The sequence below is a fragment of the Pipistrellus hanaki genome, assembly GCF_964339955.1.
Source record: "Pipistrellus hanaki genome assembly, chromosome: 11".
Taxonomy (NCBI): domain Eukaryota; kingdom Metazoa; phylum Chordata; class Mammalia; order Chiroptera; family Vespertilionidae; genus Pipistrellus; species Pipistrellus hanaki.
The window spans coordinates 66149241-66437598 of NC_140513.1; the positions used below are offsets into that span (position 1 = coordinate 66149241).

At 43.7% G+C, this 288358-nt stretch overlaps 2 protein-coding genes across 12 annotated transcripts in view; one reads left to right on the forward strand and one right to left on the reverse strand.

The window, feature by feature from the left end:
- Positions 1 to 5244: 5244 nt before the first annotated feature.
- Positions 5245 to 227579, forward strand: FANCC (FA complementation group C; the record flags this gene model as incomplete). Of its 4 annotated transcripts, XR_014796328.1 has the most annotated exons (19): positions 5245 to 5430; positions 38870 to 38939; positions 74127 to 74365; positions 76316 to 76400; positions 84933 to 85027; positions 162344 to 162457; positions 163332 to 163396; positions 173223 to 173387; positions 193501 to 193657; positions 204118 to 204170; positions 204867 to 204966; positions 210881 to 210956; positions 213058 to 213139; positions 215309 to 215483; positions 219079 to 219270; positions 221252 to 221399; positions 221870 to 221900; positions 222009 to 222610; positions 226740 to 227576. XR_014796328.1 is itself a non-coding variant. In XM_084898963.1 (16 exons), the coding sequence occupies exons 3-16, from the start codon at positions 74201 to 74203 to the stop codon at positions 221555 to 221557; spliced, it is 1830 nt and encodes a 609-aa protein (XP_084755089.1). In that variant the 5' UTR covers positions 5251 to 5430; positions 38870 to 38939; positions 74127 to 74200. The 4 variants fall into 4 exon arrangements, 1 of the variants encoding a protein (XP_084755089.1); XR_014796326.1 differs by having other exon boundaries at positions 221870 to 222610; positions 226740 to 227579; XR_014796327.1 differs by having other exon boundaries at positions 74162 to 74365; positions 221870 to 222610; positions 226740 to 227579.
- Positions 227580 to 237491: 9912 nt separating this feature from the next.
- AOPEP (aminopeptidase O (putative)) overlaps positions 237492 to 288358 on the reverse strand; it is a 321147-nt gene continuing 270280 nt past the window's right edge. For 3 of the 8 annotated variants that reach the window (XM_084898952.1, XM_084898954.1, XM_084898949.1), the window contains exons 14-17: positions 260366 to 260482; positions 242650 to 242736; positions 240955 to 241099; positions 237492 to 237985 (exon numbers count right to left, since the gene is read on the reverse strand). In XM_084898952.1, the coding sequence (XP_084755078.1) occupies positions 240959 to 241099; positions 242650 to 242736; positions 260366 to 260482 (345 nt within the window). In that variant the 3' untranslated portion in view covers positions 237492 to 237985; positions 240955 to 240958. Of the gene's footprint in view, positions 238544 to 240954; positions 241100 to 242649; positions 242737 to 260365; positions 260483 to 275739; positions 275839 to 288358 lie in introns of all 8 variants that reach the window. The other 5 variants (XM_084898956.1, XM_084898955.1, XR_014796325.1 and 2 more) reach the window with 4 other exon arrangements.

Below are 288358 nucleotides of genomic sequence, written 5' to 3' on the forward strand. Positions count from 1 at the left end.
GAGAGTTTCCCATCTTCCTGTGTTTGGATGTGTGGTTCAGGTCCCCCTCCCTCCCCATTTTTGAATGAAACTTACTGCTCTATTGGGCTTATCTCCTTTTGACAGGTATATATGTTTTGAGCCATGCTGTTGGAAGAGATGGTGTTAAGGAAGATTCCCCTTCACTAGAGTAATCTTCACAAGAGCAGAGAACACGTTTTCCTTTTTTTCCCCCACCCACAGTAGCCCAGACCTTACTATAGTGCCTTGGCTGCTGAGCAACAGAGGTCTAAGACAAAAGTAGTTGAAACAGATTTTTTATTTATTGTAAAAGAAGTCCAGAGTTAGGCAAACCAGGTAACTCCTGTGATTACTAGGGAACAGAGACCTTCTACTTCTTTTTGTTGCTGTTGTTAATCCTCACCAGAGGATATTTTCCCATTGATTTTTAGAGAGTGGAAGGGAAGGGGAGAGATAGAGAGAGAAACATTGATGTGAGAGAGACACATCAATTGGTTGCTTTCTGCCTGGTTCCTATCAGGGCCAGGGATTGAGCCTGCAATCTAGGTTTGTGCTCTGTTTCAGAATCGAACCCGGAGCCCTTCAGTTTACAGGCTACCCACTGAGCGAAACTGGCTAGGCCACCTTCTACTTCTTTTGCTCTGCCATCCTCATCCTTGATCACCATCCTTGAAGGCATCTTATAGTCTAAGACAGTGGTCGGCAAACTCATTAGTCAACAGAGCCATATCAACAGTACAATAATTGAAATTTCTTTTGAGAGCCAAATTTTTTAAACTTAAACTTCTCCTAACGCCTCTTCTTCAAAATAGACTTGCCCAGGCTGTGGAATTTTGTGGAAGAGCCACACTCAAGGGGCCAAAGAGCTGCAGTTTGCCAACCATGGGTCTATGGTAACTGAATTACAACCATCTTGCCCTTACAGGAAGCAGTAGAAAGGGGAAATGGCTAAAAAGCTCCTTGCCTATTGCATTTCTACCTTTTAAGAAGCCTTTCTGAAAGTCCCACCCAACAGCTTCCACCTATCTCTCATTGGTTACAACTTGCAGTGCCACCGCTGATAGCAAGGCAGTCTGGGAACTGCAGTCTTTTGTTGGGCACATTGCCTTGATAAGTAAATATTAACAAGAAATTAATAAGGACATTGTAATCAGTTTTTTTGTACAGCAAAATTTACCTAATTTACAAGATTGTTCTTTGAATCTCCCCATCTTAAAATTAAAAACATTTTTTAAAAATTGAAATGGTAGACCCCTTCCCCAAAGTCTTTACTTGACCAATAAAAAGTTAACTGTTAGTCCTCTAATACTATGTATATTTTACTGGCCCAACAAACCCCAAATCTAGGGAACTCCTGGACCTGTCAGATTTCTCCCAACTCCAAGATACTCAGATGGATCTGTATCTTCAGCACAGCCTGTATGCTTCATGCCTTCTGCTTGAAAGGTTCTCACTAGGTATCCATTGCTTAGTGTACCAAGAAGGCTCAGACCAAGTGTTAATGCCCAGTGACACACAAAAACTGATGCCACCTCCAGGTCCTTAGTCAGGGCTTGCTTTGCAGTAAGGTAGAGTAACTCATCGAAGTCAGAATAGATAAAGAGGTGATTGTTCTGAGGACATGGGAGAATCCTGTGTACAACTGAGAACCAAAAGAATAAGTAGAGTCAGGTGGCCTTAAATTATGCTTAAAAATAGAACACGGGGAATGAATGCTACCCTCTATCTCTCATGGAAGAACATGGCATTTCTTTCAACTTCGCTTTTGCTTTCCTCTGCCAATCAATGTATTGTTATATTTTTCCCTGAGTAACTTTGGCTGGCACGAGAGTTTAGCTCTTGTGGGGCACAGTTTCTCAGGATTTCAATTCCAAATTCCCCAACAATAGGTTGATTGGTTTAGGTTACCATTCCTGGTTTAAGTGGCTGTGGCATGGGGCGGGGTGATTAGTACAGACATGTCTTCCTAATAGGCATTATTTCAGAGAGCCCGGGAGCCAGCATGTGGGGAGAGGGGGCTATACCTGCAACATTTTCCTTTTTCCATTAATTCAGCCCTCTGTTTCCTGACCTCAGACCAAAGACCTTCACTGTTACTTGCACTATTTGTTAAAGCATTTCATGAACAAATATTACTCTTGTTTTCTTCTCTAATTAAATGTACATTTCCTTAGTATTAAGAGGAAAGCAAAGTAGTAGTTAAAATGCATAAGACTCTGGGATCACATCATCCCATTCTCACTGCTATTCTACCAAGAACTTGGGAAGTGGTCTGGTACCGAGTCTGCAGGGTGAGCAAGAGCATAGCACTGGTTAAGAAGTGCAAGCCCTAGAGTCATTAGCCTGGATTTGAAGGTACAATATCTACTAGTAGAGTTTTCTCTGTGTATCTGTTTCTTTATCTATGAAACTGGAATATTACCTACTATATACATAAGATCACTGTGAGAATTAAATAATATGGTCAAGGAGTCAGCTAAGTACATGAGACTTAATAAACACTCATTAAATAGTCACAGTTGAGAAATGAGAGGTCAATATTAGAGTCACGGACAAGACAGTGTTAAGTGTTGGGCTGACAACTAGAAACTAGGTGGATGTTAGGATTGATTCTTGAAATGACAGCTGGAAACTAGGTTGGTATCTGGATTAATTCTGGGAACACAAGTCTTACTACAATGGCTAGAATCCAAGACAGCTGATTTTATTTGTTAGTTGAATTCTGAAGATTTGATACTATTGGGAACTCTGCAAGCACTCAGTGTGGTGTTTTCCCCTCTAGAATGTAAAGAGTCTAGTGATGGATTCCATTAGAATGGATCTAATTCTTTCTAAAGATTCACCTACACATGCCATTTTCATTTTTGCCACATTATTTAAATGTGATTGGACTTTATACTATGAAACTTTCTAGAGGCATATATAGTCAACTTCATAAGCCTATTAAAAATAAGATTTGTATCTACATTTTGTTTCTCAGGAAACTTTTCAGGAATTTTAAAGACATCATCTAATTACTGTTTAAAGTATTAGGATAGCACCATACATATGGATACCATAAGATCACAGTTAAATACTTATCCTATATGTGCTACCCATCTAGGTCTAAATTAGGTGTAAAAATGTTGTCCTTTCATTTACTATAAAGTTGAGTGCGCCTAGCAACTCTTTGTGACCCACTGAATGAAAAAGACACAAAACCCGCAAAATGGGAAGACCTCAACTATAACTACTACACTCAGCACTAGAAAGGGTTTTTTTCAGAAAATATGTAAAAGAACCTGAATGTCAAAATAAATATTTTCTCTAATGAAACACAGGATTCAATTCCTTCCTTTGCAGGTAAATGCAAAACTTAAATATTAAATTGCTCAAATTTATCACCACAAACACAATGACTTTCTTCTTATGGTCAAGGGCCAAGATGAGTGTTACTCATGCATGTAACTCTCTACACTGGCCCACACTGAACTATGCACACATCAAAAAAAGCACAGACCTCTTTAGTTGCCAAGGAATATTTTCAAGAATGAGTTTAATACCTGATAGATCCTCCCTTCCTCCAGTTGATGGACAGATGCAAACCCCACCTGCAGCTAGACATTCCTGAGCACTGAATCACCAATCAGCATCTGCCAAATATCCTAAGCCCCCATTCTCAAGTTCCTAATCATAGGCTTTACATGAAACCACCAATCAGCATGTGCTGTGCCCTAAGCCCCGCCCCCTATCCTCCCCTTAAAGGTGCTTGTAACGGGGCCCTCGCTCTCTTCCACTCCTCTCTCTGGAAGCAGCTGGCAGTGGTACTATTCTCTTCAATAAAGCCTGTCCTGGCATCCCGGTCTCAGGCCTTCTCTGTTTCATCTTTTTTTTTTTTTTTTTTTAAATATATTTTATTGATTTTGTACAGAGAGGAAGAAAGAGGGATAGAGAGCTAGAAACATCGATGAGAGAGAGTCATCGATCAGCTGCCTCTTGCACACCCCCTACTGGGGATATGCCCGAAACCAAGGTACATGCCCTTGACTGGAATCGAACCCGGGACCCTTTGGTTCCCAAGCCGACGCTCTATCCATTGAGCCAAACCGGTCTTGGCTCTGTTTCATCTTTCAATACCTGATTCCTTAACGCAGTTGCAGATCCTAACAATTTTCTCTGGATTGGGATCCTTTTATAATGTCTACTTGGTAAATTCCCTAATTCCTGAATTCAATTTACTCTTTAGTAAAATGGGTATTCCTTCATTTTAGAAGGCTGGAAGTGTTTGACTCTTTTTATTACATGCTTACACTGTCTTGTAAAAAGTTTTCTTAAAAGTACTTCTTTAGTAGATTTATGACTATGAGGCATTGATTTTTTAAAAAATATATTGATTTTTTACAGAGAGGAAGGGAGAGGGATAGAGAGCTAGAAACATCAATGAGAGAGAAACATCGACCAGCTGCCTCTTGCACACCCCCTACTGGGGATGTGCCCGCAACCAATGTACATGCCCTTGACCGGAATCGAACCTGGGACCTTTCAGTCCACAGGCCAACGCTCTATCCACTGAGCCAAACCGGTTTCGGCATGTGGCATTGATTTAAAAAAAAAAAATTGAAATTGAAGGTTAGGCACCTCAAATTACTTTACAATTTCAACATCTAAGAAAAATCTTAGGCACTGCTAATTTCTAGAATAGAAAAATTCATCAAGGCAAGCTAATACTAGTACCATGAATGAATTTTACACAAAATGCTGCTTTCCTGTTAAGTGGTTTAAATTCAGTTTTGAACTGATTTGAATCCGAATCAAACACTGTATGAAACTGATTGGCAGTGGGGGGGGAGCGGGTGTCATTAACACAAAAAGGATTCCTTTTCTGTATGTGACCACAGCTAGAAACCATATTCTAGGCCTTGTTTGGTGGTGGTATCCCATAAACACTGAGTTTCTCTTAAAAAAAAACAACAAAACCCAATTTCCATGTTACCTCCCCTGCATTGTGAAGACAGCTTTGAAATAATTAGGCAATACCAGATTAAACCCCTCCGGGGTTTCCCTCCGGGGGGTCACCCACGACTCGAATAGAGGAAGCAGAGCTAGAGGAAGGCAGCCACAGGCTGCCCACCGCGCCGCCCCGGAGCCCGCCCACTGCCAACTTCCGCCCGCTGGCGACTTCCGCCCAGCCGGTGACAGGCTCCGCCCCGCCCCCTCGAGCCCAAGATTCGCCGGAATTTTCCCGCGATGCCGCGGGGGGCGGGGCCCCAGAATGCACTGCGGGCGCGCCGGCTCCACTGCCGAGCGACCGCGGGAAAATTCCAAAAAAGTCAAAACAAAGCAAAAAAGCTGTAGGAGACGAAGCCAAGTTTTCAAGCCACAGAACTCGGGCGGTGGCGTCCTTCCCGCCACGGCCTAAACTGCTGAGGCAGCTCTGGCGCGGACCACCGGGTAAGAAAGAGGCCGCGGCACACCGCGAAGGCGGCCGTCTCCTCCGGGGGTCTGGCCGACACGTCAGCCCGGGCGTGGGGGTGGGAGGGAAGACTCGCGAGAACGCCCCTCCGCCGCGCGCGGCGCCTGTAGGTGGGAGCGGGCTCCCGCCGAGTGCCGGGGGCGAGGAGGGGAGGTGGGGCGGGGCCAGCGTGGGGGCGGGGCCGGCGGAGGGGTCCCCCAGGAGAGGTGGCAGTTGCGATTTGGTTTTGTAGTTCTTTTTGTTCGTTGACGCCTTGCCGCCAGGTCTCAAGGAGGGGCGCAGAGGTGAATGTCTTCGCCCGGATCCGGGGGAGCTGTGACAAGCTCACCTCTTAACCCTGCACCCTCTACAGCTGGCCGGCTCCGGCGCTGGGAGGGGCGAGGCCCGAGGAGGGGAGCCCGGGCTCTGGTGTTACCCTTCTCGCCCTCGGGCCTTTCAGCCTGGGAGGGGAGGAGGGTTTTGATGGACTTTGGCCTCCCCATCACTGTCTTTGGACGCCAGGCCAAATCGGGTCCAAAACCCTTAAAAAATATTTTTTTAGGGGTTGGTGTTCGTTGGCTTGCCTTTTTTTTCTAATTTTTTTTTTTTCCTTTTCATGGTCGTGTTGTGTCTGGAGAGGGGAAAGGATTTGGAGTTTTGGAAACATGACAAATTTGGGACCAGAATTTTAAGGAAAGAGACCTAGGAATTTTCTGGCCAAGATCTGTGTGTGCCTGTGCATTTTGTCCTAATCTGAAGCTTGGAAAGCTCCCGGGCTCCTGGGTTTATTCTAACTTGTGTCCCATTTAATGAATGGATCTTAACTGAGATGTGATTGATTGATCAGAGGAACAGGGCATTTTTGGGCCATCCAACTTCAGCTGTGCGTGGATGTCACTCACCTTCAGTGATGTGCAGCTCAGAACATTTTCTCATTACTCCCCTCAAGAGAGGAGGGAAGGTTACAAGTGACAGAATTCATACCATGTGTTGGGATGAGTTATTACATGCTTATTTATTACATAAGCTCAGATGGAAAACATGTTCATTGTGACTTTATCCATTAAACTTAAACCAAGTTGAGGTTTCAGTCTGATGTACTGTGCCAGATTCACATGGAAATAAGCACATATATACATTACTCATAAACAAGAAAGACTGCATCCAAAAAGAATTTTGGGCAACAACCCGATTAAAACCCCCTGGTTTTTGCCTCCTGTAGCTCCTCTGAGTCTCAGTGTGCTTTTATCTTTCCTTCTAGTTGTAGAATTTCCACTCAGCCAGTGTTTCTATAGTTCTGGATGATGTCCGTTTTGTCTTTTAGTTGTAGTTTTGAAATTGTTGTGCGAGGCAGCAGTTTAGGTGTTTACCTATGCCGCCATCTTGGTTTCTCTCTCCTCTTGATTTCTTGAAAAATATTTACTAACTTTTCCTAGTTAAATCAAAGGCCTTTACCCCAAGGTAAAAGTTAGATCCTGCTTTACAATTTGACTATGTTTTGTTATACATTTTCATTCATTTTTTTCATTATTGAGTCATATTCCTCTTGATTTCTTTTTTTTAAATTTTGTAATCTGTATTGTATAGATTATTACAGTTGTTCCTCTTTTTTCCCCCCATAGCTCCCCTCCATCCGGTTCCCACTCCCCCACCTCATACCCCCACCCCATACTCTTACCCCCCCCCCCCCCACTATCCTCATCCATAGGTGTATGATTTTTGTCCAGTCTCTTCCCACACACCCCACACCCCTTCCCCCCCCCCCAGAATTGTCAGCCCATTCCCTTTCTATGCTCCTGATTCTATTATAGTCATCAGATTATTCTATTCATCGGATTTTTTATTTACTTGATTTTTAGATATACTTGTTGATAGATATGTATTTGTTGTTCAAAATTTTTATCTTTATCTTTTTCATCTTCTTCCTCTTTTTAAAGAATACTTTTCAGCATTTCCTATAATACTGGTTTGGTGGTGATGAACTCCTTTAGCTTTTTCTTATCTGTGAAGCTCTTTATCTGACTTTCATTTCTGAATGATAGCTTTGTTGGGTAGAGTAATCTTGGTTGTAGGCTCTTGCTATTCATCACTTTAAATATTTCTTGCCACTCCCATCTGGCCGGCATAGTTCCTGTTGAGAAATCAGCTGACAGTCATATGGGTGCTCCTTTATAAGTAACTATTTTCTCTTGCTGCTTTTAATATTCTCTCTTTGTCTTTTGCTCCTGGCATTTTATTTTATTTTATTTTTAAAAAAATATATTTTATTGACTTTTTACAGAGAGGAAGGGAGAGAGATAGAGAGCTAGAAACGTCGATGAGAGAGAAACATCGACCAGCTGCCTCTTGCACACCCCCTACCCGGGATGTGCCCGCAACCAATGTACATGCCCCTGACCGGAATCGAACCTGGGACCTTTCAGTCCGCAGACTGACGCTCTACCACTGAGCCAAACCAGCTTTGGCAGCTCTTGGCATTTTAATTATGATGTGTTTTGGTGTGGTCCTCTTTGGATTCCTTTTGTTTGGGGTTCTGTGCGCTTTCTGGACTTATAAGTCTATTTCTTTCACCAGGTGGGGGAAGTTTTCTGTCATTATTTCTTGAAATAGTTTTCAGTATTTTGCTCTCTCCTTCTGGCACCCCAGTAATTCGGATGTTGGTACACTTGAAGTTGTCCCGGAGGCTCCTTACACTATCTTCATATCTTTTTTCAGTTGCTTATTTGTATTTCAAATCTTTGACTTGATTCTTGTGATCCTCTTGTCTGCTGTTGGATCTTTGTATATTATTTTTTATTTCATTCAGTATATGCTTAATTTCTTGCTCGTCCTTTTTCATATCCTCGAGGTCTCACTAAACCCATGGTTGGCAAACTGTGATTCGGGAGCCACATGTGGCTCTTTGGCCCCTTGAGTGTGGTTCTTCCACAGAATACCACGGCCTGGGCGAGTCTATTTTGAAGAAGTGGTATTAGAAGAAGTTTAAGTTTAAAAAATTTGGCTCTCAAAAGAAATTTCAATCATTGTACTGTTGGTATTTGGCTCTGTTGACTAATGAGTTTGCCGACCACTGCACTAAACTCATTGGCCTTTTCTAGAAAATTCTTGCAAAACCTTATAACTGGGTTTTGAACTCTATATCCAGTCATTTGCTTTCCTCCATTTTTTTCATTTGTGATCTTTTTCTTTGTCTCTGCATTTTGGCTGCTTCCCTGAATTGATAGAATGGCATTGTGTGCTAGGTGTCCTATAGGGCCCAGTGGCTCAGCCTCCCCAGTTACCTGAAGTGGACACTCTTGGTGCACCCCTTTGTGGGCTGTGTGCAGTCTTGTTGTAGTTAAGCCTTGATTATTGTTTATATCATGGGAAGGAATTGACCTCCAGGCCAATTGGCTGTGAGGATCAGCTGTGTCTATGCTGGGAGAACTTCTGTGCTAAAGAAACCTTTATGAGACAAGACTTGCAAAAGCCTCTGTGCTCAGCCTGGATGGGGCGGAGTGTCAGGGTGGAGCAGACAGCATTGGTTTCCTGTCAGTCCTGCCCTAATAGGCCCCTATGTCTCAGTGTCCTGTGGTAATCGCTGCACGCACCTCTGAGAGAAGGCTGCCCTCAAGTTCTGCCACTACCAGACAGTCCAGTTTCTCCCCAAATGAGTCTGGGTCCCCAGAATTTTTGCCGGAACTGGAGTTCAGAGCCGTTAGGAGCTTTTGTCTCCCTCCTGGTTGAGAAAGCCAGCTGCATACTCTCAGTTGCCTGCCCTCTCTATGCACGCACTTCGGCACTTCTGCATCCCGCAGTTCCTCTGAATTCAGTGTGGTTTTCTCTTTCCTGACAGTCTAGTTTCACCCCATGTGAGTCTGGGTCCCCAGAGTCTCTCCCAGAACTGGAGTTCAGCGCAGTCAGGAGCCTTTGTCTCCCTCCTGATTGAGAAAGCCAGCCGTGCACTCAGTTGCCAGTCCTCTCCGCGCACGTGCATCTCAGTACCTCTGCCTCCTGTAGCTCCTCTGAGTCTCAGTGTGCTTTTCTCTTCCCTTTTAGTTGTAGATTTCCACTCAGCCAGCCTTCCTGTGGTTCTGGATGATGTCCATTTTGTCTTTTAGTTGTAGTTTTGAAATTGTTGTGCGAGGCAGCAGTTTAGGTGTTTACCTATGCCGCCATCTTGGTTTCTCTCTCCTCTTGATTCCTTGAAAAATATTTACTAAGATTCTGGAAAAGATAGGCAAACTCCATATTAGAGTTTTTTGTTCTGTTCTTTAATGATAAAAAGCATTAACTTGGTTGGCTGAGTGTAGAAGATGTGTTGCTGCATGCATGTGAAACTATGCATGTACATTTTAAAATAAGTGGTGTTTTAAACTAGTTCCATATTTCAGCAAGTAGTTCCAGTAACAATTATACAAATTTTGTATTTATGAAAACCAGCTACAGGGAGGCCAGCCTGGCCAGTAGAAAGTTGGATTGATTAGCTAAGCTGCATAGAGTGCCAGAGAAATCTCACATGTGTGGCAGTTCCAAGTTGGTAGTGGTGAAGCCTCAAATCAGGCTTGAAATCAGTACCAAATGCATTTATAAAGTTTTATTTTAGCTGGGTAGGGTATGTATATTCTCTGATCTTGTTTATGGCTCCTGAATGATTGACTTTAAGATGAAAGAACACCTTTGGAGAAGTACATTGCCTTTGCAGTGTTTTAATAAAAATACATAAGTAGAGAAGAAAAAAGTTAATTCATCAGAAAAGTTAGGTAACAATGCAAATCTTTTATTTTCTAGATATCAAGTCTTTTTTTGAATCAGTTTGGACGAGCCCTTGCAAAATTATCTGGCTTATTCTCTTAGGTTCTTCATAGTCCCTCCTAGGTATATAGAAATCATTTCCCTGTCAACATCTCTAATGCAGGAACATCTGTACTCTTCCTGATACCTTTCTCTAGTTATAAAAAGGTATGTTTCTAATGGAAATCATCTTATTGAAACAATATACCTGATATGTAAAGAATTAGGTGTTTTTTTTTTAGTCAATTTAGTAGGATTTTAGAATTGTGCAATGATCATCACTATTCACTTTTAAAACATTTGCATCATCATAACAAGTTTGTGTTTGCAAGTTCATACTGACTCCTGGCTCTGGCTTTCAAGACCTCAGACAACCATTGGTTTGCTTTCTGTCTGTGTAGATTAGGCTTTCTGGACATTTCATATTAATGAATTCATAAAGTAGGTGTTGTCTTGTGTTGGGCTTTTTTCACTTAGCACAATGTATTTGAGATTTATCTATGCTCTGGCATGAGTAAGTAGTTCATTTGTTTGCTGAAAAGTATCCTGTTGTGTGGACATACCACATCTTGTTTATCCATTCATCAGTTGATGGACACTTGAGTTGCTTTTACTTTTTGGCTATTATGAATAATGTTGAGTTGAGCATTTGTGTGCAAGTCTTTGTGTGGACATGTTTTCATTTTTTTTGAATAGATACATGAGTTGAATTGCTGGGTTGTATAGTAAGTTTGTGTTAGCAAATTATCTTCGCTCTTCTTCCCATTTTTATTTTACATACAAATTGTTGGAAGTTAACTTTATAATTTAATTTTTAGGCAACGAAATATTCAGTGAGATTATCGCCATAAATCAGCAATAAATACAATAACTCGGGATTGTGCATCTGGTCATTTTGAAAAAAGGGTAAAACCTTGTTTATTTGTAAGAAGGATAGCTATACCTTGTAAGGTAGCCAATGGGTCAAAAAGGAAATTACAAAGAAAGTTAGAAATATCTTGAACTGAATGAAATCAAACCCACAGCATATTGCCTTGACTGGTTTGGCTCAGTGGATAGAGTGTCAGCCTGTGGACTGAAGGGTACCAGGTTCAATTCTGGTCAAGAGCATGTACCTTGGTTGCGGGCACATCCTCAGTAGGAGGTGTGCAGGAGGCAGCTGATCAAAGTTTCTCTCTCATTGATGTTTCTAACTCTCTATCCCTTTCCCTTCTTCTCTGTAAAAAATCAATAAAATATATTAAAAAACCCCACAACATATTAAATTTGTGAGATGCTGTTTAAACAATGCTTAAAAAGAAATTTGTAAATTTATTCTTTTTTAATTTTAAAAATAAATATATTTTATTGATTTTTACAAAGAGGAAGGGAAAGGGATAGAGAGTTAGAAACATCGATGAGAGAGAGACATCGATCAGCTGCTTCTTGCACATCCCCTGGGGATGTGCCTGCCACCAAGGTACATGCCCTTGACCGGAATCGAACCCAGAACCTTTCAGTTCACAGGCCGATGCTCTATCCACTGAGCCAAACCGGTTTTGGCAGAAATTTGCAACTTCAAACAGCTGTATTAGAAAATAATAAAGGCTGCAAATTAATAACTTAAGCTCCTACCTTAAGAAATGAGAAAAAGGAGCATACTAAACCCAAAGCAAGAAGAAGGAAAGATACAATAAAGAGAAGAGTGGAAATCAGTGAAATAGGAAACAGAAAAACAATAAGTAAAATCAATTAAATGAAGAACTGATTTCTAATTTGTAATTAAAATTTTTCCCATAATGGAAAATCCAGGAATAGGTAACTTCAGGGGTGAATTCCATCAAATATTAAAAAAAGAAATAACACTTATCCTTTACAACCACTTTCAGGAAATATGAGAAGGGAACACTTCCTAAAATGCTAGTATTACCTAAAACCAAAATCAGACAAAGATATCACAAGAAAGTTACCCACCAGTATTTCTCATAAACATAGACACAAATATGCTAAACAATATTGCTAAACCAAATTTAGTAACATGTAAAAAGAATTATATACCATGACCAAATGGGATTTACCCCAGAAATACAAAGTTAGTATAACATTAAAAAATCAGTTAATGTAAGAAATTATATTAGTAGAATAAACAAAACCATATTGTCATCTCAATAGATACAGAAGAGATTGTCACAGAATCAAACACTTATTCATCTTCCAACAATCTAGGAACAGAAGGAAAGTTTCTCAACCTGATAAAAAGCATTTATGGAAAATGTATGGCTGACATCATAATGTATATTGGTAGAAGATTAAATATTTTCCCCTTAAGATTAGGAAAAAGTTAAAAATGTTCACTCCGCTCTCACCCCACCTTTCTTCTATTCAACAATGTATTGGAGGTGATATGTAGAAAAAAAAATAAAGGCATCCAGATACAAAGGGAGAAATAAAACTGTCTATGTTCACCGATGACATGACAGTTTATGTAGAAAATTCTAAGGAATTCACAAAAAAGCAAAACCTGCATGAAAGAAATACAAGGATACAAGATCAGTATACATCAACTGTGTTTTTATACTATACTGGCACTGAACAACCCAAAAATGAAATTTGACAAGGGTCTATTTACAATAGAATCAAAAATGAAAATACTTTGGAAAAAAGTTAACAAAAGAAGGGCAAGACTTGCATAATGAAAATTACAAAACATGGCTAAAAGAAATTAAAGATCTAAATGAACAGACATTCCATGTTCATGTTAAGTTGGCAATTCTCCCCAAACAGATCTATGGAGTCAATGCAATTTCTATTAAAATCCATCCCAATAGGCTATTTTTTTTTAATGACAAGCAGTTACTAAAATTTATATGGAAATGTCGGGAACCCAGAATAGCCAAAACAATTAGAAAAATAAAAAGCAATGAAATAATTATAGTACCAATTTCAAAATTTACTATAAAGCTATCATCATAATCAAGACAGCATGCTGTTGATATTACTGAAACAGAAATGAGAGTCTAGAAATAATTTATGGTCAATTGATTTTTGACAAAAGTGCCAAGGCAATTAAATGAAGACAGTTATTATTTATTTATTTATTTATTTATTTATTTTTATTGATTTTTTTACAGAGAGGAAGGGAGAGAGATAGAGAGCTAAAAACGTCGATGGGAGAGAAACACCCACCAGCTGCCTCTTGCACACCCCCTACCGGGGATGTGCCTGCAACCAACGTACATGCCCTTGACCGGAATCGAACCTGGGACCTTTCAGTCCGCAGAGCCAAACCAGTTTCGGCAAGACGGTTATTTTTTAACAAAGAGTCTGAAACAATTGAGTATCCGCATGCAAAATGATGAAGAATTTGGACCCATATCTCATACCATGCACAAAAGTTAGCAGAAATTGATCATAAATCTAAAGCATGATACGTTTTGTATGGCTTGCATGATGGTTTTGTTGTTTTTAATCCTCACCCTGGATATGCTTTTACTGATTTGAGAGAGAGAGAGAGAGAGAGAGAGAGAGAGAGAGAGAGAGAGAGAGAGAGAGAGAGAGAGAGATTGGGGAGGGGGAGAAACGGAAGAGAGAGAGAGCAAGAGAAAGATTGATGTGAGAGAGAAACATCAAATGGTTGCCTCCTGTATGTGCCCGGACTGGATATTGAATACGCACCGGGGTATGTGCCCTGACCAGGATTGAACCTGCAGTCTTTTGCTGTAGGGATGACACTCCAACTAACAGAGCCAAAATTTAAATTCCACAAACAGAGCTGGTTTGCATGATGTTTTAAATTTTTTTTGAGCCATTTATGAACATTAAAACACTAAGTAATTTTTTGAGTCATTTATGAACATTAAAACACAAAGTAATTTCACCTTAAAATCCATATTTTCAATTTATTATTATTTTTAAGATGAAGGACAGTCTGACACACTAAATCTGACACCTCTTTTGGCATCAGCTGGCTAGAGCTAAGTTCTGGTGTCTTCTGTGTATAGAGCTTTGTCTTCCAGTTGCTTCCAGCCCATCAGATTGCTCTACTTATTTACCTTGCCTCTTTGAATTTATGACCTTTGTGTAAAGTAATTTACAAACTTTTGAGTCATTTTGAAATGAATTCAGTTGTCAAACCAATACTGAGGAGGAAAAATGGGTAGCTAGTTTGGAACAAATTTATCATACCTTTTGGAGGAATTACTATAATATGTGTTCTCTGGCTAGTTCAAAATTTCTTACTTGTAGGAAAAAAACTTATTATTAATTGTTCTTTAACAGTAATATACCATATACTTTTAAGATGTCAGCATTTTTGTTCTATTGATTTTAAAATTTTATTTTACTTTTTATTTTTATTATTATTATTATTATTATTATTATTTTTTACCTCTTTTGGTTTCTTGGTTCATTTCTAACATTACTTTGGTCATAAGCCCCAGTAAACATGCTTCACACTTTCCAAATTAGTTTCATATAGATTGTATGTGATTCTTATAGTAACCATATATGCCAAGGTAAGACAGACATTTAAAAAAAAAGAGTGGAGATTTAAAATAAAAAATTAATTTGGACCTGGATTAGGGGGTTCCTGCGAGTTTGCCCCAAAAGAGGATAGCTGCTGAAGAACTTCTGGGGTTACTTCTGTTTGTGCAACTTTTAAATGTGTCTCAATTATTGTGGCATGATGACCATAATAATTTTAGTTACTAAAAGAGCCAAACATTTCTGGTTACCCAGGCTTAACTGAATTTAGCGGAAAACATTCACCTTCAACAATATGTTCTTTTTGAAATGTTTACAGAGAAGGAAACAGAGGTTAGTGACAAAGCTGTTGACTGTTACCCAGGGAAATTAGACTCTTGTCTGGTGCTCTTCTCATTGCACCAGCAGCCCCATGTCCAAGGGTTCTGGACGCTTCCCATTGGAACATTCTTCACAAGTCTTGGCAGGCTTTTTAGTTGCATCTTTCTACTGTGTAAATAGAGGTATTAGAAGAAATGTATTTTTTTTTAATACTGCCTAACCAGTTTCTGCTTGGTAATGTGAGACTCAAGGAGTGCCAGCAAACAAATCAGACCCACAGTGTATTTGATATGCCTATCTTTTCCCCAAACAAAATTTAAATTCCACAAACACAAACTGAGTCATTTTCCAAATGTTTGTATATGAGTGGAGGGTTTTGTTCTATCCTTTTGTAACCAATACCATAAAATTTTTGAAGGTCCTTGATGCATTTGTTGTACAATGTTAATCCAAAACAAAACTTTATTCTAACTAAACTTGTAGCTAGGGAGAGATACCACACTCATTTCAATTGATCAGTACAACATGTTTGTACCAACCAGATCTAAAAACTGCATAAAGGAGTGCCATGCTGTAAAGACGGTATTATAGTTGTAAACACAAGTGCAGCTGTTATAAATCTAGCAAAACCTCAGATTAAACAATTTAAAATTTACTGAAGATGACATTCCAGACCCATTTTTCATAATATAAACACTCCGGGCCATGCCTTTGAAATGAGTGGGATTGTCATTAATATTAATGCCACTGAATTCAAGGCTGGGAAGTCATTTCTTTTTGAGCTTTATTTTCACTCCTAATTTTGGAATAAAATATACTTTTAAAAAGCCTGAAGTATGGCATGTTTATTTATGGCCTGAGGGGAGGGAAAGGGGGAAGGATCCTGTTGCTTTTAAATTGTAGGAATACAAAAATATGGAATTTTTTATCTTTATGATCTTTTAAATTAAATGAGTTTGTTAGAATTAAATTTGGCAAAAATTAGTTATTAACGGAATTTAATTGCATTGGTCAATTAAAAAATAAAAAGACACTAAAATGGTTGATGTTTTAGGATTGTATTAATTTGCTATTTTAGGTTTATTTAAGGAAATAATTTTATTCTGAGTGATTGTGAACATGTTTTGTGGTGGTATCTTTCAGCAAGATCAGGGTGGGACAAGTCTCAATATATGCACTTCTAATTTGTTTTTCTTCTTATTTTCTACTTAGTGGGATAAATGGTGAGTTTGGCAATATAATATTTTCTAGAGCTATATTCTGCATTCTGATTTCCTATAAAATCTTATATGATTTTTGTCAAATTTAAGAGTACACAGAGTCCACCAGAAACTGTTTGAATGAACTGGGCCAAATAATTTTGGGGTGGGGCTTGTTTTGTTTGCTTGTTTATTGCTGACTGAATTTTAAAATTTCATTTGCTTGTACTGATTTTCTTCACTGGACTTTTGGAGAAGCCTCTAAATCGGGTAACAGAGCAGTTAAATGACCTTAGTCTTTGATTAAAAAGAGGCAACATTTATCAAAAGAAGATAGTTGAATCTCATTTACATTTGTTCTTTAATTTTTATTAAACATTTTTCTGATCAAGAGAATTGAAGCGAACCATTGTTAAGTACCATGTTGTGACCTAAAGTTGGTAATTGTGGAAACACATAACTACGTAATATGGTAATCTCTTGTTCAAAAGAACTTTGGATATTTTTTCCTTTTCTTTTTGTTTTTATCCTCACCTGAGGATATTTTTCCCCATTGATTTTCAAAGAGAGTGTGGAAGGGATGGAAAGAGGTGGGAGAGGAGAGAGAGGATAGGGGAAGAGGGGAGGGAGGGGCAGGGGGAGGGGGAGGGAGGGGGAGAGGAGGGAGGAGGAAAGGGAGAAGGGAGAGGGGAGGGGAGAGTGGGGAAACATAGGTTGGTTGCAGGAGTAGGGACTGAGCCTGCAACCCAGGTACGTGCCCTTGACCAGGAATTGAACCCGAGACCTTTCAGTGCACAGGCTGATGCTCTAACCATTAACAGCTAGATATTTCTTATTTTTAAAAAAATAAAAAATCTTTATTGTTGGAAGTATTACATATGTCCACCTTTTTTCCCATTGACCCTTCTAGGCCCCCCCGCCCCCCTCCTTCACCACCCTCTTGTCTGTGTCCATGGGTTACGCATATATGCGTACAGGTTCTTTGGTTGATAACCTCGCACTTACTCACCCTCCCCCACCTTCCCTCTGAGATTCTGCATTCTGTTCCATGTCTCCATGTCTCTTGTTCATTAGATTCCACATATGAGTGCGATCAGGTGATACTTGTCTTTCTCTGACTGGCCTATTTTGCTTCGCATAATACTCTCCAGGTCCCTCCATGCTATCTCAAGGGTAAGATTCCCTTCTTTTTTACAGCTGCATGGTATTCCATTTTATAAATGTACCACAGCTTTTTTATCCACTTGTGTACTGCTGATTAACTTGTATTTATTGATTTCTTTTTCTTTTTTTTTTCTTTTTTTTAGAAAAAGAGAGGGGGGAGAGAGAAAAAGGAGAAGAGAGAGGAGCAGACTTGTTGTTCTACCTATTTATGCACACATTGGTTGATGCTTGTATGTGCCCTGACCTGGGCTCCAACCTGCAACCTGTGGCATATTGGGATCAGGCTGTAACCAACTGAGCTACCCAGCCAAGGCTAGAACTTTGGATATTTCTATCAGCATAGAGCAGCGATTTTCAACCAGTGTGCTATAAGAATGCTTAAAACATGTAGCACAGACCTCTTTTCCCTTACATCGTCAAACAAAAAATGACAACCGCCAACACAGCCATAGTCGTCTGATGTCAATGCCCTATCTTGAATCATAAGTATATAGGTCATATAATAGAGCTGATCTTATAGAGCTCTATGGTTGCATCTGATTGATTAATTCATGTTACCAGAATTCCTTACATACCAGTAGGAACCTAATTTTCTAAAAAAGTCATTTTGGAGCACAAGGGTAGATAATTACTTTTGTTTTTGTGGGGGTTTTTTTTTGTTGTTTGTTTTTTGGTAAATCAATAAAAATTATATGTGTGTTTTTTTTGTTTGTTTTTGTTTTGTTTTTGTCTGATTGGCTAAAATATATATTTTTTGCTGTGCTCCAGAATTTTAGTAATTAGTTTATGTGTACCATGAGATGAAGAAGGATAAATTAGCTGTCATAGAAGGTGGGCATATCACAATGATTACATCTGTTGCTTTTGACTCCTCTTTCGTTCTTTTCTTTTTTTAAATTAGAACTCATGGAGGTTTCTTTTAAGTCTTTTTGCACTTACATAATATTAAGTTGAGGAAGACATTTGGGCTAGTATAAATAACTACAGGCCTGGTGCATGTGCACCGGAGGGGTCCCTTGGCCTGGTCTGTACCCTCTCGCTATCCGGGACCTCTTGGGGGTGTCAGATAGCTAGTTTCTGCCCGATCCCTGCAGGCCTGATCCAGACTGGAGGGAGCCAAATCCCTTCAGGCCTGGTCCCCACAAGCCCAATCCCCACAGGCCCGATCCAGACAGGTGGGAGCCTGGACCCTGAAGGCCCAATTCAGGCAGGAGGGAACCCGATCCTGTGCGTTGAGCATCTGTCCCCCGGTAGGTAGTATGTGTCATAGCAATGGGTCAACTGGTCATTCAGCTGCTTAGGCTTTTATATATATAGCTAGTCTTTTCCTTTCCTGTTGCAAAACTTATTTACAACCATCCTAGGTTTTTCCTTTATTATCATTCATTCTCCTATGCATTCTTTGATATTGTATCTTATTTTCTACCTCTTTCTTGGCTTACTCCCTTGTTTTGGAGCAGCACATACTCTAGTATCTTTTTAAATGGTGCGTGGGATGGAAATCATTTTGTGTCACACTTGATTGATGAATTATCTGGACATAGAATTCCAGGTTGGAAATAGCATTGTTTCATTCCCTTTAACTTCCAATGTTTTTACAATTTTATGATGATGTGCTATGGTGTGGATCTCTTTCATCCACTGTTTTGGGCACTTGGTTAGCCCTTCCAGTCTAGAAACTCTTGTCTTTTTGTTCTAAGAATGTTTCTGTGATTATATTCTTCCCTCCATTTTCTTTGGAGCGTCTTTATTTGGCGTTTGAACTTTAGGACTAACCCTCTGATTTTCTTATCTTTCTCCTGTTTTCTATCACATTGTCTTTTGGCTTTTCAGATTTGTTGTTGTTGTTAATCCTCACTCAAGGACATTTTTCCTGTTGATTTTTAGAGAGAATGGAAGGTTAAGGAGGAAGTGGGGGCATACACATGTATGTATACTAGAGGCCTGGTGCACGAAATTTGTGTACAGAGGGGTGTCCCTCACCCAGCCTGCACCCTCTCCAATCTGGGACCTCTTGAGGGATGTCCAACCACCCATTTAGGCCTGATCCCACTGTGACATCCCTCCTAATCCAGGACTATTGGCTCCCAACTGCCTCCCCCTGAGGTCTGGTCCTCCACCAACTGCCATGCCCTTCAGGCCTGGTTCCTCCAATTGCCCTCCCCTGCTGGCCTGATTGCCCCCAACTGCCCTTGCCTGCAGGCCTGGTACCCTCCAACTACCCTCCCCTGCAGGCCCGTTTCCCCCAACTGCCCTCCCCTACAGGCCTGGGTCCCCCACAACCATCCTCCACTGCAGACCTGGTTCCCTGCCAATTGTCCTCCTCTGCAGTCCTGGTCCCCCTTAACAGTCCTCTCCTGCTGACCTGGTCTCCCCCAACTGCCCTCCTCTGTTGGCCCAGTCACCCCTAACTGCCCTCCACTGTAAGACCTGGGTCTCCCCAAACTGTCCTCCACTGCTGGCCTGGCCTCCCCCCAACTGTCCTCCCCTGCAATTCTGGACTCCCCCAACTGCCCTCCCCTGCCAACCTGGTCTCCCCCAACTGAACTCCTCTGCCGACCTGATCAACCATAACCACCTTCCTTGCTTGTCTGATCACCCACAACTGCCCTTTCCTGCTGGCCTAGTCCTGCCCAACTGCCCTCCCCTGCAGGCCTGGTCCTGCCCAACTGCCTTCCTCTGCTGGCCTGGTCACACCTAACTTCCCACCACTGCCCTCCCCTGCAAGCCATCTTGTGGCAGCCATCTTGTGGCAGCCATCTTGTGTCCACATGGGGGCGGCCATCTTTGCGTCTTGGTGTGACGGTCAATTTGCATATTACTCTTTTATTAGATAGGACAGGAAGGGGGGGGGAATCGGGGGGGGGGTTTATCCCTTAGCCCAGCCTGCACCCTCTCCAATGTGGGACCCCTTGAGGGATGTCCAACTGCCTGTTTAGGCCCGATCCCATTGGATGTCCTAAACCAGCAGTTGGACATCCCTCTCATAATCCAGGACTGCTGACTCCCAACTGCTCGACTGCCTGCCTTCCTGATTGCCCCTAACGTCTTCTGCCTGCCAGCCTGATCATGCCCTAACCATTCCCATGCCAACCTGATTGATGTTTAACTGCTCCCCTGCCAGCCTGTTTGCTCCCAACTTCCCTCCTCTGCCAGCCTGGTCACCCCTAACTGCCCTCCCCTGCAGGGTTGATTACCCCCAACTGCCCTCCCTTGCAGGCTTGGTCCCTCTCAACTGCCCTCCCTTGCAGGCCTGGTCCCTCTCAACTGCCCTCCCTTGCAGGCCTGGTCCCTCCCAACTGCCCTCCCCTGCTGGCCATCTTGTGGTGGCCATCTTGTGTCCACATGGGTCAGGATCTTTGACCACATGGGGGCAGCTATTTTGTGTGTTGGGGTGATAGTCAATTTGCATATTACTCTTTTATTAGATAAGTTAGAGGCCTGGTGCATGCATGGGGAAACAATGGATTTGCTCTGAAGGGTGTCCTGGATCAGGGTGGGGGTTCCCTTGGGGTGTGGGGCAGCCTGGGTGAGTGGCCTCTGGTGGTTTGCGGGCCGGCCATGCCTACCCCCCCCCCCCCCCCCAGCGACTTAAGGGGAGGCCCTGGTATCTGGGATTTATTTATCTTCTACAATTTAAACTTTGTAGACTGGAGTGGAGCCAAGCCTCCTGCTCGCTCCCTGGCAGCCTGGCAGCAGCCATTTCTGTTGGAATTTATGTATCATCTATAATTGAAACTTTGTAGCCTGGAGTGAAGGCCTGATCCTGCCAGGGCTGCAGAAGCTTGGCTTCCTCCATCACCTGGGGCAACCCTAGCCCCCTGCTCTTCCAGCTCAGTGGCTGCTGCCATTTCTGTTGGAATTTATTTACCTTCTATAATTGAAACTTTGTACCCTTGAGTGGAGGTCTGGGCCCACCAGGGTGTGTAGAAAACTTGGCTTCCTCCATTGCCAGGGAAACCCAAGCCTCCCTCCTGCTCTCTATGGCTGCAGCCATCTTGATTGGGGTTAATTTACATACTTGCTCTGATTGGCTGGTGGGCATGGCTTGTTGGTGTAATGGAGTGATAATTAATTTCCATATTACTCTTTTATTAGATAGGATATATGAGAGAGAGAGAGAGAGAGAGAAATATCAATGCAGAGACACACCAATTGGTTTCCTTCTGCATGTGCTCTGACCTGGTGGGGATGGAATCTGTAACCCAGATTTGCCCTCTTGACCAGGAATTGAACCTGAAACCTTTTGGTGTGCAGACTGACACTCCAGCCACTGAGCAACACCGGCCAGGGCACTTTTGAGATTTTCAGCTTTAAATTATATATTTTTTTTCTATTGAGTTTCTCATTTCATTATGTGTGTGTGTGTGTGTGTGTGTGTGTGTGTGTGTGTACACACACACACACACACACACACACACACACACACACCGTATTTTCCGGCGTATAAGACGACCCCCTAATTTTACAATTAAAACATAGGTTTAGGCCTATATTCGCTGTATGAGACTACCCCCCACTTTAAAGAAAAGACTTACTTTGCCGTCAAGATCTGCAGGTAATTTTTGTGCAATTTTGGTCTTTTGCCCCCAATTTTCGGTTGACTTTTTTTCATTTCAAAAGTCGTCTTATACGCCAGAAAATACGGTGTGTGTGTGTGTGTGTGTGTGTGTGTGTATAATGTATATATTTTTTATTGATTTTTTTTTTTTTTTTTTTTTTTTTACAGAGAGGCAGGGAGAGAGATCGAGAGTTAAACATTGATCAGCTGCCTCCTGCATACTTTCTACTGGGGATGTGCCTGCATCCAAGGTATATGCCCTTGACTGGAATCGAATCTGGAACCTTTCAGTTTGTAGGCTGATGCTCTATCCACCAAGCCAAACTAGTTAGGGCTGCTATTATATTTTTAATTTCCAAGACTATTCTCTGAATGTCCTTTTTGTTAATATTCTCTTTCTTGAATGGATATAGTATTATTTTCTCTGCTATAAAGATATTAAATGCTATAACTTAAAAAAAAGTCACATGACTTCTGTGTTACTTTTATTTGTATATTTTGTATATTAGAGGTTTTCTCAGATATTTGATAATCAGTCCTTGGCTGTCTGCTTATATTTACCACAAAGAACTATTATAGAAAGCTGAACCAAAACTCCACATACATGGGAGACACTTAACTGACTTTTATATTCCTATTAAAAAGATCCAGTTGGGCTGAATGTTGGGGAACCCTCCCCTGTCAGTACCTTCAGATCTTATTTATTTATTTATTTATTTTTTTTATTGTTGATAGTATTATATATATCTTCCATTTCCCCCTCCTTTCCCTCCTGCTCCCAGTCCCTACCCACTCCTCAGGTCTTCACTTCCCTATTGTCCATAATACCTTTATATCTTTACTCTGGTTTATCAGAGTTGCTTGTCATCTATAAGTCAGACTGTCATTGTTCTAGGGCAGTGGTTCTCAACCTTTCTAATGCCGCGACCCTTTCCTTGTGTTGTGGTGACCCCCAACCATAAAATTATTTTTGTTGGTACTTCAAAACTGTAATTTTGCTACTGTTATGAACCGTAATGTAAATATCTGTGTTTTCCGATGGTCTTAGGCAGGGGTCCTCAAACTTTTTAAAGTTGGGGCCAGATCACGGTCCCTCAGAGAGCTGGAGGGCCGGACTATATGAACTACTAATTCCTACTGTAACACCTTGGCTGCGCTCACTGCCCAAAAAACCTGGCGGGCAGGATCAGACTCCCCTGGGGGCTGCATGTGGCCCGCGGGCCGTAGTTTGAAGACCCCTGGTAGGCGACCCTGCAAGGGGTTCTCAGCTTGTGGGTCTGGGTTGGAATGCTCTGTGCGATCTCCCCGGGTAAGAAAGTCAAGTAAAATGAGGCTAAGCATGGAGAAACCCTGGGAACATTATTTTTAATGCAAGGTATAGGAAACATACAGTTTTATATTGAAACAACACACACACACACACACACACACGCACACACACGCACACACATGAAAACAAAAAACTGTTCCCAATCTCTTGGAGAATATTCACCTCAGTTATAGAAGTATTAACATAGAGAGATTTGATGGTTATCGTATCTTAAGTGATTGTGATAATGTATAATAGATTATAGACTGGATAAGGCCAGGGCTGGGAGAATTATGGGTTAGAATGGAGTCTGGGAAGATTATAATGTAGGAATACAGGGTTCTTTTACTAGGGATAGATGTTTGATGATGTGAATTAAAACACTGGGTTGATTGATGTGTTGGAGGTCCGTAAGACCACACTTGGGTTTGATGATTCACTTGATAGACTCACAGAATTCGGCGTATAGTTGTCCTCATGATTATGTCTTATTACAGGGAAAAGCTACAAAGAAAAATCAGCAAAGGGAAAAGGTTCATGGGATGAAGTCTGGCAGAAACCAGGCACAAGCTTCTACGTGTTCCTTCCCTGTGGAATTACACAGGACACACTCAGTTCCTCCAGCAGAATTGTGATAACATGTGTGAAATGTCTTCCATCGGGGAAGCTTACTAGAGATTCAGTGCCCAGGGTTTTTATTGGGGGCTGGTCATGTAGTCATCCTCTGCTGAGAAGGTACCAAAATTGCAGATCCTCAGAAGGAAAGCAGATGTCCCGCATAAATCACATTGTTTGTACAAACAGTTTAGGCACAGCTAGTCCCTCTTAGCAGTTAGGGAGGTGGAACTCGCCCAGTATCCAAGTTCCCGGATTCTAGTCAAGGGCCAGCCTTACAAGCTGTCCTTCCTAAGGAGAGCAGAGTCAGGCTTGCTACGTTAACTCTTATCTGCACAGTCACTGTAGGAGGTGAGGAGTCATTTTGAGGGCCAAAGCTGTTTAATCTTGATAAATTTCTCAGTTGTCTGAAGGCAGGGTTAAAGCCTCACTTAGGTGTAAAGTGATGGTGTGTTAAAAATAGGCAGAAAACTTAGCTTGTAGGAGTTTATAAATTGAGGTGAGACATAGTCCATACAATATTGGAACTCATAAGAAATCTAGATAAGGGAGGGAGAGAGGAGAGTTGTGTTATGGACTGAATTTTGTGACCCACTCCCCCTGCCATAAACTCATATGGAGCTAGAGCCTTTAGAGAGGTAATTACGTGTAAGTGAGGTCAGAGGGTGGGAGTTCTAATAGGACAGGGTTGGTGGCCTTATAAGAAGAGGAAGAGAGATCTTTTTCTCCGTCTGTGCATATGCACAAAGAAGCCGTATGAGCACACCGAGAGAAAGCGGCCATCGGCAAGCCAGGCAGAGGGTCCTCACCAGAACCAAATAGTCCAGAACCTTGATCCAGCTCCTAAAACTGAGAAAATAAATGTGTGTTGTGTAAGCCACCTAGTGTATGTATTTTTTGTTGTTGTTGTTATGGCAGCCTGAGTAGATCAGACTAGGATGTCAGCTTTATCAAGATGAATGCTATATGGAACAAGAGCATTTTAATACGGTGCTGGTTTTTTGTTTTGTTGTTGTTTTTTGCTGTTTTGTCTTTTTGTCAGTTTGCTTTTTAAACTTAGCTCACTCACCCACATATCACCCTTTTTTGTTTAGCATCAGCCATTAACCCAAGGTTCTAGATCGGTGCCATCCAATACTATATTTGATGATGTAAATTTATTTTAAAATAAAATTAAAAATTCGGTCCCTCAGTCACACTAGCCACATTTCATGTGTGCGGTAGCCACATGTGGCTAGGAGCTATGATATTGGACAGTATATATATAAATAGAACATTGACATCATTGTAGAAACTCTTACACTTTCTAAATAGTTGACTCACAACTCTTGCTATTTATTTTCTGTTTCAGTGGTTCTGAACTTTTTCAGTCTTAAGGCATGGATAATGATTACAGTTGGAACTCTGTAGTGTAAATATGTCAAGCTGACTCTGTAACAGTATCATGCTTCTACAATGTGTGCCCTTAGAAAAGATGTTTTCTACCCCCCTGGGCTTGCTTATATTATATTCATAGGACAGAGAACTTGGATTCCACAGGTTTACTCTCTGACACCTGCTTCCCACCTGCTGGATGTTTTTTTCTGCTGTTTCCTGGAGGTGGCAAATACAGACACTTTAGAAGGAAGTGTCAGTAGCTGGACTGCTCTGTTGAGAACTGAGGGGGAAGGGGGACGTCAGAGTAAGCGGCAAGCAACCTGGCATTATATGGAAAAGATTGTTTTCTGAGGTAATAAAAAGTATAATATTGGTCAGAAAGGTCATTTGTAACCCACTCACCAATCTGTGCCATCATATATGGGTACCGTTCTCTGGAATCCTCAAAACAACCCTGTGAGGTATTCCACTCCCGAAGTCAAGTGAAGGCCGCATTCAGAAATCTCGTCTAATTTGCTCCGGGTCACCGAATTACTGAATAGAGATGCTGGATTCAAACCTTCCCATGGGTCTTTAAACAGCTTGTGTTTTTTTCCACCCTGATACAGCTGGGCTTGGCCCCTTCATCCGACCTGGGTGAGAACAGCTCTGCCAAAGCTGTGTTCTATGTGAAAGGGGTTCTTTGTAAGTTTCATACACATTTAATTCAGGTAAAGATTGAATGACCTGGAAGGGCACATTTTTTCTTTCATTTTAAATAATTGTTATTTTAATTATAATGAAAATAGAAAAACATTTTAAAAATGGAAATATCATTAATAATCCAGCATTTATTTTGGATAATTTAAAGACTTCCCTGTGCTTATGCAGACATACTTTTACAAAAATGTTATCATGCTATTATATGTTTGTCTGAAACTTCCTAATTTGATTTAAGAATTTAGGATGAACATCTCTCCAAGTCAGTCAGGAATATTCTTTGTGCAGTTAACTGCACTGTTAATTTAAAAAGTATGTGTTGTTGTTGTTTTTTGTTTTGTTTTGTTTTTTTTCAAAAAAACAGTTATTATTATACCCACTTTAACCAGTCTCCTTCATTTTAGCCTATAGGTCTACTTTTTTTTTTTTTTATGGTGTTACTAACAAATAATTGAAGAGAGGAACAAAGTCTTAAATTTGGCATTCAGTACCAAATAATTCCAGATGTTTGCTTTGCCCTGAAGTTAGAAAGAACCTACCCACTCTGATGCTGTATTTGTTCTTCTCATCCTCCCTCGTCTTGATTTCTCTTTCATTTCATTTAATTTTAACCTTAATACTATAGACTTGTTTTATGCAGCCCTTGGCCTGCTGTGATGATATCTTTGCCAGTGACTCACTCTCTACCCCAAGTCACTGATGGGTCTCTTGGCCGGCAATGGTAATAATGGTGCTTCTTTCAGTTGATTCAGGAATACCGGTACTCCAAGTCAGCAGTCATATTTGGCATCACAAGTAGGAGGGTGCCATAGCCATACGTTGCTTGATTGGGATTTAAAAGTTGTTAGTTCCCTGTGAGCTGTTCTTTAGTGATCAACTTAAGCAGGAGATTAAATTTATTTCCTGAAGATTTTTTTTTCTTGGTCATTGATGACACTATTGCCTTATTATTATCTATCTTATTCCCTTTTATTATCGTTCTCTTAAAATTTTCTTTTAGTCATTTTATTTTGATCATTTTTTCTTTTTTTTTTTTTTAATTTGTGGCTCCTTTTAATCCATCTTTTTTTTAAAATAATAATAAATCTTTATTGTTCAGTTTATTACAGGTGTTCCTCTTTCCCCCTTCTTCCCCCATAGTTCCCCTCCACTTGATTCCCAATCCCACCCCATGCCCTTACCCCCGCCCCTGTCTTCATCCATAGGTGTAAGATTTTTGTCCAATCTCTTCCCTCACCCCTCAGACTCCCTTTCCCCTGAGAATCCCTTTCTATGTCCCTGATTCTATTATGCTTACCAGTCCATTTTGTTCTTCAGATTTTTTATTCACTTGATTTTTAGATTCACTTGTTGGTGGGTATGTATTTTATGCCTTTTTGTTGTTCGTAATTTTTACCTTTACTTTTCTTTTTCTTCCTCCTCTCCTTAAAGAACACCCTTCAGTATTTCATGTAATCTTGGTTTGGTGTTGATGAACTCCTTTAACTTTTTCTTGTCTGTGAAGCTCTTTATCTGACCTTCAATTCTGAATGATAGCTTTGCTGGGTAGAGTAATCTTGGTCGTAGATTCTTGTTCATCATTTTGAATATTTCTTGCCACTCCCTTCTGGCCTGCATAGTTTCTGTTGAGAAATCAGCTGACAGTCATATGGGTATTCCCTTGTAGGTAACTAGCTGTTTTTCTCTTGCTGCTTGTAAGATTCTCTCTTTGTCTTTTGCCCTTGGCATTTTAATATGATGTTTCTTGATGTGTTCCTCCTTGGATTCCTCTTGTTTGGGTTCTGTATGCTTCCTGAACTTGTAAGTCTATTTCTTTTAACAGGTAGGGAAAGTTTTCTGTCATTATTTCTTCCATTAAGCCTTCAATATCCTGCTCGCTCTCCTCTGGCACCCCAAAAATCCGGATGTTGGTACACTTTAAGCAGTCCCAGAGCCTCCTTACACTATCCTCACACTTTTGGATTCTTCTTTCTTTCTGCTTCTCTGGTTGGTGATTTTTTCTTCCTTATATTCCAGATCTTTGGTTTGACTCTTGGGGTATGTTGATCTATAGTTGAGTTTCTGTATATTCTTTATTTCAGATAATGTATGCTTAATTTCTGACTGGTCCTTTTCCATTGTTTTGGTATTCTCTTTAAGGTCCTTGAAGGGCTCACCAAGCTTCTTGGAGGTCTCATCAAGTTTCTCAAAGGTTTTTAGAAGATTCTTGAGTAATCTTATAAATGTGATTCTGAACTCTGTGTTGTCCAGTAGTTTACTTTCTTCCATCTCTCCCCTTCATGACATGTTTCTGTGTCTCCTCCCTGTGTTGATGGAGTGGCTTTGTGTGGTAGGTAACCTATCAGCTTCCTCAATCACCTGGGGTGGTTGCTTTTGCTATCTCCCTTTGTGGGCTGAGTGCAAAGTCTTGGTATAATTAAGCCTTTTTTGCTGTTGGTACTCTGGGAGGAATTGACCTCCAGGCCAATTGTCTGTGAGGACCCGCTCTGTCTATAAAGGAAGAACTGCTGCACTGGAGACACGGTTTGTTTCAGTGGGGCTTTGGTGCTCACTGAGTCCGTCTCCCGAATGTGTCACTTATGGGTGTGAGTGGTTGAAATTGACCACTAGGAATACTGGCTTCTGAATCTCCAGTGGGATTCAGTTCAGGAGCTACAGCGAGAACTACAGTTTTCTCCTGTTTGCTTGGGTCTTGGCGTTTTTTTTGTTTGTTTTTGTTTTTTTGCTGTAGCTACAGTTTATTTATATGGCCTCAATACAGGCCATTCATATGTAAAAGTAGCTTTGTGGTGCCTGGGCAGGTCTATAGAATCTGCGGGCGGGGCCTCAGGGTGGGGTGGGGCCTCAGAGTGGGGCAGGGTCTCAGGACATCACTAGGTTGGGCGTGGCTAACAGCAGTGGCTGTCCCAGCCCTCAAGTTTCCAAGTCCTGCTTCCCTGCGATCCAGGGCAGTACACAATGATTGCTGCCGCACCTCTGCAAGAGTCTCCCTCACTTCGGCCCCGATGGCCCAGCTTCTCCCCATAGGCGTCTGGGTCCCCCACGTGACCCCAGAAACTGGATTTCAAAGTGTTAGGGAGCTTGTTTCCTTTCGGGTTGAAAAGAAAAGCCGTGCCTCGGGCCCAGTCGCCCGCCACCAGCCGATTCACCATCAGCCCAATTCTCCACCAGCCTGTTTCGCGTGCTTCCGTACCTAGGCTCCTCAGCTTTTCAGCGCTTGCGCTCCCCTCTCTTTCAGCCAGCCTTCCCGTGGTTTTGGATGATAGATGTTCTTTGTATTAGTTTTAATTTCTTTAAATTGTTGTGCGAGCGGCAGACCAGCTGTTCACCTACGCCGCCATCTTGATCTGTCTCAATCCATCTTTTTAAAAAAATATGTATATTTTATTGATTTTTTCAGAGAGAGGAAGAGAGAGGGACAGAGAGTTAGAAACAACGATGAGAGAGAATCATCGATCAGCTGCCTCTTGCACACCCTGTACTGGGGATGTGCCCCCAACCAAGGTACATGCCCTTGATCGGAGTCAAACCCGGACCCTCCAGTCCACAGGCTGACGCTCTAACCACTGAGCCAAACCGGTTTCAGCGACCATTTTTTCTTATATCCCCCTTACTATTTGTGATTTCTCAGACTTCTCCCTTTTTCTTAATCAGACTTATGCTAATGAGATTTTTCCTTCTGCTTGATTGTAATGATGCAGTTTTTTATTGGACAAGGACAGGAAGATGAAGTGAGGTAAGAAAGGTGGAGGTGCCAAAACCAGTTTGGCTCAGTGGATAGAGCGGCGGCTTGTGGACTGAAAGGTCCCAGGTTCGATTCCAGTCAAAGGTATGTACATTGGTTGAAGGCACATCCCCAGTAGGGGATGTGCAGGAGGCAGCTGGTCGATGTTTCTCTCTCATTGATGTTTCTAGCTCTCTATCCCTTTCCCTTCCTCTCTGTAAAAAATCAATAAAATATATTAAAAAAAGAAAGGAAAAAAGAAAAAAGAAAGGGGGAGGTAAATATGCCTCCTGCTAATTGTTAATATAAAACAAGATATTAGGGAATCTAATTCCTTTTTGATTTCTTGTGTTTGGGAGACCATAGAATCAGTTGGATACTTGTATCAATTGGCTTTTGTGTGCAGAGACTTACAAGAATCCTATATAATAAACATAATATGCAAATTGACCATCATACCCTCGCACAAGATGACCACCCTCATGTAGTCACAAACTGGCTGACCCCATATGGTCACAACATGGCCACCATAAGATGGCTGGCAGGAGAGGGCAGTTGTGGGCTATCAGGCCAACAGGGTAGAGCAGTTAGCAGTGACCAGGCCTGCAGGGGAGGGCAGTTAAGGGCAAGCATGCTGGCAGGGGAGGACATTTGGGGGCAACCAGGCCGGCAGGGGAGGGCAGTTGGGGCGGAACAGACTGCAGGGGAGGGCAGTTAGGGGGTGACTGGGCCTGCAGGGGAGGGAGAGCAATTGGGGGGGACCAGGCCTGCAGGGGAAGGAGGGCAGTTGAGGGGGGACAGGCCTGCAGGGGAGAACAGCTGGGTGCGACCAGGCCGGCAGTGGAAGACAGTTGGGTATGACCAGGCCTGCAGGGGAGGGCATTTGTGGGTGAACGGGTTGGCAGGGGAGCAGCTAGGCGTCTATCAGGCTGGCAGGGAGTAGTTAGGGTGTGATCAAGCTGGTAGGCAGAAGCAGTTAGAGGCAATCAGGCAGGCAGTCAGACAAGCAGTTGGGAGCCAGCAGTCCTGGATCGTGAGAGGCATTCAGACAATTCCTTAGGGATCCCAGATTGAAGAGTGTACAGGCTGAGCTGAGAGACACCCCCTCCCCCTTGCAGTGCATGAATTTCGTGCACCGGGCCTCTAGTATTACTTGTAAGTCCCCACTTCCCAGAAGATAGGCCACCTTGTGGGAGAAAGGACCAGCCCATGTAGAAGATGCAGAAAAATATTTCAGCAAAGGTAAAACAACATGACCGAAAGAAAGTGATATCAAGGACACATATTGCGAATAAAGGAGAGATAAAATGGAAAGTCTTTCAGAAGGAGCTAAGTTTAGAGTATATAGAGATGTTTACATTGGTGATAAACAGAGCTGCATTGTAAGTAACTTTTGTTTGAAGGTAGGTGAAGCATTGACTAAGACAGGGGTCAGCAAACGGGCTCGAGAGCCACATGCAGCACTTTGGCCCCTTGAGTGTGGCTCTTCCACAAAATACCACGTGCAAAACGCGCATGTACAGTGCGATTGAAACTTTGTGGCCCATGCACAGAAGTCGGTTTTGGGCCTGGGAGAGTCTCTTTTGAAGAAGTGATTCTAACGCTGAGCCACACTCAAGGGGTCAAAGAGCCCGTATGTGGCTTGCGAACCGTGGTTTGCGACCACTGGACTAAGGGATAGGACCTATTCTGGGGCTCAGAAAACAAGGTTTTGTTTCCAAGACAGTTAAATATGGATAACAATATCAGTACTGAATTAGGCATTTTTTTTAATTAAAATGTGATCTGAGTGTCTGTATTTATTATACATAACCTTACATCTAGCAGTAGAATAATTGTTTAAAAAGCATTTAAAGGGATGTACAGATGATCCAGACAGAATTCCCTAATTTTTTAATCTTTGGAGAAATCCTAGTTGAAACTGGAAAAATTTCAAGTTTTATTATTGCTCTTTACAAATTGTAAGGATTTTGATATTGTCTAGTTAAAAATTCAATAGGTTTTAGAATCTAGTTATTAATTGACTTTAATTCTCTACAGTTTTGTTGCTTTATAAGAGTCCTCTTGCCCTGGCCAGCGTTGGTCAGTTGGTTGGACTGTCGTCCCTTATACCAAAAGGTTGCAGTTTCAGTTTCTGGTTCGGATGTGTATGGGAGGCAACTGACGGATGTTTCTCTCTCAAGTTAATGCTTCTCTGTTTCTCCTACACCCTTTCTGTCTCTCTAAAAAATCAATAAAAATATATTCTCAGGTCAGGGCTAAAAAAAAGAGTACTTTTAAGGTTATTAAAATCAACTTAAAAGCAGGGTCAATGGTGTGTGCCTATAAACTCAGACTTGTTAGCACTTGAATTAAAAAAAAAACAAAAACTAGTCTCAGACATGACAATAAGGATATTCCTCTAAACCACATATATTGTCCTTGCTGGTATAGCTCAGTGGATAGAGCATTAGCCCACAGACTGAAGGGTCCTAGGTTTGATTATCATTAAGGGGATGTTCACCAACCCTGGTTGGGGTGTATGTGGGAGGTAACCAATCAATGTGTTTCTCTCACATCAATGTTTCTCTCCCCCTCCCTTTTACTCTCTCTAAAATTTAATGGAAAAATATCCCTATGCCCCTGTTCCTATTGTTTCTTTCCCAGGGCAGCCATTGATGGGCATGTAGCAACCAAATCGTGTGTGTCCTGATTGGAGATTGTGTGTGTGTTTCAGGGGTGAGGATTAACAAAAACAAAAGAACACATATACTATAGTATTTTTAAAGCCTGCAACCAAAATGTAGAATCATTGTGTTTTATAGCACTTGAAATTATATCTGATATTTCTGTACCTCTGTGCTCTCCTGGAACAGCTTTTGGATTACCTTAGTGGTGCAAGAATGATTCTTACACTTCAGTAATATACATTGCTTGACTGCACAGATGACAGCAGTGTTGAATGTACTCAGTAAAAGAAAATTAGGACAACAGTGATTTTGCCAGTTGGCTTTTACTGATATTTATTTACTTTGTATGACTATAGTTCTTGTAAAGGAATTAAAAACCCAGAAATTAGAGCCAAGAACAGAGTGGGTGGGTGCTCCTCCTGCCCACTACAAGTTGGTTTGAGCATTGCTCCATGTACCAAAAAGGATGCAGGTTTGATTCCTGTCAGGGCACATATCCAGTTGCAGGTTCAATCCCAGATCGGGGTGCATGTGGGAGGCAACCTATTGATTTTTCTCTCACATTGATGTTTCTCTCTCCTTTCTTCTCTCCTTCTCTCTCTCTCTCTCTCTCAAAATAAATAAATAAATAAAATAAAAAATAATAAATAAATAAATAAACAAATAAATAATTCTCAAATGAGGATTAAAAGAAAGATATTCAGGGAAATAAAACCTAGAAATTTTAAAAATGCAAACTTGAGCCGGGACCGGTTTGGCTCAGTGGATAGAGCGTAGGCCTGCGGACTGAAAGGTTCCAGGTTCAATTCCAGTCAAGGGCATGTACCTTGGTTACGGGCACATCCTCAGTAGGGGGTGTGCAAGAGGCAGCTGATCGATGATTCTCTCTCATCGATGTTTCGAACTCTCTATCCCTGTCTCTCCCTCTTTGTGAAAAATCAATAAAATATATTAAAAGTAAATAAATAAATAAAAATGCAAACTTGAATTTGTCATACACTGAGCACTTTACTGAATCGACTTGAAGTGATGTGTAGGCATACCCTGCTGTAGTTTATATGCAAATAAAGGTTATACAAATACACTGTTTTATAATAAGAGACTTGAGCATTTGCGATTTCTGTATCTGCTGGGGTTCCTAAACCAGACTCCCACAGAATCTGAGGGATGACTGTACCTGTTCATTTCTGTATACTTCTGGCAAGAGACAGATAGATAGTGCTGCATATAAGAATTATATATACTTCTGTGCATTTACTTCAGTAGGCATTTTAATGTTTCAGAAAATTAAAAGGGAAAGGCTGAACCTATGTAGTTTTGTGTGTTTTTTTAGAAACTGTAGAGACACACTGAAAAAATATAAAAGGAGAAACCATAGTTGAAATGAAACTTAGATGAAATGAAACTCTTAGAGGAACAGAAAACAGTGAAGAAAGAGGAGTATGATTTGAAATAAGAGTGAAGTTCTATAAGACTGGTCAACTAGAAGCACTGGATGTAAATACTCAACAAACTAATCAAGGCTGAAGAGCATAGAAAATATGTGTCATGGCAAGAGCTTGGTAATGCAGGATACCAGGAACCATGTGTAAGTGCTGTAACTATTTCCTATAGGAGAACCTGTAAAAGGAAATTTACGTAGGATACAAAGACACAGATATCTGTATGAAAGTACAGCTTGCCAGTGAATATCAGCGCAGGCTAAGATTAGGTCACGGCCTTGAAATGGTCCAGTGGGTTTCAAGTATGTGGGTAGGTAAATAAAGTACATGGACATCTTCTTTATAACTATTTAAGATCTGCTGGAACAAATAGTTATTATGCTAGCCATGGAAAGTTGAGGTTTCTCCTACATATGGTCTTAGCAAAGACAGATCATCTTATATAAAAAAAAAAGACATGCTCAACTTGGGCTGTGAAATTGTAAATAAACCCTACTTTACAAATTATTCTTCTTGCGGAAACATTAGCCTACGTTTTGGAGAAAGCAATAATGTTTTTAGATTAAAAGAAACAATTCTTCATTCTCTTTTTTAATATTAAATACCAAACATTTTACTTTTATGTCATATAAACCTCTCCTAATACATAGATTTTTAGTAACCGGGAAATCTGTGCAGTCGAGAAATGTCAGAGCTCATGAGAGAGATTATGAATTGCATTTGGGAAAATGGGGGATATTTATCAATTGGAAAGCCTGATTTTATTTCTGCATAGCAATGGTTTTAAGAAAATTTTATCAGGCATATTTATCTTGGATATATATCTTGAATTTTTATGTGACAAAGGAAATAGAAATAAATTTATATTTGGGCAAAAAAAAAAAGTATGTTATAGATATGCAGCTCCTGCCTAGAACTGCGCTTTTTTGTTGTTGACCAAAAATAAATATTTCTGGTTTAATTTTTGAAGGCAATTTGAATGGTTTCCATTTTGGAAATCATGTGATTTTCTATTAAATAGTGGGTAGTAAGGTGGTCAGATGAAGTGTTCAGTTCATCCAACAGCATCAGATTGATCTGACAAATGGAATTCTTTTAACTGTGTGGAAAACATTTTGTTTCCTTTATCCTTTGGCAGAAGCAGACATTGTCTGTGGTTTCCTCACAGAAGTTTGGGTGGGTAAGTTTGGGATGTGTAAGTAGAAACAGCAGACAGAGAGTTTGTCTCTGACAGTTGGAAGGCCCAGTGAGTATCTTAGAAAGAGACTGATGACACTGATGATGTGGCGTGGGATCGGTTGTTCGAGTCCTGAGAGAGGAATTAAACCATGTGGACATAAATGATTAATGCAAATGCTCAGAATAAAGTGATGGTTCTTCCTTAAAGAAATAAGCCAAAGATTTTAGGTTGAGGTTCCTAAAAAATTTGCTTTTAATATGGATAAGAACAAAAAAATTCCTCTTTTTATTTCTCCTCCATTTCCTTCTGTGACATGTTATCAATGATTTCTCAGTTACTGTCTCTGTCTCTCATGATGTGTGACCATTGCCTCAGTTTCTCATCTATAAAATAGGGTTGTGGAGATTGAGCTATGTCTAAAGCTATTATAATTGTCCCGGGCACAGAATGAGCACTGTGTAAGTGTTAGCTGCTATAACAATAATTGTTATGTAATCATTATCATCATACTTCTTATTTCAGTCGAAGGAAAAAGCTTCTTGAGGAGGAAGCTATTGGCTTCCTGTAATAACCTTAGTATATTTTATGTATTTTTATAGAAATGAATCAGGAATGAATTGTTTAGTGTTTAAAGTGATTTATAATGTATCCATGTTACCTTTAAAAATTCATTTAAAAAATAATTCATTTTTGAAAAATACCAGTAACTAGGGATATTTTCTATTTTCTTAGCATTTTTCCAGATTAAATCACAAGCCATTAAATGTCAAATAAAAACCATATAGCTACCTGTTCCCTGAGGGCATTATGTCTTACAAAGCTATGCCATAATTCTTCTTTTAAAAAAAAAAATCTTTATTCTTGAGATTATTACAGATGTCCCTCTTTTTTTCCCATTGCCCCCCTCCACCCAGTTCCTGCCCTGCCCCAGGCCTTGGCCACCCTATGTCTGTGTCCATAGGTAATGCATATATGCATATAAGGTCTTTGTTTAATCTCTCCTCACCCTTCCACCCCCCATCCTTCTGAGAATCATCAATCTGTTCCATTTCCATACCTTTGATTCTATTTTATTCATCACTTTATTCTGTTCATTAGATTTCTTGTTTATTTTGATTTTTAGATTCAATTGTTGATAGATATGTATTTGTTGCCATTTTGTTGTTCATATTTTTTATCTTCTTCCTTTTCTTTAGGAATACCCTTCAACATTTCATATAATACTGGTTTAGTGGTGATTAACTCCTTTAGCTTTTTCTTGTCTGTGATGCTCTTTATCTGACCTTCAATTTTAAATGATAGCTTTACTGGGTAGAGTAATTTTGACTGTGGGTCCTGCTATTCATTATTTTGAATATTTCTTGCCACTCCCTTCTGGCCTGCATAGTTTCTGTTGAGAAATCAGCTGAGAATCTTATGGGCATTTCCTTATAGGTAAGTAGCTGCTTTTCTCTTGCTGCTTTTGAGAGTCTCTCTTTGTCTTTAGCCCTTGGCATTTTAATTATGGTGTCTTGGTGTGGTCCTCTTTGGGTTGCTCTTGTTTGGGACTTTCTGTGCTTCCTGGACTTGTAAGTCTATTTCTTTCACGAGGTAGGGGAAGTTTTCTGTCATTATTTCTTCAAATAGGTTTTCAATATCTTGTTCTCTCTCTTCTTTTGGCACTCCCATAATGCGAGTGTTGGTATGCTTAAAGTTGTCTCAGAGGCTCCTTAGACTATCTTCATATTTTTGGATTATTTTTTTCTTTGGGCTCTTTTGGTTGGGTGTTTTTGCTTCCTCAAATTTCAAATCATTGATTTGATTCTCAGAATCTTCTACTTTACTGTTGAGTCCCTATATATTATTCTTTTTAAAAAATTTTATATTTTATTAATTTTTTACAGAGAAGAAGGGAAAGGGATAGAGAGTTAGAAACATCAATGAGAGAGTAACATCGATCAGCTGCCTCCTGCCCACCCCCTCCTAGGGATGTGCCTACAACTAAGATACATGCCCTTAACTGGAATTGAACCCGGGACCCTTCAGTCCACTGGCTGATGCTCTATCCAACTGAGCCAAACCAGTCAGGGCTCTGTATATTATTCTTTATTTCAGTCAGTGTATGTCTAACTTCTGACTGGCCCTTTTCCATTTTTTTTTTTTTTTTTTTTGAGGTTTCTAGAAGATTCTTGAGTAACCTTATAACCATGGTTTTAAACTCTATATCCAGTAGTTTGCTTTCCTCCATTTGTGACATCTCTGCATTTTGTCTGCCTCCCTGTGTTTGTTTCTGTGTATTGGGTAGAGCTACTATGTCTCCTTGAGTTGATAGAGTGGCCTTGTGTAGTAGGTGTTCTATAGGACCCAGAGGCTCAGCTTCTCAGCCTCCCCTGCACCTGAGCTGGGAGCTATAGATGCATCCCTTTGTGGGCTGTGAGTACAGTCTTGTTGCTATTGGTGTCCCTGGGAGGACTTGACCTCCAGGCAAATTGGCTGTGAGGACCAGCTGTGACTACAGTGGGAGATCTCCTATGCACGAGACACCCCTATGGAGCAGAACTTGCTTCAATGGGGCTTTGGTGCTCATTGAGTCTGTCCCTTGCGTGTGTTGCTTATGAATGTGTAGAGTTGTAATCTGGTATGGTCTCACACTTGGTACACTGGCTCTTGGGTTTCCAGGGAGGTGCAAAGTCAGGCACTGCCTGGGGCCACCCAGCAGAAGCTGCAGAGAGATCTGTAGATTTATATTTGGTTTGGAAGTGCCCAGATGAGGCCCAGCTATGAAACAAGGCAGGCTGGTGCTGGTGCCGGGTCTTGGGCCTTTTACTTATAGGTTTGGGGCTCCCTGACCTAGTTGCAGCTTGTTTGAGAGATTTTAGCCTGAGCAAGAACAGGCCATTCATATGCAAAAGTCATTGTACACAGCTTGGGTGGGGTTGTAAATTGGATGAGGTGGGGTCTTAGGGAATCACCAGTGTGGAGCAAACAGAAATGGCTGCTAGTCAGCGCTACGACTGGGGAGGTCTCAGCATAGGAACACCTGCGAACACCCCAATCTGGGAGAAAGTTGTCTCCAAGTTCCTGACCTGATGCTGGACAGTCTAGTTCCTCCTCATATGTGTCTGTGTTTCCCGTAGCTTCACCCTGGTGCTAGAGCTCAGAGGTAGCAAGACCTTATAAGTTCAGTTTGTGGTGAAGCCTTGTAAGAGGAACAGCTGGGTCTCCAGCAGCCTCTGTGTCACTGAGCCCTAGTCCTCACTGTTTTTTTACAGCCCGTAATTCTTACTGCCTGTATGGACTTCTTTTTCCAGCTCTGAGACACTGGGCTGGGGGTCTGGTGTCAGGCTGAGACCCCTTGCTCCCCTGGGCGGCCTCTGCAGAGATGATTTCCCTCCTGATTAAAAAAGTGGCACATGTGGGTGCCTGATCAGTCACCTCCATGACTCTGCACCTCCTACCAGTCTCAGTGTGCTTTCTTCACTTCTCTAGTTGTAGGACTTCCATTCAGCCAGCTTTCCAGCAGTTTTAGGTGAGATTGTTGTGTATTTAGTTGTAATTTTGATGTGGTTTCGAGAGGCAGCAAGTACAGGCATTTGCCTAAGCCTCCATCTTCAAATTTTCTATGTGGTAATTCTTAATGGTGGCCAGCCCCCAAGACATCCCAATTTTAGGAGGCTGTTTTAAAAGGGCATTGCGTAATTGCTTTTAAAAATTATTTCCATTTGGCAATTAAAATTCCTCTGTGATTTCAGCCACTTATGTTAGATTTAGTATATTCTTAGTATCGAGTCACAGAACCCTCAACTTTATTTCCAGACTCCCATGTTCCTCTTGTCTTTTCTGATTTTGTCCATGATGTTTTATAGTGTTGACTTGATGCTGCTTTATCTTGTCTTATTTTGTGTTTTATAACCTAGCTTTTTTGTTGTGGTAAGTTGTTTCTTGTTTTTGTTTTTTTAATACAGTACTGCCATTTATCCAACCTTACCTGCGAAGGGCAAAGTGGAAGATGGATGATAATTAAGATTTTTGTATGTAAATACTGAAGTCGATATTTTAGCACTCCTAGAAATAATCAAACAATATCCATATTTAGAGGTGGCTTAAGAACTGCATAAAGTAGATGTCTCTTTTTAACTTTGTGGTCAGGACATTGTTACGGACAAGTGGTGTGAGTTTACCCTCGTTGATATACGTGGAGTAGATGTTTAGGATGCAAACCACAAAGACCACTGCATTATAAAAATAATATATGATTACACTGGAAATTTGAAGAATAATACAAAAAATATATAATTAAGAAAACTAAAAATACATTACACAGAGAAAACTATTGTTAACAGTGTGATATTTAGCTTTCCAGTTTTTGGTTGTATATGTATATATTTGTATGTATAAAAGCAAATTGCAATCTTACTGTACATAGTTTAGAATAGTCATTTTTTCTTCCCTCAAATAATTTCTTTTCAAATGAGAGTAGTGGTTCATTGTGTTCCTTTATATGACTAGATGACAAATTGTTTAATTAATTCCTGTTAGAGATTTAGATTATTAGCAGCTTTTTACTTTGATAAATATGCAGTGAACATCCTTTTATGTCAGTTATTGTGTACATCTCTGGTTATTTCCTCAGACTAAATGCCTAGAAGTGGATTAATGGGTAAAAGGACATAAACACTTTCAAAGCTTTTTATATACTTTCCCACTTACCCTCCTGAAAATTTGTACCAGTTACACTCCCACAAACCTGTATAATAGTGACTATTTAATTGAATTCTTGCCAACTTTGGAATTATTTTTTAGTTGCTAATTTTATAGGTAAAAAGTGGTATTCCTTTGTTTTACTCTGCTTTTTAAAATTATATATAAAATTAAATTCTTTTTTATTTAGTAGTCAGCAATCAGTAGATATCTGTTGAATGAAACAATAGAGTTTCTTGATGTGTAGATTATTCATTTCCTTTACTAGGCATTATTACTATTTTTAAATGCTTTTATCCCAAATACATAACATAAAGAACATAAAGTATGTTAATGGTAAGTGTAAAATCCATAGAATTTATGACATTGTATTTGTTCAAAGTATTACAAATGTTCCCTTTCCCCCCATTGTTCCCCTCCACCCCACTCCCAACCGTTGCATTCTATTTTAAGTTTCCTCCAAATATTAGTTTACTTAGTTTATAATAATTTTATTTTATTTTATTTATTTATTTATTTTTAAAAATATATTTTATTGATTTTGTACAGAGAGGAAGGGAGAGAGATAGAGAGCTAGAAACATCGATGAGAGAGAGTCATCGATCAGCTGCCTCTTGTACACCCCCTACTGGGGATGTGCCGGCAACCAAGGTACATGCCCTTGACCGGAATCGAACCCGGGACCCTTCAGTCCCCAAGCCGACGCTCTATCCATTGAGCCAAACCGGTTTTGGCTAGTTTATAATAATTTTAAATTATAGTATCTCAGAGCCTACTTTGGTAGGGTATGTTACTGCATTATAGTTACATCATCCTTGGAGTTTCTATTTACATAGACTTCATCTCTGATAATGACTGAGAAATACATTGTTTCCATATTTCTTTGTGTTATTTAATAAATATCTATGACTCTTCCTCACACTTCTTTGCTTGTCAGTGTAGCGTTTATTTATCTTTACTTTTTCCTGAGTACCATAGTTCTCCCCTCCCCCTCATAGAAGGAACCTTAAATTATTTTATTTTTATGCTTTTCCCCATATTTCCTGGCTCAGATTCTTTTTTCTTTGTTGTGTATACTTTGTGTGTGTGTGTTCGGGGGAGGGGAGGGGGGAGACGAGGGAAGCTAGAGTAAATGATATTTTCCTGAATTATTTATTGACAGTTACAACTACTATTTATTATCAACATTTGTCTCATTTAATCTTCTTTTTAGTTCTAAGAGATTAGTATCATTACTTCTTTCTTATCGAGACAGAGAGAGAGAGAGAGAGAGAGAGAGAGAGAGAGATATGCAATATTTGGGCTATACAGCTAATAGTGATAGAGCTAGGTTTGGAACCTAGTTTGCTAGTGATGTGTTTGGTTTTCAAATTATAAAGTATACAGTGTTTGATCTTGCACATATAAAGAGGCTGAACTGAAGTTTCTAAGTTCTGTTGAGAAACTTACAGTTTATTTAAATTTGGTTCTTGCTCTCTCCCTGTTATTTACAGCTAGAAAAATAAAAGGCTTCAAATATAACCAATAAGAACCATACCACTTTTACAGTCATTTTGTTGTAAACTAGTGTTTATACAACCCATGACTTGACAGTCAACCAAACCATGTTATATTACCGTCTTCTGAATGTAGCTGGAAGTGGTTTAGCAAAATCTTGAAACCTCTGACTCTAATATTTGTGGTATCGTAAAGCAAACAACTTTGGGGCTTTCAGGCTTGTGTGGTGCACAGCCTGTGCATGACATAGGTGCTTATTCTCACTGTTGACTCCCTTGCTTTCATGAGCAGTTTTGCTGACAGGCAAGAGAGATTATTTCTGGTGGAGAAATCTTTGAGAAAGCCATCAGCATTTTTCTTTTTCCATTAGAAATGCAATAACTAATGATAATAGCTTACATTTTTTGAATGCTGACAATGTGCCAGGCACAGGTCTAAGTGCTTTCTGTATATTTATACGTTTTATCATTCATAGTAATCCTACTATGTTTTCCATTTTACAGATACAGAAATTGAGGGGCAGAAAGGAGAAATAACTTTTCAAGGTCACAGGGCTAATATGTGGCAGGTTGGGCCTTCAAACCTTGGCAGCCTGTCTCCTGGAGTCAGCCTCCTCAATTGCTCTGTTATACTGACATTTTATTGCACGAACAAAGAAAGGTATGGGGAACTCAGAAATAGCTGTTCATGTGTTTTGGAAAAGGTTTCACTTGATGCCTAGTGGCAGTTCAAAATAGTTAAGTGATTGCCATTCATTAAATTCTTAACTCACATAAAACGAATTATTTGTCCTGTATCTAATATTATGGCGTAACACTGTGCATTAAAATTGTGTTTCTACAGATTGAGGTAAACTTGCATTTCCAGTAAACAAAATGGTTCCCTAGAAAGACAGTGTTTAAAACAAAACTTTGAAAAGTACGTTCAGAATCAAAGTAACAGTCACAGAATGATCAAGTAATTTGGTTAATCTATAATAAGTAGTGTAAACTATGCCTCATTGATTCTGTACTCATTTGATCCTTTTAGGTGAATATTCCAGAAATAGCAGGTAAAATATTTGGAATTACCCAGACTGGCTATAGGCAGAATTTGTCCTGTCATCTATCACTCGCACCTTAGTTCCTCTGTTTTTCCCCATTACTAAGTGGGGTTATGGTGCCAAACTACCTTCATTCACTGTCAACAGTGATAGTTACATTAATGTTTAAAAGTATGGTACATTCTCTGGGCATTTTCATTGAATAAAAAAAAAAAATCAAAGTCTGGGCTTTGGGATTACTTTTGAGATTTGCCTCACTCCTTTATGCAACTCACATTTCTCCTTCTCATCCTTGTTTCTTTTTTAACAGACTGTTTTGGTGCCAAGTCTAGGCCTCAAGAAAGAGGCTTGGGTGGCACAACTTACTATCAGTGGCATGACATAATAATAATAGTGAATGGTGTAAGTGGTTCATTGTTGAATACCAGTTTGAACTCACCTTCCTTCCTTTTTCATGGTTGAGAGGTAGTGAATAAGTTAAGACATGGTATATTATCCTATCTAATAAAGACTGAATATGCAATTTGACCATAACTCCATGACAAAGATGGCTGCACCCACAGCCAATAAGGAAGGAATATGCAAATTGACACAACAAGGTAAGAGGCGGCTCTGGCTGAAGTGAAGGCGGTGCTAGCAGCCAGGGGAAGGAGGACCTATTCTTGCACAAATCTTTGTGCATCGGGCCTCTAGTCTTTGAATATTTAGTATTACCCTGTGTCCCATACCAGGCCTTCTCATTGACTCTCATCTGAACTATTGAGGTAGGTGAATTGATTGCACTGATGATTCCAACCCACGTTTTGGAAATGGTTGATGGTATAATTTTTGCATATTTGCAAGGCAAATTCAGATGGGGCACAGTTGCTCCTCCGTTTGTTCCTAAGGTCATAGTATGTGGTAGAGTCAGCAACTGCCTTGAATTCACCTGATCTAGAGAAACAAATATATCCCTGTCTTTCATTGTTTTCTAAGGAATCTGCCATTATCTCTTTGGACTTAGAATTAGAGTTTTCTCTTTTTGGTAATGGTCAAGACAAGTCTACCAGGCAAGGACATTTTGGTGAGAATGTCATCTTTTAAAATGTCATATGGACAGGCTTTTGTGGTATTTGGTGTGTGGGGATATGTATGAGTGTGTCTGTGTGTTTTACACATTTGAAAATCTACTTTAAGGACAGATAATCCTGGGTATTGCATGACAGCCAGAGGAAGAAGAGCCCTCTGCTCAGAGGGGTGCCTTAGTAGGAGCTATTGAAGAAAGGAAGAGTGGTGCCTGTGAAATGAAGGAAGGAGAGTGTGCTTAGGGCAGGTACTGCCAAGACTGTTGGATGCCGCAGGGCAGGTAAACAAAGTAAGGCCTGAACAGTTAATATTGGACTATCCCAAGGTTGGTAGCACAGAGTTGATGTTGTCATTTGCCCTCTGTCCAAAAAGCTTCAACGTAATGGTGGCAGCAGAAATCATTTCTGGAAAGTAGGAGCAAATGATTACTGAGAAAATAGAGATAACAGTGAGCAAAAAGCTTGACTGTGAAGGGAAACAAGGAAGTTGGATGACATGATCAAGGAAATGGGTTTTACTTACATTGATTTTTATAATGGGGAAAGGGTTTTTTAGTAGGCCAAGAGAAAATAAGGTGATAGGGAGAAGAATGGAAGGAGAAAATCTAAAATGAGCTGAGAAGGGATGGGAATAGAGCATGGGTGTCAAAAGAGAGAAGGCCCAGAGACCTCAGGAAAGCAGGGAAAGGTGCATTTTTATTTGGAAATCAGGCAAGTGTGTGGAAGTTGAAGAAATTCAGGACAGTCTGATGAAGAAATTGCTTCTGACTGAGTAGAATACAGTGAATACAAGAATACAACACTTACAAAAGATTCTGCAATAATTTATATAATTTAAGATTGTGTATTTATTTATTTTCTGAACTGAGTTATCTATTTCTAGCACATAATTGATTAAAATAATGTTAATATTTTATAAAATTTTGAAAATAATCTGTTAAATATAAACAAAGTTGTAAAGCAGCTCTTAATGAGACAGGTGGGATGGTGGTGGTGATATTTTCAGTGGATGCCTTCAGAAAAGGATCATTGCTAGTCGTTTGAATGGTTCCTGTGTGGATCCCTGGGTTTGCAACTTAAAGAGAAGACATACTTCCCTTCTTGGATGTCTCCTACTCTTAATACTCTGTCACAGAACATTTCTCTTCATTTCTGTTTACCACACCAAGCAATTCTCATATACCAGGCAAGGTCCTACAATTTAACTTAATTCTGACACTATTTACCTAGAGATGGTATTAGATTCCACAGATAAAGGGCTCAGTTCCACAAGACTGCCCTCTCTCCCTCGCTTCAGAGACAGTCACAGTCCAGGTTGTTACCCAGGCTTCTGACCCATCAGCTATAAACCAGAGGTTCCCACGACCATCTCCTTGGTTCTGATGAATTTGGAAGGGCTGCTCACAGGACTCAGGAAGACAGTTACTTATTAGATCACCAGTTTGTTACAAAAAATATTAAAGGAAACAAATAGCCAGATGAAGAAATACTAGTACCATAAGGTGAGGTCTAGCAGGCCCCAAGCACAGGAGCTTCTGTCCTTGTAGAGTTTGGGGTGCATCCCCTCCCAGCAAGTGGATATGTTCTTTTTCACCAGCCCGGAAGCTCTTCCAACCCCATGGATCAGAGATTTCTGTGGAGGCCTCACCCTGTGGATGGCTGATTAAATCACTGGCCATTTTTGATTGATTCTACCTCCAGTACCCTCAGGAGAAAGGGCTGAGACTGAAAGTTCCTACCCATGAATCCTGGTTGGTACCCTGGCAGCCAGCCTCCATCCTTAGGGACTTTCCAAAACCATTAACACAGACTCAGATCTGATTGAAAGGGGCTTGTTATGAATAAGACAACCTTTCACCTTATTGCTCTGAAGGTATTGAGAACTAGAGACCAAATATTACAACAAAAGATACTCACATTGCTCTTATCACTTAGGAAATTCCAAGGGTTTTGGAAACTATGAGCCAGGAAACTTGGACAAAGACCAAAATACATATTTCTTATTACACACCACAACACCACAGCTTCCTTCTACAAAGTGGGAGAAAAATGATTGTCACCGTAGAGGGAGGAAAAGAAAGGCTTAGACCTCAATTGTTCTTACAGAATTTTTAGGAAAGAGAATGATGCCACTGACTGAATGTGTTCTGCTGGATCCCCCCATTTATTTGTTGAAACGTCACCTCCAAAGGAACGGTACTGGGAGGCAGGGCCTATAGGAAGTGATTAGGTCATGAATGGGAACAGTGCTTTTATAAAAGAGGCCCCAGAGAGCTCCGTAGCCCCTTCCAATGTATGAAGTCACAGCAAAAGGGTTCCTGTCTGTTAACGAGGGAGCAGGTTCCCACTAAGTGCTGAATCTGTGGCACCTTGCTTTTCAACTCTCCAATCTCAAGAACTGTAAGAAATAAATTTCTGTTGTTTATAAGCTACTCGGTTTGTGGTATTTTGTTGTAGTAACCTGAACAGACTAAGAGTGCATATGAAATTTGAAGATCTAGAAATTGTCTTAAAACTAATTGTGCCTGTGTACTCCTTAGGCAATCTCTGTACTATATATCCCCAGTGATAAGTGTATCTCAAAGTGAAGACTGGTAAAATAGACTAAAGACTGGAAGCATGAGATTGGCAAAGCTGGGTCAAGGTCTTTTCCCTCTCTTTAGTATGTTTGTTTTTCTGCTCTGTAACACAGGACTCCGAGTGTCCTCACTCAAATGAGTGATTCTAGGTTTCGGTGGCTCAGTGACTGATAGAGGGTCTGAGTCTCCTCATCTGTGAGCTGAGGGATTTGAGTTAGACAATTCCTAAAATTGTTCTGGTTCAAAATCTATGCTTTCATGATCTAATTAAATGTCAGGCCACCATGTAAATAACATACACATTGAGGCTGGTTTATCAAATTTCCTTTTTAAAATTTAAGGTAAATCTGGTTAGTTTTCTCCTTCTAAATCCTAATGCATTGAAAATTATTGTTTGTTTGCTTGAACACTTTGGAATAATTTTCGGACTCTGCTCTTAAAAATATTGGTTAAAGAGTTTATCTTTAAAATTATTAAAAGTTAAATTACATTCCTTATACATGGGAATTGCTGACAGGTTTGCTATTTTTCATTTGATGTTGGTATGCCACATATTTGGCTGATAATACTTTGTTAGAGAACGGATATTTTTAATTAATGATAATCCAGGTTCAGAGGCCTACGTCCAGTTCGATGTGGTGGTTGTCATTACTTTGAGTTCTAAGGCTTCCTTCCCTTTCTCCCTCCTACAGATACAATATAAGACTAAAGATTTTGACCTAAGGAGCAAGGGAGAAAGCAAAAAAAAAAAAAAAAAGGGGGGGGGGGGTCTTCCTATATAGAGAAAAAATATTTTGATATTTGGGAGAAAGTGGAATAAATGAAGAAATTTATTACCAAAGAAAAAGAATGTAAGAATGAGTGGTAGATACTTATTGAATAACATAAAGCAGTCTGGAAGGAAACCAGTTATTATTGGGATATTTTAAAATTGGAAATTCCACATATATAGGTAGATTTTTCCGGTACCTGAGTAGGCAAAGCATCTTTTTATAAACAGCCCGAGAGATTTTTCCTTGGAAAGACTAAGAGGAAGGATTGTGCTTCTCCCTTACAACTGATTTGTCTTTAGCTTTTGATCAAATTGAGGCATGATTTCCTTGCCAGTTTTGAGTTAATCATAAAAATATATAGAGCCAATTGGTGCCAAACACTGGCCATCAGGATGCATTTTTTTAATACTAACCTGTACTAGTTTCTCATTACTTCTGTAATATATTACCACAAATTTAGAGGTATAAAAACCACACAAATTTCTTGGCTAACAGTTTGATGGGCAAAAGTCTGAAATCAGCTTCACTGGGCTAAAATCAAAGTGTTGGCAAGGCTGAGCCCTTCTGCTGCTTCAGGGGAGAGTGTTTTGTCCTCAGCTTTTAGAGGCTGCCTGCATTCTTTGGCTCTTGGCCCCACATCACTCCCACCTCTCCTTTCATTGTCATACCTTTTCTTACTCTCCTGTCTTCCTCCTTCCTTTACAGGATCCTTGTGATGGCATTGAGGCCTTCGGGATAATACAGAATAACGTTCCCATCTCAAGATCCTTACTTTCATTACATCTGCAAAGTCTTTTTTAGCATGCAAGATAACATATTCACAAATTCTATGGATTAGGACATCTTTATCCTGATTTCTTTTATTCACTTATGTTAGGTCATATTTTATACTAGAGGCCCGATGCATGAGATTTGTGCACTGGTGTGTGTGGGGTGGTCCCCTCAGCCCGGCCTACGCCCTCTTGCAGGCCTCATGAGTCTGAGTGGTGCTCTACCTATGGGAGTGCACTGACCACTTGCATTTAGCATCTGCCCTCTGGTGGTCAGTGTGCATCATAGCGACTGGTCATTCTGCCGTTTGGTCAATTTGCATATTATGCTTTTATTATATAGAATATTATATAGGATTGTTTAAATGGATGAGTAAATGTTAACCACTTTAAATTTTCATGATGCAGGTTGGAGGTGCCAAAAAAAGTCAATGCAATAAAAACAAACATTCAGGAGAGAACATTCAATATGATAAAAACAAATATTCAGGAGAGAAAAAATGGCAGCAGAAAAGGAGGACTTGACCTGCCCCTCATCCCCGGGCCAGACTGGAAATACAACTAAATTGGAGAACATTTACCTGGAATTACCAGCTGAGGTCCAGCTGAGGAGGAGACTTATTTTAGGAAGGAAAGAAAACACCTGGAGACCAGTAGAAGCATGAGGTCACAAGGGTAGCACTGGGCTGCGGGAGGATCAGTTCCCTCAGAGGATAGAGACCCTGAACCCAGGCTGACTCCACAGCCCAGCGTTCGGAGCCGAGACCTCAGCTCATGTCACATCCAGCCGAGAAAGGCGGCAGGGCTGCTGACTGCAGTGGAGCCTGGAGCTGGTCAGAGAGAAAGCTGCAGTTCCGTTTTGTTTTGTTTTTACGCAGAGCACAGGAGTTTTCATTTGCAGCTACACACCTGAAGCTTTGGTGCAGGGAGGGGGACACGGACTTCAGCAGCCTAAGGAGAGGCTAGGGTGGGAAGCATTGTGGGGAGACTTGGTAAAACAGCAAGCAGGAGCAGTTAGTCGTAGGGTCCCCCAAACCAAAATGGCCTTTTTTCCTGAGAGGAGCTTCAGGGCAGGAAAAGAAGAAAACCCTGCCCTAGGTGATGCAGCCTGCCCCACTCTCAGGAGCCCTGCATGCCACACTCTGCATTTTGAGCTTTTCAGAGGAAACTGAAACTGAGGTTTGAACAGTCTCAGTGACTGGACTGGGGGAGGATCTGTCTGTCCGTCCCACTAAGCCTGGGGAGCAGACTGTTTCCCTGGACGGGAAAATGATCAAAACTTCACGTTTTCAGCGGGCCCCCCTGAACAATGACCTCTGTCCAGCTGAAGGCAGAGTAATACTGTGGGCCACTCACGGAGGAGCAGCTCTGGGGCAGGGAAACACAACCACCATATTCCCTGAAAGCTAAACAGCACCTCCCTGCCTAAATCCCTTTCAGAAATAGACTGTAAGATTGACAGCTAGCCGAAGCCGGTTTGGCTCAGTGGTAGAGCGTCGGTCTGTGGACTGAAAGGTCCCAGGTTCGATTCCGGTCAAGGGCATGTACATTGGTTGCGGGCACATCCCCAGTAGGGGGTGTGCAAGAGGCAGCCGGTTGATGTTTCTCTCTCATCAACGTTTCTAGCTCTCTACCTCTCTCCCTTCCTCTCTGTTAAAAATCAATAAAATATATATAAAAAGAAAGAAAAAAAGAAAGGAAGGAAGGAAGGAAGGAAGGAAGGAAGGAAGGAAGGAAGGAAGGAAGGAAGGAAGAAAGAAAGATGTATGAGATTAAAAAAAAAAAAAAGATTGACAGCTAGCTAGGGGAAGTTTGCAGACCCAGCTCTGGACCTCATGCTGCTAACATACTTTAGAGGGGAGATTGGCTCCTCCCGCTTGCAGCCAAGGCCATGGAGACATGCAAACAGTGGATTGGTGAATTTTTTGCAGCTTCAAGCAGGTTGCTGAAAGCCAGAGGACTGTTCTTAGTAGTGGTTAGCACCTACGTCCCTAACAGGAAGCCAAGGATTAGCGGACAGGCAGAAGAGTGGATCCAAAACCAGCTCCCAGGGGCACTGAAGTTGGCTGAAACGAATGCTACTTCACTTTCCCCTCCTCACTAGGTTTTTATATCTGCTTTATTGATTTGCTATTGTTCTAGTCTCTGTTGTTTCATTCATATATCTAATTTTCCTCGTCCCTTTTCCTACTCAGTTTTTTTTCTTTTTTCACTACCCAGTTTTTTCTTCTCTTTTCTTTTTCCTCTGCTTTCTCATCTTTTTTCTTTTTAAAAAAAATATATTTTTATTGATTTTGTACAGAGAGGAAGGGAGAGAGATAGAGAGTTAGAAACATCGATGAGAGAGAGTCATCGATCAGCTGCCTCTTGCACACCCCCTACTGGGGATATGCCTGCAACCAAGGTACATGCCCTTGACTGGAATCAAACCCGGGACCCTTCAGTCCCCAAGCCGACGCTCTATCCACTGAGCCAAACCGATCCTGACTTTTCTTTTTTTCTTATTTTAGGTGTACTGCTTTCTTCTCTATGCTTTTCAAATTCTTTTATTTTTATTTTTTCAACCTCATTCTCCTTCCTTTATTATAAACCATTATCTTTCTCCTATTCCTCTAATTCTTCATTCTTATTTTCTTTATGTCAGCGTGCCCCCATTTTTGTTGTTTGGTTTGTTTTCTCCTTGTATTTTTTCTTTTTTTTTCTATCATTCTTGTTCTCTTTTTTCTTTCCAAATTCTCTTTTCTGGTGGTTGATTTTGTTGGTGCTTGTGTACATTTTTATTTTGTTTCTTTTGGTTTGCGTTTTTTTGTGTTGCATATTGTTCTATTCAGTTAGCACCTCCACAAAAGCTCACACACGTCAGTTGGGGGTGAGCCACATAGTCAATCATCCTTAAAGGAGACTTCATCCACAAATGGGACAATAACATTCAAGACCCAACTACAACATGAGAACCCAAATACTCAAGTAACAGCCTTTCCAGTTCAGAAGATCTAAGAGACTGCACTACTGGTTCCCACAAAACACCAACTACATACAACCACCCCACTAAATCTGGAAGGCATAGCAGTTTGAACTAATGCATAGAAACGAAAACAAAGGAACACCATAAGTGGAAAGACAAATATCCCCAAATGAAAGAAAAGGAGGAATTGCCAGAAAAATGAACTAAATGAAATGGAGATAATAATTTGCCAGATAAAGAATTCCGAGTAATGGTAATAAGGGTGCACAAACAATTCAGTGAGAACTACAAGCAACTTTATGGGAATGATAAGGGTTTCAATGAGAGCTACACCAAATGCATAGAGAGCTTGAAAAAAATCATCACTTGGAAATGAGGAATGACTTCGCTGAAATAAAGAACATTCTGGAAGGATTAAATAGTAGACTAGAACCGTGGTTGGCAAAATGTGGTTTGTGAGCCACATGCAGCTCTTTGGCCCCTTGAGTGTGGCTCTTCCACAAAGTACCCTGGCTTGGGCGAGTCTATTTTGAAGAAGTGGCGTTAGAAGAAGTTGAAGTTTAAAAAATTTGGCTCTCAGAAGAAATTTCAGTTATTGAACTGTTGATACTTGGTTTTGTTGAAAATTTGTTTGCCGACCACTGGACTAAAGCTGAGGACCAAATCAGTGAATTAGAAAACAAGGTGAAAAAAAATGCCACCCATTCAGAGCAGCAGATGGAAAGAATAAATTAAGAAGTACCGTGTTTCCCCAAAAATAAGACATCCTCCGAAAATAAGACCTAGCGCATGGAAAGATAAGACATCCCCTGAAAATAAGACCTAGCACAACTTTGGGAGAAAAAATTAATATAAGAAACTGTCTTATTTTCGGGGAAACAGGGTAGGAGTTGAGTCTAAGGGGGTATGGGATAACATAAAACCTAACAACATTTGCATTATAGGAGTACTAGAAGGAGTAGAATTTGAGAAAGGATTAGAGAACCTAGCAGAAAATTTCCCTAATCTGGTAGAGGAAAAAGTCACTCAAGTTCAGGAAACAGAGAGAGTCCCAATCAAAATTAAACCCAAAGGACTCACACCTAGGCACATATTAATTAAAATGGCAAACATTAAAGACAAAGAATCTTAAAGGCTGCAAGGGAGAGACAGAAAGTTACCTATAAGGAAGCTCCTAATAGATGGTCAGGTGACTTCTCAATAATAGAAACACTTCATGCCAGAAGGGAATGGCATGAAGTATACAAGATAATGAAAACCAGGGGACTAAACCCAAGACTATCTCAGCAACCTGGGAATAGAGGGAACATATCTTAACAAGATAAAGGCCATTTATGACAAACTTACAGCCAACATTGTACTCAGTGTACAAAGCTATTTCCCTAAGAACAGGAACAAGACAGGGAAACCCACTTCACAATACTTGTTCGACATAGTACTGGAAGTCCTAGCCATAGCGATCAGACAAGAAGAAAAAGTAAAAGGCATCTAACTAGTGAAAGAGGAAGTAACACTCATTATTTGCAGATGACATATTGTACATTGAAAACTCTAAAGACTTCATAAAAACTATGAGATTTAATAAAAGAATTCGACAACGTAGCAGGATACAAAATTAACACACAGAAATCTATGGGATTTTTATATACCAATAATGAATTCTCTGAAAGAGAACTAAAAAAACCAATCATTGCAACAACAAAAAATTGAGATACTTAGGAATAATCTTAACCAAGGAGGTAAAAGACTTGTACTCAGAAAACTCAAGACATTGAACAAAGAAATAGAGGAAGATATAAAAAAGTGGAAGATTGTACTGCATTTATGGATTGGTAGAATTAATATCACTAAAATTGTCATAATACCCAAAGCAATCTATAGATTCAGTGCAATCCCTATTAAAATACCAGCGGCATATTTCACAGACCTAGAACAAACACTCCAAAAATTTATATGGAACCAAAAAAATACACCGAAAGCTGTAGCAATCTTTAGAAAGAAGAACAAATTTGGAAGAATCACAATACCAGATATCAAGTTATACTATAAACCCTGTGTACTGGCACAAGAACAGACATATAGATCACTGTAACTGAGAACCCAGAAATAACCCAAGCCATTATGCTAAATTAATATTTGATAAAGAAGGCAAGAGCATACAATGGAGTCAAGACAGCCTCTTCAATAAATGGTATTGGGAAAACCAGACAGGTACATGTAAAAAACGAAGCTAGACCACCAACTTATACCATACACAAGAATAAACTCAAAATAGGTAAAAGACTTAAGTGTAAGTCATGAAACCATAAAAATCTTAAAAGAAACAACAGGCAGCAAAATAACAGGCATCTCAAATATCTCAATATGTTTACTGATACATCTCCCAGGGCAAAGGAACCTAAGGAGAAAATAAACAAATGGGACTACATCAAAATAACAAGCTTCTGCACAGCAAAATAAGCTATCAACAAAATGAGTAGGGAGCCCAATGCATGGAGGAATGTATTTGTCAATGATACATCTGTTAAGGCAGTGGTTGACAGACTCATTAGAATTTGTACTATTGATATTTGGTCACAGAGCCAAATATAAACAGTACAACGAATGAACTTTCTTTTGAGAGCCGAAAATCCACTTCAGCGCATGGGCCACAAAGTTTCAATCGCATTGTACGTGTGCACCTGCACGTGGTGTTTTTGGAAGAGCTGCATGTGGCTCTTGAGCCTTGGATTGCTGACCACAGTGTTAAGGGGTTAATTTCCAAAATATATAGGGAACTCATACAGTTTAACAAAAGGGATACAAACAATCTAATTTTAAAAAATGGGCAAATTTATTCATAGCACAATTTACAATAGGTAAGATCTGGAAACAGCCCAAGTGCCCATCAGCAGATCAATGGATCAAAAGCTTACATTTACACAATGGAATACTACGTACCTGCAAAAAGAAAGAACTCTTACTATTTGCAACTGCATAGTATTTTGGAGAGTATTTTGCTCCTTTTGGTACTTCCATTATGGGTATGTACACTTAATAGTATCCTCCATTTTTCTGAGGCTATCTTCATTTTTCTTCTTTTTTCTCTTCTCTACTTTTTGGTTTGATCTCTATCTTAAAGTTTGTTTATTCTTTCTCTGTCAGTTCATATCTACCATTGAGCCACTCCAATGAGTTCCACACATGACCCATTACTATACTCTTCAACTTCTGAATTTCTATTTGTTTCTTTTTTATAATTTATCTGTTGATACAACATTGTCATCATTCCTTTCTTCACTTCTTTAATCATGGTTTTCTTTAGTACTGAGAACATGTTTATAATGGTTACTTTGAAACTTTTTAATGAGAAATCCAACATCTGATCACTTTCATGGGGAGTTTCTGTTGCCTGCGTTTTTTCTGGTGTATGGGTCATACTTTCTTATTTGTTTGCATGCATCATAATTTTTTTGTTGTTGGAAACTGGACATTTTAGATAATGTAGCAACTCTGGACACTGATTGTCCTTCTCCCTCCATCTTCCTTCTGAGACTTATTTTATTATTTGCTAGCTTATTTCTTTTAAGTGGCAGGTCTGTTTCCCCTCTCATCATCATTGTTAAGCCTTTGATGTTGCTCCTCAGCAGCTTTGGATATACCCAATGTCACCCTAGAATGATAGTGATATTAGTAGGGCTCTTTTTAACTTTCTCTGACTGCACCCAACTGGTGAGCTCCACTGATTGCTGCAGTAAGAGTTTGCTGAGTTTAGAGAAGGAAAGAAGGGAGTGGTGGTGGTTGATACCACAGACTCTCCTTTCTTACCAATTTTCATGAATAGATACTTTCATCTTCTCTCTGCCCTTTGGAGCATTTCGAGGTTTTAAATTATCATTGCTTTAATAATATTCACCAGTTTCCCTGGGGAGCAGATCAGCTGAGCCCCTCACACTGTCTTGCTGGAAGTCTGTCCTCTCTTCCATAGGCTTTTCACTAGTGTGAAGTGATAATGTTTCTAGGCTCAAACAAGTTTTGGCAATGTTCTTTGATGTTTCCATAGTACTCTTTACTTATTCTTTTATATCACTTTTCATGTTTAATTATTATTTCTTGTGTATTATATGTCTTCTCCTAGAGCAGGGTTTTTTAAAACTTTTTGACTATGTTCCACAATAAGAAATATTAGTATATGTTATATCCTATTTAGAGTATACATATATTATTTTTTTACTAACATTTTACTAAACAGCACCTACTCTTTCTAAGTGTGATATACTATGGTATTTTCCATTCCATCTTCCTTCATTAAAAAAGAATGCTTGTTTGCTATCCATGTAGTTGATTTCATAACTTGCAATTTGAGAAACACTCTAGACTAAGACTCCTTGAGGCAAGGGACTATGTCTGGGGTACACATCTTATCTCTAATCTCTGGCATAGTGCCTTGCACACAGTAAGCACTTAATGAATGTTTGTTGAATGACTATGTGAATGCTGGACTTTCAGTTTTTAACAAGTTAGAATGAACCAAGATGCTTTAAGAGAAATTACAGCACACAGTTAGAAATCTCTCTCGATCTTGAATCCTTTGATTGTTGAGTCCCTATAAATATCTCTCAGGACTAGTGCTTAGGATGTGTCTTTTTAGATGAATAAAAGTATGCCATGGTAAGTTTCTTTTTCCAATGAAAATGAAGGGCAAAATCCAGGAAATACCATGTAAACATTTTGTACTTTCTTAACATCTTTCTTTCTAAATGCTTAAAGGAGGAAATCTGTACGGTAAGGAAGGAGGCATAGAAATAAAGAAGAAAACATAGACAAAGTAATTATGTCTGGATTAGTTTATTCTCAAAACTTAAATTAACCAAAGGTTACAATTATGCTTTTTATGCTCAGAGGAAAACTTTCAAGATCTTTACCCACAGTTGGTAGGCAAAAGGACTCATACTTACTTATTCTTTGATTTTCTTTTTTCTTTTTTTGAGATCCCACCCAAATAGATGTGGTTAAGCCTTTTGAGGATTGCCAGACCAAAAATACAATTCTTGAGGCATGACAAGGAACAAGCAGTAGCGCTGTATTGAGACTTAGGCTAGGTGCATATGTTATTGTGGAAGAGTGCCATGAGGCAAAGAATTTCCTGAGGCGCCCACAGGCAGATGGGTTTGTGGAAAGCTGTGATGTAAAATTAAAGGGGTTTGACTCTAAGCTTCCATCTCTGTCTCACCACGGAAGAAGTGCAGCCTTGTCTTCAGCAGGGCCAGAGAGCCACTGCCCAGCACGTCTGCCCCATGTTAAAGCCCAGTCCAGCATCTGGCTAGTTTAGCTTGTGCTCCCAGCTGCAGTCCATTGCTTGTGGGGTCCACATGGCCATGGGCCATCAGGCTGCTTAAGGCCACATGGCTATTGAGAGAGAACATGCCAACACATAGGCGAGAGCAGGTCACTAAGCTAGGGAGAGCAAGAGGGCAAGAGAGGAAGGGCAACAAGAAAAAGGGAACCCTTTGGGGATTTTAACTTTCCAAGATTCTTTTAGGGTCCACCCATTAGCCAGTCTATTGTTCCCCAGACTAGACTAATAGGAAAGCACCTTCCTTTTGTCACCTGACTTCACTGTGTATGTGACCATCTCTTCCTTTGTTCCATCTAATCCCCCAAGGTCTGCAGGGAATGGACCAGTGGTTCCTTGGGGAGCTTGAAGCTGTAGCATCCTGGTGAAGTTGCCCAGATGACCACACTTCTCAAGTCTGGCCTCTCATTTGCTTTCTTCCCTTTATTAATATGAACAACTAGCTAATTATGATGATAACACATGCATACAAAATCAAGCTGTTTCTTGAGATTACCTTGCCCCTAAATGATTGGTCTTGAAGACGAGGTAGGAGAGGGTAAGAGAAAGACCAGGCTCCCTGTGACAGGAAGAGCAGCATCTGTTAAAGAAAAGTTGGCCCAAGAAATTAATGCCACAGTCATGGGGTACTGTTAGGATATCTACAGTCTAAGTCGAGATGAAAACTTCTTCAAGAACAAACAAACCCAATAACAAAAAAACTTCATAGATGTAACAGGAGATCTTCCTTATGAAATCCTTAATTGACATTGGTAATGAATATTATCTTGGGGATAGAGTTAGAGGGAGACCCAATAAAAGTTTTGTATTTAATTTCCTGGTGGTTGAGGAGTTCACATACTAGACTTGGAAGCAGATAATACCTCATAGTACAACCAACAGGAATTATCTTCTCTGTCTGGAGAAAACAAGCTTCTGGCTTTCTGAATTTATGAAATTGTAATTCAGGGAACTGATTAATTTTATAATATAGGCTGTGAAGGCTGCGGCTGCTGCCAGATGTAATTGAGATCCATTCTTGCCTTTCTCACTCTGCTCCTGCTCTTTCTGATCCTATGCTCAGAACATTAGGGCTAGGTGCTAGGAGACTTGGATTCTGTTCTGGTTGGAATTCTAACCACGTGGTTGGTTTAAGGAAGGTATTTCATCCCTCTGCACCCTCTGCCTACCCTATGAAGTGAAAGAGTTGGTTTGGATCATTGGCTTCCAACCCGTAACTCCTGCACTCTTTAAAGGTAATATTAACAGGTTCCAGGGGTTAGGACATGGACATGTATTGCGGAGGGGTTGGGGGCGGGGGGAGGGGGGAGGGCATCATTAAACTAGTATTAATGAGATGGCACATTGAACCATTTTAAAAATCTTTTTCTTCCATATGATATTCTTGATAAGATATTAATGAAGAAGGTCAAGAAATCAAGCTACTAATCATGCATTTGCTATAGATGAAATAAATATGACTATTTTTTACTTAATGACTTTAATTCATTCCTATAAACCATGTCACTAAGTGAAAAGTTAGTAAAGAAAATAATTATTTCTGGTAACTTTATTGGGAAAAGTTATTCTATGTTTCATCCCAACCCAAGATATCCAAGTATTTACCACAAATAGAAAAATTTATCACTGAGCAATGAAAACATTTTTATGTCGTAAGCAATAATTTGAAAATTAATAAATACAGTTTGTCCATAAATATAATAAAATGGTACTTTGTTGCTCAATAAAGGAGAAAGAGAAGGCTCGACCGGACGTGGGGATTGATGGAGTCATTCTTTGGAAAATGGTGGAGAGCATGCATTTGTATCAGAAGTGCTTAATGGTCATTTTTTTTTACCCCTTTGGGCTTTGACAGTGAAAAAACTCCTAATGTGGAAACTTTTGTCATTTCTGTAGAAAAGGAATCTTTGGGTTTCCTCCCAGCAAAAAGCAAGGTGTAAATTTGCTTCCCTTCTTGTAGCCTGCAATTTCTATACCTTCTTCAAAGATGCTGCATTAGTTTCCTGAAGCTGCTATAAAAAATTATTACATATTTAGTGCTTTAAACCTTTTGGACTTCACGGACCACCGGTTGGCGACCGCTGGTTTAAACAACAGAGGTTTATTCTCTTCAGTTCTGGAGCAGGAAGTCTAAAACCTGGCAAGGCTGAGTCACCTCTGGGGACTGCAGGGGAGAACCTGGTTCTTTCCTCTTCAGCTTCTGGTGGCTGCCAGCATAGCATTCCTGGGCTCGTGGCCACATCTCTTGTGGCCTGCTTTCACATTGCCTCCTCCGGTGTGTGGCTGTCTCCACGTCCTGCTCCCTCTGTCATGAGGATACATATGATAGCACTTATGGCCTGCCCGGACAATCCAGGGTAATGCCTCTTCTCAGGATCCTAACTTAATCACACCTTTTGCATACAAGGTGAATATGAATTTACTCTTAAGCTAATAATAATCTCAGGTTCTGGGGATTAGGACATGACATATATTTGGGGGGCCACCATTTAGCCTACTAACAGATGAGATGGGATATTTGAACTATTTATAAAGTCTTTTTGTTCCATATGATATTCTTGACAAGAAACTGCTGTGTTGAGTAAATTAGTGAGTCTGTTCTTTATCTGAAACCATAATATTGAAATATTACGTGATTTACTTAGTGTGCCATGTGGTGAAAAGGTCATTTAATGAGAGGGAAAAATGAGTCATTGTTCAAAAAGTGGTATATCTTTTTAAGAGCTCTTATGGCAAGAAGTCATTACCTGGCCTCTGTGTTTGCCTTCTACACTCCACGCTGAGGCTGGCTTCCTGCAGCAGGTGGAGCTCTTGTTTCTTCCTCCACACCTGGTCCCGGGGGCTTTCCGGCAGCTCCGGTGTGAGCGGTAGAGTGCTGTAGCATGGGGAGGGCCCAATGATTTTTTTTTTAATCCTCATTTGAGAATATCTTTTTATTGGTTTTGAGAGACAGAGGAAAGAGTGAGGTGGAGGGCGGGAGTGAGGAAGAGAGAGAGAGAGAGAGAGAGAGAGAGAGAGAGAGAGAGAGAGAGAGAGAGAGAGAGAGAGAGAGATCATTGAGAGAAACACTGTACGCACCCTGACCAGGGATCAAACCCGCAACTTAAGTATGTGCCCTGACCGGGAATCTAACATACAGTCCCTTTGTGTATGGGAGAATACTCCAACCAACCACGCCACCTGGCCAGGGCAAGCTCAGGAATTTCTTACTGTAGGGCACTGTCCTGTGCATTGTAGGGTGTTCAGCAGCATCCCTGGCCTCTGCCACTGGATACCAGTAGCACAGTGCCCCCATCATACAACCAAAAATGTTGAATATTGTCAGAGGGCCCTAGAGGGACCATTTTCGTCTCACCAAAATCTGGTGGCTAGGAAATTTTGGTTTTATAAGAAAGAGGAAGGTAGGAAACGGTTAGTAGATTAACTGCAAATGTCCACTTCATCTGAAGCTCTAATGGACCAAAATTGGGTCAAATTTAGCAGACTTACTAAATTTTTGCTAGGCCCCTGTTAGTATAATCTAACATTAAAAGAAAGTCTTTTATATTGGACAACTAAAACTCAATATTATTATACCTTTAAACATTGTATGGACCTATCAATCCCAGGGTGGGCTCTCTTCTTCTTTAGTCAATTAGTCAGTTGCTCTTTAACTTAGAATTTGTCTCTGTATAACCTCATTGTTTTTCAACAAGTCTCTCCCCTGAGGTTTTCACATTCAGTGGGACTCCTCTGCCCTGTGACAGTGCCCTGCTTCCCCTTAGCACGGGCATTAGCACACAGAGTTCTGCAGACTGCCCATTTTGCTAGCTGTTTAGGTACTAGAGAATTGTGATTGAAATTTTTCTAAAGTATCATTTTTCTTTTCCTATGAAGTAATTGAAATAGAATACCAACACATATATTGTTTTGAAGTTTTCATGATTTTCAGGTTAACAAAATTTGTATTTTTACAGGCATCAGATGACTGATACTTTGAGAATACATGTTATTCCCTGAATGTGCTGTGTAGAGAATCTCTTCTCTATTTTCATGCGAGTGCCCTGGCTGTAATGGAAACCCTGACTAATACTAGATGAGAAGTGTGCAGCATGATGGGAGTAAATATGAACTGCTGCTTTTTCATCGCTATTCAGGCAGAGGAGAGGTTACACATGCAGTGGCTCATAAATACAGTGCCCCCACCAGACCAATCCTATCTAATCACTCTGCTACACCCACAAGCCATGCCCACCAGCTAATCAGGAGTGAGTATGCAAATTAACCCAACCAAGATGGTTGCAGCCATGGAGAGAGCAGGAGGGAAGCTTGGGTTTCTCTGGTGATGGAGGAAGCCAAGCTTTCCGCATACCCTGTCCAATCCAGGCCTCTGCTTAAGGCTACAAGGTTTCAATTATAGAAGATAAATAAATCCCAACAGAAATGGCTGCTGCCACAGAGTGAGCAGAAGGCTTGGCTCCATTCCAGGATACAAAGTTTCAATTGTAGAAGATAAATAAATCCCAGATACCAGGGTCCCTGCTTGGGTTGCCGGGGGTGTGTGGCCGGCCTGCAAACCACCACAGGCTCCTCACCCAGGTCGCTCCCCACCCCAAGAGAACCCCCACCCTGATCTGGGACACTCTTCAGGGCAAACCAGCTAGCCCCCACCCATGCACCAGGCCTCTATCCTATCTAATAAAAGAGTAATATGCAGATTGACCATCATTCCAACACACAAAATGGCTTCCCCTATGTGATCAAAGATCCTGCCTCCATGTGGACACAAGATGGCCACAACAAGATGGCCAGCAGGTGAGGGCAGTTGGGAGAGACCAAGCCTAGCAGAGGAGGGCAGTTGTGGGCGATCAAGCCTGTAGGGGAGGGCAGTTGGGAGAGACCAGGCCAGCAGGGGAGGGAAGTTGGCGGCACACAGGCTGGCAGGGGAGCAGTTAGACATCAATCAGGCTGGCAGGGGAGTGTGATCAGGCTGGGAGGCAGAAGCAGCTAGGTGATCAGGAAGGCAGGCAGGTGAGCAGTTGGGAGCCAGCAGTCCCGGTGGGATTGAGCCTAAACAGGCAGTCGGACATCCCTCGAGGGGTCCCAGATTGGAGAGGGTGCAGGCAGGGCTAAGGGACTCCTGTGCATGAATTTCGTGCACCGGGCCTCTAGTAAGAAATAAGAAAGCTAATTGACACACAGGCTAGACTTCATGTGGATTATTCAGGTGAGTCTGTCAGAATTTTTGTAGTTGGCAATACCTAGAAAGCCCTGAAGGGGGCTCCAGAAAGAACCCTATCTTGGCCATGGCTTTAGTTGTATTCTGTGTGTATATAGCACCACAGAAACAATCAGCTCTACCTTGCTGTTGCTGATGATACCCCATAAATGGTTTTCCCCAGGCTATTTTCTTCTTTATTCTGTTTTGCTAGTGGTTCGTTTCTCTGTATTTATTTTAAACTCCTTAAGGGGAGGGGAGCTATTGTATTCATCTTGAAATGAGTTTGTAAAAACACTATTCCCCAATCTTTATAAGCTATTGTAGGGCTCAAACTTTACAATTACACATATCCTTCAGACCCTCCTTTGGACTAATGCAGCTCTCCCCTCAGGTTTCCTCTGCCCCGTGGAAACAGGGCGGGCAGCCTCTGGATGTAGCAGTGTTCCCTCAGATAGCTGCATGGCAAGCAAAGGGGACATTATTAAAGCAAAAATGGGGGTCTTGGCAAAGGCCCCAGTTTTCAAAGAGAGGGAGAGCCAGTTAGGTTGAAAGGTTATGAAGGCTATCCCTCCACAGTCATTTTTCTGAAGCGAGGTAAACATTTGGGTAGAAGTGGGTATATAGCCATTTTTTCAATAAATGGACTAAATTGTCCCTTGGAACTTTTACAGTAGGTGGTGCTCTTGTGCCATAACATAACCGTCCTTATAAAGGCTTTGAAACGAGGGCCTATTTCCCTATTGATCCCTTTGGGTGACACAGTTTGGATGGCATCATCTGGGTGTTTTTGGTGAGAGGTTTTTCTCTCTGGAAATGTGGTGAATTCTGGTCTTTAACTTTTCTAGCTTGCCTGAGCACTGTCTGCTTTCCAAGGGGACCTAAATGAGAAGTTTACTAAACTGTTTTTTAAAAATTACAGCTTTATTTGAATAATTATGCTACCAGTTTTCTGATACCATTTTTTTTCTATTAGAAATCATCTGTGATCTTCCAAATTAAGCTTCTTTCCAGATAAGTAAGCTACCATTCTTCTTTTCTTTTCTTTTTTTTTTCTTTTCTTTTCTTTTCTTTTCTTTCTTTCTTTCTTTCTTTCTTTCTTTCTTTCTTTCTTTCTTTCTTTCTTTGTAAGTTTTAAAAAGAAATGTTTTCATTGATTTAGAGAGAGGGAGGGAGGGAGGGAAGGAAAGAAGGAGGGAGGGAGGGAGGGAGGGGGAGAGAGAGAGAGAGAGAGAGAGAGAGAGAGAGACAGACATTAATGAGAGGAAAATGTGGGTCAGTTGCCTCCTGCACACCCCTAAGTTTGGTTGAACCCCTAACTTAGGCATTGCCCTGACCAGGAATTAGACTGGTAACCTCTGTGCATGGATGATGAGCCCAACCAATTGAGCCACACTGGCCAGGGCTCATTCTTGTTTCTTTATGTTTTCTTTCCTTTATCTTCAGACAAGATGCAATAGAATGAAATACATGTGGTAGAAAAATTGTATGTGATGAAGGAATATAGATGAAAAACTAGTCTAACCAGCCGCTATAATAACTGTAGCTGACTGTGAGCCTGTTAGTATCACCTCCTTTCCTCACTCCTTTTACTATAAAAAGAGTTTCTGGGTCTAAAGTTGTTTGATGGCATCCAGTAAAGTTCATATTTGATGCTGCTGGGAGAAGCCTGGTGGGAAAGGAAGAGAAATTTAAGCCCAGAGCTGAGTATCCATTCCAGGGAGGATAAATTATCTTGTTGCCAGAAGTTGCCCAAAACATTTAGGGGTCTGCTGTTTCAGGAGGTTTCTTGGGGTTGTCTCTAATGTGAAGGACAGTTGCTTTACCTTGTATCCACCAGCTGCTAAGGAAGCTGCAAAATGTTATGGAGCCTGCCTGTGAGGATCTGACTGCCGGCTGCTGCTGTCCCCACAGGCAGCCAGTCTCCATGGGCTCAGCCGGCCAGGCTGCTGCACCAGAGCCAGCCTCCCCTGTGCTTTGTGTCCCCCTGACCAGTGCGTGTATAGGTGCTCTCTGGTAGCTTTCGTGATTTTTTAAAAATAATTAATATTTTTAGCTGAAACCGGTTTGGCTCAGTGGATAGAGCGTCGGACTGCGGACTGAAAGGTCCCAGGTTAGATTCTGGTCAAGGGCATGTACCTTGGTTGCGGGCACATCCCCAGTAGTGGGTGTGCAAGAGGCAGCTGATCGATGATTCTCTCTCATCGATGTTTCTGACTCTCCCTCTCTCTTCCTCTCTGTAAAAAATCAATAAAATATTAAAATAATAATAATAATAATAATAATGAATATTTTTAGTTTGTGTGGCTTAATTAAAAATTGATTTATTTAATTACCTGCTTACTTGTTTGTTTAAATGATCTTTCTCAGTATTTAGAATGTACTTTAAATCTAAAACTCATGTATTTCTTGAACATTCTTAGTTTATCTCTTTAAATATTCTTAGTTTTATCTTTTTAAAATACTGCTTCTTTTCTTTTCCATCCTCTTCTCTTTCTTTTGCTCTGATGCCTTCCAGATGTTTGTAGAGCTGTCCTTCATGTTTCTTAAGTACTCTTTATATTTTTCTTCTTTTTCTTTTGAGTTGTAATCCGAGTGAATTCCTTCATGTTAGCTTCAAATGAGCTGGTTCTTACTTCAGTTCTGTACAGTCTAAAGTATCTTGGGTACTGTGTTTTTTATTGCAATGACTATTCTTCATTTATATAATTTTCAATGGATTATTTTTTAAATATCTCTTCTTGTTTTAATTTTGCTTTTTTGGTTTATAATTTCTTATTTCTTTAAAATTATATAGGTATACTTATTTTGCTGGACTGATTTATACTATTAATTTCATCTGAAGTAAGTGATCTGATGGCTGGTTTTTTTAGTATTGGCATTAGATTTCTTTATATACCTTAGAACTTTGCTTTGAATAAGTTTTTTTTTTAAATTATTTTCATTTATATTTTATTTCCCACCACTCTTTCTCCCTATGTGCTCACTTTTCTTGGTCTAGCAATATTATAGTTGTCTCTCTGGCTTACATGGAGCCCTAGTCCAGAACCGAAGTGGTGATTCAGGCTCCCTCATTGAATTCCTAGTCGCTGGATGGCCTGTGTCCTCACCTGCTCCATAAGAAACCGGGCCGGGGAGTCCTCCTTCACTGACCACCTTGGACCCTGCCTTCAAGCAGTGCTGTACTCTCCTTTGTGGGTTATGTGTAACCTCAAAACCCTGGAGGACTCAGACTTCCAGTTTTGGTGCCTATTTTTGGATCCGTAACTTAGGAGGCTCCAGGCTTTAACTCCGAGGACTTACCTCTTTGTTTCTGCACCATATGTTTCATAGAGATGTTTATATTACTTTTGAGTTTGCCTACATGCTTTTAGTTTTCTTGTGTTTCTTTTAATTGCCGTGTGTTTGGAGTAGAGAGAATCCGTCAAGTGTGATTTTCTTTGCCACCTTAACTGAAAGTCATGTGGGCTGAGGTTTTAAAGGAAATAAAGTGAGATATTTGGTTTTACATAGTACTAAAAGCTAACCACAAAAATGCTTTTCTGTGTGAGTTCAGTGACCCATAACGTACAGTTATTTAAACTCCTTCTTCAGAGGCTGGCAGCCCCAAAAAGATGGGATTTATTATGGATTAAGCAGGTGAAATTTATTACGGATTAAGCAGGTGGGATTTATTAGGATGCGATGGTTCTCTACAAGGATTTTACCTTTTATTTTTCACGTTGGTGGTAACTTTAAAAATTCAGTTTTTTCCAAATACTTAAATTTTAACCAAATAATGTCTCAAGATGTCAGTGTCTGAAGTTGTGTTTGTATTGGTGCCAAGTGGCACTGCTTTTAGATATTGAAAAATGAACAGAGGTAAAAATGTAAATAATGTGTTTGAGCTGAATGAGAGGTTGCTGTTTCACAAATTGACCCATCCCCAGCAAACGCAACAGAAGCTGCCAACAGCAGTCAGTACCAAGCTCACCTGACTAGTCCGAGTGAGGCTCAGTAACCTACATTATTGATCACATTGAAATCACTTTGTCAATTGAAATTTTATTGCTTTTGTAGAGTTGTTGGCATTTGTGCATTTAAAAATATCTATAGTTGTGTAAGTTATAAATACAATACATATTTTGCTAGTTTTATGTTTTTTAGTATTTAATTGAATAATGATTTTAGATGATTCTAAGAGCTCATCTTATTTTTTTCCTCATCACCATTTATCCCTGCTCTGCCTCTTTCACCCCCTCTCCCTGCCCATATCACCACACTATTGTTCATGTCCGTGAGTTCTCTCTCTTTTTTTTCTTTTGCTCAGTCCCTCCCCCACCCCACCACCAGAGCTGTCTGCCTGCTCTTCAAGAGTCTTTTTCGTCAAGTTTGAGAAACATGAATCAAAGGTAACTTAACTCTTCCTATGAAGTGTAGTAGCATTCTGGGCTTGGTTTTGATGTTTTTGCCTGGTTCACCGCTGCTCATACTTCATGATTTGGCTTAGCCCAGGCATCTTTCTGTCTGCAGGTGTCTGACACTCCATAATGTCCCTTCTTAATGCTCCCTGCAGCTTTCCATGGCTCCTTCTCTCCTAGCCCTTCCCACAAAGGATTATGTTTTATCTGTTTATAGACCCCTATTTGCTCATTAGCCACAGGTTGTGCTAGAGCAAGAAACGCTGCCATCTTTTTATTTGCAATGTTTTTCAGAGTTCTTGTCAAAAAGTAAATTCCCAGTAAATGAGTGGGATTTTTGTTTGTTTTTGTTTATTTAGTAATACATTGCCAGTGGAACAAACCAATGGTGGAAAGAGGCAAAAATAACTTGGAACCGAGTCACCAGTGACAGATGCAAGGACAAGATTTCTAGTATTTTAATATCTGATGTGTCCCTCAGCCCATTTTTCTAATTGGTCTCACCAAAAGTTCAGTCTTACTGTCCTGTAAGTGAATTGAGGACAAGAATGCAAGGAAAGGTATAGCCACTATTCTAATGGAATGCATGCGAGAGACTGGTGTTTCCCAAGTCCCAGTGAGAGCTCTGAGGTCCAGAGGGAGGACAGGGGTGGGGTTTCCAGCTTAGCAGCCTGAAGGCAGCACTCTCCTGAAGGGATCCACTTGGAAACCAGGTCCAGTGAGTAGCTTTCCTGCATGGGTGTGGGGACATGGGTGGAGAGGGAGCTCAGGAAACCACCAGACAGATTAAATATCCTTAATTCTTTGCAAAGCCATCTGAAGTGTGTGTATGCTCTACACCTCTGGGTTGCGGTTGCCTCTGCTGATTCCTCAGACCCAGATTTTGTTTATGATTGAGCTTTGTTTGAAATTATTTTAAATTTCAGGTCTGTGTTTTTGATTAGGGTATCTCAGAGGCGAAACACTGCTGACTCAACAGAGAAAAAGCCAGCTCCTCCTAGTGGAAATTTTCTTAAAATTTCATTGTTTTAAGGGGAAAATATAATTTGTTTCTTTCACAAGCACTTTATGGAATTGAGAATATTTTATTGTACCTTTTTTTAAAAAGCCACAAACACAGGGACAGATTGACCAATCTTAAAATAATGAAGCAAAGAAACAGTACTTTAAAGTAATTTAAACATACTGGCATCAGGCTTTCAGTAAGGAAGAGGAAGAATGTTGTTAAGCTTCAGGGTAGTTGAATGTAAGCTCCTTAATTTTATATTTGATTATATTTCCAGAAGTTTTACATATTTTCTGACAAGCCATTGTGCCCCTAACTGATGATATTAATTGAAGGCTAGGTATTTGGTTTGTCTTTTTTTCTTCTTCCATAAACAACATGTTTTATAGCATTCTGTTCACAAATCTCTGTTTGGTGCTTATTTCATGGAGAAGCTACTTCAGTTGATTCATGCTCAGGGGAAATGGAAAAAAAGTAGCGCTCTTTATCAGATCGCCACTTGGAGCAGGTTGTGGTCTGTATTTGGTATGTATAGACTTACCTTTCCTACCTCTAGCTTTTAGATAGTGCAGATCAAAGGAAAGCGATTTTGAACTCTCTTGGCTCCCTTGACAAGTACTGTACGCAGCCGTTGTTGATGCCGTGAGGTTCATAATGAAATTTGTTTGAAATGTTGACAATCTCGGAACTACATGGTGTCTAGCAACACAAAGTTGGTCAGAACTTTATTTTATCTACTGAATCCACTAAGATTTATGTACTTATTTATTTATTCACAGATTTATCCAACAAATATTTATTGAGTTCCTACTGGACCAGGTTGTATGCATAGCAGTGGTTTTCAGAATGTGTTCAGCAAATTAGGTTCTGAGATATGCCAGCTAGACCATGTTTGACTACAAGTAACAGAAAACCCAGTGAAAGGGGGGGGTAAGCCCAAAGGAAAATTCCAAGGGTGGCTGCTTCATTGCCTCTGCTATGCTGGTTGAGAGGACCCAGGTCCATATTTCTGCTTTGCTACTTGCAGCAGGTTGATCAGTCCAGGAAGGCTTACTTACTCCTGGGTCTCAAGGTGTCGACTTCTGTTCTAAGTGTCACATGAAAACTACAGTGTCTAGTATGGAAAAGCATGTATTTATTTAAGATTGAGTCTCTCTCAGAAACCCTCCAGCTAAAGCTAGTTCTCATTTCCCAGGGTTGCATAATAGTGCCTGTCCCTATAGTCGGTAGGAGGGCAAATGGGAATACCAAGGCTGGTCTACAATAGCCATTCTCAAAATGTGCGTGAGGCCCCTTTCAGGAGGGCCACAGAGCAACACTCTCCTAATACATAAAAAGCCAGGGGCCATCAACCCAAAAAACTGGACAGGCTGCTGGGACAACCAGGCCAGGAGGGGGGTTAGTGAGAAACAACTAAGCGACTGAACAGCAAGCTGTGTGGGGCGACCAGGCCAGCAAGGGGTTAGTGAGGGACAAGCAAATGACTGAACAGCAGGCTGCGTGGGGCAACCAGGCAGGCAGGTGGGGCAGTTGGGGATGACCAGGCCGGCAGGAGGGGGCAATTAGGGTCAATCAGGCTGGTGGGGGGAGCAGTTGGGGTGACCAGGTCGGCAGAGGGGGGACAGTTGGGGGTGATCAGGCAGGCAGGTAGGTAAGCAGTTAGAAGCCAGCAGTCCTGGATTGTGAGAGGGATGTCCAACTGGGATCAGGCCTAAACCGGCATTCGGATATCTCCTGAGGGGTCCCAGAATAGAGAGGTGACAGGCTGGGCTAAGGCAACCCTACCTTCTGTGCATACATTTCATGCACCAGGCCTCTAGTCATAATATTGTAATAAAAGGCCAAGCAGAGTCACGACCAAAACGACCAAATGACCAGTCACCATGAGGTGCATGGAGCACCTCTAGGGCTCTCCCTCACAACCCACAGGTTTTGATTGCAGCAAGGCTGGCAGTTAGGCACAGCGTGGCGGGCGGGTGGGCAGGGCTGCATGTTGAGTGTAGTGGGCCTCTAGTTTTTATAATAATCCTAAAGATATTATTTGCGTTTCCTACTCTCATTCTCTCACAAGTGTACAGTGAAGGTGAAAAAAGGCTGCATGATGTATGATGATGTCATCGGTCTGGCAGCTAATGGAATATGTGTGTGTGGGGGGTGTTTTTTTATAGACATTCTGCCTCAGGCTTATTTGTACAAATAGCACAGGAGTACACCATCTCCATGCAGAGAGCAGCCCAGGGGTCACATTCGTCCTTTCCTCCTTAGATCCGCAGACAGAGCCTCCACTTTGGAGCCTTCAGAGGGCCTGAGCACCACTGGGAGCGGGCGCTGGCGCTGCAGCTGCAGCCACCTCAGTCTTGGTTTGAATCTTGGCCTTTGGCTAGCAGAACCTGAGAGCACGTTTCTCAAGCTTGCAGCTTCCACCCTTTGGGGCCTTTAGCTTGACCTCCTTGGGCTTAGGAGGCCTTGATAGACTCGGCACATGCATTTATGGCCTTGGCATTGGCCTGCATCTTCTTCAGGCCCCTCTTGTGTTTCTTGGCAAAGCACATGTTCCTCAGGAACTTGGGGTCCTCCCCTTAAGAGATTCATATCTTTGTGATTGGGGTTTCTTAATGCCATTTCTGTGCCATTTTCAGGACTGGTTGTACATGGTGTGGTCTTGAACTTGGCCATGTCTGCACTGAAGCCTGTACTCCCTCAGCGCCCAGGATCAGAAGTGTTTATGTATACTCTTAGATTTAAAATTTTTCTCATTTTAAATTCTAATGTGGTAAATATTGGTAAACATAACTCACATAAACAAAAGCTCTCAGTAATGCCCTCAGTACTGTTTAAGGGATCCTGAAAACCCCACTGGTCTACACTAATCAGGATTCACCGGTGGCATTGGGGAAGAGCCCCCAACACGTGTGGCCATGCGAATCCTGGATAAAGCGTTTTTGCTAACAAAGAGCAGCAGAGGTGTTAGGGCTGTTGGGTGGGCAACCATCACTGTGTGCAGGACTGTTCTAAGCAGGGGCCTCGGAGGGGTCTTGGTAGAGACGCAGGTTATGCTCCAGGCCCTGGAGCAACTTCAGGTCTGTTTTTGTTTTTTTGTTTATTATTATTATTATTATTATTATCATTATTATTATTATTTATTTTTTTTTTTTTGTGTGTGTGTGTGTGTTTTAAATTCTGGTTAAATGTACAATACATACCATAAAATTTACCATTTTAGCCATTTTTCTAAAAAAAATATTTTATTGATTTTTTTACAGAGAGGAAGGGAGAGGGATAGAAAGTTAGAAACATTGATGAGAGAGAAACATCGATCAGCTGCCTCCTGCACACCTTCCACTGGGGATGTGCCCACAGCCAATGTGCCCACAACCAAAGTATGTGCCCTTGGCTGGAATCGAACCTGGGACCTTTCAGTCTGCAGGCTGACGATCTGTCCACTGAACCAAACCGTTTTCAGTCATTTTAGCCATTTTTAAGTGTAAAATTTAATGGCATTAATTACATTCACACTGTTGTGGTCAGCTGGGGAGAGGAACATGGGAGCTGGGAGGGTTGCTGGATCTGCATTTGCAGGACCTAAGAGACTCTGGTAAGGAGCTAGGATTTTTAATTTTACAAGGAGTTAGGGTTTCTTTGCAAGGAAGTTATTGGGAGGGAGTGGGAGAATTTAAGCAGGAATGTTCTGGGTCAGGTATGCATTTGGGAACGTTGTTTATGTCAGTTGTGTTAATGGAGTTGTTTTTGTCATTGAGGGTAAATTTGAGAGGGGAGGTGAAGACTGGGATGGGGATGGGATGGGATGGAGGCAGTAGAAGTGAAAAGTGGATGAGATCGAATCAAATCACACATACAGGTGTACTTAGGAGATATTGTGGATTTGGTTCCAGATCACCGCAATAAAGTGAATATCGCAATAAAGCGGGTTACCAATTTTTTGGTTTCTCATTGTATATGAAAGTTATGTTTACACTACATTGTGGTCTTTTAAGTTTGCAATTAAAAATACTTTATTGCTAAAAAAAAAAAAAAATGCTAACCACTATCTGAGCCTTTAGTGAATCATAATCTTTTGGCTTGTGGAAAAAGATTATGATTCACCGTGGAAGTTTTGCCTCGATGCCGATGAAAGTGCAATATCTGGAAGCACAACAAAGTGGAGAGCAATAAAATTAAGGAGATAGAATTGACAGGTATTGGCGATGACTGGATGAGGAGGACAAAAAGAGAAGGGGAAGAATAATTTTTTGCTATTATATGGCATTTGACATTATGCATATATTCCCTCTATTCTTAAAGCTTTTTTTCTCCCCATTTAAACATGAACCTTCTTTAAAATTAAAATTTTGGTACCACTTTAAAACTTTAAATATCCTGGTCTAGATATTTTTTGTGCAGCAACAAAATATACAAATCTTTTTTTCTTTTTAAATCTTCACCTGAGGATATGTTTTTATTGAATTTAGAGAGACAGAAGAGAGGGAGGAAGGAAAAGAGAGACAGAGAGAGAGAGAGAGAAAGAAACCTTTTGGTGTATAGGAGCAAGTTCCAACCAATTGAGGCACACTGGCCAGGGCAGTTGTACAATCTTTGACAGTACATTTTTTTTCTTTTTTAGTAATAAGAACCTCTTTGTTGATGTTTTAGACACTTAATTGGCAACATTTTATCTGTTATTCCTTGCTGATGAGGATTTAAGCTCATCACTTGTAGAGTAGTCATTTGAAATTAGATGGCTGTGTTATCCCTGCCTAGGAAAGTATGTCTTTAAAGGCTACACCTGTTGAAGCAGCCCTCCCTGCTCTGCCTGGTGTGCTTCCCACGGTGAGGAGGCCGGAGGCTGGGACGTAGTAGAGCACCTGGCGATATTTCCCTGGCTTTGCCTGAGGCACATGCTGGCTGCTTGACTTCGTTGTCTGTTTAATATGCACTTCAGGTACAGTAAGTCAAGGTTATGAGGTTTTATTTTCTGTCACTTAGGACTAGTACACCCCCTTCAATAATTGGAGTTCATAACATTTTATTAAAATATGATTTTTTGTCTTGTCAATGAGATCAAGCATATACAGCAGCCATACAGGTTGTTCAAATCAATACATGTGAAATAAATTCTTTTACTTTTTTCTAAGAAAGAGATACTGGGAAGAAAATTCATTAGACAGTAATGCATAGAGATTTTTTTACACCTATGAGAAGCCAGAAATGCACATAAAGCATAAGAACTTCAAAAACATTTCTTAAATTCCTATAGATGTTTTTGATTTCCCACTACATTAAAATACACAAAGGAATTTCATATTCTGAATATTTAAAAATAGCTCAATCTTAAAAAAAAAATACAAAGTATTATCAGCTGTGCTTTTTGTACATAATTAGCATATGCCTGTGGAGGTATGATGACTTTTAGTGTAATGATATTACTCATGATAAAAAGTTCAGATGGTAATAATTGGAGCTACAGCTGGGTGACACATTTAAAAATAATTCAAAATGACTTCATAGAAAGCATGCTATTTTAGTCCCTAGTAATCCCCTTTTTACTCATCAGTGAATTTGAAGTCACCAATAAAATACCCTTTTTTAACTGTTTCATTTTCCATTTTTATACACCAATAATGAACTATAAGAAAAAGTAAGAAAACAATCCCATTTACTATTACAACAACAATAAAATAAGGTACCTAGGAGTAAATTTAACCAAGGAGATAAAAGACTTGTACTTAGAAAACTATAGGACATTGAAAAAATAAATTGAGGAAAATACAAATAAGTGGATGGATGCATATACCTTGTTCCATGGATTGGAAGAATTAACATCATTAAATTAAAATGTCCATACTACCCAAAGAATCAATAGATTCAATAGAATTCATATTAAAATATTAGTGGCATATTTCATAGATTTAGAGAAAATATTCCAAAATTTTATATGGAACAAAAAAAGACCTGAAATAGCTGCAGCAATTTTGAGAAAGAAGAAGAAATTTGGAGGCATCACAATACCATATATCAAATTGTACTACAAAGCCATTGTAATAAAAACAGCCTGGTACTGACAGAAAAAAATAAGGCATATAGATCAATGGAACAGAACAGAGAGCCTAGAAATCACCCCACGCCTTTATGACCAATTAATAATTCACAAGAGCATACAATGGAATAAAGACAGTCTCTTTAATAAATGGTGTTGGGAAAATTAGACAGGCACATGCAAAAAAATGAAACTAGGCCATCAACTTATACCACATATAAGAATAAACTCAAAATGGATACAGGACTTAAATATGAGTCATGAAACCGTAAAAATCCTGGAGGAAGACATAGGCAATAAAATCTCACATCTCTCATAATATTGTTGCCAATATATCTCCTAGCGCAAGGGAAACAGGAAAAAAACAAATGGGACTACATCCAACTAAAAAGCTTCTGCACAGCAAAATAAATTATCAACAAAATGAGAACCAACTGCATGAGAGAATATATTTGCCAATAATCTATATCTCTATCTATATCTATAACTATATATCTATCTATCTATATCTATCTCTATATCTATATGCCTAAGCGACTGTTATGACCGAATGACCGGTCGACCGGTTGCTATGATGCTCACTGACCACCAGGGGGCAGATGCTCACACAGCCAACCTCCCGAGACCCCTTCCCCCAGCCAGCCAACCTCTTGCAGTCCCTCCGCCCTGCAGGTCCCTCAATCCAGCCAGCCGGCCACCCTCTTGTAGTTCCTCCCCCCAGCCAGCCCCTCCTTCTAGTTGGCCACTCCGATTGCCCCATTTCTCTCGTTCTTTCCCTGGGCTGGCAGGCCCTGATTGGGACTGGGCTAGATGGCCCTAATTGCTGGCCAGGCCTAGGGACCCCATCTGTGCACGAATTTGTGCACTGGCCCTCTAGTATATGATAAGGGGCCAATTTCCAAAAAATATATGGAACTTATATAGCTCAACACTAAGAAAACATACAATCCAATAAAAACATGGACAAAGGACCTGAATAGACACTTCTCCAAAGAGGACATACAGATAGCCAATAGACATGAAAAAAGGCTGATGGTCACTAATCATCTGAGAGATGCAAATTAAAACTTCAGTGAGATCTGACTTCACACCTGCCATTATGGCTACCATCAATAAATCAACAAACAACAGGTGCTGGAGAGGATATGGAGACAAGGGAACCTTAGTGCAATATGGTGTGAGAGTGAATTGGTGCAGCCATTACGGAAAACATTATGGAGGTTCTTCAAAAAATAAAAAAAGGAACTGTCTTTTGACACAGCAATTCCACTTCTGGGGCTATATCCTAAGAATCCCAAAACACCAATTCAAAATACATGGACCCCTATATTCATAGCAGCATTATTTATGATAGCTATTATAAGATCTGGAAACAATATTAGTTATATTGTCACAAGTGCCCATCAGTAGATGAGTGGATAGAAAAGCGTTGGGATATTTACACAATAGGATATAACTGGGCTATAAAAAGAAAGGAGTTCTTACCTTTTATGACAGCATGGATGGACCTGGAGATTGTTATGCTGAGTGAAATAAGCCAGTGAGAGAAAGACAAACACCGTATGATCTCACATGTGGCATCTAGTGAACAAATTAAACTGATGAACAAAATAGAACCACAGGCATGGGTACATGGAACAGACTGACAGGTGTGAGAGGAGGTGGGTAGGGAGGACTGGATGAAAGAAGGTGAAGGGATTAGCCAAATGTATGCATAGCCACAGACACCAACTATAGTGTGATGAGGGCCGAAGGGAGAGGAGGATGGTCTGGTGGAGGCAGGCAAAGAGGGGGAAAAGTGGAGACATTTATAATAATGTCATCAATAAAAAATATTTCGTTTCCCCCCTTTCTTACAGATTTGAATTGTGCTGTTTCTGTCATTGCTTAACAGGCCACAGTGAAGGTACATCACCTTTGCCCCTTTTTTGATATGGCTCAAGATTCAGTAGGACTTTCTTCTGGTTATCAGTTTTGGATGCGGAAGCTGTCTGTATGGGGCCAGGCCTCCACTTTGGAATCCCAGCAAGACATCTGCCATCACCTACCTCAGTTCCAGGAGTTCCTGAGGCAGATTTATGAAACCTTAAAAGAGATGGTAAGTAGTGACCAAAATTAATGCCAGCAGGGGCTCTTTACCAGATTTCACCAAGCCTTAATTTTATCCAAGGTCAGGAATTTGTAGTATTGACCTACTGTATTGAAGGAGTAGAAAGACGAATTTTACCCCTAGTAATACAGACAGAAAGTGGTTTCCTGTCTGTATTACCCTAATGGTCTCTGACTTAGATATTTTAAGTGGCCTTTTCTGGTAAATATTTAAGATTTTTGAATGTCTTTACAGTTCTCATATAACTTATTGTATTAAGATTTGATATATTTTTATTTTGGTATGATTTACTTTTATTCTAATAGATATATTTGTAAATTAATATATTTTTATATTATCAAAATATTATTTGTTTTATAATTATTATCTCACTTCAAGATGCAAAGCAAAATTGTGATTCAACATAGACCTTTTGTGTTATACTTTTACTCCCATAATAATAATAGAAGCAAGTAAGAAATTTGAAGGATAATTCTTATTGGTGGTATGAGTTCATATGTCTTTTGACACTGCAAAGAAAGCAGCAGTCTGTATGAACAACCAATGCTAATTTTAAAATTGTTTTTTATAATAAGACTTTTGTAACTTGACCTTAAAGTGGTCCCAGGAAGACTTAAGACTGGCCTCAATGCTGAGACAATGTGAAGAATTTATTGCTGTAGCAGTAGAAAATGCTTATAATTTTACCCTTTGTGCACGTTATCTCAATTTGGTCTCATTTTTGAACTTTATCTGAAAGATAAGGAAGTGGGAAAAGGCCATTGTACAACAGCATGCCTATTTTTAAAAATTATTTTTAATTTTTATTGATTTCAGAGAGAGAGAGAATCATCATTGAGGAGAGAGAATTACCTATTGGCTGCCTCCTGCACACCTCACACTGGGGACTGTACCTGCAACCTTGACATGTGCCCTTGACCGAAATCGAACCCGGCACTCTTCAGTCCACAGGCCAACACTCTGTCCACTGAGCCAAACCAGCTAGGGCAGCATGCATATTTTTAAATCTTAAGCTGTTTTCTATTTAGTTGGCCTATTATTGTTTCAGGTTTTAGATTGTTGTAGACTGAGTCTAGCATATAGTAATCAAAGTAGTAATAAACATAGATAAATATCTTTGGCCGCTTTTATTTCTTTTTATAAGTTCCAGAGTTTTTGTCCTCCCAAACCTTCTTTGAAATAGCCCTTCTGAAGCTGAGTTAGGATCATCTTTTATTTTGTTAGAATAAAACTCCAGGATAAAGATAAGAGATTATAAAGATATTAATCACGCATAATGCTTTTTCACTGTCATGTGGCCTTTGTTATTTTTAAATAAAGTGGCATTTTCTGACTGTTAAGTATGAGTAAAGTGAAGTTAATTTGGTAACAAAATTGACTTTACTAAATGTGCTGTACATGTTAGTCTTGGTGACCTGGTTTAAGTGAACAAAGGTGATGGTTAGGGTTGCCGAAGGAGGAATGTGTGAGGCCAAAGTGGTAAAGAATTATAAATTTATTAGGTCATCTGGAAAACCAGCTGGGCTGAGCCCCAAAATGGACCAGCACCCAGAGCCAGGGAGTCAGAGATTTTAAAGGCCTCTGGGCAGCCTTTTCCTGGGCAGAGCATTCTCTGGGAGGGTCCCCAGGGGAAAGATAATGGTCTTAGCTAGGGGAGTGCGGTCTAAGCAAAAGGGAATGTTGGTTGTGAAATGATCTAAAGGTCAGTTCCCAGGGGAGAGGGTATCCATTCGATTATTTTATCAGACCCGACAGTTGCTTGTTAAACTTTATTTGAATAACATGTCAAAAGATCTTTTCTAATTTTATTTTCCTTACTTTTCTTAACTATATACTAAAACAAGAAGCATTCAAGTTCCCTCAAACCATAGTGTCAGTTCAGTCTTTCTGAGTGATATAGGGCCCTTTTACTGACCAAAGCGTAATTTTCTTTTTCAGGATTCAAGTACAATCATTGAAAGATTCCCCACAATTGGTCAACTATTGGCAAAAACTTGCTGGAATCCTTTTATCTTAGCATATGGTAAGAATCCAAAGCATGCTCTCTCAAAACACAAACTTCTAATGATAACTTTAGTCTGCATTGCTTGCTAAAACACAGGGCTTTAAATTATAAACCTGTTTTCTGTATTTCACAAAGCAACTTCTTAAATGTATATTCTTTGCTCCATTATAAAGTGGCATCCTTTATTGTTTATATATATTTGTGTATGTTTGTATAGATAAACACATACACTGTAGGGAAGAGAATTCTTTGTGTTAGAGGGTAGAAACTCCCTGATGATTATCATAACCTCATTTTTAATTCAGTATAAAATGGTTTTAATAATGAAATAATTTTTATTTCCCAGTTTCATATTAGCACATGTGCTGTTTTTCATGTGTAAAATTATTCTTCAGAGTCTGAATCCTTCATGACTCTACCATTATTTAGGGATGACAACTTGGTTTTACCAAAGATTGAAAGGAATTTGGGATTCATTGGGGAGGTGTAACTTTACTCATCTGCTGCCTACCTGTCCCGCCTCACTTCCTGTTTAATTCCCCACAACTACACCGCACGCGTGGTAGCCAGATCAGATTACTAACTGTGCCTGAGATGCATGAAGTTAGGGCCCGTGACATGCAATTCCTGATGCCTGGAACTCTGTTCTCCTCTCTCCTCCTCATAAACCTTTTAAATCACCTTGCTGGGGCTGAGTTAGGAACCGGTCTTAGTATTTCCATATCCGCTGGCATTTCCCTTAATTATACAGTAATACTAACTACACTGTTTGTAATTGTTGGTTTGCCTGTCTGATATCCTGGAAGAGTGAATGTCTTTTAGGAGCAGGAACTGTGGTTTTAGTTCTGTCATCCTGGGACCTTTGGTAAGGTGGAGCAGGTGCATCTGAAGGTGCACAATTGAAACTTATTGCCTTGAATTGACTATATTATTAGCTAATGTAATATTTACTTTTCATGTTGTTTTTTTAGTCAAAGACTGATTGTTAACATTGATATCAGAATAAAAAATAAAATTAATATTTCTCTTTGATGTTTTAAAGAATTTCCCTCTCCTAACCTGTCATACATAAGTTACTATAAGAAACATGAACTAGGTGGGAAGGGACATTAGCATTTGGTTCTGTGAGCATACCTGCATGTGTGCATTGAACACACTCATACTCACTTTCTCTGGCTCCACCCTCATTTACCTACTTCTCTTCCTCTCCACTCTGCCTCTTGCTGCTGCTTCTCTCTTGAGTTGATTCTACCTACCCCAACCACTCAGCCTGTTCAAGTTCTTGACTTTTTAATCCTCACCTGAGGATATTTTTTAATTTATTTTTAGAAAGAGCAGAAGGGAGAAAGACAGAAATATCGATGTGAGAGAAATATGTCAGTTGGTTGCCTCCTGCCTGCACCCCGACAAGGGCCTGCACTGGGGAGGAGCCTGCAACCAAGGTACATGCCCTTGATCGGAATCAAACCTGGTACCCTTCAGTTTGCAGGCCTACGCTCTATCCACTGAGCCTAACCAGCTGGGACCTGTTCAGGTTCTTGATCTGAAAGGGCAAAGCCTTCTTTGTACAGCCATCACTGTATTTGCCACTCTTACCAGGGCCATACATCCATGTTCTGTATTACATATTTTAGTGGTGCCACTGAAATGTACTGCTAATGAGCTTACTTTGTTTTAGGAATTTACAGATGCAGGCCATCACTTGTTATTCATGAATGCCACACGCACACTGCAGGGGATGGCCTCTCTCAGGATCCTTCCTGGAGGTCCTGTTTTTGGGACTGGAGTATCCAGCTAAGCAATGAAGTGAGACGGGAAACTGACAGCAGATCTTAGTGCAAGTTTTTTATTCTGAAAAAGAGTGGAAATGAAAGGAATATGCCAGTACATATTTGCCACCTAATATCTTATTTTTTTATATATTAAATTGAAATTTCAAATAAAAGTTAATTCTTTAAACTTTATTTCTATAGTTTAAAATCATGAAGGCAGCATTTTTTTGAGACAATAAATATTGTGTTCAGCTGCCAAGTTTGGGGGATAATTGTTACACAGCAATAAATAGCAGATAGTGAGGAAGAGAGGGTATAGCTGTTACATTTAATTATGAGTAAAGAGAATCAAGGGTTCCAAAGAAGAGAACACCACTGAATAAAAAGTGTCTCTACCTTTCTATTACCTACTTTGTCTTTTCTCTTTCTGGTGTCTCCATTTCCAAATACTTCTTTCTTTCTTATCCTTATTTCATATCCTGTTCTCACCATTATGGGAGACTTATTTCCTTAATGGAAACTGTTCATGTTTACTGTATTTAAAAAACAATTTTGATGTTATATAATTGTAAAAAAGACCCTTTCCTGAGAGAAAAAGCCCAACCAGTGAAACAACAACATAAAGCAAGTTGTTCTATGCCTGTCAGTCTTTTCTATGAGCTCAGAATCAAAGATGTACCTCAGACAGGAAACTGAAATTTAATGGGCAGTTCAAAGGGCAGCCCAAGCATTGAAACAGAGAGAGATGAAGAATTTGTTTCTGGTTGTCAGAAGGGGCCAATGGAATGAAGATGAGGTGCTAAGGAAAGATCGCAGATGATACAAGTTTAGGCCATAGGGATAAAATTAGTCCAGCCTCCACTTTTACAAATAAGAAACCAGAAATCCAGAAAGTTCCATGACTTGTCTTAAAAACCCCATCTCATCTACTGTCCTCCAAGAGTCAGCTCTAGCATGAGCTCCTCTGTGAAATTCTCTTTCTCCTCAGATCCTTGTTCCGACTTCTGGTCTTTTTTCTCCTTAAGTGGAAAGTGAGCAGAAATTGTGAGCCGTGTTTTCCTGGGCCTTGGCGTACAAAAACAAACAAACCAACAAACAAACAAATAAAAACAAAAACCTCTGTGAATATCTGTGCAGTGAACATATATATTCAGGGGATGCTGGCCAGTAGGAAAGTCAGGACTGGAATGCTTCTACCACATGGTGTGATCTGCTGGAGGTTAGATCATTACCACATGGCAGACTTTAGAAGGGTGGGCTCCTGGCTCTTATTAGCTTTCTACTCTGGGAAAAGTGTCTTCTCATCTCTAATCTATAATTAACCTTTTCTGCAAGACTATCATCAAGAACTTGTTTAGATGCACTATGCAATTCACAGAGACTAGTGCAAAATGAGCAATGCCTCTGATTCTACTTCTTCAGTTCTATAACTCAAACTCCCACATTTTAACATTCTGAATTAGGGATGTCCTACATGTACCATGTATACTTAAAGGTTGGGTGAAGATTAATTTGGCTTTTCTTTTTCTTTCTTTTTCTGTTTTCTGTTATTGTTAATTCTCACCTGAGCATTTTACTAGTATTTCCATTGGCTGAGAGAGAGAGAGAGAGAGAGAGAGAGAGAGAGAGAAAGGGACATCGATGTGAGAGAGACATATTAATTGGTTGCTTCCCATACACTCCCTGGCTGGAGTGGGGATTGAACCTGCAACCTAGACATGTGCCCTTGACCAAGAATCAAACCTATAGCCCTTTGGTGCATGGACTGATGCTCTAACCACATGAACACACTGGCCAAGGCTTTTTTTTTTTTTTCTTTTTGAGAGAAAAATAGATATACTAGTTGTACCAGTTAATAATGAGGATTTTTTCAATAGATGATGTTACACATATGTTGCTATATATGTGATTTGATATGTATGCTATTTTGTTGTATTGACAACAAGCTTCAAAACTTCATATGTCAAATTTGCTGAAGGTGTTAACATCATAGATATTTGTACACTTAAAAATGTCGAATTTCATGCCATAAAAAGCATTTGCAGGAAGTTTTAATTCATTATTTTAAGAAAAGTGCTGCTGAATACTTCAGGAAGCTTATGGTGAACATGCTCCATCTCAAGGTACTTGTGAACGCTGGTCTAAATGATTTAAAAGTGATGATTTCTATGTGAAAGACAAAGAACGTCCAGATCTACCGAAGAAAGTTTGAAGACCAATAGTTACAAGCATTATTGGATGAAGATGCATATCAAACTCAAAAACAATTTGCAGAAAGATTAAACATTGCTCAACAAACAATTTCTTATCTTTTACAAGCAATGGGAAATATTTTAAAGGAAGGAAAATGGGTGCCATATCAACTGAAGGAAAGACAAATGGAAAACCAAAAAGTCATCAGTAAAAGGTTGCTTCAGTGGCACGGAAGAAAGTTTTTTTTTGCATTGAATAGTGACTGGTGATGAAAAATCCCAAATGCACAAAATCATGGGTTGATCCAGGCCACCCATCAACATGGACTGCAAGGCCAAATCGCTTTGGAAAGAAGACCATGCTCTGCGTTTGGTGGGATCAGGAAGGTGTGGTGTATTATGAGCTTCTAAAACTAGGTGAAACCGTTAATACTGATCGCTACCAACAACAAATAATCAATTTAAACCATGCCTTGATCATGAAACGACCAGAATGTGCCAGAAGACACAGCAAAGTAATTTTGCTCCATGATGACTCACCATCACACACTTGAAAACCAGTTAAAGACACGTTAAAAGATCTTGCCTGGGAAGTATTAACCCACCGGCCGTATTCACCAGACCTTGCTCCTTCAGATCACCACTTGTTCCGACTGACGGCACATGTACTTTCTGAGAAGTGGAAATTTGGTCTCTGAATGATTTGCCTCAAAACAAGAGAAGTTTTATTGGTTCAGTATCCACCAATTACCTGAAAGATGGGAAAATGTGTAGCTAGCAATGGACATTACTTTGAATAAAGCACTTTTGGTGTTTCTCTTAAAATTACCGTATTTTCTTTTATTACAAAATACAGCATTATTCACCAGTACACTTAGTACTGTTGAGCTAAATGTGTGAAATATCTCAACACCTGGGAAAAACTCCTATCTTCTGTGTTATTTTAGATTTAAGCTTCATGCATTAACATTCTCTTCTTTCTTTTTTTAATTTTTATTTTAGTGTTGTCTTCGTTTTGGAAATGCATTCCTTTTTAACCCAGAAAGCTATTTGTGTAAGCTTGTCACTAGACTGGTTCTAAACCGGGAGTTCTGCCCTCCAGCTCCCATATCGTCCAGGACCTCAAGACTCTTGACTTGCATAGAAAAGAATTCAGGAATGAATCCCAGGGAGAGCAAAAGCAAGTTTTATTTAGGCAGAGAAAGAAACAGGATCAGGGGTTGAGCCCAGGATTGGCTGCTGCCACCTGGTGCCCCTTGATTGCACGTCTCACAGGGCATGGCCATGAAACAAGTGAAAATACATGTCTGAGTGGACATGAAGAACTTGTGAGTTGTGCCTTGTGTGGTATTATGAGCTTCTAAAACCAGGTGAAACCATGTAAGCTTGCTTTTGCTTTTGCTCTCCCTGGGATTCATTCTTGAATTCTTTTCTATGCAAGTCAAGAGTCTTGAGGTCCTGGACGATATGGGGGCTGGAGGGCAGGACCCCAGGTTTAGAACCAGTCTAGTGACAAGCTTACACAAATTTTACCTTTGCCTTTGGGTTGAGAGGGGGTCTTTTTCCTAACGTGGCCTGTTTTGGAAGTGTCGTAGCATTTCTGGCACCAAATTAAGATTTTGCCTTCTGATTGGGAGAGTGCCTTGTCCTCAGTATGGTCCCTTCTGCAAGTGTCATGATGTTTATCCACTTGTCCCCCTTCTACTTGTATTGTCAGTTTTCATTATAATAGAGCTTGGGGTTGGTCTCTGGTTACCTTTTCCTTTATCATGGATTGATCTGATTTCAGCCAGTACTTGTTGATGACTCCAGTGCACACACAGGAGTTTCCTGCCATAAACTATTTCCCTTTGACCATGTGTGGAGATGGGGGCTGTGCTGAGAGGACCTAGCCAGCAGCTTATTGGCTGTGATGTTGCTCCGAATTCCTCATTCTCCTAGTTGGGAGTTTTTCCTAACTTCTTTCTGTGCTGTCTCAAGCTTATCATTGGATGTGTCTGTCACACTTGTGACACAAAGATGGAATTTCTTCTAATATTTAAAACATAGGCCATCTAATAGTCATATTTTTAATCAGTGGGATTGGTTCAACCTGAAGAATGCTAAGATCATTAGACATTAAATTATGGTATTTGAAATAAATTGATCTCAGGCAAGCTCATGGAAACTAGGGGGAAAAGTGAGTCCCTCCGAATAACTCCTGATAAAATTTGTTTAAATATGTTAGTTATTAGGAGACTATAAGCCTATAGATATTTATAGGTTTAAAAAATACTGTTAGTGTCTTGTGTGGTTGAAAATGCAGAGGTAGTTTCTGTAGTTTGTATTTTCCTTTTTAAAAAAAAATTTTTTTTAATCCTCTCCCAGGGATATTTTTTCATTTATTTTTAGAGAGTGGAAGAGAGAGGGAAAGACAGAAATATTGATGTAAGAGAAATACATTGATTGGTTGCCTTCTGCATGTGCTCTGACCAAGGCCTGGGCCAGGGAGGAGCCTGTAACCAAGGTATGTGCCCTTGACCGGAATTGAACCTGGGACCTTGTGGTCCACAGGTTGACACTCTATCCACCGAGCCAAACTGGATAGGAATTCTTTATTTCTTATTGATGAATCCCTTAGAGATGCTGTGCTTATGAGATAGCAGAAGAAAGAAGGTAAAGAGTGAGTTTTAATTATGATGTGTCTTGGTGTGATCCTCTTTGGGTTCCTTTTGCTTGGGGTTCTGTGTGCTGAATTTTTCACCCCAAAATATGCTTTTGGAATATTGATTATTTTAAGCTGGTTATTTTTAATTAACAAAAGACTTAAATAAAAAAATTTGCCCCCTGCTGAAACCGGTTTGGTTCAGTGGATAGGGCATCGGTCTGTGGTCTGAAAGGTCCCAGGTTCGATTCCAGTCAAGGGCATGTACATTGGTTGTGGGCACATTCCCAGTAGGGGGTGTACAAGAGGCAACTGATCGATGATTCTCTCTCATCGATATTTCTAGCTCTCTATCTCTCTCCCTTCCTCTCTGTAAAAAAATTAATAAAATATATATTTTTTTAAATTTGCCCCCATCACCCCTTCACCCAACTACTAAAAGGATTTAGAGAGGACCTGCTCCAGGAAGGAAGCTGTTATAGACAGTGATAGTTTAACATGAACTGAGTGTGATAGGGAGGAACCTGGGAAGGCCCTTTGATCAAAGTTCTCTCTGTGACCCTTGTTAAAAACAGTCCAGCGAACATTTACTTATCAGACGTTTGCTTTTCCATCTCCCTGTAAATTGTCTTGTAAAATCCAAGATCATAATGGTCATCCCTCTCCTTAGCTCAAGGTAGCATATAAGCTTTAACTGCCCTACTTATCCTTGGGTCCCGTATTCTTTTTATTTTTTAAAATATATTTTGTATTGATTTGAGTGAGGAAAGGAGGAGGAGGAGAGAGAGAAACATCAATGATGAGAGAGAATTATCGACCGGTTGCCTCTTGCAAGTACACTACTGGGGATCGAGCCTGCAATCTGGGCATGTGCTCTGACTGGGAATTGAACTGTGACCTCCTGGTTTATAGGTCAACTGTCAATCACTGAGCCAGCACTGGGAGGGCCAGGGTCCCTTATTCTTATGGAACATCCACATGTGCATACATAATAAGTTTGGTCATGTTTTTCTGTTAATCTGTCTCATGTTAATTTGATTATTAGTCCAGACAGAAGAATTTAGAAGGCTAGAAGGAAAATTTATTTTTCTGCCCCCGCCGGGCATCAGATGGTTCTGCAAAGGCTTGATGCCAGGTGCTGCATTTCCTCAGTCCCAGCTCCATGGCCTTGTGATAAAGTCCTAGCTGCTTAGTTCGGGTAACTGACATCTTCCATCTTTAGGCCTCCTTTGCTTTTCAAACCTGTTACAAAATTTCCAGCTGGAATGGACTCATTGTCCAAAGGAGAGAGAGAGAGAAAAAAAAGGCTCTCTAAACAGTTATTCCCATCAAATACAGGATTTTAAAGTTCAGCGTTTTCATCACATATTTACTAAAGTTTTAAATTTCAGAGCAAAACATTAAAAGCATGTTAAGAGGCTTCTATTTTATGCAAACCATTTGGTATTAAACAATCTTTTTTTGAGTTTGATTTTAAAAAGGGAGGGTGTTTTGGCAAATTAGAAAATTAAAAGATTAAATCTGAAAGATTGAGTGCTGCCTATAATAATTATGTTGCCTTAAAGAGGTTGAAACTACTAACGAGAAATAAACTTAATGAGAAATAAAGAACTGATCTTGAGAAATAAAGAACTGATCTTGCCCAGTTCTTTTAGTTCTTTCCATCATTCTCTTTTGGCTTTAAAAGTTGCTGCTGTAACAGAAAGGGAATTGACCACACAAGTGCTGAGCATACATGATCCCAAACCCACAAGAAGAAAAACCCCACAAACTTGTTTCACACGTGGTCCTGAATGTTTATTCTGTGAACTTAGTAGTTTGAGATTTTCCTAAAATATAATAGACATATTTCCTGTAAATAAAATGTTTTACATTTTTAATACTGTTTATCTTTTCCTTTATTTGATTAAACCTACTCATTTTAGTTTTTTTCTCTTTGCAGATGAAAGCCAAAAAATTCTAACATGGTGCTTAGGTTGTCTGATTACCAAAGAACCACAGAGTTCTGGAGAATCGAAACTCAACTCCTGGACACGGGTAAGAGTGTAAACGTGCCCTGCACTGCTTTGAATTAAATTGTTTTAAGGTGCTGCTGACTGTCCAGTTCCAGGATGTTTTAGAAACATTTCAAACATACCTTTACTGTTACATTGTCTTGCTGAGTGTAAGGTTAAAGAGGTTTTATTTTTGTTTGTGAATTCTGTAAAACATTGATCTTTAGGGTGAACTTTCGTATGCCTCCAAGACCTAGTGTGGAGTGGTTTGGGAAAGTTACTTTCAGGTAATTTAAAGGAATGCAGCCTCTTTCCCTCTAGCAATTGCTGTCCTTCCAAAAATTGTTCCTCCCTACCAACCTCGTTTAAATACTGTATGTAATTCCTCTCCAGGTGCTTCTCCGCCTCTCTCAGAATCTATTCTGTAGTAAAACTAAAATTCAGAAGTTGCCTGAGAATAGTAGTCTTTATTTTGTGTCCCCAAGTTTGTACCCAGGCCAGTATGCTCAGGCTAGCAGCTGGTGGTAGTTGGCTGCTGTTGCTCTGTGTCAAATTGGTTACTCAGCTGTGCTGGTCCAGATAGCTGACAGCTCCTTGGCATTCACCATGGCCGTTTCTGCTTCCTCTTGAAGGGCAGACACAAGTTGCAGACTTTTGTGAGGCTGGGCTGTGACTGCCCTCAACGCCGGCAAGTTGGCTATTCTTTTCTCTTACTCCCCACTGTCTTGCTGTCATCACCCCAAGGACTGGCTGATGCCTGTCAGACTACTTAGTATGCACATGGCTCAGGTTACTGTTTAGTATTATTAAATCATCCACCTAGATCAATGCATGTGGTTTTGTCTAACAATCTGACTGGTGACATAATTTCATTCAATGCTTTTTGACCATTCCTTTCTTTAATATAAACTTGCAGTCAGAGATGGCAAAGACAGTATTTGTAACTTCCTGTTATATTCAAAGAATAGCAGAGAAAGGGAAAGTAGAAGTGAAAAGGATTGGATGATGGAAGGAAAGAATACAGAATTTAATTAGAAGGAAAATTAATGTAAAGAACTGAAGAAAGGAACAGATAAGTAGAATTAGAGTTGAAATAATATGAAAAACAAGGTTATAGAATAACATATTTAGTCTTTAAGGTTTTAAATTGTTGCTTCTGTTGAGTATGTGATATTTTAATGATTACTTAGGATATATTTTTTTATATATCCAGATCAATACGTCCTAACATAGACCATGTAATTAAATTTTTTGGATGGTTGAGTTAACGTTTTTATTTCACTGACTTTATTAGCCCATTAAAAAATTTCTAGCCTTGCATTTTATTCTGTGGGTTTCTCTTATTTAATGTAGTGTCTATTTACCATTAGGTAATTATTAAGAACTAGAGGCCTGGTGCACAAAATTTGTGCACAGGTAGGGTCCCTAGGCATGGCTGGCAATCAGGGCTGATAGAGTCCTTCCAGCTTCTGTATGGGGCCTTTCTTCTGGCTGCCAGCCAGGGCCTGCCTTTGTTCAGCACCGCCCCCTGATGGTAAGCATACGTCATGGTGAGTGATCGGCCTCCCAATCAAACTCCCATGAGGACAGTTTGCATATTAGGCTTTTATATATATAGATAACTCATGGAGAGAAAGTAAAAGCACTTTTTTCCTATCTTCAGAGAATTCTCAGACTGGCCAGATCATACAAGGGCAGTGTGATGGGTTATTAGTAGAGCTGTAAATAGGTGTGATGGCAACACAGCACTTGCTCAAACTTCAGGGTTTGGAGACATTTCCACGGGAAGATGATGTATTAGCTGAGTTTTGAAGGATCACTAGAGAGCAGGGATAGAGTTTTAGGAGTCATATTGCTGTCAACAGAGAGAGTATGTGCAAAGAAAGCATGGTGGTGAGAAAGGAAATGTTGCATTTGGGGAACTCAGGTCCTTAGACATATCTGAGGTTTGGATGTTACAGGTTTGGTGATGAAGCATAAAGCCTGAGAGATAGGCAAGCACCAAGTTATGTATGACTATAAGGAATTTCTGTTTTATCTTGGAGGCAGCGAGGAAATCACCAAAGCATTTTGAACAGAGAAATCATGTGTCCAGGTGTGGGTCTTAGAGACTCAACAAACGGAAATTGATTTGGAAGGTGGCAAGGATAGTACTTTGGAAGATAATTTTGTGGTAAAGGTGAGAAATTGAGAGGACCTGAATGAAGTGGATAAGAAGGGCCAGATTTATATTAATAAGGTAAATATCCAAAAGATACAATGGCAGATCAAGTGCAGGTGTACTTAGATATAGGTGTAGTTGAGAATACTGTTCTCTGGAGAGCGAGCTGATTTGTAAGTGAAGGGTTTCCAGTCACCAGTGTAAAGAAATAGTGGAAGCCTTAGGTGAGAGTGAGATCTGTCTTCTAGGGAGAGTACTAGAAAGGGCCTCAGGACAACCTTGAGAGACACTGGCAGTTAAGGAGTGGGTGGGAGAATAGGTGCACGGCAGACAAAAAATGGGGAGTCAAGGAAGTAAATGGAGATATCAGCAGCAGCGTTTTAAGAAGGAATGAGTAGCCATCATTCTAATAATCTAATCCTATAGTGCAGCACTGTCCAGTAGAAATAAAATAATAAATAGATAAGTTTAGATTTTCCAATAGGCACTTGAAGAAGAATAAATAGGTAAAATTAAGTTTAATAATTTTATTTAACCTAGTATATCCAAAATATTATCATTTCAACATATAGTTAATATAAACTTATTAATGAGATTATTTTATAACCTTTTTTCATACTAAGTCATTGAAATCTAGTGTATATGTTACACTTAGGCTTACATTACATGTTAATTTTGATGCTAAAATTTTCAGAAATTCTTGATCTGTAGTTTTCATTAAGTTTATAGTTGAAAAAGTAGGTTCATATACACAAATTATTCCAAAGAAACCTATGACTGAATCAAATGTCAGTTTTTAAATTTAATTAAAATTTCAAAATTTGCCTTTTAAAAAATATATTTTTATTGATTTCAGAGAGGAAGGGAGAGGGAGAGAGAGATAGAAACATCAATGATGGGAGAGAATCATTGATCAGCTGCCTTCTGCACGGCCCACACTGGGGATCAAGCCTACAACTCAGGTATGTGCCCTGACTGAGAACTGAACTGTGACCTCCTGGTTCATAGGTCAATGCTCAACCACCGAGACATGCCAACCGGACAAAATTCACTTTCTTTATTATTTGTACTCACTAAATTTGAAGGGCTTGATAGCCACATATGGATAGTAGTTACTGTATTGGACAGGGCAGCTGTAGGGCACGAAGCAAGTTAAGATCTGGATAGCACTAGTCAGATTTAACCACTAGTAGGAATGACCTTGGTGAGAATAGATTAATGGAAGGTTGAAGGAAGTAGCCAGAGCTACAGATTGAAAAATGATGGGGACAATAGGAAGTGGAGATGGTAAACTTTGTTACTCTTTCAAGAAACTTAGCAGTGAAGAAGGGAGACAGGAGGTGGTAGTCAGACTAAATTATAGTATAGAGTTGGTTGAAATTGAGAAAGACCTGACTAGGGTTCTGAGAAAAAAGTGCTGGTAGGATCAGGTTGAGGACATACGAGATTGGGAAAACAGTTTTTCTTCTCATTGTAGTAGACAGGCCTGTAATACTAACTGATAAAAAACAGTTGTCTAGAATAATATTAATTGTTTAAGTATTAGCAGTCTGAAGCTAATTACATAAACCTACTTACATAATCATATGATGTTGATCATAAATGCAGCAAGACAGAAGATACTTGTTGGTTTACAAATCAGTTGTACATTTTGGGAATACTTTCTTGGACCTTAGAAGTGTTACTTTCTCCATAAAAGTTTTAGAGGGACATATTACACCCTAAGGATGTGTAACTTGTCATCCAGTAGCCTTCTGAAAATTATATAACAAGCCATATTTTAATATTTGTTAGTTTTATTTAATGGTATATGCAATGCTGCTCTCATTGTGGTAATATAATCTCAGGCTTATTCTGTGTTCCTAGAGTATCACAAGTGTGATTGAAACAGCCTGAGTGAAACACCAAGAATTTCTTCTATAAATTCTAAAATTCAGTAAAAATTCAGATTAATTATTAAATTTGGAAATGGTAGACCAAGTTATATTAGTTGTATTTTTAGAACAGAGATGAAATACACATTTAGAGATGAAATACACATTTTGTTTCCTGCTTGCCGTACTTAGCATATGTTAATATGTTATGCTGGAAATATATTAACATAATATGTTTTTTGGAGTGTTTCTGGTAACCTCAAGTATGCCATGTAATAACACCAATCAATGATTAGTGTTATAGTGTAGCAGCTGGTTAAGTCACAGGACTCTTTTATATCTCTTCAGAATGCTTGGTTTTTGAAAAGCAGTTTTATTGATGAAGCCATTGGACAGATAATTTTTGAACGGTACGTTCTGTTTGCCAGGTGGGATGGCAGTGGCTGAAGATACACAGTGGATCTAAAGACAGCATTATTTACAGAAGCCAAGATATGGAAACAGTGTAGGTGTCCATCAGTGGATGGTTGAATAAAGAAAATGGATTTCATACTATATATTTAATGAATGTTATTCAACCATAAAAAATGAAATCTTGTTATTTACAACAACATGGATGGCCCTAGAGGACACTATGCTAAGTGAAATAAGTCAGATAGATAAAGACAAATACCACATGATTTCACTTATACGTAGAATAAAAAAACACAACAAAAACAAGCTCATAGATACAGAGAATAGATTGGTGGATGTGGAGGTTGGGGTGGAGAAAAAGGGTTAAAGAGTGCACATTTTCAATTATAAAAGGAATACCTGGGGATGTAATATACAGCATGGTAACTATAGAGAATAACACTGTATTGTATATTTCAAAATTGCTAAGAGAGTAGGTCTTAAAAGTTTCATCATAAGAAAAAAGAACTGTTTGCAGTTATGGTGATGGATGTTAATTGACTTATTTTGGTAATCAACTTGCAATACATACAAATATCAAATAATGTCGTGCATTTGAAACTGTTATATATCAACTATATCTCAATAAGAATAATAAAAAAGTCACATATGCCAAAGTAAAGTAAGGGAAAGAGATGATGAAGTTTCACTATTAGAATGTTTTCCAAGGAGGTGACTTTTTAGGAGAAATTTAAATTAGCTGAAGGAATAAGCTCTATTTTTTTTCAGCCTATCAATGTCTCTCTCCCTTCCCATTACCCCCCCTCTCTTTCTCTCTCTCTTTGGGGGAGGAACTCTGACTTCTGCCACTCCATCCTGCATCCAAAGCCCTGTCTCCTTGCTCATGGAGGTTCTCCTACTACCTGTGGGATCTACAGCCCTAATTTTTTTTTTTTTAATTCTACTTGGTTATCTTTCTTTTTCTTATTGATTTGTAGAAATTCTTTATATGTTTTGAATATAGGTACCATTTTTATTGCATGTATTGCAGCTATTTTTTTCCATGCTATAGTTTATGTGTTCACATTTTCTCATTTTCTTTTAAGGAAAATTTTTAAAAAATGATTTTCGAGGGAGAGAAAAGTGGGGAGAGAGTCAGAAAAAGAGAGAGAGACAGAGTGGGAAAGAAAGAGAGAGGGAGAAAGAGAAACAGCGACATGAGAAACATTGATTAGTTACCTCCCTTACAATCCCGACTAAGGATTGAACCCACAACTTAGGTATGATCCCTGACCAGAAATCAAATGTGCCTTTTTGGTACATGGTATGACACTTTAACCAACAGAACCATCCGGTCAGGGCTCAAGGAAAATATTTTAAATTTTATTATAGTTAGATTTATCAAAATTTTTCTTTATAGTTAATAACTTTGTATCTTATTTAAGAAAAATTTCCCTACTCCAGGGTCATGAAGACCTTCCATCTTCTAAAAGTATATTGGTTTGCCTTTGCCATTTGGTCTGAGATTACCTGTAACAGTTTTATTGAATGGTCTAAGGTGGGTGTCTATATTTATTTTGCTTCCATATGGATACTCCATTATCCCAGCACCATTATTTCAAAGTCCTTTCCTCACTGAAGGAATAAGCCCTGTTTTGCTACCTTCATAAAAAAAATATATATATATATAGGGTGTCTTTATATTTAGGGACAGGTATAAACCTAAACCTCTCAATTAGTCTCATTGTATAGGATGGTTAATTGTATGTGTCAGCTTGACTGGTCCATTTGGTCAAACATTATTCTGGGTTTTTTGTGAGGGTGTTTTGGGATGTGATTAACATTTAAACTAATAGGCAGAGTAAAGCGGATCATCCTCCCTAATATGTGTGAATTTCACTCAATTCGTTGAAGGCCTGAATAGAACAAAAAGGCTGACCCCTCCTATAAGAGTTTTCTCTATAACTGAACTCTGAACAGTGGTTTGTGAGACAACTCCAAATTGTATGTTTTCGGGGTGGTTTTTTTTTTTTTTAGTGTAATACATTATTGTCAGAACATTCTACAGAGAGTACCCTGCATTTTTAGAAAACCAGATGTCTCAGAGATGATGGTGTTTGTACATTGAGATGCAAGACAGGCAGTGGACACAGAATAAGTAGACAGTAGGTTTGATGCTGGCAGAATGGCACTAGGGATTGGTCAGCCAAGGAGCAGACATGGATATTTTGGAAACATAATTATGTCTACATCTGTTGCTAGTTTCTATTGTTATAATAGTCCCCCTTATTGGCGGTTTTACTTCTTGGCCATCCAAAAATATTAAATGAAAAATTCCAGAAATAAGCAAGACGTAGGTTTTAAATTGTTCTGAGTAGTGTGATGAAGTCTTGTGCCATTCTACTTAGGAAGTGGATCATCCCTTTGTCCAGTGTATTCGCCTCACTTTTTCTCACCACGCAGGCATTGTGTCATCTCACATCATCACAAGTAGAATGATGACTACAGAACAATAATACATTTTGATAGAGAAAGAGACCGCGTTCACAGAACTTTTATTACAGCATATAATTAGTAAAAGACAGCAGAGGCAAGGTGGAATTCTGGGACAAGATAGGTACCCCTTCAGGTAGCTGCAGATTCCTCTTCCAAAGCCCCCCTCTTGTAAAGCACTGCCAGTTGTGAATGAACGTCCTCTTCTAGTATTTTACTTTCTTTATTTTTACTATTTTTATGTGTCTGTTTACTTATTTCCCATCCGTCCACCACCTGTTGGCAACCATCCACTTGTTCTCTATAGCTATAAGTCTGTTTCTATTTTTTTTTATTTCATTTGTGTGTTTTTTAAAGATTTCTCATATAAGTGAAATAATATAGTATTTGTCTTTCTCTGGCTGACTTGTTGAGTTATTTCACTTAACATAGTACCCTCTAGGTCCATCAATGCTATTGCATATGGCAGGATTTTATTCTTTTAATGGTTGAATAATATTCCTCTCGTGTGTGTGTGTGTGTGTGTGTGTGTGTGTGTGTGTGTATCACATCTTCTTTATCCACTCATCTATTGATGGATCTTGGTTGCTTCCATATCTTAGCTATTACTAGTAATGTTGCAATGAACATAGGGCTGCATTTATTTTTTTGAATTAGTGTTTTTGGTTTTGTTTTGTATAAATACCAAGAAGTAGAATTGCTGGATTACATGACAACTTTATTTTTATTTTTTTGAAGAATCTCCAGTCTGTTTTTTATTGTGACTTCACTAATTTACAATCCCATTAGCATTGTACCAAGGTTCTTTTTTCTCCTCATCCTAGCCAGCATTTACTACTTGATTTCTTGTTGATAGCCAGCCTGAAGGGTGTGAGGTAGTATGTTATTGATATGTATTTTGCATTTCCCTAATGATTAGAGATGTTAAGCATTTTTTCATAGGCCTGTTGGCTTATATGTATGTCCCCTTTGGAACTGTCTATTCAGGTCCTCTGCCCATTTTTAAATCAGATCATTTGTTTTTGTTGTTGTTAAGTTGTATCAGTTTATTATATATTTTGGATATTAATTCCTTATTGAATGTATCATTTTAAAATGTCTTCTCTCATTTAGTAAATGGTCTTTTTTTGTGTTGATGGTTCCCTTTGCTATTGAATAATTTTAGTTTGACATAGTCCCGGTAGTTTATTTTTTCTTTTGTTGCCTTTGCCTAAGGAGGCACATCCTATGTTTTGTTCTAAGAGTTTTATGGTTTCAGGTCTTACATTTAAATTCTTAATTCCCTTTGAGATTATTTTTGCATACATTGTAAGAAAGTGGTCTGGTTTTAATTTTTTGCATGTTTCTGTCCAGTTTTTCCAGTACCACTTATTGAAGAAACTTTCTTTAACACATTGTGTATCCTCATCTCCTTTGTCATGGATTAATTGACTGTATAAGTGAGGATTTATTTATGGGCTGTCTATTCTATTCCATTGTTCTACATATATGTTTTAATGCCACCACTGTTCCATTTTGTTTATTGTAGCTTTGTAGTATAGTTTGATGTCAGGTAATGTTATAACATCCCATTTTGTTCTTTTTCAAAAGTTCTTTGGCTAGTCAAGGTCTCTTGTGTTTTTTTGTATAAATTTTGTATAAATTTTAGGATTAGTCATTCTAATTTTGAGAAAAATGTCATTGGTATTTTTATAGGGATTTGATTGACTCTGTATTGCTTTAGGTATTAAATACATCTTAACAATATTAATCCTTCCAATTCATGAGGAAGGTATATCCATCCATTCCTTCTTCAGTTTCTTTCTTCAGTATCTCAAAGTATTTTGCCTCTTTCATTAAATTTATTCCTATGTATTTTGTTTTTTTGTGCAATTGTAAATTGCAGTCTTAATTTTGCCATAAACACACAACTAGTTTCTGCATATTGATTTTATATCCTGTAGCTTTTGGTATTGTCCTTAGGGTTTTCTATATAAAGTATTATGTAGTCTGACATAATGAGAGTTTTACTTCTTCCTTTTTTATTTGGATGCCTTTTATTTCTTCTTCTCATTTGACTGCTGTATCTAGGATTTTAAATACTATGTTGATTAGTGGTGTTAGTGGTCATCCTTTTCTTGTTCCTGATCTTGAGGAAAAGCTTTCATGTTTTCACCAGAGTATGATATCAGCTGTGGGTTTGTGATTCCGGTTTTATTATGTTGAGATATGTTCCTTCTGTACCTGCTTTGTTGAGAGTTTTTTTCACTAAAAGCAATCTTCATTTTTCCTGTTTCTCAGGTCTGAAATCCTGGAATCATCTATGGTGACCCTTGTCCTCTTATACCTCATATCTAGTTTATCAATAAGTCTGTCAGTTCAGTCTTTGAAATATAACCAGGATCTGACTACTACTCACCAGTTTCACTGCTTCTACCTCCATTCAAGCCACTGTCAACCCTCATGAGGACCACTGCAGTTCTCCTCATCTATGTCCTGCTTTCACCTTTGCGCTCCTTTGTTCTTAGTCTGAAAGATCTTTTAGAAGGTGCCTCTGCTCAGAACCTTCCAGTAGTTTCTTGTGTCATTCAGAGTAAACTGGCAAGTCTGTACTTGACTTACGAGGACCTCCACAGTCTCACCCTATGTGACCTGGGTAATCATCTCCCCACTTTCTCACTTCACCCCAGTACACCCTGGCCTCCTTGCTGCTCCTTGTGCCCAGAAACCTTGCCTAGGGCTTAAGCTTTCACATTTGCTCACATGTCTTCCCAGCTCTCCCCCAGAGAGCCCAGGACCTCTTCTTGTGCCTCTTTCAGGGCACTGCTCAGGTATCACCTTCTCTGAGGAGCCTTCTTCTTACCGGTCTGAGGAACGCACTGTTTTTATTTTGACTTATTCTTCTTTTTAATGTTGACCACCCCTGACATAATGATCTTTTACTAACTTTTCATTACCTCCCAAATAGGTTACAAATTTCATGAGAACAGAGACTTTTTTAATGTCTAGAAAAAGTGCCTGCAGGGCACATAGCAAACATTCAGTGATTATTTGCTTAATGAGTAAATAAGAGAGGAACAAAGTGGTGGGGTTTCCACTTGGAAAGAAGTGAATGAACAGACAGAAGGAAACATTATTATTCTAGTTAGGCCTAAAAATAAGATATTTGTGGAGGGAATTAGAAATTAAGATTAGAAAAATGGTTTTGCAGAAATTTTGGAGTGCCATGGGTGCCAACTTGTGAGTTTGTTCATAAATTAGTGGTTTAGGGCAATTGAAGGAGCTACTGGAAGTATTGGCATTGAGAGAGGTGTATTTGTCATGATTAGCATGCCTTCCCGCTTTCTCCCTTGCTCTCTAGTTTTTCTTAATCCTTCCTTTAGTCATGTATTCCTTAAATATATCCTGAGTACCAACTCTTTACAAGCAGATTTGGGGAATGCCTCAAGGATCAAGGTATTTTATTATACTATAACAAGAAAAGGAGAAGAGCTTATGGAAGGTACTGTGGGAGCCCACAGAAAGAAGGAAAAGCTTTGTTGAGAGGAGATTAGGAAATATGCAGAGGTGGTCAAAAACGCTTTCAGAAGATGAGTGGGCAGTGGCCTCACGATATTGCATCGTGAAGTAGGAGTTTCCAGGTGAGCAGAAGCCCAGGGCATGCATGGAACTTGGGGAACCTAAGGCAATCTGATGAGCATGTAGGAAAGTAGTAGAGGAAAAGCTAGAAAAGGTCTTCTTCTTAATGATAATAAGAATGGATGTCCCATTTATCATATCATGTAACTCATATACATGAGAGTTACAAAGAGGTAGTTTCTGATATAAGCCAACGGCTCATACTAAAACAAAATTTACTTAACCTGGAAGGCAAGGATTTTCATTAGTAGAGTTTAAATGATAGTTGCAGGGTTTGGGCGGGAGGCACCTGGATTATATAAATATAAATAAGATAGTGGGTTCCAAGATGACTTCAGAGTAGGTAGAAGCTACTACACCCACCTGCTCTTGGCACCAAACTAGATTTGCAGCTAAATTACAGAGCAATCAACCTGAATAACCCATTGAAGGCTAGCTGAACTGAAATGTAATAACCAAGACTTAACAGAAGAAGCCACATTGAGACAGGTAAGAAGGGTACAGACATGGAAAGACATAGCCCCCCTCAACCTCCTATCTGCTCTACCCCCGTATACCCCCCCAAACCTCCCTCCGTGCTCAGGTGCAGCGGTGGCTGAGAAGCTGGAGAGTTACCATGGCTGCAAAACTATCCTCCCACTAGGAGCATGTGTCCTCACCCCACACTGGGATCCCCAACTCAGAGCAACAAAGATGGTAAGAGGAGCTTCACAGCATCTGGTGATGAAAATCAGTGGGGATTCAGTCTACCTGGGAGAATTAGACCACACCTTTCCAGGGGGAGCACTCATTTTGTTACAGCACCAGCCTGGGAGTGAATGGTCCAGACTCAACTGCTGGTGAGGCCACGCTGCTACACTCAAGTCCTGCAAAGGGCTCTGCTGACTACACCCAACAGTGACTCTTTCTCCCCCTTCCCCCCTGGGGAGACTGTTGGCAGAGACTCCATTATTAAATTGTATGTCTTTGGGAAAGAAGGCCAGTCTCCCCAACCTCAAGGGTACAGCCAGTGCCCCTCCCCCAACCTGTTGAATCACTTTACTGGCCCATTCCTACAGAGTTCAGTGTCACGGGGAACCAGAGAGCCCTGTAGAGCTGAGATTTTCCGACTGTGTCTCCTGGGGAAGCTTTTGTCCAGGATCCAGATGGACGAGTGCTGGACTGTGTGGCTACATGGTGGGGAGGCAAATCCAGTCTCCCCTGTGAGTTTAGGTTTTGCTACCCCAGGAAGGGGAAAAAGTACCTGCTCCCTCTTACAGGCTTGTGGGCTCCACCCCCAATGGGAGACTGTTTGGATCAGTCCTGCCAAGTCCCAGATACCCGTCCGTTGGGCAAAGTCCATGGGGAACAGGGACAGCAGCTTAGCGCTGGGATATTAAGAATGAGAGACCAGCCGAAACCGGTTTGGCTCAGTGGATAGAGCATCGGCCTGCGGACTAAGGGGTCCCAGGTTCGATTCTGGTCATGGGCATGTACATTGGTTGTGGGCACATCCCCGGTGGGGGGTGTGTGGGAGGCAGCTGGTCTATGTTTCTCTCTCATCAATGTTTCTAGCTTTCTATCCCTCTCCCTTCCTCTCTGGAAAAAAAAAAATCAATTATATATATATATATATATATATATATATATATATATATATATATATATTTTTTTTTTTTTTTTTTTTTTTTTTTTAAAGAAGAATAATGAGAGACCACTGGAGGCTATTATCTGGGACAGGGGTGAAATGCTTAGGGTCCTCATGTGGATAGAGCCAGTATCATTCCCAAAGGAAGACTCGACCTATTGCCCTGAACCTAGGGTGGCTGGTCTTACTCCTGCAGAGAGGACAGCTGGCTGCATCCAGTCTGACCCTGCAGTGAGAGTGAAACCCTCCAGGGGAACTAGAGTTGGAAACCCTGGCAAAGACTGAGTTGTTTGCCTTTGAGGCATGGGCCACTTTCCCCTCATTGAGTGCCTTTACTATGTGATCCTCATAAGGGACCTAGTTGCCCCTGTGGAAGGGGCTGTAGATCTCAGCTAGCCTGGGATCATCCTACAGGCTTCCTTCAAAAGGCTGTGGAGGAAGACTAACCAATCACAAGTGAAAGTAGAGTAGCTGACAGGTAAAGGGAGACCTCGGGGAGCCTCTGAAAATTTCACAGGTCAGCCCCAGCTCTAAGCTGGAGGAAGAGGACATTTTTACAGCGATTAGACCCACACACACCCAGGTCCAGTAGATGCAGACACAAATATTGAAAAACATGGCAACTTCAGACAGGTAGCCCAAAGCCAGTAACACACAATGTCTGACAGTGACCTATACCTGAACCCCACCCAAGTGACTCAGAATCAACACAACCAGTGGTGGGCTTCAGACCACACAAGAACTTGACCCAGTTAGGCACACAAGCAGCTCACCCAATGGACGATTCCAGCAGGTACCAAACCTGCTGGGCACAACTCCGCTTTGGGGCACAACCCATGCACAGCATCTCACATACAGTGATTGAGGTTTACCCTTATAGTCAACCAGCCTGAAGGGTTAACTCCACTCAGGAAGAGCAGACAGCATTTAAGACTCACCTTACAACAACAGAGGGTGCACATAATGCCCAAGAAGCATTCCTGGAGCACTGAGCTCAAGTGATTGAAAGATTGTGCCACTGAGCTCAAAAGACACCTTCATTATAAGGACATCATAACAAGTTTCGGAGTCATAGCAGATATACCTAATACACAGAGACAAAATGGAGAGACAAAGAAAAATCTCCTGAATGAAAACATGAAATGGAAGCAACCAAAATATTAAATGCAGAGTTTTAAAACAAGGAATTAAGGATGCTCAAGGACCTTAGAGAAAGAATGGATGATTTTGTGAGAATTTAAAGAGATTGTAAGAACCCAAAAGAGCATAGAAACCATAAAAACTAACCAGTCAGAAATGAAGAATACAATGTCTGAAATGAAGGATGCATCAGAAGGAATCAACAGCAGGTTAGATGAAGCTGAGGATCAATTCAGCAAATTAGTGGGCAAGATAACAGTAAGCACCAAAGCAGAGCATCAAAAAGAAAAGAGAATTAAAAGAAACAAGGAAAGTATCTGGGACACATCAAGTGTAACAACATATGCAGTATGGGGACACCAGAAGGAGAATTCTCGAAAGTGAGCAAGGAGTAGAGAATCTATTTGAAGAAATAATGGCAGAAAACTTCTCAACATGGTAAAAGAAAAATTTACACAAGTTCAGGAAGCACAAAGAGATCCAATCAAGATGAACTCAAAGAGATCTACACCATGACACATAATAGTTAAAATGGCAAAGATTAAAAACAAATAGAGACTCTTAAAGGCAACAAGATAGATATCAACCTGTGAGAGAGCTCTTATATGACTGTCAACTGATTTTTCAACAGAAGCACTTTAGGCCAGAAGGGATTTGCAGGAAATACTCAAAGTAATGAAAAACAAGGAACTGCAACCAACACTACTCTATCCAACTGGGTTAGCCTATCATTTAAAATGGAAAGAAAAATAAAAAGCTTCCTAGACCAAAAGAAAAAAAAAGATTCTAAAAATCTCAATAGGGTGATAAACTATGGAAGAAATTGAAACAGACATCAAAAAGCTTCCAGCAAACAAAAGCCCAGGGCCAGATCGCTTCACAGGGGAGTTTTACCAAACATTCAAGGAAGAACTAAAACCTATCCTCCTCAGACTATTCCAGAAAATTCAAGAGGAAGGAATGAACACTTCCAAGCTCCCGCTATGAAAACAGTATCACCCTAATACCAAAACCAGATAAAGACAAAATAATGAAAGAGAATTACAGGCCAATATCCCTCATGAATATAGATGCCAAAATCCTCAACAAAATTCTAGCAAATTGAATCCATCAGTACATCAGAAAGATCATACACCATGACCACGTAGGATTCATCTCAGGGATGCAAAGATGGCACAATATTTGCAAGTCATTAAACGTGATACAACACATAAACAAATTGAGGGATAAAAATCATGTAGTCATATCAATTGATGCAGAAAAAGCATTTGATAAAATCCAACACCCTTTCTTGATAAAAACTCTCAACAAGGTGGGAATAGAAGGATCATACCTCAACATAATAAAAGTTATATATGATAAACCCACAGCCAACATCATACTCAATGGACAAAAACTAAAACTATTTCCCCTAAGAACAGGAACAAGACAGGGATGTCCACTCTCACCACTCCTGTTCTATATAGTGCTGGAAGTAATACTAGCCATGTGATCAGACAAGAAGAAGAAATAAAAGGCATCCAAACTGGAAAAGAAGAAGTAAAACTATCCTTATTCACAGATGACATGATCCTGTACATAGAAAACCCTAAGGACTCCATCAAAAAATTATTAGACTTAATAAATGAATTTGGCAATGTAGCAGGATACAAAATTAACACCAAGAAATTTGTGACATTTTTATACACCAATAATGAACTTACAGAAAGAGAGACTAAAAAAGCAATCCCATTTACCATCGCACTAAAAAAATTAAGACACCTAGGAATAAACTTAACTAAGGAAGTAAAGGACCTATATGGGGAAAACTACACGACATTGAAAACAGATACAGAGGAAGACATAAACAAATGGAAGAACGTACCATGTTCATGGGGATTGGTAGAATCAACATCATCAAAATGTCTGTACTACCCAAAGCAATATATAAAATCAATGCACTTCTCAATAAAATACCAATGACATATTTCACAGACTTAGAACAAACTTTCCAAAAATTTATCTGGAATAAAAAAGACCCCAAATAGCTATAGCAATCCTGAGAAAGAACAAAGTAGGTGTGATCTCAATACCAGATATCAAGCTGTATTATAAAGCCACTCTTCTTAAAACAGCCTGATACTGGCACAAGAACAGACATACAGACCAATGGAATAGAATAGAGAACCCAAAAATTGACTCAAATCACTATGCTCAATTAATATTTGACAAAGGAAGCACAAACATACAATGGAGTCAAGACAGTCTCTTCAACAAATGGTGTTGGGAAAACTGGCAGATACATGCAAAAAAATGAAACTAGATCACCAACTTACACCATACACAAAAATAAACTCAACATGGATAAAGGACTTAAACATAAGACGGGAAACCATGAAAATACTATAGGAATCCACAGGCAGCTAAATATCAAATGTATGTCGAAAGAACTTCACTGATACTACTCCTAGGGCAATGGAAGCTAAAGAGAAAATAAACAAATGGGACTACATCAAAATAAAAAGCTTTTGCATAGCAAAGGAAACCATCAATAAAACAACAAGAAAGCCCACTGCATGAGAGAACATATTCGCCAATGATATCAATGATAAGGGTTTAATTTCCAAAATTTACAGGGAACTCATGCAGCTTAACAAAAAGAACATATCCAACCCAATCAAAAAAAATGGCAACTGATCTAAATAGACACTTTTTGAAAGAAGACATAAGGAAGGCCAAGAAACATATGAAAACCTGCTCAAAGTCACTTATCATCAGAGAGATGCAAATTAAAACAAAAATGCGGTACTATTTCACACCTGTCAGAATGTCTATCATCAACAAATCAACAAATGACAAGTGCTTGTGAGGATGTGGAGAAAAAGGAACCCTCATGCACTACTGGTGGGAATGCAGACTGGTGTAGCCACTGTGGAGAATAGTATGGATTTTCCTCAAAAAACTAAAAATGGAACTCCCATTTGATGCAGTGATCCCACTTCTAGGAATATATCCCAAGAAACTAGAAACACAAATCAGAAAGGATATATGCACCCCTATGTTAATAGCAGCACAATTCACCATAGCTAAGATCTGGAAACAGCCTAAGTGTCCATCAGCAAATGAGTGGATTAACACTATGGTACATCTACAGAATGGAATACTACACTGTGGTAAAGAAGGAGTTCTTACCTTTTGCAACAACATGGATAGAATTGGAAAGCATTATGCTAAGCAAAATTAGCCAGGCAGAGAAAGATAAATATCACATGATCTCACTCATTTGTGGAATATAATGAACAATATAAACTGATGAACAAAAATAGATCCAGAAACAGAGAAACATCAGTCAGACCATGAAACCTCAGGGAAGGTGGGGGTCGGTGGGAGTAAGGGGGAGAGGGACCGTATGCATGCATATGAGCCTAATCAATGGACACAGACAACAAGGAGGTGGGGCATAAGTAGGGGTGGGGAGTAATGGGGGAATAGGGACATATATGTAAAAAAATATAAATTAATAAATAAAAAATTTATAAGAAAAAAAAAGTGGGGTAGGAATACCTATATCTGCCAAAAATGGACTTCAAAACAAAGGCCATAGCAAGTATCAGAGTGGAAATAAATGACATAGAGGCTAAAAAATAAAACAAAAACACAATATAAAAGATCACTGAAACCAAGAGTTGGTTCTTCGAAAAGATAAAGAAGATTGATGAACCTTTAGCCAGACTTGTTAAGAAACAGAGAGGAACCAAATAAAAATCTGAAATGAAAGTAGTGAAATAACAACTGACAACCACAGAAATACAAAGGATTGTTAGAAAATACTATGAACAACTACCGTGTTTCCCCGAAAATAAGACATCCCCTGAAAATAAGACCTAGCACAACTTTGGGAGAAAAAAATAATATAAGACACTGTCTTATTTTGGGGGAAACAGGGTATATGCCAATAAGTTGGACAATGTGACTGCTGAAAAAATACAGCCTTCTAAAACTGGATCAGGAAGAATCAGATAACCTGAATAAGCTGATAACAACTGATGAAATTGAAGGAGTCATAAAAAACAAAAACAAAAAACTCCCAGCAAACAAAAGCCCTGGTCCAGATGGCTTCACAGGGGAGTTTTACCAAACATTCAAAGAACTAAGACCTGTCCTCCTCAAACTATCCCAAGAAATCCAAGAGAAAGGAATACTTTCAAGCTCTTTCTTTTAGACCAGAATTACCCTAAGTCCAAAACCAAATAGAGACACTTTTACAAAGAAAGAGAATTACAGGACAATTTTCCAATGAACATAGTGATAAAATTCTCAACAAAATCAGATCCAACAATATATTATAAAGATCATACACCATGACTAAGTTGGATTTATTCCAGGGATGTGAGTCTGTTAAAATATTCTCAAATCAATAAATGTGATATATCATATAAATTAAAAGACAAAAATCACATGATCATATCAATAGATACAGGAAAAGCACTCGACAAAATCTAACAACCATTTTTTTTTTAATAAAAACTCTCAGCAAAGTGAGAATAGAGGGGTTGTACCTCAACATAATAAAGTCTATATATAACAAACTTGCAGCCAGCATCATACTCAGTGGGTTAAAACTAAAACCATTTCCTGTAAGAACAGGAATAAGACATGGATGCCCATTTTCACCTACTCTGATTCAACATAGTACTGGAAGTCCTAGCCATGGTGACCTGACAAGAATCTCTTTCTTTGGATGCTACCATCCTATATAATAAAAGATTGTATACAAATTGTCCCCTGGACCAGGAGTTCTTTTGGAAGTTTGACCAGGGGGCGGGGCCAGCCCGGGGAAGGGAGGGAGTACCTGGCCTGTCTTCCCCTCCTCCCCCTCCCTCCACCACCAGCCACTAGGGACCCTACCAGTGCAGGAGGGGGAGACTGGATGAAAGAAGGTTAAGGATTAGCCAAAGAACATCCGTCCATAACCCATAGACACAGACAACAGTGTGGTGATGGCTAGAGGGAAGGGAGGTGGGGTCTGGGTGGAGGTGGCAAAGGGTTGGGAATTGGGGACATCTGTAATAGTGTCAACAATAAAAATAAAGTTGAAGATAAATAGGGTAATGGCTTTGGAATAGAAAATACATTTGAGATACAAAAAGGTAGGACTTGTACTGATTCCTTGTTTGGGAAAGGAGAGGGGAGCAGTTAAGGAAAATGTGGAGATTTAAGGGACTAATGACACCTCTGTCTTCTCCCTCGTTAGGAACTAGTTGATACACATGTTGGAGATAGGTAGTTGAAAATCAAAGCATTTGTCCTTTAACTCATAAAGCAGATTTAGGAATGTAACTTAAGTCTGTGGTTCACTTGGGCCTCTGTAGATTTGATAGATGAATGATCCGGACACAGCAAGCTGAAGCACCACAGGCACGGAATGAGCCTTTGACTAAACATGTTGCAAGAGTAGAGCAGAGCTCATCCTTTCTACAAGTAAGTCAAGTTGGAAAGCCAGAGGAGAGGAATGTATGTTGCTGTGCATTTTGGCCAATAGGTCAGTTTTGCTCCCCGAGAGAAGTGAGTGAGGAGATTGATGTGATGTTGGGCTCTCAGGAAACATGATTTTGAGATGGAGATTAGTGGGAGTGCTTAGTGGAGTGACAGCTGTGGAGGGGAAGAAACGAGGCAGGATTGTGTAGAGGGAAAGGTTAGCTGCCGAGCACTTCTTCAGGAACCTATTCTGTGCCTACAGGGACAGGTAGGAGTCCTTTCATTGCTCACCTGCATTGAGACAGGAGGGCAGGGCCTTTATCCTTCTGCATCCATCAGTCATTGGGATGTGGCCACCTGGGAAGGGGTGTCATCTTGGGTAAGGTAGACAGCCGAGTATGATGTGGATGTGACTTCACAATATCCTTCAGAAATGCCCAAACTATTTATTTTCTCTGCTGGGGACTGGGTTTGACATTGTGTCTTCTCTGGAATCAAAAGCCTGGGCAATTCTGTTTCCCTCCAAGAGAGTACAGTTTTTGGACTGAGGCATCAGGGTGGATGGCAGCACCATTCACTGAGAAATGTAAGGGGAGAGGTGGCAGGATCCTTGAAATAAACCAAGGAAGAATGTACAAGAGGGAGAGAAGGCTATCAGGTGATCCCAGCAGCTACCCCATATTCCTCCTCTGTGCCACGCTCCAGGACAGGGGCATGTAGAGACCCTGTCTTCTCTCCCTCCTTACTGCCTTGTGGTGTTCCTTTACATCCTTGGGACCTTTGCTCAGGGATGCATTGCAAATTGAGTCCTCTACCATTTCTCTACCTATTAGTCAATATAACTTCCTGGGAGCCAGCAACAGAGAAAAGAAAAGCATGGACAATTTCTCCATAGTTTTCTAAAAGTATTTTGCTCAGAGCTTTGGAAACCACCAAAGCTGTTTCCATACTGTTGGACAGTGGAGACTGGCAGTGGGCTACCCAGCTCCACGAGTGCTTAGGTAAAGCCACCGAATGGCAGCTGCCTTCCCAAGTATCCTATTTCTATTTAGTCTGATACCGTTTTCTCAGCATTTCCTAACTTTGCAGTGTATATACGGTGTTAAGCATTTTGCAGAGCTTGGGACATGTGGAAATCACTGCTATTCTCATTCCCAGGTCTTTTAAGTTCATCATATAATCAACAGTTCACTCCCCACATGAAGCCTAATTGTGAACGTTTTTATGTCTATGTGTGCATGTTTTTGGGGAGTGGTAACTGTCTACTGAGTCATTAATGTGAATGCATTGAACTTATTATTAAACTTCCCGGAATGAAAATGGGGCAAAATGAGATACCATTTGTGTTCTTGGCTAACTTTTTCTTTTTTTCCCCATTTCATTTAGAGGTCTGCTTATTATAACTCTAAATTGTATCAGATTGTTTTTTAGTAAATTGCCACTGCTCAAATAGGCCAGATCAAGACATTTATAGCCAATTAGGAACAGGATGTTTGAGATGTTTAGTGATGTTCTCCGGATGACCTGTTTTATGTTTTCTGTTTATTTTGTTTTATTTTTGTTTTATGATCATGTTGGCTTTTCCATTAAACTATAACCTTAATTGAGTTGTCTTAGTTAATAGAACATTGACCAGATCCACTTCTCTAAGTCCCAGTCCTCTCCGTATTCCACCCCCGCCCCCAGTTCTCCTATTGGGTCCCAACCTCAGCATGCAGTGAAGGGAATTCTTAGATCTATGCCTTTCAGAAACATGTTTCCAAGACAGACACACTGTATTTCAATCTAAATTGCCTGGATGGTGCTCCTTGGGACCTTTAGGGTAAGTCCCCGTGAAAAGTAAATTTAAATAGTAATGTCTACAGTGGGGGATATTTCTTAGTGAATCCCACCAGTAAGGGCTGTGTGGATGTCTGTACTACATGTGGCAGCATGATCCCTACATCTGTTTTGAAGTTCAGTTGTTGCCCAGACCACATGTGCATTTCTTTAAGAGGCTGACATCCCTCCCTCCCAGCATCCAGGCACTGTAAGCTGGTAACTGTAACAGACTTACCCTTTTTGACTTAGAGATTGTTATACTTCGTTTTGGTTTGACTGTTGTTCCTATTAGTTCTAGTTCTGTTTAATATTGGCAACACTGGGGTTTTTATAAATTAGCAGTATGGCAAAAGAACCTGGCATATTTAAACCCATAAATCTTGATTTCTAGGTCTTTTAAAAGCTATATGGTTTAAATAGAGTTTTACTCAATGGTAGATATAAGTAGAACTTGTAAAAATCCTGGCTATCAGAAGGCGTTCATATTTTAACTGCAACTAAAAAATAACCACAGATGAGTCACTGTTTTAAGAATCAGAAAATCCAGATCTCTTCTGGCTTCACTAGTGAGATCTTTCATAAGTTACATACTCTCATTGACATATCTTTAAAAAAGGATAACAAGTACTATATGATTCCATGTACATGCAGTAGCTAAGTAATCAAATTCATAGAAACAGGAAGTAGAGCAAGGGCTGGAGGAGAGAGGGAAATGAGAGTTGTTTAATGGGCCTGCGCTTTCAGTTTTGCAAGAAGAAAATGTTCTGGAGATATTTTACGCAACATTGCAAATGTACTTAACACTGCTGCTCTGTATAATTACAAATGGTTTTCTATGTATGTTTTTATCACAATTTAGAATACATGTTTAACTGGATAATGTGACAGTTAATTGAGTGCTTATTTTGAGCCTTCAATGTGTTACCTCATTAAATATTTATAAGTCCATGAAGGTAGGTAATATTACCTTATAGGTGAAAGAACCTAGGTCTAGAGAAGTAATGTATAGCCTGTAGATGGCACACCATTTTGGACCTAGATGTGACTCTAAAGCCACTCAAAAAATATATTACCACCATCTAAACTTAAGCCAGGCTACCTTGAAGTCTTTTTAGCACTGATATATGTGACTCTATGATTCTGCAGAGACTTTCCAAGTGAGAAAACAGTTTAAATGTTTAGGTGTTCAGAGGCTGCCCCTTTATCGTTTACAGTAAATAAAAATTGCCATATTAGATTTAGTCTTTGTACAGCAGGACCAAATGGTGTTTATGGGAGGCCCAGATGTTGTTCAAATGTTAGAAAAGTTAAGGTGTTAATAGTGATTACTTCTGTGGAAAGAGTTGGTAGAGGGTCATAATGGCCTTCACCTTTTCATTGTATTTTTTGCTTTTTAATCACAAGTGTAACTTCTGTTTTGGATTGAATTGTGTTCCCCAAATTCTTTTGTTAAAGCCCTAACCCTAGTACCTTGGAATTTTGACCTTATTTGTAAATACAGTCATTACACATATAATTAATTAGGATGAGGTCAGCTGGAGTACATTAAGCCCTTGATCCAATATGATTTGGTATCTAAATAAAATGGGAAATTTTGGAAAAAGAGACATGCACACAGGGACACCATGTGAAGGTGAAGGCAGGAATTGCGTTGATATTTATATAAGCCAAGGAATCCCAAGTATAGCCAGAAAACCACCAGAAGCCAGGGAGAGGCATGAAATAGGTTATTCTTCATCAAAAGGAGCAAACCCTGATGACACCTTGATCTCATACCTCTAGCATCCAGAACTGTGAGACAGTACATTTCTATGGTCTAAGCCACTCAGTTTGTGGTACTTTATTATAGCAGCCCTGGCACGATAATAAAACTTATAAAATGAAAAGAAAGAAAAAAATGGGGGAGGGAGGAAGTTAGCTGTGGTTCTTGGGAGTTTATCCCAAGTGATATTCAAATTAAAAAGGATCGCCGAAGCCGGTTTGGCTCAGTGGATAGAGCATAGGCCTGTGGACTCAAGGGTCCTGGGTTCAATTCCGGTCGAGGGCATGTACCTTGGTTGCAGGCATTTCCCCAGTAGGGGGTGTGCAAGAGGCAGCTGATCGATGATTCTCTCATCGATTTTTCTAACTCTATCCCTTTCTCTTCCTCTCTGTAAGAAAATCAATAAAATACATTTTAAAAAATTTAAAAAAAGGATCTTTACACATGATGCTTATTATAATAATTTTTATAATTTGAAATAATGGAAAGCAACCTGAATATCTTGGCATCAGTGAATAACCAAATTATAGCATGTGAATTTGATGAAATAGTATGTTGTCATTTTGTATAGCCAATGAAATAATGTCATAAACATTATAACATAAATAAAAAGTTGCATGTAAAATAGTTTATACAAAATGATAACTAACAGCTGTGCAAAATATACATCAACCAAGATTAGAAGGGAACACAGAAAATAAAGAAGCTTTGCTAAGATAGTGGGATCTAGGTAAATTAAAATTTTTATTTATTGATTGATTTTATTACATAGAATTATGATATTTTGTTGTGGTTATAATATTATCTTTTAAAAATAAACTCTATTGAGGAAAATTTTACATGCAATAAAATGTACCCTTTTAAAGCGTATTATTTGGTAGTTTTTTGTTTGTTTGTTAATCCTCTCCAGAGGATATTTTTTCCATTGATTTTCAGAGAGAGTGGAAGGCAGGGTGAGAGGGGGAAAGAGAGAAATATTGATTGATGTGAGAGAGACACATAAACTGGTTGCTTCCTGCACACATCCTGACCAAGGGGCAAGGAGCAAATCTGCAACCCAGGTACATGCCTTTGACTGGGAATTGAACCTGCAGCCTTTCCATGTGCAGGCCAGTCCTCTAATATTGAGCAACATCGGTCAGGGTGCTATTTGGTAGTTTTGACAAGTGTATACATCCTTGTAACCACTATAGAAATCAAGAAATAAAACATTTCGGGATAAACCAAGATGGCAGCGTACTGATCTGCCACCTCGCACAATACACGGCTTTTTTTTTTCAACCCGAAGGGAAACAAGCTCCTGATCACTTTGAAATCCAGTTTCTGGGGTCACGTGGGGGACCCAGATGCCTACGAGGAGAAGCTGGTCTGTCTGCCATCAGGTCCGAAAGTGAGGGTGACCCTCTTGCAGAGGTGTGTGCAGCAATCATTGTTAACTGCGCTGGATTGCAGGGAAGCGGGGACTTGGAAATACGGGGACTTGGAAACCCGGAAGGGTAGAGAAGGCTGACAGCAGCCATTGCTGTTAGCCACGCCTCAGCCTAGTGACATCCTGAGACCCTGCCCCATCCTGAGGCCTCGTCCACACATTCTATAGACCTGCCCAGGCACCACACCCGCTGCTTTTGCATATATATGTCCTGTATTGTGGCAGCTTAACGAAATAAACTGCAGCTCCAGCAACAAAACCGCCAAGTCCCAAGCAAATGGGAGAAAACTAGAGTTCTTGCGGTAGCTCCTGCTGGGTGGCCTCAGACGGTAGCTGAACTGCATCCCTTTGGAGATCCAGAAACTAGTGTATCTAGTGGTCAGTGTGAGACGACACCAGATTTCAACTACTCTCATAAGGGACACATTCAAGAGACAGACTCCCCCAACCCTGACCGAAACCCTGTGGAACCAGGCTCATATGGGTGGAGTCCGGACTGTAGAGAAAGGCACCTGGAGACTCAGAGACTGGGAGACTGGGGGAGCCGGGAGCTGCAATGGGCAGGGTCTACAGGCAGGCGCGAGTGAGTGCACATAGAGAGGTCTGACCATGGCCACTCCATGGTGGAAAGAGTCAGAAGCTCCAGACTACAGACACCCAACCCAATTCCGGGCGAGCCCCTGGTCACCCACGCTCTTGCATGGGGAATCTGAGATGGTCAGCCGGAAACTCAGGGTAGCAGTGGAAGGCAGAGGTCTGAGGTTTGCGCACAAGGGCAGGGCTGATAGGAAGCCAAGATTGTCAGCGCAGCCCTGAGACTCCGCCCCATCCAAGCAGAGCACAGAGGCTTTTGCAATTTTGCAACTCTGATCTTATAAGACTGTCTCCAGTACAGAAGGTATCCCAGAGTAGACACAGCTGATACATTCAATGGGCCTGAAGGTCAATTCCTCCCAGTGATACCAACAACAATCAAGACTTAACTATAACAAGGCTGTACACGCAGTCCACAAAGGGAAGCACCAAGAGTGTCTATCTCAGGTAACTGGGGAGGCTGACCCACTGGGCCATATAGAACACCAAACATAAAGGGTGATCCTACCAATTCTGGGAAGCAGCAAAAATGCCGAGACAAGGAAATAGATCTCAAATGAAAGAGAGGGAGGAGAACAAAAGACTGGATATAGAGTTCAAAACCATGGTTATAAGGTTATTCAAGAATTTCCTAGAAAAGGCCGATAAAATAAACAAGACCTTTGAGGATATGAAAAGGGATCAACTAGAAATAAAGCATACACTGACTGAAATAAAAAATATTATACAGAGTCCTAAAAACAGACTGGAAGATCGCAAGAATCAAGTCAAATATTTGGAACATAAAGAACCAGAGGACACTCCTCCGCAGAAGCAAGAAGAGAAGAGAATCCAGAAAGTTGAAGATAGTGTAAGAAGCCTCTGTGACAACTTCAAGCAAACCAACATCAGAATTATGGGGTTCCGAGAAGAAGAGAGAGAGCAAGATACTGAAAACCTATTGGAAGAAATAGTGACAGAAAACTTCCCCCACCTGGTGAAAGAAATAGACCTACAAGTTCAGGAAGTGCACAGAACCCCAAACAAAAGGAATCCAAAAAGGACCACGCCAAGCCACATCATAATTAAAATTCTAAGAGCAAAAGACAAAGAGAGAATCTTACAAGCAGCAAGAGAAAAGCTGTTAGTTACCTATAAAGGAGCACCCATAAGATTGTCAGCTGATTTCTCAACAGAAACTATGTAGTCCAGATGGGAATGGCAAGAAATATTCAAAGTGATGAATAGCAAGAATCTACAACCAAGATTACTTTACCCAGCAAAGCTATCATTCCGAATTGAAGGTCAGATAAAGAGCTTCACAAAAAAAAAAAAAAAAAAAAAAAGCTAAAGGAGTTCATCACCGCCAAACCAGAATTATACGAAATGCTGAAAAGTATTCTTTTTTTTTTTTTTTTTTTAATATATTTTATTGATTTTTTCCAGAGAGGAAGGGAGAGAGAGAGAGAGTTAGAAACATCGATGAGAGAGAGTCATCGATCAGCTGCCTCTTGCACACCTCCTAGTGGGGATATGCCCGCAACCAAGGTACATGCCCTTGACCGGAATCGAACCCGGGACCCTTCAGTCCCCAAGCCGATGCTCTATCCATTGAGCCAAACCGGTTTCGGCTGAAAAGTATTCTTTAAGAAGAGGAAGAAGATAAAGATAAAAATTATGAACAACAAATTCATAACTATCAACATGTGAATCTAAAAACCAAGGGAATTAAAGAATCTGATGAACAGTATTAACTGGTGAATATAATAAAATCAGAGCTATAGAAAGGGAGTGGACTGATGATTCTCGGGGAAAGGGTAGTGGGAGGTGCGGGAAGAAACTGAACAAAAATTGTGCACCTATGGATGAGGACAGTGGGGGGTGGGGAAAGGGCAGAGGGTGAGGTAGGAACCTGGTGGAGGGGAGCAATGGAGGGGAAAAAGAGGAACAATTATAATAATCTGAACAAAAAGATTTATTTTTTTTTAAAAGAAATAAAACATTTCTTTTTAAAAAGGGGAATAGAAACAAGGGAGATACAGAGAAAACAAAGATAAAATGGCTGTAGTAAGTCCTTATATAGCAATAATCACCCTAAATGTAAAAGGACTAAATTAATCAAAAGGCACAGAGTAGCAGTGTAGCTTAAAAAATAAGACTGGACTATATGTTGCCTTCAGCAGACCCATCTCGGCTACAAAGACAAACAGGCTCAAAGCGAAGAGGTGAAATATTATATTCAAGCAAATGGCATTCCAAGAAAAATTAGTGTAGTAGTATTTATATCAGACAAAATAGTTCTCAACATAAAAAAGTTAACAAGAAAAAGTGATAGAAATGTAGTAATGATAAAGGGGATAATTCATCAAAAAGACATAGCATTACTGGGTCAAATGTCATTGCCATTTTTAATTTTTGAGAAAACTCCATACTGTTCTCCACAGTGGCTGCACCAGTCTGCATTCCCACCAGCAGTGCACGAGGGTTCCTTTTTCTCCACATCCTCGCCAGCACTTGTCTTTTGTTGATTTTTTAATGATAGCCATTCTGACAGGTGTGAGATGGTACTGCATTGTTGTTTTGATTTGAATCTCTTGGATGATTAGTGACTTCGAGCATGTTTTAATAATGTCTCTTTAGCTTTCTGAATATCCTCTTTCGAAAAGTGTCTATTAGGTCCTTTGCCCATTTTTTGATTGGATTATTTATCTTCCTTTTGTTAAGTTGTATGAGTTCCCTGTACATGTTGGAGATTAAACCCTTATCGGAGATAACATTTGCAAATATGTTCTCCCATATAGTGGGCTTTCTTGTTGTTTTGTTGATGGTTTCTTTTGCTGTGCAGAAGCTTCTTATTTTGATGTAGTCCCATTTGTTTACTTTCTCTTTAGTTTCCATTGTCCTAGGAGTTGTACCTGTAAAGATATTGCTACGACAAATATCTGCTATATTGCTGCCTATGGCTTCTTCTAATATTTTTATGGTTTCCTATCTCATATTCAAGTCTTTTATCTATTTTGACTTTATTTCTATGTATGGTGTAAGTTGGTGGTCTAGTTTCATTTTTTTTTTTTTTTTGCATGTATCTGTCCAGTTTTCCCAGCATCATTTATTGAAGAGACTGTCTTGTCTCCATTGTATGCTCTTGCCTCCTTTGTTAAATATTAATTGAGCATACTGGCTTGTGTAAATTTCTGGGTTCTCTATTCTGTTCCACTGGTCTATATGTCTATCCTTGTGCTAATACTAGGCAGTTTTGAGAACAGTAGCTTTGTAGTATAGCTTGATATCTGGTATTGTGATCCCTCCAACATAGTTCTTCTTTCTCAATGTAGCTATTCAGAGTCTTTCTTTATTCCAGATGAATTTTTGGAGAATTTGTTCTAGGTTTTTGAAGAATGCCAATGCTAATAGGGATTGCATTGAATTTATAGATTGCTTTGGGTAGTATGGACATTTTAATATTGTTGATTCTATCAATCCATTAACATGGTATATTCTTCCATTTGTTCATGTTTTCTTATATCTCTTTTTTTAGCATCCTGAAATTTTCTGAGTACAGGTCCTTTGTCTCCTTGGTTAAGTTTATTCCTAGGTATCTTAATTGAATATATCCCAAGAAAACAGAAATACCAATGAGAAAGGATATATGCACCCTCATGTTCATAGCAGCACGATTTATAATAGCTAAGATTTGGAAACAGACTAAATTCCCATCAGCATATGAATGGATTAGAAAACTGTGGCACATCTACACAATGGAATACTACGCTTCTGTAAAAAAAGGAATGTAAGGAATTCTTACCATTTGCAACAGCATGGATGGAATTGGAGAGTATTATGGCAAGTGAAATAAGCCAGTCAGTAAAAAAAAAATACCTCATGATCTCACTCATTTATGGATAATAAAGAACATTATAAATTGATGAACAAAAATAGATACAGAGGCCAGAAGCATCAAACTGCAGCAAGAATGCTGAGAGGGTTGGGTGGGGGAGGTAAATCAACCAAAGAACTTGTATAGATGCATATAAGCATAACCAATGGATGCAAGACACCGGGGGGTGGGGAGGATGTGCCACGGGGTAGGGAAGGTCAATGGGGGGAAAAGGAGATAGATACTAATATTTGTAATACTTAAATCAAAATAAAATTTGAAAAAATGGGGGGGGGGGGAGAAGAAGACAGCATTTATCAATATCTATGCACCCAACCTCAGAGTACCAAGTAATTACTAACAGACCTTAAAGGAGGACCTGAAAACCCATGTACAACAATGTATAGGTCATCTAAACAGAAAGTCAAAAGGAAATATTAACCTTGAATGATTTTAGATCAAATGGACATACTTTTTATAGAACTTTCCTCCCAAAAATGACAGAATATGCATTCTTCTCAAGTGCACATAGAACATTTTTAAGGATACACCATATATTAGGGCACAAAACTAGCCTCAGTAAATTTAAGAATATTGCAAACATGCAGGCATATTTTCTGAGGACAATGGTATAAAATTGGAAATAACTACAAAAAGAAAGCTGGTAAAACCATGAGTATGTGGAGATTAAATAGCATGCTGTTGACCAACTATTGTGTCAAAGAAAAAATGAATGAAGAGATAAAAAAAATACAAGTGAAAGTGAAAATACAACACACCAAAATTTTAGGAGGTAGCAAAAGTGGTACTAAGAGGGAAGGTTTTAGTGTTATTGGCTACTTAAAGAAACAGGAATATTCTGAAACAATCTAGCATTAAACCTTAAAGAACTAGAAAAGGAAGAACAAAAGAAGTCCAAAGTCAGTAGAAAGGAAATAATAAAACTTAGAGCAGAAATAAGTAAAATAGAAAACAAAATGACAATAGGGAAAATTAATGAAACAAAGAGTTCTTTGAAAAGATAAATAAAATTGACAAATCTCTCACTAGACTCACTAAGGAAAAAAAAGAAAAAGACTCAAATCAATAAAATCAGAAATGTAAGAAAAGAAGTTACAATGGACACCGCAAAAGTACAAAAGTTTATACAAGAATACTATGAAAGAGTATATCCCACCAAATGTGATAACCTAGACGAAATTGACATATTCCTAGAAATATATAACCTCTCTAGACTGAACCATGAAGATTGGAAAACCTAAACAGAATGATCAGTGTTCAGGAAATTGAAACAGTAATAAGAAACCTCCCCCCAAAAAACCAGAAATCCTGGACCAGATGGCCTCACTGGTGAATTCTACCAGACATTCAGAGATTTAATACCTGTCCTTCTCAAATTGATCCAAAAATTTTTAAGAAAAAAGAATATTTCCTGAATCATTTTGCAAAGCTAAACTAACATTAACCTGATATCAAAGCTAGGCGAGGACAACACACACAAAAAGAAAATACAGGCCATTATATCTAATGAACATAGATGTGAAAATCCTAAGCAAATACTAGCAAATTAAATAAAACAGTACATTAAAACCCCTCAAGTGAGGTTCATTCCAGGGATACAGAGATGGTTCACACCCACAAATCCATCAATGTAATACACCACATTAACAAAATAATAAATGAAAACTAAATTATTATATTAGTAGATATAATCATATAGGAGCTCTGATGTTTACAGTTATTATATGTTTTTTGGTGAATTGGACATTTTATCCTATATAATCCTATATAATAAAAGCCTAATATGCAAATCAACCGAACAGCACAACAGCTGGTTCGTGAGGGGCAGGTCCGGCGAGCGGATAGTGCCAGCCCAGCCAAGGCAGAGGCCAGTGGGCAGAGGGATATTTTTTCCATTGATTTTTAGAAAGAGTGTAAGAGAGAGGGAAAGACTGAAAGAAATATCGACATGAGAGAAACACATTCATTGGTTGCCTCCTACATGAGCCCTGACCAGGGCCTGGGCTTGGGAGGAGCCTGCAGCTGAGGTACATGCCCTTGACTGGAATTGAACCTGGGATCTTTCGGTCTGCAGGCCTATGCTCTATCCACCGAGCCAAACCAGCTAGGGTTATTTCCTTGTATTTTCATTGTTGACTCTATTAGAGATGCAGCAATTTCCCCTCACCCCCCACTTTGCCTCCCTCAACCTTGGCCCGGCACCCCCAGGCCTTTATCACTTTATTGTATGTGTCCGTGGGTTATGCATGTATATATATATATATTCTTTGGTTGATCCCTTGCCATTTTCCTTCCCTTTGAGATCTTTCAGTCTGTTTCATTTATCCATGCCTCTGGTACTGCTTTGTTCTTCAGTTTATTTTGTTCCTTAGATTCCACATAAAGTGAGACCTCTGTCATTTTTTGTTTTCTTTGTTTTGAAGCTTTCTTAGTGGGCCAAAGCACATTTATAATTATATATTTTTGATTAATCCTTTTATTACTGATGAAACTTCTCTTTTTCCTGCTAACACTTTTTGTTCTGAATTTTGCTTTCTCTCATATTGACTAGGAAGGCAAAAAAGCACCCTGGCTTTTTTTTTTTTTTTTTTTTTGCTTAGTGCTTGGTATATCCTTTTCCAATCTTTTACCTTTAACCTATTTGTGTCTTTATATTTACTTATTTATCTTTAAATTATATTTTTATTGATTTCAGAGAGGAAGGTAGAGGAAGAGAGATAGAAACATCAATGATGAGAGAGAATCATTGATTGACTGCCTCCCGCATGGCCCACATTGGGTTCAAGCCTGCAACCCAGGTATGTGTCCTGACCTGGAATTGAACGGTGATCTCCTGGTTCATAGGTCAACACTCAACGACTAAGTCACGCCAGTCGGGCTTATGTTTTTATATTTAAAGTAGGTTTCTTGTAGGTACCATATAGGTAGTTGGTTCTTGGTTTTTATCCATTCTTACAACTGCTGCCTTTTCATGGAGTATTTAAACATTTCTGATTAATGTAACTATTGATGTGCTGGATTTAAATCTTTTGTACCAGTTGCTATTACTAAGTAACAAGCCATCCCAAAATTAGTGGCATAAAATAATAATCATTTTCATGCTTGTGGGGATTCTGTCAGTCAGAAACTCGAACGAACATACTAGCATAGGGGAATGGCTTGTTCTGTTCTTTGTCATCAGAGACCTCAGCTGGTAAAACCTGAATGCCAGACTGAATGACTTGGGTTTGGAGTCATCTCAAGGCCTGCTCCATTAATGGCAGTTGGTACCTCAGCTCGGCCTGTCTTCAGAAACCCACCTATTCATATCCTCATCCTGGGCCTTCTTGGTTTCTTCACAGCATGTGGCTGAGCTTCAAGAGAATATATTCACAAGAACCAGGTAGAAGCAACCTACTCTTCGTAACAGTCCCTTGGAAACCAGTGTTACTTTCACTGCGCTCTCTTGGTAGGCTTAGTCACAAGTCCCCTCCCATACTCAAGGGAATGTGAAGAGTCTTGAAGGTTTTTAGAACCATGTTTTAAGACCATTATGACTGACTAGCATTTTGCTTCTTGTCTTCATTTTTTTCATTTGTTCTTTCTATCCCCCTCTTCCATATTCTTAATTTCTTAAAACATTTGTTTTACTATTCCATTTCATCTCCCCTATTAGCTTAATAGCTATACCTTTTTATTTTACCTTATAATGGTTCCTCTAGCATAACACTGTCCAAGAGAAATATAAGGTGAGCCATAATGGTGTGCCTTATATATAAATTTAGTTTTTCCATAGCCACATTAGAAAATTAAAAAGAAAGAAGAGAGCTTTAGCTGGTTTGGCCCAGTCAGTTGTGGAATGGCTGCTGTCCACACAGCTGCAGTTTTTGAGAAAATGCAATATTCCTGAAAAATATGGAACCCAGATTACTTTGATTAAAGGTACATCGGAGAGCCACTGAAAGGGCCAACCTTCTGTAAGCACCACAGCCACCCCTGAGTCCCGATCCTTCAATCTTGACTGATGGAGTGAACAGGAAGATTTTAAATAAAATTATGTGATATGGATTCTCAGTGTTTCCAAAGCCTTTGTCAGCTGTTACTTATAGTTTGTTGTTCTTTTTTGTTTTGAACCACCAGGACACTTGCAAACTTGTGACTTGTGAAGTTCACTTTAGGAAGAATTTCAAAATGCTTGAAAATAAAAAGTAGTGTGTGTGTGTGGGGGGGATATGTGCCCAGGTTGCAGGCTCGATATCCAGTAGGGGGCGTGCAGGAGGCAGCTGATCAGTGATTCTCTTATCATTGATGCTTCTCTCCCCATTTCTCTTCCTCTCTAAAATCAATAAAAATATATTTAAAAAAGAAAGAAGTGAAGGTATTATAAAAATATTTTTATTTAACACAATAAAAGCCAAAAAGTTATTATATTAATATGTAGTCATTATAAAAAAAAAAAGAGAGAGAGAGAGATTTTCTTTTTTCTCCATACTAAATCTTTGAAGTTTTTAACTTATATTTATAGCAAATATTAACTCAAGACAAATTTCAAGTTCTCATTTGCCACATGTGACTAGGGGCAGCACAGCTCCAGGATTTATACTATTCATATTTTATATCACATAAGACTATATCACTGAAAGTATAGTATATAGTGTATATGTATAATTTTAGGACCTTCGGCGGTTTACATCCATTTTTCCTCTCCCAGCTTTTCACTTTTTTTCCTCATTAAACTTCATCTTAATGAGTCTCCAAACTGTGACAGATTTTTGCTGAAGTTGTTTTCATTACAAGTACTAATTTTAAAAACTAATAATATTGACCGGCCTGGCCAGTGTGGTCAATGGTTATACTGTTAGCACCAAAGGGTTTCGGGTTTGATTCCTGCGTCGCAGGTTCTCCCAGCCCCTGTCAGGACATGTGCGGAGGCAACCCATCGATGTGTCTCTCCCACACTCTCTTCCTTTCACTGTTTCTAAAAAAAAGTGGGGAAAATATCCTCTGGTGAGGATTAACAACAACAAAAGACTAATGACTTAAAAACTACCACATACATAAGAAACCCAAATGGTTCACAAAACTCTCCTGAATGTTTTACGAAGATGATACACTGTAATCATTAACCAGACTTTTCCTATTAAACTTCAATGGCCAATTGAGACCAACAGCTCTGAGACCGCTCTTCCACCACTGAGTACGCTGGGTGGCGGCAGGCATTGGGGTTAATACTCTTTTAGCCTCTGAGCTTTCTGGGCAGGCTTGGTGACTGCCAGCTCCAGCTGCCTTCTTGTCCACTGCTTTGTTAACACCCACAGCAACTGTCTGTTTCGTGTCACGAATTGTTAAACAGCTCAGAGGAGAACAGTCAGAGAAGCTCTCAACACACAGGGCCTTGCCAGGAACCATATCAATGATTTCAAAAACTTTGGGCCATCTTCCAGCTTTTTCTCAGAATGACAATCTTCTCCTTTGGCTCAGCAAATCTGCAAGCAATGGGAGCTGTGGCAGGTCAGCACAGGTGCATAGCCAGCACTGATTTGGCCTGGGTGGTTCAGGATAATCACCTGAGCTATGAAGCCAGCTGCTCCCATTAGTGGGTCATTTTTGCTGTTAACAGCACAATGCCACGGCGAACATCTTTGACAGACATGTTGTCCCCAGGAAGAGCTTCCGTCAAAGCTTCGTGGCATTTCAGCAGACTTTCCTCCTGTAGTAATGTTGACTGGGGCAAAGGTGACACAATGCTGGGTTGAGAACACCAGTCTTTACTCACCCACAGGGACAGTACCAATACCAACAATTTGCCACCAGAATACAGGTTTTGTGAAAGTACCACTAAATCTAAGCCAAAATGGGAAAGGAAAAGATTCATATATTAGAATCATCGTCATTGGATACACATCCTAGCAAGTCTGCCACTGCTGGCCATCTGATCTACAAATGTGGTGGGATCAAGAAAAGAACCATTGACAATTTTGAGGAGGCTGCTGAGATGTGGAAGGGTCTTGGATAAACTGAAAGCTGAACATGAGCATGATCACCATCGTCATCTCCTGTGGAAATCCGAGACCAGCAAGTATTATGTGACCACCTAATGATGCCACAGGACACAGAGACTTTCCCCAAAACACAGGCACATCGCAGGCTGACTGTGCTAAGGTCCTGATTGTTGCTGCTGGTGTTGGTGAATTAAAGCAGCTATCTCCCAGAATGGGCAGACCTGTGTGCATACCCTTCTGGCATACACACTGGGTGTGATTGTTTTTGTTAACAAAATGGGTCTCACTGTGTCCCTAGCTTTTTTTATATTGTTGTGGTACATTTTACTTCTAAAAATTGTCCTTTGGTCAATTTGCATATTAGCCTTTTGTCATATAGGATTAACCTACTTGGTATTTTCCCTTCAGGTCACTGAGGTTCTTTTCTTATTTTCTCCTATCTTCTTTCTCTGTTTCATTTTAGTTTCAGTTGCTGTGTCTCTTAACTTAGCAACTTTTCTTTTGCAAGTTTAATCTGCTTTAATTCCGTTCAGTGTATTTTTCAGTTCAGATACTGTATTCTTTATCTCTAGGAATTCAGTTTTCTTTTCTTTTTTCTTCTTTTTTTTTACTGTTTGCTTTTCTTCAAATTATATTCATGATTTTCTTTAAATACTGGCAGTCTATACAAACAGCTGTTTAAGGTCTTGTCTTCTTTTTGTTCAGTTTTATCTTGGCAGGCATTATGTGCCATATATCCACCTTTTCCACCTTTCCAGGTTTGTTTTTAAGCGTTGTGGGCAGATTGCTTTAGCCAGGGCTACTTTTACCCTGTCACTAAGATGTGACCCCGTTGAGTCTCTACTGATTGCTTGAACATGGAATGCCAATGTTTCCCAGTTTTGTGTAATCTTTGGGAATTATTTACCTTATTACTCCCTGTCAGTGGTTCTTTGTCTGACCTTGTGGAGTTTTACCCTACACATGCACAGATTATTATTCAACCAAAGACTCACAATCCCATGTTGATTTCTGGAGCTTTTACTCCATCTAGCTCTCTTATTTACCTTCAGATTCCAGATGTACAATATTTAACTTTCCAAACTCTAGTCTTGTTCTTAACTCAGTAAGATTTTTGTGCTCTGCTTGTGGTGGCTCTCCCTGCTCTGTGGTTCAGGAAGTGAGTCCAAGCGGAAAGCTCATTGGTTTTTCTACTTTTAGGGATCAGTCTTATGCTGTCGTTTTGTGTCTGAAAATATTTTGTAGCAAGAGGGTAAATGCAGTAGCTTGCTAGATTTTGAAATCCTGAAAACAACTGAAGTGCTTTAAAAACCTTTGAACAAGTTAATAAGGCTTCAAAAAATTTCCAAGTTAGTTTTATAGTTGAGCATACAATAAGCTATTTGACCTCTGTATAAATTAACATTTTCAGGTTACACATCTCTATTATAACTTATCCTATTAGCATATAATATTCCAAGAATTTGCAGAATATACTTGACATGTTTTTAAGAGTTGGTGTTTTTTTTTTTCTGTAATAATTGCTATTTGTTAGAATGTTAAATTTAAAATATTGTTGTATCTAGATCAGGTCTAACAAAAATTATACCAATTTGAGACAAGTTTTGGAATGGTTAGCTGCAGGTACTCGCCAACACAAGTGTTTGAATTCAGATCCTGGGTGTCCTAGTTATTAGGTTGTTATTACTTGGGGCAAGTCACATAGCTTCTCAGAATTACAATTTCCTATCTGCAAAGGCAAAATAGTTTTACCATCTCTTAAGATTGATGGGAGGATTAAGTGATTATATTCTGATGTATGTGAATGTCTGTGAGTGTGCATGTGTATAAAGTTTTTAGAGAAGTGCTTAACATTAAGTGTGCAGTATTATTGTTATTTCTGTGGTTGTCATATCAGAGAACTGAAGTTCTGATTAAATTAAGGTTTATTTCTTTCAATCTAATTTTTTACCATTTTAATTACCACTTTCTACATCTTATTTTTTTTACCATTCTAATTGTTTTTACCATTTTATTATTATTTTAATATACCATTTAAAATATATTTTTATTGATTTCAGAAGGGGAGAGGAAGAGAGAGATAGAAACATCAATGATGAAAAAGAATCGTTGATTGGCTGCCTCCTGCACACCCCATACTGGGGGGTGAGCCCGCAACCCAGGCATGTGCCCTTAACCAGAATTGAACGGGGACCTTTCAGTCCACAGGCCAATGCTCCATCCACCGAGCCAAACCAGCTAGGGCAATATACGGTATTTTAAACTATGTATATCATCATTCAATTTCAAGATTCATATCTAATATCTGTCATTCAGCATTAGCAATATTCTTTCTCTTTTCTTAAATTTTCCATTTATTATTGCCTTTGAAAAATTAACTACATAATGATTTAGCCATAAACAATATATAAATTAATTTTTCATGTTTGATTTTGTGTAAATAATTATGGCATGTATTTTTCAGCTACCTGTTTGTTTTGCTCAGTGTTTTTCTGAGATTTATCTATGTTGGTACATTATAGCTGTAGTGCATTCATTTTTGCCACTGCACAGAATTTTTCTTCTAGGTTTTTGCTGTTACACACAGTATGATGGCTCTGAATATCTCCGCACACGTCTCCTGGTTTCATGTGCTAGAATTTCTCTCAGTAAATGTCCAGAAGCAGGAATTTCAGGTTGCAGTCTTCAGCTGGCTGCCAGCAGGAACCCACCAGAGTGGAAGGAAGTTAGTTGTTGCAGTGGGCCAGCCAAGGCATTGAACTGGAAAGGTTACCAGGTGATGGAGGGAAGCAGATGTGTTTCAGATTTTGTTGTAAGTATCTCATAAGAAGGGGGTTGGCAGAGTGAAGGATCACTTCCAGGATTTTAAAAGTAAGTTCCACTTACTGATATGGGGACTGCTCCCTAAAGATAAGATATTTTGTCTTAACTCATACATCGGTATTTTCTTTTTAAAAAAGCCATAGTTTTACTATTGTATTAGTTCTGTAAAATGCACTATTCTCTTCTCAGTATGCTGCTTGAGATTTGCTCTAAACATAAGTAAGAGCTAAATGTTTTGCAATTAATTATATATAATGACAATGAATAAATATTCAGGAGGCCCCCTTAGGAATGTTCTGAGATTTGGATTTTATATTTTTTTCATTATGTCCAGTTCTGAGCTGTGTTGGTGGAGGTTGTTAGTTAGCTAAGTTTCAAATAGGTAAGGTATTTTCTCGATATTAAAGTAATTTAAATACAGTCGTCTTTGGAGGGAATAGATCATAATTTATATGCCAGAGGTCTGACAAATGCTGTGAAGTCTGAAACTCTGGATTGAATCTTGGCCCTGCCACTGATGAGCCGTGTATTAGTTTCCTATTGCTTTTAAACAAATTACTGCAGATTTAGTGGCTTAAACAATAGGCATTTTTATCCTGCCATTCTGGAAATCAGAAGTCTAAATGGATCTCACTGGGCTGCACTCAGGTGTCGGCATAGCCACTCCGTCTGGATGACCTAGGGTTCCTCTCCTCTTTCAGGTGCTAGGGGCCGCCCTACGTTCCTCCATTTTCAGAGCCAACAAGTCATCTGAGACGGCTATCTCTGTTGTTAACCCTTTTTGCCCATATTTCACTCACCTGGGCGACTTAAGCAGCTTTCTTATTTATGAAATAGTAATAATAATAACAACACCCATCTCTATAGGTGAACAGTGTTTTTGGAGGACTTTAAAAAATATAAATGTTGTAAATGTTGCAGGTGTTAATTTTGTTGTACTTTACAGTGTTTGATACAGGACGACACTTAAAGGCTCATAATCCACTTCAATCTTTTATCTGTGTAAATTAACATTTTCAGGTTACAAGTCTCTATTATAACTTATCCTATTAGCATATAATATTCCAAGAATTTACAGAATATACCTGAAATGTTTTTAAGAGGGTTTTTTTTTTTTTTAGAGATGGAGTTTATTAGAGATGGAGATAAAGAGCCACACTTAAACATTGCAGGCACCTTAAAATTCAGGAGATGTGCATGAATTTTAGCACATACTATCTAATAAAAGAGTAATATGCAAATTGACCATCACTAACACACAAGATGGCCGCCCCATGGGGTCAAAGATGGCTGCCCCATGTGGATACAAGATGGCCACCACAAGATGGCCGGCAGGGGAGGGCAGTTGGGGGCAATCAGGCTGGCAGTAGAGTAGTTAGGAGTGATCAGGCTGGCAGGCAGAAGCAGTTAGGGGCAATCAGGCAGTCAGGCGAGCGGTTGGGAGCCAGCAGTCCTGGATTGTGAGAGAGATGTTCAATTTCCTGTTTAGGCCAGATCCCACGAGGGATCTGTCCTAAACGGGCAGTCAAATATCCCTCGAGGGGTTCCAGATTGGAGAGGGTGCAGGCTGGGCTGAGGGACACTCCACCTCCCACCCCAGGCATGAATTTCGTTTACCAGGCCTCTAATTTTGTATAATGTGTATAAAAGAGATATTTAAAGTATGTGTTACACAGGTTCTAATTCCTATTTAATGTTTTCAGCTAGCTAGTGGGGACAGTAATTTTATAAACCCAAAACCTTTAGCTCTGTTGAAAACTCCTTAAACTTGAAATGGTATTAAATTTATTAAAAAGAAAGAAAGAAATGCCCTCCCAATAAGATGGGGGCAATATAATAGGGCGTATATATGAGTGACTTGTCTCTTTAAATTTAATACTTTCCTGTCTCTTGCCCCCTCCCTGAAGGTTTATTAGAGATGGAGATAAAGAAGCCACACCAAAACATTGCAGTCAGAGACATTGTGCCATACTCTTAAACGCAGTCCAGAAATTTGTATGAGCAAAGCTGAAAAATAACAACAGAAAAGGAACTCGCACACTGGAGGCCTTAACCCAGATGCATAACGTTATAAAATGTCCACATTTACTCTTTTGTTTTCCCATTCCTTGGAAAAGTAAATCTGTTAAATTAAGCCTCTAGACACAAACTGCTTCATGGCTGTAAGGTCAATTCGTGGCTCACACACCGTGTGTCATTTCTCATCCTTGTAGCACTTGCCGCAGGTCAAGTTTGTAGTGAGGTATGTAGGGTGGGACACTCAGAGAGGTGGGCACAGAGACACGGGGGCTGCCCCTTCTCCCGTGGCCTGTGGTTTTCCATAGCACACCCCCAGGAGGACGGGAAGTGCTGTCTCCTGGAGGCCAGCACAGTCCCAAGCTGGTTTCTCAGCCTCATGCTTGTGGCTTTGGGGGTTTATGGCTGTTGGAGGTATGTTTGGGAAAGAAGGCTCCTCATTCCTTGCTTAACCTATGCAAATAATCTCCAGGGACTTTGATCAGTGGGAGAGGGGACAAGACTGTCATCTGTCCTCCAGATGAAAGGCTCTTCTTGGCAGGAGCCGTGCAGAGACGGGTCATGATTTTTTGGATGTTTTGATTTTATGCTTCTAGAAAGGATCTTCTAAAAAACTTGTATGGTTGTTTATTTTCTTTTATTCTTTTGGTTTGTTTCCTTTTTAGTGATAGAAGCCATGGCCAGCTGTCTGTAAGCTCACTCTCACACCCTCCCAAGGCCCAGGCTCTGAGGTAGACGGGTTTAGGTGGCGGTTTGGTGGTCTTCCTAACCCGCCTTTGGGCCACACCCACCTCCCAATTTCTGGTTGAGCTGACTTGCCCTTTTAAAAAAAAGACTTTAAAAAGCTTTGTATTACCTTGGCTCCTACAGAGAAGACCTGCTGTGCTGCAGGGATAGCTTCCTCGGTGGGGCCAGGGGAGTGTTTGAGCCAGGGCTTGGTCACACTCCCATTCATTTAATTCACATCTTTTTCTGAATGCCTGTTCTGGTTGTCCTGACTGACATTTAACACCAACTGGAATAATGCTTCTTGAAATCTTTGTCTTTTAAATCACATTACTGTTGTGAAAAAAATTAGGATGGAAAGCAAACTTGATAGAAAACAAAGTTTGGGGGTAAAAAGACCGGCAGAATTTTACAACTGCTATATTCCTTGGTATCCTCCTGTGTATTTACTCAGTGGACAGAGAGAAAGGTGAATCGTTCCTTGGTATATGTTTAATCTACATCCTAGCAACTCATTAAGGGGTTTAACTTGGGCTGTATCTTTTTTAAGAGGACTGAAAGGGAATTTGGAGTGGCATATTTTGTTTCATTGTGGCGTTAAATGTATGGTAAGTTAAGCTATTTTTGTGAACGTTGACTGTGTAACATTAAAAGTGTTCTGTTTTCAAGCCATTTGTGCACATTGAAAATAACTTGCTATTCATGTTCAGTGGTTTTCTTGTTAGACAATGTAGGGGACTTGCCACAACACATGCAACAGATTATAAAAAGACTGCAAATTTAATAATTACAGCATGGCGCAGACCGCGCTGGCAGATACTGGAGCGCAGCTCTCTCTTTAATCATGGCGCTTCCCATAGTGGGTGGTCACGGTCCGCAGAAGGTTCAGGCAGGCCGGGCCAGTCCCTGCGCCAGGATTGTGAAGTAGAGCAATTAAACAGCATTCCACAGGCTTTTCAGGATTTCCATTTTATGAAAGTTAGCCTAGTTTTTAGGCTGCTTTTCACCTTTCTCTCCTCCTTCTCCAGCCTCCTCCTCTAAATTGTTATTTAGACTGTTAGATTTTATCAGGTGAAATCTTACTGAATATGTGTTTGCTTTCTTTTTCCATCATTTTTTTTTTGTAATAATAAAACATGATTAGCATTTCAAAAGGCTATTTCAGCACAAAAGGTGAAAATGATCAATAGACTATTGTGATCATCAGAAGTTAGCAACTTCTCATAGTAAGCCTTGGTAAAAATAATTTAATCAAATTATTTCCTTATTTTATTTTTTAAAACATATAACTTCTGCCCCTTAATTAGTTCCTTTAATGTTTGATTGAATGAAAATTTGAATCATTAGCAAAGTTTTTCTTCCTCATTCAAAAATGTTGTCCTTGCTAGTCCATTTTATTCTTTAATTTTTATTTTCCTTTTTATAGGTTGATAATTGTCTTAGTCTTTAATATTTACTAGTATTGATGAAAGGAACAAGTTATGGAAATGTGAAGTCACTGGGTTTTGTCCATTTAATTCATGAAAATTATGGGGTTTATTAAAACTCATGGTCAATTTCTCTAGAGAGGATATTTTAAATGATAAATGTGTACAATGGTAGCATCTTATCTCAGGCTTTAACATTTTCTACCTGCAAGAGTGATTTTTAAAAGGAAGACTTGGAAAAAATATAGAAATATTTCCTAAAAAAGCAGTTAATTTTATAAATGTGTACCCTTAACCCGTTTGTTTCCCTTGAGGGGATACTGTCTCATTGCTTACAAGTATGGACAGGCTCTTCCTAATCTTCGCATATAAAATTAGCAACAGGTTGTACCTTGTCTTCATATATAAAATTATAGACAAACTTCCTAGTCACCATTTTTTATAAAACATGAATTTTATTTGATATTTTATATTAGCATACATAATTAATATAAGGAGGTATGTAAAAAAATAGTCTTCATACTTGTATATCAGAAGACATAATCCCTAAAATAGTCATATTTTACTGTACTTTTTCCCCATAAGCTGATAAAAAATGAATTGTCTACAATTACAATTTATAATGACATTGTCAAAACCAACTTAAAAAGAAGTATAGTAGTTATACATTTTAGAAAGAATAACTTCCTTTTGAAATCATACCTGTAAAAAATCCAGTGCTATACGTAGATTTTTGGAGAATTTTATGTTGTTCATGAAAGCATTTAAAAAATACTTTAGTCATTTTTATTTATGATAAAGTTAATCTAATTCTCTGTTCTGATGCTGCTTGCCAAGCTTTAGATCACAAAGGCTTAATTTAAGAAAAAAATTGTTGGCTAATCCCCTTTGGTATTTTGAAGCTATTTTGGGCACCCTTTGTTCTATGGTACATTATAGTCTGTTTATGGGGAGCCATCGGTGTTTGATGTGGGACCCTCTGGCAGAGGGGATTGGAACTTGAGAATCTGGGTGCAACTGGGACAAGTTAAGGATGCTGACTTTAACTTTCTTTTGGAATTGTCTTTCATCTATAAATTGAAGGATTACATTTAATTTAAAATGAAGCAGGGGTGAGGCAGGTTGGTTTTGGTTTTAGAAATTACCATTTGGGGTTTAGTAACCATATTAAAAGCAGGGATATTGACATTTTAAATTTTTATATTATTGGTTAACATGCTTATGGCATGAGCTTCCTGATGGGTTTCATAATTTTCCTCAAGACACCAGTGTAAACCCTTCACAGAAAATGTGCCTGAGAGTCCTTAATGCCTCATTTCAGGCTCATTTTGTGGTTCCCACAGAATGGCCTACATGAGGTTCAGCAGGTTTTACTCACAGACATGCTTTCAAAACATCCCCCAGTTCCCAATATCTAATTAAGCTGATAATATCCTCATGACAGGGATTCAAGGGTTTATACAGATGTAGCCCCTTGAACTCCTTTCATAAAAAAATATCTAGCAATATGAGAGACCTGAGTAATATGAAGACTAGAATAGAGAACTGTGTTCTGTATATAATTTTTTGTGGGTTCTTGAATGAAATCAAAGCACAAATGTATTTCATGGATTTAGACTACTATTCTTGAAATCAATTTTTGAAATCAATTTCCTTTCCCAGCCTTTGTTCTATAAAGTACACATTAGCATATATCAACATGGTGTTTATATGATCCTGGTGATATCTACAGTCCTCTACCCCCCTTACTCTATCCTAAGCATAAATATTCATCACTGTGTTTTGTGTTATTAATTAGCAGCTCTCAAAGTTCAATGCAAGGACCTGGTCTCTAAAGACCCTTTCAGGATATCTGCTGTGTCCTTTTTTTCCTAACTATCTTAGTGATACTGGATTTTCTTCATAAGTTGAACCAAAGCAACATATCACAACAGAATGACTGCGGCAGCAATATGAGAACGCAGCTCTCTTCTATTAAGCCAGACATTAAAGAGATTTAAAAAAGAAAGAAAGAAATGTAAAATCATGCCACTCTATTCAAAATGTTTTGTTTTGGAAAATATACTTTATTCTCATAAATAATATTTCTATTTACACGTAAAGGGCTAAATATTATCTCTAATGAATCTATACTAATAAAAGGGTAATATGCTAATTTAACCAGATAGACCGATGTCGTCTGGATGTCCTTCCGGACAAGGCCATTGTAGTAGGGGCCAAGGCAGAAGCGGTTAGGGGTGATCAGGCAGGCAGGGGAGAGGAGTTAGGGGCATTCAGGCCTGCTGGGAGAGGAGTTATGGGTGATCAGGCCAGCAGGGGAGCAATTAGGGGCATCAGGCAGGCAGGCAGAGGGGTTAGGGGCGATCAGGCAGGCAGGCAGGTGAGTGGTTAGGAGCCCGCAGTCCCAGATTATAAGAGGGATGATCAACAGTCAGACATCCCTCAAGGGGTCCCAGATTGGAGAGAGTACAGTCTGGACTGAGGAACTTCCCCTCCCACCACTCACCCCCGGGCACAAATTTTGTGTACCCAGCCTCTAGTTAATAGATAATACTGTAAAAATTTCTGATTTTTATAAACTTTCTAATATTATAAAAATATTATTGTATAAATATCAATATGTAAAACCCAATTAAACAAAATCTCTTTGGAGTCCTATGACTAGAAAATTTAAGAACTGGTATTGTAAATATTGGGACTATTGCTGTAGTCCTCAAATCAGTCTTCTGTTGTCTTCTCTGAGAGTCTTATCCAAGTGAGCCTCTAAAATACACAAAATTAGCCACAGTCATGGGGTTTTAATTACTAGTTGTACCAGTTAATAATGCAGATTTTTTTCAAAAGATGGCGTTACACATATGTTGGTATACATGCGATTTGATATGTATGCTATTTTGTTGTATTGACAGCAAGCTTCAAAACTTTATATGTCAAATTTGCTGAAGGTATTAACATCATAGATATTTTTACAAAGCTTAAAAATGTCAAATTTTGTACCAAAAAAAGAACATTTGGGAGAAGTTATAATTCATTGCTTTATTTTGAAGAAAAGTGCCACTGAAAGTTATCGTATACTTCGGGAAGCTTATGGTGAACGTGTTCCATTTCAAGATACTTGTGAATGCAATGGTTTAAAAGTTTTAAAAGTGATTTCGATGTGAAAGACAACGCCAAGTCAACCGAAGAAGTTTGAAGACCAACAATTACAACCATTATTGGATGAAGATTCATGTCAAACTCAAAGACAACTTGCACAAAGATTAAATGCTGCTCAGCAAACAACTTTCAATCATTTACAAGCAATGGGAAAGATTTTAAAGGAAGGAAAATGGCTACCACATCAAATGAATGAAAGAGCAATGGAAAACAAAAGTCATCAGTGAAATGTTGCTTCAATGGCATGAAAGAAAGTCTTTTTTGCATCACATTGTGACTGGCGATGTAAAGTCGATTGATTTTGAGAATCCTAAATGCACAAAATCATGGTTAATCCAAGTCAACCATCAACATTGACTCCAAGACCAGATTGCTTTAGAAAGAAGACCATGCTCTGCGTTTGGTGGTATCAGGAAGGTGTGGTGTATTACAGGCTTCTAAAACCAGGTGAAACCGTTGATACTGATTGCTACCAACAACAAATAATCAATTTGAACCATGCTTTGATCATGAAATGACCAAAATGTGCCAGAAGACACAGCAAAGTAATTTTGCTTCATGATGATGCATCATCACACACTTGAAAACCAGTTAAAGACACATTAAAAGATCTTGCCTGGGAATTATTAACCCACCGACTGTATTCACCAGACCTTGCTCCTTCAGATTACCAATTCCTCTGATCAATGGAACACGCCCTTTCTGAGCAGCAGTTGGAAACGTACGAAGAAGTGGAAAATTGGGTCTCTGAATGGTTTGTCTCAAAACAAGAAAAGTTCTATTGGGTCGGTATCCACCAATTACCTGAAAGATGGGGAAATGTGTAGCTAGCAATGGACATTACTTTGAATAAAGCACTTTTGATGTTTCTCTTGAAATTATCATGTTTTCTTTGATTACAAAACACACCATTATTAACTGGTACACCTAGAACTATCTCTTTAAATTTTCAGAACATATTTATGATAAATGAAATGTCTATCAAGCAAAGCTGCAGTTTCCTCTTATAAACATAAGAAGGATTTACTTCACTGATATTTCTGTGTAGTTTGACCTAATCTAAACCCATTTGCATTGTAATATATGGTTTTTAACAAACATGGTAGGTTGCCATCTTTTATATATGAGTGCATGGCAGTAATATCAATAGAATCTATGACAGCTGAAATAAGCATAGAATACTTATTCTTATGTGTATTTTTGATGTTTCTAATATTTTCAGTTACCTAATATTTTCTTATTTTTCAATGGATTTTTAGTTTGGGGATGAAGTAGAAAAATAAAATAACCTGACAAAATAACTATTATTTTTGCCTTTATTCTTAAAGTCTTTTTAGTTTATTTTGCTTTGTAACTAATCCTTTAGAATGTAGTTCCTTCCAATTTGGAAGGGGTTAACTGCCCTATCCTAAGCAAACTTCTATACTGGTAATGGAGTTAGGTAAAATCTTAACTGTTTGTTTTTTGCTTCTATTTATAATTACTATCTTAAATCTTTAGAACAAGTGTTTGATGGCTTATCTTTTAAGTATCTCCAGAAGCAGCTAGGATCTGTTGGCAACACTGGCAGGGTTGGTTCACTGTTCTGCTTGTGAGCTTCTGCCCCTTCTGCCTGGAACTGAGTTTCTTAGATGGCCGTTCTGTTCGCTCATTAACACTCTGTCCATCCTGCTAGGACATCGCCTCCTCTGCAGGGGGAGCTCCCATTTCTGCACACAGCCAGCAGCACCCTGCAGTCTTCCAGTTAGTCTCCTTCTCCGAGCTTAATACAGCAATTTGATATATTTGGCATTGTAGGTGATTTGCATGAGAATGAACTTCTTTTGTTGGTTGTTGAGTTCTGCCAAATACCTAATTGATTTTTTTCCATTTTCTTCCAAGATTATAGTAGTCAATAAACATCTGCCTTCTATATTTCATTGTGACAGCTGGAAATGCTTCTTTAAGTTAGCAAAATGTAGGTGTATATCTTATTATAGAAAGTTACAACATCACTAATCTGAGATTTGGAGTCCATTAAGGGACTCGGTTTCTGGAAATCTTCTTAAACTTGGAAACCTTTTAAGCCTGCTACTAACTGTTACTTAAAAATAGGCAAATAAAACGTTTAAGTAGGTAGCCTCTGTGTCTTGGCTAGTATTGGAGTGTGGTGTTTCGTACACATAAAGGAACACATTTAACCCTTTGCACTCCGAACCATTCTGGACATTGGCTACCAGCTACTCGACGCTACTTTGCGGCGGAAACGTGTGTTGAAATAACTCAATTCCCCGTAATCACTAATAAACTGCAATGTCCCCTGAGAGGGGACATCCGAGTGATATGCTAGAATTCCGATGTCCCCTGAGAGGGGACAGCGGAGTGCAAAGGGTTAAGTCCCTAGGTGCTAATCCAGCAGACTTCAGTGTGAATTAGTTAAGAACTATTGTAGTTCTTGTTATGTGGTTGCATACACTTTGCTGTTGTTTTTTCATATTTAGTTTATGCAGTCTCTGTCTCTGTTCCTTCATCCTTTTTTCACTGAAAGAACCAGCAATTTTGTTAATGGATTGCTTTGAAGAAAATGCAGAGGGAAGGAGAGAAGGGATCTGATGACTTTTCCTAAATGTGGATAAGCCATTCGCTCCAGGCCTGCCAGGCCTTCAATTCTTTGGTGTTTGTGGGTGTGTTTTTTTAAATTCCTTTTTTTTTTTTTTTTAAATATTTCTAGAGGTTTTGTTAGTGACTTTCAAGTGGAACTTCAAGGCATGGCACAATTCCATTAGAAAGTTCTGTGGTCTTAGCCACAGTAGTATCACAGGTGATTTTTCCTCTATTAGTTTCACAGAGGTTAACTGAGCTGGACTTGATAAAGACTAGTAGGATAAGGGAATATGTGTGTGTTAGATGTAGGCTTTCCCCCTCTTGATTATGTAAAAAGAATATTTTAGTAGAATTAACATTTACCTATTGCTTTAAAATGAAGCAAATCAAATGATTCTAAAATGTTTAATTAAAAGCTTTCAAAAATGATCTCTTTTTTGTTAATTATGTCTTATATTGCATAGTAACAGATGGCACTGTGTGGGTCTGCTCTCTGGTTGGGAGATGGAGTACAGGGTACAGCTCAGTGTAATCTTAGTTGGCTGGATCTAGAGAGCACATTTTGATTGTCTGAAACAAGTAAGGACAGAGGCATGAGAGGTGAACCCATAGTTTGGGGCTGGGATGTCTTCCAGTTCCAAAGGGGGCAACCTTGAGTGCTTTTGATAGCACAGCAGGACTAGGAGGATAGGAATTAGAGTCCATGTCCTGCCAACTGAGGGAGTCCTGGTGATCCCTTTGCTTTAGGTTGAGACCCTCAAAGGATATACCTTAAGAGTAAGGGTGGCCCTAGCCAGTTTGGCTCAGTGGATAGAGCGTCGGCCCGAGGACTGAAGGCTCCTAGGTTTGATTCCCGTCAAGGGCATGTCCTCAATTGCAGGTGCCCTGGCCCTGGTCTGGGTGTGTGCAGGAGGCAACTAATCAATGTGTCTCGCTCACATCAATATTTCTCTCTGTGTCTCCCTCTCCCTTCCACTCGCTCTAAAAATCAATGGGAAAATATTCTCTTAAGTGAGGATTAACACACACACACACACACACACACACACACACACACAAGTGTGAACTGGAGGAAACAGGCCCTCCCAAGGAGTGCAGCTTAGCTTTGGATGATGTCAGTCACTTAAATTGGATGAAGGTGACCCTGGATAACTAGTGCTTTAGGTCTGGCAGAGCCTCTCAGGAGGAAGCTAATGTCATCTTAGTGCCTCAGATTATTTCTAGCAAGGGTTTTTCAGATATAGCATTTGGCACAAAATAAAAGAACTAGGCACACAAAGAACCAAGATGGTAAAATGGGATCAGTAGAAATGACAGACAACAAACCTGATACTAAAGGGCCCCAGATACTAGCATTATAAGACTCAGACTTTAAAATAACTATACTGAGTCATTCCGTGTAATCTATCATATTAACGAGCAAGAAGAAGAAAAATCATGTTATCATATTAGTTGGTATAGCAGAAAGTACTTGATAAAATCTAACACCATTCATGTCACTGAGTTACAAACAGAGGGGAATTATCTTATTTGATAAGAAGTATCTACCAGCCCTGACCGGTTTGGCTCAGTGGAATGAGCGTCGGCCTTCGGACTGAAGGGTCCCAGGTTCGATTCCGGTCAAGGGCATGTAACTTGATTGTGGGCACTTCCCCAGTGGGGGGTGTGCAGGAGGCAGCTGATCGATGTTTCTTTCTCATCAATGGTTCTAACCCTCTATCCCTCTCCTTTCCTCTCTGTAAAATATCAATAAAATATATTTAAGGGGAAAAAAAGTATCTACCAAATATCTACAGTTAATGACATCATACTTAAATTAATACTTACATTCTTTCTACCATCAGAAACAACTGGTAGGCAAGAAAAAGAAATAAAGGGCGCACATATTGGAAAGGAAAAAATAGAACTGCCCCTATTTGTAGATGATATAATTATCCGGTAGAAAATCTCAAGGAATCTACCAAACAAAACAAATAAGGTGAAAACATCTCTTAGAACTGTTAAATGAGTTCATCAGTCACCAGATGTAAGATCAGCAAACAAAGAAATTAACTATTGTACATTTCCATACACTAACAATGGATCTGTGAAAATTGAAGTTGAAAACAATATTACAGTCAATCCTAAGAGAATGAAATTTTTTAGGTATATATTTAACAGATCTATATGCTAAAAATTTAAAAATACTGATAAATAAATAAATAAAGACCTAAATTAGTGGAGAGACATATAATGGTTATGCACTGAAAAACCCAACTTAGTACAGATGTCAGTTATCCTCAGATAGGTGTGTAAGTTTAAAACATTTTCTATCAAAACCCCAGCAAGGTTATTTGTAGACATAGACTTATTTTAAAACGTGTAAGGAAAGGCACCAGTCCTAGAACAGTTATCAGTCTTGACAAAAAAGAATAATGTGGGAGGACTTGCCCGGTCAGCGTGGCTCAGTGGTTGAGCATTGACCTATGAACCAGGAGGTCATGATTCAATTCCTGGTCAGAGCACATGCTTGGGTTGTGGGCTCGATCCCCAGTAGGGGTTATGAAGGAGGCAGCCGAACAATGATTCTCTCTCGCATCATTGATGTGTTATCTCTTTGCCTTCCTCGCTAAAATCAACAAAAATATATTTTAAAAACATGAAGTGGGAGGAATCACTATTTAACATTAAGGCTTACTATAATAGCTACAGTAATTAGAGCAGGTGATATTGGCAGAGGCATAAGCACATACATTAATAAGTGAATGGAACAGAACAGAAACTCTTGAAATAGACCCCCACAATTAGACTCAGCTGATTCTGTATAAAGGTACAGAAGGAATTCAATGGAGGAGTTTTTACAAATGATGTTGGTAAAGTTGGACATCACCTTAAATCTTACAGCTTATATAAAATATTAACTCAAAATGGATGAGGTGCTTAAATGTAAAACTGTAGAACTTTTGGGAAAAGATAGAGAAAATCTTCAGAACCCAGAGCTAGGCAAGTTCTTAGACTTGATACCAAAAGCACGGTGCATAAAAGGAAATATTGGTCCCTTAACCTGTTAACCGGGGAGTTCCCTTTTTAATTACGCAACATACAACGGGCGCATACTCTTTCACTAGGACGTGTCAGTACATCATGCTCAGTGGACGTAATTTTATATTATTATTTTTTTATTTATACTTAGTTAAAATAAATGAAATATATATTTTTTTCGTTTATTTATATATAAACCACAAAGGAAAATACAAAATTACAAACAAATAGAAAAGAATACCAACAAAAAAATGGGAACATCAAATTAAAAAATTATAAATTTTACAAACAATTATAAAGATTAGAAAAAATATATTTTTTTATTTCTATACACAATAAAAAATATAAAAAAGCTAACAATTACAGAACATTAAACAAAAGCACACAAATAAAATAGAAATATTGAGTTTAAAAAATTGAAATATAGATATAAAAATTTAAAACTCAACTTCCGTGTGATATATTTTAAAACAATTGTTGATACATAGTGCAACAATTGTTTTAAAATATATCTGTAGATTCTTTCCTAACACCTTTTTTTGTAGCAAACTCGGCATTTCCTGGATTTAGTTTTTCCTATATCGCTTTTCATTTGTTCTGGAAAATGCCTTTCAACTAAGCGTGATGGTTTAGATGTAGAGCTGCTTGTTGATGTCTTTGGGTGGGTTTTCACTATGTTGTTATCTACCAATTTCTCTACATACTCTATCAAAAAGTATAATCAATCCAAATGACCTTTATCTTTTTTGTATATAATATATGCATTGAAGCAGCACATATCAATTAATTGTAGAAAAATTTTTTTATAAAATTTTTTTACCCTATTACGGGCAGCCGTGTAGGCCACTATAACTCCATCTCCCAAATCTATGCCGCCCATATTCTTGTTATAATCCAGGACAACATTCGGTTTTTCTTGCCTTCTTCCTCTCTTTTCAGTCATTGTCTTTTCATCATTATGAATAGAACTGAGCATCAATATGTCTTTTTTATCCTTCCATTTTAAAACCATAAGTTTGTCTTTGATTCTTACTATATGTTCATTTTTCTGTAATTTTTTTGTTTTTATTTCACTGGGGATTCCGACTCTGTTTATCCTCATTGTTCCAATAATGTCTGTATTGTTTTGATACAAGAGTTCAGCCAAATGAATTGACGTATAGAAATTATCTAAGTAAATCCTATACCCTTTATTCAGTAAGTCATGTGTTAACTCCAAAACAATTCTTGTTGATTGTTTTTCTTGTGGGTACTTCGAACCATAATTTGTGTCCTTGCCTGTGTATAAAATTATATTTTGTACGTATCCAGATTGGCTTTCACTCAAAATAAACAACTTCATTCCAAATCTAGCTCTTTTTGTAGATATATATTGTTTCCAAGATAAATTCCCTTTCCATAATAAAAGAGATTCATCTACGGTATGCATATTTCTCGTTCACATACATAAAAACTTTTAAACTTTTCTGACAAATTAGTGATGATTGGATCAATTTTATATGTTTTTCTATTATATAAAGGTTGGAGATATAAAAAATATAAGTAAATAATATATAATACGAAAACAGGTAGGTAAGTGTAAGTATGTACCTGTCACTGCTCACCCAGAACATGTCCACCACTCTCAATAGCGAAATTATACTGATTCCCTCCGTGTCTTAAATTCATGTCGAGACATGTATGGATGACTAATACCTTTGTTGTTCGGAAATATACGTCCCGCCCCTTTCAGGGCGCAACATATGTTTCAAGGACGTATTCATATGTCCTACCCGTACCCGATATTGTTTACGTTTGACGTATTTATATGTCCCGCTCATCAAAAGCAAAAACTTTTGCTCTGTCAAAGACTATGTGAAAGGAAGAAAAGACTTGTTACAGATTGGGAGAAAATATTTGCAAACCACAATGCAATAGTAGTATCTAGATTGTATAAACTCTCAGAACTCAGCAGTAAAAGCATAAACAATCCAGTGGGCAGAAGATATGACATGAAAGGGGGTGCATATAGCATGTAAGCACATGAAAAGATGTTCAGTCTCATTAGTCACCAGGGAAATGCAGGATATCACTACACACCTACCTGGATGCCTAAAACGCGAACGGAACATGGAATGCTGGCAGGGCTGTGGAAGAAGAGTCAGGCATTTCTGGAAGGAATGTGGCAGTGCCTATAGGTTTGCATTCAAGTCAAGCTCCTTACTTGCATCACTCTAGTACCAGCTTTGACCATCAGACTGACAGACTGACTGGTGACTTCACCGAAGTAATGAAAGCTCAGAGACAGTGAAATGGTATCTTCAAATACTGCAGGGGGAAGGGGACTCTGCATTCTTTGAAAAAAAATGAACTATTTAAAGACAAAAAATGGGGGGATTTATCAAAAGCAGACCCACAGTAAAGGAAATACTAAAGTTCTCCAAGCGTAAGGAAAATGGTCCAAATAATCCTCCACCCAAGAAATCAATCTTGTTTTTGTACTCTGCATAGGCCAATGCATTTCACCCCTCGTTGTACATCAGAATCACCCAAGGAATTGTAAAGAAATAACCGCCACATCCTTCGTCAGTAGGTTTGATGTGTGGCTTGGTCTGACAATGTTGGTGCCCAGCCTTGGATGAGATACACTGGAATGCTGGGCTGGAATAATGCAGTGAAGTTGCAGGGTGGTATCTGCAGAATGAGAAGGAAGTGGGGTCTTGGATAAAACTGAATGCATGATCTTCCCTTCACCCAGGCCTCTGCCTTTATACTTAGTGCGTCTTCCTTACAGCAGCGTTCATTTAGTCTCTGGTCCAAAGCCCAGCCCACAATTCCGACTCCTCCTCTTTTGCTCCAATCAAGCAAGTTCTATTCATTCCACCTGTGTGGTGTATCTCCCTGTCACTCTTTCCTGCTTTTTCAGTCCTTTGCTGTCATTATAGTTCAGGCACTGATTACCTTTTGACTCTATATAATGGCGACTGTTGGTGTCTCTATCTCCAATCTCTTCTTCCTCTTCCTGGCGATCTTAAACCAGGTTGCTAACCTAATCTTCACAAAGCATGGCTCATGCCACTGCCCTCCTCAGAAACACTGGCATTGCTCCTCACATGTAATGCTTTTGAAAATATAAATCAAATGAAGTGACTTTCTTACTAAATACCCTTTAGTTCCATCCTTTGCACCTGAAGTGACATCCACGGTCCCCATTACCAATGTCTGCTTCACTGGAGCCGTTTCATCTTCATCCATTTCATCATTCTTCCTTCTGCTTCCCTTGATCCCGTGCTCAGTCTTCAGTCACGCTCCCGTAACAACGTAAATCCATTCTTTCTCCCCGTTTTTCTCTAATTAGAGCATCCTGATTGCTTCCCCTGTAGCACCCTTGTCCTTGTCTTGCTTCCATATTCATTCCTCCTCTTCCCCTCCCCTTGCTGGGAGGTGCCCTCCATGAGAGCAGCACCTAACTGTCCCTGGCAGCCGCATCTCCCAGGGAGGCACCGAGCAGGTGCTCTCCCTCACTGTGAATATAGAGGCATTGTGGTACAGTTTTTATAGGAAAGCAGCCCTCTGACAAGAGAATCTTATTTTTCCATAGATTTTAATAATATATTAATTTGTTTGTTTAATGAAATTCTGCCTACTCTTATTCTTACATGTGACCTTTGGGTAAACGGAGGCTAGAGACGGTGGTGAAAAATGGAACTGTAAGAAATTACTGATATCTAGGGGAAAATAGGCAGGAACTAGAAGTCCGCAATTACTGTAAAATCCAAGAATCTTTTCCTAATGCGCGTAGCTAGCTCTATATCTTAGAAATTTTCATGATGATCTATACCACACATGTCAAACACAAGGCCCGCGGGCCAAATCCGGCCCGCCAGGCCTTGCAATGTGGCCCGCACCGCGCTGTCATCACTGCACTCCGCTGCGTTCCATCACAATGACGCGAGGTGACATAGGAGGCTTGTGATCTCGCCGGCCGCCTCGCCGGCCGCTGTACTTGCTATCTATTACGCATGCGCATAGATAACAAGTCACACGAGATTCAGGAGGCGTGACCTATAGTCCGGCATCCGATGTGGTTGTGCGGGTGGCAGAGCAGAGGAGAGAGTGAGTGTGCGGGCATAAAAAATACACAGCAGAAGCTGCCAGTTCCTGGCATAAAGTGCAGGCATAAAAATCGCAACAGAATCTGCTATCTGTACCCAGCCAGGCATTTATTGACTGACTTTTTTTTTCTCCACTCCATCTGCCAAATCAAGCTATCCCTGTGCAGTTTTCAACTTTTTCCTTCTAACGCAGATTTCCAATAAACTACATCTTTTACTGCCAATATTGATCCCAAAATGTCCAGGAAAAGAAAAGTTGACGGTGAAGGCAGACAATTTAATGACAAATGGGAAAATGAATACATGTTTGTGCTTAGAGAGGGCAAACCAGTGTGTATATTGTGTTATGAGACAGTGTCGGTGATGAAAGAGTACAATATACGTCGTCATTTTGACACCAAACATAATGTTAAGTATGGCAAATATACTTTGGAAGAAAAGCATAAAATTGTTAAAGAACTAAAAGGCAAACTACAACCACAGCAGCAAATGTTTACAAAGGCTACAGCGAAAAATGATGCTGCAGTGAAAGCAAGCTTTATAGTGGCTGAGGAAATTGCCCGTACTTCAAGGTGTTTTTCAGAGGGTGCCTTTTTGAAGCAATGCATGCTAAAAGTGTGTGAGCAAGTATGCCCAGACCAGATAGAGAGTTTTCAAAATGTCAGTTTGTCAAGAAACACCATTGCAGATAGAGTTCAAGAACTCTCAGGAAATCTGTCATCACAGCTGGCCGAACAGGCATGCAGTTATCTCGCTTTTTCACTTGCTATCGATGAAAGCACAGACAACACTGATACAGCGCAGCTGTCCATCTTTATACGTGCTACGAAGACCGACCTCTCTGTCACTGAGGAACTTTTGGATGTAGCTGCCATGCATGGGACGACGACTGGTAGAGATATATTTGAGGCTGTGGAGAAATCTATAAATAATTTTAAATTACCCTGGGAAAAGTTGGTGGGGCTAACTACCGATGGCGCACCTTCAATGTGCGGAGAAAAGAAAGGCTTGGTTGGACTAATGAAGGAAAGAATGCAAAAAAGTCACTGCGACACACCCTTGATTACTTATCATTGCATTATCCACCAAGAGGCTATGTGTGGAAAAGTTCTGGACCTGAATGACATAATGACCACAGTCATTAAAACTATTAACTTTATACGGGCACGTGGCCTGAATCATCGCCAGTTCCAGCAGTTTTTACAGGAGGTGGGTGCAGAGCATGGAGACGTGCCATACCACACAGAAGTAAGATGGCTGAGCAAGAGCGCAGTCCTCAAAAGATTTTTTGAGCTCAGAGAACAAATTGCTCTTTTCATGGAAAGTAAAGAAAAGCCCTTGCCTGAACTGTCGGATCCCGCCTGGCTATGTGATTTTGCTATGATGTGTGACATATGCGAGCATCTCGCCCAACTGAATCTGAAGCTGCAGGGACGCAAACAAGTCATCACGAAGATGTCTGACATGATCACAGCATTCCAGCGTAAACTTCAACTATGGAAGTCCCAACTGGAACAGGACAATCTTGCCCACTTTCCCGTTTGTTTGAGTATCTCAACCACTATTTCTGGTACTTTTCCTTGCAGTCGGCTGGCTACCAAAGTTAGCCATTTACTAAGTGAATTTGAGCGGCGCTTCTCTGACTTTAGAACACAGCACTCAGGCTTTGACATCTTTGCCAATCCTTTTACAGTTGATGTCAACAATGTGCCCCATCACCTTCAGATGGAGATAATCGAGCTTCAGTCTGACAGTGGCCTGAAATCAAGGTTTCAGGATGTTGAAATTGAGGACTTCTACCCTCTACTGCCCCCTGACTCAATGCCAGAGCTCCGACTTCATGCTGCCCGTATTCTATCCATGTTCGGGAGCACCTATCTTTGTGAACAGATGTTTTCAATAATGAATCTGAACAAAAACAAGCACAGATCACGCATTACCGATGACAACCTCCATGCTGTTTTGCGGGTTGCTACAGCCCAAGAAATAAAACCGAACATTGACTCATTGATCCGGGGAAAACGGTGTCAGACATCTAGCCAGAAAACAAAACAATGAGCATTTTAGGTACATTCCAATATTACTGTTTTGCTTGATACCAATATTACTGTTTTGCTTGATAGCATGTGAGTTGGTTAACAGCACTGTTAAGGAAAAGATTGTTCCACTCATTTTAAATTCACATTTCTGGTTAACATTGTCAGTTTATGACTGTTCAGTAAACCATTCGGCCCGCGATTTAGGCTGGATTTTAGATTTTGTCCCCTTCTCTGATTGAGTTCGACACCCCTAATCTATACTCTGTGGCTCTTATAATTATAGTAATAATACAACACTTCAGTCAAATTAAAAGTACTTTTCCTTTAAAGGGCATGTCAAAGGGTTTACTAAATATAAGTTACATTAAGAACTTATATTTGTATGCTGGTCTATAGTTCATTCATACATACGTACATTTAGCAACGCTTTTGAAAAATACTGTATCATCACATTGAAAAAGAGAAGAGTGACTGGCTAAGCGTTCAGAAAGCTGGCTGGGACCTAGGTCTTCGAACTTTACTTTTCTGTTTCACTACTGGGCTTCCTGTCACTGGGCGTCACGTTTCAACTGAAAGTATCTCTCGCAGGAACTTGTCCTCAGACCCGGAGTAAGTGAAGGGGACTGCTGCCAGGGCATCAGTGTGACCATGTGGTGTCTGCTAGTGATCCCTCAGCACCCTCTGCCCTTCTTGCTATCCCAGGAAGTGGGCTTGCCCATTGGTAACTGGATGTTCAGATGTTCATATCCTGGACCTCTGTTCTCGAACTGGAAACCAGTATCCCCGCATTCAGAACTCACAGAATTCCTCACCCATACAAAATACCCCCGACACTCCTTCCTCTTGCTGCCTATGGATAGGGGACTTTGGGGGAGGAGGCAAGAAGAAAGAGGGGAACCAGGAGGCAGAGAGCAGGGCTGGGTGGGAGTGGAAGGCGTGGCGATGGGAGAAGGACACTGGTGCAGAGTTCCTGTCATTGGTAGGAAAGGAGGCTGGATTGGCTTTGATGGTGGTTGGCGAATGGGGTTTGGGGCAAGAGTTGCCCTGTGTGGGCCCTGAGGTTTGAATCTCCCGCTGGTGCCACAGGAGGGACCAGCAGACCTTCTCATCAGCCTCCTTATCACTTATCCAGATTGGGGGGGAGGAGCTGTGGGACATGAAAGCTGTCAGCAGTGTAGACATCAAAAGTGGATTTAGACTGTGAGGGAAGACGCACGATATGCCAGCAGTAGGCGGTATCTGAAAAACCTTGGAACTAGGAAAGATCTGCCGGGGGATCGTGAACTCTGAGACTTCCCTGTTTAAAAACCAGGTGGAGGAGAGAGGATGAGCAAATTAGACCAGTCAGGGAGAAACATGTTCAGTGGAGTATGCCACCCGCTGAGACAGACGTTTCAAATAGGCAGGACACCATGTGCACACGCACGGGTTGTGCGCCACCCAGCGCCAGGACGTGTGGCGCATGTGCGGGAGGGGAGGAGGGGGCCAGGTGTTGGCCTTCAGAAAAATCAACACCAATGGGGGTGAGCGAGGAGGGGACAGAGGCGCATCCCTGGGTTTGCATCCTGGATTCTGATGAGTGCATTGGTAGGGAAAGAAGCCATATACTGTAAGAGAAAAATGTGTATGCATATATATACATAACCTATGGACACAGATAATAGTGCGGTAGGCCTGAGGGGGCCCCTCCACTATTGACCACACTATTGACCCCTTCCACCCAGCACCCACCCCTTCCAAGCCTATTGTCTGTGTCCCTTGGCTATGCATATAAATTCCTGGTTAATCTCCCCCTACCCACTTTCCTGCCTCTTTATGTTCCCTCCCACCTTCTCTCTGAAATTCTTCAGTCAGTTCCACGATTCTGTGTCTTTGAATCTAATCTGTTCATCAGGATATTTTGTTCATTAGATTGCACATATTAGTGAGATCATGTGGGAAGGGATGGGGAGAGACAGAGGGGACATCAGTAATACTTTCAGCAATAAAGATAACATTTAAAAAAAGAATGAGGCCGGGACCGGTTTGGCTCAGTGGATAGAGCGTCGGCCTGTGGACTGAAAGGTCCCGGGTTCGATTCCGGTCAAGGGCATGTACCTTGGTTGCAGGCACATCCCCAGTAGGCGGTGTGCAAGAGGCAGCTGATCGATGACTCTCTCTTATTGATGTTTCTAACTCTCTATCTCTCTCCCTTCCTCTCTGTACAAAATCAATAAAATATATTTTTTAAAAAAATAATAATAAAAAAATTAAAAAAGAATGAATGTGAAGTGGGGAAGTAGAGAAGGCAAGTGTAGACGATTTTCTCAGGACACTGCGAAATGGAGAGCAAAGAAACAGGCAGTGATTAGGAGGAGGGAGGTGTAGGATGGAGGAGACCGTTTTTAGAGCATGTTTGTAAACTGACGGAAATAACCCAGTAAGGATGCAGGGAGAGCTGGATTACTGACGGGGGAGAACGGTGTGAGAACCCACGTGGGTAACTTCACCTCAAAGGCGCAGACACTTCTCCGTCAGAACAGGAAGGGGGACAGGAAACAGTGGTGTGTGTGGTGTGTGCACGAAGCTGAGTTTGTAAACTGGTTGGTGATGAGATGAGAGAGTTTCTTACTAATTGCTGTTTTCTCCACTATATATGAGACCAGGTCCTTAGCCAGGATCGTGGGGAAGGGGCCGTGGTGTGGTGAGAGAGAAGAATGAAGTAATGGCTCAAGAAGTTGCCAAGCAAGGTGATTAGGGAAGCATGGGAAGAGTGTGAGGCAGTGCTGAGCCTGTTCCAGGATCAAGGTCATGAAATCAGACAGAGCCACCGGCTGCTGTGTCTGATGCGCTCAGCGGTGTCAGCTGCACGGGCGCTGGTGAGGGGAAGGTCCAGGGTTGGATTGCAAGGGTCCGGTTTACAAAGCAAGTCCTACAGCACCTGAGAATGGGCACAAGCAGGGAGCTGGGGTGCTCGCAAAGGAATGATCATTTACGTTTGGCAAAGTATTTGTCAAACACATAGCCTGCTTTAGTAAGTATATTTTGTAAAGCATACATTTCTAGTTCTATTTACCTATGTCTTTGTATATTACATGATCCTAGATATGTTTCAACAGCATGGTTTGACTCCCTCATGCTGCTGTTCATTTCAAGCTTATTTTCTAAAGCCCTTTGATTTTGGAAAACCAACTCTGTTCTCCCCTCCTCCCCTGGAGCTAATGAGTGAGCAAGCAAGAGGTTCTGTAAGCAAAGTAAAAATTGCAGACTTTGTTGTGATTGGACCTGTGTTTGGAAATTTTGTGAATTGTGTTATGTCAGCATCCTGCTCAGGGAATAGGCTATGTAAACAATGGGTGTTGGGCAGTTCTGTGAATGAGCAGCCTTCCTTCTCACTCACAGACTTCACCACTGCAGTTCTCCAGATTTCTGCATGCTTATTTCATAGTTTTTTACAGGGCTCTAAAAATACCAGGCCAGTTAGGTTTTTATTGTAGACTAGAGACCCAGTGTACGAAATTTGTGCACTCAGGGGGGTTCCCTCAGCCTGGCCTGCACCCTCTTGCAGTCCGGGAGCCCTCAGTGGATGTTCAACTGACGGCTTAGGCCCACTCCTCCTGTAAGTTGGACATCCTTAGTGCTTCCACGGAGGTGGGAGAGACTCCCGCCACCACCACTGCACTCGCCAGCCCTGACCCAGCTCAGGGCTTCCGGCTGAGCGGGGCTCCTCCTGTGGGGCACACTGACCACCAGGGGGCAGCTCCTGTGTTGAGCGTCTGTCCCCGGTGGTCAGTGTTCGTCAGAGCAACCAGTTGCTCCACCATGCTGTCGATTTGCATAGTAGCCTTTTATTATTTAGGATTTTTATATAGGATAACTTCATTTAAACTGCATGAGTCATATAAATATTCAAAAGAAAAAAAACATTGAAAGCAGGAATTTGAAGGTAAAGCTACAGAAATCTGTCTGCTGTAATTTGTTTTCGCAATTATGTAAATGCACAAAAGAGATGGGAATAACTTTGTTCTATCTTTTCAGTGAGATCAATTGGCACATTTAATTGATGCTCAAAGGATATGAGTAATAGCATATCATAATGCACAAATATACGCCATCATGAGAATATTACAGATACCAAGTTTTAAACTAAATTCTATTTTTTTAATTTGATTTTAAATATAATTTGTAAGTTCTTGAAATGCTACTTTTTATGGAAGGATATCATACCATAATTCCAAGTATCCAAAGTGAAATGAGAAAAAGGTTAGGATGAATTAGGCTTTAGGGCAAGAGACAAGGTCCCAGGTCACATAGGGAAGGATTATTAGTTGAGGGATGCAAGGCGGACATAAAAATACAAGAAAACAGGAAACCACAGGAGTAGAAAGAAGTAGGAAGCAAAGAGATATCTACAGAGAAACAGACCCAAACACTTAATTTGCTTTAGACTGCCAAGTAACATAATTCCCGGGATATTAGTTGATTGATTATGAAAGTTTAAGGTTATTGTCAGGAATAATATGTACAAATAAAAACTGTTTGCCTTGCCGAAATCGATTTGGCTCAGTGGACAGCCTGCAGACTGAAAGGTCCCCGGTTCGATTCCGGTCAAGGGCATGTACCTTGGTTGTGGGCACATCCCCAGTAGGGGGTGTGCAAGAGGCAGCTGGTTGATGATTCTCTCTCATCTATGTTTCTAACTCTCTATCCCTCTCTCTTCCTCTCTGTAAAAAATCAATAAAATATATATTTTTTAAAAATTAAAAAAAATCAAACTGTTTGCCTTTCCCTAGGCAGGAATTTCTGCCTCCCAGGAGCCTGACCTTCATGGGACTGACTGAGAGTGAGAGCTTCGAGCCATGGTTCCTCCTGCTGATGGACTGACCCCAGAAGCAGAGACAGTGCCGGTGGGGTGTGTGGGGTGGGGGTGGGGTGGGGTTGGCTAATATGAAGTCATGGTGGGAGGCAGAGGCAAGAGCCAAGCGGAATTTTTACGGAGAGGACCCTGTGGGAAATGCCAGCTTGCATGCATCCTGATGCCGTGGCCACAGTGACACACCTGTCTTCCTGGAAAACAGGCCTTTGGGAGAGAAAGTGGAGGTCATGTCTCTAATTTGGGGGAATTTTTAAATATTTAAGTTTAGTATAAACAATTGTAATGTTTGGTTTGTATGCAAATAGGAGTATGAATCAGAATGCATCTCTGTCGTCCTAAGGGTAGCTTCTGGACATTGGGCCTGTCTCAAAGAAACTGGGGCAGCCCAGGCACTGAGCCCTGGGAATTAAGATTTAGCACCTGCTCTGAGCCAGCTCTCTAGCCAGGTGATTTCCATACATGGTTTCTTCCAGTCCTCCTAACTTTGAGGTATTATTTTCTTCATTTTAAAGATCATTAGAAACTGAAGCTTAGTGACTGGAAGTGATTTTCTCTACTCAGTGACTGGGCGTGACTGACTCCATTCTGGAAGTGTTCCAACTTAGCGCCTCAGGTGGTCCTACTGCACAGGGTGGTCTCGGCGTGTCTGGATCACTGTGACAATAGATTTGGGACCAGAGGAAGGATTAGCTCCAGCAAAGGTAGCGAGGTTTCAGAATGACCTGGGCTTCTCTCTGTTCTCTCTTTCCCCCCCCCCAGTACACAGGAGATAAATATACATAGTGTTTGGATCATACTGTTTGGGCCATGGTCAGGTGCTAAGGTGGTGACCTTCAAACTTCACAGTGGGTGGTCCTGGTACAAAACAGATTCTAGGTCTCACGCTCAGATGCCTTGATTCAGCAGGCAGTCTGCACGGTAAGAAGAACCCCAATGATTCAGAGTTAGGAGTCTCCATATCACACCAGGAGAAACACTAAGGTAGGTGACCCAATGTTTTTCAGCATTGCTCCTCCTGGCCTCTTTATACCTGCTATTTGATTATGGTAAACCTAGAGATGATACCCTCACTGTCAGATAAGTATATGGGAGACCGCCTGGTGATGATTCAGAGAGCAGGCAGTGAACCTCAACCAGGACAGTGAAGAGTGAGAACGTTAAAAGTACACAGACCCCAGGAACAGGGTTACCTGGCTGTCAGATTGTATTCCATCCTTACCCCCAAACTGAGACAGAAGATGTAGCAGCTACTGATGATTAAGGAGGTGCTACGAGCTCCCAGCACACTGTACTGGCTACTTCCCACACATGAGCTTCATTTAATTTTGCAACAAATTTTATCATCTACACTAGAGGCCCGGTGCATGAAATTCATGCACAGGTAGAGTCCTTAGGCCTGGCCAGTGATCAGGGCCAATCTGTGGGATGACTGACAGGGTGATCAGGGCCCCCACTTGCACCTGCCTTGTCTTGGTGCTTCCCACTCGCTGCCCCAACCCCCACCACTGGTCCCCTTCTGTGGGCGACCAGCAGGGCTATCAGGGCCTCTGCTCGCACCCGTCTTGGCCTGGCACCACCCACTCACGTGCTCCACCATCCTCCCATGGTCCTGTACTTGTCAGGCCCATTGGGGTCAGCAGTGCCTCCACTGCCGCTGGTGCCCACCATGTTTTACGCCGCCCCCTGGTGGTCAGCACACGTCTAACTCCTGGTCAGTTGAACTCCCACCCATGGGGACAATTTGCATATTAGCTTTTTATTATATAAGATTTTATAGAAGAGGGAACTGGGAGGCCTAACACTGTTAAAATTTTACTCCAAGGTCATGTCGCTAGGACTCAAATCATAATCTGTTTAACTTTAAAGTTCCAAAGTTTTTTCTTTCTTTTCCTTTATTTTTTAAAAATTATACAAATAGCCAAAGCCGGTTTGGCTCAGTGGTAGAGCGTCGGCCTGCGGACTGAAAGGTCCCAGGTTCTATTCTGATCAAGGGCATGTACCTTGGTTGCGGGCACATCCCTGGTAGGGGGTGTACAAGAGGCAGCTGGTCGATGTTTCTCTCTCATCGACGTTTCTAGCTCTCTATCTCTCTCCCTTTCTCTCTGTTAAAGATCAATAGAATATATTTTAAAAAAAAATTATACAAATAATATTTTAAATGTAGTCTCACACACACACACACACACACACACACACACACACATAAATAAACAGTCCAAAATTACACTGGAATTATGCAGGATGTATTTTTCTGCAACTTAATTTCTTCACATAATACTATCTCCTGGAATAATTTCCATATCAGTCACAAAAGTCTTTATATTGCTAATACTCATCTTTATACGGAGGCAAAACTATAATCCAAACTGATTTTCAGAAGCAAATATGTATTTAAACCAGAGCTTCTTAGCCAGGACTGTTTTTCTTTTTAGGGTGTTGGCACTGTCTGGAGACATTTTGATCGTCACAATTGGGAGGGGGTTGTTACTTGTGTCTAATGAGTAGAGACCAGGAGTGCACAGGGCAGTCCCCACCAAAGAATCATCAGGCCCCAAATGTTAATAGTTCCAAGACAGAAAACTTGATTGGTTTGGACCTACTTATCTTAAAGATATTTCAGCCCCATGATGGGCCTTGTTCAATACTTTTTCTCAGCACTCCCCTTTCCCTAAGAGTGTTCAGCAATAAACCCATTTGTTTTAAATGATGAGATTTCAAGTCTTCTCAGGAAAAAAACAAAAACAATTATGTTCTGATTTCTTCCCTGATTTGAAATAATATTTGAACTCTTAGACATCTCAATGTGGCCAATGAAAGCAGCGAAATAATCAATGACTAACCACTTACTGAATCTTGTTTTCTAATCATGTAATCAGGGAAATGTTTGTTTTTTTTAATGTTTTTATTATTTTAGAGAGAGGATGTAGAGGAAGGGAAAGAGAAAAACATTATCAGTTGCCTCTTGCACGTACCCCAACCTCTCAGGGATCAAACCTACAGCTGGGTATGTGCCCTGACCTGGAATCAAACTGGTGACCTTTTGGTGCATGGGACAGTAGTCAACCAACTGAGCCACATGGGCTGGGGATGGGGAAGATAATGTGTGTGTGTTTTTGTTGTTGTGGTGGTTTTTTTTTTAGATAATGTTTTTTAATGCATGTTTTATATGGTTAGTTTTCCTTCACTGGTCAATTGTTTACTGAGTTAAACTTTGTCCATTTAAGCTAAGTAGATACAGAGTCTGTAAAATTGAAACCAGTTAATAGTTTATTTGTTGGATTGAAATAAAAGGAACTTTGGTAATTGCACATCTATTAGATTGGTCCTATTATGCCCTAATAAAGACTAAGGAGCAAGACTGTTAGCTGTTGGAAACAAGTTATTGAGTTCCAGGTTGGAATTTAGGAATTGTTGTTTCCATGGCATTGTTTCAGTTCATTTATTTAGACTGCCACTCTGTGTTTGAAGGAAATAATGTACTGGTATATGTCCTAAGCCTGTTTTCATTTCTTAAAAAGTCTAACCATTTCTTGCTATGTTGGCAGGGAGAAATGATTATTTAAGATTTGTTGTTAAGAAAAGTAGTTGTTTAGAAAAATGTAAATCACTGGAGGTGATTTAATTAATTTGATTAATTAAATTTTAATATTTTAATATTGCTTAAGTAAACAATTTCAGGATAGTAACATAAATGTTTTACTGAATGTATAAAAAAAGCAATGGGAGCATAAAAAGGGAAGTCACTAATTCAGTATTTGGGTGCAAGTATTTTATATGGTAAAAGAACCTGCCACATATTCAACATGGTAGCATTTCTGCTGACCAAGGACTGAATAGGCCATGTACCCTCTCCTCAGCCTCTCCCCATGCTTCACAAGTTCGCACCACCCCTGCACTCAGCCACGGGTGAGTGCCTATATTTGAAAGGTCCTATGCACCAGGCTCAGTGAACAAAACCAGGACCAAAACGAGGTTAAAGAGCTGAGCCCCTGTCCTCCTAAAGAGATGATTAAACATGTGGTCAAGGATTAATTTTTTGCCCAAAAATAATTGAATAAATTGAGTCTTTTTTCAGATATCCTTATCTCAGGCGCCATAAATGCTGGGGTCTGTCTTGGCATCTACTAGGGTTAAGGAATCTGGAAAAGAGGCTGTACATGAATGAATGAACAGGCTAGAGAAGAAATATGAATTTGGAAGGCATGGGGGAAAGCCAGACAGAAACTTAGTTCTGGTGACTAAGCTCCCCAAATGTCTGGACCCCTAGCTTTTTATTAACACACTAGAGGCCCAGTGCATGAAATTCGTGCATGGGGCGGCGGGGGGGGGGGGGGGGATTCCCTCAGCCCAGCCTGCACCCTCTCTAATCTGGAACCCTTCAGGGGATGTCCAATTGCTGGTTGGACAGGGATTAGGCCTAAATCGGGATCAAGCCTAAACTGGTAGTTAGACATCCTTTTCACAATCCAGGACCACTGGCTCCTAATTGCTCACCTGCCTGATTACCCCTCACTGTCCCCCTCTGCTGTCCTGGTCCCCCCTCACTGTCCCCTTCTGCTGGCCTGGTCACTCCTAACTGCGCCCCCCCCCCCACCTCCGCTGGCCTGGTCATCCCATGCAGCCTGCTGCTCAGTTGTTTGGTCGTCCCTCGCTAACCCTCCTGCCGGCCTGGTCGCCCCACACAGCCTGTTCATTCATTCGTTCGGTTGTTTCTGTTTCAATGGTTGCTTAGGCTTTTATATATTAGGATTTTTCCTTAAAGCAAAGCAGATATACATATCAAGGTAAAGTTCAATAAACAGTAAAAAATTATCAGGTTGGGGAAATTGCCCTCAGCTGTTCCAGCAGCAGGTAATAATATGCACATTTTTGGCCCTGCTGAAGCTCCAAGGTTCATCAACCTTTTTAAAATTTATTTTTTATTTTTAAAAAATCTTTATTCAGATTATTACAATTGTTTCTCCTTCCCCCCTCTCCCTCATAGCTCCCCTCCACCTGGTCCCCACTTCACCCTCTGCCCGTACCTCCCCCCCACCCCCTGCTGTCCTCATCCATAGGTATATGATTTTTGTCCAGTCTCTTCCTGTACCACACAGACACCCCTTTCCCCCTGAGAATTATCAATCCCCTCCCATTCTATGCCCGACTCTATTATATTCACCAGTTTATTCTGTTCCTCAGATTTTTAATTCACTTGACTTTTTGATTCACTTGTTGATAGATATGTATTTGTTGTTCATAATTTTTATCTTTACTTTTTTCTTCTTTTTCCTCTTTTTAAAGAACACCTTTTAGCATTTCATATAATACTGGCTTGGTGGTGATGTACTCCTTTAGCTTTTTCTGATCCATGAAGCTTTTTATCTGCCCTTCAATTCTGAATGATAACTTTGATGGGTAGAGCAATCTTGGCTGTAGGTCCTTGCTATTCATCACTTAGAATATTTCTTGCCATTCCCATCTGGCCTGCATAGTTTCTGTTGAGAAATTAGCTGATAATCGTATGGGTGCTCCCTTATAGGTAACTAACTGTTTTTCTCTTGCTGCTTGTAAGATTCTCTCTTTGCCTTTTGCCCTTGGCATTTTAATTATGATCTGTCTTGGTGTGGTCCTCTTTGGATTCCTTTTGTTTGGGCTTCTGTGTGCTTCCTGGACTTGTAAGTCTATTTCTTTCACCAGTTGGGGGAAGTTTTCTGTCATTATTTCTTCAAATAGGTTTTCAGTGTCTTGCTCTCTCTCTTCTTCTGGCACCCGCATAATTCTGATGTTGGTTTGCTTGAAGTTGTCCCAGATGCTTCTTACACCATCTTCAACTTTCTGCATTCTCTTCTTGCTTCTATGGAAGAGTGTCCTTTGCCTCTTTCTGTTCCAAATCTTTGCCTTGATTTTTGCCTTCTTCTAGTCTGCTGTTGGGTCTCTGTATAATATTTTTTATTTCAGTCAGTGTATATTTAATTTCTTTTTCATTTCTTCAAGGGTCTCATTAATTTTATTGGCCTTTTAGTAGGAAATTCTTGAAAACCCTTATAACCATGGTTTTGAACTATATATCCAGTTGTTGGTTCTCCTCCTTTTCTTTTGTTTGAGATCTCCTTCCTTTTCTCGGCACTTTTACTGCTTCCCTGAGTTTGTAGGGTAGCTTTGAGGACCTGGGTATCCTATATGGTTCAATGGGTCAGCCTCCCAGTTGCCTGATGTGGACACTCTTGGTGCACCCCTTTGTGGACTGTGTGTACACTCTTGTTGTAGTTTAGTCTTGATTGTTGTTGGTGTCACTGGGAGGAATTGATCTCCAGGCCAATTGGCTGTGAGGACCCGCTGTGTCTATAATGGAAGAATTGCTGTGCTGGAGACACGTTTATGAGGGAGGACTTATTCCCATAGGTCTTTGGTGCTCACTGAGTCTGCCTCTTGAATGTATCCCTTATGAGAGCAGTTGAAATCTGGTGTCGTCTCACATCAACCACTAGATACACTAGTTTCTGGATATCCCATGGGGTGCAGGTCAGCTACTGTCTGAGGCCACCCAGCAGGAGCTACCTCAAGAACTACAGTTTTTTTCTCTTGTTTTTTTTTTACAGAGAGGAAGAGAGAGGGATAGAGAGTTAGAAACATCGATGAGAGAGAATCATCGATCAGCTGCCTCCAGCACACCCCCTGCTGGGGATGTGCCTGCAACCAAGGTACATGCCCTTGACCGGAATCGAACCTGGGACCTTTCAGTCCACAGACCTACGCTCTACCACTGAGCCAAACCGGTTTTGGCAGTTTTCTCCTCTTTGCTTGGGATTTGGTTGTTTTGGAGCTGGAGCTGCAGTTTATATAGTTAAGCTGCCATAATACAGGCCATTTATATGCAAAAGCAGCTGTGTGGAGCCTGGGTGGGTTTGTAGAATGTGCAGGGCGGGGCCTCAGGGCGGGGCCGAGTCTCAGGACATCACTAGATTGGGATGTGGCAAACAGTGATAGCTTCTGTCAGCTGTCTCAGCCTTTCCACGTTTCCAAGTCCCGTCCCCGCACTCCAGCACCTCTGCAAAAAAGTCACCCTCACTTTCGGACCTAGTGGCAGACAGACCAGCTTCTCCCCGTAGGTGTCTGGGTCCCCCGTGTGACCCTAGAAACTGGATTTCAAAGTGATCGGGAGCTTGTTTCCCTTCGGGTTGAAAAAAAACTGCGCACCAGTCGCCCGCCACCAGCCCGATTCGCATGCCTCCGTACACCTAGGCTTTTCAGGTTTTCAGCTTTTCAGAGCTTGTGCTCCTTTCTCTTTCAGCCAGCTTTCCCGTGGTTCTGGGTGATAGATGTTTTGTCTTTTAGTTGTAGTTTTGAAATTGTTACGCAAGGCGGGAGATTAGTTGTTTATCTATGCCACCATCTTGGTTTTCCTCTCATTAACCTTTTGGTGAACTTTTTGCATTTATGACCTGCTAATTAGCCTCCAGCACTTTAGGAAGAAATGGCTACCTAGGTCCCCTGCAAGTCAGGTATGACTCAGCGCCAATCTGGTGGCCACCTCTCCTGGGCCCTCTCCTCTCCCCAGCCTCTCCCCATGCTTCACAAGGTCGCACCGCCACCTGCACTCAGCCATGGTGAGTGCCTATATTTGAAAGGTCCTATGAACTAGGCTCAGTGAACAAAACTCAGGACCAAAAAGAGGTTAAAGAGTGCGCCACTGCAAGCCTCTCTCCTCCTGGCATGGCATGGCCTGAGCAGCCATCCAAAATGCCCCCTCTGGGCCCAGTCTCTCGTTACTGTGGACCCAGATCTAGAATCCCCTGCCAGCAGCAGTACTGTGGAACTCCTTTCCACAGTCAGACACTATGCTTAAACCAGCCTCAGTACCATGTGGTTTCCCTCTGAACCTCTGGGCTCAGAGGGCTTGCAGTTCTCTCAGCCCAGATCCCTCATTTTACCATTCTCCAGGCGTCCTCTGCCCTTCCCGGCTGCAGGTTGTCTCACCAGCTGTATCTACTTTGCCAATTTGGGGTGGATGCTACTCAGTTTAGTTGTTCGTTCTATGTCAGGGGTCTTCAAACTACGGCCCGCGGGCCACATGCGGCCCGCAGAGGAGTCTGATCCGGCCCGCCATGTTTTTTGGGCAGTGAGCGCAGCCGAGGTGTTACAGTAGGAATTAGTAGTTCATATAGTCCGGCCCTCCAGCTCTCTGAGGGACCGTGATCTGGCCCCCACTTTAAAAAGTTTGAGGACCCCTGTTCTATGTGCTTTGAGACAAAGCTCGGGACAAGTCCATCTGTTCTGCTGCCATTTTGTCTCTCTCCCTCTTGGAATCTCTTCAGTCCAGGAACACAACTTGCTATATAGCCAGGTGCAAACTTTTTACACTGTAACCAAGTGTCTGTGAAGTGTTTTCCTGTGCCTCATCTCACTTGATCCTCACAGAAGTCCTGGAGTAGGTAGACTCAGTGGAATCCTATTTTCTTTTCATTAGCTGGAAGATGGAGATTTAGAAAGTTTAGAAACTTGACCCAACTAAAAACAAGTAAGAAATAGTGGACCTTGAAAATGACTTTAGGTTTTCTCACTGTGCAGAATATAGTCAAACACTGCTGCAGTTAAATATTTTACTCCTTGTTCTCCCTGCATGATCTACAATAATAATCTGCTTTGTGTTGATATTTACTGCTGTGTTGCTGACAATTACTTGAAAGAGAAGTTGGGGTGCTTCACTGGGCTGGAAAATTTTTAGCAAAACTGGAAAAACAGGTAAAGCAATCTTATCTCTTTCTATATATATTGTTGATCTATCTATATCTATCTATCTATCTATCTATCTATATATAGATATAGATATAGATATAGATATAGATATAGATATAGATATAGATATAGATATAGATATATTCACTGTCATTGTCGATCATGAATTTGGTTGACATAGAGAAAAGACGAATAGCAATATTAAAATATTTCTTCTAATTAATTTCCTTTCAATGTGCACGAATTTGTGCACTGGGCCACTAGTATGTATTATAATTTTTATTTTGGTACACGAAGACTGATTGTTCATGTATAGCCGAGAATGTAATTTTCCTGTCCTATTTCAGCAAGAAGGTTCTTGCCACTGCTTCTCTTGTCCCTTGTGAGTGCTGTGATTCTGTGGTGTCCCCATATGTCGGCACAAGCTGAGTAGCACTAAAGCACATATTGTTCAATAAAATTACATCCAAATCAGCTGCCAAGTTCCAGTCAGTTTTACCAAATTAAGTAAAACTCTTTGAAATAATAGTACATAGTAATGTCATGTTTTTCCCAGTATTCTGTGAGTATTTTATGGATTGAAACTTAAGAAAGCAAATTGTGAAAAGGAAAATTTATCGTTTTGTACTATAACAAGGCCACAAAGGAATCGGCAGTAATTGTATTGTACTTAACTATAAATGAGCAACCCATTCTGTTGACCTCAATTGTTCAGTGTTTATTGATCCCCTATTATGTGAAGTGCCTTGGGCTACTTAACGGTTGCTCTAAAGACAGCCCCTCCCTTGGAGAGCCTGCGGGCTAATAAATAGAATGATGATGCTTGTAACTATAGCACATGGCAGACCTTGGAAGGTACTATTAGATAAATACAAATAGGGTGCCATGGAGGTTTCAGGAGAACACTGTCTCATCTCATCCAGTTGGGAACTGAACAGGAGACTTGGAGAAAGATGGATTTTGGAAGATAGGTGTACTTTTGGCAGCTAGAGAAGGGTGGGGTTGTTGGATTTCTGGGGGATAGATGGATTTGGTGATTACCAGGGAGTCTGATGTCACCAAATCACAGGCTCAAAGGGAAAGACTGGGAGAGTTTGAAGGTGGGCTGACTGGCTGTAGAAGCAGGCTGTGCTTAGGCCAAGAAGAGTTCCATTGTATATACTAGTATTTACCGCACCTTCTCTATCCAGTCCAGTAAAGGCTTGGATTAGTTGGGCGACAGGAACATTTTCCATGTTTTTGCTTGACCACCATGGCCCCTTTCCCCCTGCCTTGAGTCTTTTTTTTCTCTCTCTGTCCATCCCAGCCAACATCAGACGCACACTCTTTTCCTCTTTCCTGTACTTGCTTCCCTCACTTTTTCTCTCCTTCCCCAGCTGACAGGATCAGCTCAGAAGGCATCCTTGGAAGCCCTCTGAAACCCTACAGTTGGAATTAATCATTACTTCTCTGCTCTCACAGTGATTGTCTTACCCCGAATTATAGCACTTACTACATTCTGTCTTACATTATGGCTGTTTCCACCACTCTCTTCCTTCATCATATTGCAGGGGCTGTCGCTCCAATAGCTTAAATACAGATCAACTCATGTTTGTTGAATGAATGAACAAGCAATCTTGTTTACAGACAACATCGTTTTATATTATATATAAAGAGATAGATACAATAGAGACCAAAGTGGTGGCAATTCTAAAATACTTTAATGATTAGCTGAAGATATTGTTTGGAAAAGCACAAAATGTGCGCTTGGTCTGAGTTCAAGAATATTGACCGCAGCTTGGCTCTCCAAGTCCTTTGCCTGAGCAAAAGCACAGCCTTTATTCCACACCCAGACCCTGTGCCAAACCACGGCCGCTCCCTGCTCCAGCTTTCCCAGCCGCCTGCGAGTGTGCTGCCGGCACAAGATGGAGCAGATGCAGTGCGGCGAGGACAAATAGGAGCACCTGAAAGCAAGGCCGCGGTTTCCCCTGGTTTTTTTAAGACCTCTCTCCTTGAAAGCTTACCTTCATGGTATAAGTATTTCTAAATGACTTTTCAAACATTAGCCCAGTTCCCCAAACTCCTACATGAAGCAAAATTAGGCTTAAGATGTTTTACATAGAGTTGCGTTGGTCCCCGCACCTTTCCATCCTTGAAGGATTTTAGATCCCAAGTCAGGGTGATGTATTTACATGTTTCTTTATGCCCAGGAGGTTCATTTACACTTACTTGCTTTTTGTGGTTATCGATTCATGTAAGTCAGAACCCCAGCTCCTCATCAGTAAAGTGAGGGAATTGAAGTAGAGTGTCTCCAATTTTGCTCTGTCAGCATTTAACATAAAATCTATTATATGACTGTAGGAATTAATTTTTGTCCAAAAGCCAATGCTTACAGAATATTTAATGGTTTTGTGTTTAGGCTGTTTGCCACTAGATGGCAGTAAAAATGTTATTATTGGCAGTAAGTGCTTATCAATTTTTAAGGTTTTTTTTTTTTTTTTTCCTTTTTATTGAATTTTATGAAGTGACATTGGTTAACAAAATTACTGCAGGTGCGCAGTTCCAGAACACATCATGTGTACACTGTATTGTGTGTCTGCGGTCTCCCATCCCCAATTCAGGTCTCCCATCCTCACTTCTCCCCCATATCCTCCTCCACCTCTTCTTACCTCCTCTCCCCTTTACGTTTACTTTAGAAGAGAGATTTGGAGGTCTAAAGTTTGAGGTGTCTGTTTTGAAATTATCTAACCATAGCCAAGTCTCAATATGTTCTTTCCTAGGACCATGCTTATTTTACCCAGGATAAAACTCGTATGGCCCTCCATAGCAATTTGTATTAGGGAATTATGGGGGCGAGGGGGAGACATAAATCAAAGCAAGTCATTTTGTTTTACAAAACATTATTTTATTATAAAAGTAAGATATGAAGATTGTAGAAACTTTGGAAATACAGGTATTTTGAAGAAGACATTTTAAGTTACTCCTAGAAATAATCTATGCTCACTAGTTATAAAGTTCCTTCCCAGTATTTCTTTGTGCATACAGAATTAAAATCACATAGACCATATATTATAGTTTGACACCTTATGTTTCAAAAACGAATGTTGCATTGTATTTTCCTGTGTTATTAAATGTTTTTTACAACATGATTCACACTGTTGGATAAACTATAATGAATTCAACCAGCTCAGTGTTGTTGGGCACTTTAGTTCTTCTAGTGTTTCACTGTCACAAGTAATGCTGCTGTGAATTAAATCTTTTCTTAGGCTGTATTGGTGGAAATAATAATGCATATGAATAAAAGGATACAGTTTCCATGCTTAGGCTATATGCCATAGGGAGTTCCTAGAAAAGCTTCACAAACGTGAGGTCCCAGCGGCAAGAGCGCCCTCTCCCCGCCTTCCCGCCAACACTGAGCATTATGGTGGCGGTTGTTCGTTTTTTAACAGGGCAGGAGGTGGGCTGGGGAACTCATTTTTATTATATGTAATGTTTAAAAAATCAGTTTCTAACAATATCATTTTGGAAATTTGGGCCAGGACAGGTCTGCTAATTAAGTTATTTTTATGTTTCCAAGACCTTAAGTGTTACGGTGAGCTTGTCTAGTGCAGGTGCTGTGGATGCTCCCTAGGGAACTGTTTATGGCTATTTTAAACATGACTCAGAAATTATTTACACTCCCTAGTCACACCTTCTAAATCTGCTGAATGTCCTAGGCTTGGGGTTCTTTCTTTTTTTACCTTTCGTTGGCATGGCTGCCAAAGGAGCCCATGCCGCTGTGGGAGCCCCGCGCTTGCACTGGCCCCAGGGCGCGGGATGGCAGTGCCTCTGGGAGGCCCGGGAAAGCCTGTTCTTAGCCCCACAGTCCGCGCTGCCCCTGGTCTCCGCCCATTGCACACACCCATTACCTTCACCCAGCTGAGTCTGCGGTCTCTGAGCTTTAACTGGTTAAGGGCCAGTCATGTAAACTGTGATGCACCCATCCTTTATAGGTGGCTCAATTGGAACTTTGCTTAATTGAATTTTATTAAAAACTGAATTTTAAGGGAGGCACCCTACCTAGAACACTTAGCACAGTGCTTCACACATAGTGAGCGCTCAGTGCATTTTAGTAGTCATAGCTGTTAGAATCCCCCAAGCGGCTGCACTGATGGGATGCAGGGGCCGAGAGCTCTCCCTGCAGAGGGACTGGACGGACTGAAGCCCGAGTGGCTGAGCACCTGTGGCCCTGAGGGGCCGGCACAGCCAGCAAGGAGAGTCAGCCCCTAGGCTTTGGGAACTAGTGTGGGTTCATCTAAGAATGGCTGGGAGCCTTAAAGGGCCTTAAGCTGAGGACCCCTTAGATTTGCATTGTTTAAAAACAAACGGGGGGGGGGGGGGTCCAGCTGCCTCCTGCAGAGAGGACGCTGGGAGTTTCCTCTTATGGCGGTTTAGAGTAGTGAGTAACCAGCCTTGGCATGTTCGGGAGCTCTGTGTCCCAGTTTGCTCATCTGTAACAGATTCAGTAATAGTACCTACCCTGTAGGCTGTGGGGATTAAATGAGTTGCTATTTGTAACGTGCTTTTCCTGAACAGCTTTAAGTGTTTTTTAAATAGAATGCCTGGTGACAGAAGGCTAATCACTTCCAGTTCCGTCCTCCCTCCATCTAGCATCAGAATGACCCAAACTCCCCCCGACTGAGCCGGTGGCCGCCAAGTTGTCAAATCAAGCTCAGCCTCCTCCCTCCCCTGCCTGGGCTGGTGTGGGTGCCTCCACAGGGATTTGTGGCCTGTGACAGACCAGGCCTGCTGGCCGTTCCTCTACCGCACACCTGCACTGCCCCCACCCAGGGGCCAGGCCCCAGCCGCCCTTCGCCGAGTGCACCACCTGTGCTTCCTGCTGTGGGAAACTAGGCAGATCCGCCAGGGAGCTCCCCTCGGAGGATGGCCTGGCTGCCATTTACCTCTCCTGGCTTTGCCGCCCGCACCACACCCCTTGCTCTCACCCAGGCTGCGCTTGGTGTTTGAAAATAACTGAGCGATGGGCTCTCCTGGGCTGCCGTCAGCTCCTGTTCGCTTTCCGGCCTCATAGAGGCCGGCTCTGAGCTGGAAGGAGAAAGGACAGTCAGCGGCAGAGGCCTCCACCGGCCTTTCCCATGCTAACGAGAGCCCCTCAGGAGCTGAGACTTCATCAGTTCACTTTAACGCTCTACATTTCCTGCTTTTCTCCCTGTCCAGTGGATGCATTTTTTGTAAATTACGTTATATTTATATGTGCAGGAAACATTTTAATCATAATATCTTCCATTGAGCAGTAATATTTCAAAGCTACTTTGTTAACTTGCTGTGATGTTTTCTAATTTGAAAACAGTAGACGGGATCTCATTTAGGGACAGCAGTTTCAACCTATGTTACTCAGTAATGTTGCCTGAGTTCTGTTCTGAGGATATTGAGCAATTCTGAGCTCACGGAGGAAGGATCGCAACCTACATGGGAGGGTGCATGCCAGGTCTGGAGCGGACCTTTCCTCCGGAGACTCCTCCGAATCGTGGGGAGAGGGAGAGGCGGCACAGAGGCCTCCTGGTGTTTCTAATGCATGATTACGTTTAATGGGGGGCAACATTTGTCAGTTTGATTTACATCATTATGAAAAGGTGAGTGGTTTTTTTATCTAATCATCTGCTGACGGGCACCTAGGCTATTTCCAAATCCTAGCTATTGTAGATTGTGCTGCTATGAACATAGGGGTGCATATATCCTTTCTGATTGGCGTTTCTAGTTTCTTGGGATATATTCCTAAAAGTGGGATCACTGGGTCAAATGGGAGTTCCATTTTCAGTTTTTTGAGGAAACTCCATACTGTTCTCCACAGTGGCTGCACCAGTCTCCATTCCTACCACCAGTGCATGAGGGTTCCTTTTTCTCCGCAACCTCGCCAACACTTGTCATTTGTTGATTTGTTGATGATTCTGACAGGTGTGAGATGGTACCGTATTGACGTTTTGATTTGCATCTCTCGGATAATTAGTGACTTTGAGCAAGTTTTCATGTGCCTCTTGGCCTTCCTTCTGTCTTCTTTTGAAAATATTCTATTTAGGTCCATGACTCTTAACATTTCATTATTTTTTTATTCTCATGTGTGGATTATTTTTATATTGATGTGATCTTTTCTGTGTATAAAATTTTACATCTTCCTTTCTTTATTTCACATGATAATATAAACATTTAAAATACTGTTATAAATATTTCCTACACATTTTAATGGCTTATACAATGAGCTGCTATGTGAGACACTATAAATTAATCATTCCCTGCTGTTAGACATTACTAATGAGAAATAATACTGTAATGAACATCTTTGAGCATAATCCCATTGTCATATTTGGATTTATTTCTTTAAATGTAAACCAGGTATCTTAAAAGTCCTGAATGCTTTTAAAGCCTTATAAAATCGCCTCAAGTTGCTTTCTCTAAGGCAGGCATCTACCAATCTCTAAGGCATCTTTGTTCAGCCTCTGGGAACACATAGCCCTGGCAGTCCAAGCTGGAGGGTGTACTGTAGACTGGGCTCCGCCTGCTCTGCTCTCTGGGTGCCTCAGGGGGTCCACAGCAGAACTGCCGTGTGGATGCTCATTTACGTGCTTCCCACGGCTCACACAGAGTACTTGTTTCAGATTAATGTTAATTAGATATTCATATCTGTAAAAGCTCTAATTTATTAAGTGAAAAAATAAATGTTGGTATGTTGATACTTAAATTTACCCATTTTGATTATGAAGGTGAACATTTACTCATGGGTTTCTTGGGCATTTGTATTTTCTCTTAAGAATTATCTGTTTATACTCATCTTATACTCAGTGTTTGTCATTTGGTATTTTGCACATTACTTTACATATGATCTGTATTATTTGTAGTCAATATTCTTTCTGGTTTGTACTTATTTTATGAAAAACAAAAGGTTTTATTTTTATTTAGAATAATCAATTATTTGCTTCCTTGATTTTCAGTTTACAAAGTTCTTCCCCATTTATACATGTGAAAAGCACTTATATTTTCTTCTTGTTTATTATTTTATTTCATTGATCTCTTGAATTTATATTAAATTCAAGTATATTTTGATGAGTAGTATTAGGTAGAAATCTAATTTTTTTTTTCAAATAGTTTTCTCTGCACTATTTTTCACATAATCTTTCCTTTTCCAGGTGATTAATGTGTTTTTTTATCATTTGATTGTCATCTATTCTGATAAAAATATTTTGCTGATTTTAAAACCAATAAAGAGTACATTCTTAATGTGGTCAAAGCACTGTTCTTTATGTATTTTTGTTTCACTGTTAACATTTTTAAAAACTGACTTTGAATTTAATAATTTTTATCACTAACTTATTTCTTCTTTTTATTAATGGTTTTATTGATTTCAGAGAGAAAGGGAGAGAGAGATGGAAACATCAGTGATGAGAGAGAACCATTGATTGGCTGCCTTCTGCATCCCCCTACTGGGGATCGAGCCCTCAACCCAGGCATGTGCCCTGACTGGAAATTGAACCCCACACTGGCCGGGCTCTTTCTTCTTTATGCATTAAATTAAAGTGAACTGAATATATGGGCACATTAAGATTACTCATTTACAAATGACCCGGACTCTAGGTATTAAACATAAGAAGCACTTGTATTCACATTTCAGAACTTTTTTTCTCTTTCTCTTTATGTTTGTAGGGGTTGTTATCTCATATACTTGCAGCATTCAGATTTGATATAAAAGAAGTTGATCTTTTTACTCAAAGTCTTGGCTATGCACCTGCAGATTATTATCCTGGTTTGCTAAAGAATGTAAGTATTTTTAATTTATTAGTATTAAATTTTTCATTGGTTAATATATCATCAGCAAAAAGAATAAATAGAAGTATTTCACTTCTCCAGAAGAGATGTTTAACTTTTCTATGTTTATCTCTTCTTATGTTGGGCGGACTTACAGCCATGTAAGGAAGAAATGTGAGATGGGAGGTTATGGGAAAGAAGAAGGAAGCCAGGAGAGGTTATTCTAAATCAACCAACTTCTCTGTCTCTTAACACATTTCATTTATCCTCCCAGAGACTTTTAGGAGAAGAAATTAGTTAACCAATGTAAATACAGCCTTTCATTATTAGACAAATTTTGTATTTAAAATGACATGATAGGAATTTTGTGTTAAAGCAAAAAAAATGTAGTTACAACCTTGTAAATACCACTATATTAAAGCTATGTATTCTTCTGCCTTAAATTTTAGCTAGATTGAAGAAATTTTCATTTTGATCTTAACATAGCTCTTCTAAAAACTTAGGAGATTTTTCAGTGTTTAACTATTCTGGTCTTTTGGACGCTTTACACATGAATAAAAAATAAAAACTAATTAAGAAAGAAAAATAAAGTAACTCTAATGCTGTTTTATTTGTAATGGGTTCGGTTTTAATTTTTAGGAAATTAGTGATCTATCTGTTGTTCATTTGCTTAAGTAGGAATTCAGAATAACTGGCATTAAACATAAAATCCAAATTATTAGTAAATAAGTTGGCACTGCCTCTTTTCACTTTGACAAAGTACAAGGAGAGAGCTGGTAGAAGAGGGTAGGGAATCTCAACGGAAATACCACTCACACCAGGAAAATAGAACTGATGTCATCCTGTTTGCAGTGCGAGTTAACCTGCAATTGATTTTGTTTTACAGATGGTTTTATCATTAGTGTCTGAACTCAGAGAGAGTCATCTTAATGGATTTAACACTCAGAGGCGGTAGGTGTGGAACTTAACAGCCCTCTTCTCAAGTTTCAAAATGTATGTTTGGTTATGAGAGAAAAAGTTATAATTCTTAGGAAATGCATGTTTATATTATAGTTATAGTTATATCCATTTTAGAAAGATTATTTTAGTTGAATACATGGAAAATTTGTGAACTTTATCAAACTTTCTTTTTTAATCCCTGTTCTCAACTTTCATAAGGCAATAAATAGTGCAATGTGTCACATGCTCCCATGGAGTCAAAAGCCCTCCATGTACAGTAGAGCACACAGAACAAGTGCTCAGCTCGTGTGTGCATGTCATTTACACACACACACACACAAACACAACCAGGATGTTTACAAGGCAGCAGATACTTAATGTGCACATATGACTTAAATGACTATTTTAAGGAACAATATTCTAACATTTAGACTAAACAAAGAGTCAGATAAATTAAATAGCAGTTGGTCACGTTATAAAACGTTTCTTCACTATGAGGAAGAATTCAAAGTTGGTTTCACTGGTGAGCATTTTCTTTTTAACAAGTCATTCACTGAAAGAATCTAGGGACCAAAGCACATTGTGATTTTTTTTGTAAAGCTATTGCCAGTGAAAGCTCTATCAGGTATGCTGTTTGCTCTCAGACTTAGAAATCCTTTGCATCTAACCATTAACCTATAAAATTCTTAGGCAAAAACATGAGGAAATCTTTATTACATTGGATTTGGCAGTGATTTTTTTTTGGATATGACATCAAAAGCACAACAGTAAAAATGCTAGATAAATCGGACTTCATTCAAATTAAGAACTTTTATGAATCATAGGATATTATCAAGAAAGCAAAAAAACAACCAACTGAAAGAGTAGAAAGGAAATCATGTATCTGAAATCATACACCCAGAATGTATAAAAAATTCCTAAAACTCAATAACAGAAAATTCAATATAAAAAAAATGGCCAAGAGACTTGACTAGACATTTTTCCCAGGAATTTGTACAAGTCAATAAACACATGGAAAGATGCTTAATATCAGTAATTATTAGGGAAATGCCTATTGAAATCACAATGGGATACCACATCATACCTACTAGGATAGCTAGTTTAAAAACACAAACAAAAATGAAAACTAAGAGATCTTGGTGAAAATAAAGCAGGTAGAACCCTTGTGCATTGCAGGTGGGAATGGAAAAAGGTACAGCCTCTGTGGAAAACAGTTTGGCAATTCCTCAAAAATTTAGATACAGACTGGCCAGCATGGCTTCGTAGTTGAGCATTGACCTATGAACTAGGAGGTCACGGTTCGATTCCCAGTCAGGGCACTTGTCTGGATGCTCAAGTTGCGGGTTTGAATCCCCAGTGTGGGGCATGCAGGAGGCAGCCAATCAGTGATTCTCTTATTATCTCTCTCTCTCTCTCTCTCTCTCTCTCTCTCTCTCTCTCTCTCTCTCTCCCTCTCTCTCTCTCTCTCTGAAATCAATAAAAATATATACTTTTTAAAAGTTAAATGCAGAATGACCAGAAGACCCAACAATTCTACTCCTAAGTACATATTCAAAAGAAATGAAAGAAGGGGCTCAGATATCTGTACACCAAGTTCATAGTAACCCAAGTGCCTATCAACAGATGAACAGAGAAACAAAATGTGGTTTACAAATACATTACAATACTAGTCAGCCATAAAAAGGAAAAAAATTGTATATGTGCAGGAACATGGATAGACTTTGAAAACATCATGCTTAGTGAACTAAGCCAGACACAGAAGGACAGATATTGTATGATTCCACTTATATGAATAGTGGAATAATTACCTAGAATAAGCAAATTAATAGAGATAGAAAGCAGACTATCTGTAATAATAAAAGCTTAATATGCTAATTGGACCAGACATCCTTTCTTCTGGACAAAGCTGTGGCGGCCGGGGGCCGAGGCAGAGGGGGCCGGCCAAGGCCCTTGAATTTCATGCATCGGGCCTCTAGTAGGTGATAAGTGACTAGAGGGTGTGGAGTGATTGTTTAAAGGGTGCACAGTTTTTGTGGGGTGTAAGGAAAAGCTTTGGGTATAGATTGTGGTGATGGGTACACAATTTGTGAATGTATTTAATGCCACTGAATGGTTATCACTTTCAAATGGTTACAATAATAACTATTCCATATGCTTTATTGCAATAAAAGAAACTTGAAGAAAAAAACAAATGTGATGCCAACTATAAACTCCCTCAAATAATTAAAATGTAAGACACATTAGCATGTGTTAGAAAGGATATGAAATTACCAGAACTTTCATAAACTGGGAGAATGTGCATAATATAAACATTTTTGTAAACAGTGTGGCAGTTTAATATAAAGTTAAACATAAACTTACCAAATGACCCACCAATTCCATTTTTGAGTTTTTACTCATGACAAGTGACAACATAGGTATTCACAAATATTTTTGTGTAAATATTCATAACTGTTTTAGTTGTAATAGTTCAAAACCAAAATCAATCCAAAGGATCATTGACAAGGTAATGGGTAAACAAAAAATTATATGTTACCACCATTGAAAAAAATGAAAAAACAAGTCATAAATAGAAAGTATTATGAAATTGTACATCTGATAAAGGGCTCAAATTCAGCATATATAAAGAATCCAGTAATAAGACAAATAATCCAGTTTAAAAATTGGCAAAAGATTGGAATACATGTCACCAAAAAATGTATACAAATGGCTTATTTCAAGAACTTAAATACTAGTATATAAATGTTTATAGCAGCATTGTTCATAATAGACAAAAAGTGGAAGCAAACCAAATATCCATCAACTTATGATTGGATAAACAAAGTATGGTATGTGCATACAATAGAATATTATTCCTAAGAAAAGGGAACAAGCTACTGATTCATGCTGCAGCATGTGTGAACCTCAGAAACATGCTTTGTGAAAGAAGTAAGTCATAAAAGAACACACATTGTATGATTCCATTTTTTTTATAAAATGTCCAGAATATGCAAATCTATATATATATATTAGTTGTTGCCTGTGGCTAGAGGTAAGAACAGGGATTTCCTACAATTGAACACAAAAGATGGAAATGTTCTAAAAGTAGATGATGATGATTGTTGTCCAACTCAATAATTTATTAAAAATCTTCAGATTGTACATTTCAAATATGTGCATTTTGTGGCATATAAAGTATATCTAAAAATATAAGATGAATCCCTAGGGTGCATGGAAAGCATTTACAGTCATTTATTTAAATATTAGGTAAGTACTTTAATTTAGTCTTGTGGTGATGTTGAATATGGGTCTTTTGAGTAATAAACTTAAAAATATATTAAAGGGGCCGAAACCGGTTTGGCTCAGTGGATAGAGCGTCTGTCTGCGGACTGAAGGGTTCCAGGTTCGATTTGGGTCAAGGGCATGTATATTGGTTGCAGGCACATCCCAGGTGGGGGGTTGTGCAGGAGGCAGCTGGTTGATGTATCTCTCTCATCAATGCTTCTAGTTCTCTATCCCTCTTCCTTCCTCTCTGTGAAAAATCAATAAATATATATTTTTTAATATATATATATATATATATATATATATATATATATATATATATATTTTAAGGGAATTTGAAAAAATCAATAGAAGGCAATTTTTATGTATGACCTATACCAACTCTCAAAATATGATTTTATTTATTTATTAAACCTCACCCAATGATGTGTTTTATTGATTTTGAGAGAGAGGGGAAGAGGGGGAGGGAGAGAGAGAGAGAAACACCGATCAGTTGCCTCCCACATGTATCCCCCCCCAGGGATTGAACCTGCAATCTAGATATGTGTCCTGACCAGGAATTGAATCTGCAACCTTTTGGTGTACAGGATAATGCTCCAACCAACTGAGCCACGCAGCCAGGGCAAGTTGATGATTTTTTAAAACTTAGATGAGAATAAACAAAAAAACAAACTAAAATAGACACACACACACACACACACACACACTCACACTGAATAAGTGGAAAAGTCCAGCCACAGACTTGGCAAATATCTGCAACCTATAAAACAGACCAATATAGAAATGACTTCTACAAATGAGTTATAAAGAGACAAACACTCCAGAATGGAAATGAACAAGAAATATAACATAAGCAGGTTATTACAAATGAGGCAAACTGCATAAAAATAAACATTTAAAAAATTCTTCAGGAGTGACATCAGGAGGATAGCAGAATAAGAAGGACCGGTCCTTACTTCCTCCCCACCCCCCCCCCCCCCCCGCCAGCCCCCTGAGACACTGACTTAACAATAGTATATGGGCCAAAGGGCCTTTAGGAGAACTCCAGAAACTAATTAGAAGTCATAATATCCCAGGCAGTATCAAAGTCAAGAATAGCCATATTGAAACAGGAAAGAAATCCATTTCATATAAACTACAACAGCCCTTCCCCTAAGCCAGCTCACCTTGGTGTGATTGGGAGGAAAAGTCCAGTTTGTAGCTTCTCCCTTGTAAGGGAAAGAGCAGAGTGGAGTGTGTCCAACATTCTGGCTTTTGTGGGGCTGCCTGAGGGACTAGTGTTTGTCTTGCTCGTGCCAATCGTAGGCATGTATTTCAGTCTGTCATTGTCGATTGTGAATTTGGTTGACACTTCTGTTATAGAGAAAGGATGAATAGCGATATTAAAATATTTCTTCTAATTAATTTCCTTTCAATATGCACGAATCCATGCACCAGGCCACTAGTGTAATATTAAAAAAGCAGAAACCAATAAAAATAAAGAGATTATTTAAAGAAAAGTAACTCAAATAAATTAATATTGATGTCTCCATGAAAATAAAGGTAGTGTATTCATTAAACAAGAATAAGGTGCTATTTTTAAAAAAGAAGGAGCATCCATAGGATAAAAAAAGTTTTTGGAAATTAAGAGTGGTGAAGAAAAACATAAATAATAAAAGGACTGGAAAATAAAATTGAACAATTCTTTCTAAATCTTGTTCAAAAAGACTAAGAGATGAAACATCAAACAGAAAAGATACTGCCCAGGGAGTTCAATATCTAAAAAATTAGAGTTTCCAGAAAGAGAGAACAGAGAAAAGAATGGGTAGAAATCATCAAAGAAATAATTCAAGAGAACTTTCCTGATTTAAAGTCCACTGAGTGCCCAGCACAGTGACTAAAAGTAAGTCCATATCAAGATACCTCATTATGAAACTTCAAAGAGCATATCCAGAGCCTCGAATGGGGTAAAAACAGGACTTAGAAATATTAGAATTAGAATTCATAATGGCATGGCACTTCTAAAGAACAAAAATGAAGCAAAAGGACAGTAGCACCACACTTTCACACCTCTGTAGAGCAATTACCAGAATTCTAAACTCAACTGAAGAATCAAATGTGTGAGTAAAATAAAGGTATTTTCATACACACAAGATCTCAAATACTTTACTTCTCATATATCTTTGATGGGTGATATATAAAGAGACAAATACTCCAGAATGGAAATGAACAAGAAAGAAGATACGGGATCCTGGAGAGACATGAAGGATGAAGATCCCAAGACAATAATTGCACTGTGGGAGTCAAAAACAACCTGTCCATAATGGAACCGGTCAGAATGTTCTAAGAAAAGTTTATTTAAGAAGATGAAAATCAGATATGTCTGAATATATTGCAAGAAGAGTATACATTTGGGTGGAAGTTTGGGGTTAAAATAATCATTGCAAGGAAAAATAAGCAAACAGTCAAATAACAAGTCATTAAACCCAAGAGAAACAGCATTGATATTAAGGAATGAGTTGGGCCTCCAAGATCAGAAAGTGTGTAGCTCTGGAAAGCTACTGTTTTTCATAAGCTTTGAAAACTGTTTGACTGTTTAAAACAGTTGCATCTGTAAGTTTGATTAAAAATTTTAAAAATAAGTTAAAAAGAATACCCAAGGCTCTTCCTGTAGTCTACAAAAGCCTGACTTCTCAGGCCCTCCCACATGCACTGTGGCCTGACAACCTTGGCCTCCTTGCTGTATTCATTGCCTTTACATTTGCTTTGTATCCGCCTGCAACGTTTTCCTCTCAGATATGTACATGGTTTGTTCATATATTTCCTTCAGATTTCTGCTCAAATGTTCCCCTCAGTAAGTCCCTGCCTTCCTTGACCCCTGAGTGTGCTTAACTTTTCACCGTGGCACTTGTTAGCATCTGGCATTTTATTCTCGCCACTAGAGGCTGGGTGCATGAAATTCGTGCACGGGGTGGGGGTGTGTCCCTCAGCCCAGCCTGCACCCTCTCCAATCTGGGACCCCTCGAGGGATGTCCAACTGCCCGTTGGAGACCCGATCCCAATCCAGTTGGACAGTTGGACATCCCTCTCACAGTCTAGGACTGCTGGCTCCCAACTGCTCGCCTGCCTGCCTTCCTGATTGCCCCTAACCACTTCTGCCTGACAGCCTGATCACCCCCTAACCACTCCCATGCCAGCCTGATTGATGTCTAACTTCTTTCCTGCCAGCCTGTTTGCTCCCAACTTCCCTCTTCTGCCAGCCTGGTCACCCCTAACTGCCCTTCCCTGCAGGGTTGATCACCTCCAACTGCCCTCCCTTGCAGGCCTGGTGCCTCCCAACTTTCCTCCCCTGCTGGCCATCTTGTGGTGCCATCTTGTGCCCACATGGGGGCAGGATTTTTGGCCACATGGGGGCAGCCATCTTGTGTGTTGGAGTGATGGTCAATCTGCATATCACTCTTTTATTAGATAGGATAGAGGCCTGGTGCATGGTTGGGGGCCAGCTGGTTTGCCCTAAAGGGTGTCCCAGATCAGGGTGGGGGTTCCCTTGGGGCATGGGGTGGCCTGGGCGAGGGGCCTGTGGTGGTTTGCAGGCCAGACACACACCCCAGCAACCCAAGCAGAGGCCCTGGTATCTGGAATTTATTTACCTTCTACAATTTAAAACTTTGTAGCCTGGAATGGAGGCCTATGCCTGGCCAGGGCAGGTGGAAAATTTGGTTTACTCTGTTGCCGGAGGCAACCCTAGCCTATTCTCTCCAGCTCCGTGGCTGCTGCCATTTTTCTTGGGATTTATCTTCTATAATTGAAACTTGGTAACCTTGAGTGGAGGTCTAGGCCGGCCAGGGTATGTGGAAAACTTGGCTTCCTCTATTGCCAGGGAAACCCAAGCCTCTCAACTGTTCTCTGTGGCTGCAGCCATCTTGGTTGGGGTTAATTTGCATACTTGCTCTGATTTGGCTGGTGGGCATGGCAGAGTGATGGTTAATTTGCATATTACTCTTTTATTAGGTAGGATTACTAGGGCTTGTCTTTGCTCTTTTGTCTCTAACACTTGTAAGCATCCTTGAATATAGTAAGTGTACAGCACTAAATACACTAATTTAAAAAGGAATTCACTGAAGAGGAAACACAAGTGAGTAACAAACATTAATAATCTAGAAAGTGCTGAAACCAGTTTGGCTCAGTGGATAGAGCGTCAGCCTGTGGACTGAAGGGTCCCGGGTTCGATTCTGGTCAAGGGCAAGTACCTTGGTTGCGGGCACATCCCCAGTAGGGGGTGTGCAAGAGGCAGCTGATCCGATGACTCTCTCTCACTGATGTTTCTAACTCTTATCTCTCTCCCTTCCTCTCTGTCAGGAATAAATAAAATATATATTTAGAAAAATAATAATAATCTAGAAAGTTATCAGGAAAGAGCACATGAAAGCAATGAAATAATTTTGCCCAGATTAGCAAGAAATAAAAATACTAAAAATAATATCACTGGCAAGATGGAAAAGTAAATGTAGTTTTTTGGGATGCAGTATACTACACAAATACTTACATGAGACACAGGTAGGCACAGCAAGGATGGGGACCCCTGCAGCAGTGTTTATAATAGTGAACAATTAGAAACAAGCTCAGTGCCTATAAATCAGGATATTGTTAAATTACAGCACTCACATACTCTTTTAATAATAGGCAGCTAGTAAAATGAAGGATAGCTGTAAGTTCTATTGTGATTTCATTTGTGTTTCCAAAACGTAAGATTTGTGATTATTTATTCCTAGAAAAACATCTAATTGCATGTATTTTATTGATCTCTAGTTCTTTTCTTATCTATTTCTTGAGCATATAGTATGTATATTGAGTTGTCCCTACATGCTAGGAATAGAGCAGTGAGCAATAGAAAACTGTGCCTGCCCTTACACACCTGATGTCCTCGCAGGAAGAAACAGACCACGAACACTAAACTATCAGCTACATTAGAGTACCCTGAAGATGAGTGAAACGGTGAATGAGATAGGATGTTCACAGTGAGCTGGGAGGCTCTTGCTATGTTACACTGTTGTCCGGTGGAGCTTTCTGCTCTAAATTTGCAGTCCAATACTGTAAGCCTTTAGCCTCATGTAATTGTTGAACACAGAGAAATGGGACTTTAAATTTTGTTTCATTAAATAAACTTAAATTGCCACATATGCAGATTGCTTCCATATTGGCCAGTGCATTTGTATGGGATGGTCAGGGAAATCCTCACATGAAGCAGCATTGGGGCTCAGACCTGTATGACGTGAAGGAGCTAGCCATATGTTCCCACAGGACCTTATCTGGTGTGGGTGGAGGCCTGTACGGAGCAGAGCAGGTAAGGGTAAGAGTGGGAGGAAATGAAGCCAGAGAAACAGAGGAGCCCGCCATGGAGAGCTTTTGTGGCTAGAATGAGACTGCTTATTCTCTCTGTGAGTTGGGATGCCATTGCAAACCTTTGAGCAGGCAAGGGAAGTGATCTGCATGTTTAAAGATCTGCTGGAACTGTTCTGATGGTAAACCGTGGGGGATAATGCAGAAGCAGGAGAAAGTTAGGAGGCTCCAACTGTAACAGACTGGGAGTGATAGTGAATGAGGGGGTAGTGATGGAAGTGTTGAGAGGTAGTCAGATGAAGAGTCAGTATTTACTGCTGGATCAGATAAGGGGCATAAGAGAAAGGGAGCTATCGGGAGCTATCAAGAATGGACTTCAAGGGTTTGGGCTTGACCAGAGGAGACAGGAAGCGCAGGGTAAGAGAACATTTGGGGAAGGAATTCAAGAGTTCTGTCTTGGGCAGGGTAATGGGAGGTGAATATGTGGTCCTAGAGCACATTGTCTGAAACATTGCTGAAGGTATAAACGACAAACTGAAGCTGTCCTACTTTGGGTACATCACAAAAAGGCAGGGTTCTTTGGAAAAGATGATAATGCTGGGGAAAACAGCAGGAAAAGAGGAAGGCCAAATACAGGGTGGACTGATTCCATGAAAGAAGGTAGGAGTCTGCAGGAGCTGAGCAGGACTGTTGAGGAGAGGGCATTGTGGACAGTACTCATAGGGTTTCCAGGAGTCAGAGCCAACTCAATAGCATTAAAACGTAAGTTGGAGCCCGGCCAATGTGGCTCAGGGGTTGAGCATCGATCTGTTTACCAGAAGGTCACGGTTTGGTTTGATTCCCAGTCAGGGTGCACACTGGTTGCAGGCTTGATTCCCAGTGGCAGGAGGCAGCCAATCAATGATTCTCATTATTGATGTTTCTATCTCACTCTCCCTTCCTCTCTGAAATCAATTTTTTTTTTAAATATATTTTTATAAGATTAAAAAAAAAACACCCCAAGTTAGAGATGCCCATAGTGAGTTATGCCAAAGTCCTGAAAATTAGTGATGTTAAAATGAGAACTGCTGACGGAGTTTCTTTCTAGAGAAGTGAGTACATAAGAGCGTTCACAGATAGTATTAGGATAGTCCTCTTTATGGCGGGGCAGAGCAGTAACCTGTCATCAGCCTGTTCAGCAGGAAGATGTTACATGTCTTTAATTACAAGTGGCTCTAAGACTGGCTAATTATTTCTTATTTTATTTACTTTGTAGAATGGCACCTGAACGAGTAAGGTCCCTATCACGAGTTTGTATCCCACTTATTACCCTGCCTGATTTTGGACCACTGGTGGAAGCTCTGCTCACATACCATGGCCATGAACCTCAGGAAACGCTATGGCCTGAGTTCTTCGATGCTGTGAATGAGGCCTTCTTGCTGTAAGTAATGTCTGTTTATCCTCCCACCCAACCTTGTTTTTCCTTTCCTTAAATTCTGCAGTATGTTGGAAATGCAGTTTTCAGATGTTTAGGTCTCTTTATGTTCTTAAAATTATTAGGATCCCAGTGAGCTTTGTTAACATGTGGGCTATATCTATCAATATTTATATCATATTTGAAATTAAAAGAAAATTTAAAAATATTTTATTTAAAAATAACAAAAAGTTGGTTACATGTTAACACAAATAGCATATTTTTATTAAAAACAATGACCTTTTTGCTTAGCATAATACTCTCCAGGAGCAAACTAAGCCAGCCAGAGAAAGATAAATGTCACACGATCTCACTTATATGTGGAATCTAATGAAGAAAATAAACTGATAAACAAAACAGATCCAGAGACATTGAAACAGGCAACAGACTGACATATTTCCAAAGGCAGGTGGGATGGAAAGAGATTAAACAAAGAACTTTTATGCATATATGCAAAGCCCATGGACAAACAGTGCAGGGAAGGCCTGAGCGGGAGTGCAGTGGGGTGGAGAAGGTCAAAGGAGGGAGAAAAGAGGACATTTGTAATACTTCTATAACAATAAAAGCATAATATGCAAATTGACCCAATGGCCTAACAGCGGAATGTCTGACTGGACGGCCTTCCGGACGAAGCTGGGGCTCTGAGGGCCGCGGCAGTCAGGGCTGCGAAGGCCTGCTCTTGCACAAATTTTGTGCATCGGGCCTCTAGTTCAATAATAAAGTTAAAAAACAACAATGACCTTCCCCAAGCAAAACATTGTTTAACAAGAGTGGCATTGTTTACATTTTTGTACATCTCTTTTATTGTCTAACTTAAAGAAGATAGCTGGGTTCTGGTGTATCTCTCATATTCTGTCTGGTGTGATATGTTGTCTTGGAAATATATGAAGAAAATCTAGCCTTACACACACCTATAGTTGGAAAAGGTGGGAGTATTTAATAGATATCTCAGAACACTGGATATTCTCCGTGCAAACCTCACCAAAGTTTGAAAATGGTATTATTGTTTTTAAGTTAGTTGTAATGTAGAGTATAAAATTATATCAGTGAGCTTTTTATACTGATACATTAAAAACCTACTGGTGTCTTGCACTGTTAGTGGGTCTTTTGTCCAAGCAAGACATTGTAGCTCTGTTCATGGTTCATTGGGAAAATACTGGTTCATTGTTATGCAGTATCCCAGACATTGACAAGTTTTGATGTACAGTATCAAAACCTAACATTAATTCATTGCACCACTAGTCTCATCAGGAATGGCTTTAAGTATTGGGAAGCTGTCAAGCTCATGTTGACAAAAATAAATTTTTTAATTTCTTTTTCATTGTTGACAGTATTCCCCCATGTCCCCCTTCTTTTGCACCCCTCCATTCAGCTCCTACATCACCCCAGGCCTTCCCCACACTATTGTCTATGTCCATGGGCAGTGCATATAAGTTCTTTGGTTAATTTCCTCAAATTTGTCATTGGCTACAAATACTGAAGTTATTGTACTTGAAGTACTTAGTGTTCATTAATTTTTGAGAAAGATGTGCAAATACTCAAGTCTAAACAACCATTGTCTGTCTGCCAGCTATTCTTGGAAATTTCCATTTTAAAAAGGCTAATCGATCTGGCAGCTCAAACACTTGTGCAAGTGCTCTTCCCTTAGCAACCACCATTTTTTGCTATGTAACCAAAGTGCTTTATGCATACTTTTTTTTATTATTATTGCAAAAGGACAACCACCTTTATGTCACATAAGTACTATTTCTTCTTTTCGATGAGAACATCTAAGTTCTACTCTGTTAGTGACTTTCAAGTGTTAGTACAGTATCGTTACCTATAATCACCATGCTGTACTAGTACATTGGGTCCCCAGAACGTACTCATCTTATACATGGAAGTTTGTATATGCTTTGGCCAACTCCTCCCCATTCCCCCTGCCCCCAGTCCCTGATAATCATCATTCTAGTCTGTTTCTATGAGTTCAGATTCTTTAGATTCCACATAGTGATATCAAATGGTATTTGTGTTTCTCTGTCTGCCTTAATGCCTTCATAGGTCTATTCATGTTGCCACAAATGAGGATTTCCTTTTTTAAGGCTGAATAATATTTTATTGTGTATACATATACATGTATATAACATAGGTACCACCTCTTTTTTTATTCATTCATCCATTGATGGATACTTGTTTCCATGTCTTGACTATTGTGAAAAATGCTGCAATAAATGTGGGAGTTTAGGTACCTTTTTGATATCCTGTTTTCATTTCCCTATTGTATATGTATATTATATGCCCAGAAGTGTGATTTTTGGTTCATATGGTAGTTCTATTAAAAAATTTTTTAAATATATTTTTATTGATTTTAGAGAGGAAGGGGGAAAGAGAGAGAAACTTCAATGATAAGAGTCACATAAGTACTATTTCTTCTTTGTCACATAAGAAATAGTACTTATGTGACAATGAAACTTCATTGAGTCATGGGCTGCTGCCTGCACGCCCCACTGGGGATTAAGCTCACAACCCAGGCATGTGCCCTGACGGAATCAAACTGTGACCTCCCCGTTCATAGGTTGATGCCCAAACACTGAGCCATGCAGACTGGGCTATTTTTAATTTTTGAGGAGCCTCCATACTGTTTTCCATAGCAGCTGCACCAGTTTGCTTTCCCAGTAACTGTGCAAAGGATTTGTTTTTCTCCATATTCTCACCATTCTTAGCATTTATTATTTCTTGTCTTTTTTATGATAGTCATCCAATAGTCATCAAATAGAAGTGAGATGATATCTCATTGTAGTTTGATTTGCATTCCCCAGATGATAAGTTATGTTTAGCACTTTTCATGTACCTGTTGGGCATTTATTTGCATGTCTCTTTGTAGAAAGGTCTATTCCGTTACTTTGCCCATTTTTAATCAGATAGTTTGTTTTCTATTGAGTTATATGAGTTCTCTGTGTATTTGGATATTAAATTGTTATCAGATATATGGTTTACAGATATTTTCTTTCATTCCTTAGATTGCCTTTTATAGAAGCTTTTTACTCTGCATACATTTTTAGTTTGATGTAGTCCCACTTGTTTATTTTCGCTTTTGTTGCCTTTGTTTTTGGTGTCAAATCAAAAAAATCATTGCCAAGACCAATGTTAAGGAGCTTATCCTCTATATTTTCTTCTAGGAGTTTTATGGTTTCAGGTCTTATATTCTCTTCTTTAATCCATTTTGAGTTGATTATACGTATGGTATGAGGTAGGGGGTCCAGTTTTATTCTTTTGCATGTGGCTATTCAGTTTTCCCAATACCATTTATTGTAGCAACTGTCTTTTTTTTTTTTTTTTTTTTTTTTTTTTTTTTGTAGAGTGGATGTGAGAGGGAGAAAGGAGAGAGAGATAGAAACATCGATCAGCTGCCTCTGGCATGCTGCCTACCAGGGATCAAGCCTGCAACCCAGGCATGTGCCCTGACTGGATTAAACCAGCGATCTCTTGGTGCACGGGTCAGCGCTCAACCACTGAACTACACCAGCCGGGCGCAACTATATTTTACCTATTACATACTCTAGGCTCTCTCTCTTTTTTTATTTTTAATTTAATTAACCATTTACATGTGGGTTTATTTCTGGACTCTCTGTTCTGTTTCACTGATGTATGTGTTGTAAAGCCAATGCCATAAGGTTTGATTATTATAGCTTTTTAGCACTCTTTTAAAAAAGTATTTTTTTATTGACTTCAGAGAGGGAGAGGGAGAGAAAGATAGAAACATCAATGAGAAAGAATCATCGATTGGCTGCCTCCTGCATGCCTCATACCACTGATCAAACCATGACCTCCTGGTTTATAGGTCAACACTCAACCACTGAGCCATTCCAGTTGGGCTCTTTAATAGAGTTTGAAATCAGGAAGTATCTGCCTCCAGCTTTGTTTTTCTTTCTCAAGAATGCTTTGGCTTTTTGGGCTCTTCTGTGGTTCCATACAAATTTTAGGGTTTTTTTGTGTGTGAAAAATTGAGTTAGAATTTTGATTGGGATTGCCTTGAGTCTGTAGATTGCTTTGAGGAGTATGGATATTTTAACAACATTAATTTTTCCAATCCATGAGCATGGAATGTCTTTCCATTTATTTGTGTCTTCATCAATTTCTTTCATCAGTGTCATAGTTTTCAGTGGGCAGATTGTTCACCTCCTAGATATTTTATTCTTTTTTATGAAATTGCAAGTGGAAATATTTTCTTTATTTGTTCAGGCAGTTTATTGTTAATGTATAGAAATATTTTTTTTGTCTTGATTTTATATACTACAACTTTAATGAACTTGTTTATTAGTTATAACAGTTTTTAGTAGATTCCTTAGGATTTTGTATATATAATATTCTGTCACCTGGAAATAGACTTACTTTTCCCTTTGAGAACTGAATGCCTTTTTTCTCTTCTCTCTCTCTCTCTCTCTCTCTCTCTCTCTCTCTCTCTCTCTCTCTCTCTCTCTCTCTAATATCTCCAGCCAGGTCTTCCAGTACTGTGATGAATGAAAGTAGTGAGAGTAAGCTTCTATCTTGTTCTTGACCTTTGAGGAAAAGCTTTCAGTTTTTCATCATTGAGTATGATGTCAGCTGTCAGATATGGCCTTTATTATATTGAAGTACATTTCCTCTAGACCCACTTTGTTGAGAGTTTTTATCATAAATGAACGTTGAATTTTGTTCAGTGTTTTTTGCTGCATCTTTTGAAATAATATGACCTTTTTATACTTAATTTTGTTAATGTGTACCACATTGATTCATTTGCAGATGTTGAACCATCCTTGTATGCTAGGAATAAATCCTTCTTGGTCTTAAATTAGGTTCCTCGACCCAGTGTGTGTATGTGTGTGTGTGTGTGTAGGCTTCCTCACAACAATAAGCAATTTTCAGACACCAACAGGGTGTCCAATAATTCAGCTCAATTTTGACACTGTACACCTGGAAATTACATCAAATTCCACAGGTAAATGGCTCAATTTTATAAGAGTGCCCTCTACTTCAGATGCTAATTACAAACCCAGGTTGTTATTTGTACTTCTGACCAACCAGCTATAAATTGGGAGTTCAGCTGACGCCCTATAACTCATGATGCCAATCACAGATCCAGGTTATAACTTATACTTCTGTCTGACAGGCTATAAGTCCGACCTTGACCACTCCTTGCATTTGGTTAATTTGCTACAATGGCTCACAGTAAAATATTTTCTTCAGAGATTACCAGTTTATTATAAAAGGATATGACTCAGGAATAGCCATGTAGAAGAGATGCATGGACAAAGGGTACAGAGCTTCTGTATCCACCTCTCCAAGTGCCATTCTCCCCAAATTTCCACCTGTCCACCAACCTGGGAGCAATCCTTTTGGATTTTTATGGATGTTTCATTAATAGGTATAATTGATGAAATCCTTGGCCATTGGTGATTGATTCAACCTCTGGCCTCTCTTCCCTCCTGGAGGTCAGGGGGATGGAACTGAAAATCAGACCCTCTAGTCAGATGCTTGGTTCTTCTGGCAACCAGCCCCCATCTGTAGGTGAAATCCAAAAGTCACCTCCTTGACATAACAAGAGACACCTTGACAGCTCTCATCACTTGGAAAATTTCAAGGGTTTTAGAAGCTCTTGTCAGGGCCCCCACAGGTTCCTTGTCTGATCTATGTGTTACTTAGAAGTATATTATCGACTCTCCGTGTCATTGGGATTTTTAAGTTTTCTTTCTGTTATTCATTTCTAGTTAAATTCTGTTGTGATCTGAGAGCAGACTTTGTTTGATTTCTTTTCTTTAAAATTGGTTAAGGTATGTTGAATATCCCAGAATGTGGTCTATTTTTGGTGAATGTTCCATGTGAAGCTTAAGGAGATTGTATATTCTGCTGTGGTTGGATGAAGCAATCTGTAGATGGCAGGTATATTCAGTTATATTTCAACTATCATAGTGGATTCATTTATTTGCCTTTATGATTCTATTAGTTTTTTCCTCATATAATTTGACATTCTATTTTTAAGCATGTACTAGTTAAGGATTTTCATACCTTCTTTGAAAATTGACCCGTTTATTATTATTTAATGAGCTTCTTTATTGCTGGTAAGTTTTCTTGCTTTGTTTAAAATTAATATTGCTACTTTTGCTTTCTTTTGATTAGTGTTAGCATGGTATATTTTTATCCATCCATTTATTTTAATCTGTGTGTCTTTATATTTAACATGGATTTCTTATAGACAATGTGTAGTTGGGTCTTGTTTTTTAATTTACTCTGTTAATCTCAGTCATTTAAAAAATACTTTATTGAGCCGAAACCGGTTTGGCTCAGTGGTAGAGCGTCGGTCTGTGGACTGAAGGGTCCCAGGTTCGATTCCGGTCAGGGGCATGTATGTTGGTTGCGGGCACATCCCCGGTGGGGGTGTGTGCAAGAGGCAGCTGGTCGATGTTTCTTTCTCGTCGACATTTCTAGCTCTCTATCTCTCTCCCTTCCTCTCTGTAAAAAAATCAATAAAATATATTTAAATAAATAAATAAATAATATTTTATTGATTGATTTTAGAGAGGAAGGGAGGGAGGGAGGGAGGGAGGGAGGGAGGGAAGGAGGGAGGGAGGGAGAGAGAGAGAGAGAGAGAGAGAGAGAGAGAGAGAGAGAGAGAGACACATCAGTTTATATCAGTTTATTGTTCCATTTATTTATACATTTATTGATTGATTCTAGTTTGTGTCCTGACAAGGGACTGAAATTATAACCTTGGTGTATGAGGACGACACTCTAACCAACTGAGCTATCTGGCCTGGATAAAATACAACTTTTTATTTTATCTTCAGGTGGTCTCTCTTTGATGTTCTTTATGTAGATCTGAGTTTCTGACCTATATTATTTTCCTTCTCTCTAAACAACTTCTTTTGACATTTCTTGCAAGGCAGTTAGGTCTACTAGCAACAAATACCCTCAATTTTGTTAGTCTTTGAAAAATCTTTATTTCTTCTTCATATTTGAAGAATAATTTTGCAGGGTATAGAATTCTACGTGGTGCTTTTGCACCTTTCTTAGCACTTTAAATATTTCGTTCCACTCTCTTCTTGCTTACATGGTCTCTGAGAAGTTGGAGGTAATTTATGTTTTTTCCTCTGTATGTAAGTTTTTTTCTTTCAGCTTCTTTCAGGATTTTTCTTTGTCTTTTTTTTTTTGTTTGTTTTGTAGTTTCAAAATCATATGCCTTGGTGTAGTGCTCTGGTATTGTCATGGCTGGTGTGCCATCAGCTTCCTGAAAGTGTGATTTGGTATTTGACATTAATTTGGGAAAATTCTCGATCATTTCGATCATTGTTCCAAATATTTCTTTTATTCCTTTCTCTTTCTTCTTCTATTACATCCATTGCATGTATGTTACATCTTTTGTAGTTGTCCGCTTTTCTTGACTGTTCTATTTTGGGGATTTTTTTCAGTGTTTGTTCTCTTTGCTTTTTGGTTTTCAGAATTTCCATTGGTAGGTCCTAGAGTTTTGAGATTCTTTCCTCAGTCAAGCTACTAACCCCATCAGAGGCGATCTTCATTCCTATTAGAGTGTTTTTTATCTGTAATATATTTTGGGGTGTGGATTTCCATCTTTCTGCTTACATTACCCATCTATTCTTATATATTGTCTGTTTTATCTATTAGAGCCCTTTGCATATTAATTAGAGATTTTTTTTTTTTAATAATCATGACTAACATTTATTGGTTGCTTTATGTTTCAGGAAGTGTTCTAAGGGTTTTTATATAATATCTCATAGCTTCACAACAATTCTATGAATGAGTTACTATTTTTTTAAGATAAAATAGGTATCTAACATTATGTAAGTTTCAGGTGTATAACATTATGTTATAACTAGAGGCCCAACGCACAAAATTCATGCAAGAGGCTTAGCCCTTGCAGCGGCGGCAGCTTGCCTTGGCCCTTGCAGCTGTGGCTTTGTCCAGAAGGTCATCCAGAAGGACGTCTCAAAGGTTGTTCAGCTGTCCGGTCTAATTGGAATATTATGCTTTTATTATTATAGATTAGAGTCCCAGTGCACAAAATTCGTGCATGGGGGCGTGTGTTCCTCAGCCCAGCCTGCACCCTCTCCAATATGGGACACCTTCAGGAATGTCTGATTGCCCATTTAGGCCTGATCCTGGTAGAACAGTAGGATATTCCTTTCACAATCATGGACTGCTGGCTCCCAACTGCTCGCCTGCCTGAGTGCCTGATTGCCCCTAACCACTTCTGCCTGCCAGCCTGATCAACCCCTAACAACTTCCCTGCCAGCCTGATTGATGCCTAATTGCTCCCCTGCTAGCCTGATTGGCCATAACTGCCCTCCTCTGCCGGCCTGGTCACCCCTAACTGTCCTCCCCTGCAGGCCTGGTCACCCCTAACTGCCCTCTCCTGCAGGCCTGGTCCCCCCCAAATGCCCTCCTCTGCCAGCCTGGTCACCCTCCCAACTGCTCTCCCCTGCAGGCCTGGGTTCCCTATCAATTGCCCTTCCCTGCAAGCCCGGTCACCCACAACTTCCCTTCTCTGCTGGCCTGGTCCCCCCCAACTGCCCTCCCCGGCAGGCTTGATAGCCCACAACTGCCCTCCCTTGCATACCTGGTCCCTCCCAACTGCCCTTCCCTGCTGGCCATCTTGTGGCAGCCATCTTGTGTCCACATGGAGGCAGGATCTTTGACCACATAGGGGTAGCCATCTTGTGTGTTGGAGTGATGGTCAATTTGCATATTACTCTTTTCTTTTGTTATAGATTATTATAGATGTGATATTATTATACATAGTGTAGTATAAGTGGTGATAGACTTATCACCACTATAAGTCTAGTTACTATCCATCATCAACATTTGATCATCTTTACCCATTTTACCTACCCCCAAACTCTTTCCCCTCTGGGAACCACCAATCTGTTCTCTCTATCTGTGAGTTGTTTTTGGTTTTTGTTTGTTCAGTTATTTGTTTTTTAGATTCCACATATAAGTGAAATCGTGATATTTGTCTTTCTCTGTCTAACTTACTTCACTTAGCATAAACCCCAAAAATCCATCCATATTGTTACAAATGGAAAGATTTTATTTTTATTTTTTATGGATGAGTAGTATCCCATTGTGAGCATGCATGCCGCGCACGCGTGTGTGTATGTATATGTATCACATCTTCTTTATCCATTCATCTATGGTGGATACTTAGGTTGATTTCATATCTTGGCTATACTTCAATGAACATAGTGGTGTATATATCTTTTCAAATTAGTTTATTCATATTCTTTAGATAATAATCCAGAAATGAAATAACTGGATCATATAGTACTTCTATTCTTAATTTTTTTAGGATTCTCCATACTGTTTTCAACTCATACAACTCAACAACAAAAAGACAAACAACCAATTAAAAAACTGGTGCCAAGCCAGTGTGGCTCTGTATTTCAGTGTTGACCCATGAAACAAGAGATCACTGGTTTGATTCCCAGTCAAGGCAACTGCCTGGGTTGCAGGCTTGATCCCCTGTAGGGGGCTTGAAGAAGGCAGCCAATGGGTGATGTTTCACTCTCACTGATGTTTCTATCTTTCTATCTCTCTCTCTAAAAATCTATAAAGGCAAAAAAATTTTTTTAATTGGCAAGGGATCTGAATAGACATTTTTTCCAAAGAAGACATACAGATGGCCAATATGAAAAGCTGTTCAGCACTACTAATTTTCAACAAAATGCCAAATTTCTGAGTGAATTATTAAATTCTTTGAAACATCTTGTCAGTTTTCAGGCATGGTAAATATCCTTAAAGAATGTGGAAAATAGGAACAAAGATGGTGGTGTAGGTAAACACACCTAAACGGCTGCCATGCACAACAATTTCAAAAATACAACTATAAAGCAAAACACCTATCACCCCAAACCCAAGGGAAAGCTGGCTGCAAGGAAGCCCTACAACTAGACTGAAAGACTGAAAAAGAGGAGAATTCAGGGCATAAGCGCTGAAAAACTGAGGTACGGGGGTGCGGACACGATATGGGCTGGCAGCGGATCCTGGCTGGCGGATGGTGGTGCTTTCTTCAACCCGAAGAGAGACAAGCTCCCGATCTCTCTGAAATCCAGTTTCTGGGGAGAGGCTACACTGTCTGCCACAGGTCGCAAAGAGAGGGTGGCTTGCTTGCAGAGCTTCGTGCAGGAATATTTGTTTGCTGTGCTGTGGTGGGAGACGCGGGGAGATGCGGTTGGAGAGGCTAGCCATCGCTGTTGGCCACACCCCCTCCTAGTGACACCCTGAGACTCCACCTTGAGACTCTGCCCTGCACAACCTACAAACACACCCAAGCTCCAAGCACCGGCTTTTGCATATAAATGGCCCTCTCAGTTGCAGTTTAACCTACCAAAGGAGGAGAGGACTGTGGTTCTCTCTGTAGCTCCTGCAGGATGGCCTCAGACATCCTGATCTGCACCCCATTGGGGATCCAGAAGCCAGTGTTCCTAGTGCTCAGTTTTAACCCCTCACACTCATAAGTGACACATTTGGGAGATGGACTCAGTGAACACTAAAGCCCCACTGAAACAAGGTGTGTCTCCAACATAGCAGTTCTTCCTTTATAGACACAGCAGGTCCTCACAGACAATTGGCCTGGAGTCAGTTCCTCCCAGTGTACCAACAGCAATCAAGGCTTAATTACACCAAGACTGTGCACTCAGCCCACAAAGGGATATAGCAAAAGCAACCACCTCAGGTGATTGGGGAAGCTGAGCTACTGGCCCCTATAAGTCACCGACCACACAAAGCCACTCCATCAACACAGGGAGGCAGCACAGAAGCATGTCACGAATGGGAGAGATGGAGGAAAGTAAACTACTAGATGGCACAGAGTTCAGAATTACGTTTATAAGGTTACTCAAGAATCTTCTAAAAACCTTTGAGAAACTTGATGAGACCTCCAAGAAGCTTTGTGAGACCTTCAAGGACCTTAATGAGAATACCAAAAAAAAAATAATAATAATAAAAATAAATTTAAAAAATGGAAAAGGAACAGCCAGAAATTAAACATACACAGTCTGAAATAAAGAATATATAGAAACTCAACTGTAGATCAACATACCCCAAGAATCAAACCAAAGATCTGGAATATGAGGAGCAAAAAACACCCAACCAGAGGGGCAGGAAGAAAGAAGAATCCAAAAGTGTGAGGATAGCGTAAGGAATCTCTGGGACGGCTTTAAGCGTACCAACATCCAGATTTTTGGGGTGCCAGAAGAAGAGAGCGAGCAAGACACTGAAAACCTATTTGAAGAAATAATGACAGAAAACTTCCCCCACCTGGTGAAAGAAATAGACCTACAAGTTCAGGAAGTGCACAGAACCCCAAACAAGAGGAATCCAAAGAGGACCACACCAAGACACATCATAATTAAAATGCCAAGGACAAAAGACAAAGATAAAATCTTACAAGCAGCAAGAGAAAAAGAGCTAGTTACCTACAAGGGAATACCCATACGACTGTCAGCTGATTTCTCAACAGAAACTATGCAGGCCAGCCGAAACTGGTTTGGCTCAGTGGTAGCGTGTTGGTCTGTGGACTGAAAGGTCCCGGGTTCGATTCCGGTCATGGGCATGGTTGTGGGCACATCCCCGGTGGGGGGTGTGCAAGAGGCAGCTGGTTGATGTTTCTCTCTCGACGTTTCTAGCTCTCTTTCTCTCTCCTTTCCTCTCTGTAAAAAATCAATAAAATATATTTAAAAAGAAGAAGTAGGAGGAGAAGGAGGAAGGAAGAGGAGGAGGAGGAGGAGGAGGGAGGAGGAGGGGGGAAGAGGGGGGGAGGGGAAAAAGGAGGAGGAGAAGGAGGAGGAGAAGAAGGAGAAGGAGAAGGAGGAGGAGAAGGAGAAGGAGAAGAAATATTCAAAATGATGAACAACAAGAACCTACAACCAAGATTACCCAGCAAAGCTATCATTCAGAATTGAAGATCAGATAAAGAGCTTCACAGATAAGAAAAAGTTAAAGGAGTTCATCAACACCAAACCAGAATTACATGAAATGCTGAAGGGTATTCTTTAAGAAGAGGAAGAAGAAGAAAAAGGTAAAGGTAAAAATTATGAACAACAAAAAGACATCAAATACATACCTACCAACAAGTGAATCTAAAAATCAAGTGAATAAAAAATCTGAAGAACAAAATGGACTGGTGAATAGAATAGAATCAGGAACATAGAAAGGGATTGGACTAACAACTCTCAGCGGGAAGGGGGTCTGAGGGGTGCAGGAAGAGATTGGACAAAAATCTTACACCTATGGATGAAGACAGTGGCGGGGGTAAGGCATGGGGTGGGGTTGGGAATCAGGTGGAGGGGAGCTATTGGGGGAGTGGGGAGAAACACCTGTAATAATCTGAACAATAAAGTCTTTAAAAAAAAAAAAGAATGTGGAAAATATATAAAATACTCCAAGTCCACAAAAGTAAACCTGGACAAATAAGAAGATATAGTGTTCTTGGTCAGGTGCATAAAAAGCCTAAACATTATAAAGATGCCAGTCTCCCTCAGTGAATCTGCCATCTTGAGTGTGATAAAATGTGCAACCGTCCCCCTAAACCCCGCCTCCTTAAGACGCTCTTTCCATCGAAGACTCAATTTCTGTATGTAGTTGGTCTATTTCGTTATTTTCTCTTCTGATTCTTTGCCCTATTGTATATTCATGTCCCAGTATACTTTATTTTAGGGCTTGTTCCACTCATTCTTCTTCAAGAAATTCTTGTTTTGTCTTTCAAATAAACATTGAAACCAATTTAGCTAGTTTTAGGAAAGACAGCTAATGCTCTTTCTGAGGAGACTCATGTTAAATATATAGATTAACTGAATACGTAGAAGTCTAATATAATTTTTAAAGTTTTTCAGTAGATGTTTAAAAGTGTTTTGGGCACTTTTTATTCCTAAAGTTTTATTGTGTCTTTTGTTTTGTTTCTGGGCTGTCATAAGCAGCTTTTCTTCCCGTCTTCCTGTCAGTCAGAAGGTATTTGTCGTTTTTCATATCACTCTCAAAAATTGGAATGTGTATTTTAATTTTATTTTTATGAAGTGTTATAGTCCAGGAATTTGTTAAGGTGAGATTTAGAAAGAAAAATAGAAAGTTAAATCATTTGATTTTTAAAAAATAACCAGAACATAATTTTCATTATTAAAATGTAAAGTCTTTTTTTCTAACTACTCTAAACCTCTGTTAGCATGTACCCAGCAAGTCTGAATTTCCTGAGGAATCTGAGCAGTCATCTTTGCTGTTTATGTAAGACACTGAGTAAAAATTCATTTGAAAAAGCTGCCTGATATGATAGGTGTGATTCCCCTGCTTGTGCCCTCAGTCATTTACCTGAGTTCACACTGCAGGTTACAGTGGTCTGCCATAGCTTACATTTTCCACATTCCAAATAGTTTTTCAAAATATTTACTTTAAAATAGAATGCTCTTTGCCTTTCACCTTTGCAGCTCTATTTCTGATTCATTTAGTAATGCATTTTATTAAAGAACTAGAGGTCCATTGCATGAAATTTGTGCAAGGGGCTCAGCTCCTGCGGTCCCGGCTGCCTCACCCACTGATCTTTCCGGAAGGTTGTTCCACTGTTTGGTCTAATTAACATATTAGTTCTTTATTATATAGGATATGATCTTAGCATCCAGTATTTTCAACCTTACTTTTTCATCAAGCATTGAATTAAAATTCCACTTCCTCTGTGAAACCTACAAAACTATTCTAGAAATTATTGGCGAGGAAGAGAGATGCTTAGAGAGTAGCCACTCTTACTCTACCCACAATGCTCAGGAGGAAAGCAGAGGCAGCGGTTCCATGAGTAGGTCCAAACTGCTCGCTATTTATTTTACTTGTGATAACGCATTCTCCCTCAGCAACTAATAAAAGTTACTCAGTTTGGAATTCCATACAGAACAGACTGTCCAGAAATGCTGGGTGGTCTTCAACTTGTCCAGCTCCTATGGCTTCAGCTCAGCAAGTCCCCTCAGCAGTGGCGTAAGAGCTGGAGCCTCTCCATGGACACATGCCCGTAGGTGGAGATCCTGGCCACACGTTGACACAGGATAGCTGATTCAGTCACTCAGAGTAAATACCACCCCCACCCCCAACGCCTGCCTCCAATGTGCAGTTCCCCAAATGTGCTGCGTGGTCATTTAGAAACCACATACTTTTTTGACTACTGTGCCTGCCCGGTATTTAGCCTTCCAGCTTTTTCCCACAATGCACCAGTGGAATTACATCTGTTTTACAATTGGCTGAGTATCTTTGGCCTTGGCTTCTAAATGCAGTCATGCCTTTTCAGAAACAGGCTGCCTGTATTCTTTTAAGCAATAGATGCTTGCCCCTTTGTGTAGTTTATATAATCTAGAGGAATTTTTTTACTTCTTGGCCTAAATGTCAAACCTAACTTTAGAGTACCTTCATGGGATTGCCATTATACCATCTGCAGACAGCAGAGTGTGTAAAACCTTCCTGGGAGGGCTGCTGAGGTCCTTCCTCAAGTCCGTGGAGTACAAGTAATTCCACAAGATACGTCCTAAAGCAAATCAACATCCATTGCTTCAAAAATATTGAGAAGTTTGGACTGGATAGAGTACTTTTTTCTATACGCTGGAATGAATGAGCCAGTCAACAAATGAAAGAGGGAATGGGTGCATGGCTGACCGACCAACAGACCTATGGGGTAGCTGTGAGTGTTAAGTAGGGTGACTGTACAGTTGTGAATTGTGGACCATGAAACTTTTGAGAGTGAAACAGGGCGCCTTTTGTAATGATGGTGAGATGGCATACACTTTTCCCAGGCACACTGGATGCCTTTAAGTGGGTCCAGTGCCTGTGATACGCTTAGCACAGTGCCTGGCACTTAGAGAAAACAGCCAATGACTGTTAACATTGTTGTCATTGACTTTGATTTAAAAAATTGTTACTTTTGATAATGTTTTACTAGCTTTCTCAAGCTAATGTCTTTTCTTCCTAATGAAAACATCACTGATCTAAGGCCAGGTGTAAGCTAAATTCCCATTGCTGAAAGAGCTAATAATACAGCCTCCAAAGATGCTTAAAAGAAAATAAAAGAAATTTCAAGAAAAGCCTGACCTTCAACCAAGCTTCTAGTTCTGTGTTTTTTCAGCTCAGATAAGAAAAATCAGGCTTTACATGTTGTCAGATAATATAGGTGAATGTCTAAGAGAAGAAAGGCTAGTGCAATTTCAAAAACAGAAAGTTAGCAAAGTAACTGAAACCCCCATTTCTATTTATTCATTTACTAGAGGCCTGGTGCACTAAATTGTGCGCTTGCAGGAGGCGGTCCCTCAGCCTGGCCTGCACCCTCTTGTAGTCCAGGAGCCCTTAGGAGATATCTGACTGCCATGAAGGCGGGAGAGGTCTTGCCGTCACCACTGAGCTTGCCAGCTGCGGACCAGGCTTCTGGCTGAGCATCATTCCCCCTGTGGGAGCGCACTGACCTCCAGGGGCAGCTCCTGCGTTGAGCATCTGCCTCCTGGTGGTCATTGTGCATCATAGTGACTGGTCGGTTGATCATTCGGTCTATTTGCACACTAGCCTATTATTATATAGGATTGAGACTTCCTGGCTTTTTAAAAATCTTAATAAGACATAGTCATAAAATTAGTCATTGCAAAGTTTACTTTTAAAGTAAAAACCTGCTGATAGTGATTGTAAGAGACATTCTAGTGTGATTGGACTTAGACATAGCCTTGGTGTTGCTGCTCTTTGCTTCGAGAAGTGACTTTTCTGCCGGTTTAAATGACAATGATGGCACAGTTTTCTCAGTTTAATATGTAAAGTGTATATAAGCAAAAGTAGGTGTACAGCCGTATGTATGGAGAGATATATAATAGAAAAATAAATGAGAATAAATGTTAGTGTACTCATGACTGTAAACCACCCCCCCTTGTAAATACTCCATCAGGTTTTAATGGACGTATACCTTTGAGATATGATAGCAAGTATTCCTCCCAGTTTCTTGGAATTAAGTAGCTTTCCAGAGAAGCTGGCTTCAATTTGCATGGGCTTCTCTGGCAGATGAGGTGGTCCTTGATCTCTCTGGTTGAGAAAAGTGTTAATGTACACATTTTCCAAACTGTGTCCAAGAATCGAACAAAAATATTATAGTAGCCCCCAATTGTTCATGGTTTCAGCTACCTGCAGTCAACTGCAGTCCAAAAGGATTAAATGGAAAGTTACAAAAATAAACAATTCATCAGGTTTTAAATTACATGCCATTCTGAGTGGCATGATGAAATCGTCCCTTTGTCCACCATATTCACTCCACTTCATGTCATCACGTAAGCACTGCATCATCTCCCTTCATCACAAGAAGCGTGAGTGCAGCACAACAAGGTATTTTGAGAGAAAGATCACATTTACGCTAACTTATTACAGTATATTGTTATAATTGTTCTATTTTATTAATTGTTGCTGTTACTCTCCTACTGTGCCTAACTTATAAGTTAAACGTTATCATTGGTATGCATATGTAGTGGGAAAACATAGTTCATATGGGTTCAGTACTCTCTCCATTTCAGGGACTCAGTCGGGGTCCTGAAACATACTCCCCAGAGATAAGGGAGAACTCCGTACTGTACGTATTGTCAGCCGATGACCATTGGCACCAGTTCAGTGCGCACAGGAACCCCCAACTTGGGGGTGATGTGAGGAAGGAAACTTTATTCAGTGCGAAACAGCTCCGTGTGATACAGCAGAGGTGTGAGGCAGCCCCCCAGCCAGGCCCCTCCTCTGAGCACCCTCCACTCCCCTGCCTGCAGAGTGGGGAGACCTGTACCTGGAGGCTGCAGACCAGCTGTAGTATCAGACCTCCTGATTCACATCAGAGCTGTCAGTCCTGGTCCTCTCTGACCTCAGTTGCCTTTGTCTATAAATTAAGGATAATAATTGTCCCTGTTTTGTCCCCGTGGATTGTTATGGGGGTTAAAATACAGATAAAATGCTTACCATCATCCCAGGCAAGCCCTTAATAAGTGGTAGCAATGACTTCTTCAGCCTCCCCATGCGCCCCTCTGCCTCTGGCCCCTCAGCAGGCAGCGTGCTGTCCTGAGACCGCAACACCACTTCGCAGGCGCACACGAGGCCACCCCCACTCCCACCCCCCATGCCGCCTTCTGGTGGCGCTCCCTGCACAGCCATCCTCCTGACTGCAGTTCTGCTCATTTCCACTCCCTCTCCTATGGACTCCACCTTCCGCCTCCATCGCTCCTCAGCTCAGTGTTCTCGGGGAGGCCAGGGAGGCCTGCGCAGAGCAGTGCTGTTCCCCTCCGCAGGCCTCTCAGCGGTGCTCCGCACAGGCATCCGGCCCTGCTCCTCTGTGTGTGCTCTCTGCCTGCCTGTCTTCCTCCTGTCTGCCACTCCTCTTCCTCCTGTGCCCATTGGTGATGCTCAGGGCACAGGCCCGGCCCCCTGCCCCGCACTCAGCCTCTCTCCAAGGAGTTCCCATTCATTCTCTCGCCATTCTGTTCACCTGGCAGCTCCCTGATGTACAATAGCCCAGACCTCTCCCCAGAACTTCTAACCTGGATATTCGAGAACCTATTTCATACCTCCGTTGGATGATGCCTCGGAGGTGCCAAATTCACACATCCTTCCCAAATCTCGTTACCGCCCCTTCTTTCTACGTGAATAAACAGTGCCCACCCATCTCCTTACTCAGGAAACCTGGGATCGCCCTGTTCCTCCCTCACCTGCTCCACCTCTCGTCAAACGCATTGCCAGTTTCTCTCGGTGTAAAGTGCATTCAGGTGCTCTCCATTCCCACTGCCCCTGGTCCCAGCCCCACCAGCGCCTGCCGCCTGCACCCTCGATGGCCTGCACTCAGTGACCTGGAATGTCACCGCACCCTGGCACTTTGTGTAAGTCCTGGGGCCAGAATAATCACAGAATAAGGCCCGAAAATCTGACCTCGGCCTGTGGGACTGCACAGAGGTGTCACAGTCACTCTCCTCTGCCCTCAGAGGCTTCTGTCTTCCTCTGACCTTGCTCCTCGTCTCAGCGCCACCGTGTCTGCTGTTCCTCTGCTAGAAAGCCCTTCCCGCTGCTCTTCACCTCACTTAGCCCTGACCACCTGTCCCCCGAGCCTGCGCTTCCCTCTGGTGCCTCACACGCACATTGCCGTGTGGCGTGGGTGAGCATGCGTGCCTCCCGTTTTGTTTTCCTGTTTGGCCTGCGCCTGGCACCTTGAGTTCCATACCGGAAGTGCTGAGTCATCTTTGACTGAATGACCTCCAGCTCCTGCCACAAAGTACAACAGGGTGGGCGGCAGCAGCCGAAGCACTGGTGCCACCACAGAGGACATCCATGGTGTGGCCCAGATATGCCAGGTGGCGCAGGGTTGGGGGGAGGGGAGAAGGGGGAGAAAGGGCTCCTGCCAGGCTTCCCGGGAGAGACACTCAGGATGAGAACGGGACATCCCTCCAAGCTCCCTTCCTCCTGCCTCTGTCTGCCCCTGTGACAGACCCTACAGAACTTCCACTTCCAGTCTTGCCCCAGAGTTAATCCAGGACAAGGTCTACAGAGTTTCTGAAGAAAAGGAGAAACTACTACCCTGTTTCCCTGAAAATAAGATGGTGTCTTATATTAATTTTTTCTCCCAAAGTTGCGCTAGGTCTTATTTTCAGAGGATGTCTTATCTTTCCATGTGCTAGGTCTTATTTTCGGGGAAACACGGTAGAAATTGCCACCCTGTGTTTCCTGTCTTTCCTTTCCTGCCCTGTACCCATCCCCTGGCTCCACGCCAGCTCCTGCAAAGAAGTGGCCCAGAGGCGTGGGTGAAGGGAAGACACCAAAGGAGTTGATGGGTAGTGGGGAACCTTGTGTCCCAGCATGTGTTTTGCTTATTAAAGACAGTGAACATCTTTGGCAGAACATGGAAAGCACTGCTGTCTGTGGTGCCACTGGGGAAAGGCGGAGACTTCGGAAAGAAGGCCTGCCAGGCCCGGATAGGCCGGTGGCTCAGAGTTAGACAAGTGGCCCCTCATGCTCTTCCCGGAAGGGAAAGCAGGACCCCTCATACACACGGGAGGAGCCTCCAAAAACATTTTCCAATAGAAACTGAAAGATCAGACAGAGGGCAAAAACCAGGACCACAGGCTTTATCAGAGAAGGACCTGCCGGGCTGTCTCACAAGGGGAGAGCAGCAGCACCTGCAGAGGGGAACGCGCCTTTTGAGGGGAGGATGGGAAGGAATGGGGGCTTAGTGGACTCGGCACGCGCTGATGGGTGGCTTAATGTATGGTCATATAGGAAGAAGGGCTTAGGGAATTCAGCAGGTGCTGATGGGTGGTTCGATGTGTGGTCCATAGAAGGTGCCTGGGGCCGCAGGTGCAGTTACCTCATACTCCGCCCACCGGTTGGGGGAAGGGAGGATCTATCAGAAACTGCGCTGCACAGATGGTTGCAGCGGATAGAGCATCATGCTATGAATCAGCTATGGATTAAAACAGGTCATAACCACCGTCTATGAAATTGTTATTAAAGAAAAATACATTTTAACTTTCAAGCAACAATTTACAGATACAGTTACTGAATATTTACTTGGTGTCAAGCACTGTGTGAATCACTGTACATGTGTTGTTACTGCATTTGATCCTTCTGAAGATACTGTGAGGGAAATAGGCCCATTTTATAGAAATGCAAACAGGTTTAGAGGGTAAGTCACGTTCCCAAAGGCATACTGTTAGCCCTGAGAGTCAGACCCACTTTCAGGCATAACTATTTTTAAATTAGAGACTGCATGTACCTAGATATCTTAAGGCCTCTGCCTACCTCATTTTTTCACTCTCTGTCTTCCATCACTATACATTTGCTTATCCTTTTTGAAAGCTTTTTTTTTTTCCCTTTGAGCATTTCCCTAGTTTCTTAAGTTGAAGCAGAAGCACATTTACATTATTTTTTAAACGCATACTTGGTCAGTGATCATTGATACTATAAGTATTAGCTGCCGCTATAACCATGAGGAAAGGACTCACAGATTGGATTCATTTTTGCATTTTGAACTCTCTTAATCTCCTTTTTTCTGTAACCCATTTCTATTTAAAATTTCCTTTCCTCCTGAAAGGAAGAAGATTCTTCTCCCCAAGTCAGCAGTCGTCTGCCTTTGGCTGCGACACCTTCCCAGCCTTGAAAAAGCAACGCTGCACCTTTTTGAAAAGCTAATCTTCAGCGAGAGAACTTCTCTGACAAGGACCGAATGCCTCATGAGACAGTCATTGCTGGTACGTGCCTGACTTTGATGAGGAGAAAAATCCTTAAAGAAGATGCTGAGTATCAGTTATCATTTCATGTAGTCAGAGCAAGGGGGAAAATACGGGGTACACACCTTGATTATTGATTCCAATGGATTAAATCTGAAAAGAAAGAAACATCAGTTGAGCTATCAAAAAATGTATGTGTGTACATTGTTTTATACCCTACCTAAACAAAAGAGCAATTGATACCTTTTGATATATTTGATATAGTTACAGTCTATTTTAAAAATACCTAACGTAGGAATCTCTTCTGCGTATTTAGAGCATATTTTAAAAATATGGAGAGATTCAGGATTTATTGGATTATTGTACCTTATATGGCATATTCATAAGACCTTACATGTAGACAACTACTTTTTAAATATTTCTTATTTCATCATGAAAAATAAGTTTTAAAAATAAAGATTTTAAGAACCAGAGGAGGAATCAATTAACAATGAAAATCTTTAAAAAATAAACATTTAGCTCTTCACTAGAGGAAAAATAAAATACTCAAGAGACATAAAACAGAACTCCAGGAAAATGGTTTAAACAATGAAAACAACTAAGAATTTTGTAAGTTTTCTTTTGGCATACGCCTGCCAGGCTTGAAATCTGGCTGCGTACAGTGGCCGCCTTGTTCTCAGGCCGCAGGCCTGGGGGCGAGGCTGGGCGGCCTCAGGCGGTCCTCAGAACCTGGCCCCGGGCAGGCGGCTGTGGAAGGAAGACTGTGCCCTGAAGGAACAGTCCAGAAACTACAAGGAGCTGCCCTGCTCCCAGGACCCCAGTGGCTCTAACATGCTTCCTCACTGGCTTTGGTCGCGGGGAGACTCAGTGCAGAGCGCGCCTCCTTTTGTGTGGATGGGGGACCTGAGTTCCCATCTCAGGCTGGTGGCCAGGAACCTGGGCAGAGAGTGTTCACCCTTCCAGGAGGCTGGGACCTGGGAGGCGAGAAGCCCAGTGCAAGGCAAGGTCTGAGGTTAGCTAGGTTCATGCATTGCCCGTCTCTCAGGCACTTTCTCTTTGTTAAAGCATTTGAACTTCCTGTTTTCTTTGTCTTTCAAGTCGGAGGCTGCGTGAGGGAATCATAATTGAATCAGCTGCCTTCTTCCTATATCTGATTGCTCCTTTTAGGCCCCCATCCTTCCCGCTGGTGGGTGGGTGTGATTGCCCATGTCCATGCTCAGCTTTGTCCAATGGCCTTGGCTCCTCTGCCTGCAACCCTCCGGTGGCTGTGGACAGGGTTACGGTCATCAGTAGCCATGCTGCTTTCATCCATAAGTTAGGTGGCCCAAACCGTGCCCATCTGGTTTGGAAACTTATATTGTTCGAGGGGGATTGGTAGTGGGGGGGGGAGAGGGAGAGAAGGGAGGAAGCTAGGTATAAAGACTGAGAGAACCCTGGCTGGTGTAGCTTGTTTGGTTGGGCCGCGTACAGTGCACCAGGAGGTTGCCAATTCAGTTCCTGGTCAAGAGCACATGCTCAGTTCCTGGTAAGGAGTATGCAGGAGGCAGCCATTCGTTCTCACATTGATATTTCTGTCTCTTTTTTAAAAATGTATTTTTATTGATTTCAGAAAAGAAAGAAGAGGGAGAGAGAGATAGAAACATTGATGAGAGAGAATCATTGATTGGCTGCCTCTTTCACGCCCCCTACAGGGATCAAGCCCACAACTCAGCATGTGCCCTTGACTGGAATGGAACCCAGGACCTTTCAGTCTGCAGGCCACTGCTCTGTCCACTGAGCCAAACCAGCTAGGGCTCTCCTCTCTCTTAAAAATCGGTAAACTATTCTTTATAAAAATGTTTTAAAAGAAAAAGAAAACAAGCTCTTTGACTTAAAAAAAAAAAAAAAGCCTGAGATAGCACAGAGGTATTTTTTTTTTTTAAGGGATTTCACCATTCAAAAGAGTTACATGTTAAGGTGAGAAATAAAAATGTGCCTTATATAAAAATAATTACAATAAAATTCAAAATAAACAAAGGCTTTCAGAAGCCCCCAGCATCCCATTCCAGGCACTACCTTTATTATCCAGGAAATCTCTCTATTTCTAACTTAAATGAACATGCTCTAATTTAATTTTCTCTGGTCCTTGTTCAATGGCCATTTCCTTGCTTTTAAGTGCTTTATTAGATTTGCCTGTCTTCTCTCTGTAGAAAAGTTCCAGTTCCAGTGAACTTTCCGATTTGGTTCGAATCTGTGCCTTTCCTGGGTGCTTGTGGGTCTCTGAACCGCCTCCGGGCCCCTCTCACCTGTGGCCGTCAGGCCCGAGCAGCACTTCCCTGCACAGATACTGCTGCGACCGAGGGGGAGGCACTCCCACTGCCACTCAGCGTACAGCCTTCCGTCTCCAGTCTGCACCGTAAACAGTCTTCCCCGTGCGGCAGCCTGGAAGGCAGTGATGTACAGACGCATTTATCGGATGATGTGCAGAGATTCAGAGCTTCCACTGTGGTGAAAGGGAAGTTCCAGAGGGTGTTATTTGGCGTAATTTATTGTGGCATTGGCAGGATGTGACCTCTCCGTGCCTTGTGGGTCAAGGAGGCAATTGCAGCACAGAGCTGATGGCGGGGCTGCTCTCCTCGGCCGCCCTGGCCTGCAGTGCCAGGAGACCAGGCAGGCTGGAATGAGCCTGTGACGTGACGGAGGGATTCGGAGGGCAGGTAACCTGACGAGCTTGCCTCCTGATTGCATCATCCGATTCATCTGTCGCCGCAGCATGTCGGTGCAGTGACAGCCGTGCAGAGTGTGGGAGGCCGGGAGCTCAGGTAGCGCAGGCTGCTGAGCTTCCCTCCGGAAGAAACGTGATGCCAAGTACATCAGATTGGGTTCTGAGAGTAATTAGAGTGTGATGGTCCACGTAACTCGTGTTTTATATGGAGCATTGTTAATTATGTTTCCTCTCTTGGGACTCTCCAGATTTAGCCCTGGAAATTCTATAGTTGCCAAAATGTGTGTGTGTGTGTGTGTGTGTGTGTGTGTGTGTGTGTGTGTTGGGGGGGGAGGGGGGTAGTGCGTTACAGCTTGTATAAAGTGAAATGCTCTCCCCAAGTGTTCTTTGGCCTTTAAGGGACTCAGAGGCCTGATGTTTTCCATTAAGACTGTGAATAATAAGGCACTAATTGAATATCACCTGAATTCTCAATACATATTTATATGCATATATGACTTCTAAAGTAAAAATAAATTTACTTTTGAGACTCACTGTTAGGTTTCTGTTGGCGGGACTGCCCCCAAGTACATGTCCACCTGTCAGTTTGTGGCTCCTAAGTGCATCACGGTGTTAAACTTGGTTTGTCATTTACTGTGCAGACTGACACTTGTTAAAAGCAGATGGTCTTTCTCCTCTGAAATCAATCAAAGTATATATTTTTAAAAGTCCTCTCTGATCTCAAAAAATATATATTTTTAAAGAATAAGAAACAAAATCAAGTGGTCTTGTGTTTCCTGTGACAGACCAGGCACCGGAAGACCATGGTGCATAGCTTCAGACCTGACCTTAAAGACGGATCTCACCAAACGCAGTGAGAGCCACTGGGTAATTACACAGCTTTCTTGATGTCTGGTTTCCAAAGAGGCTATTGTTTATTCCCCACGTTTGAATGGAAAGTGCTGGCTCAGTAGCAGGGGCACTGTGCTTAGCGGCCCTGCTGCACACTAAGGCCGAGACGGACCTGGTTTCCATGCCCTCCGTCCGCCCCTCGCTGGCAGGCCTCACACACCACCTGCCGCACCTCCCCAGGACAGACTCGCCCACCAGAGTGTGGGTCTGAGGAGAGTAGAGAGAGGAAAGGAAGCAGGGGTGGTTTTTGTTTTTGTTTACTCAGATTTTAAATTAAATAATACTCCTCGCAAAAAACACTCCTCATATTCTATCCTACCTGAAAGTCTTCACAACTACAATAATTAAAATTAGTTCTTTGTCCCAAGTATGTCTCGATTAAACTGGGGTGGGTAATAAGAGCTTAAGAAATAAAAAGAACATGTCGCCTTGATGTGAGGTGGTATACCTTCTTGTCTTCGCTCTCCAGAGAGCCACTTCATAAGAAAAAGAACTCCCTTTACACAAAATTCCAAGCACAATTCCCCTTTAATAAAAGATCATGTTGAATTTAGCTCCACATCGTGGGTTATGTCAGGTGTCTGTGCTTGAGTAACTCTTACTAATGCTCTAGGGTTTTCTTTTCCTGCTTTTCCATTAGCAGTCTTTTAAACATTTCTTCTTTAATGCGATGCATGTGATTTAAGAAATGCTGAAGTAGATAATTTAGCAGTGGTCCAACAGGGAAGGGCGGTGGCGGCCTGTGCTTATGTCTGCTTCTCCCACAGTAGTTGCACTTCCCAGTGTCCACCTCAGGGGGGCACCAGATCCCCCAGCATTGTTTCTGTGAAGAAAAAGGCCCAGATTGCAAATTCTGTTTTCACTGTTGGGGATGGAGGACTTTTCAACCAGAGATGAAGGGAGAGAGAAAAAGTAAAAAAGCAAATAATAAGAACAGGGCAGAGGTCGACCTGGGAGGTCATAGCCACTAAGATGCCAGCTGAGAAGCAGCAGGGGGCAGCGGAGCTGTCTGGCCCCTCAGGCTGCACCAGCTAACTGGGCAGAGGCCGCTGGGCCAGCCCGGAAGAGGAACTTCAGACTTGAGGGGTTTTGTTGAACATCCTGAACGCATGCCTGTGTCTGAATACTCTAAGAGAACACGGGTAAATTTGAAACACAAAAGTACATTTGGTACTTGTTAACTTCTTTGGGTTTTTCTTTAAGCCTAGAAATGACAGATTTATCACTAATTAAACAATAATTGTATTATGGAGTACTGAAAAAAGTTGCTTGTAGTATAAACAACATCTGGTAAAGATTACAAAGAACGAATATTTTTCCATCTCAACTTTATTGAAAGAAACTTGAATCTTTTCAGACAAAATAGATCCTAAAATGTAAAAAGGATATTTATAGTCTTCTGTTTAGTACAGTCAAACCTCGTTTCTCGAACTTCTCCCATCTGGAACAGTTCAGTTCTCAACCAAGTTGTTCATAGAAAAAATGTCTCCATTGTCGAACCAAACTTGGGTTTTCGAACTGACAGCCCTTTCAGGCTGATACCTCAGCATGACAAAAAGCATCTCTCAGACAACAAATAAAGGACAGAGTGCTTTTGTTGCTGGAGAAATCCATGATTAGCACAATTTTAAAATATAAAGAGGCCGACAAGAGTGCTAGTGTTGCCGAAACCGGTTTGGCTCAGCAGTAGAGCGTCGGTCTGCGGACTGAAAGGTCCCGGGTTCGATTCCGGTCAAGGGCATGTACATTGGTTGCGGGCACATCCCCGGTAGGGAGTGTGCAAGAGGCAGCTGGTCGATGTTTCTCTCTCATCGACGTTTCTAGCTCTCTATCTCTCTCCCTTCCTCTCTGTAAAAAATCATATTTTTTAAATATATTTTAAAAAATAAATAAATAATATATATATATATATATATATATATATATATATATATATATATATATATATTTAAAAAAAAAAAAAGAGTGCTAGCCTTGCTAAGGGTGCCACAGTGATCACAGACCGTTGAAGAGAGGGGAAACTTGTTGATTTGGAGAAAGGAAGAGCAGTCAGCAGGTGACAACATTTCGGAAGCAGTGGTGAGTGAGCAGCAGAGTGCTTCATGCTGACCCGAAAGACAGCCCTGGCCCGAGTGCTGGGAGGGATTCATTTAAGGCCATAAGGGCGGTTCGATACACTTAACAAAAGGAGTGTTTATTTATAGATCAGACAGTACATTAGACATGTACTGTGTATAAGAACAGTTAAAACGGAATCTTTTGGGAGTCTGGAACCGATTAATTCAATTCACATTATTTCTAATGGGAAAAAATGATTCCGTTTTCGAACAAATTGGTTCTCAAACAGCCTTCCCCGGAACAAATTAAGTTCCAGAACCCAGGTTCCCTGTATTTTGAAAGTAGAAAAGAAGAAAATGGCATAATTTAAAAAAAATGCATATTTATAAAGATCTTATTTTACATGATAGAAGTGAAGGTTTTCTTTAAGTAGATTTTTTAAACTAAATTATTTTGAACTCCATAAAGGGGTTTACTGTTGAATCTTATGAAGAATCCTCTTTTAAAAAGAGAGTTGTGTTTTGGTTGATTTTACAGAGAAAGAGGGAGAGAGAGAGAAAAGAAAAGAAACATGGGCTTTTTGAATTTATGCATTCATTGGTTGATTTTTGTATGTACCCTGATCAGCGAGCAACCTTGGTGCATCAGGATGATGCTCTATCCAAGTGAGCCACCCAGCCAGTGGCAAAGGTATTTTTTGATGACTGTGGTTCCACTTTTAATTTATGTATATATTAACACAAGGGCCTCTCCAAAGCGCCAGTGACACAGTGGGACTGGATTGCTGGCTGGTGGGGAAGCTGGAGGGACAGCTTCTAATCGGCCGTTCTTAGGAAAAGACCATTCCTGCATTAAATACTTAACCTCCATTGAAATAGGCTGTGACAGAGGGTCTTTCCCGGGCTCCTGAGCTTCAGCTTCCTGCCTCTCCTGTGCAACTGCCCTTTCATTTCCTAGGAGAGAGTGTCTGTGCGGGGTGATCGATGAAAAGGCTTTAGAGTTTTTTGTTGTTGTTAATCCTCACCCGAGGATATTTTTTCCCCTTGACTTTTAGAGAGAGTGGCGGGAGGGGGAGGCATCGATGTGAGACATGTCAATTGGTTGCCTCCTGCACATGCCCCGACCAGAGCCAGGGAACACACCTGCAGCTGAGGTACATGCCCTTGACCAGGAATCGAACCTGAGACCCTTCCATGTGAGGGCTGCTGCTCTAACCACTGGACTACCGGCCAGGGCTTCCTTTCTATGCTGCCTTTTTATCCTTTATAAGAGGTACTTGGGCTGAAACCCGTTTGGCTCAGTGGATAGAGGGTCAGCCTATGGACTGAAAGGTCCCAGGTTTGATTCCGATCAAGGGCATGTACCCTGGTTGCAGGCACATCCCCAGTGGGGAGTGTGCAAGAGGCTGCTGATCGATGTTTCTCTCTCATCAATGTTTCTAACTCTCTATCCCTCTCTCTTCCTCTCTGTAAAAAATCAATAAAATATATATATTTTTTTAAAGAGGCCCTCGGCTTTGTCGGTGAATGACATCAAATCATAGTAAAATTTCCCTCTCGTGTGTATTCTCTTCCGCTGCCCCACCCATACGCTCTCTCTTGTGCCCCCACATCAGAAAACGACAGAAGGCTAGATGTCTTCCTGGTAATTCTGCTCTTTCGTGTTCTCAGCCCCGGTAAGTGGCAAGTGGCTTGTAGTCCTCATCGCTGAGCCGGGATGGAAGGAGCGCGGACACGGAGGGCAGAGGGAGCACCAGAGGGAGCACCGGGTTACTTGTACAGCTCACAGTCCAGAGTGACCGCGGCCTCTCCCTCCCTCCGCCCACGGCCCAGGCCCCGCACCTGGCCTCTCGGCCTCTGTGCGTCTCCTCTGTGCTGACTGTCCTCCTTGCTTTGTTGAGGGGGGAGGTGTGGGCAGAGAGGAGGTAGCAGTGCAGTTCTGGGAGCTGGGAGAGAAGAAGGGGTGCAGACCCCACAGAAAAGCTGGTTCGTGAGAAAAGGAAACTGGTGTCCAGAGCTCCCCAGCATCCTTGTCTGTTCGTCCCGGAAGCTGAGTGAAAGGCCTGGGCAGTGAGAGGAGGCGGGAGAAGGACAAACCTCCTGTGATTGATGGCCTCCCGGTGGCATCGTTTCCCAGCCTCGGAGTCCTCTGGGTGTGGGAGTCGCTGGGCAGATGGAGCAGCCTGGAAGCGCCGGCTGGCAGGCGGGGGAGAGCATGCCAGCAGGTGGACTCCAAGACGTTCTCTCTCCTTCCTCGTGTTTGCAGGAGAGACGGGAGCCTGGGCTCTGGCTGCAGCGTGGCTGTGGCTGTCACTGCGGGGTCCCAGTTTAGCAAGCAGACAGGACGCGGGGTTACAGGTTCGCCTCTTCCCCCACAGGATGCTGTACGGACTCGGGGGGAGCTATGGCTCCCAGGGAAGCATCCTTAGGACTTTAATTCTATTTGGAGGATTCCCTTGATAAGAAAAGCAGCTTAAATTCACTTGTGTGATTTGATGTCACTGGCACACATGCCTGGCCTGTGAGATGCTGGGCTTGGGGGGCTCGGTGGCCCTGAAACTGTGCGCGCGGGAAGTGTGAAGTCTCCTTCTGAAAGCCATCAGCAGAGGCCACGGATGAGAGAAAGCTGTTCACGGCTCTGGGAGACTGGTTTCGGAACAGAAAGTTCTGCCGCTGCTGTGTCAGCAGAGTGCCCTGCCCCGGCATCTCACCCATCTTAAAAAGTAAACAGGTCGTGGCGCAGGTTGCCAGCAACCAAAGATCTGAAACACTGGTGTGGAGTGGCAGGCAGATCCACACAGCCTGAGGACATTTGCAACATTGGATTAATTAAGCTGTTTTGCTAGAAAACATTGCATAAAGGAAGCGTGGGTCCACATTCTAATCTGCTTTTAATGGATTGAGTTAGAGCTTTCTTGCTTCTCCCTTAGCTTTTCGTGGAAGTCCTATTCTACACCCGGGGCCATCCTCTCTCTGCCATTTGGAGAGCTGGCAATTAGCATCCAATGGTTTCTACCACCCTGTTTCCCTGAAAATAAGACAGTGTCTTATATTAATTTTTTCTCCCAAAGTTGCGCTAGGTCTTATTTTCAGGGGATGTCTTATCTTTGCATGTGCTAGGTCTTATTTTCAGAGGATGTCTTATTTTCGGAGGATGTCTTATTTTCGGGAAACATGGCAGCATCACGTCTATAGAGCGGCTCTGAGCGGTGAGACGGGTCAGAGCTCTCGAGCAGCAGGAGTGGCGCTCTTTTACCTCTCTAGTTTGGTTTTCCAGCCGAGCGTTCCCAGGCCGGCCTGCCCGTGGGCACGTGGCCGTGGCGCTGCCTCTGAGGCGCGTGTGTCGGGAGCCTGTGTCTGTGTATGAATCCGAAAAGCTGTCCTGGCACATTTGATGAATCACTTTTCTTCCAGACATGCACTTTGCTTTTTCCTTCTTGTTTGATTTTTCCATTATGAATACATAGAAACGTTTATGATATTTTCTGGGCATATATCCAGTAACCTGTTAGTAACTGTTATTATTTACAGTGAAGCTGAGAAGCAGGGCGATTAACTGAGATCAAAGCCAAGAAATAACCCGCCTCTTTGTTGAGCCATGGTTCTGGCAAGCTAGTTCTTGAGTGCATAATAGATTTATCTGTGAGCATTTTTAGTTGGTTTCTTTTAGAATGCACATGAGTGGAGGATTATGGAGCCTGGGTTCTCTGCTAAAGAGTAGAGATTTGTAATTTACAGGTCCCAAATCCCTTTAAATAATTAAAAGGGAATCATCCATCACTTTAATAAGTGGGGATGCTCTTGCGGGGCCTTCTGTGGCAGCCTGTAGTGGCGGTGTGAGAACACTAGATGGCGCACATTCAATGTTGCAACTCACAATGCCTGCGCAGAGCCCACAGGGAGAGTCTGTGGGGATAGGCGCTCTTCTCTCCTCCACGGGATCAGAAAACTTGAGGGACGGGGCACACCCTTTTTTTCTTGTTGTTGAAAAGAGATGTTTCCCAAAACTAGTCATATCAAGCATACTGTGGCGCCAAGAAATTGCCTATAGAGCCTAACCCACTAACTCTTGGGTGCTACTACAAAATACCTAAGAACACAAATGGCATTTTCATCCGGCCTCATCTCATGCTTTGATGTCTGCCCAGGCAGATACAGAACCTGGGTCAGGCCTGCTGACGCCAAACCTGGGCCACTGTTGGCCTCTGCACGTTTAAACCATCAAAACCCGTCACAGAAACATTCGGGGAATAAATCAGATTACTTCCGTCTTTGAGATGATGGTGCGTTACGTTTTGTACTAACCCTCTTTCCATCCTAAATAAACCGCTGAGTTCATGTGCCCTGAGCTGTGACATTACAGTCCATCATGACAGTGGTCACTGCTGTCCTCGGTATGAAACCATGGCGACCTCAGCACCTCACAGACGGGGACAGGAAGAGCCCGCCCAGGTCTGACCTGAGGTCTCCTTGGCCCTGTGAGGTCAGACTCGTTACCAACACTGGCCGGGCAGGCAGCTCCGAGCCCTCGCTGCAGCGTCCTGGCAGGGAGTGTTTCACATTTGTCCACGAGACTGGCTCCTTTCTCCTGGGCCAGAGGGCCTTTTGTAGAAAACGTGGGACACACCTACACCTGAGGGGAGGTGGAGCATGCCTGCACCCCTTGCCACTGTTCGCATCTGTGTGCAGGGCTCTGGCCGTTTCTCCTGACCCGGAGGACTGGGCTCATGGTTAGGCACCAGCAGTTCCAACAGCTCCTCAGCCTGATGGTAGCCGGACGTTACTGATGATGCTTCTGACGTTTTCCTGCCTCCTGGTCTCTCCTCCAGCCTGAAGCAGCCTGCCACCCCGCCATCTTCAGGATCGTTGATGAAATGTTCAGGTAAATGTTGCGCTATTTCTGCTAATAATTGGTTTAAAAATGCTCCATTTCCAAATATAAATAAAAACTTCCTGTGGTGCTCTCTGGGTGTGTCATGAGGAATTAGTTTCTGATCCCATCTGACCCTCTGAGCTTTTTGGTAAAACCCAAATTTTAAAATTGTAAACTTAAAACCAATGCTTAATAATTAAGATAATTTTCTTTATTTACCCTTTTCAAATTCTAATAATAATGGTAGAAAGATTTGAACTAGATTTTAAATAAATACTCGTAGCACTTTTCTCGGCTCAAAATGAAGTGTAGCAGTGTACTCCCTTCACCACACGAGGGCTGACCAATCTTTTTAAAGGATTTTTTTAAGCTAAGGAAAAACAAGAAGAATAAGTAAATAATGCTTCTATTTAACAGAGTTCTTCTGAAAGTTGAAATCAACCATGTGAGCTGTCTTATAACATGTTGATTTTTTAAAAATATATTTTATTGATTCTCCACAGAGAGGAAGGGAGAGGGATAGAGAGTCAGAAACATCGATGAGAGAGAAACATCGATCAGCTGCCTCTTGCACACCCCTAACTGGAGATGTGCTGCTGCACCTGTGGCCCAGAAATGAGCGCGCACACACACACACACACCCCGTTCAGGCTCACAGTTAGCAGATCATCATTTAATGCCTTGTGCCCGCCATTGCCCGCTCAGGTATGCGCTCTTGGAAACCGACGGAGCCCCAGAAGTGCTGGCCACCCTTCAGGTGTTCACGTGCTGCTTTGTAGAAGCTCTGGGAAAAGAAGACAACCAGGTTCGTTACACTGCATGGATTATTCATTTACCCGAGACAGGAAGGTGCTCCGAGGAGGTGGCTAATCACCAGGAAGGAGCATTTGATTCTCAGTGACTGACAGACTGCGTGCTCACAAAGGAAGCTTCCGAGTGTATGCCCCAGCAAAGGTGGAACTATTTTAATTGCAAGGAACGAGGTAGTTCCTGCTGGCCCCGGGCCCAGAGCGTTTACCCACGGTTGGTGGTGTCAGAGCACTGCCACCCCGCCCTCCCCGAGCTGTGTGCCCACCCCTCCCAGCCAGCGAGGCGAGAGGCGAGAGGGTTCTGGGGTCTGTAGGGCATCTGCTAAGGAGAAATGCCACTTACTACAAAGCAATCCTGGACATTCTTAACTATTAGCGTTTCCATTCATGGGACCCAAGTGTGAATTGGATTCCAAGAGAGAAAGGAAGTGGTGAGGGTGATGAGGGGAGAGTTGAATCATTGTAGAGGAGGAGCTAGAATGGCCGTGACTAAGGGGGGGAGTTGGACACCATCAGCAAGCCAGGAGGCTGGCCCAGGGCCTGCAGGGTCCTGCTCTGCAGGGCTCCTCCCTGCACAGACCAGGCGGCCTGGCCAGGACCGCTGCCCAGTGAGTGACCTGGGAACAGGGCCCTTTCCGCCGAGGGCTCCCGCCTTGGGGCGTTTGTACTTCTGTGTGGGGCTCCGCCTGTTCAAGGGCCTGGGCCCTGCTTCCTCAGGGAGGCCATCCGGCACCTGGTGCTCCCAGCACTCGGACCGAGGAAGACAGCGGTGGTGCTCAGCTCTGCTGGAGTCCCAGACAGTCTGCGCCAAAGAGCCGCTCAGGTTTATCATTGCTGTTTGAGGCAGTGACACCTGTTTATGATGCATCTTTCCCATCATCTCAAGTTCGCTGGACAGTAGCTAACAGCCTTGCCGTTGGTGCCCGGTGTGGAATTGGGGAGGTCTGCGGAAAGGCACTGCTGGCTGGCCCTCGTGCTTGCTTTGAGGTATGACTGCAAACACCTCCCGTCCTCCCGGTGCAGCTGCCACTCCGGGGAGGCCCAGCCGCTGGGAAAGCTCGGCGGGGAGCGCACCTCGGTGGGGGAGACTGCGAGAGAAGTGTTGCTCTCGGGTTAGTGCGGGTCTGGTTTTCTGGTCAGCTTTGCTCCTCCTGTGTGCTGGCCTTGGGCACTACAGATTTGGACTTGACTTGCAGTTGCTTTTAATTAATTAATTTTTTATTTTTTATTGAGGTTTAATTGACATATTCTACTAGTTGTAGGTGTAAAACATAATGATGAAATATTTATATATTCTGTGAGATGATCTCCGCAATAAGTGTGGGTAACATGCCACCAAATATACTTACACGTTTCCTTGTGATGAGAACGTTTAAGATCTACAGTCTCAGTAATTTTCAAACAGGCAACATAGTATTGTGAACTGTGCTAGTATATGAAACCTGCACAGTGCCTCCCCGTCACTGACTTATTCTGTAGCTGGAATTTTGTACCCTTTGACCCCCTTCACTGATTTCCCCACCCCTCTCCCCACCTTGTTAACCACCAGTCTGTTCTCTTCATCCGAGAGCTCGTCAGTCCTTTCCCCTTCCCTTCCCCTTCCCTTCCCTTTCCCTTCCTAATTGCACATATGGCATTTGTCTTTCTCCATCTGACCATTTCACCGAGCATAATACCCTCCAGGGTCACCCATGTTGTCACAAATGGCAGAATTTCATTTTTAATGGCAGAGTAATACGCCATCCTATATACACACACAGATCACCTTTTCTTTATCCATTCACCCACTGATGGACACTTAGATTGTTTCCATATCTTAGATGTTGCAAATAATGCTGCTGTGGACCTGGGGGGTGCATATGTCTTTTTTAATTAGTGTTTTCATTTTTGTCAGATAAATACCCAGGAGTGGGACTGCTGGATCATATGGTAATTCTATTTTTAACTCTTTGAGGAACCTCCACACTGTTTTCCATAGAGGCTGCACCAATTTCCATTCCCACTAACAGTGTGTAAGGATTCCCTTTTCTCTGCATCCTTGCCAATATTTGTTATTTCTTGTCTTTTTTATGATAGAAATTCTAACATAATTTGTAATAGGTATGAGGGGATATCTCATTGTGATTTGATTTGCATTTCCCTAATGACTAGTGATGCTGAACTTCTCATGTACCTGTTGGCATCAGCATGTTTTCTTTGGAAAAATGTCTGTTCAGTTACTCTGCCCATTTTTAAATCAGATTGTTTGAGAGGTTTTTTTTTTTATTGGGTTGTATCAGTTCTTCATGTATTTTGGATATTAATCCCTTATCAGATATATGTTTTGCACATGTTTTCTCCCATGTCAGTAGGCTGCCTTTTCCTTTCGTTGAGCTGCGGAAGCACTTTGCTATGTAGCAGTGTTGTAGTTTGGTGTAGTCCCACTTGTTTATTTTTGCTTTTGTTCCCTGTGCTTTTGGAGCCAGATCTATTTTGAGTTAATATCTGCGTGTAGAATGGTGGTCCAGCCTCATTCTTTTGCCTCTGGCTGCTCAGTTTTCCCATCACCATTTATTGAAGAGACTGTCCTTGCCACATTTTATTCTCGTGGCTCCTTTGTTGTCAGTTGACCTGATATGCGTGTGTTTATTTCTGGGATCTTAGTTCTGTTACGTTGATCTGTGTGTCTGTTTTTATGCCAGCTCCATACTGTTGAAATCACTATAGCTTTATAATCAGTTTGAAGCCAGGGAGCATAACTCTTGCTTTGTTGTTTTTTTCTCAAGATTGCTTTGGCTATTTAGGGTCTTCTGAGGTTCCATACCAACTTAAAGATTGTTTTATTATCTTTGTCACTTTTAATTTAGAACAGCGCCCTGACCAGGTTACATGTATCTGGTGGTGCTTCCTAGTGGAGCAGGTCAGGGACCTGAAAAGACAGGAGCTCGTCACCCTCACCTTTGACTCCGAATAAGAGGACAATGACCTTTGCAAATGGCTGCATGTATGTATGTCATTTCTCTTCCCAGGCCATTCCTGAGTGCCTGCCTTTCTTATTAGTAGCCATTAGCATCATGGATGCCCTGCCTTCTTGCGTGTCCATTTTTAGGTCAATCATGATCCTTGATGCAGAGTGTCCTTTGTCCTGGGTGTTCCATGCATCACCCTATTCTCTCTGTGTTCTCTTTGCTCATTCACGTATCCGTGCTTAATAAAATGAGTATCTGTGAACCTGACAGCCAAACAAGACCTGGATTGATCGGAATCAGCCATGTCCATGTGCTGCTCCTCTAGCCTAGCGTCGCCAACCTTTCAGACCTCACGGACCACCGGCTGGCGACCGCTGCTCTAGCCAAGGACGGGTGGGCGGGTCTGCTGTGTGCCCCCCGGGGGTGCGCAGTGAGCCCTCTCCTGGGTGCGGGCTTTCCAGTGGCTTCTAGACCTCGCTTTCTCTTAGCGCTGCTCTCCACGTTCTTACACTTCGGGACCGAATGCTGGTTGTGAGGAATACACAGCAAATCCGTCCAGTCTGGAGCTAGTAGTGGCAGGGTCTGCTAATGTACTGGGCTGTCTCCCTCACGTCAAACTATAAACTTAGGGGAAATATTTGTTGTTGTTGTTGTAACTCCTCACCTGAGCAGATTTTCCCATTGGTTTTTAGAGAGGGTGGAAGGGAGGAGGGGAGAGAGACATCAGTTCAGTGGTCAGCAAACCGCGAGTTCGCTGCTGTGTTGACTAATGAGTTTGCCGACCACTGCATCAGCTGGTCTGGGAGGCGGCACGCACCCTCAGCGGGATCAGCTCCCAGCCGTGAGCTGGGCGGCGGCGCACACCCTGTGCAGTCAGGTCCCAGTGGCCACCTGGGCAGTGGCCTGGGAGGCGGTCGTGCACCCCTGGCGTGACCAGCTCCCAGCTGCGACCTGGGCCATAGGCCTGGGCGGCGGCCGCGCCCTCCCCTATCCCCTCACCCCGTACTCCCCACCCCCACACATGATTTGCTCCTAGCCTTGGCCTGGGCTGTGGGCCTGGGAGGCCCCACAACGGCCTATCCCCCCACCTCCCCAGCGATCAGCTCCCATCAACAGCCGGGGGGGGCGGGGGGAGAGGAGGGGTGTAGGCCTGGGAGGCAGCTGTGCCCCCAAGAGCTATCCCTTCCCCGGGGCAGCCTGGGGTGTCAGCCTCCAAAGGGCCTGCGCCCCCATGGAGCGATCCCCCCCCACACACTCACACCTATAGCCTTGGAATTCCCCTTGCCCCCAGCAGAGTGATTAGAGACAAAAAAGGAATAAAAGGAGAAAAGAAAGAAAGGACAAAAGATAAAACATCAAGAAAAAGAAAGAGAGGAAAAAAGGAAGAAACAACCACATGATACCACCTTTCCAAGGTCTCATAAAATTCCTGTTTAACGAGTTTATTTTATGACACTTTTAGTTTGGGTTTACATTTTTACTGTAAAGACCACGGCAGGTACACTGTCCAATATGTTAAAGAAAAACCCTGTCTAATAAAGAGGGAATATGCAGCGGAGGGCATGTGGGGGTGATCGGGCTGTCAGGGAAGGGCAGTTGGGGACTATTAGGCTGGCAGGGGAACAGTTAGGCATCAGTCAGGCTGGCAGGGGAGTGGTTAGGGGTAATCAGGCAGGCAGGCAAGCAGTTGGGAGCCAGCAGTTCTGGATTGTGAAAGGGATGTCTGACTGCCTGCTTAGGCCCAATCCCATAGGGATGGAGAGTGCAGGTTGGGCTGAGGGACACCCCCCACACACACACTCAGTGCACGAATTTCGTGCACTGGGCCTCTGATTTCTTATAAACTTAAATGGCATCCACTCTGTGACCACGTAATTCCACTCCTATAGTATTTACCCAACAAAATGAAAGCCCTTGTACAGAGAGAGACATAAATATAAATGTAAATCACAACTTTATTCATAATATCTAGTTCCAAACTGGAAACAACCTTCATGCCCAGCAATAGGAGAATTAATGAACAGGTTATGGCATATTCATACGATGACTACTTCTAAGCAATAAAAACATAATGAATTACACACAATAACATGGAAGAACCTCAAAAAGACATGTTGGGCCAAAGAAGCCAGACACAAAAGAATATATATTCTTATGATCCTGTTTATATGAAATTCAAGAATAAGCAAAACGAATCTCCCGTTGAGATCGGTGTTGGCGCGAGGGCAGGTGGAAGGCTGCTGTCACAGCCACAGGGCGCCGAGGGGACAGGGATGTCAAGCCCCAGGGGTTCACACAGTGACCAAAGCTTGTCACTCCAAACCCTTCTAGGGGTGTCGAACTCAATCAGAGAAGGGGCCAAAATCTAAAATCCAGCCTAAATCGCGGGCCGAATGGTTTACTGAACAGTCAGAAACTGACAATGTCATAAACTGACAGCGGAGTGCAGTGATGACAGCGCGGTGCGGGCCACATTGCAAGGCCTGGCCGGCTGGATTTGGCCCGCGGGCCTTGTGTTTGACACATGTGCGGCTTAAACCCTCCCACTTTTTACAAAAGTCCCGTAGAGCTGCTGTGCCTCCGCGGACAGGCCGAGGCCCGGGGGTGCGTGGCCTGGCGATGGTGGCGGAACACGTCTCGGCTGCCTCGGAGACTCACTTACAGAGAAGATTCCTGTGTGTGATTAGGCCCATGTGCGGAAAGGAACTTACGTAACGACACCAGAGCAGAACTTTTTGTTCCTTAAGTCCCAGATGCTTCTGTAAAAGACTGATTTTTCTGGAATGTATTTATAAGATTGCTGGAAGCATCTTTTTTTTTTTTTTTTTTTAATAAAAGAAAAACATTTTGACCACATTAGTACTAGTGGGCCCTTTTTGGGCTGAGGATGTGAGCATTTGTATTTTCTCAACACTCCTTCCAATCCTGTTCACGCGGTTTTGAATTTTTCATTCTATTGCAGCTGAAGTTTGCACTCAGGACCTACTTTCCTTACGCTCCTCCGTCTCTGGTCACGGCGCTAGTCCAGCACCCGAAAGGTATGACGTGGTTTCCGACTGCCCCTCCCCCTCCCCCTGCTCCCTAGGAAGCGGGGGAGAGGGACCCTCATCTCAGCACCCAGTCTGCTATGACAAGACCCTGTTAGGATCTTTTACCGAAAGAAAGAGAACAGCGTGAGAAAAAGGCCACTTGTTAAGTGTTGATAGTCTGCCCGGATACCATGTGCTCTGGTGCCCGCCAGGCCCACCTGGATGCCAGACAGGCTGAGACTTGGCTGAGTGAGAGGACAACAGTGCGTTTATTTGTATTTCGTTCACCCCCCTGGTTGGGAAAGAAAAGATAAAAGGAAGAATGAAGCCAAGGAGGTTTGGGGAATTTCTCCTAACCACGCCAGGGAAGGCCTGGCAGGAATTCGGGGAGTGTCAGACCACAGCCTGCTCTGACCCCCTCCCCAGGCCTCAGCAGCTGGGGGAGAATTCCAAGCCTCCAGGTGGGTGGCGCACAATCACACATTCGGTAGGTCAGGTGGTTGGTCCCTTCGGTGCCTGTGAGCTCGAGTTAGGGAGCATTTCGGAAGGAGAGTAAAGCCGGAAATCCGAGGAAGGGCGGCACAGACCAGCGTGACCGTGACCACGAGCCTCGGGAGGCACCTCACTGCCAGTGGGCGGAGAGGACGGGAGAACAAAGGAGCCCTGACACTCCCTCTCCTGCCCTCTCCGGGCCTTTCCCGGAGACCTGGGGAAGCAGATTCAGTGAGGACAGATGTCCCAGGGTTTCACAGCATTTCACAAAACCGGCTTCGTAGATTCTCATCCAGGTGACCCACCGACTCTGTCTTCTCGGAGGCTGGAGGTGGAGGTGGTGCTGGGCCTGTGAAATGTAACCTGTGGAAACACGTGGGAAGACTATTAACAAGACAGAAAAGTCAGGAATTCCCCCTTCCAGGGCTACACTCACAGCTAGTCAATCACAAGCCTAAGGCCATGAGAAGCCTGCGCTCCAGGAACAGGACTGGAGCTGTTCGTTTTAAGGAGGAACCTGTACGCAAACGACCCAGGGGCACGTGGGCCTGGGCCCAGCCTGCCCCCTTTTCCTCGGTGCGGTTGTCCTGGATTTACGTCCAAAATAAGTAAATTCAGGCAGAAGTACAAGGGCCTCCTATGCTAGTTTCTAGAACAGTCTTCTGCATATTTTAGAAAAACAAAACAGTGCTATGTTCACAAATTGAAGTGTTTTTAATAATAGAATCTTCTGTTCGTCAGAAAAGATTTGATGCCTGCTGTAAAGTGCTGTGGGCATAAAAGATGGGTCACTGATGAGCCCTGACTCCAGCTGTGAGGAGGGGACAGGAAGCAAGTACCTAAACAGCTACCCTGTTTCCCCAAAAATAAGACAGTGTTTTATATTTTTTTCCCCAAAGATGCACTAGGTCTTATTTTCAGGGGATGTCTTATTTTTCCATGCGCTAGGTCTTATTTTCGGAGGAGGTCTTATTTTCGGGGAAACACGGTAGTTCAGGAAGCCGATGAGAACGCCGTGCCTCCGGAGGCGGAGTTCAGGGGAGGGAGGGAGTGTAATCCACAGCATTTGTGGAGCAGCAGTGGGTGCTGTTCCTTACGTTATCTTCCTCATGTATTGTATTTTCTTATGGAATCTTTCACTACATGATGTTTCAAACTGCAGATACATACTGACTCGGATGTGTTTAAAATCACAGGATGACTGTGAAACCAGAAAAGCTAACTCAAGAAAAGTCATCTGTTTGTATATGTTCCTAGCCTTTTCTTTACTATAAACCTGTAATCATTTTCTGAATTCATCGCCATCAGAGCAAAAGCTGGGCAGCCGTCCCAGTTCCTTTTTGACTCTTATTAGTCCCCACGTGTTTGGAAATCGCATGTTGTTAGGACTGAGGAGGGGCCAGGTGGGCAGAAAAGGGAAAGCCGGGCCTCCGAAGGGCCTCGGGCTGCTCGGGGCTCTGCAGACTCGGAGGTGCAGCTGGTGTGGCTGAGGATCTTTCTCCCCGGGGGCCGCGTGAGAGCCTGGGGTGGGCTCCACCTCTCCCCAAACCCCTCCCCCCTCGCTGCAGAGCTCCCTCCTGTAGGCTTGTCTCCAGTTCCCCTGTTCTTCCGCCCACAGACATCCCCCAGGGACTGCGGCACCAGCCACTGAGGCGGATTTCTGAGATGCTCAGGGAAGCGGCGGAAGACCAGGCTCCGGGGTGAGCACACACTGAGGCCCCCAGGTCGGCCCCACCTGCGGTCTCCCGGGTCCTTCCCTCCCTTCAGCAGGCCGACGGGAAGGCGGCTCTCCTCCCCAGGGAGGGTTCTGAGCTGCCCCGGATGGCGGGCAGTGTTTCCGTCCCTCCTGGACCAGTGCCTCACGGGATATTAAGCACCTTCTCAGATGTGTTCCTGGCTTTTGGAGTGTACTTCCGTCTCTGCTAGCCTTCAGGGCTGCCTGTATTTGCTCCGTTGGCCAGTTTTTCCTCGGGATTCCCTGAACCTATCCCTGAGCATCACAGGCGGCGGGCCGGGCTCCTGGTGCCTCCGGAGCCAGCACTCCTCCCGCCCTCCACCCGGACGCCCGGACAGAAGAGGCAGGAAGGAGTGGGCACGCTGGGATTCCAGTGTGGCCACGCGATGCCCGCACACCCGGCCACTCTCCCCGCACCCGTTCTGGCCGCCTCTGCGAAGAGCAGAGCCGGGTCCCAGCCTCCCAGACGCCGGCCTAACCTGGGTCTGCCTTCGCTGGCTTTGGGTCCCCTGCAGGGAGGGTCCCTCTCAGGCTGGCGCTTTCTCCGCCCACATGGGACTACCCAGCACAGGCACTGGCGGCAGACAGGGAGAGTGCCCGGCGTCTCTGGCGAGGGCCTGGGCCCTGATCCGAGCGTGCAGCCCACCTGGGAGCGGGAGCCTGCGGGCCCCGCTGCTCGGCAGACCCCTGGGCAGGGCCCCGGGCCTCTTCCTTGTTCTGGGCGCATCCCGCAGCCCCACCTGGGAGCACCCAGGGAGCACAGGCCCACACCCCGCAGCCCCACCTGGGAGCACCCAGGGAGCACCCAGGGAGCACCCAGGGAGCACAGGCCCACACCCCGCAGCCCCACCTGCAGGGCCAGGGAGCACCCAGGGAGCACAGGCCCACACACCGCAGCCCCGCCGGCAGGGCCCGGGAGCACCCAGGGAGCACCCAGGGAGTACAGGCCCACACACCGCAGCCCCGCCGGCAGGGCCAGGGAGCACCCAGGGAGTACAGGCCCACACACCGCAGCCCCACCGGCAGGGTCCGGGAGCACCCAGGGAGCACAGGCCCACACCCCGCAGCCCCATCAGCAGGACCCGGGAGCACCCAGGGAGCACAGGCCCACACACCGCAGCCCCACCGGCAGGGCCCTGGGAGCACCCAGGGAGCACAGGCCCACACACCGCAGCCCCATCGGCAGGGCCCTGGGAGCACCCAGGGAGCTCCAGGGAGCACAGGCCCACACACCGCAGCCCCATCGGCAGGACCCTGGGAGCACCCAGGGAGCTCCAGGGAGCACAGGCCCACGCACCGCAGCCCCACCGGCAGGGCCCTGGGAGCACCGGCCCACACACCACAGCCCCATCGGCAGGACCCGGGAGCACCCAGGGAGCACAGGCCCACACACCGCAGCCCCGCCGGCAGGACCCGGGGAGCACCTGCTCTCCCCGGGGAAGGAGTGAGAAAGTGCTGCCTCCTCTCTCTCCGTGTCTTCACTGCCTTCATGGCATCTCCTCAGCTGTGGCCAGGAGAGCTCACTGCCTGCCTCGGGCTGCCCGCTCCTGTTTTCCAGGGGCTGTTAACCCCGTGACCCGGAGGGTCCTCACCTTGAGCTGGCGGCCCAGTTCTCAGAGTGCCGGGGGCTGGCCTCGCTCCCAGAGGCTGGGACTTCTCCGCTCTCAGCTCCGCGCTGACAGGAAAGGAGGCCATATTCAGCTCGTTAAAATGCACGATTGCCAGGACGTGGACCAGCCCTGTGTTCTGGCAGAGCAGCAGCACGTTTCTGCCCGGGCCCCTCCGGCTGCTGCTCGCTCGGGGCGCGGGGCTGCTTGTGGCCGGAGCCCTCCCAGGCAGAAGGTCCTCGTCCTGCACCCTCCGTGCTGGCCACGGGCACCGCCTGCCTTCTCCAGGGCCGGTCACGCAGGCTCCTGGTGTGAGGACTTGGTGTCTGGGTTCTCCGGGCCCGGGCCTCGGGGGCATGCTCAGAAGGCCCGGTGGCGCAGGGCGGGAGCTGGTCTCTGAGGCCCCCGTGCTCCTGTGGGCGGCAGCGGCGGAGCGATGGAGGCCAGCCGTTCGCAGGCATTGCGTGCTTAAGCGCCAAAGGAAGAGAAGCCAGGCCTGGCTGCCATGTGTTCTGGTTCCGTTCCAGGTCCTCCGGAGGCCCCTTTGAGAGCTGGTTCCTGTTCGCTCGCTTTGGAGGCTGGGCGGACATGGCGGCTGAGCAGTTACTGATGTCAGCGGCTGACCCCCCTGAGGCCCTGCTGTGGCTCTTGGCATTCAGCTACAGCCCACGTGACGGGAGCCAGCCGAGAGCGCAGACCATGGTGGGTGGCGGTACGCGGTGTGGGTGGCATCCAGGGTGGGCCTTTCCTGAGCTGGAAGGATCCTACCAGAGGGGGCCCAGCAATGGGTTTGGCTTCCACTAACCCCAGGTCCCTAAGTGTGAGTGCTCCCAGTTCCTCATGGCAGCGCCTGGATGTCCTGGGGGGGGGGGGGAGGGGGGGGCGCGCTCTCCTGTATCCAGCCTCTGGGAGCACTGAAGGGAGGGTGCCGCCTGTGCCCAGGCCTCTCTGCTGGCTCAGCCGCCCGGCTGCCCTCGCACAGCCGCCGGCCCAGGGGATGCCAGGCAGAGTCTGGCCACTCGTCTGAGGAGCTCTGTCTGACCAGGCCTGGCTGTGCTGCTTCCGTCTGCACTTCCTGCCCTCCTGGGTCCGCCACAGTCCTCACACTGCCGGCTCTGTTAGAGTTCTTACAAGTAATCACATGCTATTAACCACTCTGCTTCTGAAAGGGACTCGGTCATTTCCTAAATGACAGGGCAGCTAAGCACAGGCCGGGCAGGGCTGTGGCATCAGCGTGGTGATTTCGTGTGGAATACAGTAACTGCAGGAAGCAGTGCTCTGATCAAAGGCATGGCACCTGCCTCGCAAGCATTCATTTGTTGGTTTTTAAAACTTCAACTGCCAGCGCCTGGTGCTGATGTTAACGATTACAGGGAGAGGCCGCAGGGGAGCGCTCTGCTGGGCTCCATGTCCTGTGTTCGGCCCGCAGCCGGCAGGGACGGCTGAGTCTGATTGGCTACAGGCCTGCGTGCGGTGGGACGAAGAGAGTTTGGGATTTAAAAAGCTGAAATTTGGCGATAATATATTTTGGATAAAAAATAGAACACTATTTAGAAAATTAACACAACCCACATATGCTATCCCTCTTAAAATATCACATTAAATTAATTAAGGAAATGGTTAATTTGTTTTCATCATCTTATGCTTAATAATAATTAAAATATATGAAGCTCTGTTGATTTCTAAAGCCCTTTTATATGTACTTCATTTTATTCCATATAAGCCAAGGTTATGTGTCAGATTCCATGTTGATCACAGAAACTGAGTTTCACTTTTTTTTTTAATTAATATACTTTTTACTGTTGACAGTATTACATGTGTCCCCTTTTTTCTCCCCGTTTTTCACCCAGCCCCCCCCCCTCCCCAGGCCCTCACCACCACCGATGCATATATGATCTCTTCCCACCCACCCACCCTGCCTTTCCTGAGATTCTGCAGTCTGTTCCATGCTTCTGTGTTTCGGAATCTATTTTGTTCATCCGTTTATTTTGTTCATTGGATTCCACATGAGTCAGATCATGTGATGCTTGTCTTTCTCTGACTGGCTTAGCATGGAGAAATAAATTGTCCTATAGGATTTACTTTCTGGAAAGTTCTGCATTGGCACACCTTTCCCGTTAGTGGGATCCTCTCCGTACTGAAACCACGCGTGGCTCTCTGTGTGCTCCGTCCATGTCCGTCCCGCTGTGCTGGCGGCACCGTCCCAGCGGTGAGCCCTCCCTCCGGGCGCCCCCCCCCCGAGGGAGGCGCTGGGCTGTGTGCCGTGGCAGGAGTGGGCTTCCCTCCTGTACCTGTAGCCGAGCCCCCGCTCCCTGGGTGTCCTGGGTGTCACCCTGACCGGGTCAGGCGGTCGGTGCCTTCGGAAGCGCAGTGACTATGTGAGCCACTGAGCGGCGCCTGAGCCCACAATGCCGCCTGGCAGAACCTTGCTGCTGGTGGAAGCACGGTCTGCCCGGGGTGTGCTCCCCGAGCCAGGCCCTCTGCGTGGCCGCCTGGACTTGGTCACGATGAAAAGAGAGGTCTGTGTCTGCCCTTGGGATCCGGCGGGCTCATGCTCCAGCCCTGTCGTTCCGTCCCTGGGAGTTCCCCTGGGAACCAGAGATCGCAGGTATAATCACCAGGAATAACCTCAGCATCGCTTTTCATCACAAAACCTGGAAGTGACCAAACTTCCAACAATAAGGATGTTGGCTAAATGCCGTGGTATATTCCAACCACGTGGTACGTTCTACATGGAAATCGTGCTCCCCACGAGCAGGTGCTGGAGTGCGGCGAGCTGTCGGGTGCGCTGTGAAGAGACTGCGAACAGGCGGTGTGGTGAGCGCTGTGTCCGCGTGCGGAGAAAGGCAGGCATGCGCACAGGAAGGACGAAAAGGCTGTAACTGTAGTTTTTAACTGAGTCTTTTTAGCTGGTGGAGTTATCGGTCATTTAATTTTCCTTTTTTACATTTTGTTTAATTTCCTACAATGAGCATATATACATTTCCATAATGCAAAGAATGCTTAGGAAAGAGTTTCTCTTTCTCCCGAAACAATGAGAAAGCTTCGCTTTGGGGATGTCAGGAAGGCGCCGGGGGAGCCAGGCTAGGATGGGGTGCCGGCAAGAAGGCGGGCGGGCTCTGAGCTGACCCCTGTGCCCCGCAGTGTGCAGGCCCCGGGCCTCTGGCTCCCGCCGAGCCGGCAGCCGGGGCGCGGCCGCAGGAGGGGCGGCGGGAGGGCCTCCGGGCAGGGCCGCTGGGAAGAGCCGCTGCCGCCTCTCACGGGCTTGGACTGTCACGGTCGCTCACAGCTCCTCGTGTCCTGGCGTTTGTGACGGCCTCACTGAAGGAGCCTCTCATCCAGAAAGGGGCTCCCACAAACCCATACAGTGGTCACGGGGATTCTTCGAGAGGCCAAGTTTCCTTCGTTTGAAACGTAGCTGTTGGCGAGGTCTGCATGGCATTTGGGGTCTTTGGTTCCCGTTCTCCCTTCTTTTCCAAGTCACAACGTGACGTACCATTCTCATCGCATGCAGAAGTCTCAGCATGAAATCAATATTTTTAATGCAAGACAACCCCAGACCTCTCACAATCACCTTTAGTACGTGGGTGCCACGGACTTGTGACCTCTGCTTGGGCTTTAAACATGTATGAACAGATGGTCCGGCATCTAGAACAAAACGGGGTATGTGTGTGTGTGTGCTGTGTGTGCTGTGTGTGTGTGTGTGCTGTGTGTGTGTGTGTGTGCGCGTGTGTGTGTGCTCTGTGTGCGTGTGTGCTGTGTGTGTGTGTGCTGTGTGTGTGTGCTGTGTGTGCGTGCTGTGTGTGTGTGTGTGCTGTATGTGTGTGTGTGTGTGTGTGTGTGTGTGCGTGCTGTGTGTGTGTGTGTGCTGTATGTGTGTGTGTGTGTCCTCCCCCCGCCCCCGGAGACGGCCCCGGGAGCCCCCGCACAGACAGGCCCGCAGCCCGCACACGGGCTCCCGCTGATGTGTGGCCGCGATAGCGAGCGAGTCCTCAAGGAGCCTTTTGTTCTCCCCCCACAGTGTAAAGCCTGACTGCACTCTGCTAAGGGCTTCTCTCTGTTTCTTTTCATACAAGAAAAGGTCAGGTCCTGGCCTGGTGCCCAGCTGCTTAGCGAGCAAGACGAAAGAAAGTCAAGAAAATTCCATTACGCCCATCGGGTTTGTTTGGAGCGATGTGGAAACCCAGACTCGGGCGGCCTCACCACCGCCCGCGGGCCCTGGTCCTCTGCTCCGCGCGGGCGCCTCCCAGGACCGTCTGTCCCGTCTCCTAACCTCCCCTCTGAAATGCCTCCGCAGGCGGAGCTGAAGGCAGTGCTCGGCCCCCTCCGCAGGCTGCTCAGAAGCCCGACCCCCTCGGCCAGGGATGTGCTGGCAGCAGCCGGAGCGCGGCCAGGCGGGGCCTGTGGGCAGCTGACCAGGCACCTCCTCCTGACCTTCCTGCTCTGGGCGCCCGCAGGCCGCGCGGCTGCCCGGGACGTCCTCGGCCACGTAAGTGTCCTGTTTTAGCATTCTCACTTTCATTCGCATTCACCACGGGCCGGGCCTTGGCAGGTGTGTGTACCGGGATGCTGTCCGCACACGGATGGCCAGACAGGAGGTGGACAGCGGGACGGACCTCAGAGCCTGCCCCGGGCAACACCATGTCCCAGAAGAGACCAGGGAGGCTCAGAGGAAGGAGCCCTTCTCTTCACAGCCTCTGGCGCCTTCTGAGGGGGCCCTGGCTGAGGCTGCCTTTTAGCCGGGGTGCCTGTGCCACAGCCTCGGCCATCTCCCGCCCTGGCCTCTCACCACCGCCCTGGCCTCTCACCACCGCCCTGGCCTCTCACCACTGCCCTGGCCCTCTCACCACCGGCTGCTCCTCGCCTCCCCCCGGGGCCCGGCAGGGGCTTTAGTCAGAGTCTCCACCAGTCTCACGTCAGACGCCTTCTTTGCCTGAGCTGCTCTCTCTGCCCCCCCTCCCCGTCCCCAGCTTCAGGGCCCCGCTCTGCGCCTCCGATGGGGACCAGGCCGAGCAGCCTGTCTGGCGTCCAGACCCCCCTGCCCATGGCGCCTTCTCTGCCTTGTGTCCCCCTCGGAGCCCACCCTTCACGCCGGCCCCGGTGCCGGCCTGGCCCGGGCGCTCCTGTGGGCTCCTGGGCTGCACCTGCCGGAGGCCCGGGTGGAGAGCGAGGAGGCTGTCCCTGCTGCTGGGGCTCCTTACACATCCTGTGGAGGGTTCAGTGTAAACCGACCCTCACAACCAATGCATAGATGCTGTAATGGCGAGCAGACAGCGGCTCACGCGGCTGTGTCTAAAAAGCCACGGTAAACTGTGCGGCTCAATTGTAAGGTTCTCGCCCTCCCCTTTTTTGCTGAGCTGACATTCTTGGGAAAACTCTTATGGGCACCAACAACTCCATTTCCTGAGGCCGCAGTGAGCAGAACTCACAACTCCTGCCTCTCTCACAATCAGGTGTTAAAACCTTAGGTGCCTTTGAAACAGCGGGGCCCAGTGCAGCCAAGAACGCCATTTGCCATTCCTAAAGCTGTTTGTGCGAAAACAGGCGGCATGTCCCGCAGCTTTTCTGGTTCTCATACAGTGTGAGTGCGCCTTTGTGGGAAGTCAACCCCATTCCTGTGTGCCTGCTCCCCCACGCCAGTGACCCCAAAGCCGCCCCACCCCGTCATCTCCCCCAGCCAGTGACCCCAACGCCGCCCCACCCCGTCATCTCCCCCAGCCAGTGACCCCAAACCACACCACCCCGTCATCTCCCCCAGCCAGTGACCCCAACGCCGCCCCACCCCGTCATCTCCCCCAGCCAGTGACCCCAAAGCTCCACCACCCCGTCATCTCCCCCAGCCAGTGACCCCAAACCACACCACCCCGTCATCTCCCCCAGCCAGTGACCCCAATGCCGCCCCACCCCGTCATCTCCCCCAGCCAGTGACCCCAAACCACACCACCCCGTCATCTCCCCCAGCCAGTGACCCCAACGCCGCCCCACCCCGTCATCTCCCCCAGCCAGTGACCCCAAAGCTCCACCACCCCGTCATCTCCCCCAGCCAGTGACCCCAAAGCCGCCCCACCCCGTCATCTCCCCCAGCCAGTGACCCCAAAGCCGCACCACCCCGTCATCTCCCCCAGCCAGTGACCCCAAAGCCGCCCCACCGCCCCATCATCTCCCCCAGCCAGTGACCCCAAACCACACCACCCCGTCATCTCCCCCAGCCAGTGACCCCAAAGCCGCACCACCCCGTCATCTCCCCCAGCCAGTGACCCAAAGCCCCACAGCGAGTGACCCCAAAGCTGCCCCCAGGACAGTGCCGTGGCCTCCGAGGGGGAGTGGGAGGGCACCTGTGGGAAGGCCGCTCCCCGGTCCAGCCTCCGGGCGGGGTGCCCGCTGGTGCCGGGAGCAGCTGGCGGGAACGCTGCCTCCGCAGGCAGAGGACTGTCTGAAGGGCTGCACGTGGCTTCTCTGTCCTCACTCAGGTGGCGCAGACTGAGGCGGCGGCCCAGGACACCATCGGCTTCCTGGACCAGACCCTGTACCGATGGGATCGCCTCCGCACGGAGGCCCCGGCACCCAGACGCCTGGCCCGGGAGCTCCTCGCAGAGCTGCGTGCGTGGCCAGTGCCGGCCGCTGACCAGCAATGCCCTCCCTGCGGCCCGGTGCGGCCCGCTGACCAGCGCTGCCCTCCCTGCGGCCCGCTGACCAGTGATACCCTGCGGCCCGCTGACCAGCGACGCCCTCCCCGCGGCCCGCTGACCAGCGCTGCCCTCCCCGCGGCCCGCTGACCAGCGCTGCCCTCCCCGCGGCCCGCTGACCAGCGCTGCCCTCCCCGCGGCCCGCTGACCAGCGCTGCCCTCCCCGCGGCCCGCTGACCAGCGCTGCCCTCCCCGCGGCCCGCTGACCAGCGCTGCCCTCCCCGCGGCCCGCTGACCAGCGCTGCCCTCCCCGCGGCCCGCTGACCAGCGATGCCCTCCCCGCGGCCCGCTGACCAGCGATGCCCTCCCCGCGGCCCGCTGACCAGCGCTGCCCTCCCCGCGGCCCGCTGACCAGCAATGCCCTCCCCGCGGCCCGCTGACCAGCGCTGCCCTCCCCGCGGCCCGCTGACCAGCGATGCCCTCCCTGCGGCCGGTGCGGCCCGTTGACCAGCGATGCCCTCCCTGTGGCCGGTGCGGGGCCGGGTGCAGGGGTGGCTCCGTGGCCGGCAGGCGCCCTCTGGGAGCAGCACAGCCCCCGGAGCCACCCTGCACGGCCCCTGGGAGAATGCTGCTCCGAGGCGGCCCCTCCGCCCGCTCAGCCAGGGCTGCGCGCTGATGGCTGGAGTTTACGCCGTTCACATCCTCCTGAGCAGCTCCGCTGGGGTCAGAGAACCACTGAGAAAGGCTCCGGTGGGGGGGCGACTTTTCTTTCTTTTTCCCTCACCAAAGCAAGATGCACAGCCTTATCCAAATGTTTGTCTTTGGACCAGGAGATGGGCCATGAACCACTTCCGCTCATTCAGTCATTCCGCCCCTTCCCGGCTGCCCGTCTGCGTTTGAAGTCAGGCGTTGCGGCCGGTGTTCGCTGGGTCCACAGGAGCGGAGAGAGCACGATTCCAGGTCTCTGCGGGGAGCACTGCCCGGAGCACCGGGAGCGGCCGGGGGGAGCGAGCAGGCAGGCCCCGGCGTGGAGAGCGGCCGGCGGCGCCACGGGAGCCAGGCTGTGCTGAGCGCCGGCTGTGCAGCCGCAGCCGCAGCCGCAGCCCGAGGGGAGGACACTCCAGACACCAGGACGGGTGTCAGCAGTGACCTTGTGCCGTGACTGGAAATGGGAATTTCTAATAAAGAATTGGTAACCCTGAGGTTAGTATTATTTCACATCAGTTAATGAGTGTTTCTCTTCAGGTTTATTCCAACTTAATCGACTGTATGCTCCTCTCTGTGTCTCCTGCGTGTCAGGCGGTCAGGACTGTGTCCACTGTGACTGACGTGCAGGCTGTGACCTCTGTGCTCCCTCAGGCGGGCTCCTGGGGGGTGTTAGCATCAGGGGCCAGGCGTTACTGCAGCCAGAGCAGAGGAAGCCTGCCACTATTCAGGCTGATCAGTGAGGCCGCGTAAGCCTGCATTCCTAGGAAGCTGCTGCACCCATTGGCACCCAGGGGAGGGCACCAGCCTAGCCCAAAGCGGGTGAGCACCCCGCTTTTCAACCTCCCCGCCCAGAGTGGGCGAGGTGAGCACATGCCCATGGGAGCCAGGAGGCAGCGCAGAGGCCTGTCAGTCTGGCCTGGGGAAGGGATCGGATTGGATAGAGGGCTGACCCCAGAATAGCTAGGAGCGGACTGGTGAGAGGGTGGGCCGAGTGCAACCCGGGAAGCTTGGAAAGTTGATGGGTCATTTTGAAAAAGCTCCTGGTCCTTCCCAAACCCAAAACAGTATAATCCCAGCTAACAGAGCTCTGCTCCCCTGCCCTTACTCTCTTCCTCCCGCCCTCCTGGTAACAAGCACCGCCCCTTGGGTTTGCTGGTTTTCTCCATAGCAACCCTGTGGCCAGCAGCTGCCTGGGGCCTGAGCACAGGCCAGCCAGGAACAGAGCCAGAAGCCAGGGGAGGAGGACATGATCTGACCACGGCGCTCCATGTCTGGCCATGGCCCTCTTCCTGGTCTTAGTGAAAACAAGGTGGGCAGTTTCCACAGCAGGAAGGATGGGGACGGCACTGGGAACCAGGGCAGCCTTTGGCCTCCTCCTCGATGCTCTTCCCACTCGGCCTCACCCTCCCGCCGGGAGGCGCCGAACGCTCTGCTCAGGACTCCGTGAGAGGAACAGTACGAGGCCGGGGTCTGTGGATTCGACAGAGGCTGCGCTGTGAGAGTAAATGCTTGTTTCAGTAGATGGATCCACCTGAAGATCTGGAAATTCCAGTAACGTTTAACCTGAGCCTGCCTTTGGTTACAGTATGAGAGGTACAGCACTAAAATACTTTGATCACAGGTGCCATCATCGTCATCATCACTTTCACACACTTCAGCTGGCGTTGACGCCTCCAGCGTGGACTCCGCCATGGAGGCCGTGACCAGCCTCTGGGGGCCAGTGTGGTAGCTGCGAGTGACCCCTGCAGGGGCACCCCGGAACTAGCCTCCCTCTGGGGGTGCTTTCACGTGGACTGAATGACCCCCGTCCCGCGTGGTTCGGGGTTCAGACTCTGGAGGAGGGGCTGCACCCAAGTGAAAGAGACAAGAAACAGTAACTTGGAAATATTGGGGAACCAGGCGGGAGCCCAGCTCAAGAGGAAGGACTCTGCCTGGTCCCCCAATATTTCCAAACTATTATTTCTTGTCTCATTTCTTTCATTTGTGTTGGCCACATGGCTTGCCACTCCCCTTGGGGCCGCCATCTTGAAACAGCAAAGGCCAACCCCTCCCTTTGAATTAGCCAATCGGGAAAGACCATGCACCTGGGCTCCAATTAAGAGCAAGGGACAGTTCACATGCATTGTTAAGGCACTCTGCTTCAGAAAGGAACCTGCAAAGATTCAGAGCCAAGTTCAAACAGGAAACTTTCTGGGGGGATAGCATGTGTCCAGTCAGGGACACTGGGCAAGCCAAGAGTCATGACTCCCTGTGGGGGTGTCTGCCAGGATACTCTGGGTGTTTGTGTTTCACAGATTGGGAGTTTATGAATTATTTTCAATGCTCAATACACTGCTTGCAATATGCCATGTGCCTCATTTTTAAGTCTTACACATTATTTATTCTTTATATGTTGGAATTATAATTGAATCCAAGTAAAATCTAGGAAAATTACTGAAAACTCCCATAATCCTTCTGTATATGCAAATAAGCCAAAAGGGATACTCTTTAAAAATATAATTTTAAGCTTAATAAAAAGGAGAAATTTTAAAATTTTGAAATCTCTTCTGCTGATATTTACAGGGTAAACTAAAGATTGTTGTTAAAATATTAAATCTCACAATAATTAAAGTCACCATAAATGAAAATCACTTGAAATATATGGCTTTGCGGCAGTATTTATTAAGACCTCAAAAAGTAACCATCTTTTTTGTATTTGTTGCTTGATATAAAAAAGAAAGACAAAAGGTCTTTAAAATGAAGTTCCTTAAGTATGATATAGGAATCACTCTGGAAGGAAGTGAAGTGCAATTTCCTTCATTGTAATTAAAAGTCAATATACTCATGCACTGCTGGTGGGAATGCAGACTGGTGTAGCCACTGTGGAGAACAGTATGGCATTTCCTCAAAAAATTAAAAGTGCAATTCCTTTAATCCAGTAATTCCACTCTTAGGAATATATTCTAAGAAACCAGAAACACCAGTCAGAAAGGATATATGCACCCCTATGTTCATAGCAGCACAGTCTACAATAGCTAGGATTTGGAAACAGCCTAGACGCCCATCAGCAAATGATTGGATCCAAAAACTATGGTACATCTACACAATGGAATACTATGCTGCCATAAAAAAGAAGGAATTCTCATCATTTGCAGCAACCTGGATGGGATTGGAGAACATCATGCCGAGTGAAATAAGCCAGTCAATGAAAGAGAAACATCCACTCATTTATGGATAATAAAGAACATTATAAACTGATGAACAAAAAGATAGATATAGAGACACTAAAGCAACAAACAGACTGTCAAATTACAGCAGGGAGGGTAGGGAGATCTGGGGGAGATAAGAGATCAACCAAAGGACTTGTATGCATGCATATAAGGACAACCAATGGACACAAAACTCTGGAGGGGGGGGACATGTATGCAAGTGGTGGTGATGGGGGCAATGGAAAGATATGTACACATATAATACCTTAATAAAAAAAAATTTTAATTCTTAAAAAAAATAAAATAGATTTACATAAAAAAGAAGTCAATATATTACTTCAAGAGGGAAAGTAAATAATTTGTGTTTTTGCCTCCCTGTCAAAGCTTATGTAATGTTGCCCAAAGACTAATAGCAGAAATTTAATGTCATCTACTGTCCATAACCTAGGATAAGTAAAGTTTTTTTTAAAAAAACTCTTATTTCAGATCTATTTAAATTTGTTAATTAAAATAAATGAATATTCATAAAAATGTTGTTGTATTGGGCAGGAAACTGTTCCTGAAGCATTAACTAATTTTTTACTAATGGTTTATCTCATAGTTCAAAAACTGGTCGAAACCCATTTGGCTAAATGGATAGAGCGTCGGCCTGAGGACTGAAAGGTCCCGGATTCGATTCCGGTCAAGGGCATGTACCTTGGTTGCGGGCACATCCCCAGTAGGGGGTGTGCAAGAGGCAGCCGATAGATGATTCTCTCTCATCATTGTTTCTAACTCTCTATCCCTCTCTCTTCCTCTCTGTAAAAAATCAATAAAATATATATTTTTTTAAAAACTGATTAACATGCAATGAATCCAAAGCAGTCATATTTCTGTGCATAAAATTAAAATAAAAAAGTTATCAAGACTGCATTGCAAAATTTCCAAAAGCCTCTTAATATTATTTTAGTCAAAAAAGGAAGGGGGAGCCGGGACCAGTTTGGCTCAATGGATAGAGCGTCGGCTTGGGGACTGAGGGGCCCCGGGTTCGATTCCAGTCGGGGGCATGTACCTTGGTTGCGGGCACATCCCCAGTGGGGGGTGTGCAAGAAGCAGCTGATCAATGACTCTCTCTTATTGATGTTTCTAACTCTCTATCTCTCTCCCTTCCTCTCTGTACAAGAATCAATAAAATATATTTAAAAAAAAAAAAAAAAAGCAAGGGGGATAGTGGAATAATCCCCTGTGAGTAAATTACATCAAGAAAAATTTTTACTTTAAAAATTATTTTTCACTTGTAATGCTGAAGACAAGACACCCATGAAAACACACATAGTATCAAAATAAGCCAAAGGAAAATGGTTTGGGAACAATTAAAATAAAATAAAGGATCTCAAGTCTGGTTTATAGAAAATATTCTTTTATTAACCTTTAGTCAAGAATATGTTTATTTCCAGAAAACTCCTCCAAGCCTGTGTGGATTCCTGCAACAATGGATCCCAGATAGAAACTGACAGGATTGCTCCAGCCACGAAGACAAGAGGAGAAACAGTCCAGAGATGGAAGATGGTGAAGACGCCTTGCCACACTAGCAGTCAGCAGCTGAGCGTCGCTGCAGGTTGCCCAGGGCCAAGCCAGAGAAGGTCGGACCTGCATTGTCGCTGTTTGCCCACCATCCAGAACTGGCATGTACACATAAGGAACTGTTGGACACTGAAATTGGGATTCGAAAAACTGTTGGCCCAGAAAGAAACTTACTACAGACTGATTCATTTGCCTCTCAGCATATTGCTTGTCTCATTTTTGTTCTCATATGTTTATTTCTAGCCTGCAGGTGTGGAATGAAGAGTCTTAAAAGGACTCGAACGCTTCAGGCGACATTCACTTTTCAGTGTTTTTTAAGGAAAAGAAGCGGGAGACGTGGGAAAGGCCTATTGTCTTCACTGGCAGAGAGGTGTGGACACGGAGCCCAGATGCTGGTGACCCTTGCGCTCTGGCAAAGCTCAGAGCTATGCACCCACTGTTCGCTGAGGCAATGGTAGCTGAAGCAACTTCCCCACCAGACAGACATGTAAATCTTACTGATAAGAGGGTCTGCCTGTTACTGGAAATTGCCTGGCTATAGGTGTGTCCCAAACTGAATAAAAGGATGGCAAAGCCGGAGCCCAGGCAGAGTCCTTCCTCTTGGACTGGGCTTCCGCCTGGTCCCCCAATATTTCCAAACTATTGTTGTCTTGTCTCTTTCATTTGTGTGTGGCCCCTCTTCCAGAGCTTAAACCCTAAACCATGCAGGATGTGGGAATTCACAGTGGACACCCATTCACACTGTATTTTTAAAAAATCTTTATTGTTGAGAGTATTGCAGATGTCCCCTTCCCCCCCCCCCCTCCACCCAGTTCCCACCCTGCCCCAGGCCTTCACTACCCTACTGTCTGTGTCCATAGGTAAGATCTTTGGTTAATCTCTTCTCATTTCACCCCTTCCCTCTGAAAGCACAGTGAGACTGTGTGTAGGGAGAGGGTTATGGCCCTCCCTTATAGATAACTAACTGCTTTTCTCTTGCTGCTTTTAAGGTTCTCCCTTTGTCTTTAACCCCTGGCATTTTAATTATGATGTGTCCTGGTGTGGGCCTCTTTGAGTTCCTCTTATTTGGGACTCTCTGTGCTCCTTGGACTTGTAAGTACATTTCTTTCACCAGGTAGGGGGAGTTTTCTGTCATTATTTCTCAACTAAACAGTTATGAATAAAAGGTTATTGCTCTTTATTCATCAGTCTGTTCCATGCTTCCATGCCTCTGATTCTATTTTATTCACCAGTTTATTTTATTCATTAGATTTCTTGTTCATTTATTTTTAAAAATATTTTATTGATTTTTACAGAGAGGAAGAGAGAGGGATAGAGAGTTAGAAACATCAATGAGAGAGAAACATCGATCAGCTGCCTCCTGCACACTCTCCACTGGGGAGGTGCCTGCAACCAAGGTACATGCCCTTGACAGGAATCAAACCTGGGACCCTTCAGTCCGCAGACCGATGCTCTATCCACTAAGCCAAACGGGTTAGAGCATTGTTCATTAATTTTTATTTATAAATCAAATTGTTGACAGGTATTTGTTGCCATATTTTTTTATCTTTTCCACTTCCTCCTCCCTCCTCTTTCTCTTTCTCCTCTTCCCTCCTTCTCTTCTTCAAGAAGACCATTCAACATTTAACGCGATAACAGTTTGGTGGTAATGAACTCCTTTTGCTTTTTCTTGTCTATGAAGCTCTTTATCTGGCCTTCAAGTCTAACTGATACCATAGCTTTCCTGTGTAGGCTAGTCTTGGTTGCAAGTCCTTGCTTTTCATCACTTGGAATATTTCTTGCCACTCCCTTCTGGCCTGCAAAGTTTCTGTTGAGAAATCAGCAGACATTCATATGGGCCCTCCCTTATAGGTAACTAACTGCTTTTCTTTTCTCTTGCTGCTTTTAAGATTCTCCCTTTGTCTTTAATCCTTGGCATTTTAATTATGATGTGTCCTAGTGTGGGCCTCTTTGAGTTCCTCTTATTTGGGACTCTGTGCTTCTTGGACTTGAAAGTATATTTCTTTAACCAGATAGAAGTTTTCTGTCATTATTTCTTCAAATAGGTTTTCAATGTCTTCCTCTCTCTCTTTTCCTTCCAGCACCCCTATAATGTGAGTGTTGGTGTGCTTGAAGTTGTCCCAGAGGCTCCTTACACTATCTTCACATTTTTGGATTTTTTTTCCTTTTGCTTTTTTTCCACTGGGCGCTTTTTGCATCCTCATATTCTAAATCGTTTATTTGATTTTCAGAATCCTCTACTGTAGGATCCCTGCAAATTTCAGTTATGCTTAATTTCTGACTGCAACTTTTTCACGTCTTTTACATTCTAAGATCCTTGAAAGTCTCTTGAAGATCCTTGAATAACCTTATAACCGTGGTTTTGAACTCTGTATCCAGTAGAGTAGTTGTTTTTTTTGTTTGTTTGTTTTGTTTTTTGTATCCAGTAGTTTTCTCGCTTCCATCTACTTCATTTGTGACATGTGTCTTTGTCTCCACATTTTGGCTGCTTCCTCGTGTTTGTTTCTATGTATTAGGTAGAGCTTCTATGTCTCCTAGAGTTGGTAGAATGGCCTTGTGTAGTGGGTGTCCTCTAGGGCCCAGCAGCTCAGCCTCCCCAGTCACCAGAGCTGGGCACTCTAGGTGCGCCCCTTTGTGGGCTGTGTGCAAAATCTTGAAATTGAGCCTGGATTGTTGTTGCCATCACTAGGAGTAGTTGACTTCTAGGCCAGTTGGCTGTGAGGACCAACTGCTACTGCAGTGGGAGAGCTGCTGTGCAGGAAATACCCCTAAGGAGCAGGACTTGTTCAGTGGGGCTTTGGTGCTCACGGAGTCTGCCTCTTGAGTGTGTCCCTTGTGGATGTGTAGAGTTATAATCTGCTATGGTCTGAAAATGTCCCCCTGGTGCACTGGCTTGGGCCTCCAGGGAGGTGAAAAGTCAGCCACTGCCTGGAGCCACCTGCAGATGGCTGCTATTTCCTCTTTGTATTGGGCTTGGACGTGCCCAGGTGAGGCCCAGCTGTGAAGCAAGGAGGCTGGTGCCGGTGCCAGGTCTTGGTTTTTTTGATAGACTTGGGGCAAACTGTCCCACTGCAGCTTGTTTGAGAGGTTTTAGCAAAGTCTGAAGCATGATCCAGGACAGGCCATTCATAAGGAAAAGCTGCTGCAAACAGCTTGGGTGAGGCTGCAAATTGGATGGGGCGGGGTCTCAGGGAATCCCCAGGGTGAAGCGGACAGTGTGCTCCAGGCTGATGGAGACTCAGATATGGCTGCAGTCAGACCTGTGGACAGGGAGTCTCAGCCCAGGGAGAGTGATCCTGTGAGAAAGCTCTTTTCTAGTTCCTGCCCCAGTGCAGACAGTGCAGCTCCTCCCTGACTGTGTCTGGGTCCCCTAGAGCTGCCACCTGGTGCTAGGAGTCTCCGCAAGGTCATGCACTGGCCCTTTAAAAGGAGCACCTGGTGCTCCAGCAGCCTGTGTGTCACTCAGTCACAATCCCTGCTGGTTTTTACAGCCGTAGCTCTGGGACCCTGGGCTGGGGATCTGTTGTGGGGCTTGCTGGGCAGCCTCCTCATGGGCAGCCTCCACAGATGATCTCCCTCCTGATTCAAAACAAAACAAAACAAAACAAAACAGCACCTGTGGGTGTCAGGCCAGCCTGGTCCATGCCTCCACCCTCCTACCAGTCTCAGCGTGCTTTCGTCTTTACTTCTCTCGTTGCAGACTTCCATTCCACCAGCTTTCAGGCGGTTCTGGATGACGGTTGTTCTGTATTTCAGTTGTAATTCTGATATGGTGGTGGGAGTACCAGCGTTTACCTACACTGTTCAGGGCATTTCCAAAGCTCCCTCTTCACGGCGAGCTCAATGTCCTCATGGCTTCTGAGGCCCCACGCAGCCAGACCCCCTTTCACAGTCTGAGCTCACCTCCAATATTCTAACCCCTCCCCCCCCCACCGCCCCAGCTCCAACACTCCAGGGGCTGCGCTGACCACCCACCACGTGTACAGCCCGTGCCCACACCTGCTCAGGCACAGCCTGGCCACCCCCGGACAGTGCCCCGCCCTCCGCCCCTCACCCCGCACCTCAGCTCTGCCCAGCACAGCCTTCCACACGCCACCGCAGGGCCATGCTGACGCCTGCCCAGTGATGACGGTAACAGGTGCGGCGTCCACTCTCCCGGGACCCTCTCCCTGCCAAGGCCGGGCAGTCACAGGCACACCCAGGTTCCCAGTAGCTGCCGTTAAACCCGCCTGCACGGGCTCGGTGCCTGCCAAAGGCTTCCGTCTGAGGGAACGGTGTGGGGAGTCAGGTGGGACCTGGCTCCTGGGTGAGAGGCCCGTCCTCGCTCTTTACCGGACGCCAGGCCGGTCCCGCTGGGCGTGGGCTCCCCAGAGCGGGCGCCGGCAGGTCTGGCTGGAGAGGGAGGGGGCAGGAGGGCGGCTGCCACTTGGAAAAATAAAAAGGTCGCGTATAAAGTCGGAACTCCACCCCCCCCCACCCCCCATCCTGTAGAAAGAATGTGACCTTTCACTGAGAACCCACTGCTTCCTGGGTTTGCAGACTTTCACACAAACCCTGCCTCAGCCTCGGGCCCTCCCACACCCAAGGGCCGCCGAAGGGTGCGGTTCACAGGCCCTTTGATCAGGGAGGCTGCTCAGGGCAGGAGCACCCTGAGGCTCCCCGGTCACTGCAGACTCCCACGAATCCAGCCTTTTCTAAGGTCCTCAAGGCCATTTCTAAGCAAGATGCAAAACCCAGAAACCACGGAAGAAGAGGAATAGCATTGGTCATACAAACAAAACACAAAGGAACCAGAACCTAAACATAAATAACAAATGGCGTGGGGGGGGGGGGCGGTTTGCAACACAGGACAGAGAGCGGATTTTCTCGCTTCTGAAGTGCTGCTTTCAATCAGCACGAAAAAAGCCATCAACACAGACACTTTCTGGCCAGGATACAAACAGGCACACAAATCGACAGCAGGAGAAATACACACACGACTTTGAAACCTTTAAAATACTTAACACAGCTTACGAGAAATGCAATTACTTCCACCCGGTGGGGAAAGACAAAAGCTTTGGGAACAGTGTACTGGCAGGACCCTCGCGGATCTGTCCGTCCACGTGCACAGCAGCTTCTTCACAAGAGCCGGAAGGGAGAGCTACCGAATGCCCTCGGCAAGGGAATGGACAAAACAGACGACGGAATATGGTCCACCCTTCAAAAAGGAACGAAACTCAAACATGTTCCACATGGGTGAACCCTGAGGACATTTTGCGAAGTGAATAAGCGGCCACAGGACAAACACTGCATCATTCACTCAGGGCATACCGAGGTGGGGCGGGGGGCAGGGAGGGCGTGCAGGGAGGGAGGGAGAGGAGGAAGGTGAGTGTCTGAAGGGGACGGAGTTCAGTTGGGGGAGAGGAAGAAGTTCTGGGGATGGATGGTGATGGCGGCACAACGATGTGAATGCCACTGAATTGCACAGTTGAAAATGATTAAAATAGTAAATTTTATGTCCATTTTACCACAATCTAATATTGAATAAAGATTTAAGTATATATTTGTGCTGTATCCAGTAACAGGGATCAGATCTTCAGAGGAGCCTGCCTGTTTCAGGTTGGAGGGACCACACCACAGGGAGCACATCCAGGAACTACACACCTGCACCCGCACACACACACGGGCCCACACCTGCACCCGCGCACACTCATGGGCCCGGGCCCACACCTGCACCCGCGCACACGCACAGGCCCACACCTGCACCCGCACACACGCACACGCACACGCACGGGCCCACGCCTGCACCCGCGCACACGCACACGCACGGGCCCGGGCCTGCACCCGCGCACACGCACACGCACGGGCCCGGGCCTGCACCCGCGCACATGCACACACGCACGGGCCCACACCTGCACCCGCGCACACGCACACGCACGGGCCCACACCTGCACCCGCGCACACGCACACGCACGGGCCCACACCTGCACCCGCGCACACGCACACGCACGGGCCCGGGCCTGCACCCGCGCACACGCACACGCACGGGCCCGGGCCTGCACCCGCGCACACTCACACGCACGGGCCCACACCTGCACCCGCGCACACGCACACGCACGGGCCCACGCCTGCACCCGCGCACACGCACACGCACGGGCCCACGCCTGCACCCGCGCACACGCACACGCACGGGCCCACACCTGCACCCGCGCACATGCACACACGCACGGGCCCACACCTGCACCCGCGCACACGCACACGCACGGGCCCACACCTGCACCCGCGCACATGCACACACGCACGGGCCCAGGTCCCTGCCCGCAGGGTTGTTCACAAAGCTGCCTGGTGGCAGCAACTCAAAGGCTCCTGGGCAGAGGGTGCTGGACACACTGCGCACCAGTGACCAGATCAGCTTCTATTGAATGAATACAAACGACGTTTTACAAAGGATCACACTTTAAAAAGACATTAGCTTGTAAGGACATGTAGTAAATAACTTCAAAATGCAATGGGTATTTGATTTTAAGGCGTGCCTTAAACATTTATGTGAAACACCGTGTAATATGAAAACACAAGAATGCCCGCGATCGGCCGCAATGTGTTAAGTAAAGGAAACCACATAACTTTATAATTGATGTTAGGCTGTTCTCAGGACTTTGCATAAATTCATTCATTCCATTCTCACAATCATGCAGTGAACTTACCCAGGGTCTGGAGGACAGAGGTGCAGAAGGTGCGCAGCGGCCCCTGTCGGACAGACAGGGCTCGTTGTGGCTGGATCCATGAGCCCAACACAGCGGGAGGCTGGCCCACGCCTGGGCTCCCGAGCCCCCAGCGGACCGGCAGCCTCCGCAGTGAGGCCCTGGCCGGCTCTGCCTCCCGCGCCCGCGCCCGCGCCCGCGCCCTCCCGTGGGATTAAAGCAGACACGATCCTAAAGCTACAGTTCCTCCCCCTTAAGTGCCGCCTTTCCTTTGTCACCCCACAAGCGCACACGTGTCCATCCCAGCACCAACCACCATGGGCTCCTCCGAACCTCCTGTGTCTCCTCAGGCACACGCCTCTCACCCAGAGCCTCCCTCTGCGACACCACACGTTAAAAGTCCTGGAGGCTTAGACTGAGCAGCCAGACGTGGAAACCGCCGGCTGAGGGCAGGGGGGCGGGGGAGGGGGGAGCACGGAGAGCTCACCCAGGGCGACCCCCCCCCCCCCCAAATCTGGCCAAGGCTCCTCCCCTGCCTGAGACAGGAAAACTATCTCCACAGAAAAGGACTTTCCGGGACTATGGACCCTGGGTGACGGCACCTCCCAGACCGCCCCACAGCAAAAGCACCGCCTGGGCTGAGGGAACAGGCAGAGGAGCCGGTGGGGCAGTGGGCAGAGCCCGCCCCGCCCTCAGCGCAGCTGCAGTGGCTGGTGAAGAGCCAGCAGCCAGCACAGGCTGGGGGAGCCCAGGTGGGATGGGGTATGAGGGACTGGGGACAGGCCTTCGGAGTTTTCCTGTCTCCCACTCCCGTTCTTGGGGCTGAGAACCTCTTTATCTCCAAAGACACTTGGCAGGGACCAGATCAGGGTTATGTGAGCTGCTGCAGAAGGTGGAAACGGGGTCATTTCTACATTGGCCTTGCTGCACACATGCATGCGCATACACACGCACACAAACATGCACACATGGGCACACACACACACGTGTACACACATGCACACAGTTTTTTTTTTTCTCTCTCTTCCCAGACCCAGCCCCTAAGAGTGGGCTCTTGCCTCTGCTGTGATGGCCACCTCCACCCCCACCAGGCAGGCGGCCGCAGAGGCCAAGCGCCAGTCCTGGGGAGTCTGTATTCTGGCAGCTTCCTTGGCTCCCAGACTCAGCTCTGGCCTCAGTCTGTTTTCACACCGTCAGTTAGCAGACTGTTGTCGGATTCAGCATCCACAGGTGGGGCAGGTCTGTAAAACGGCCTTGGATAGCCCCAAGGCCTCTCTGCCTCCACCTGTAAGCCCTCAGGGCCAGCCAGGGAGGGGCCAGGTCGCTGTCATCAGGATAGAGGCCTGGGGGTTACAAGTTCAGCCCTTCCCTGAGCGTGGCCCCTGGGCACTGCCCCGTGTGCAGGAGCCCTTCCCGCCACCAGGCCTCCGGGCCGCCTGCCAGGAGCCCCTGGGCACGGTCGGCCACCACCGGCCGGGTGTGTGGACGGCTGGGCCCTGCGGAGGCTGCCGCCTCTGCTCTTGTTAGTGATTCGGCTCAAGTTGCCCCGGGAGGGGGTGCTCCAACCGTCCCACCCAGAGGCAGCGCCCCTTCCTGGCCTCTCAGGAACTGGTGTGCAGGCCCTGCCCCCCAGAGAGGCCCGGGACACCGGAGCCCTGCTGGGTCGGCCAGTGTCGCCCCCGGAGGAGGAGGGGATGTGCCTCGCCCAGTGCTGGGCACCTGCCCTCAGGCTCCCCTCCCCGCGGCGGAGGCGCTGGCCCGGGAGATGGGAAGACACGGGGTCTGGTCGGTCACAGCCTCTCCACCCTCCTGCGCGCTCAGCTCAGGGAGAGGTCGTGCAACGTCCTCGGCGGCCGCCCGTCCAGGGTCTGCAGCTTTTGGGGGGAGCGCCCCCACCTGCAGGGGCAGCCGAGGTCTGCGGCCGGCGGGGCGGGGCCCCGGGGGCGGCTTCCGCAGGGATGCAGCTCCCGCTTCCGGCTCCTGCACGTGGGCACCGAGTTCTGCCTGCTGGTGTGCCATCTCTGACCCCGTTCTGGACGGAGCCTGTTATTTCAATGTTCTGATTTGAAATTCCAATTAAAGTGCTATAAACCCCGGGTTGCGGGTGTGCGGAGCCCGCTGGGCGCTCTGAGAGGCAGCTTCTTCCCACAGGGCAGCTGCTCGGCCATTGCCCACTCACTGCGCGCAGGACGGGGCCTCCTCTCCCACCCCGTTACCGTTACCAAGCCCGCGCCCCCCCCGCCCCCCCCCCCCCCCCAATCTGCGGGGCGTGTCCGGGCCCGGGGCTCCCCGCGATCCCGCCCGCCCTGGCACGGCGGCCGTGCAAGGCCCGCTCCCTGCCATGGCCGCTGCTGAAGCCCCTTCAGGTCCAGTTCACAGACAGGAGGCCGCAGCGACAGGCCGGGCTGGCTTTGTTTTCGCTGGAGAGGGGCCGGTGTGTGGGGCTGGTGGGGACCCTCCGCTCGGTGGAGGCACCGCCTCGCTGTCTCCCCTGCGGTGCTCCCTGCGCTCAGCCCGCGGGCCGCTCGGGGGCAGAGGCCGCAGACGTGGTCTTGGGGCGGGAGCCCCGGGAACGGTGCTAAGAAAGCGAGCCAGACTCCCGCTCGGCAGGTCTCCGCGGCCTCCCCGTGGGGACCGGCGTGAGGATGGAGGTTCGCGTTCCAGGCCCGGGGAGCAGGGTCCTTGGCCCGCCCGCCCCGTCTGGGCGGCTGAGCGGCCGGAGGCCCCCTCGGAGGCACTGAATGACGCCTGTCTGTCTGGGAGGGCAGCTTCCCTTCGCCCGCACTCCCCGACCTGGGCGCACGGGGCAGGCTCGGCCAGTTTCCAACTCAGATCCTACCAGTCCCAAGTGGCCCGCCAGTTACCAAGGTGGAGCTTTAAAAAAGATGAAAAACTTTAAAACGGAGAGTTCCAGTCTTACTTCTCTGTCTCCTTATTGACTGTGGACTCCCGAGGCCACGGCAGGCCCGGCCACAGCCTCCCAGGAGCGGGCCAGCTCGGAAAGCGGACCCTCCGCAGCCTCCGGGCGGTGGTAACGGTGCGGCCACTCCTCCGCCCCTGCGGACACCTGGCACACGGTGCCTGGTCAGCAGACTCGGGTTCGACCACAATCAGCGCCTGGGTTCTGGTGGCTCTTCCGGGACCGACTGCAGCCTGCTGGCCTGGCCGGTGCTCAGAGCCAGCGGCCACGGAGGGGACCAGCCACCGTAGTGCAAAATCCCACGTGGCAGTTTGGCTCGGCCCCCGTGGTTTCTAAAGGCGGGAGTGTGTGGCTTTAACGTTCTACAACACGGGCCGCACCAAACCACCGGGCCAGCGGTGCCCACGGCCCACGTGGAGGTGCCAGTTGTCTGCCGTGGGCGCTGGGTGGGTGTGTCTGTGCCCGCCCCGTCCGGCTCCACCTCACACCATCCAGAGGGAGGGAAAAGGCATCTTCACAGAAAGCAGCCTCTTTGTATTTTATTAAAATTTAAAAATCACGTCTGGATTCTTCTACCAATATGATCAGCAGCACAAGCATGCGTCGAGTATACACAGCTGCGCAGAGTGGACCCTTCCAGGAGTCACAGCTGGGCAGCCCTGAGGCCCGGGAACTGCAGAGACTGCCGCCACCCCATTGGCCAGTCAGGTGAAGGCGGCACCAGAGCCTTCATGCTGGCCCCGCCCAGCCCCTCACCATCACGTGACAGCACCATGCCTGCTGGCCCCGCCCAGCCCCTCGCCATCACGTGACAGCAAGGCTGAGGCTTCTCTAGCTCTAAGCTGCCCTGTGTGTGCACTGTGTGGGAAGGCTGGTTTCACCCTTTTTATTTACAACTTGCAACATGGGTGGGAAAGAGGGACTCTGCGAGGGCGGGGCCTCTACGCACTGCCTGTCAGACAGCTGATGTCAGGCTGCTTTTTAAACACAGTATTAATTAAATTCAGGAACAAACGAATCCAAAATCATTAATCCATTACATTTTATTATTAAATACATCTTAGATTCTTATCCCATACTTTTACCAAAAGGCACTAAAATCTTGGCAAGTATGTAAATAACGGAACTATCAACCAAAATAATTCCGCAGCATCTTTCTGAAACGAGCCAGAGCAGCCCATGCAGCGCCAGCGCAGAGGAGGGGACCCGCAGGGTCTGCAGGTCTTCCGCGGCCTCAGGTTCTTCGGCGGCTCATGAGAACTGCCTTCTGCTCTGACCCTGGCGGGTTCAGTGTGTCGAGCAGCACATTCGGGATGGGGACGAGGTGACCCTGAGGACGGGCCTTTCACGTGTGCCCTGCTGCGAGCAGCCGCGGAAAGAGCTCCAGACGTGGACGCCGATGTTGTTCATGGCCCAGAGCCCTGTCACCTTCCTCTCATGTCCGGGTTCAATGCCATCCTGGTCCCACCAGGGCTACTATTGTAGAAGCTTATGAGAAAGCATCTCACTGTGATCTTTCCTGCAAAGAAACAGCAATAAAATCACTGCCCGCTCAGAGAATTCCTGGGCCTTCGGGTGCCTCCCGCTCTGGAGATGGCGGAGGGCAGGGCAGGCGGGGACCTGCCCCCTCTCACAGCCCCGAGAATGGTCTGCAGCTCACACAGCTGTGGAAGCCAATGCTGATACCAGAGCCCGTGTCAGAGCCACACACACGCCAACTGCTTCCAGCCGCCGCACCTCGACGGAGGCGGGCCTCTCACCCCGCACTGGCCCTCGGGGTGCACGGCCCTGCCCACATGCACACCACGGGACACATACAGATGGCGCCCGCGGCACGGTCTGCGGCCAGCGCTGCGGCCGGTCTTCGCCGAGTGGAGTCGCAGCCTCTGGGCACTTAGGAGCAGGAAGGCTTTTTGCTCGAGGGCTCGACTCCTGTTCCTGCTGAACTGAGCCAGTGTGTAAATGAGAACTGATATCAGCTCAGTAGGCACCGGAGGGCGGGTCCAATCCACAGCCGCAGCAGCAGTGCCTCAGCCGAGCTGCCGACGTCCGGGGCTGCAGGAGACAGAGGCCTGGGCTGCAAACACAAGAGAGAGTCACGGTGCTCCCGAGAAGCACAGGGTCTCCCCGCGCACCCAGCCCCACGCACATGCAATAAACCACGACAGTTTTTCTCGGCTACTGTGATGCATTTGGTTTCAGTGTTTTATATAAACAACTTCTACAGAGAGAATACATGTGACCTTTCAGAGAGCTATCGAGTCAGAGTCCTCGTTCTGTAGCCTGCTGGTTCATTCCTCGCTTTGGCGACAAGAGAAAGTGCATCGTTGGGCTGAGCAGGCCTCTCCTCCAGAATCGGGCTCGCACCCGAGCTGCCCGCTCAGCAGCAGCCTCTGCCCCAGCGGCTCCAACTTACTGTCCCATCTCACCTTCTCTTCAGGTGCAGAACTTAGCCACTGTGAACAAAGCGGAAACCAGTCACTGTTCACCAATCAGCTAAGCTCTGCACCTCGGCAGAGAGGTCTCCAGCTGGGCACGCTGGAAAGGCGGGAGCGTCTTCGTGGCTGCTGGTTCTTCTGTTTCCGGGGAAGAGCTACCAAGTGCATCGTTCTCCTGCGGAGAGCGAGCGACTCTGGCTCTGGAGAGCAGCCAAGGTCGTGGTTGCGTGGTAATCCCTGGCAATGTGATTTTAATCTTAAGTCACAAATCAGCATGCCAGGAACCCAAGCAGCCAGAGCACTCTGGAGCCGCCGTGCCGGCGTGCCGAGCCCACACCGCACACCCAGGTCCTTGGTCCCGAGAGACATCCCCTCCGGGCGGCCTCACTGCCGCACGGTTCTATTTTCGTCTTTCATTTCCGTGCCGTCCTAGAGGAGTTTTTTTTTTTTAAACCAAAGGACTCGGAGATGCCCGTACAAACGCCAGTGCAGTTTTGGAACGTAACCGAGGCAGGTTTGGTGGAGGCGGCCGTCCCTCCTGTGACCCCGGGCTCAGGGAGGTCTGCGAGGCCCCCAGCTGCTGGCAGGAGCAAGTCCCTGGTCCTAACTGCGGGGCGGGCAGAGGGGACGCACTGACCCCGTTCATCCGGAAGGGGAGGGCAGGAAGGGCCAGTGCAGAGGGGAGGGGAGAAAACAGACTCCTTGCCAGGCCCACTCCTTTGCCTGCTTGGGGCAAAAACGGCACCAAGAGCCGTGAGAGCTGCGTGCCCACTGTGGTTCCCACGCTGAGACGGGCGGGCACGGGAGTCTGCCCAGGGCCGTTTCACACACTTCAAGACACAAACTCCCCGTGCAACTGAACATGGAAGAGAAATGATTTACACTGGTCGCTGTTGGAGGCTGGCAATAAGGTAACTGCAACTGCTCTGTTTTGTTAACTGGCCCGCCCGTGACCAGGGCCGGAAGCCGCCTGGGAACGCTGTTGGGACATCTGCGCACAGCGCCTCACTCCCCACAATCCTCCATCTCCTTCCCCAGCACACACAACGCCTCACTCCCCACAACCCTCCATCTCCTTCCCCAGCACACACAACGCCTCACTCCCCACAACCCTCCATCTCCTTCCCCAGGACACACAGCGCCGCGCCTCCCTGGGGCTGCGTTTCAGAAAGCCGTTCCTCCTCCCATTCCACTGCTTTCCAGTAAGGCTCGTAAACATACTGGGCAAAAGTGGTTTTCCAAGACGGAGCAAACTAAACGTCCAACAATGGGTTAGGAAGACCAACATAAAATATTAAATACCCACTAAAATTATATAGAGAGAAGCTATAGAACATGAAAAATGATTGACATCTATTGTCATGTTTTTAAAAGGATACAAAATTAGACATGCCCTATGTACAGCAAGTAACACCTGGAAGAAAAACTGAGACCTAGGAATGATGGTTGATGGAGAGAAACAACACACTTATAACCCACAGTTCTACTTGAAGACGTTACCGGCCGTTGCTCAATTACTGTTCGATGCAGAACCCTCCACGGGAAGCCTGATGCTAGGATGTAAATCTTAATAGGAAAAGCAGTTCAGAGTTCAGGACTCCCTGCGAGTCAGCCCCGCTCAGCGAGCACCTGCAGCCCAGCTCCGAGGCCGGAGGCAGGCTCTGGTGGGAGGGCCTCCTCCCGGCTCCCGGTCAGCAGGGCCAACCTGAGCAGCACCAAGCTCTCCCACAGCCAGGAGCGGGCCGCTGGCCACGCACTCCTGCCCACCCTTCTCTCGTGCTGGGCTTCCCAGGCCACCCCTAACCATCTCCAAAATGTGCTCCCCCAACTTCTGTCACTACAGCCAAGTGGCCAGAACCGTGCCCAGGAGAGCTGTCCTACGGGGCGCACAGCTCTGCTCCCGGCGACCCCTTCCCAGCGCGCTGCTGCAGGCCCCGTGCGGGGCGGAGGACTGATGCTGGGGGCGCTCTAGGCTCACTGTTTGGTCCATCGGGCTCCCAGGAGAAATCTGGTTAGAAACGAACAACGGGGAGAGGAAGGGGAGAGTTACCTCTTTAAAACAACATCTCGGCCACCACCTGGGCTGAGCACCTGTCCATCTGCTCCTTGGTCAGCTGGAAGCAGCGGCGGGCGAGCTGCTGCTGCCTGGCGTCCTCGCTCACCATCAGCTCCCCGTAGAGGTAGACGCCCATCGCCTGCAGGGGCAGAGCCGCAGAGGAGGAGACAAAGACATCTGTGTCCAGTCTGAGTTTGTTTCACACAAACTTGCTGGTCCAGAAATTACAAAAGACGCCAGAAAAGCTCAGACAGTTGAATAGTTGTACTTGAGGAACCGTAGTCTCCAACCCCTTCTTTCCGGCTTCCACTGAAACTCTCCGGAATTCCCAGCTCTCAGCTCCACCAACAGGACCGTGGGGACTTAACTGCTGACCAAGTGGTGACCATGAGCGCTTCTCTAGCGATGGCCGCGCAGGAACGCTCTGGAGGAGAGGGGTCTCGGCGCAGCTGGCGGCAGCACCGAGGTGCTGTGTGCGTGTCCCGAGACACCGGCTCCTTCCCAGGACAGGTGCCCCCGGCACTCTGGGCCGCACAGCCCACCGCGCCACACGCAGCCATCGCAGCACCGCCACACGCGCCCGGGCAATGCCTGCTGCTCCAGCCCCGACCGCGGTCCCTCCCTGTGGCCAAGGCCGGCTCTGCTGGTCCAGACACAATGCTGCAAAGACCTCCGTCTGCAATTTCCCTCGTTTTAAAAAAGCCAATTGTGCTCTGAAGACCCGAGAGCCCTCGGCGCTGCCTCCTCTGCACGCCTAGCTGTGCCGCGGTCTCTGCCGGGCAAATGAACAGGGACCTCAGCGCCAGCGCCAGCGCCAAAGGCTCACAGATTCTTCCCGTGAAGGCTGAGCTACGGCAGTCTGTATTTAGAAAGGTTCATGATTCTAGTACATTGTAGTTAACTCTGGTTTTCAAACGGACCTAATCTTCTCTTGCATGTTGTCCCCCTTATACTCCACCGTTTCCAAACACCTCCTGCTCCCCTGTGCAAATGTGGCATTTCTCCCGGTACAAAGTCGAGCATTTTTCTCTGTGGGAGTGACAAGCCCTTCGGTGCCGGCAGCCCCCCTGCGCCGGCCCTCTCAAAAGCCCCTTTGTCTGCCCGCCCCCGCGCTCCGCCCACGGGAACACGCTCCATGCCACCAGCCCCCAGCTGGGCAGAAAGCTCGTTCATAGGCACACACTGGTCAAGCCCACAGGCCGAGCCGCGGGCTGACTTCCAGCCACACAGACTCCTTGGCACATGTCCCGCACGGACAGCCACGCCAGGACAAGTGTGGATGGGCACAGAGGTGGCCCGGAGGACATCCCCAAACACGGTCACCCGCGCACGCGTCCTGCGGGCTCCTCTGGTGGCAGGAAAGACACTCGGCACAGGCCGGTCTGGCGTCACAGGTGCAGACAGACACAGACCGCTCCCGCAGCCGGGCTGTCAGGACCAGCATTACCAAGCCGCCTAGACCCGAGGTCTGCGATGCCACGAAGTCAGCATAGGCCTTGCTTGGTAGTGGCATGGCCACCCCAGGTGAAACCAACGGTGCCTCCGAGCACCAGGGCTCGGTGCCTTTAAGAGACACTGAGCTCCTGCCAACCCTCAGACTTTTGGAAAATGTTTGAGTATTTGTTATCCTTGGGTCCCGGACAGCCAGGCAGCAGCACGGCAGAACCCGAACTGCAAGGAATGACCTACCTGGTCCTCCTGCAGGAACTCCTCCACGGTTTTGTACGCGCTCGTGTACTTGTGCTTCACAATGAGCTCACACCACCGATGGCGGACCTGGAACGAGAGAGAGCCCGGTAAGCTACACACTGGCAGGTTCTTGCCGCGGGCGTTTAAGACGCGGAGCCTCCTGTGTCCGATCCCCGCTGATCCTGGGGATGTGCCGGGACCCGGCGATGCACATGCTATGCCTTTTCCTACACACACACCTGTGCCCAAGTCAGCGCCTTTCCATCTCAGCTAATCGCTCGGCACACTGTGGCTGTAACTCCTGCAGTCTGAAGTACAAAAGCAAAACTAGCCCCAATTTCTTTTTCCTTCTTCGCAATTTCAAAAATAGAGGACTGGTTCCGACCACAGATCTCAGCAGCCTCAGGTATGATTTCTTCCTTTCCTTACTGAGGGCGTCCACTGTTCTACACTGAGGACACTCCACACGGCCCTCCCTGGGAGACGGCACTGCCGGGCGGCGCTGAGCTCTGGCGGGACACGGCCCTGGGCGGTGCCTGACAGCGGCCTGACGGCAGAGGCCGCCCGTGACCCGTGTGCGGGGAATGCTCCTGTCCGGCCTGCAGAGACCGGACACAGGAATGAGTCACGTCCTGCGGGGGAGGGAGGAAAAGAGCGAGGGCTCAAGATTTCATCACACTAAGAATGGCATGCAACTTCAATCTCATGAACTATTTATTTCTGTAATTTTCCTTTTAACATTTTCAGACTGCAGTCGACTGTGAGACCAGGTAACGGGGGTGCTGTACTCTCGGAGTGTGTGAATGTTGTTGGCACCTTCAGCTTAACTTCCACTTCCGTTTCATTTCACCTGGTCCTCAGAGCAGCACCGAGTCCGCTCCAGGGGAGGAAAGTGCATGTTCCAGTGATGTTGTGGTGTTTTTAACCATTTTGCAAGGAAACAGATAAACGAAAAATGTAGCTAAAAAACAAAAGGCACATCCCCGGCCGGCGGCAGGCTGGCCACGAAGGTTTGCTTTGAAACCACTTAACTCCCTGTGATAACCAATGCGTTTCAAAGCTGCTGAGGTTACCGGGAAGAGAAGAGTCTTTCCCCACATTCCTGACAAGAGGCAGAGTGGCCTCCTGGGAGTTTGGTTTGGGATCTGGGGGGGGGGGGGGGGGGGGGAGACGTGGAAGAGGGACCCAGCCTGCAGCCTCTGCGGACAGGACAGCGGCAGAGCCCTGGCATTTCCCATGCCCTGAGGCACGTCCTTCACTTGCAGACCCCACTGCACCCGGTTTTCAGAGTCCAGTTTCAGGCCAATCCTATGCATCCCAGGTTATGCTCAGTCAGCACCGGCCATGTTGGTCCACAGTGTGATTCACACTGGCCACACCTGGAAGGGGCTGTGTGCACGCAGAAAGCCGCCTTCCACCCGGTTTCACTGGCCTTTAAAGGAGCCCTTGTGTGACAAAGGTAAAATATAAGACATTTTATCATTACCCACCACCTGGCCAGCTCTCTCCTTCCATCTCCTGTAAGTAGATTTACACGCCAACAGTTAGGAATGAAGGAAAGAAACATCTTCTGGAAAGAATCCTTCCCCAGGGCTAACTGTGCTCCCTGACAGTGTTAATTCGGGGACCCTGGTGGCACTGCCCTTTGCCTGTGGGCAGCCAGGTCCTTTGAACTTGTAAGGACGGGATGCCCGTGAGCGTTTACATCCAGGAGGGAATCCCAGAGGTGCACCGGAAGGAGCTAACAGCCTTGGACATCACAAGAAAGAGAAGCTGCTCAGAGACAGCCTCCGCAATCTCTCCATCTTCGATAGAAGGTTCTTTTCTGTGCAAGCGACAGAAATCAACAGACCATAAAAGGGGAAGGACAGCCCAGAACTGCTCTGAGCGGAAAGAACACGTGAGCGGAGGTCGGCTCCTCAGACCACATCCATCGGAGGAAGCCGTCAGAACCACCAGACCCCTCCCCCACACTCCACACCGGCCTCGTCTTATCCCAACTCAGGGCCATCCTGCCAAGCACCAGCGGTCTGTCTGGGAACCGGCCGCTCCCGGGCCACCGCGGGGGAGGGACAGAGACCAGGAAGCTGCTGCCCGCGCTCTGGGCCTCGGAAAGCCTCCCTCTCACGCACGGTGAGTGGGCCGTGCACAGGACCAGAGGCTCTGTCAGCGTCACAATGTGCCAACTCAGATTCGAGTGCCCTGCTCACACCGTACCCTTGACAGCTGCTTTTTCTCATTCTAAAACATGGGGGTAAATTCACTTTTTAGCCCAGATTTTGAGAATGGAGGTTTTAAAAATATGTACATTTTATTGATTTTACACAGAGAGGAATTGAGAGGGAGAGTTAGAAACGTCGATGAGAGCCAAAACAGGTTTGGCTCAGTAGATAGAACCTCAGCCTGCGGACTGAAAGGTCCCAGGTTTGATTCCGGGCAAGGGCATGTACCTTGGTTGCGGGCACATCCCCAGTAGGGGGTGTGCAAGAGGCAGCTGATGGATGATTCTCTCTCATCGATGTTTCTAACTCTCTATCCCTCTCTCTTCCTCTCTGTAAAAAATCAATAAAATATATTAAAAAAAAAAAAAAAAAAAAAAGAAACGTCGATGGGAGAGAAACATCGACCAGCTGCCTCTTGCACGCTCCCCACTGGGGATGTGCCCACAACCAAGGTACGTGCAAAGGTACATGCCCTTGACCGGAATCAAACCTGGGACCTTTCAGTCCGCAGGCCGACGCTCTACCCACTGAGCCAAACCAGTTTCAGCAAGACTGGAGGTTTTAGCCTCTCGTCGTTCCTTCCTGTGCTCACCCTCCGTCCTGTATGCACATAGAGAAATAACTCAGCATTAATCAGACCCCCGACGAGCAGGCGGGGCGGGATGGCCCTCTGTCTGCTCCCCCCCCTCCCCCAGGTGAAAGAAGCTCCAGGTGCACACACAGAAAGAGCTCCTTTACATCCGTGTGGAGTCAGCATTAGAAACGGCGTACTGTCATGTTACCAGGAGACTAGTCCTCTGGCCGAGGGCTGCGGGCGCCCAGCCGCCCTCTCCCGGAGAGAGGCCACAGCAGGCCCTCCGTGTCTCCGCGGCGGGACGCTCAGACATCACAGGCCTAGTGGACTCGGCCTGCTCCGGCAGGAGCTGCCTTCTCTCCCCATTTCCCTGAGAAACAAAGAAAGCTCTCATTTTTACCACTTAGCCTGTTCTTACCGCCTTTAAAATCTCCTTAGCCACTTGTCGCCACATGGAATCGGGGCTTCCCGGGAATCTGGCAGCAGAGTGGCTTTTGTCTCCATTTCTCCCAGAATATGTGACAGTGGGCACTGAGGGGACAGCCTTCCTAGGTCGCTGGGAAACTAAAACACACTGTCAAGGTCCTCGCCCCGTTGGCCAGGGGAAGGTGAAGGCCAGTGAGGGGAGCCTCAAACAGAACTGAGCAGCAGCCTCGGAGGACAGCTGTCCGCTCCGCACATCTGCTCTTCTTTGTTTTCCAGTAAGTTAATGGGTGAGGTGGCTCCGTTTCTCACTTCCCCGGGCGATTAAAGACGGCCACCGCGCACACCTCCACCAGCCTGGAGCACGAGGTGCGGCGGCTCTCAAGCCCCAGTCTCTCCAGTCAGTCTCAAGAACGCCCTGTGCACACACACTCCGTCCAAACGGGCCGAATCCCACTGGACACATTCCCGACTTATTCCGCTTCTGTCCCACCGGGTCACCAGTGGGGAGGGCCGAGGCCAGGATGCAGCTCCGCCGAAGCTCTGGGCCCTCAGGACTTTCTCAGCTACAACTCAAACCCAGCAGGTCACTCTCACTCATGCTCGAGATCTCCAAAAGTCTGCAGTGGCCAAGGTCTGAGCTGACACCATCCACACAGGCAGGCTGGACAGAAGTAGGGCAAGGATGAGGAGGGCCAAGAGGCAGGCAGGGATGCAGGCGTGGGGCACAAGGGGCAGAGGAGCAGAGAGGACGGTGCAGAAGGGAGAGGCCGGGGTGGCGCTGCCTCCCAGGGCACTCGGAGCCTGGCTTCCCAAGGATGTGCCCATCCATCCCTCACTGAGCCTTCAGGGCAGACAGCAGCTGGCCCGTCTCCCACCATCTAGCGCCTGGCCCAGAGTGCCCCCGGCACACACAGCCATGCTGAAGGTTCTGGAACCTCTGAGAACTATTAGCATAGTGCCTGGCACACGAGTGAGGGATGATTAACGAAGGGGGTGTACCTGGGGTGGAACTGGGGGCAGGCTAGAAGAGGTCAATGGAAGAAAAAGAGGGACATATGTAATCAACAATAGAGATTTAAAGGGGTGGGGGTGTAGGCCCCTTTTCTTCCCATGAAGTCCCAATGAAGCCGTGATATACAGATGTGCATACACAGGAGTACACACGTAAATACTAATAAAAATCAGCTTGCAAATCTGCTTTTCAACGTGTTCTGCTGAGGGACACTGGAGCCCGGGCGCTGTCCGCCATGCACAGCCGGGCTGTAACACAGCAGCACTCGCACCCCCTGCAAATGGACTCCACGAGTCTCCAGGGTTCTGAAGCCTCCGAGCAAAAGGGGACGAGTACCCAGCAAAGCAAGTGGTGCAGAAGGGAGAGTCTCAGAATTGGGTGGGAGGATGAAGAATGTTTGCAGAAGCCGATTCATGCCAGACCCACGTTTGATAGCAGAGTGAGAACCTTCAGTGATCCCTGAACTGCAGCTGGACCGTGTTCCCCTTCCCCGCAGCAGGGACCCCGCCAGGAAAGACTGTCTGCGATAACAGGCCTCAGTCATCTGGGAGGCCTGGGTAGACAGGTGGCCTGGGTATCCAAGAGGAATTCTGCAGGAAACATACACATAAGCCTCTAACTACAAGGCTGGCGGCTCATTCGCTCCAAATACATTCACAGCAGCCAGCACTTATGTATATACATATGCATGTAGCAGGTACACATGCACACACTCTCCATTTTCTGTTCCTTATGCTGGCTGGTGACCTACTAAACTGACCTCCGGACCCACTGTGTCCAGGGAGCGGTGCCCGGGTCTAACGCAGCAGCCCTGGCCGCTGGCTGGTTGTCTCTCCAGGCCCGCCCGGCCTGGCCCTGCAGCGGGGCCGCTGTGAGAACTGACTGGTTGCTGACCAAGTGCTAGACTAGAGACTCCCACACAGGAAGTGCTTTTCATCTTAGCAGGAGCCACATGCTTCGGCTTTATGTCCTAATTCAAAGTTCATTATTTATTGAGCTTATAAATCTGGGGACTATTACTTCTAAGAACTGTTTGTTCCCTGGTGAAATGAAGAAGCCAGTGCTGTCAGAGGGCTGCTGCGTGCGGAGGGAAGGGTGGGGAGGACTCGGAGCAGACTCCCAGGGACAGAGTGAGGAAGTGGGGCACTGCCAGGGAGGGGCTGAGAGCCTGAGGGAGCTGGGACTTCTCAGCCACCCCTGGGAAGTACACCAGGGGCCTGGGGCCTGGGAATTTTTCAAACTATTTGTAAAGACAGATGTCTCTGCCTCGTGCCAGCATCAGCCACTGTCACATGGCATATGTGCCATGTGAAGACAGCTCACTGCCCAAAGGCTGGGCTGAGCCGAACCATGAGCTCAGAAAGGCAGTCCAGGAGGAAGGGCTGTCCAAGAGTGCCTTAAAAATGGCACCTCCGGGGGGAGGAGAAGAGGGGAGAACGTGTTCCCAAACCACACCTCATATTCCGAGGTGTTGTAACCACGGGCTGGCCCACATGAAGTGTTCTCTCCTAGAAACAGAAGAAAATTGCCAAAGGACAACCCCATGCCCCACCTCAATCTCTTTCATCCCGAGACATTTTAACGGATGCAGATCCAGCCAGTGGTCTGCTAGACTCCAGAAAGGTGACAGTCAGCAAGTGTTTTCTGTCAACGGCCAGCCAGTGAGCATTTCTGCCTGTTCTGCTCATTTGCCTTTGTATCACAAAGCAGCCCCGGGCGATGGGTGAGCGATGGGCTGGGCATGGCTAGGCCAGGCAGGCCGTGGGCGGGACCCCACTCTATCTGAGACCCACGCCCGGCTCAGAGTGTGCGTGCAGGCAGCGGGAGCTGTGAGCTGGCTCCCCAAGCTGCTCCCGAATGCGGCCGGAGCCCCTGCCCGGCGGGTAAGTTCACCTGCACCGCACACGCTACCGCACTCCTACCGGCACGGCCCGGACACACGCAGGTACAGGCCTGGTGTCACCCTGACTTCGAGGAAACGCAGCCTTTAGGAAGAGGAGCCCTCACCTCAGCTCACGCCCAAGTCTGTCCATGCCAGAGAGGTGCCCTCTGGGAATCCCCCCCGGCCCAGACCCCACGTTTATTAACACAGGACAACGCCCACTGCTCTTTTACAGCTTTTAACCCCAAAGGTGTGTTTCTAACTTCCATCCTAGATCACTGCATGAAGCTACTTCAAAAAATTATCATCTAATAAACTAATTTCCTGAAGTGGTTTTCAAACACTTCAAACGTAATTCTAACTTAATAAAAATGCAATCTGAAACCCCAGTGCAGCAGACAGTAGAGAGAAGACTGCAAGTGGGTTCTTCAAGCAGCTTCATGCTCCGGGTCGGGCAGGAAAACTGTGAAATAGGGAACTCCCCTGTGGGCCTTGGGTTCCTTGCAGATGGAGTGTGAAGACCAGTGTCTCCCGGAAGTTATTGTGCCTGAGAAATAAATGGAGTCAGAGGCTGAGGAGACAGTGCTATAGGCAGAAGATGACAGTAGTTCCAATAACTTCTCAAACCAACCCCTGCCTGGGCTCTGTGGCCAGTGTGCCACCCACAAAGTGCACGCGGCGGTCAAGGTCACAGAGAGTGAGTGAGCCGCTCTGCTCCGGCCACTGCAATCCTGGAGCCAGGGTTTGGTTCGCTGCACACTCGCTGCCCTACTTAAAAAAGCACCCACCTCGTATGTCTCCTGTAGGCAGCTGCTTCCCTTTAGTTTTAAATGTTTAAAAATTATAAACAAGTGACTTTACCCCCCGAGAACCCAATGAACCAGCCACTCAACCGAATTCATCTGACTTCACAGCAGCAGCAGCAGCAGCAGCTAATGCTTTGCTTGTGTTCCTTCTCTCCACTGGCCGCGGCAGGAGCGACCTCTCAGCCCACAGACCTCACTCACAGCGCCGCAGGGCGCTCCCTCCTGCTAATGCACTCCAGCCCGTCAGGCTTCCCGTCTCCCGACGCCAGACAGTAGATGTCCGTGGTCACAGAACGCTCCCAAGTGGGTTAACGCCTTCCGAAGAAGGCTGTGAGGGGCCAGCAGACAAAAGGGACAGGAGGCCTGCGGCCACGCTAGATGGCGCCGTGCGGCCCCGCCTCATCCGTCCAGCACACCCACGGCTGTCGGAGGAGCCTGGGCCCGCACCGTGGCTGCCGCAGAGTGCGCCTGGCAGGCCCTCGGGCTCACAGTGCTCTCGGACGCTTGTTCCCGGCTCCTGTGTTTACACTACCAGTCGAGCCTGGTGAGAGCGGGCCTCGGGGCCTGCAGACTGTCGCCAGTGCACTTGATAAACGTTTCTCAGCGAATGTACTACTTTAAAAATCTCAGAATGCTGTCCAGCTACTCTGAAATTATAACGCACAGTTGGAAACTGTGAAACACTTTGAAGAATGCCACCCATCCCATTTATGACAGGAAGCACTCCCCTTTCTTTTTAGTCCTTTTGATTTCAGAATTTACTGTTGAAGAGAAAAAAATCTGCCTGGGGAACATGATCTGGGAAGCCCATTAACCCTCATTTAGAGATCCATTTTGTAAGTGTAAACAGAAAGACAGGCCCATGGCTTTTGTGAGTTAATAAGTCTAACACTGCAGTAAACAAACCTGCTTTTTCAATTTGCGTCCTTAAATTAGATTTAACTTTGCTTTAAAGTGAGCTCACTGCTGGTAAGAGAAGCCTGCTGGGCAGCCAGGAGCGGGAAGGCAGCCGGACAGACGGTATTTCCAGCAAGTGTTTTGTCTGGGGCGTCTGTGATGGTCCAGTGTGGCTCATCTGCTCACTCTCCCGAGAAAAGATAGGAGAGCCGTCAGCTGATAAGGAAAGATTTCCAACATTTTACTTTGATCCTAGCACTTCCCATTGTTTTCTCACCTTACTCATTCTTATTCTCGAAGGGCTACAATTGTAACATTATTTTTTTAACTAAAGAAAATTAAAAGCCACTCTATTTGCTGTCACAGAGCCAGGTTAATAAATCCAGGCCCGGGGTTAAGACAACAAAGGAGGCATCAGAGGCCCTGGCTCTTTCTCAAGGACTCACCCTGACCTTGCTCAGTCAGGGCCTCCGTCCTCACCTGCCTGTCAGCTGTCTGGAGCCGGCTGTCCCCAGTGATAACCTGAGCGGCAGCAGCTGCCAAGACAGGGTCCCCTGACACCTCTCCCGGACCGCTCTCACAGGACACTTCTCTGCAAGGGCACGGGCACGGAGTGAAGGCGAGGCGGAGGTGACAACACACGTCCCTGTGCATACTCTCAGGCAAATGCTAACTCGTCTCCTTCCTTAGAGACACAATTTTATTTAAGGATGTTAGTGGCATTAAAGTCCGCTGGCTGCAAAGGCAGACCTTGGAAGCCCATGTTGGCTCTCCCTTGAAATACACCAGGTTTGCCCTCCTTCCGTCAACAGTGCACTGGCCGATGCGTTCTGATGAGTACCAGGTGTACCAGTTAACAGTGAAGATTTTTCCAAAAGATGGCATTACACATGTGTTGATAAATATGTGGTTTGATATGTATGCTATTTTGTTGTATTGACAGCAAGCTTCAAAACTTGTATGTCAAATTTGCTGAAGGTGTCAACATAGATATTTTTACGCTTAAAAATATAAAATTTCGTGCCAAAAAAAAAAAAAAAAAAGCATTTGTGGGAAGTTGCAATTCATTACTTTATTTTGAAGAAAAGTGCTGCTGAAAGTTATCGTATACTTCGGGAAGCTTATGGTGAACATCTCCATCTTAAGATATTTGTGAACGCTGGTTTAAATGCTTTGAAAGTGATGATTTCTATGTGAAAGACAAAAAAACGTCCAGGTCAACCAAAAAAGTTTGAAGACCAACAATTACAAGCATTACTGGATGAAGATGCATGCCAAACTCAAAAACAACTTGCAGAAAGATTAAACGTTGTTCAGCAAACAATTTCCGATCGTTTACAAGCAATGGGAAAGATTTTAAAGGAAGGTAAATGGGCGCCCCATCAACTGAACGAAAGACAAATGAAAACTGAAACGTCATCAGTGAAAGGTGGCTTCAACGAAAGAAGGTCTTTTTTGCATCAAATTGTGACTGGCGATAAAAATGGATTTATTTTGAGAATCCCAAATGCACAAAATCACGGGTTGATCCAGGTCAACCATCAACATGGACTGCAAGGCCAAATCGCTTCGGAAAGAAGACAATGTTCTACGTTTGGTGGGATCAGGAAGGTGTGGTGTATTATGAGCTTCTAAAACCAAGTAAAACCGTTGGTACTGATTGCTGCTGACAACAAATAATCAATTGAACCATGCTGTGATCATGAAACAACCAGAATGTTCCAGAAGACACGGCAAAGTAATTTTGCTTCATGATGATGCACCATCACACACTTCAAAACCAGTTAAAGACACGTTAAAAGATCTTGCCTGGGAAGTATTAACCCACCCGCCGTATTCACCAGACCTTGCTCCTTCAGATGACCACTTGTTCTGATTGATGGCACACGCCCTTTCTGAGCAGCACTTCAAAAAGTACAAAGTGGAAAATTTGGTCTCTGAATGGTTTGTCTCAAAACAAGAAAAGTTCTATTGGGACGGTATCCACCAATTACCTGAAAGATGGGGAAATGTGTAGTAGCAATGGACATTACTTTGAATAAAGCACTTTTGGTGTTTCTCTTGAAATTATCGTGTTTCCTTTGATTATAAAATCATTAACCAGCACACCTCGTAAGCCTGCAACCAGGAGATAGCACTGCTTTTTCCACTGTGTAACAGGTGACACAGGGCCTCTGCTGGGAAAAGGCTTTACTGTTGCCAGAGATGTGAGCACGGGTACCTCCGCTGACAAGCTCAGAAGGGATCCATGCCTCACCACGTCCCTCCCCACCCCCCAGGGTCCCACGCTCTAGGCTTTGCCACGGCGGCCAGAGGCTGGCTCTCCCGTGTGCTTCACCACGGCCTCTGCTGTCCCAACCACCACGTGTCAAACACTGGTAGCTGCTGCTCCAGAAACCCTGGCGATCCAGGAAAAGTCCTCTAGAAAAATGAAGTACTGGGCACTGAGGATAAACAAACAGAGAGGCTCTCTTGGGGCTTACAGTTCAGTAGAAAGTTTAAGAAACACTCAGTAACCAGCAAGTGTGGATATCCATGTCATGGAACAGGGTGCAGTGAGGGAAGCAGGGGGACCCCAAGATGTGGTCAAAGACTCCATGTGCACTGAGAGCTAAAGGGGAAAAGACACCTGCTCCTGGTCAGGGCCCCCAGACCGTGGTCAGCCGTACCATGTTCCCCGGAACACTGTCCTCTCTTCTCCCGACCTGATGCCATTTCTCCCAAGCCGGAACGTGCCCAACTGAGTCAGCTTCGGTGTTAAGTGCTCTGTTCCTTTTCTTCACAAACTCCAACGAGGACGACTGGACTGTAACTGCTTGCTTACGAGGTCCTTTTCGGGACAATCTGGCAGATTTTGCAGTCGATGGCGCACTTTTTTTGTCTTTGTTGTTTAACAAACATCTGACCAGCCCAACGTGCTGTAGCAATCCTGGCCTCTGGGATAAGAGCGGATATTGATTTAAAAGGTGAAGTCTTTCACTTTGTCATTATTTACATCTGCTTCTGAAAAATCGCTTCATCGCAGTCTACCAGAGGAGGCAGTTATCTGTTGCAAGGTTTCTACAGAAAACTTCCAGCGGCTCCAGAGTGAGTAACAGAGAAAGAAAACTCAAAGGAAGAACTGCCCAGGGACAGCTTCCCAATCCTGGAGGAATCTTCTAGAACATTTGTTTCTTAAGCCCAATACCACAAAGAAGCCTCACACACATATAACTAAAGAATTATGTAAGAGCTCTGTTCTCTCCACATTGTTAAAGGGCCTGGTTTAAGCAGACAGCTGTGTCTAGAGCGAACTGAAACAAACAAACAAACAAACAAACAAACAAACTCTCCCTCTTCAATCCATACCTAGGCCAGCTCTCAAACTCAGGAAAGAACAGCAGCGCTGTGTCGAAGGGCAGCTGTGCCCCTCACACACTGTCCTGACTTTAAAAAAATCAATAGTCACACTATTTATAGCTCACCTACTAACATTCAGATTCATCAGCTCGTGACCAGGTCAAGGGGCCGATGAAGAAGCTGGGACAGGCCTCGCCCTGCAGAACCACTTCACTAATTGCCACTCACTATTCTGAGCCCCCACATGGGTCTCCTGTTATGTTCCATCTGTCAGGATGGTACCTCCCGACAATGCGGGTCATGACTGGGAGGGGATGACCTGGGAACTCCGGGGCACGGATGCACCCAGGGAGGCCTCTGGGAGGGAGGCAGACGCCCAGCCAGGCTGGGGCAGCACTAAGTCCGGGCAGAACTCCTCGCAGACCCTCGTCTGTCCAACCAGCAGACAAGACACGGGATACAGGACCTGTGCTCAGCACGGCCAGTCAGCCTCTGTGCTGCTTAGATTCCCATGAAGCGGACCAAGGAGGAAAGAGGCACCAAGTTCACTACTAGGCATCTTACTAACAGAAACTGAAGTGGCAACAGAGCCAGAGACTACACCTTACCTGTCCTTTAAACTGGCCGGACGCTACCGGAAAGCCACCGGGAGAAGGGAGCAGAGCCTCCCCGCTCCTGGCAGGAGGTCTGCCATGGGAGGGGATGAGCAGGACCACAGCTGCTGCCCACTGTAGCCTTCAGGGTGTGACTCCTGGCTAAGCCTGGATTCTTTGCCCTGCCCACGCCGCCCCAGCGGTCTGCTAATCATGAAATGCTCTCAGTTCACAGGACCTATGCTTTTGGCCCAGATAAAATTTAGAACTGAGCAGCAGAGCTGTCAGACCATTGCATGCTGGGAATCATAACTTCCGCCTCTGGGCTTCAAATAAATGCTGTCCTGTTTTCTTTTCAAGCAAACAGTGGTTCTTAGGACAATGCTCTGAGATCCGTGTGCTCCCTGCACAGGCGGAACCCACCGCGGAGGGGCCTCCACAGGGCTCCGAGGCCGCCTCAGCCAGAGCGGAGGACAGGCAGTGATGTGGAGAAGGCCTGCAAGGCTGGGTGCTTTCCCATTTGCAATCGACCTTGAAGGCGTCCTTTTCGGAGCAGGAGGCGCCGGCCCTGGCTGAGCGGCGTGGCCCCTGTGCACTGTGGTGGAACACGTTTGCCTCACGACTGACTGGCTCCTCTGGGTGTGCTTGCTCCTACGACTTCTGCTTTGCCATTCTTTCTTCTTCCCAGGAGATTCTGTTCCCACCTCTCCCAGGCTCCGTTCTCTGGGCTCTGCGCAGGGTGGCCTCACAGCTGCTGCCACCTTCCTAGCTATGCCTGGCTGTTGTGGCTGTGGCCGGCTCTGCGAGACGAGGTGAAAACACTTTTCTTTGTGAAGCAGTGGCTGCTGGAGCTGTGTTCTAACTGGAGCGGTTTTGCCTGCACTACACCTTTGGCAATGTTCTGGGGACATTTTGATGCCAGAACGGGGGTGGGTTACTACTGGCATCTCATGGGCAAACACCAGGATGCTAAACACCCAACAATGCACAGCACAGGACAGCCCCCCATCCCCAGCGGCAATTATCCAGTGCACATGTCAAGCAAGGTGTCCCCCTACCCCGTTAGAGGTTACCAGGTGCCTAGGAGCTCTAACAGCTGGGTAGATTATACTTTTTCTCCCTGTCATTCCTGGTAGATTAAAAAAAAAAAATCAGCTAATAAAATCTGACCATTTTACACCAACTGAGTGATGGTGAATATCTCAACAGAAGTCACATGACATTGGATGCTCACCAACTTTTCTCACGACAATCCTATGAAGGGGTTAAGGAATTTTAAAAGCTGCATCACAATGCTTTTTTTTTTTTTTTTTTTTTTTTTTTAAGTAAATGGAACAGGAAATAATAGAAAATGTAAGAGTTAAGACAGTGCCATGAAACATTCTTTGCCACCTGGCTGCAGTCAAGCAGCCAGGAGCCAGCAGCCTTGTCTAGGCTCTACTCTGCAGTCGAAGAAAACGGGCCGGGCGGGGGGCAAAGTCCTGGGACCTGGGTCCACGTCCATTTGTTGTGAAGTCAATGCCTGGGCCAACACCAGGTGCTCAGCCTGGGCGCTCCATGAGATCAAAACATGGAAGAGTTGCTCACACGCTCACGAGCAGGTATCTGCCTTCTCCTCACATGGGGCCAGGCACAGGTGGTGCCTGACACACAGACTGGCAGGAAGCCAGAGACACAATCCCCTCACTCTGCATTCCAACCTGACCAAGGCGGCCCTTCCTTTCAGCCAGCAGTATTCCCCACACACACTGAGAGGACGAGCTGGTAACGGCCTCTCCCAGAAAATTACTTTCTTGCTCAATCCACCCGTCACAGTATCAGAGTGAGGCATGCTACCGAGAGGTCTTTCTAAGCCATGTCCTCCACTTCCTCCCTCTGAGACAGTTAAGGTGATGAGTTGCTGTTTCTGAACTTTCAAAAAATTAACTTGAGGTGTGTCCCCAATTTTGAAGTGCCTAACTGCAGTCTATGGAAATAAAGTTGATTCAAGGTCAGCCATGCGCTCAGGGGAAAAAGGTCACGCAGCCACATTCCATGGATCTTTGCTCACTCCCAGGGCCCAGCTCTTTTACAGCTGAGGAGACCTGCTACACAGGGCAGAAATCCATGACTTAAAATGGGATCTTAGAAAATGTCTTTTGTTCCAAGAATCCATGTCCAATATATTTTTAAACTTTTATGGCTATGGTTGAGCCAATCTGCTCAAAAACAAAGAAATATTTCTATGAACTAAGCTTCCCTTCAGCTCCTTTTCCGTCCTGGTCAGAGGTGCTGGCACCTGGCTAGTCGTGTCGGACTCGGGTAAGAGGTGGCTGACCCCATAGCCGGCGTTCCTCTCCAGGCCCAGAGTCCGAGCATCCCAGCAGAGCCCACTTTCCAGAGGCGGAGTGGCCACAAGGGGGTGGTTTAGGATGGATGCTTTACTCTGTTCGTCCTGATGCACTTTTCCTTTAATACTCTGAACATGTGGTATCCCTTTCCCCAGAGCAGACCTGGGGACTCACATCACACGGAGGACAGGCCGTGTAACCCACCGCCTCAGATGTGAAAAAGCTGGTGGGCAACAGACCAGGCTCCGTGCTCAGAAACTCTGGGCCCAGACCAGACATCCTGTGAACACAACCAAGCCCAGGGCAGCACAAGTAACCCAAATACTGAGCCACATAGAATTAAAAATAAACTTCCCAATGGGCTTGCACCTGTCCACACACACAGAGGGAGAAGGGAGGAGGAGGGAAGGGACAAGGGGGGTGGCGGCGGAGAAGCAGCTGAAGCAGCTACTGAACGGAGGCCCCGTCTGTGCTAGGACAGGCTCCTCACTCAGGAGTGAGGCTGGGTGACCCATGGAGAGCGTGCGCCTGCCAACAAGAGCTCTGAAGAGACGGGTGATCGGGACTGAGCAGTGAGACTCAGCTTCAAGGACACATGTGAAATAAGAGGCTCACCCCTCAGAAAGTGACTTCCCACGAGCATGTGCTCTCAGGAAAAATGCCAGTCCAAAGGAGAGGAAGGGGCCTTCTATGCCTGAGGAAATACGGGGAACACCCCGCCCCGGTCGCATGCACTCCTGCTCTGTGCTGGGGTTCGCAGACACCCAATCCAGCACTCCGGTCCCAGGGGCTTGAGGGCGCTCCACAGCCTGCCGCACTCCAGGGTCTCCGCCAGCTCTGAAAGGCTTGCCATTTATTACACATTTGAGAGCCCTGATAATGACTGAAAGACACTGTTCCTATTGGCTCAGCCAAGGAGAAGCACTGAGAATAAAGTCAGAGCCCTCAAGACTTTTCTCACCAAAAAGTAATCCTTTCTTCCATGAAATGTTCTGTCACTTAAAATAAGGGCAGATGGTTATTCTTCTAAATTCTTGCTAATCAGTGTCACAATAAGTCACACGTAACCAATCATGTTTCTAGAAAACTGCCCCAAATCCTGATGCTTTTCTGCTTCCGAGTGACATTTCAAGGAAACCCCAGTGAGATGGACTGCCAGTATAACTACCTACCACATGCCAGGACGAGAGAGCTGGGGAAGGAGGCACAATGAAAGCCCAACGGGGCCCAGGCCTCCAGGCCCCCCTAGGCCAGGCCCCTGCCCACCCCCACACAGGGGTCAACAAACTCCAGATGGGGCAGACCCAATCAGCTCCCTCACTAGGAGTGTTGTCTATGTTTTAAAACAATTCAAAGAAGGAACGACAAAAACAAAAAGAATTATTTCAAGACGTGGTAATTACATGAAATCCAAGTTGCAGGGTCCATAAAGATTTACTGACACATGGGCATGGCTGTTTGTTTGCGTGTGTCTCTCTCTGGCAGCTTCCAAGCTACAAAGGCACAGGTGCACAGTGGGGACAGGAACCGTGTGGCCTGAAATATTAACTATCTGTTCCTTTACAAAGCCTGCTGACCCCCGTCCTAGCACATGCCAGCTCCCACGGTGGCACTTGCTGCTGCCTCTGTATGGAAGTTACCCTTGGCCCCTTGGGTCCTGCCCCGGGTGCCACTTGTCTGTGTGGTCTTTCCAAGTGCTCTATCTAGAGACAACCAGCCCAGTGTCACCTGTATGCCTCCAGTGTCATTCATACCTGAGAGTGTTTTGTTTATTTACTTATGCACCGTCTTTCCAGAAGAACCTACATTTCCTCAGGGTGGCCCCCGGTTGTGGTGCCCTCTGCTATGTCCCTAGTACCCGGCACGGTACTAGTGAACTGTGTGACACCAAAGTCAGCTCAGGCCCTGGCCTCCTGCCCCCAGGATCCAGGCAGAGGAGACGCCTGGCTTAGGCATCATGGTGTAGTTTGTGAGTTGTAAGACAAGCAACCAAATAACACCTGTTACGCTTTCCAACGGTTTGTGAGGTAATAAACAACTAAACTGAGCTGTAAGTTAAGGACGTGACATGCTTTATGCCAAAAGGAAGGGGAGCAAACAGTGTGGACCAGCTCATGGCTTCCGGCTGAGTGACAGGTGCCCGGGCCTGCTGTGATCCTCCCACCTTCGTCCGTTCACTGCCCGTCACGGGGGCCTGGCATTTCAGCGGTATTCAGCTGATTAAAACGTAACCTCATGTCTGTATATAGAAACATCTTTAAACACTAATTAAAAATAACCGGCTGGCATTTGTAAACAAAAATATAAGAGCTGAAATAAACAGCACATCTGATCTGTGTCTTCTGAAGCTATAGGTGTCTTCTCTGAAGGTTTTCAATTAACTCCTGAATTTTAAAATGTAAAACAATGGTCCTTTCCAAGTTACTCAGCTGGTTTGAACGTCCTCTCATACACCAAAAGGCTGTGGGTTCGATTCCCAGTCAGGGCACATGTCTAGGTTTTGGGTTCAATCCCTGATTGACGTGTGAACAGGAGACAACAGATTGATGTTTCTCTCTCTTCCCCTCCCTCCCTCCCTCTCTAAAAAAAAAAAAAAAAAAAAAAAAAAAAGATCAATGAAAACATGCCCTTGGGTAAGGATTAAAAAAAAAAAAAAAAAAAAAGTAAAGCTATGTCCAACTTACCATTTAATCTAATAATAAGCTATATTTTCTCCATTTACCCTGTTTTAATGATTGTGAAATTAATTTTAATAGCATTTTATTTAACCCAAAATATCATTTTGACAGTTTAACCAACAAGAAGAAATTACTAATAGGATATTTTGCTTTTTTTTTCACGCTATGTCTTTAGTATCCACTGTTCCTTTCACACCCAGAGCCACAGATCAAGGGATCAACAGCCATGTGTGCCTGATGGGCACCCTGAAAAACTGCAGTTTTTAAATGCTCAGTTATTTTCACCTGAACACAAACCAAACTTACTTGCATTTTAGGAGTTTTACATAAAAGAACTTTTCTTGTATTTTACTTAAGATGACTAAATACAATAATTATTTTATAGACAAAAACCCTTGGCACTCATCTTAGGATTCACGGTGTATTCTTTACAAGAAGCTAAAAGGTATTACGAACCACATCATATTGCTTTCCCACAAGCATCCAATTTTGCTTTTCAACCCACAGCTGTTAGATTTTGTTTTCATTTCCGTTACACATGGTTCCCTCCTTGTCCTGGCTGAAGGCGACCGCGCAGCCCTGGCACACGGGCCTCCCATTTCCCCACAAGCAGCAGGATGGCGCCACCAGCCTGCAAAGCTGACCGCCCCAGTCTGTAACCCAGGAGCGCCCCACCCTGCCTCGCACATTCCTTTAGGAGACTGTGTCCCTCCTTAAGGTTTAAAGAGGGAAAACCGGTAATAAGCAGGTCCCGGGGGCCCCTGCTGGAGGGAGCCTGCCCAGGGAGCAGCTTCCACTTGGCTGCAAGGGTCTGCTCTTCACTCACAGCTACACAGCAGGGGGGGGGGGCACTGCTGATGGAAATCACAGTGCAGTTCCACAGTCTGGGAAGCTCCGACCACTCTGTTCACAACATGAGGGAGGGCCCACTGTTTGCGCTGAGGGCAGTCCTGTTACCTCTGCATCCTGCTGGGAGAGGCAGTATGTCCTTTCGAGGCTCCGCAGAGTTCTGGGGTTCAGGGTCTTCTGCTCCAACAGATGCTCCAGAAGTAAGACCAGCTGGTCCGGAAGGAGCTGAGGGCACACCAAATAGCCAGTGAAAATGCCATTCAGCTTACAAGGACTAAAACACAGACATTTAGAACAAAGACAGCAAGCCCAGGGCGGCCAAGTATTCAGCAAGTGTCAGAGGACAGGAAGCTCCAAGACGGACTCTGGCCGACCTCAGGACTTACCTTGTACCCTCAGAACAGAGCAAACCTTATGTACCTTTTTTTAGGTTGTGTGTTTAAGGTGTACAATGTGATGATTTTAATATACAGACACTGTGAAATGACAAAAACGATATTTATCTTCATAAAACATCCTCATGGTTAATTAGATCCCTTTCTTTATGGCAAACATACGCCAAAAATGTCATTTAACCTAGACCAAGATTCCAGGAACCTCCTGATCTTAGGCATGGGAGTTTAACAGAACTAAGCTGCTTTCAGAGTTTCTCTCTCACCACTGGAACCTTGCCAATGTGTACCAAGAAATGGAGAGCATGTCTCACAAACACTCCCTTATAAAAATCATGTTTATTATTCCATTAAAATTTTTTAATATGTTGTAAATATGATCACATACACACACTCACCCATATTCCTAAGTTTTCACACAGGGTAGGTAAAAATTGGTGTTACATAGTAAAGGACAGAGAGGAGGGCGTTTTTATATGGTACAAAAGTAATGAACGGTTTATGAACAAACACTTTGAATCCAAGAAGGTAGAGTATCTGTCTTAGTCATGATTGTGCTACAATGCCTAGTTTCGCCCCTAGAGCAGAGAGCTCTCACACACTATAAAAGGAGGAAAGAATGCATTTTAAATACATTTTGGAGGAGCTGAAAAATATTCCAGAACCGAGGTTTTAATATTATTACTATGAATGCCACTACTCTCGCCATTCAGCCTTACTCCCTCCCGACTTATGCCCTGAGCATCTGTTACTGAGCCCAAACTGACAAGTCTGCAAATCCATGCTAGGCCAACAGAACATTCACAAGAACACTGGCTGCCAGCTAGAGCCTTCCTTCGTTTTGTTATTCTCAAGAGATTTAAAACATTATTGGCATCTCTCCCCACCTCTCGTTACCTTTCTGCCCCCAAGTGTGCACTCTGCCTGCTCCCCCTCCCCCAGAATGCACATGGGGAAACCAGGTGAACCGCAGGTACAACGCTCACCACGAAATTCCAAAGAAAGCATGTTTTGTATGTCCACACCCCACCCTCCTAAGTTCTACTATAACCCCTCTTCCCCACAGGCACACCCTGGCTTCTTGGGCATTTTTCCTTCATAACATCACTCCATGCACCTACGATCCTGTGGACCGCCTCCAGCTGACAGGAGGAATCAGGTGCCCTCAGCTAACACAGAGAATTACAACCAACACAAAGCCCCCAGGGACTTGGAGACAACTGACAATTTCCTTCCAGGGGAGTCACGTGCCCATAAGATACTTTAAAATAACACATATATACACACATATATGGCTAACATGTAATATGTCCCCTCAGGAGACTGACTGCTCGCTATGACACGCACTGACTACCAGAGGATGGTGCAAAACGAAGGAAAGCTCTAGCTGGCAGCAGGAAGGCCCCACTCAGCCCTGATTGCTGGCCAGGCCTACCTGTGCACAAATTTCGTGCACCGGGCCTCTAGTTACTACATAACAACCAGAAACAAAAAATGGCAGTTTTCCATTTTCTATAGTTTTAGAACATGAGCCCACTTTTACAATATTAAGAGAAATCTGCAGTTTTTCAAAACAGGATAAATCCAGGGCCACCAGCGTCAGGGTGCTCTACCCCAGGCTCGGCAGCTCGGCCTCCTTCCTGTCCATCTTGCCCTGCAGCCTCCTTCTCTGGATCTTCCTTCCTTGAGGTCTCTGGGGACGGGAGGGGTTCATCCAGCCTGACCCAGAGTGCCCCCTCAGGTCACTCCCTGGCTGCCCTCCAACCTCTTCACAGAGCTTGACCTTTATCTCCCACTAAAGTCTCTTCTATCTTAGTCATCCCTTTCCCAAGTATGGTCCACACAACCACTACCCTGAGGTGGCCTGGCGTGGGCACCCCTGGAGCAGCAGCCCACCTGCCTCAATAGGTGGTGGAGAGGGGAGGGGAGGACAGGAACCCAGACTGGGTCAGAGTGGCCGCCCAGCCCTGCGCCCCCACAGCATTCTCAAAAATGGTGCAGCCAAGCCCAGGGTAGCAAGAGCTCAAATGCTGAGGCCACACCGGGTGCAGAAGATGGGTTCTGGGAAAGGGCAAGTACACCCAGCGGCTGGGGGTAGGGTCTGGTTCACTGAATAAACACAGCAGGAACCAGCTTGGACAGCTGGCAGAATTGCAGAGAAGACAGAGGAGAAAGAAAAGCACCCCTCTATTCTGTGTCCACACTTACAAACAGGCCTACTGTTAGAATTCTCGTTGGGACTTGGTTTAAACGAGAGACCCACCGAGGAAAGAAGCCCCTGAGGAAGATTAGCTCAGTCTTAGACTTCACCTAACTGGGCTTAATCAATAAACCAATTCCAGTTTGAAATGGAAGAATCACGGTTATGTGAGCCCATGGAAACATCTGGAGTCACCTTTTTTGTCTTATGACCTTTCTCTAAGCAGAAGTCCGTGCATCTACACACAGAGACCGAACAAAAGGATCCCTGATGTGTCTGTCCTCTCCCGATTTTACACAATGGGAGACACTTAAAGCCAAGCCCCTGACTAAAGATAAACAGCTGAGATGGAACGGAGGCGGTTTTTAATAAGTTTAATTTGCTCTAATTAGAGAGAGGTAAAGAGCAGGCACGCACACAGCGCTCCAGGTAGCCCTCCTGGGCACGGAGGCGCCACGGACTGCTTTGTGGCAAGAGCCGGCCTGTTCAGAGGTGGAAGGAGGCAGAGGACCCCACGCAGGCGTGAGAACGGCCCTCCCTCCATAACCGTAACGCCCCAGGGTTGCCCGGCCCACTCCAGAATGGGCTTGCGTAAGGGAGTCTCACTCAGTTAACAACCTGTAGTCACCTGCCTTTCAACTCCAACGCTTCTAATTTGCCAGGGAAAAACAGTTTCTAAGCAACGAGAAAAACGGAGAAAAATCAGTGATCAAATATTTTAGTATAGACAAAAAAACTAATTAAGTATCCTTCATTCACAAATGAGCAAGTAAACATTGCACAATTTTTAGATTACAGACCTTAGAAGAGGATATTAAAGCAAAAGTGTGGTAAGTAGTTCATTTTAATAGAGAACATTTCTCTTTTAAAAATAATCATTTACTCCCTGTAAAAACACCATATGATGAAAGAAAAAATACTATGTAATAAACCAAAAGTTTGCAAAGCAACTGAGAGGGATGCACTTCCAATGTGCTCGGATGGTGCAGTGGGAACGGGACATGTGTGGGTCATTCCCCTCCTCAGACACGGAAATCAAACGTCAAGTGACTTCTGGGCCCACTGTGTTTTAGTATAGCAGTTCTGAGACGAACATGGCGTTAGTCACAGCACAAAGTGATTAGAAAAATACTGTACACGGTTCAGAGCATGACCTCATTAGAAAGCAGCTCCGTCAAACATTATAGAAAGAACTTGCCTTTATTTCTGAAGGTCTACTGGTGCTCAGAGCCACAGTTCGACAGAAACGGGAGTAGAAAGTCCTTTCCTTTGCACAAACAAGGAGTTATTATTTTTTCCACATGGAAACCAGTTTGGTATTTTTAAAATGCATCTGCCTCAACACTTAGACAAAACAAGGCTACGAGGTGCCAAAGTCATGTGGGTACTTGAAATAGAGAATTCCACAACACTGTAAAGCTTATTCAAATACAAAAAAACCAAAATACTAAAGGAGTCAGGCAGTGCAAATGCCATTTGTTACGGATTTAGCGGTCTGTATTCTTGCGCTGAACGAGGAGTCCATAGTTGCTAACTGCCCAGAAATTTACAAAACAAAGTCTACCTGGTATTTTTCACAGTCAACTTAAGAACTGAGGCAAGCCACACAACTGAATAGCTTTTGAAGTTTCTAGACTCTTGGAAAGAAAATATGAATTTTCCAAGCCCACCCTCCCAGTCTACAAGCAGCAAAAAAGAGCACACCCTGACTCCTCCAGAAGCCCCTTCCTGCTGTCAGGGACGCCACTCACTCCTGCTCCCAGAAGGACCACCCATGCGACTGGCCCTCTGCCGTTCCTTCCATTAGCAGGATCTGAAAAGGCCAGCTCGCTTCCTGTAGAAAAGGTCACCGACGCATCTCACCACTGACCTTGTGCAGGCAGGTCCCGACCCAAGGAACGGGGTGCACAACATCTGAGCCCCACTGTCCACCCCCCTCCAGAGACACCGGAGGGCACCTCCCTCAAGGCCCAGCGGCGCAGGCGGCAGCGAAGGAAGTCTCTGAGCGGCTCCCAGACAAGGAAGGAGCCTGAGACTAATGCAGCCTCCGACCCACAGTGCGTGAGTTCTATTATTACCCCATTATCACTCTGGGATCTGTGCCTAAATGAAGCATGCTTCCTCCCTGATGCCATTTCCTTTTATCCTGGCTGGAGACTAAAAGCGGATCAATGGGGGCAATACTTATGATGTCACTTCAATTTACAGCAACGGCCCCTCCCTCTCTTTCAGTCTGTCTGAAATACACACAAAGATCAATTCTTCCCAAAAATGGTTAAAAAATGCTTAGGGAGCATTCTTCTTCCAGAAAAGCATTCTCTGCTATATTTGTCTATGTTTCTACGGCAGGAACTGTTTACACTGAACAAAAAGAGAAGAAATGGGGGAGGGAGAAATCTCAAATTCTCCCGTATGCTGGAGACTTGCTGGCTGAAATTCAACACAAGCAGGGTCCAAACCAGACTCAGGCGGCTGACCTCTGAGAGTCCCATGCGGAAGCTTTTCTGGCACAGGGCGCAATAGAGACCGCAGTTCTCCTTTGCCCCTTGGATTAAGAAGGTAATCCCATAGATATGCAATGCTTTTTATGAGACTTCTCCAAAACCAGCACCTTCCCTCCAACTCCTCCCAGAAAACACACCCAATACCCACCATCAGGTGCCCCCAAAATCCACAGGTATCAGAGCAAACAGTTGCCATTCACACAGTTTTCTCCTAGGGGTAAAAGGACACAAGACTGAATCGAAAACATGTCACCTTTCAGACACTGCTCTGAACCAAAATAAAATAAGTAGAAATCTCTACGTTTCCTTATGGTTTTTGAAAATGGGTTAAAATTAAAATATAATTGAGGAAGTTCCTCAAAACAAGAGTTTTTCCTCACAACTCAAAAGGAACACAAAATCCTGAAAGTATCAGAACGCTGGCATTGCATCCGACCCCGCCCACCTCAAACACTAGCAAGACCATGTCAGTGTATAATCTTCTTTCATCTATCGTTTTCCTAATGATAAACAACTGTTTAATAATATGTGCATTGGCAAGTCTCCGCCCAAGAGTAGCTGTCAATTAGGGTATCATTAGTCTAAACTAGTAACTTGTATACAGGAAAAACAGAATTATGTGAATTGCAACCAAAACAAAGCTGAACACAAAAATTTCAAAAGAAAAACCATCCTTTACAATGTTAAAGCAAAATCTTAACACATTTTAAAGAATTGTGACGTTTAAGTATAAAAGTTTATAGTTCACATAATTTTGGGGACATAAATTTAATTTGCCAGTAAATAAGAGTCACAATAAAATAATTAGAAATGAAAATAACTTTCTTCAAAATAAAACAACCAAGGGGCATATATCCATCCAGCAGAATCATTATTTTTAATTACCAAACATTCTTTAGTCAAATTTAAGAAAGAACATTCAAGCAGAAGCAAATATTCGTGTAATTTACTTTACATAGGAAAAAGCGTATTTACTGTATTCTTGGGAAACGTTCTAACAGCTGCATTTTAAAAAGACTGCTGCGCTCTGAGCCCTGGCTTGGTCACGGTGCTCCCGAAAGGGACAAAAACGGATACGTACCATCACTAGCAAACAGTATCTGAAATAACTCACTGGCACAAATTATTCTTACGTTTCTAGATTACAAGGGTCAAATTTTCAATTGCTAACATTTCCCTAACTTTTATAAAAATTATTACTCAAACTATATACAATCTGACACAAAGCATATTATTTAAACTACATAAAATGCCATTGGATCTCATAACCATGTGCACACTAATGTTTATATTACACATTTTAGAAAATAAACCGTTGTAAATACTCAAGTAGAAAAATCCTAAGTATTTTGTAAGAGATGCTTGGGATCTTCATGCTTGTCCCCCCTCATCTCCCCCCCCCCCCCGGCCCCCCCCCCCCCAACCCCAAGATCCTGCAAGACCAATAGCCAAGAGGGCCAATGGGGCCCATTCCTTACCTGAGTTTTACGCTTCTGAAGAAAATCACTGCTCATGAAGAAGAAACTATAAGTTCCTAAGTGACCCAGCCCATTCACTGGCCATGACAACAATGGCACGCTCCTTGTCCAGCTTGATTCAGGCCTTCTAAAGAATTAGTACCGGAAAACACTTTCAATTTGTCTTGCATTTGCAGGTTTTTTTTGTTTTGTTTTCATTAAATCTGCTTCCTTTTTTTTTTTTTTTTTTAACTCTGATTTCTCACAGCTTTTTAAAAAATATACATATATTATTGACTTTTTTTTACAGAGAGGAAGGGAGAGTTAGAAATATTGATGAGAGAGAAACATTGATCAGCTCCCACCTGATACACCCCCCGACTGGAGATGTGCCCGCAACTAAGGTACATGTCCTTGACCGGAATCGAACCTGGGACACTTCAGTCCACAGGCCGATGCTCTGTCCACTGAGCCAAAGTGGTTAAGGCTACATCTGCTTCTTTTAATTTCTTTAGAATTAATGCTCTTGCCTAAGTTAATAATATTGTATTTTATAACTGATATATTTATCCTGAATAAGCATATACATTTTATAAACTTGAGTTCCTTACTTTTATAAACAGTGGTATTTCCTAATTCAAAATTCTAGTTATATACTACTTTATGACACTCTAAGGAACATCATATGACTGAAAACTGTCAGCTGGTTTTATGTGTCAAAATGAAGGCACACAAATGGGATATAATCACACAATGGAATACTATGCAGCTATTAAAAAGAATAAAATGGAATTTTCTGCAATATGGTAAGATAGCAAGAAATGTTATTAAGTGGGGGTCAAAGTTAAGGACAGGTTACAGAATATGTTTGGATTTGTGTAAATAATTTCCTAGAGATAGGTTTTAAAAAAATTAAGTAACTCTTTGAGTCCATTTTTTCTCTGAGTAACCTCTACCAGCTGCCGTTTTTTTTTTTTTTTTCTTCATGTTTCCTTTTTTTCCTGCCTCCAGCTCAAGTTGAACTATTTTTTTTTTTAAATCATGTTTTAAAATTTTCCCCCAAGTTTACTCACTGGAGGGAAGATCTACCTTAAGAAGAAATTCAGTGCTGTGACCTAACCTGGGAGCGCTGAACTCTGTAAATGACTGGAGCACAGGCTCCCCGGAGGTGCTGAGCGAACCAGGGCCTTCGGACAAAGCAGGGCTAGGTCACAGCAGGCCCGCGCACTCGCACTGGTTTGCACCTAGAAACCTATCAGTGCCTCTCTGTTCTTAGTCGTAACAATAATACTTGAAGACAGCATAGATCTCAACTGTTCTGATTCCAATACTTCTACAAAGAGATGAATGCTAATGCCATTAAATATAAGGCGTAAGTTCTGTGAGCAACACACAAATATTGGAATACTCTTAAATTTTCCTAATACTCTGCAAATATACATAGAGCAGTGGGTCAGTCATATGCCCAGACTATCATGTTGTCACTTAAAATATTAAATGAACTAGAATTTAAGTGTTTTCAGTTTTGATGTTGTTGTTTTGTTTTTGTAGAGGGGGGAAAAACAGTAACTGTAATTTCACTCAAACCCCGAATTTCTTCCCATTACTCCCACTATGTCACAATGAGACATTTTGTGTGGGATTACTTATTACAAATTTAACACTTTTAGTAAATAACTATCAACACTAGGTTCTTCTTTGCAACATACTGCCTTCTGTTCCTGTTGAAAAGTGATCTATATATATTTATAGTATGCACAAAATTAAGGTGTTCATATGCACAAACATGCAATCCTTAGGAATATTCCGTCTGAAAACATAGATTTTTCTTCTAAATTATAAGTGACTGATTAGCAAATAGGAAAAAAACTAAGCTCTTACTGAAAATATGCTCTTCAGAATCTTAGGAATAAAAACAGACTCCTCTTCTTTTAAGTTTAAACAATGAATAACTGAGTTCAAACAAAACTATATGTTAACCCCTATAAAAAGAATGTATACTTTTAAGACAACTCCTTAAAGATGGAACCCAATGTTGTTCATTTCATGCACCACCTGTAGCATGCCCGATACAAGTCCGTCCAATTTAAATGAAGCACTTCATGTCCTTAATGTCCTATGCAGTACACAACAGAGGAACACTGTAAAAATAAGTAAAAGATAGCTATCAATTAGCAATTTGGTCAGTTAAGTAAATCTATTAAAAGATAATTTATACATTGACAAATGAAAATTCAGGCCAGAAGCCATTCTCACTTCAAAACTAAGAAAAAATCCACAAAATCCACACATTCAAATATATCAACTTAGAAAGTTTTATAAACATTCTATATAATAACCAATGTGGTAGATGATTCTTACTTTAAAAACTAATGGTAAAATAACTGAAATGTCTCTTCAATTGTAATCAACCATGATCAGTGAATGATGGCTCTGCAATGTTTTTAAAAAGCTAATAAGTTAGAGTGCGCTAAGTGGAAAAACTCAATACTAGTTCTAAGAGAGATCTTTCCTTTTGCTTTCCATAGCCTCCTTGTTTAAACTTGTCATAAAAGACTTAAACTTTTTCAGATTATTAAAATTAACAGCTAAAAAAAGGCAGTCATAAGCACTTAGACACAATGATACTAACAAGAGTTGCAAGGCAGGAAAAGGAAAAAAAAAAAAAAAGAAAAGGAGCAGAGAGAAACTAAGTCAACTACTCTGGCTCTCGGCTTAGACAAACAACTCAGGCATGGATACACACTCAACATATTTTTAAGCATAGAACACAACTTATAAACTAATTTCACTCTTGGGTGTTTATTATAGTCTAAAATACAAACATCCCATACTCCTAGTGCCTGCCCTTACTTCCTCATAGGCACACAGTCAAAACAACCTAAGTATCTTCCTTAGTCAGATTTTATTTTCTGATATTCTTTCCATATTTTCTACCAAGTCCAAACTAAGCATAAATTTTAGCCACATGTCCACAATTTATTGTGGTTTCTGTCATAGAGTAGACAAAGAAACATATCCTTAAATATATGTATAGCTGACCACAACTAAAGAGGAATTGTAGGGAGTGAGATGGAAGAGGGTAAGGAGTCAAACCAATTGAGTTATTGCTTAAAAATAAAGTTGTGTTTATGTAATAAAAATGTGTTGAGAGTACTCTACAACTTACTACAATGACTCAGTGTTTTTTCACAGCAGTCGGACTTCACTCAAATCCTGCACACTTTTGGATTCTAGTCCAGACATTTTATTTCCTGGATTAATTTTGAAGTTTTATGAGGAATAGAGCAAAGGATTAATTTAAAGGACAGAAATTTGTATTTTTGAAAAAGATAGGGACTTAAAACTTCAGGAGAAAGGGAGGAAACAAATTTCTTTTCAAGAAATATTCATTTTAAACTTCTTTTTCTATCTCCCACTTCATCTGAAGGGAGTGTTAGTGATCCAGCATTCTGCAAGAAAAAGCAGTGGCTCTCCTGGAGGCACAGCCTGGGAGCTGAAACCAACAAGTGGATGGGAAACAACAATCAAACCATCCGGACAGAAATGATGTCAGGTTTGTTTACCCCGAAGTTTCATGCTGTGCACAAACAGCTGAATAATTCATAAATTAATGTACTTCCCTTCTTAATAGGAACTACTACCAGCTACACAAGTAGACTGAAATAGCATTATAAAAATGTTCTGTTAGGGCAAAACGGCCATTTTACTGCAATGAAAGTTCAGACATTATAATCTTTTACTGCGAACTCCCAACTTGGACTCAAGGCCCTGGAGCAGCTGAAGCTGATATAGGAGCAGGAAATGTGAAATGCGGCCTTGTTTGCTGCCTTGGAAATAGTTTCTCAAGTGAATTCAAATACTTGAAAGTCACTCAACAGAAGTTAAGTCTTCAAAAATACAAAACAAATACGTTTTAGCCGTGGGCCTAAAAATCCTAAAATTGTTCATCATCAATCTGAAATTCTAGTAGGTCTTCACAGGTGCCGGTCCAACCATGATTAAACCTAAGAAATCTTTCCTAGTAGCAATTTAAAATCCCAATATTTGAGATTTTATTTAGTTATTTTTAATGGATTCCTAAAGAAATTTCATAAAAATATAGTTAAGTTTTAGCATTACTACTATTTTATACCTGCCTTTATGTATATATAATGTGCTTATGTAAGAAAAAAAAATCAGTATTTTATTTTTATATGTTTTAACAGCACAAAACTTTTGGAAATTACAGGAAAGCCTCTGGATTTCGAAGTTTTCTGGCTGTTAAACTTAATAGAAAACAATCAGTCTATGGAAAACCAAATTTTCTCTTCCCTCAGTATTTCAGCTTAACTTATATCTATATTAATTTGGAATTTATCTTTTTTTTAAAAAGAGGCAAGATCGGTAAGTTGTTTTTTTTTACATAGGTTTTTAGAAAATTTTCTTATATAAAAGTAAAATCTTTTTATAAAATGTCTACTCTTCACATTTTAATGGATTTTCTACTTTGTTTTTCACATATCAAAGTTACAGCATACCAATTATGACCTACGTATCCTATCCCAAAGTGAAGTTTGATTAATTTAAAACAAATGAACTTGCATAACCAGTAATCCCCCAAAGGAAAGGTGGACATAGATTTTAAAAATCATGAATCACAACCTCACAGGCTGAGCCGCACTTTCCTGCTGGTTTCACGGCGGAGGGTCCCCACTCAGACCTGAACAGACAATGGCTGGGACAGAAGAGAGGTGACCGGGCGGCCTGCGGGCAGCCAGCAATCTCCCGCACCGCCGTTCAACGCAGCTCCTCTCTGAGCGCCCGGGCTCCATCCCCGGCGGCCGGGGCGGGGGACCAGCGCCTGCCGGCGGCGCCCAGCCCCGGAGGGACCGTCCGGGACCGGCGAGCCCGCGGACCTGCCCGGGAAGCTCCCGCCGGAAGCGGGCGTTTTGTGGCTCCTCCTGCGGCGTTCGCCCTTCACACGAGCTTTCTGGAGCGCGGACTTGTTTACCTGGTCTTTCCTCCTTGAAGGCTTGGTAAACACAGGCACACAAAGAATTACAATTCCGACGCCCATTTATAACAACTACAAAAGCATTAAAACAAAGGCGACCTTAATCAATAAATATATATGTATAAAAACAAAGGCAACCACCCGTCCGAAGCACACTTTTCCTTCCGTAGATTTCTAGAAAAACTTAAGGGCGACTAGAACTGCCATCACACCGTATGCTCTTCCCGCAGGAGGGGATGCCAGCGGCCACGGAGCTGGAGCGACTGCGGCGCATGACGAAGCGGAACGGGTACAGCGCCGCCCCGGCCGCCCCGCTCCCGGCCCGGTTCCCGGCCCCGCGCCCGGCGGGAAGACAGCGGTTCCAGGAGGAAGGTGAAAGGGTGTGGGCAGACCAACCGCCCCGCAGCTGTCAGGCAGGCCGGCGGCGGCCCGCGGGAGGGAGGATGGGACTTACTCTCTGAGGCTCCCGCCGGGGCGCGGACCAGCCCGGACTCCTCCGGCGGCGTCCCGGGCGCCAGCCGCACAGTCCCGCGGCCGCCGCGCCCGCCCCCTCCCTCCCGGCCAATCCCCGCGGAGGCCGCCGCGCCCCGCCCCGCCCCCTCCCTCCCGGCCAATCCCCGCGGAGGCCGCCGCGCCCCGCCCCGCCCGGCGTGGGCAGCCGAGCCGGGTTCCCACCGCGCGCGCGCGCGCGACGCCCCCTCCCAGCCCCGCCCCGCCCCGCCCCCCCCCGCCCGCCGCCGCGCCAGCCAGCTCCCACCCAGTGATTTCTCTAATTAGAAGTTTTAGTCTCAGCGGTTAAACAATGTAGAACCAGTCTCAGCACAGCCTGCAATTCAAATGGCTTGGAGAACAAAGGCAATCAGAGCTGTAGCAATTTTTCCTCTAATTTACAGAACGTGAAGACTTTCACTCACTACGCATTGTACTTATAATTTAAAAAAAAGTTTAACCTCTAAGGTACATGCCACTTCACAAGGAAATTAGCATTTCTGTGCAAAAATGCCAGGCCATGATGACTACAATTAACAAACAAACAAACAAAAAAACACAGTCTCAAAAAAATAGATATTAAACTTGAAAGTTTGGTCCCTGCTGCAGAACAAATGTTCCTGGATCACCTGGTGGAAATTAGCAAGATGTACAGCGATGTGGGGGAGCTGTCTTCTTATAGTTTACAGACTTTGTGAATAAAAGAGAAGCAAACTGCCCAGGAAACTTACCCTTTACTATCTTTCCAGTAAAATTATGCAGAATTTGCATAATTTTTAATTAGTACTAGTGGAGGTTGCTATTGTTCACACTAGCATCAGTTGAATGGCTACTTGTCGGTCCAAAGGGGAAAACACCAAATGCCAGAATTCAGTTTTCTGGGTGTAAGGGCAGCTTTAATGCCTAATGACTGGCATCTTCACTGGAAACCACCAGAACATTACAGCAACACACCAGAGGCCACAGCAATCCCAGTAAAGGTCACCAGATTCAAACAACAAAGTCAGAACTACAACTATAAACTAGAATAACTATTTCAAGGATTATGGGGAAATTTATTTATTGAGAAAAAGTGAGGGGAAGCCTCGGAAAGGGAAATACTCAGGCCTGTTTTCCGTAAAAAACTAGAATACTCCATTCACATTCTGAATATTAAACTCTAAGTTTTATGTGTTGTTGTTGTTGTTGTTAATTGACTTCAGAGAGGAAGGGAGAGGGAGAGAAATATCAATATTGAGGAAGAATCATAGATTGGCTGCCTCCTGCATGCCCCACACTGGGGAATTAAGCCTGAAACTCTGGCATATGCCCTGACTGGGAATTGAATCATAACCTCCTGGTTCATAAATTGACGCTCAACCACTGGACAACACCAGCTGGGCTCAAGTTATAAATGTAGAGTGAAATTTTCAGGATTAGTAAAATTATACATGCAAATATGTGCTTACAAAAAGCCAACAAAACACCAAAAAAAAAGAAAAAACCTTTTTATACTTTTTTTTCTAGTACTGATTTGATCTTTAAAGCAATCTGCATCCATATTAAAAGAATTATTGAATAACTTAAAAGTTTATGAGCAAGATTTAAGAAAAAAAAACATAGGCAATGAACTATGAAATGGAGTAGAAAAGTAATAAAAACAAGCACTACAAAAATGTTGCATAAAATAGGTTATGACTCACATATCTTCCCCTTTCACTGTATATATTTTTTCAAAAATAGATTTTAATTTTTTGAAAATTTCAGGAAAGTATAGTTTTCAATCTCACTCCATGCATTTACCAGGGCATGCTCTAAAATGTCTCCATTTTTTAAGGAAAAAAAAAAAATCTTAACTCATTCACTTCGTGGAAAATTAATTTACTGCTTTATTTTTATTACAAAATGCTATTTTTGTTTGGCAGCTAAGTTTACCTCTCTAATATGAAATGACAAATATCTGAACACAATTTAGTTTCACTGTAACCATTTTAAAAGTTAACCTCTTTTTAAACATGAAAATAAACTAATTTCAAGTTAAAATAAGTGGAAAGTAAAAAGCAATTAAAAACAAATGCAAACATTTTCAAATGCTAATGTGTCTACCTTGCTTAACTTTAATACCCTGAAAATAAGATGATATTAAAATGCTTAAATTAAAAAACAACAACACAAAAAACAGGTGCCTGATAAATAAAAATAGATCAGATGAGCAAGTGAGAACACAGGCAGAAAGCTCCTTCAGAGAAAATGTAATAGTCCCCTAAAACTTATCCTTTCAAAATTCCCCACTGAGTTAAAATATAAACTTTTAAATGGCTTTAAAGTCTTAGCTAAATCAACCTCTGTGTACAAGACAGGACACCTCCCTTAACATCTATAAGCTTTATACATGCTTCCAAATATATAAGAACATTTAAATGATTCAGTATAATTCTTTAAAAAAGGAATACTTCAGTTTGAAAAATCCATGATATCTACCTGCAGATAATAAACACTATAGTAAACATAATGAATATTCTGTAATGAGACAGATAAAAATAAAGAAATTCTACAAAATATTCTTGTAAAAGTAAAGTTAACGGCGGGAACACCCATGCTGGCATCAGTCTCCGCGCTTAGTTTAGCATTTACTTTTAAAAGTAAAACGCCATTAAGCTGGTAGTCAAATCTGCCATTCTGCTTTAAATTGAAGGATAGAGACCGCAGATTAAGATGAAACCACGTACTGTCCTGAGAGTACCTCCTCCACTTGGCACAGTTCTCACCAACATCGCAGTTACCCTTTCTCGTTGATCCAATCCTATTTGTTGACGCTGTTTTTATAATAACCATTTATTTCCTCCTTTGGAAGTCAAATCGACAGCCCTGCTCCATAAATGACTATTTGTTGAAAGAAGCTGGGTTCCGGCTTCGGCGCGGTCCTCCGCCGCCCGCAGGGCGCCCCGCATCGGCCCGCCTCGCCGCCAGCGGGGCCTCCCCGGCTTCCCAAGGCGCAGGGCCGCCGGCGACGCCGCGCGAACCCCGCACACACACCTGGCTCCTCACTCGCAGCCAACGTCACTAAGTTTGAAGCCGGAGAGCACTACTCTGACATCTGTCCCCCGAGCACGTTCTTTTCTGAAAGCAGGACAGCCCAAGTGAGCGGCACGAGGAGGAAACAAGCGCCCCGCCGGGAGCGCTGCGGGGTGTGCAGCACCTTTGCCGCGAGTGCTTCTCCGGGGATCCGGAGCCCAGGCCCCGGGGTGCTCGGGACCCCCGACATCGCAAACAGATGCCCTTCGCCAGAAGGATCAAGCCACCAGCATCCAGCAGGCCGGCGCAGGCCGCAGGGAAGACGGAGGAGAGATGTAGGGTAACTCCTGTCGGTACAAGCCGGGAGAAACCTGACTCAAGAAAGCTTTCACCAAGCTGGTCCTGCCAGCCCGGGGGCTCGCGGCCGCAGTTCGTCCTCCACACCCAGACCCTCACCAGCCTGCAGGCCTTGGCTAAGGTCCACCGCGGCACCAATGCCCAGGGCAGCTCCGTGGTCCCAGGGTCCGCCCGTCGGGGCAGGGGCAGCAGCTGGAGGGAGTTGGCAGATGGGCGGGGCCGCGGAGCACCCAGCGAAGAGGCGGTGGTGGCCCCGCCCTGCCCCTGCCTCCCCGCAGTGTCCAGGGTGGAGGCCCACTCCTCTCACGCGCGGTGCACCGCGGGGGCTAGGGTCTTGCTTGGTGCAGATGATCCGAGCCTCAGAACGCAAACAGCAGGTCTGATGATCACCTAGAACCCAGGTCTAATGCTGTTGGATGCTCACCTAGTTAGTAACCTTGGCACAAACTCTGCAGTCTCCATTCCCTCAGGAGCAAAAGCTCCACCCAGCTCCAAGGGTGTCAGGAACACCACACGCGTTCTGTCTAAATACCCTCTTTCTGTCCCAACCCCCACTTAGCTCCTAGATGTGAGTTTACAATGGCCTGCCCTCCTTAAAGGTATTGTGCAAAATAGCATGCAGCTGCGAGGTGCACCCTAACCCTACCCAACTAACCACCAAAGGTAAACCAGTGGCCAAACCAGCTCTCCATCCTCTCCCCGCATTTCCAGCAGCCCTTCCATGAGGCCCTCACCAGGCCTGCCTTGTTCAAGGCCATGGATAATAAACCCACTTTGCCCACCACCTGCAGGCCAGGTGAGTTCCATTATAGCACAACTCTGACCCTTCTCTGTCCTTGACTTAAACAGTGATGTGCATGCCCCAAAGGGTGTGGCACAGTGTGCTCATTTCCATTCCAATCCTCTCCTCAGCCAGCCAACAAACTTTCTGCAAACTGATATAACTGCTAACAGCAGCCCCTCTGCCTGGATTGCTGGATTGTGCTCTCTCCCTCCCCTCGCCCTCCCCCCCCCACCCCCCCACACACAAACCTCCCACCACTTTTCAAGAACCCTTCTAGAAACCACTTTTGCTTTCTGGGTTTTATCCTCATCCATTCTCATGTAAGCAGTTCTATTCTGCCATGTAACAGAACTATTAGCATGCCACTGGATATGCTCAAATCTCTGAGCTCCTTGTAGGGCTAGGACTCCTTTTTAAAAATCTCCCTACTGCCAAGTATCCAGCACAGCCAATTCTGAGTTAATGTACTTGTAGCAAGAATCAAGGTTCATCAATCTTGTGCCCATTAGCACTGATTTTTAGCAACTACATGATGAAAAAAAAAATTTTAAATAGCGTCAATTTTTAAAGAGAAATTCAAAGATAAGACAGTTTTTAAAAAAGCCTTACACCATTAATTTCACGGGAAAAGAAAGCCATTACAGGTAAATGTCATATCTATTTCAGGGACATTTTCTATGAGGAAGCTGCTGACAGCTGAACCACTGCTTTATGCAAATACAGGTGGTACTTTTCTCCTGGAGAACCTCACACATCTGTCTGTCATCTCAGGGGATGGAGCCGTACGGAACAGGGCACACACTACCCAGCCTTAAATGAGATGACTGGGGAAAAGGGTCATAGAAAAGTCAAGCCACTTAGCACACAAGAACATGTACACAATGGTTAAAACCATGTGAAAATTATTCAGATATGAGCACCAAAAAGGATGTTTATACTGTCAAAAATAACATCATTTTTATTAGAGGTTCCTCGGTGAAGTCAAATGTCAAGAAAATATTATAGCACAACAAATTCACAAGATGAATTTTTTGTGCTATAAAAAATGATTAATTTTAACATTCTTAAGTCAATAAAAGCAGGATTAATTCTAACATTCTTAAGTCAATAAAGTTATAACTAGATTATACTTTTGAATAAAGAAATGACAATTTCCTCCAAACTAACACTATAATTTTTTGTATATCACACTTACAATTTCTCTTTACATTCAGTAGCTGACATTAGATATCACAGCGAAATAGAAACGTCATTTAAACTGAAAATACAAATGACTTTTTCTTTAGTGTAATAGCGTATGTGTGTGCACATGTGCACACATATGTATTTTTTCTGACAGTAGTTATAACAAAATGCAAGAAGTTATAAAAATCCACTTCTAATAGCACACCCTGTATTTGCCTACTCTGTAACCCTATGAACTCCCCAATTCACCACCCTTACATTATCCACATTCTCTGGTGTGCAAGCATGGCAATGGCCACACCCGGATCCCTGGAACCTGTGGACACATAAAGTGGCCTGACACAGGGAAGTTAAGGTTAATCAGCTGACCTGGAGATGGGGAGATGGATTATCTGCCTGAGCCAAGGCAATCACAAGGCAATCATGAGTGAAGAAGGCAGGAAGGGAAGACAGAACCAGAGAGACAGCTGCTGGAGACAGACTGAGCCCGACTCCGCCAGCTTTGAGGATGGAGGAAGGGGCCATGGGCCAAGGAACGCAGGGACCTCTGAACTCTGGCAGAGGCAAGGACAGGATTTACCCTGGAGCCTCCGGGAGGGAAGGAACAGAGGCCTGCCACACGTTGACGTTAGCCCAGGGAGCCTGTTTGGACATCTGACCTCCAGACACTGCAAGATAACAGATCTGTGTTGTTTTAAGTCACTGGATCAGTGGTGATCTGTTATAGCAGCAACAGGAAACCAATGCATCTGGGTTCCAAGCTCCTCTTATAATCAACATCAATGCTTCTCAATGTTTGGCTCAACCTATGAGGAAAATAAAAACAACCTTTGAAAGCTCTCAGCTACACCTGAACTCTTCTAAGAAGGAAAGATTTCCTCCAGGTCCCTCTGCTCACCTTCCACCAAGTACAAGCTCTATAGGGGACTGCAGGCTCGGTTCTGGTGGCAGAACATCTGTTGTTGGGGGTGGGTGGGAGAGAAGAAAGCTGGACTGAGGTGAACAGCCCCTTTGGGTCTGTTCCTCGCAGCCTGGCTACTTTTATAGTGCCACCGAGGCCAGGGAGAGCATGTCAATGAAACAAAGGACAAGCATGAAACAAAACGCCATGGGCAACCACGTCTTGATCAAATCTAAGAGCGATTCAAGTTAATAAGTAACATAACCCCACCACCTTTTCATGGCTTTAATTATTACAGCCAGTAAAAAATATTCAGGCCATCCCTGTTTAGTGATGTTTTATTTACCCCTAAAGGCTAAAGTCTTCATTAAATGCAGAAGAGCTGTGTTCAATTCAACACATATGGTGAGATCACAGCCCGTTTATGGTTTTTCATGTGTCACCCCCTCCCCAAAACACAATCAATCAATCTCCCCCCCCCCCTCACACACACACACACACACACACACACACACACAAGGACTCTACATACACAGCACTGCCATTATAATCCTGCTGTATCAGATTTTACATTTTGCATAATTGATTTAAAAGCTAATCTTATTTCTGACTAGTTTCCTTTACTATTTTTCTAGCACAAATCAGTCTTCTCACAGGGTCTGCCTTTGCCCCCAAACACACAAACCGGGCTCAGTTCCTGAGCGGCACGGGCTTTTTGGACTGAGAAGCCTCACAGATGTGTAAGCAGTGAAGGGAATGGGTAAGAGGTTGAAGCAACCCACTGTTCACACAATCAACACCGTGACTCCCCCCACCCCCCCCCCAGTGTATTGACTTTTTCAGGGACCTGCCTGGTTATGATGTTTTCCAAAGTTCACACTGTTTTATTTTCCAAAGGGAAACAATTAACCAGCCTTATCTTTTCAGGTAAACTCTTCACTGAGGAATGACGTGCAGTTCTTTATCACGTCTTACATGAGAAAAACAAATTTCCCCCATCATTTCTCATTACTGTCTGCGGAGCTCAACCAAGATGAGAAGAGCTGGGACCACCGCAGGGGAGGGTCGCTGAGGCCCTGGCCGGTGTTGCTCAGTGGATAGAGCACCAGCCTTGGACTGACGGGTCCCAGGTTTGATTCTGGTCAAAGGCATGTAACTCGGTTGCAGGCTCAGGGTGCATACGGGAGGCAACAAACAAGATGTGTCTCTCTCTGTCTCTCCCTCCCTTCCCTCCCCTCTCTGAAAAGCAATAGAGTTTAGAAATAACAAAAACAAAAAGAGAGAGGGATGCTGAGGTGGGAGATTCTGCCTCCATGACCATGCCCCCTGGAGGGAGCACCTCATCAGGGAGATGTGGAGGAGGAGGAGAAGAAGACCCAGCTCCCGCTCTCCCTGAGCCTCAGGGAGGGAGACAGGTTCCGGGGAGACTGGAAAACACAGAGTCTCTGGACATTTTTCCTCTGGAAAAGGTGCTTATCCTGTGGCTTTACACAATGGTCAGAGACTGAAAGCTCAATGTGGCTTTGTGTCTGATCATCTGTTTTATTAGCAGAATTGCAACACCCTCAGGTACAGCCCTCCTTGGTCTAGTTCTCAGAAAACCACTCCAGGTAGTAACACAATTCTAAAACGGGAAATAAGGTTAAATTTCACAAAGGACAGGAAAGTAATGGCTGTCTGGCTTTGTATGGGCAACTGTTGCTGTCAGTGTAGGTGCAAGCCCCCGTGAAGCTGTGACCTGCAGCCACCTGCCCCATGCCCCGCCCTCCCCACTGAGGTGGCCCGGACTGAGGACAGGCCAGGTGGTGACCGCCTGCAGCTCGGCATGGCGCAGGGCTAACGGGTGGCCTGTGCTCGCCTCTTCCAGCTCCCCTTACATGCTTCTAATGCTATTATATCCTCAGAATCAAATTAAATTAAAACAGCAGCTTTAACATGCTTTAGTTCTGTGTGTGTGTGTGTGTGTGTAATCAATCATGTAGTAACTGAAAAACTCAACATCCCCAAAACTGTTTTTATAAATGCTGAAGAGTAAGCAATGTCATTTACTCTGCCATCACAGATCCTTGTTCTTGACAATAAATAACACAGGTGTTATTTTAAGGATTTCTTACAATTAATGCCATGGAAAATGAATGACTGAATAAACAAACAAGATGCAATGGCAGAGACAAGCAAAACAGCAAACTCATAGGTTGTTTCTGTTTGTGCAGCTTGCCCTAAAGCTTCAGAGAGAAGTATTACTTAAGTAAAATACTGTTTTACTGGTAGGATGAGACTTACTTATAACTGTGATCCAGTTTTTATTTTATTTTTTTATTTTTTAAAATATATTTTATTGATTTTTCACAGAGAGGAAGAGAGAGGGATAGAGAGCTAGAAACATCGATGAGAGAAAATCATCGATCAGCTGCCTCTTGCACACCCCCCACCGGGAATGTACCCGCAACCAAGGTACATGCCCTTAACCGGAATCGAACCCGGGACCCCCCAGTCTGCAGGCCGACGCTCTATCCACTGAGCCAAACCGGTTTCGGCACATGATCCAGTTTTTAGCAAAGCCACAAATAACCAACATTGAAGACAGCCATGTAAAAACACGTACGCTTGTAATCTGTCTCTCTTAGTAGCACAGTATATTTGTTATTGACTTATTATTTGTAAACACATTATTCTTAAATATTCTTTAATATTTGTGCTGAGAAAAGAAAGCGCTGGCAGTCACCTCCCTGATGGAGGGAGTGAAGGCGCAGAGGAAGGAGGTCCGACTTCCTCTCTGCAGGAGTTACAGCCCAGGCCTGAGTGACCTGTCTGCAGGCCTAAGGGTGGCAGCCGGCATGGCTCACCCTGAGAGCCCTGAGCACTGCCCTCACCGGTGGGGCAAATTCCATTGTTTAAAACTTTTCTCATAGGTCTTCATATTTCTTTTATTTGGACCTGTGTTAATTGATCCGCACTGCTGAAGATGCAGGCTCCAAAAGCATATAAAGCAGCCTGTCTGTCACCTCCTCACCTCCCTGCCATTACACCATTAACAATTCAAAGCCACAGAGCACACAGCTACGGGTGCTGCATCTACTTCTGTGCGTCCAGCAGGTCCACATTAACCCTCCTCCGACCCCACAGCTGTCAGTCCCCACCTGGGTCTAAACAGTGCCCGGTCTAATGAGCGCGCTTAGGTCGGCACGCTTACTGGAAGCCTTATTAAACCTGCCTGGTCAATAAGTTCACCAAAGGTCCTCTTCAAGTCCAACTGCTCCTGTTACCTCCGCTGGTGGCAGGGGTGGCCCTGATGGGCACCTGCCCCCTTAAAGAGGAATGGCTGGGTGAGGCTAATAAAATCAACATTCAGGGCACCAGCTGGTATTCAGTCATGAAGGGCTTGCTGCTGGTGATAAGATCTACAAGTTCTTAGAATCATAATGCAGGACTAATAACAAGTACAGGAAAAGCAATCTCCCTTAACAATGAAAACCGTCCCCATGAGGAGACCCCTTCTCCTGCAGGGGAACATGGAGGCAGAGTATCCATGATTTGCTTGCAATATGGAAATATTAATCATTTTGCAACAACAGGAGTTATTAATATTTATGGCTGCTTTGTCTTCATTTGCTAGGGCTAGCCACCAGAATCTCTACATAACCAGGTAGTGGTTACCAAGGGCTACAGCAAACAGGGGTTCTATCATTAGGTTTTCTATAACTTTATTCATTTCGGGGGGAATATGTGTTTATATTCAGATTTAAAATTTGCGCAAATTGCCTAGAAACCAAAGCACAGAACGCACAGCCTGATGCACGTTAAGGTGCAGCTGCTGGGAGCAGTTTCCCAAGCACACGCGGGCTGCGTTCACTCCTATCGTCATTCAAGGCTGCTGGGGTCTGGCTTTCCAGGAATCTGCCATGGCTACCCCACCCCTTTGGGTATAACCGGAGAGAAATCAGTGCTGTTTCTGTTCACCCTGCTTGAATGCACTTGATTCTTCAGGAAACTTAGATCCCTTCTCCTGTGCCAAGTCAGTATATAGCTTTAGATTTGGGTGATACAGTCTTAAGAACTTGCTTTGCAATGAAGCATGGGTGAAAGGATGGATGGATGGATGGATGGATGGATGGATGGATGGGACCATTTCCCACACGTTTTCATCTGAAGAGCCCCAAGCATCTCCCATGTATCTGAGGTGTGACCGTTCCCCAGTAGGTCCTCTCACTCCCTGTCACGTTCTGTAAATGGGAGCTCAGTCAGACAGCTGGTCAGGATCACTGCCAATCAGAAAGCAGACCCAGATCCACCCTGTGGAACTGATTAGCTTGTTCTGTCAGGTGATGGGCCAGGCCATTTGGATCAATCACTTGTAACGTTGCTGTAGTTCTCAGGACTACACGCTCCCCTTTCTCCGAGTGTCCGAAGGCGGCAGAGAGCAGCTGGAGAGGAACAACTGCACCGTTTACTGCTCAGAGGATGCTCTCTCTGCAGGCCTTCAGCAGTCTCCGAGACTGCCCTGAGCGAATGCCATGCCTTATTTACGTCACAAAGTGAGCGCGGGAGAAACGTAAATATTCCAGGGAAAATGCAAGTTAAACTTCACCAAAACCTGAATCAAAAATGCTGTGGTTTTTAAACCATAACCTCAAATAATAAAACCCTGCATATCCTGTATAACCAAATATGGCAATACTTTGGACAATGACTTTTAGGGGCCAAGAACAAAAACATTTTTCTAGGTTATTTGTCCGGCCTATCATTTTCTAGCAATGAATTGGCTTTCTAGCTAAAATAAACAACGGATGACTTCAGAAAGAATTCTTAAGATAAAGTGGCTAGAGGTTGATAAAGGAAATTCCTTTTTTATAAAAACTCAATAAAGGCTAAGACATGGGTTAAAAAAATACGATTCCAGAAACTTCTTAAAACAGTCACTCATAACCAAACTACCAGCAATGCTCCGAGGTCTTCTGGGTGAAACACTTCAGAAGCCTCTGTGGGACCCACAGTGTTCGTGCCCGCGAGGCTGCAGACACCTCGTCCATTAGCCGTGTTCCAGCGGAGCACCAGCCTACCTGCTTGGCATGGAAGTCTAAGAGATGTTTCCACTTTTCCAAGTGGCACACTCAGAATGCATGTCCTGCCGAACTGCAGCGAGCATCCGAACCCATAGCCGCTGACCGGCCGGAAGCGACGCCCGGGGGCTGGCTGCCGAGGCGAGCTCGGTGCCAGGCTGAAGACAAGGCCCCGGGCTCTACCCCCAGACTCCAGCCTGGTGTGCAGTCCGGTGGAGCTCAGGGCAGCCGCTCTCCTCCATCGGCCCCTCTGCCACACCTGCTAACATTCGGAACCAACATCAGCATCCCCCCAAGTTAAAAATCTCCCCACCATTCTGACATTTCTGAAAATAATGCAATGCCACACTTTCGTTTTTCAAAAGCAAGTAAATTCATATTTTACTTTATAGCTAATATACTTAAAGACAATTAGGAAATAAGGAAAGCTTTTATTAAAAACAAACAAACAAACAAACAAAAAACACCTTTATGAGGGAACAAAGACCTTTCCCCAACCACCTTCCGTTATGATTCTTGTCATTTTAAGGATCAGCTACTCTTAGAAATTTATTTAAAATTTAGAATTCTTTTTCATAAGCAAAGAAAATAGGGCATACTAGATAAATTCCATCTTCATGCATTACATCAAAATATAAAATAAAATATTTTCTTTTCATATTTTCAAATGTGAATCAGCAGTAAGATCTTGAAAAAGCAAGGTCGCTGGAAGATTCCAACTGCCCTCAGGCTTAGAGTTGGAGAGATTTGCTCGCAGAGGGTCACACGTACATCCTCATAAAGGAAGTCTTAAAAACACCCCCCTCACTAGATAGCAAGAGCCGGGGGATTTACACGCGGGCATTGGCATCATCTTTGTATTCAAGAACTCAGTGCCTCCAATGCCACGGGTGGTCTCCGGGGCCCGTGGTCACTGTGCTCACGTCCCCTTTCTGTGAGGAGCATCTATCTGAAGGCGTGGCAGGCGGGTCTGGGAGAATGAATGAGGGGAGGGGTGACCGCCTTTGCTGACAGACAGGCTATATGCCATGCAGCAACTTCTCCAAAAAACCATTCTCTGAGTCTGGTGTCAAAGGGGTTCATTTAAGAAACAGCAAACCCAGCCTACAGAGGAAGCTCCTTAGAGATTTACTGCTACTTAGCTCTTCAGGACGTTCCAACGGGTCCTCACTGGAGCCACACTGCCAGCTCTGGCTACTTACTGCTCGTCCCCAATGTATCACTGAGCAGCAGGTTTTTTCCAAATCTGACAACAATAAGCAACAAGTTTTAGGAAAAAATTGGGGTGTGATTATTGTTAAAAATGGTTTTCTTCCAAATTATTAAAAGAAGTGCTAGGTGTGTAGGGTGCCTTCCCACTTCTCTCCCAGGGTCTTAACAAAACCACAACTGTCTCAATCAGGGCGACCCAGACACCACAGGGAATCAGCAAGGCCTGCCTGTGCAGCTCCCCTCCCAGTGGCCCACGTCACACCATCACACTGGGGTGACAGCAGCTGCTTATCTCTGTGCGGCTCATGTCAAATCAAAGGCCCTCAGAGGGTCAGACACGGAAGCACGCCTGCTCCAACCATTTTCCCCACACAAATGCCTTTAGCCACTTAGAAAACTGATGAGCCAAACAAGGCCTCCCGGGTAGATATCCAAGTAGAGTTTAAGAGTAGCCATCTTTGCTCACTCCTCAGCCGTTTCTGCCCCATTCGTAATTCTCTAACCACAAGTGTGGTCTCCAAGGCTCTCATCTCGTGCTCTGTGTCAGAGAACGCAATCTGCATTTACCAGTTTTGTCCTTGGGCATCCTGACATTATGCCATCAAGCTGACCGTTTCTGCGAGGAAGGAGAAAATGGGGGAAATCGTGTTTTAATGGGCGTTGGGATCTATTTCCCTTTGCCAAGGATATCCAAAAGACAGTAAGAACGAAGTTGAAATGATCTCTGCCTGCATCTTGGCTTTGAGCGAAAAAGTGAAAAATCCGACCTTCACACACGAACCCCGTGAACAAAGCACCAGGAACGTCAGAGCTCGGACTCTCACGTCCAGCGGACGGCCAGGCCCACGCAGGGCATGTCCTCGGGCATCTTCAGACGCAGCTCTCACCTTCTGTGGCTTCGCTGCCGACAGGGAAACCGAGCACAATATACAAAACTGTCCAATGTCCACTGGGTTAAGCGAATAATGCAATTTGATATTATAAATTTCTATTTATAGTACACCCGTTGAAGCGCTCAATTTCTGACTATACAATATTTTTACTATTTCTGTATGTAGACTCATTATGTATTTCATACTCCATGACAGTTTCTGAAATGTCACAAAACAAAGACCAAAAAAAAAAAAAATAGTATTGTGATCTGCTAAATCTTGTCAAGGACTCAATGTAAACCTCATATTTCCAGGTGTCAAAAATTTTCCAACATGATCTTTTTGGTGAAAGGCATATTAAGTGGATTAAATTTATTACTACTTATAGTGTTATATAATTAACCTAATATTTCATTTTCAAGAGGGGGAAACGTGGAGTTATGGGACTGCACCTCTCATTCATCTGACTTAACAAGAACCGCTGGTGGAGGGAGAGGCTGGCACCCAGGGCAGCCCATTGGCCCTGCTGGTGTGCCACGCGAGCCCCTGTGGAAGGAAAGCGAGGCAGGAGGGCACCGGGGCGGGGAAGGAGGGGACTGGGCGAGGAGGCTCTGGAGAGGGAGGGAGACCCATGTAGGAGGCTGACGGGTCAGAGAAGAGAACGGAGAGACACGCCGGACACCAGGACAGCAGACAAGTCAGGGGACAGACTAGCAACAGAAAGGGGAACAAAGGTATCAAAAGGTGAGGTGAGGGGAAATGAGGACACACAAGCACCTCAATGAGCGGTAAGGACTGTGCCGAGATTAGCAGCCGGCAGGGAGCTATTCTTGGCTATCGGTGTTGGCTGCAGCTGCCGGCTCCTTCCCCAAACCATGTCAGGTGTGCCTCCAACTGCATTTTTTCCAGGTGAAACCTCCTTGTAAGTCACACAGGGGCCCTAAAACCAGCCGTTCTAAAAGGAGCTCGGGTGTTCCAGCCCTCGGCACGAAGGAGGAACAAGCCGCACATACCCCGGCCTCGGGGGCCTGGGGCCCGGGCAGCACAGGCCACAGGCACGGGCGGGAGCGGCCACACAGCCGGCCGGCCGTGACCCGGGCTGAGCCCACAGGCTCGCTCCCTGAGCGCCTGGGCCTGGCTCCTGTCACCAGCCGGCCTCGGTGCCCCTGGAACAGCGCAGACGGCGTGCTGGAGAACATCGTCTTCCAAAGGCCCCCACAGACGGAAGCAGCTGTGGCTTCACCCTGCGGCCTCTGCGTCAGTGCCAACACCTCTGCATGACACTTCCTTACCTGAGGACGTGCCTGAGAGGCCCGCCTGCTTCCCTCGGGCGGGAGCCGCTCTGGTCCTGAGGGGAGGGCCTTCTGAGGGCCACGTGAGGGCTGTCAGGCCTTGGGGTGGCGGCGGGGCCCAGGTGTGCCTGCACCTCCGGAGGGTGACCGGGAAGGAAGGCACACTGTGGACAGCTGGCCTCGGCTAGGCAGGGCCGAGGGTTTTCTCATACACGGGTGACAAAGCGTGGTCGCAGGCACCATGCTGCAGTGTGACAGCCTGGGCCACGCGTCTTTGGCTCAGGCCCCTCCATGTGACGGTTAACACAGCAGCAGGGGGGAACCACAGGCACAGAACGCTCAGGAGACCAAGGACCACTCGTGTCCCTGCGGCACTGAAAGGGGCGTCGTTAGGAAAAACACACGCACTGAGAGGAGTGGGGGCCGTAGACCATCACAGCCCCTCAGCTGTGGCACCCAGTCCACCAACTGGAACCGCTCCGGAGAGCCGGGCCAGACAGGACTGTCTGCAGCAGACGGCGCTCCCGGACCGACGGAGGCACATCTCCCCCGGGCCCCAGTGACACGGCCCCTCCACCTCGGGTCCGTCGAGAACAGGACAGAGGAGCACGGGACACTTCACCACTGCTTGGCTCCTCGTGGGACTGACACCCAGCAGCCCTCTGGGGCCCAGGCATGCAGTCTGACCTCCTGCTCCGGCGTCGGCTCAGAGCTGTGCTCCTGGCCTCTGGTGGACAGAGAGCTTTCAGGCAGGTGTGGGCTCCTGTCAGACACGGCCCGGAGGGACTCCGTTCCCTCCACACTGAGGAGGAGCCCTAAGGCATCCTGGGAGCACGTTCTGCTGCTGCAGGCTGGGAGAGAAGGGCACCCATGCTTTTTAAACTCAGAGCAGATATGTAAATACAGGTAAGTGCAGAGAAATCTGTTCATTACCAAAATAATTACTCCTCCTCACCCAAATCTGCACCTGAAACGTACTTTGTGTGCAGGGCGTGTGTGCCCGCCCACCCCAGGGTGAACTGGGCACTGCAAACGCCACACCTCCCACCAGCCTGCGACCAAGCCTCCCCCGCCAGGGTTTTCCACGCAGAGAGCAAGCAAGGTGGTCAGAAAAGCCAGCCAGGCCGACAATCACACAAAACACCAAAGGAGAGGCAGAGCGTCAGAATCACACCCCTTTCCGGTTTGATCACGCTCCTCTCAAGTCAAAGCACCTGCATTTTAATAAAACAAGAACACGGGAGACGGCTGTGTGGCTGCACGCTCCTTGGAAATAGGCTGGGAGTATCGCTTCCAGCAAAAGAGAAGGATATCCTCACAGAGGAGAGCAGGAGCCGCACAGGCAATGCTGAACCGCGGTCCGCGCTGCGGCTCCGCTCTTGATGTGAGGCGAGTGTGGTTCCGGG